Source organism: Phacochoerus africanus, chromosome 5 (assembly GCF_016906955.1).
Source record: "Phacochoerus africanus isolate WHEZ1 chromosome 5, ROS_Pafr_v1, whole genome shotgun sequence".
NCBI lineage: Eukaryota > Metazoa > Chordata > Mammalia > Artiodactyla > Suidae > Phacochoerus > Phacochoerus africanus.
The window spans coordinates 89,353,234-89,597,026 of record NC_062548.1 but is presented as its reverse complement, the minus strand read 5'-3'; the positions used below and the strand labels follow the sequence as shown (position 1 = coordinate 89,597,026).

The following is a 243,793-nucleotide window of genomic DNA, read 5'->3' as shown; positions in this document are numbered from 1 at the left end:
GGCACCCTGGAGACTGGGCTTCAGATGCATCTGACAACCTTTGATGATGTGCCTACAATAAATACTGTACTTGCCAGGTGTGGTAGAGGGTTCATTAATGAATAGACCTATCGCTGCCTCAAGACGAACAAAAACCCCAGTAGGTATCCAACTAGCTATTAAAAAAGAAAGTCTGTGATTAACTACAATACAAGTAAAAAGGAAGTGCTCTGTTATAACTGGTACTCTATTAGTTTCCTATTGTGGCTATAAATTTAGCATCTTTAAAAAATAGGAATTTGTTATCTCACAGGAGGCCAGGAATCTGAAATGAGTCTTATGGGGCTGAAATCAAATCAAAGTTTCAGGAGGGCTGTATTTCCTTGATTCTTACAGTTTCTAGTGGCTTCCAGCATTCCTTTGCTTGTGGCCTCATCATTCCAATTCCAGCTACTGTGGTTACATAGCCCTCTCCTCTTCTGTCTGTGAATGCTCTATCTGCCTCTCTCCTACAAGAATACATGTGATTGCATGTGGGTCCTCCGGGATAAACTAGGGTGATAGCCCTATCTCAAGACCCTTCATGTAATCACATCTGCAGAGTCCTTTATTGCCATATAAGGTGACATTCACAGGGTCCAGGGAGTAGCACATGGATATCTTTTAGGGCATCATTTTCAACCTACCAAGGTGCCACCCTCAATCTTCCACCCTCCCTACCACCAAATGGTCTACAGCTGAACTGTCCAATTCAGAAGCCACTCATCACCTGTGGCTACTGAGCACTCTAAATGTGACCTGTCTGAATTGAGATGTGCTGTAAGCACAAAATGCATACTAGATTTTGAAAACTTACTACAAAAATGCAAAGCATATAATTAATAATTTTTTTATGTTGGAGTTCCCGTAATGGTGCTGCAGAGATGAATCCAACTAGGAACCATGAGGTTGCTGGTTCAATCACTGGCCTCGCTCAGTGGGTTAAGGATCTGGCATTGGCGTGAACTGTGGTGTAGGTTGAAGACGTGGCTTGGATCCTGTGTTGCTGTGGCTGTGGCGTAGGCTGGCAGCTGTAGGTCCGATTCGACCCCTAGCCTGCGAATCTCCATATGCGGCGGGTGCAGCCCTAAAAAACCCCATAAATAAATAAATAAATAAATAAATAAATAAATAAATAAATAAATAATTTTTTATGTTGATTATGTGTTGAAATAACATTTTAGGTATATTAGAGTAAATGAAAGCTATTATTAAAATTAGTTTCACCTGTTTCTTTTTACTATTGAAAGAAACTACTGGAAAATTTTAAATTGCATTTGTGGTTTGCATTATTTTTTATTGGAAAATGTTCTAAACCATCTACTATAGTAATTTTCAAACTGATGCACAGCAAAATCATGTGGGGAGTTTTAAAAACCTCAGTGTGCACACTGCACCCCAGACTCATTAAATCAGAAATGTCTAGGGAGAGGTCCAGGCTTTGACATGTTTTAAACACTCTGGGTTCTTCCTATATGCAACCAAAGTTAAGAATCTGTGGAATAGAGGCCAGGAATAAGGTCAATAGTGGAAATAGTATTCAAGGTCTAGGGATTATAGAAAATGAGTATGCCTATTTTCTTTGCAAACAACAGAAAATATGGTCTCCTGGAGTACCTTCTGCTTTCACTTTCTTCCCTGAGACACACACCTCACCCCACCTGCACAGTGCAGCTGCCAGTTTGGGGGTGTGTGTGGGGGGCACAAAACGACTGTTCCCATGAGCCACAAGACACTGGGGATCTCAACATTGAGGGTCAGGCTGGCCAGACCTCTCTTCCTTGGGTGCTTCTGGCTGTTAGATCAACACTTCTCTGGCAGTTTCTGCCATAGGATTTGGCAGAGCAAAATACAATAAAAACCAGAAAGCTCCTAAACATTCCATTTGTGGGGCTGGAGCAAGGCAAAACATTTCCGCAGTGGCTTACAGTGGAAATGTATTTTGGAGGCCTCCATCAGTAACATCTGGTGAGGTTCCTTGCCAGAGCTGGGATTCTCAGCTACTTCCCTGCTCCACACAATGCCCATGTTCTCTGGATCTAAACTCAGAATTACCTACCAAAGCTGAAATCCAATGTACTTTCATTGAGTTTTGAAGTGTTGCCTGGGAAACTGGTTCTTGGTGGAGCAAAAAATGATGTTTCGGTAGCTGCTTGTTACTTGACACAACACATGTACAGTGAGATAAGCCTCAGCCTTGTTCATGCAGTGCGATTACTTACTTACTCTGGCATTGTTGGTGAATAAACCTGTCACCTGAGTGCATTTTGCAGCCATTTGAGACTAATTCATTAAAGCACCGTATTATCCCACATTTAAACAATTTTGAAAAAATTTTGTAGTTTCCTAAACTGCAAAGCACTCCTTTGACTTCTAAATAAGCATGTACCACACAGTAATTAATGTTTTCAAAAGGAAGAGGCATTCCCAACCAGGGGGATAAAAAAACTGAACAAAAGCCCCTAGCTAGATTGCTCCTTCCTTTGCTCTCTCCCTCCCTCCTTTCCTTATTGAGTGTGGACTCGAGGTAGGAAGCATGCCTTGTCTTAAAGGAGTTTAAAGGCTAACAGAGGAGAAGAAGTCAAAGTAAATGAGAAAACATAGGGTCGATGATTGAAGACAAGACCTCTCTTTTCCTTTTGCTCCTTTCTTCCTCCCTCTCTTTACTGCCGTTTGTGCAAACACACACACACACACATTTCTATGTGTGTGTATCTGGTAATTTACAAAGATACATACAGAGGTAGGTAAAAAATAAATTTGGAAATTTGGAGAAGGAAATTTGAAAGTAAAAAAATGATAGAAGTCAGAATTAGTCAACAAATTACATTTCTTAAGTCTTGTTTAAAGAGCTGAACATGGGCCACGAGTTTGGATCTGCCTTCTCAACATCCAGTACAAAGAGGAATACACATCAACTGTATAATTCACAGTCAGTCTCTGTAAGATTGAAACTAATGAATTTGCCAAGAAACTGCAGTGTCACCTCAAGGGAGTGTGGGATATAATCAGCAATGTCCTCAATAGCATCTCTCATTGCACCAAAGAGTTCTGGAGGGCATCCTGAGAGTCTGTAGGGTTTAGAGAAAACAGAAAAGATGGAACGTTAAATTCTGGCCGGAGCTAAAATTTCTGCTAGGATTGAGCTGGCTTAGTCTGAATCTCTACCTATAATTATCTATAGTTCAATATTCTGTCTTAAGTGCTGAGCTAGGGGTATGCCCTGGAGGTTATGGAGATGGAGGAGGCTACTTCTGCCTTCACTGGAGAAGTATGAGCTGATGCCAGGGGCCTAGAAAAGATGGTACTCAGGGAAGGATCCAGTGTGAGTTGTCCAAGGGAAAAGGTGGCAGGGGAGTGTGTGATGGGAAGTGGGCCATGCGTGAGGGTGTGGATCTTTAGCAGCAGCCCTGGGTGGGACCCAGACTGAAGGAACAACCACCCCCTCAAGGTTAGCTCTTTCCCCTGTGGAGTATGGAAGGATAGGAGGGGGAATTCTCCCCACAGAAGGGATACATTCTCAAGTGTATCCACCTTCCTTTAGCAAAGCAAGTCCTGTGCCAAGCACAATATCATCGAGAGGGGAGATAACCCCCCTCCATGGGAGCTACTGCAAAGTTGCATGGCACAGACGGTCAAAATTATTTAGGGAATTTGTGAAGAATGATGAGCAATGAGTTAATCTACCCTGGGGTGAAGCAGCTGAACTTGACTTTTTTTGTCTACTTGGACAGTTGTGTGGAAAGCAAATTCTCAAGAGTTGATGCTGGATTCAGAGGGACCCATAAAAATGTTCAGGTGAGACCTAGTGAGAATTTGAGTTGGACAATGGTGACCTGTGATGGATCAGTTAGTTTAAAATACAGATGAGATAAAATCATCAAGACCTAATGATTTACAGTCCTTTATGGCTGGTTTTTAGATACCTCCATTTACTGTATACAGAGTCCATCAGAAAAATTTGCATGAAAGTATTAGTTGCCTATCAAATATTTCTTTTATTTCTTTTTCTTTTTTGGCCACACCTGAGGCATATGAAAGTTCCCAGGCCAGGGATCGAATTTGAGCCACAGCTGTGACCTATACCATAGTGGTGGCCAGGCCAGATCCTTAACCCACTGCACTGGACTGGGCATTGAACCCACGCTGCCACAGAGACAATGCCAAATCCTTAACCCACTGCATCACAAGGAACTCCTGTTTTCTTATTTAAACAACTTTGATTTTACTTGTGGTATTAATATGCTTAACTTAAAAAATGTATCTAGCTTCCCTTGAGGCTGGGAGGTGGTCAGATGGCAGCCCCTGGCTATTAGGATATAAATGAGATTCATTGGGTCATATTACTGGGAGAACTTTTTTCATTTGCTTCTTTCTTCCTGCCTAAAATGCAGATGGACCATTTGAACTCCATGAATAAGCAGATCCCCAGAGTTCAAACTCTTGCTGTTCAAGGGTCAACAGTACTAGAGGACATTAGCTGTGAGGGAGGGGGCTGGTCAATGCATTGAGGCCATCTGTGTTTGCAAATTGGCACTTATTAAAGTTGGGCTTCTACCTCCCAGAAAGAAGGAGAGATAGGGTACCATCTTCCTTGATGATCACATTTCAAAAGGATGGCTCCGGGTCCTTGAAAAAGAATTCCTGGGTGGTAAAACTGGTAAGAAGCGGGGAGATGATCTACAGCTCAACAGAGCAGAGAAAGATTTTACAATGGACAGTTTTCTAAAGTAAATATTCTAAGAAAAGGGAGGTCAGGACCTTTGGTCAGGAAGAAACCCATCTGATTTAAGGCCATCCAGGTGAGAGGGCAACATCACCTTTCAGGCTCTCTAGGAAGCCAGGTCTCAGATGTATCTCCCCAACTCATCGTCTCTTAACTGGGAGCAGCTTTTTCCAAGGGACACACACTGACCAGCTGGTGAACGGTTTCTGATTTAGATCCTCATCCTATGGGATGGAGAAGATTGCCTCTGCACCCTGGTGTTCTGAAGGCCCCTGGGAGTAAATCCCTGAAATTTTCTGACCCTGTCTCTATCTTGGAGAGGATTCACCTAAGTGACATGCACAGGACCAAACGCACCCACTTCTTCAAGCAAAACACCTGTCTTCAGCTCAGAGAAGATTCCATGCCACTTCCTCTGAGAGTAGAACTGGGGATGGGGGAAGGGAGTCTTGTAGCCCAAAGATAGTACCCAGGGACACAGTACCCTTCCAGAAATCACCATCATAAAAAGCCGAGGCAGTAATACTGGGCCGCCTGCAGCACAGAGGAAAGTGGAAATCTCCTTGGCTGGCATTTCAACTTGCCTAAGGGGCCATGCTTTGCTCAGAGGGGAGGTGATCGCCTGACCTTAAAATCCAGGCCTCAGGAAGCAGGAGATGAAGGTTTTTATTTTTCCCTTCGGCTTTGATGTTTTTCAAATAAAAATATAAAAGATCCAGAACCTCCGCTTAAGCCTCTTCACACAGTAGTGGGTTTTTAGAAAAGACAAAGGCCTAGGGTGACGGGCGCGGGGCGGGGGGGGGGATTGGATGGTCCCTAGAGAGTATTGCCCAGAAGCCTCTTTTTCCCCTTTTCAGAGTGTTAGGATTTTCTTAAACGTTCCTTCCCCAACGCCTTCCCTCTTGTTTCTAACACTTCCTCTCTTCTTCCATTCTCCAAAGCACAAAGACTACCTTCGCGTCCTCCTAGCCATTTTTCCAGAACCCTACTTTCTGCAAATATACCAGGCATCATTTTGCTCACAGCTGTTTCCCAGGCCGGGTGACGAACCTCACGTGCAGGGGGCGGAAGGAGCTACTTGTACCACACGGTGGCGCGCTCGAGCCTCTCAAAGCTGGAGTGTCTCAGCTTCTTCTACTTCTCCCCCTCTCGCTCCTTCCGCGCCCCTGCTCCGAAGGAGCCGCGCCCCCGGCCTTCTCCGGCGGGACAGCGGGGAGCGCGCCTCGGGAGCCCAGTAGGCTGGCGAGCTGCAGCAGCGTCCGACCGGTGCAGAGGGTGTGGGAGGTGAGGCCGGCTGCGGGCGGCGCCGGCTCCAGGCTCCTCCTCCTGGCGGTCCAGCCTTTACCCCCACCCTCCACCCTCCTCGGCTCGGAGCTGCAAATCCTAGGCTTCCCCAGCAACCTGGGAGCGGCATCGGGCACAGTGAAGGCAGTAGGGGGAGCGCAGCCGGGCGGCCGCGCTGATTCCTTGGGCATTAGTGGTGGCATTAGATTAGCCCCTGAGGCATCGCGGAGCCCGGCACGCCCCAGCGGGGGCTAGAGAAGGGAAGCCGGGGCTGTAGCTGGGCGGGGGGGAGGAAAGTGAGCTTGTCTGAGTGCGTGTGTGCGAGAGTGTGGGGGGCGACAGGTTCAATTTAGGGCGGCAGAGAGGGCAGGGGAACCGGGGTGCGGCCCCCGAGGGTCTCCCGCCGCGGCGACCGCTTCCCCGCGCCCCTCACCATGGACTTGCGCAGAGTTGGGATGCGCCTCCACCGCAGCGCGCGGATGGCTGCCCGGCCCTGGGGGTGCGCGGGCGCGCGCGCGGGAATGGCGAGGTAGGATGGCGGTCCAGCGCGACCCCTGCCGCCCCAACCCAGAGGCCCCCGGGCAGTGCAGCTGACTCGCTGGAGCGCTTAGGGGTGTGGGCGGAGGCCGCCCCGCAGCTCCAGCGTCTTCAGGAGTCGCTTCGCCTCTTCCACCCACTCGCACCTGCCACCGTGCGGATACCATGTCGAAGGCGGCAGGAGGTGCATCGGCGGCGGCGGCGGAAAGTTGTCCCCCAACCTCTGCCGGCCAGTCTGCGGCCGCCGCCGTGGAGGACCTATCCAAAGTGTCGGACGAGGAGCTGCTGCAGTGGAGCAAGGAGGAGCTGATCCGCTGCCTGCGGCGCGCAGAGGCCGAGAAGGTGAGCGCGATGCTGGACCACAGCAACCTCATCCGCGAGGTGAATCGCCGCCTGCAGCTGCACCTCGGCGAGATCCGCGGGCTCAAGGTGAGAGCCAGGCTCGGCTGGGCGGGGAGCCGGGCGCCCCTGGGAGGTGGGGCCAAACTTTCCCTCCTTCCATCAACAGGTGATTCTTCCCATTCTCCTTGTCAGCATCCCATGCTCTCCTTTCCCCAGGCCATTGGAAACTTTTCCAAACTTTGGAGACGTTTGGTTTCCTTTTCTCCCCCATATGGGGCGCACCAGCGTCGAGCTTGGTGGCCCTCGGTGGCCGGAGGAGTGGGAGCCAAGACTGGGAGGGGAGCGAAGGGCAAGCAGAACATTTAATTTCCCAGGAAGCCTGGAAAATCAGTGCTTTGGGGAGCCGGGTTACAGCTAAGCAGGGGAGAAAAAGCAAGCGAAGGATCGAGTCCAGGGCTACTTCGCCCTTGGGGATGGGGATATGGCTGCACTGGCGCCAAGACTTCTCCATGGGGCAGAGGGTAAGGAGAGGGCGCCAGTGCTGGCAGGGCGCCCAGGGAGAAGCCGCGGCGCCACCCTCGGAGCTGGGTAGTATCACGTGGTGCAGAGGATCTTACCTCTGCCATAACATTCTGTTTTCTACCTGCTTCCATGCTTCTCCTCGAGTTCTGCTGGCGTCATCTGGGGTTGCCTGACTGTCTCATTTACCCCCAGTTTGATTATAGTTTCATCTAGCTTGCTAGGAAGGGCAGGGTTTTGAAGGGGTCAGCCAGTGATGCTTTTCTTTTGAGCCAGCCTCCGTCTTTGCTATTAGGAGAAAGAAAAGAACGAAAGAAAAAAACCAATAAAACCCTAAGCCCCCAGCAACTTTATTTTCTCCTTGGAGCATTCTGAGTGTGCCAGCAGTGTGCTAGCAGGGCTGGCTGCAGCAGATGGGTGGCGGGGAACCGCCCTGCCTGAGTGTACCACAAACTTCCTCTCCTCACTGCTTGCGCTGCCGCCTCCTGGTATTCCTTCCTCTCATTGTTCTTCTTTTGTTTATAGGAAGCCAGACACAAACGAAATCACTGCAGGGACCTCAGGGAGCAAATTCCCGCAGGCACATCCCGTTCTTGTCCCCTTTCCACTCCCACTCCACCTCTCAAGCTGTTGGACACTTTCTTAATTGCCTCAGCGTTCCTGCTCTGGGATTCTGGGGCAAAGAGGAGTGGGAGGAGCAGAACGCCAGATGCTTACCTGGGTGGCAGTCCAGGTGGAGATGATCCTCCCAGGAGGCTCTGTTATATAGTCCTTGGAGTGGGTACAGTTAGGAAGATCTCACAGTCAAAAAATCCCAAGGCTTACTCTCTCCTTTGGTTTAATTTGTTACTAATGGGGTATTTATTAAGTACCAGACTCTTGGGGAATTAAGAATCAGGCCAGTGTAGTGAGGAGATCATCTCAGAGATGGTTTGCATCTAGAATCCTCATTTGCCAAAAGGGTGAGCTTGGGTAATTAATTTTGCAGAGCCTCATTTTACTCATCAATAAAATGCAAATGATAACCATTTCCTAGGGTGTTGTGACAATAAATTATGACAGTGTAGGGGAAGGTTTAATTCCGGACTTGACTACAAAAAAATGGTAGTTATTGCCATCAGAAGACAATGCATAAGTTGGAGTTCCCGTTGTGGTGCAGTGGTTAACGAATCCGAGTAGGAACCATGAGGTTGAGGGTTCAATCCCTGGCCTCGCTCCGTGGGTTAAACGATTCGGCATTGCCCTGAGCTGTGGTGTAGGTCGCAGACGTGGCTTGGATTCCGCGTTGCTGTGGCTCTGGTGTAGGCTGGTGGCTACAGCTCCGATTAGACCCCTAGCCTGGGAACCTCCATATGCCGCAGGAGCGGCCCTAGAAAAGGCAGAAAGACAAAAAAAAAAAAAAAAAAAGAAAAAGAAAAGAAAAGCAATGCATAAGTATATGTATAGTCTTGCATCTCCCAGATCTGGCTTTCTTAGGTAAAGTTGGACACAAGTATAGTTGGTAACTGTCCAATTTAATCTTCTTCCATGGTTTGAACTACAATATGACTTGGAAGAGTTTGTGATTAAATAATTAATTTCCTAGAGCTTTTGATAGTATGGAGCATTGACATAAAAGCTTAGAAGTGCTCGGATGTCCCTTTCAGTTGTGTGGATTGATGGTGACAGTGGTGGTGGGGGAACCTGGTCTTCTTTCCAGTAATTTCATTTAGAGAAATACCTATTAGGCCGGTTAAGAGCAGTTACACTTAAAGTAGGAGAGTTTCCCTGTGGTCTATAGTCATGACCTTGCATTAAAAGACTTTCTAGTTCTCTTCCTTATCAAGTTCAGAAACGATGGAAGTGGATTACTTTCTGATGCAGCTTCTACTCCCCATTGCCATCATCCTGGGGCGGCCACACGGTGGGGTGGCACCTTCGAGGCCTCTAACCCACCCTGTCAAAGGGCCAGGCTTTCTTCTCATCATCTGGCTCAGAGCTTCCCTGGACACCAGAGTGATCCATAAATGTGGTTCACTGAATAAATGATAATATGTTTGTTATTTATTTTGGTTTAACTAGAAGAAAGGGAATTTCTTTTGGCCTCATAATTTGGAACTCTTGGTTGGAGACTCTAAATTTATGGTAATTAAGGCCATAGCATATTTCTTTGTCTGGCCCCCTGCTGTGAGCTGCCTTTGAAATTACATCTAAATATTTTCAAGGCTACTAAGTGGTACCGTGGCTGTAGACAGCGGTGGATGGGAACATCAATTCTCTTCTGTTGAGGGGCCTGTGACTCTGTCCAAGCACTGAGGGACTTGTTTGTATTTCAGCATTTAGGGAGTTCCCACTGTGGCTCACAGGTTAAGAACCCAGCTAGTATCCATGAGGATTTGGGTTTGATCTCTGGCCTCTCTCAGTGGATTGCCATGAGCTGTAGCATAGGTCACAGATGCAGCTTGGATCTGGTGCTGCTGTGACTGTGGTGTAGACTGTCAGCTGCAGCTCCAATACAACCCCTAACCCTAGCCCAGGGATGTCCATATGCCACAGGTGCAGCCCTAAAAAGAACTCCCCCCCCCAAAAAAAAAAAAAGAAAAGAGAAAGAAGCACCTAGGATGTAGTGCAGGGTGAGGCGGTGGGACAATGAGAAGATAAAAGTGCGGGAGTTTGACAATTTGAATAGCTTGGGCAGATAACTAACCTTTTTGAGCCTCTGATTTTCCGATCTGCTAAATGGGGATATTATTTCTGCATGAAGTTTGATAAAGATTAAATGATACATAGATGAAGTTCATAGTGAGGTTAAATAGCTTTCTTAAGGTCACCCAGATAAAAATGTTCCAAATAATCTGACTTTCATTTTTTTTGGCTAGTTGACCTTCTGTGGTTAGAATGTGTCGTGCTAAAAGGGGTGGAGAAAGGAGATTCCACTTTAAGTGCTGGTGTGGAAAGGGATGGATTCCTGAAAATCACATTCATGCCCTTTTGAGCATATCCCAACACTGTGACTGCTCTGGTCTGGAGTTTTAGTGGGGGATTAGGGGCAGTTGGTTCTCTATAGATTTGTCATTTGCAGCACATTAATTTTCCTCCTTGCTCCCCAACACACCAATTCGCCACCCTGCAATGATGGAAAAATAACTAATTAAAACAATCCTTTAACCACAGTGATGGTACTTGAGAGTCTCCTGTATAAAATTTAGGATGACATGAATTTCAGGTGATTATGCATTTAATCTTTTAAAATCCCACTTTAGACAGATGATAGCATCTGGTGACCTGTGGCAATATTAAAAGGGCACTTATTGTTTTGAAGAGGAAAGCCAAAGACTTAAAGTGACAGATTTTAAGAAGCTAGATTGCAAGATTATTATCAAGCTGGTTGCTTAGCTGTTCATTAGAAGGCAAAGGAGATAGCTCAAAATTGGAGAGTAAATAATATTTGCAAGAATAATAATGGGGAAAAGGAACTGTAATAAAACTAAACGGGCCAATGCCTGCCCTCTTTTCCCCCAACTTCTCAATTCTGAGAAGTACAGCTGACACTTGTACCACACAGGTTGGAACTTCTACAGGAATATTTTCAATAGTAAATAGTACAGTGCTACATGATCTGCCATTGGTTGAATCTTGGATCTGGTGTATGGAGAACTGACTAGAAGTTATACAGCTTTTCAGTTTCACCAAGGGTCAGCATCCCTAACCCAGCTTGTTCAAGGGTCAACTGTATACATTTCACTCATTTAGGGCATTAACTCCTTGAAGCCTATGGTGGCACAAGCCCTATTTACTTCCCAGTACTGGAGAAGACAGGAATAGTAGGATAGACAAAGGAAAATATTTTCAGATGGAAATTCAGTTAGGTGAAGAAGACCATGATTTGAACTTTCTATGCAATGCCAGGATTAAGCTAAATGTGGAATACTTTTTGAAGCTGAGAAAGATTAATTTTACTGAGCTTTATTTTCTCAGAATATCCACAGCTTCTGATTTCCCATAAAGCACCAGTGTCAAGGGATAATTTATTCTCTTGTTACTATAGACTCCAACATAGCGGGGGCTTGCTGAAAACAGTAATAAGAGATCTTTTCTTAGTAGCTAGAGCTGTTTTGACCACAGGCCTAGGGCTTTAAAGGGCTGGTCAGTCCATAAGCACATATTACGTATTCACTGTATGCCGTGCACCAAGTCAGGTGTGTCAGATGTGCAAAGAAAGACTTTGGAATGGACTCTGCCCTCCAGAAGCCAAGATGACTACATTAGAAAAGAAAAAGAATTATGCCCAACGAGTGCTGTAGGGAGTGTGTCTTACAGGCATTGAACAGTGAGTGGGAAAGTTACTTCATTCATTCATTCAAGTCTGGCACTGCTGCACCCCAAGTGCTGTCCTAGGACTGGTGAAGTCTTATCAGAGGAATGTCTCCTCTTAGGTCAGTTCATATATCGGAGAAAACAATTATTTTTATTTTTTTGTTGGAAACTTAGCCTAATCAGGGTTCACAATAAGCTGGCTCAGAGGGAGCTAAAGGTGAAAAGGCAGGAGAAAGCCTTTCAGGCCTGGCCCAAGGGTTTATTCATTTTTCCTGGCAAAGGGCAGGTGATAGGGTTGATGGACAGGAGAGGCATCACCTGCAGGGAGAGTTTTTGAAGGTTGATCTGGCCAGAGAGAGCTTGGATGGGAGTGAGCGAGGGAAGTTAGGGGCTGGGGCAGACCAAGGCAGGGAGGCTGGGGGTGGTGGGGTGGTGGGGGAGGGCTTTTGGAAACAGCCAGGCCCAGGGTCAGAGAGTGGCAGTGAGAAGCAGAAGGACTAGATGGACAATGGACACAAGGATACAATTGTTGGTAATGCCAGGAGTTCCAATTGTGTTGAAAACTAAGCCGCACAGATTCTCTTCCTCCTCAGGCCTTGAAAGTCACCCCCATCAGCTGCATGACTACGAGGAGGTGCCAGGCATGGTTGGCAGATGTTTTCTAGTTAATGTCAGGGGGAAGTGTTAGAATCCACCTGAGTTCGAGGGAATCAAGTCCCCTCTCTGAGCACTTCTGTGATGACAGTCACAAAACCAGAGGTTTTCAGGCTCTGTGAACCAGAGGAAATTTTAGGTAGCTGCCCCTTTGCTGTCCCCCTTTTCACCCACATCAAACTGTGGAGCTTCAGTCACCAGTTAACCCCCTTTACTAGATGTGTGAATGGAGAGTAAGTGGGGATTTCACACTTAATTCTGAATTTCTTGGTTTCAGGTATTTCCATTGGGGGTACTGTGTTCTGGAGACACAGAGGTGAACAGAATAGATAAGTCTTTATTTCATCACTCTGGTCAAATGATGATGGAGACTTGTCTACTAGTCACACTGTACCATGTGTGATTAGAAATTGTAATAAATGCAACAGAGGGGAAGCTGCAGGGGTTCTGGTGGAGCACAGAAAGGGACCTGTCGTAGATTAGTGGTCATGGACAGCTTCTATTGACAAGCGCCATAAAGTGAGACCCAAAGGTTGTGTAGAAGGCTGGGGGAAGCATTCCAAGTAAAAGGGGTGAAGAGCTTGTCCCATAGGCCCTGAGACAAGGCCAGGATGGGCGAGGCTCAATGCCTGATAGGGAGGGATGTTTTTCCTTGTCACCAGCTGCTGTGGGTGCCAGCCACCATCATCTCCCTCTGCCTGGACTCACCTTGGAGCCCCCTAGCTTGTCTTCCAGTTTCCATCTTATGCTGTCTCCCCCTCTTTCATCTACCCCCATTTCCCCCTCAGTAGCCTGTTTTCTGCGCTGAATGATGATTATTCTTTACAGAATGAACCGCATCATATCAGTCCTCTATCCTCAGCTTGCCAACAATCCAAAGCCTTTCCTGTGGCTGATGAGGCCAGCATTACCCAGCCCTGATACCTACCCACTTGGACCTCACCTTCCAGACCTTCCCAGATCTGCTCCCCCACCCCGCTGCTTATTCTCTGGACTTTAGGCCCATGGTCCTTGATGCAGCTCAAGCCACATTTGTCTTGGGGCTTTGATACCTGCCTTCCTCTCTGCCTGAAATCATCTTTCAGCAAATGTTTGCTCCTTGATTTCACCCTCTTTGCTCAAATGTGTTCCTTCTTCTCAGAGGTGTCTTCCATTAAAAGATAGTAACTTTTAGGAGTTCCTTGGTAGCCTAGCAGTTAAGGATTCAGTGTTGTCACTGCTGTGGCTCCGGTTTAAAATCTTGGCTTGGGAATGTCCACATGCCCAGGCATGGCAAAAAAAAAAAAAAAAAAAAAGAAGAAAAATAGACATTATGTTCTATACTTGTATTTTTGGCAAGTATTTCCCTCCAGAATGAAAGCCATAGAATGTCAAGGTCTTTGCTGTGTCAACTGGTCTATCCCTAGTCCCTGGACTGGTAGCCAACATGTAATAGGTGTTTACTAAATATTTGTGAAGAAATCACCATTCATTTTGGAGAAGTCGTCTCATTAAGGGGATTGGGGGCCTTGTGAGACATAAATAATTTACACTTCATCTTAAGGACAGTGAAACCCTTTAGAGAGAGTTTTAAGCATGATAGTGACAAGGTAAATTTCAGAGGTAATATTCAGGAGATGTGTTTGGCTTGGAAGTGGGAGGTGAGGGAGAAGGAGGTGCCAGGCATAACCGCAGGTTCTTATGAAGAGCAACAGGATGGGTGGAGGTGGCATTGGCTGAGAGGTACGATCTGAGGAGGGGAGTTTGAATATCACATAAGAGCTCAGTGTTGAGGAGTTTGGGTGAGATGCCTAGGAGATGTGCAGGGGGGATGGCAAGTAGGGGTTGGATGTGCAGGGTTGAAACTCCACCAGAGGGCAGTTGTGCTGGTCCCTAGTCGGGTATTGGGGCTACTCACCCCATGTCATGGACTGAACACTGAGGCATTGCTTGTTGTTTTCACTGATGAAAGGCTTGTTGCCTTAGAGTTTTTAAGCCTTTCATGGGTCACAAGCTGCCTTCCTTGAAGGCAGGGCAGGGAGCCTTGCTTATTTGTTTTTTTAAAGTTTTATTGAAGTGTAGTTGCTTTACAATGTTATGATAATTTCTTTTGTACAACAAAGTGATTCAGTTATACACATACACATATCCATTCTTTTTCAGATTCTTTTTAGGGAGCCTTGTTTCTCACTGATTTCCTGTTAATGAACTGGCTGCTCCCTAAACTGATGAGATGACCTGCAACAAGTGAAGCTTTTCGAGGTCCAGTTTTTCCCTTCTTTCAAAGAACCGTAGTAATCATTATCCCCTGAGTGGTGAGAAGTAGATGAGATAATGCAAGCAAAGCATTGGGCAGGGAGCATAATCAATACCCATTATTTTTTATTTTTATGGATAGCTACCCATCTTTAGTTTCCTCTCACCTTCTGGCTTCCTGACATCACAGAGAATTGACAGGTTCTGGGCTCCCTGGCTCCCAAGTAGTCTGAGCCTGTTGCTACCTCCTGTGGGAACCTCACTTAAATAGCTGGGTGTCTCTTTTCAGGATATTAACCAGAAACTCCAGGAGGACAACCAGGAACTGAGGGACCTCTGCTGTTTCCTGGATGATGACCGGCAGAAGGGCAAGAGGGTGTCTCGGGAGTGGCAGAGACTGGGCCGCTACACGGCTGGGGTGATGCACAAGGAAGTGGCCTTATATTTGCAGAAGCTGAAGGAGCTGGAGGTGAAGCAGGAGGAAGTGGTGAAGGAGAACATGGAGCTCAAGGAGCTGTGTGTGCTGCTGGATGAGGAGAAGGGTGCGGGCTGCGCGGGCAGCCGCTGCTCCATCGATAGCCAGGCCAGCCTGTGCCAGCTCACTGCCACTTCGGCGCCCTATGTGCGGGATGTGGGCGATGGCAGCAGCACCTCCAGCACGGGCAGCACCGACAGCCCCGATCACAAACACCATGCCAGCGGAGGCAGCCCTGAGCACCTGCAGAAACCCCGGGGCGAGGGCAGCCCGGAGCACTCTAAGCACAGGAGCACCAGCCCCGAGCATCTGCAGAAACCCCGGGCCCCAGGGACCCCAGATCACCCCAAAGCACTCAAAGGACCCAGCCCCGAGCACCACAAACCCTTGTGCAAGGGCAGCCCGGAACAGCAAAGGCATCCCCACGCGGGGAGCAGCCCTGAAACCCTGCCGAAGCACGTGCTAAGTGGGAGCCCCGAGCACTTCCAGAAGCACAGGCCCGGAGGCAGCCCCGAGCATGCCAGGCATAGCGGAGGGAGCCCTGAGCATCTTCAGAAACACGCCCTCGGTGGAAGCCTGGAGCATCTACCCAGAGCCAGGGGCACCAGCCCGGAGCACCTCAAACAGCATTATGGGGGAAGCCCGGATCACAAACACGTGGGCGGAGGTGGCGGCGGCAGCGGCGGAGGCAGCAGGGAGGGCACCCTTCGAAGGCAGGCGCAAGAGGATGTGTCACCCCATCACCGGAATGTCTACAGTGGCATGAACGGTGGGTCAGTACGTGCTAGGGCACTGTTTTGCCTGGGCAGCTCCATGGAGAGTTGCGAATGATGAAGGGGGCTTTCCAGCCACATTAGAAAGTGCAGGTGCTGGTGTGGAGGTGGGTTGGGGAGAGGAACACACATTTGTCCCCCAAATCATGATGTGTGTTTCTCCCCCTCATTTGTTCCAGTCTATACAGTTACCAGTCAGGTAGCCTGGAGAGGATTGAGGAGGAGGGGCAGAGAAAGAGAGGATCAGTAATTCCTGGCCCCCTGAGTAGTCAGGGTGAGGTTTGTGGGTATTGAAGATCAAAGTAGAACCAATCTAAGATTCCTCATTCTCGAACCTTTTCCTGGTTGTGTGCAGTTTCCTACAGGGCTGTCTTGAAACAGGTGATCAAAGGTTTCTGAATCCTGTCAACAGTTTATGTACAGGAAGAACTGAATATTTATTATGAAAAAACAGTAACATAAAAAATGAACTAGGATATCCTTAAACAGGTTTGATGCTGTTGCGTGAATGCCTCTAAATATGCCTACATATGCCTTACTTTACCTTGAGGATGTTTTCTTGTTTTGGGGGCCTTTGCATGAATCTGTGACTTTCCTTTGTATCTGGAATGTATCAAATGATTTCCTTCCCTACTCACTCAAAACTCACTCAACCCTGTCACCAAACTCCTTTAAACCAATTTGGAATAGCATGCTCTTTCACATGGTGAGTCATCTTTTTGGTTGTTTAAATGTTCCCCTTTAAAACATACAGATGTGTTTGGATATGTCTTGGGTTTCCAAAGTGTAACATCCACTGCATTTGCTAAGGCAGCTCTAAGCCCAATTCTAAACCTTTTGGAAGAAGTTTAATTTTCTGCATCTTGGTTCTGAAGCCACTTTGAACGCGAGAGAGGGAGAAGAAAAATGTTTCTTGAAAAAAAAAAAAACCTCAAAATTATTTGATGTTCCCTGTAGCTGAGTTAAAATAAAAATGATTGCTTTTATGAAGTGGGGTTTTTGCATCTGAAATATCTGAAGTTTTCTGCTTTATTTGAAAGCTGCCCCAGAGTCTGTGTGCAGTCAGCTCTGAGTGGTGGTGGAGGCTGCCAATTTTAGCAGTGACATGAAGGGGTAAATTTTCAATATTGTACTTGAGGATTTGCCTGTTGGATTCCATTTCATCTTAATCCTTTTCTCATAGGGCTGAAAATTGACTCCTGAAGCTTGGCTTCTAATGCATTCAATGTTCTTTTATGTGCAGATGGAACCAGAAAGAGTGGGAAAGATAGGGTGCTGTTGCTTTCTTGGTTTTGTGTGCCTGGAGGTAGAAGCTGGGAGAAGCCAGTTCACCTGTTGCTTTAAGGTTTCCTGGCTGGTGGAGGTGGGGGAGGCTTTTACTTTGTTGACTGAGCCCTCCCTCACTCTTTCCATAAGAGCCTGAGATGCTGTCCTGCTTGCTGTGTCTGGCTGTCATTTAAAAAAATGTTTGGTTGTGTTGCTATCACAAGATGTGCCATCTGCCAGGAAACTTGTGTTCAGAGGGTAATGGGTTAACAGGAAGGTAAAGTTAATGGCTTTTCCATTTCTTGATTACATTTTAGTGAGCATGAGAAGAAAATGTATGTGCTATTTTGAGGAAACTTTCTATCTTGAACCAAAAAAAAAATACTTAGGGGCAGGTGGTTCACTCACAAAACAATTCTTCTCTTTACAAGAGGGCTTTTAAATAAAGAACTCTAATCAATGTTTGATATAACTTACAAGAAAGGATTTTAGGTACAGTTTTAAAGCAATGCTTTGTATAAAATAAGGTCTACCTCTAGATAATGATATTTCATTGTGGAATCTCATTGCTTGGGTTCAGCGATAAATTTCATGGTCAGGAAATTTTAAAAAACATTTAAAATTTAGTTAAAAATTTGATGTAACATAAATGCTTTATTTAGAATGACATGTAGTCTAATTGGATTTACTTCAAATTTTCTCATTCTTAAGTGACAGATCTTCTGACAGTTGATATCCTCACCGAAGTATATTTGTAGTAAATTTGCATTGCATTTTTATTTCAATAATTAATTGGAAAATGAGGAGGCGCGAGGAGATATTTATGGATCATCAGCCTATAAACTTGAGCATCGGTAGCTTGTATTTATCCTGCTGTTACAAATTAATTTTTGATATGGATGGTAAGACATGATTTTTTTTTCTTATTTTTAAATCCCCACACACTTTGGTTGAATTATTATTGGCTTATAAACAGCTAGGAACCAGCAGCGGGGTAAATCCCAAATTACAGATTGGCTTAGTCATTTACAGAGTCCTTCTGTGGGGGCACTTGGTGTGAGAGGTGAGTGTTTTGGATGAGCACTTGAATGTTTTTGCAAGAGCACAAAACAGGTAAAAGGAGGTCGGAAGAGTGTCAGCATTATGGCAGAATGAAACAGAGGTGAAATTTATGTTGATGGGATATTGGCTTGTTGGTAAGATTATACATTCTGTCCCAAAAGACGCACATGTACACACTGAGGGAACATCAGTGAAAACAGTTGTTGCTTTAGTTGGCTGTGCCTTGAGCATCTGTTAAATCTTCTTGTGCTTTCTGTTACAAACTACATGGACAAAGTAGTTGATGAACTTGATATCCAAGAGTGTCCTTTGCTTGAGACAGTTGGCTTAACTTCCAACTGGGTGCAAAGAATTTTGGATATTTTTCTCTCTTAAAAATACCTGTATTTATATAATCATTTTTAAACTAGTAGCTGACTAAAAAACAACAGAAGACAAAACAAATGGAAAAAAAAAACCCTCATGATTGAACAAAATGCTCATAAATGTATTTACTTTTGAAGTTACTTAAATATTTTCCATTTGTAGAGTTGCATTTGCAAAGAGGAAGTGGGTTCAGCTCTTATCACATCTGGACGTTAAGGCATTTGTGTTTTCATCCAAGTTATTTGCTGTATTCTAGATTTATAAATTAAGTAATTGATGGCCACTTCTAGCTACAAATGTACACAGACCGTTGGCCTTAACTGTTGAGAATGAAGGATTCACTTACCCAATTTCATTGGATTTCATCGAAATCCAAGATGGACTTAACTTTTTTAGGTGAAAGTGTTAGCTTCTGCAGTGCAGTCAAGGAGTTTTTCCTCTGGATACCAGCTGGCATATCTTTGCTTTGTAACAGACAATTCTTTAGCCCAGATCAGGATGTTGTGGATGAATCAGTTTCTAGCAATAGCTCTGTTTGTTGTTGACCTTCCAGACAGATTATTCTAATGATTAGAGGTCCTTGCCCATTGGACACTGTGAATCCAGATGAAAAAGTAATAAAAATACTTTTTTTAAAAAAAAAATTTCTGGAGGCACAGATAGCTAGTTACTAGCAACTGAGAAAGAGATAAATAGAAGGAGAAACATTATTATCTTCCTTCTAAAAAAAGTTTGCTAGTTATCTTGGTGGGTCTAAGGTACTTTCCCATCGTAGTGCATATGCCTGTGGACATGCTTTGTGTCCCCTTCAACATTGCCCTTCCCAGTGAGAACACACATGAGGAAGTTAATCTGTGTTAGACAAGATCCATTTAGAACTACCTGTGGTCTTGCTAGATGGGGTTCAGGGTTGTAAGTCTATCTCCTGAAAGCTGCTTCTTGCTACTTGTCTTTTGCGAGAGTGAAACCTAGCATAGAAAGAGCAGGCTGTTTGTCTCACCAACTTTTTCTCTAGAGCAGGATTACTCCATAGTGGCCCTTGGGACCAGATCATTCCTTGATGTGAGGTGTTATCTCGTGCATGTTGGGAGATGTAATAGCATCCCAGGCTCTAACCATAAGCAACCCCCGGTTGTGGTCATTAGAAATATCTCCAGACGCTGCCACATGTTCCCAGGGGAGGGAGCAGGCAAAACTGCCCCTGATTCAAAATTGCTGCTTTAGAGCAGTGGTTTTCAATTTGGCTGAAGATTAAAATCACTGTGCCGACTTTGAAAGAACACTGGTGCCTGGATCCCACACTCAGATGCATGTTGAATTGCTTCGGTACCAGGCCTGAGCACCACGTTGTGAAAATAACCCTTTAGTTGAGTCTAATGAGCAGACTAGGTGGAAGCCATTGGCCTAGGTGCATGGTTGTTGGTAAGAATGGCTGGTGTTAGTGAAGCGCCCAATCACCCAAGCTTCCTGGTGAGAAGCAAGTTAACTTCTTTTTCTCCTTTGCTAAAATCCAGGGCTGAGAAGAACTCATTCTGACAGGTAGTGGAAAATGTCAGCCCTCTCAACCGTGGACCAAGGCTCTCTGATAATGTGCTTCTTTGGGGGTATGGGTTGAAAATTTGAGTTAACTTAATTTGGGGAACTCTGGCATGTGAGTAATTAAACACTACTTTTTAAAGCCTTCACAGCCAGATGGAATAAGAAGCAAAGGGGTTTCTAACTTATTTACAGTGGATGCTGATGGCACATGTAGATCACGTAGCATCTGCAATCCTAATGAATATTTCCCACAAGAGAACCCTGTACTTCAAATCTCCCAGTTTATAGGTTTTACCCTGAGCTTTAAGACTGCTCTTTATTCTCTGTTGAGGTTACTAATGAGTAAACCAAAGACGCTGATAACACAAAAATGGCTTTGTCTGCTAGGGGTGTATGGTAACCTGTGTGTGGAAGAGCCCACCAGGGTTTCTCTGAAGCACGGTTGTCTGTAAATTAAGTAGTGGTGCACTACGGTGTGAGTGATTGCTCTCATAAATTTTTTATTTTGCTTAGAAAAAGTCAGACCATCACTTATGAATGAATTTGGACAACAGAAATTGAATGTCTCCTGGGAGAAAAATGTCAGCATTTACGGTCATAGAATGCCATAGAACTTATTTTAATTGAAGTCCCTGGAGTATATTTTATATTGTGTGGGCTGATACATAGATGGTTAAAGAACGAGATAATAGTTTTTGATCTTCAAGCTCCAATATGCTAATTTGGCAGCCTTATAGACACTTTGATAGGATATCAATTTTAAAAAGTTTTAAAAAATACAATTGCTTGTATTGTGCCTGTTTGTACAAAGCATATTGCATTTATCTTTAGAATACATTTTGATTTAATGACATAGAATGCTTAATATTGGAATATAAGAGTTCCTGTTGTGGCGAAGCGGAAACGAATCCAACTAGGAACCATGAGGTTGTGGGTTCGCTCCCTGGCCTTGCTCAGTGGGTTAAGGATCCAGCATTGCCATGAACTGTGGTGTAGGTCACAGACACGGCTCAGATCACGGTCACAGACATTGCTGTGGCTGTGGTGTAGGCCGATGGCTACAGCTCTGATGAGACCCCTAGCCTGGGAACCTCCATATGCCGCAGGTGTGGCCCTAAAAAAAAAAAAGACACAAAAAAATATTGGAAATGTAGTTTGGCAAGGCAAAATATCTGAGAGGCAGACTACCACTGGAAAACCTAGCTGGCTTAGAAAGGTAATTTCTTGTAGAATGTAAGGTTTTCAGCTGTACCAGCAATAATAGCACAAACTCATAAACATTCTTTAAATCTAGGGGATCATTTTAATCTAAGGAGATTATATCTGTTGTGTGTGTATATATGTGCATACACACAGGTACTATTGCATATGAACAATGCCAACTATTCAGTTGATTTATTTATTTTTAGCAAACAGATGTTCACATGCATCAGCATTCAGTCACATATGCCAGTTGTTGCTGTGAAGTCATGGAGGAATCTCTTTCAGCTGATGAAGGTTGTGCCCTTTAGACCCAGTTGACATCAACTAAATGTTTATATTTTTGGATCCATTGCAACTTTTCAGAAGATATACATAATAGGAAAAAATACAGATTTCCTGTAGTGGCGCAGTGGAAACAAATCCAGCTAGGAACCATGAGGTTATGGGTTCTATCCCTGGCCTCACTCAGTGGGTTAAAGATCTAATGGTGTTGTGAGCTGTGATGTAGGTTGCATACGCGGCTCAGATCCCTCATTGCTGTGGCTGTGGTGTAGGCCAGCAACCATAGCTCCAGTTGGACCCCTAGCCTGGGAACCTCCATATGCCAAGGGTATGGTCCTAAAAAAAGAAAAAAAAATGCCATTGAATCAGTGATGCCTTTATCTTTTTAACTGAAATAACTCAGAAAAAGCTAACTTAGAACAGAATTTTGATGAGTATTCCATTTCATCAGATAAATGCATTTTCAGAAGTGTCAAATGAGTACAGACACAGAGATTTGCTGTAAGGCTCTACATTTACTCATAGTAATGATAGATTATTCTGGAGGCATCAGTGTAGGGATCATATTAGTCAGGCTCCACTGCTCAGAAATAAGAGTGTGAAGCCAAACTTTGCAAAAGCTTGAAAAAAAAGTTTTGCTTGTACAGTACCATTGGACCAGTGAATGCTGAAATTTATGACCCTAGGCTGTAACATATCTTGCATTTTAGCCACTTCTGATGTTTAGAAGCTCTCACAGTAGAGAGAATTGTGAGGCCCTACATTAAATGACCCTAGGTCATTTAGTCTTTCCTTTTTTTTTTTTTTTTCAATATCTACTTTTAATAGATTTTCAATCACTTCTAGTACCAGCATGCTGTCAGCAGTTTTCCTTGCTGCCCTCAGCTGGCCTGGTTTTAACTCGTTTCCTTGTTTAATTGTTTCTAAATTCTGCTCTGCTCTTTCTAATGGCCAGTCATACCTTGGGAAAATGGATAACCGCATTGATTAGAACTGTGTTGAAAATAAGAATAAGTGGCCTTGAAGTATCCTTCTCCGAGTAACGTGCATGAGCTTTAGTATATGGTTCATGTGTCATGCATTGATCAGTGTTTCTGCTTTTAAAATTCATTTTTGCTTATTTTCTGGGTCTTGACTATATTTCAGATAATTGAAGTACTTCTGTAATTCAGGCGACCCCCACTTCTCCAAAGTTTGCTCTGGAGTACTTGGCTTTTACCAGCCACCTGCCTTAGTATCTATTTTTGCTAACTGAAAGAAACCCAAAGAGAATTTTCAATTTTATGAAAAAAGGCAAAAAGCAAAAATAGTGTTCAGTGTTTGTTTTGCAGTGAGCGGTTATAGAGGCTGAGGCCACTCCCAGCAGCAAGAGTGGCACCACCCAGCTCCTTCTCTTGGGAACTACATTCAGCATTTCAGCATCAAGCTGCCATAGCTTTAGACCATGTCTGTTAGCATCTGTACTTTATCCTGGCTTACTTTGTGCATCTGTTAGCAAGATGTGTCCTGAGGTAATTGTGGCTTAGCTTTATGCCATGTTGGCTTATGGAAGGTTTCACAGGATTGCTCTCCTTTAAGATAGCCGGAGGACCTGTATAAGAACACAGAAATTTTTGCTTCTTGGGTTCTTTGGATCAACCAAGTTGCCCTTAGTACTACTTTAATGCATAATGTTTATGACAAGCATTGTGCTCATTTGAAGGAAAATACTTACTTTTGAATTTGATCCTGGGAAGTATTAAGCATAGTTTCATTTTTCTGAATTGGGCTGATTTTCAAGAGTTTTAGGAAATTTGAGATTCAGCATCAAGTGTAGACCATGGGACCCTTGAGAACACAGACATGAAATCTCAGCGCTCACTCATAAGAGTCTCTAATCTGCAAAAGAGTGAGGTTCAAGTTACTGCTCCTTCTGACATAAATTGCCTTCCTCTTGAGAGAGCCATTCAAGAGCTTCCAATAGAAAGAATGGCTGCTCTTTCTGAGACCAGAGATCCTTCAGCAGCAGAGAGGCAGAAGAGGTGTTTAGAAAAGAGAAAATGGCAGAGGAAATAGAAGGTTGCTCTATCGTCCTTCTAAAGGCAATTCCGATTTGTCCTCCTTAAGATCACAACTGGGTTATTCACACACAGTTGGGTCATTTACAGTTTTCATGTAACAAAGAGTTAAATGTATAACAGAACTTCTGTACTGGAATCCTTTTTGAAGGGTAAACAAGTCTTGGGACTTGGTATTGGCCCTGGATTGAAATTAGGCACACATTCAATTATAGATAAATGACAACTTCAGGGACTATATTTTAGTTTTTTTCTTCTTCAGATCCTTAGTTATTTAGGCCTTATGTAGGCTTTTCTGTGAGACAGGATGTGCTAAGGAGAATGGGTGGGTTTGGAGATTACTCTAAGTCTGTAATTCAGTCGTTTGCTTCGCTGTCTCACACAAACTGTGTACTGAGTGTTCTTGTACACAGATTTAATCAAACATTAAATGCGTGGAATTTGAAGGTATTGAATGACTTTTGTCCGGACCCTTTTCACTTTGTTTCTTTCTTTCTTTTTTTTTTTTTTTTGTCTTTTTGCTTTTTCTAGGGCCATTCCCTTGGCATATGGAGGTTCCCAGGCTATCGGAGTCTAATCCAAGCTGTAGCTGCCGGGCTACACCACAGCCACAGCAACGTGGGATCTGAGCCGCATCTGTGACCTACACCACAGCTTAGGGCAACGCCGGATCTTTAACCCACTGATCGAGGCCAGGGATCAAACCTGCAACCTCATGGTTCCTAGTCAGATTCATTAACCACTGAGCCATGATTAGAACTCCTCATTTTTAGCTACATAAAGAAAACTGAGTCCTTTACATTGAAAAATCTTGCAAACAAAATAGCTGTAGCACCCTTTTTGTTTGCTGTTGTGGTTGAGGGATAGACTGCTCTGGTTACCTTTTGACAAGCTGAAATTCAAAGGTGCTTTCTGATGCTTCCTGAGTGTGCTGGTTTTTCTGGTCGGGTATGTTCATTGTTGTATTAAACTCAGAATTATAAAAAAAACTGGAAGGTCTCCTCATCTTTCAGTTATTGACGGGAAATACCTGATCTGGATGATGTAGTGCTGCAGCTTCCCAAGTGCCCATAATTGTTAGGTGGCTCAAAAATAAGAAGCATGGATTGTCAAAGAAAAAAAAAAAAGAAAAAAAAAGGAGTTCCTGTTGTGGCTTAGCAGAAATGAAATGCATCTGACCAGTATCTGTGAGGATGCAGGTTCTATCTCTGGCCTTGATTAGTGGGTTAAGGATCCAGGGTTGCCATGAGCTATGGTGTAGGTCGCAGATGTGGCTAGGATCCCATGCTGCTGTGGCTATGGCATAGACTGGTGGCTACAGCTCTGATTTGACCCCTAGCCAGGGAACCTCTATATGCGGCCCTAAAAAGCCAAAAAAAAAAAAAAAAGCATGGGTTGTATTTGGGTGTATGCATGTATATGTTTATTTTATTCAGTTAATTGAGAAGGTCTATTTTAATGCTAAGAAATAGAAATCAGGACACAATCATTATGTTTTGTTTAGCAAGTCACAGAGTCATAAAACTTAGAGTACTCTACATTTTATGCACTTCAACCTTCCCATTTTCTGATGGAGAAAATTGACATCCAGAGATGTTCAATGATTTGCCTATGGTCAGTGACCTGTAGGTACAGGGCCAGTATCCAGCTGACTCCCAGGGCATGGCATCCTTTTTATAAAGAAGACGTTTAATCTTCCAGACTCTGAAGGCAATTGATGTAGGGTTAGTGTTAACATTAAAGACCTGGTCTTTCCCTAGTCCTGTTGGAAATTCCCAAAAACCAGAGACCTGCAATGATGAGTGAGACAAGTGGATGACGGTAGACTCAGGCGTAGCTTAGGTAGGGACCAGAGAAGACGTGGAGATGCAGCAGGGGAGCCAGGAACTGTTGCCTGGGAACCTGGGTTGGGTTAGATGGTGTGCATGGTTCACAGCTGGATATCCTTAGTAGTAGGAGTATCCTTGCTACTGCCCTGAGAGGCTAACAGCCTTCCTACCCTTCTTCCCTCGACAGGGATTCTCCCCACCCAGGGCTGCATTCCTTCCAGACAAACAGTCTTGTGAAAATGGGCTGACCTTCGTCCTGTCCTCACACATCCGCTTGTCTTCACAGTCAGAATGCTCTGTCTGGAGAAGTGTCAGCTTCTGGTCTGCAAGAAACAGAAGGAAAGACCAGGAGCCAGGGGATGGGCCAGATGGCAACACCAACTGCTCTCAAGGAGTTGTGTTCTTAATAACTTAGCTGACTGCAAACAAAACTAATTAAGCCAGTTATTCTGATTTATGCTACTATAGGCAGAAGTAAAGTACACCTGCATTACACTTTTGATGGCCTTTGAAAGGTCAGGATATCTGAGTTGCAAATTTCTGTTCTAAGCATCCTGGTCTGTTGAATTCAAATTAACCATGCACATTTAATTCAGCATCTCTTACAATTTCCCTAGATGGCAAGAGCTGGTTCACCCATTCACCTAAACAGAATAATAAGACCCTGAAAGACAAGTCATTAGTCATCTCTGCAGATGATGGATTTTCTGTGACTCATAGGAAAGTGAGGTAAGAGTCAACTTCCAGGAAGGAAGAGAGAGAGTGAAAATAGTAAAGACTGTGTGAGGGGAGGTATCATGAAGAATTTCAAAGGCTCTATCTATTTGATTGGCAGGGCCAGCTGCCTCATTGTTATGGGACCCAACCAGAATCACCCTGGTTATGGAGCCATGGCGGGGACCTGGATGAATTTAGCTGTTCATTGTACAAATGAGGGTACTTTGGAAGGGAGTACATTTACAATTATGATCAATTAGAGGCCTAGAAATAAACATTATCCAGGTGGTTTGCCATGAATAGCTCCTCTAGTATAGTGACTTTCATGAGAAACAGGAATCAAGCTTTTCAAAAATCTGTGGAAGAACAGACTTGAAAATTGCTTATTTTTTTTCTTATAGTATCCCTTTAGCACTTAAACAGAGACCACTACTTTAGTCTTTCTTATTCTAAAACTTTATGCTACATGTTTTTCACCCTTCCTTTTTTTGACTTTTTCCTGTTGCAATCCCCAAATTGCACACTTTGGGTTTTATTTACCTGGCCCATAAATCTACCTTTGATGGAAACACTGTTCTTACTGGAGTTTTACATTCATTTTTAAAGAGAGAGCTAGGCTAGTACTATTATACCTACTCACCAAGCATATCTGGTTATTTTTACATTTGTAGGTATCTGTGGAATTTTACCCACATGTTAAAGTGAAACATAGATACCCAACCTTAAATTGGTGTGTGGCGTCTAAGCTTTATGTATAGATTTAAAACAATGAAACCGTTTTGTACACCTCCTTTAGCCAAATTCTGTTTCATTGTGAATAAAAGTGGTATTTATTTAAAACAGTTAAAAATAATTATGTTGTTTCATGGAGTGAAAGTGTGATGCACTGACTTCATAAAGGGCATCACAGCACACTTGCCCAGCTGGAGATTTGGTGATAGAATTGGCTTTGCCACTTTCAAGGTCACACCTTGCTATGTGACCTTTAGCACACCACTAACTTCTGTGTGCAAAATAATTTATCCTTCAAGTAAGGGCCTTGAAATAGTTTTTCTAAGTCAGTAGTCAGAGAATTTTGGATTTTACAGGTATCTAAATCCTGAGAATAAACCTGAAACTGCCAACTTTTTACTTTTGTTAGGTATGGACTATAAAATAATCTGTCAACACCATCATTTCATGAAAGACCATTTGAACATTTAGAAACAAAAATATGCATTTACTAAATGGCAGTTTTCTCCCTAGCATTGTACTGATACATCTCTATATCTCTAATGACCTTTTCTGGAATAATAACAACATATAGCCCAGGGTTCAGATTCCACACTGCAATGCAAAGTGCATTTTTAGTGTCCAGTATGGTTTGGGACTTTATTTTTATCTCAGCCATTGTAGAAAATCTTGTTTCCCACAGCTTGGCATGTTTATAACATAACATTGAACCAGCAGGGTTAATTTCACTCAGGCAGAGCCTAGGTGAATTGATGGAAACCAGGAACCACAACCCATGTCCCATTTCCAGCTTCTTGCCCCTTCTCTCACAAGGAAAAGGGCAGGAGGAAAGGAGACCCATTAGCCTGGGGATCTGACCGGCTTGGACTGGGGACTCCTTTCCCTGCTTGCCGGCCCATCTGCCTTCCTCAGGGTTTGTGCGGCTGGGCCTAGGTTCCTAACAGCCATGAGGATATTATTGGGGAGGTATTCTGTACTCAGGTGAAAAGTTCACTGTGCCTGGAATGAACTGAGAACCATGGAGTTAAATTCTTCCCTGCACCTTATGCTTTGTTGAGAACTTGTTGGAGTTGCAATGATTCATCTAGCAATGTCCAAATAGACCCAGTCCCCTTTGACATGGCCACAGTGATAATTGAACACCTCAGGGTGAACAGGCCACTAAAGAGGCAATAGTGGAGGTGACTTAGGATTTGTAGAGCTCTGAAGTCTGGAGTTTGATTTCTAATGTTCAGGCAGGTCTCAGATGGCAGGCTGCACATGGATTGGCCATGTGTGAAATGCACATTCTTTGTTTAGATTCTTGTTGTCTCCTGTTGCTTAGTGGGTCAGTGCTCTGGAAAACCTGAGTGAGGTTTCTACTCCATTGCAGATTAGATTTTCTCAAGTCTCTTTGCCACTTTTGTACCAGATGGGACAATGTGGCTTATCAACTAAAGTTTGGAAGAGAGTAAGCCAGTGATAAGACAGTGTCACCAGACTCTTCATGTGTTTTTGTTATACCCCATCCAACCAGATTTTGATCTTTTCCTGGAACCTTCAGGCAGAAGAAGAGCCTTCCTCACCTTTCTTTGGCACTTGAGTCCTATAGCTTTACAGCTGGAGTTTAGACCACTTTGGAGTGAGGCTCTTCAGTGAAACCAGAGGGTTCTAATAACCAAAAGGAAGGCAAAATCCTCAGCATTTTCATCGTAAATCCTTGCCTTGACTCATCAGGCAGCCACGCATTCTAAACAATGTCAGGGATAATAGAGATTTATTACAACAAATTAAAGGCTAATCAGAATGTGTCCTGAGTAAACAACTTAGTAAAACAAACATAAATGACAATTGGGAGAAGCATGAGCTGGTAAAAGACTCATGGGTGTGGGTGGTAGTAGAAAATCAAAGTCTGCACATGGTTCAATTGCTTTGTATACATATCTTTGCCATCTCACATGTAAATAAGAGATGATTAGGAATAATACATAGATAAACACACATATATTCCACAAGTGTTTGTCATGTGCTCCCTATCAGTGCAGCCTGGTGGTACATACTGTATGAGGTAGAGAGGAAAAGTGAGGCCCAGGCCCTTCATACTAGGAGCTCACAGTCTGCCATGCCCACGGGAGGAGGGGAGGAACAGAGAAAGTGTGCAGTTAAGAGGCAGGTGGACAGAAGGAGCTCTTGGTGCTGTGGGCCTTCATGGCCCTGGGAGGCAGTTCATGCACCTGTCATGTCACAGATGGTGGCTCACAGGAACCCTGTTGTGAAGTTGCATCTGGGGAGGAGTTGAATTTGGAGAGGCTGGTGGGAGAGATGAGGATGGTGGTGTGAGGCAGAAATGACCAAACAGTAATAAGGAACCGTGAGGATGCCAGTAGCTCTGTGCTGAGTCTTTGTTAGGTCCCGGCAGATAATTTTGCAAAGTTGGTAGAAGCTAGATTATATAGGGTATTGTTAAATGCTTTCCAAGAGTGTTTCCTAATAGTGACATTAACTTCTCATACAAGAAGGTAAAATGTTTTCCATTGTTTAGACCTTGGGATTAGACTAAGTGGACCGGGAAAGCTAGTTCCTTAGCATTGAAAAAAAATCTATTAGGATTTTATAACTCAGTTTAATTTTAATAGTTTGTTTATTCCTTCTTCTTTTTTTTTTTTGCTATTTCTTTGGGCCGCTCCCGTGGCATATGGAGGTTCCCAGGCTAGGGGTCCAATTGGAGCTGTAGCCACTGGCCTACGCCAGAGCCACAGCAACGTGGGATCTGAGCCGCGTCTGCAACCTACACCGCAGCTCATGGCAACGCCGGATCGTTAACCCACTGAGCAAGGGCAGGGATCAAACCCGCAACCTCATGGTTCCTAGTCGGATTCGTTAACCACTGCGCCACGACGGGAACTCCTGTTTATTCCTTCTTAAGGGCTCCTGAACTAAGAAATTTTACAGTGATCAGGGCCTGAGGACTTTTATGTGCCCAGATGGATGCCATCATTTCGTCCTCTTCCATTATTTCATTTTTGTAGCAAAGGCTATGCTGAACTACTTACTGTTCTTTAGTGGGAGAGTTTTACAATGAGGGTCATCAGTTAAGAAAACTGATCTTCTGACTGGTATCTTTTGAGTCAGTAATAAAGATGTTATAAGACTTTGGGGAAAATATGGCCTAGTTGCCTAGAAGGCAGATGTATGCTGCTAAGTGGAAATCAGTAAATTAATTCTCTTAAAACAATAAAGGGAGAAAAATAATCTTGGAGCCTGTTGACCTTTTGGTTGGTCTAGTGTAATAAAATTAATCTAATTTAGCCTTTACATTTCATTCATTCAGATGTTTTTCCACTTTAGTGTTTTCACCTCATTTTAGCCCATGGTGCTATATATTAAGTCTCAGACTGTGTTTCATGGAGTCCTAAAGAAGAACAGGTGTTGAGAAGGAGCCAGGCCCTGCTACCCACTTCACATGACCACAGGTACCCTTAAACGGGGGCAGCCCGACATTAACTGGTTTGTTTATTCACACTTCTGCTTAAGCGTCTACTGGAATAAAGATAACTTTTTACCAAGTTTGAAAACCCCTGGTCTAACCCAGAAATGCCAACAAAAACAATTATTTGTATACACGAGCTGGATATCTGGACCAGTGAATAGATATGTGGTCCCAGGTAACACAGTTTCTTGATTCTTCTTGTCCCCACGTGTGTGTCCTTGGTCTCAGCTGTGATGATAGACATGTTATGAAAACATAGGTTAATTGATGGGCGTGGGGATTGTCTTTTTCAGAGGTAAATGTTATAATTCATGCATCTTTGAAAACTTTCACCTTCAGGGTCTCCTCCTTTAGTCTCTACCATCTGTTCTTTATTTTGTGATGCTCTCTGGGGCTGAGGAAGAAACAAACTAAATTCTTTAAAGGAATCCAAGCTTCCATGAACCTCTCCCTAGAGCTGCTGAGGTGCTGATCATTTTGAGTGGTTTTCATAAAAGTAACAAACTTTTCTAGAGGAATTAATGTTTATCCTTGAATCCACCAACACATAGCTTTTTACTGTTGGAACGTCCCCGTTTTGTTTCTTTGCTGTGGAACTCTTTGGGCACAATTTAAGTTTTACTACCTTAATTAGATAAACCAGATCTTTATTGTGACATCAGTGGTTGCCATTTGGAAAGGTCACATCTGAGTTTTAGGGTCATCTAATTGCCTGTCTGCCTCAATTCTGAGTTCTGATTGGAAAATTTATTTATTTAAAAGCCAGCTTTTTATGGTATTCAGGATACTAAATTTTCTTAGCCCAGAGAGAAAAGCTAAATTGCAAATTTTATAAACTGAAGCTTTGTTCTAGGCCTTTCCTCTCTCTCTTATACACACACATTCTCTCACAAACATATGCCTAATCTTTTACCAACACCAGCATTAACTCACTGAAGATACAGCTTCACTGCAGTAGAGCCTTTTGAAGCAGTGGTACAAGTTACAGAAACATGGGATCCTTTTCTTCCCTGTCCTCTTGGCTTCCAGAAGCCTGGCTTCATGTAAATCAACAGGAGTCTAGTTTGGAGGTCTCTTGTGGCACAGATTCAAACCCTGGGCCAGGGACTTCTACATGCTGCGGGCATGGTTTGATGAATGGAATCTTAGAATATTGGGCACATGGTGAACCACTTGCCATGAGGTCAAGCAAAGTCTTGAGCCCAGCTTGACTTAGAGAAGCTTTCACAGTGACGTTATAGCCTTCGAGATAATATTTTACAGCTTCTACCTCACTGCTCTTCTCTAGGCTCACCTAGTGCATGTGGTAAAGGGGAGGTGGGGGAGGAGGGAACATGATCAGGAGAGCTGGCAGAGAGGATCTTTCCTCCCATCTCCCTGTAAACTCTTGGCACAGAGTGGTCTTCAGCATCCTCTCATAAATATCGAAGAAACCAGAATTTCCTTCTGTACCCCATATCAAATTTCAAAAATTCCCCCTTTATAATGTAGACAGGAGGTGGCAGACATTCCTCACCTGCCACAAGGACTTTTTGTGCATCCTGGCCTGGGATCTAATTCAGGCAGGCAGGGAGGAAAGGAAGGCATCTTTTGGCCATGGTGTTGATGTGTGGTCATTCTGAACCATCCTTCTCTGAGCAGATCATAGAGAGGTAGCAGATTTGAATCTCCTGCCAGAGTTCGTATTCAAGTTGTCTTTCATATTCAGTCTTGATAGGATAATTTGTGTCATAGCTTTCTTCTACAGATTGCTGTGGTACAGTGATTTCACAGAAAGTAAATAGAATGCTAATTTGTTGAAGGTACCCTATTTGAAAGTAAACATTCTTGTGGAGTCTCTTGTGCCTTCTTTTCTCTGCTCCTCAGAATAATTAAAACAAACAGACAAACAAAACCCTAGTCCCTTACAAGAAGATTAATTTAGGCCTGAGTGATATTTGGTAAAAATTAGAGATGCAAATAGGATTCCATTCCTTTTTTTTTTTCACCCAGAAGTAAATGTTGACTCTGTACAAAACTTCCTACTTCATAGGTTAAATGAGAATGGCCTTTTGTTGGTTATTGGTATAATGCTTTCATTGGTAGGAAAGGTTTTATTCTATAGAGGACTATAATGAATGAGCCGTGCTGCTCAGTCTCCATGAGATATAGAAACTTGGGAGAGGAGTTCCCGTCGTGGCGCAGTGGTTAATGAATCCGACTAGGAACCATGAGGTTGCGGGTTCGGTCCCTGCCCTTGCTCAGTGGGTTAATGATCCGGCGTTGCCGTGAGCTGTGGTGTAGGTCACAGACGCGGCTCGGATCCAGTGTTGCTATGGCTCTGGCGTAGGCCGGTGGCTACAGCTCCGATTTGACCCCTAGCCTGGGAACCTCCATATGCCACGGGAGTGGCCCAAGAAATAGCAAAAAGACAAAAAAAAAAAAAAAAGGCAGAAGATCTAAACAGACAACTCTCCAGAGAACACATACATATGCCAAAAAAAAAAAAAAAAAAAAGAACCTTGGGAGAATTTGTCATTTCTGTTTTAGAGACTCAACAGTTTATATCAGTTTAGGACCTAAATGAATTTAGATTAGGTGGTGGTTTTGTCTTTGAGGAGATGCCAAAATACAGTATAAAGGAAGGTTAGACAAATATCTGTTGAAATGGTTATCTGTCCAGCTATTCACTTATACACCTGTCTTTTATTGAGCTATTATTATGTACCAGGCCCTGTGCTCCCTGTTTATTCCCCAACTGAGTTCCTGCTCTGGTTTCCAGGCCATGGATCCCAGGCCTGCTGTGCCTTCCAAACTAATTGGCCCTTGACTTTTAATGTCTCCACCATGGCTTTGGGTGTTAGCATGTGGCTCTTAAAATCCATTGGAGATTTAAAAATAAAGCAAATCCTAGCATGTTTTTAGGGATATTTTGGGGAGTTTCTCAGCTTACCTAGAGCTGACTCTTGCTTCATGTTGTCTAAGGAAAAGCAGCAGCAAAAGCTGTTGTGGTGCAGAGTTGTGATGGCAAGGTGGTCCTAACCACTTGCTGTGTGTGCTCTTTGAAAGTGGCCATCATCAGGCATACATCCCTTTTCCTCTGTAGCATCTATATTCTACACGAGGACTTGCAAACTAATGGTCTGAGGGCCAAATCCAGCCACAGTCATGTTTTATTTGGCCCACACAGTGTTCTAACATTTGGAAAGTTGCATACAAATCTAAGTTTCTGGCTTCTCTTGATAAATGGGAGGGTCTTCTGACACTTGTCCTGAAACCCTGTATGGCAGTGGTCAGCAGGACAGAGTAGTGGCTGCCTCTGTAGTGGAGGTATGCTGGTTTCCTGTTGCTGTGTAACAAACCGTCTTAGCACCTAGTGTCATGAAACAGCAACCCTTTCATCATGCTCGTGGATTCTTTGGGTCAGAAATTTAGACAAGGTCTTTATTCCATGGTGTCTGGGGCTTCAGCTGAGGAGACTTAAATTCTGGGGCCTGGACTCACATTATTCACACATCATGTGCTTGAGCTAGGACGGCTCGGGGCTCATTGGGCATCTCCCAAATCTCTATGCAGCTTCTGGTTTTCTCATATGGTCTTTCTGTTTGTCTTCTGTGACTTTGCAGTCTTAGAATAGTCAGGCTTCCTACACTACATCTCAGGATCCAAGAGCAAGTATTATACTAAAACAAGGCAAAAGCCACCTGGCCTTTTAGGACCTATCCTCTGAGGTCATACTGTGTCACTTTCCTGTACGCTATTGGTTGAGTCTCAAGCCTACCAAGATGCAGAGGGTCATGGACCCCATCTCTCCCTAGGCTAAGTGTCAAGGAATTTGCAACTATGTTTTGAAACCACCCAAGGGGGCAAACACATTTCCATTTACGGTTGTCCTCACCACTCCCTATTCCATTACCTCCAGGCTGCTTTACCCATTTCTATCATCCAGCTGCCCCTGAGGCCATTTGAATTAGGGGTTACTTCTCTTCCTTGGTACTTCCAAAGTTAGATGAACCCCAAATTCTAGTTAGAGTTTCCTTTGTTAACATTCATAATGATAAATCTAAGTGTGCCCTTTGGTGAAAAGAGTGGAGGGCAATATGGACTCAGACTGCAAACTCCTTTTGGGAAGCTCTATATGATTTTTGCTGAGGTATGACTCATGCTCATGTTGGCCATGTCCTATATTTGCCCTTGTAGAAATGTATTATCTCATTTATTATTTTCTGTATTTCTTGATCTTGGGTATGTGTATTTCCTTTTGCATTTTCTTCTTCTCTGGAATATGGGCCAGGCCATTTGTTTATTTATTATTTTAAGCCATCCTGTGGGTGTTAGCACTATCATTGTGAATAATGAAATCTTATTTATTGGTGCTACACTGCTAGAAATGTTAGAAATAAAGCAACCATAGTTTAAAAAAACACTTAGGGAGAAGCATCTAAAACTCATATTCTCATCTTTCTTTTCATTTTTATGAACCTCTTCTTCTAGTGAAGGTATCTCAGTTGTCCTGGTTGGGATACTGGATATTATCCAGTGTTTTTCTTGCCCATCATCCTAGACTATCAAATTTATTTATGGTTGTACATATTCCTTCCCTCTGTCCTACTGTTACTCTTTTAGCCCAGCCTCTCATCACTAAGACTTCTGGTAGTAGGCCACCTACGTGGATGTTCCTTACATCTCTAACATCCCCAGTTTCCCAACCCTCTTCTATTTCAGAATGATCCTCCAAAAATCTCTGTTAGATCATGTTCATTCTCTAATAAGCTAACAGTGCATCTTTGTGCTCTGGATAAAATTCTGTCTCCTGTTTGTAAATGGCACAGGCAATCCTAACAGGATCTGGACCAAGTTTGGCTCTTATCCAGCTTGCTCCTACCCCTCCCAGGACATTCAGTCCCTAAGCTCTGGTCACAACCCTGGCCACTTGCTTCCAAGGACTTGCCAGATATGCTGGCCTTATTCTGCACTGGAAGCCTTTAGTGTTGTTCTCTCTTTCCCATTCTGTGCCAAATGCCTCATTTTTGGGTTTCTGTAACATCCTAGGTCATTTATCCAGTGTAATAGTTTGTTTACCACCTGTCTTCCCAATTTTAATTTTGATTTCTTGAAGGCAGAAACCATCTTTTGTCTCTGTATATCAATGTCTGGCATAAGAAGGGTTCTTGGTAATGTTTATGGGATGGCTGATAGGTTGAAGCCCAGCAGTGATTCCACTCCAAAATTAGTCTTGTGGGAGAGAGTACTTGTAATTGAATAGAGGGTCCTATTCCAAGATCATGTTTGACAGAAGGAGGCGTCATTCTCTGTTCTGGTCACACTGAAAGGCAACACATATAAATGTATATTTGGGAGGAGACAATGAAAGCTATTTTTCTAAAATCTATGTATTCTGTTAATTGTGTACATGGCAAAAGAAAGTATTAAATCTAGTCCTTCATGGTTAATGTCAAGAACCTTTCTTTGTAAGTATCTGCACTTGTGACCCATTTCTTAGTTTCCTCTTTGAGCAACTCAAATTTTCATAAAAATATTGGAAGCATCCAGGTATAGTGGGCAGGATATGAGCTTGGAGTCAGACAGACTCTGCAAATTCTGGTTCTTGTTCCTCCTAAACTACACGTCCTGGGGCACAGTTTACTTCAGGTCTCAGAACCTCACCTTATTTATATAAGTAGTGGGTAATAGTGGCAATTGGTAAATGTTAGGTCCCTTTCTTCCTCCAGAGGAGAAATAATAGTGCACCTAATTTTATTCATTTGATAATTGGAGAGCCAGTTCCTTCATGTCTCAGTTCCTTATTTTGTCAATTTAATCTCAGCAACTTAGAAGCAAGTAAACCTCATATTGCAAGCTAATTGTCACTAATGAAATATAAAGAGGATGTGACATCACAGAATCAAGGGAAGGAAAGGTAAAGAGCTCTCAATAGACCCTACAGTCTTGGGCAGGACTTTTATGTCATCTGACAGCTGTAAAATGATTCACTGTGGTCACTATTGCTTTTAAAAGAAGAATGAAGCACTTAGATGTGCTCTGAGTGTTTCCAGAATTTCTCAGTTTAAAGCTCACTGCTTAGTCCTGGGCCTCTGTTGTCTTTTCCTAGGCTATTAGGTCCAATATTTGCCTATACCTGCATTTTATTCCCACCTCTTGTAGGTAAAAGCTCAGAATGGCTTAGATGGCGAGGCGGTATGGGGGCAACTGGGAGCAACCAGGAACAACCAGGATCCACAGTCTTGCTTTAGGAAGTTTAGACTTGGCTGTAATTGGCAGCAGGTTCTTTGTGTTGCCAGGAGCTAAGGCTAAAATTACCTATGTTTCAAACAAAAGGAGTTCTTCTAGGAACTGCCTTTTTTCTGGGAGGTTGGAGGAAGAGGGGAGATAGATGACTTTTGACTGAATACCCAGACTCTAGGATCTAGGCCAAACAGGGATTGAGCCGCCTCTTAAAATTTTTATTATTATGCACTCCAGGAACCCCTTGGAAAGAGACTAATGCACTTTTAATGACTGGATATTAAAGAGTATTTATTTCAAGGGGAAAAAAGTTGCTGTTGAAATGATTTTCTTTTCTCCCTTGCTTCAACTCAGACATAGAAGGAGCAAAGTCGAATAACTGAAAATAGAACAACCCCAAATAGTCTTTTTTCATAAATATGACCTGATCACATTTATGCGGCCCAGTATGGGTAGGAAAACTGTTACTAGTGAATTGGAATTTGAGAGGACGGGGTGCACATTCAATGTCAGGATGTGGCAAGTGGCTGGGGTTGGGGGGAAGATGTGGCACCAGAGGTGTTCAGTAAGGCTGGACATGCATCAGGGACTGGGCTTGACTGATAGTATGTGGTGATATTGGACATTCTCCTGAGATAAGACCATACAGATAAGCAGAGTTTCCTAGGGAAGAAGTCGATGTTAGTATATATCTAATATGTTATACATGTCTGGACTCTGAGGCCAGAAGGGATTTTGAATCTTGGCTTCTCCACTTGCTACTTGTATGATCTTTGACAAGTTATATAACTTCTTTGGGCCTAGTTTTCTCATTCATAGGAAGGAGATGGTAAAAATTTCTACCTTACAGGGATGTTGTGAATAGTAAGACTCCAGCGCATATTAAGCATTTAGATTGATACCTGCACATGGTAATTGCTTCCTAAATGTCTAAGATGATTTAGGATTTCACTGATTGCCATATTCCTTGGAGGCTGTAGGTGAGGGCCAATGTCAACACAGGGGAGAGCCTTTACTTGGATGCTAATTACCGAGTGGGTGAATTTTCTTTCATTTTTCTAGTTCAATTCCTATATTCTTTTCCTAAATACATGCTGGTATCTAAGATGAGCTGAAGATAGTACAATTAATGAAAAATGGGACTGAATAGCATGTATAAAGAGATCACAGTTAACAGTTGCATTTATTTACTGGTCAAAGGCAGTTAGGTTGAGGCTAGAGTCTGGACTTTCAACCTCAAAGTGAAATGTGATATGCTTCCTCCCCACTCCTAAGAATAATGACTTTATTGTTTTTGCAAAAGTGGCATATGATCATAATAAAAAATTAACCAACCAAGAAAACTTGGAAAAAAACAACAAAAAGCCAAAATTGTACCATCCAGATATAAACACTATTCACATTTGTGAACCTTCTGCACAGCTCCCCATGCATAATATAGATGACAGGTAAACAGAAATTGTTTTGTATATTGAGATAAATCCCCCCCCCCTTTTGTTTCTTTTTGGTCTGTGTACTGGAGTATTTAAGTCATCACTTTCCAACTGTGATTTCCTCTGTCCTATGTCTTCTTACTTCTTTCCTATTTAGAGGCGACCCTTCAATATTTCTTTCAGGATAGGTTTAGTATTGCTGTATTCTTTTAGTTTTTGTTTGTCTGAGAAATTCTTTATTTCTCCTTCTATTTTAAATGATAATCTTGCTGGGTAGAGTATTCTAGGTTGCACATTTTTCCCTTTCAGCACTTTGACTATATTTTCCTACTCTCTTCTGGCCTGTAGCATTTCTATAGAGAAATCAGCTGATAGCCGTATGTATCCCCCCCTCCCCCGACCCCTGCCTTTTGAAAGTTGCTGTGGAGAAATATAAGGCCAACTTGACTTTTTCCTCCACATGATGTGACTTTTTCTGCTCAAGTTTATCGACAAACTTCCCCTGAGTATGTCTTGATGTTGATGTTTCAGAATTTTTTTTCCTGGGATGGAGTAGGGAGTATTGATGTGGTCACTTTTTAATTTGCAAATATTCTTCTATTATATCTTTAAAATAGTTAACATTCTTATTGTAGCATAACCTAAAGAAAATGGAGTTAACTAAATTGTACAGTTCTAAGAATTGTTTATAAAGCAAATTCCCAAGTAACCACCACCTGGTTGAAGACATAGATCTTAACTGCATCCCCAGAACCCGGTGTTACACATTCCCAATCATAACTCGCTTCCTGGTGGTGCCCCATCCTGCCCTTGAGGGTTGCCATTTCCTTGCTTTTATTATAGTCTTACCTCCCAGCATTCATTTCCTGAAATAGTATAGTTTAGTTTACTTGAGCTTGCACTGTATGTATTCATTAATTACAAATGATGTGAAATATCTTTTATGTGTTTGCCATTTGTACATCGTCTTTGGTGAGATGTCTGTTCAGATCTTTTATGTATTTTAAAATTGGGTTGTTTGTGTTATTGAATTTTTAAGAGATCTTTGTTTATTTTGGATACAAGTACTTTATCAAATATGTGTTTTACAAATATTTATCCCAGTCTGTGGCTTTTCTCTTAACAGTGTGGTTTGCAGAACAGAATGTTTTATTTTTAATGAAATTGACATTACCAGTTTTCTTTCATGGATCATGCGTTTGGGGGTATATCTAAAAATTCATAGTCAAATCCAAGGTTATCTAGATTTTCTCCTGTGTCATCTTCTAGGAGTTTTTTCACTTGTACGTTTTACAGTTACATCTATGATGCACTTTGAGTTAATTTTTATAAAAGGTGTAAGGTCAATGTCAACATTCTGTGTGTTTTAACCTTCATTAAAAGCACTATTCTTTATCTGATTACCTTTGCTTCTTTGTCAAAGATCAATCGACTATATTTATATGGGTCTATTTCTGAGCTCTCTATTCTGTTTTATTGATGTATGTGTCCTTTTACTAATTCTGAACTGTGTTGATTTCCATAGCTTTGTAATTATGTAAATTGGGTTGTGTGAATCCTCAAAATTTATTCTTCAGCATTGTGGTAACTATGCTGGGTCTTTATCTTTTCATGTAAATTTTATTTTATTTTATTTTATTACTCAATGAATTTTATTACATTTATAGTTGTACAACGATCATTGCAACCAAATTTTAGAGCATTTCCATCCCAACCCCCTTGGTATATCCCCCCAACCCCCAACCTGTCCCATTTGGGAACCATAAGTTTTTCAAAGTCTGTGAGTCAGTATCTATTCTGCAAAGAAGTTCATTGTGTCCTTTTCTTAGATTCCGCATGTAGGTGATAGCATTTGATGCTGGTGTCTCACTGTCTGACTGACTTCACTTAGCATGGTAATTTCTAGGTCCATCCACATTGCTGCAAATGCCATTATTTCTTTCCTTTTAATGGCTGAGTAATATTCCATTGTGTATATGTACCACTCCTCTGTTGATGGGTATTTAGGTTGTTTCCATGTCTTGGCTATTATATATAGTGTTGCAATGAACTTCAGAGTACATGTATCTTTTCAAGTCATGGTTTTCTCTGGATAGATGCCCAGGAGTGGGATTGCTGGAGCAAAGGGTAATTCTATTTTTAGTTTTCTGAGGAATCTCCATACTGTTTTCCACAGTGGTTGCACCAATTTGCATTCCCATGAACAGTGTAATATGGATCCATTTTCTTCACACTCTCTCTAACATTTATTGTTTGTAAACTTTTTGATGAGGGCCATTCTGGCTGGTGTAAGGTGGTACCTCATAGTGGTTTTGATTTGCATTTCTCTAATAATGAGTGATGTTGAACATCTTTTCATGTGTTTTTTGGCCATCTGTATGTCTTCTTTGGACAATTGTCTGTTTAGGTCTTCTGCCTGTTTTTTGATGGGGTTGTTTGTTTTTTTGGTATTGAGCTGCAGAAGGTGTTTATAAATTTTGCAGATTGATCCCCTGTCAGTTGATGCATTTGCAAAGATTTTCTCCCATTCTGTGGGTTGTCTTTTCGTGTTGTTTAGGGTTTCCTTTGCTGTGCAAAAACTTTTAAGTTTGATTAGGTCCCATTTGTTTATTTTTCTTTTTATTGTCATGACTCTAAGAGGTGGATCTGAGAAGATGTTGCTGTGGTTCATGGCAGAGAGTGTTTGGCCTATGTTTTCCTCTAAGAGTTTTGTAGTATCTGGTCTTATATCTAGGTCTTTAATCCATTTTGAGCTTATTTTTGTGTAGGGTGTTACTAAGTGTTCTAATTTCATTATTTTATATGTGCCTGTCCAGGTTTTCCTAGCTGCACTTATTGAAGGGGCCTTCTTTTCTCCATTGTATATTATTGCCTCCTTTGTCATAGATTTGTTGACTGTAGGTACATGGGTTTAATTCTGGGCTTTCTATCATGTTCCACTGATCTATATTTCTGTCGTTGTGCCAGTCCATATGGTTTCAATGACTGTAGCTTTGTAGTATAGTCTGAAGTCAGGGAGCCTGATTCTTCCAGCTCCATTTTTCTTTCTCAGGATGGCTTTGTCTATTCTGGGTCTTTTGTGCTTCCAAACAAACTTTAAAATATTTTGTTATAGTTCTGTGAAAAATGTCCTTGGTAATTTGATAGGGATTGCACTGAATCTGTAGATTGCCTTGGGTAGTATAGTCATTTCGGTAATATTGATTCTTCCAATCAAAGAGCATGTTATATCTTTACCTCTGTTTGTGTCATCTTTGATTTCTTTCATCAGTGTCTTATAGTTTTCAGAGTACATGTCGTTTGTCTCTTTAGGTAGGTTTATTCCTTAGTGTTTTATTCTTTTTAATGTGATGGTAAATGGGATCATTTCCCTCATTTCTCTTTCTGATCTTTAATTGTTAGTATATAGAAATGCCATTGATTTCTGTGTATCCCATGACTTTGCCTAATTCATTGATGAGCTCTAAGAGTTTTCTGGGAGATTCTTTAGGATTTTCAAGGTGTAGTATCATGTCATCTGTAAATAGTGATAGTTTTACTTCTTCCTTTGCAATTTGGATTCCTTTTATTTCTTTTTCTTCTGATTGTCATGTCTAGGACTTCCAAAACTGTGTTGAATAGTAGTGGTGAAAGGTCACATCCTTGTCTTGTTCTTGATCTGAGGAGGAATTCTTTCAGCTTTTCACCATTGAGAATGATGTTAGCTCTGGGTTTGTCATATATGGCCTTTATTATGTTGATGTAGGTTCCCTCTATGCCCACTTTCTGAAGGGTTTTTATTAAAAATGAGTGTTGGATTTTGTCAAAGGCTTTTTCTGCATCTATTGAGAGGATCATATGGTTTTTATTCTTCAGTTTGTTATCACACTGATTGGTTCGTGGATATTGAAGAATCCTTGCATCCCTGAGATAAATCCCACTTGATCATGATGTATAATCCTTTTAATGTATTGTTGGATGTGGTTTGCTAGTATTTTTTTGAGGATTTTTGCATCTATGTTCATCAGTGAAATTGGCCTGAAATTTTCTTTTTTTGTGGTATCTTTGTCTGGTTTTGGTATCAATATAGAATGAGTTTGGGAGTGTTCCTTCCTCTGCAATTTTTTGGAACAGTTTCAGAAGGATAGGTGTTAGCTCTTTAAATATTTGATAGAATTTGCCTGTGAAGCCATCTGGTCCTGGCCTTTTGTTTGTTGGAAGTTTTTTAATCACTGTTTCAATTTCAGTACTTGTGATTGGTCCGTTCTTCTTTTCTGTTTTGTTGTGGTTTCATCTTGGAAGAGTGTATTTTTCTAAGAATTTGTCCATTTCTTCTAGGTTTTCCATTTTATTGGCATTTAGTTGCATGTAGTAGTCTCTTAGGATCCTTTGCATTTCTGTGATTTCTGTTCTAACTTCTCTTTTTTCCTTTCTAATTTTATTGATTTGAGTCCTCTCTCTTTTTTTCTTGATAAATCTGGCTAAGTGTTTATCAATTTTATTGATCTTTTCAAAGATCCAGTTTTTCATTCATTGATCTTTTCTATGGTTTTCTTCATTTCTATTTCCTTGATTTCTGCTCTGATCTTTATGATTTCTTTCCTTCTACTAACTTTAGGTCTTGTCTATTCTCTCTCTAGCTACTTTAGATGTAAAGTTAGGTGGTTTATTTTAGCTTTTTCTTGCTTCCTGAGGTAGACTTTTATTGCTATAAACTTCCCTCTTAGAACTGCTTTTGCTTCATCCCATAGGTTTTGGAGTGTCATCTTTGTTGTCATTTGCTTTGAGGTATTTTTTTAATTTCCTCTTTGATTTCTTCAGTGATCCATTGGTTGTTTAGTAGCATGTTGTTTAGTCTGTACGTGTTTTTGTTTATTGCAGTTTTTTTTCTTGTTGTTGATTTCCACTTGTGTAGTGTTGTGATTGGGAAAGATGCTTGATATGTTCAATTTTCGTAAAGTGACTGGGGCTTAATTTGTTGCCCAGGATGTGATCAATCTTAGAGAATGTTCCATGTGCACTTGAGAAGAACATGTATTCTGCTGCTTTTGGATGGAATGTCCTATAAATATCTATTAAGTCCATCTGATCTAATGCTTCATTCAGGGCCTGTGTTTTCTTGTTGATTTTATGTCTGGATGATTTGTCTGTTGATGTAAGTGGGGTGTTAAATTCCCCCACTATTATTGTGTTATTGTCAATTTCTCCTTTTAAGGTTGTTAGCAGTAGCCTTATATATTGAGGTGATACTATGTTGGGTGCATAAATATTTTTTTAATAATTATTTCCCCAATACAGTTTTTTTTTTCTACTGTACAGCCTGGTGACCCATTTACACATACATGTACACATTCTATTTTCTCACACATTATCATGCTCCATCATAAGTGACTAGACATAGTTCCCAGCACTACCCAGCAGGATCTCATTGCTAATCCATTCCAAAGGCATAGTTTGCATCTGTTAACCCCAAGCTCCCAATCTACCCCACTCCTTCCCCCTCCCTCTTGGCAACCACAAGTCTATTTTCCAAGTCCATGATTTTCTTTTCTGTGGAAAGTTTCATTTGTGCCATATATTAGATTCCAGATATGTGATATCATATGGTATTTGTCTTTCTCTTTCTGATTTACTTCACTCAGTATGAGAGTCTATAGTTCCATTCATGTTGCTGCAAATGGCATTATTTCGTTCTTTTTTATGGCCAAGTAATATTCCATTGTGTATATATACCACATCTTCCTAATCCAATCGTCTGTCAATGGACATTTAGGTTGTTTCCATGTCTTGGCTATTGTGAATAGTGCTGCAATGAACATGTGGGTGCATGTGTCTTTTTTAAGTAGAGTTTTGTCTGGATATATGCCCAACAGTGGGATTGCTGGGTCACATGGTAGTTTTATGTATAGATTCCTAAGGTATTTCCATACTGATCTCCTGTTACTGATACTGATCTTATGAATATTTTCTCAGGACAGTCTCCCAAAGCAACAGAAATAAGAGCAAAAATAAACCAAGGGACCTAATCAAACTGATAAGCCTTTGCAGAGCAAAGGAAACCAAAAAGAAAACCAAAAGACAACTTACGGAATGGGAGAAAATAGTTTCAAATGATGCAACTGACAAGGACTTAATCTCTAGAATATACAAGCTACTTCTACAACTCAACAGCAAAAAAGCCACCAACCTAATTGGAAAATGGGCAAAAGACCTGAATAGACATTTCTCCAAAGAAGATATGCAGATGGCCAAGAAGCATATGAAAAAATGCTCAACATCACTGATTATCAGAGAAATGCAAATCAAAACTACCATGAGATACAACCTCACACCAGTCAGAATTGCCATCATTAATAAGTCCACAAATAACAAATGCTGGAGGGGATGTAGAGCAAAGAGAACCCTCCTGCACTGTTGGTGGGAATGTAAGCAGGTGCATAAATATTTAAATTGTTGAATCTTCTTGGATTTATCCTTTGATCATTATGTAAAGTCCTTCTTTGTCTTTTATAATATTGTTTATTTTAAGGTCTGTTTTGTCTTATATGAGTATTGATACTTCAGCTTTCTTTTGATTCCTGTTTGCATGGAATAATTTCTTCCATCTTCTCACTTTCAATTTGTATGTGTCCTTAGAAGTGAAGTGGGTCTCTTGTTTTTTTTTTTTTTTTTTGGCTTTTTGGCTTTTTGCAATTTATTTGGGCCGCTCCCATGGCATATGGAGGTTCCCAGGCTAGGGGTCGAATCAGAGCTGCAGCCATTGGCCTACGCCAGAGCCACAGCAATGTGGGATCCGAGCCGCGTCTGCAACCTACACCACAGCTCACGGCAAAGCCGGATCGTTAACCCACTGAGCAAGGGCAGGGACCGAACCCGCCACCTCATGGTTCCTAGTCGGATTCGTTAACCACTGCGCCACGACGGCTCCGGTCTCTTGTTTTTGTATGCATTCAGCTAGTCTCTGTCTTTTGGTTGGGGCATTTATTCCATTTACATTTAAGGTACTTATTGATATGTATGTTCTTACTGCCATTTTATTAACTGTTTTGGATTTGTTTTTGTAGCTCTTTTTTCTTCCCTTCTTCTCTTGTTCTCTCCTCTTGTGGTTTGATGACTATCTTTAGTGTTGTATTTGAGTTGATTTTTCTTATTTGTGTGTATATCAATTGTAGATTTTTGGATTGCAGTTACCCTGAAGTTTTGATATAGGAGTATATATATATATATATATATATATATACACACAAGATTGTTTTAAGTTGTTAGTATCTTAATTGAAAGTCCATCTCCAGTGTCCTGCATGTCTACCCCCCTCACGATTTCTTATTTTGGTAGCATATTTGTGCATGGATGATTTCCTACCTTTACTGTATATATGCCTTTACTGGTGATCCTTGTCATTTGTGGTGTTTTTGTTTCTAGTTGTGGCCAGAGAAGTTCCTTTAGTATTTGTTGTAAAGCTGGTTTAGGGTAGGGTAGGTGAATTCTCTTAGCTTTTGCTTATCTGTAAAGCTTTTTTCTCCTTCAAATCTGAATGAGAGCTTTACTAAGTAAAGTAAACTTGGTTGGAGGTTTTTTTCCCTTTTTCACTTTAAATGTATCATGCCACTCCCTTCTGGCCTACAGAGTTTCTGCTGAAAAATCTGCCAATAACCTTATCAGGGTTCCTCTGTATGTTATTTGTTTCTTCTTCCTAGCTGCTTTCAATATTTTCTCTTTGCCTTTAATTTTGTTCAGTTTGATTAATATGTCTCTCGGGGTCTTCCTCCCTGGGTTTATTTTATAAGGTACTCATTGTGCTTCCTGAATTTGAGTGAGTGGTTCCTTTCCTATGTTAGGGAAGTTTTTGGCTATTATCTCTTCAAACACTTTTTTATGACCCTTTCTCTCCCTCTTCTCCTTAGGCATCTCTGTAATATGGATGTTGGTGTGTTTAACATTGTCCCGGAATTCTCTTAGACTGTCTTCATTTCTTTTCAATCTTTTTTCTCTTTTCTGTTCCACATCAGTGATTTCTACTAGTCTGTCCTCCACCTCGTTTATCTGTTCTTCTGCCTTCTGTATGCTGCTGTTGGATGCTTGAAATGAATTTTTTATTTCAGTTATTGTATTTTGCATCTCTGCTCACTTAAGTTTTATTTATTTATTTGTCTTTTTGCCATTTCTTGGGTCGCTTCCGCGGCATATGGAGATTCCCAGGCTAGGGGTCGAATCGGAGCTGTAGCTGCCAGCCTATGCCAGAGCCACAGCAACGCAGGATCCGAGCCACGTCTGCCACCTACACCACAGCTCACAGCAACGCTGGATCGTTAACCCACTGAGCAAGGGCAGGGATCGAACCCGCAACCTCATGGTTCCAAGTCGGATTCGTTAACCACTGCACCACGACGGGAACTCCCTCACTTAAGTTTTAAATCTTGTATTTCTTTGCTCTGTGTTTGCTGTAAATTATCAATCTTTCTCTCCAGTTTATTTCCAATGTCTTGCATCATCTTCAGCATCAACAATTAAAGCCTTTTTCCTGGAGGATGATAATCTCCAGATCACCTAGCCACTTTTCTGGGGCTTTTTCTTGCTCCCTTATCTAAGTTATAGTTCTCTGCCTTTTCATTTTTATAGGTTTTTGGTGTGTTGTCATTTTGGCAGAGAATAGAGTTGTAAACTCTCTTACTTCTGATGTCTGTCCCCCTGTGGCTGAGGTTGGTATGGGGTCTTGCTACAGGCTTCCTGATGGGAGGGACTGGTACCTGCCCACTGGTAGGTGGGGCTGATTCCTATCCCTCTGGTGGGTGGGGCTTTGTCTCTGGGTGAGATTAGAGGTGGCTCTGTGCCTGGAGAGTCTTTAGGCAGCCTGTTTCCTGATGGGTGGGACTGTGATGATTGTTTGGCCTGGGGCTTCTCAGCACTGATGAGTGGGGCCAGATTTTCCCAAAATGGCCACCTATAGAGGAACACATGCTGATGAATATTCTTGAGAGCTTTGCCTGCAATGTTCTTCCCCCACAGCGAGCCACAGTCACCCTCTCTTTTCCCATGAGATCCTCCAAGAACTGCAGTCAGGTCTGACCCAGATTCCTCTGGAGCCTCTGCTTTACCCTGGGACCCAGTGCACATGAAAGCCTGTGTGTGCCTTTCAAGAATAGGGTCTCCATTTCCCCCAGTCCTGTGGAGCTCCTGTGCACAAGCTCCACTGGCCTACATTGCCAGATGCTCTGGTGGCTTTTCTCCCAATGCTAGATCCACAGGCTTGGGGACCTGACATGGAGCTCAGAACTCTCGCTTCTGTATGTGAATCTCTGTGATATAGTTACTTTCCAGTCTGTGGGCTTCCCACCTGGCAGGTATGCAGTTGCTTATATTGTGTAATCACCCCTCTTACCTCTTGATGTGGCCTCTTCTTTGTCTTCTAGAGGATACCTTTTTGAAAGTTTCTAGTCCATTTGGGTAAAGGTTGCTCAGCATTTGGTTGTAATTTAGTTGTTTTCATGAGAGAAGTTGAGCTCCAGTCCTTCTATCCTGCCGTATTAACCCTGTCTCCTAAGGTACTCCTTAGAGCATTCTGGAGGTCAGAAGTCTGAGATCAAGGTGTCAACTGGCAGGACGTCTTTCTCCTGAGGACTCTCTCCTTGGCTTGTTCTCATGTAAATTTTTAAATCAGTTTGTTGATATTCACAAAATATTTTTTTGGGATTTTTGATTGGGATTCCATTGAATCTATAGATCATGTTTAGAAAATTGATGATGTCTTGATAATATTAAGTCTTCTGATCTATGGGAACATAGAATATCTCTCTGTTTATTGCAAATGGTATTGATTTTTAAGTTTCAAGTTCCAGTTATCCATTTCTGGTATATAAGAAAGGCAATAGACTTCTATGCATTAAGTCGTGTATCCTGTGATCTTGCTATGCTGGTTTCTTAGTTCCAAGAGGTTTTCTTCCTCATCTTCTTTGACATTTTCTACATAGACAATTATGTCATCTGTGAGCAAAGATAGTGTTATTTTTTTCTTTCCAATTTGTGTGTTATTTAGTTCCCTGGTATACTAGCTAGGAAGGACTTCCAGTATGATGTTGAACAGGCATAGTAACATAGGACATTCTCGCCGTATCCTGGATCTTAGGGGACAAAAGATTTGGTATGAAGTTAGCTGTGGGCTTTTTGTAGATGTTTTTTATCAAGTTAAGGTCGTTCCCCTCTGTTCCTGGTTTAAGAATTTTTGTCAAGAATGAGTGTTGGATTTTGTTAAATGTGTTTTCTATATTGATGCAATGATTATTTTTCTGCTTTAGTATATATTCTTTTTGAACTTGCTCACTTTTTTAATTAAAAAAAATTTAATGACCTCTTATATATGGAATTTGATCACCTTTTAAAGAAATCAATTTTACGTTTGAAGATGCATCAGTCTTGTGCAGGTAGTTGTGCTTTGTACATTTTTATTGCTATATGTCAGGGGTTACTAAACTCTGACTTGCAGCTGCAGGCCATGTCTAGCCAGCTTTTTTGGTCTTTTTAGGGCCACACCCATGGCATATGGAGGTTCCCAGGCTAGGGGTCGAATTGGAGCTGTAGTTGACAGCCTATGCCACAGCCATAGTTGCACCAGATCCGAACTGTATCTGTGACCTACACCGCAGTTCATGGCAACGCAGGATACTTAACTCACTGAGTGAGGCCAGGGATTGAACCTGAGTCCTCATGGATGCTAGTCAGATTCATTTCTGCTGAGCCACAACGGAAACTCCAGCTGCCTGTTTTTATGACTTGCAAGCTGACAGTGGTTTTAAAATTTTGAAATGATTGAGAAAGATGTTAACAAATATTTTGTGATACTTATATTATAACATGAATGTTTTATTGTCTGTAAATAAAGTTTAGTTGGAACATGGCAGTTACTTCGTTTGCGTAGTGTCTATGGCTGCTTTTGTGCTTCTGCGGTAGAGCTGAGTAGTTGCAGCAGAGATGAGAGGCTCTCAAAGGAGAAAATGTGTACTATCCAGCATTTCACAGGAAAAGTTTGCTGACTCCTGGTGTGTAGTAGCTTACTGCATGAATATTCCACAAAATCTGCATCCATTCTTTTACTGGGCTTACAGATGTTACTGGGTTTTGGCAATTATGAAAAAACTGTCATGAAAATGTCTATACATGTGTACTTGTGCATATAAGCATGGGTACCATTGCTGGGTGTGCACTTTGGAGTGGTAGTGCTGAGTCATGGAGTGTGTCTCTCTTTAGCTTTACAAGGATGCCCCTTATTCCAGATTGGACATTTCTAGTTAGACTTTCACCAGCAGTGGATGAAACACTATATGCTCAAAAGTAATGGCTATTTATATGGCTTAAAATTTATCATCCTGATAGGTGAAACCTAGTATTTCATTTAGGTGTTCATGTTCCTTCCTGACTACCGGTGAGGCCCATTATATTTAGGAGTATTTTCTGCATTATTTCTTTTGTCTTCTTCCAAAACACCAAATATATGTATGTCATTTCTCCACTCCACCCCTCTTTTAAGGTGACTTACTGCATCCTATCTACCTTGTTTTTGATTGTGATTTTAGTTATATTTATTCTGTTTTCCCGCCTTATGTTTTTCATCTTCTGTAGTGTTTTCACTTCTTTCATTTTTTAATCTGGACTTTAACATCTTATTTTTTTGAAACTTGTTTCTTTTTTTATGAGCTCTTTTATCTAAAATTCCTCTGCAGACATGAGGAACTATTTGCTTGAAAATTGCCTGTTTTGTTGTTTTTATGTTCTTCATTTTGTTTGTGGGGCAAGGGGAGGATGAACTGGGACAATCCTAAGTTTCAGTTTTTGTTTCAAGAGTCCTCTCATCACATAGGCTATTTTTTTCCTGCCCTTTGGGTATGTCTTCCCTAAGATTTTAGCCTTTAATAGGTGATGTGACTCATGAAAGTATCACCAAAGTGAGAGACTGTACAATCTCCTGGCCTGGCTGCTTTTCCTAAGGCAGTCTCCCTCCTCTAAAGTTAGGTTAGAAGTAACAGAAATGCAGATGTAAAAAAAAATAAATAAATAAAAGGGCTTTGTTTTAGTTGTATCTCCCATGACTTTCTGTGGCTTGTTCAGTATCTTTACTGCCTCCAGATACATTTCCTGTAACCCTCCCAATTCCCTGACCCCCTCTCCCCAGACATAAATCTTTCCATCTGGTTGCTCTACTCAGTGGACAGGGCTCCTCCCCCTGGAGGCCTAGTCCAACTTGAGCTTTTAGGAAAACCTGCTTCCACTGATGTATGAGGAGCTATGCATTGTAACATTACCCTCTGTTGTTGGGGTGTGCTTCACAGCTCTCGTTTTTGGAGTTGGCACTGGTGTGTGTGTCCTTGTTCCAAAGACGTTTCCTCTATATTTAATTTTTTGGTTGGTTTTGAAGGAGGAGAATTCCTTTACTTAGCTTTTTTTTTTTTTTTTTTTTCCCATGTAAGTCATGACGTATCTTTTTAGTGCTTTAAAATTTATGAATGTTTGGTGTTAGATAAAATGAATGGATAATTAATTTTCACTTTTTTATTCTCATGTGTTGATGCTATGTAAAGAGAGCCAGCATTTGTAATGTATTTTCTTCCCAAAGGCATAAACATTTAGAATGGAAGAGAAAAAAATTTCTATATGGAATACAAGCAAAATGCTCAAAATAATGATGGTTTTTCTAAAAGCTTAATGTAATACATCTTAATTATCCAAGGATTATATGATATTTATTGAACATGAAAATCATATACATCTCTGAATGTGATTTGCCAACCTTTTTGGTTAGTCATAATTATCTTTCTTAATTAGGTTTTCCTGATTATTGGTTTCTTAAAATATGTGCATATTTTAAGGATCATAGGGAAGTCAATTTATGGAAGAGCATCATTAAATCTGTTTTACAGACTCTGAGTTGTTCCTGCTGAGTTTTGAGGACATATGGCATCTTGTCTGATATAACATCTTGTGTGAAAAATCTTGCTCGGAAACCAAAACAAAAGCAGCAAAAATGAAGAATAAACTCAACGTAAAATTTTCCTCAGTCAAAGTGCTCTTTAAGTAATTTCAGAAAATATATTGTACATTGTGATTTTGGATACAGTGCTAAATATCTTTGTGAGAAAAAGGAGTTTAAAAGCAAACAGAAGTGGAAACTATAGTCTTAAAATGGTAGTTTAAGCCATTCTAAAGCAAAACTATGCTTTTTAGAGAAGGTAGGTAAGCCACCTGCTTTTTTGAAATTAAAAAGCAACTATTATTTTTACAATAGCTATAGATGCACGTTGTAGAAAAATAGAAAATATAAGAAAATAAACACCATCTTCCTACCACCAGAAATTACCATTGTTAATACTCTGTACATTTTTTTCATATCCATTCCTGTCTACATAGTTTTTAAACCAAAAAAAAAAATCATACTCTACATGATAGTTTTTTAATCTGCATTTTTTTCTAGTTAGTGATCACTGGGTTTTCATGTCAATAAATGTACATACTTGGGAGTCCCTGTTTGGCTCAGTGGTAATGAACCCGACCAGTTACCATGAGGGTGCAGGTTCAATTCCTGTTCCCGCTCAGTGGGTTAAGGATCTGGCATTGCCGTGAGCTGTGATGCAGGTCGCATACATGGCTTGGATCCTGCATTGCTGTGGCTGTGGTGTAGGTTGGCAGCTGCAGTTCTGATTTGACCCATAGCCCGCAGACTTCCATATGCCACAGGTGCGGCCCTAAAAAGAAAAAAAATACATATTATGTATTACCCGGTCCACATTTAACAATTGTTCTCAAAATATGCTTTGGAGTTTGTTAGTCTAGTCTGGATTCTACCCCCATTCAGTCTTTGCATCTACTTCTCACATCCCTTTATGTTTCCTTCATCTAGCACAGTCCTCCCTTTTCTTCTGTGTTGCGGGCTTGCTGAAGAAACTGGGTGGGAAGCAACTGGGCAAGCAGTCTTGTTCTTACAAATTTTTAATATTAAATTTTATGAAGTTAGTATTTAACTTTATTTATTTATTTATTTTTGGCCATTCCCACAGCATGCAGAAGTTCCCAGGCCAGGGATCAAACCTTTGCCACAGCTATCACCACAGCAGTGATAACACTGGATCCTTAACTCACTGAGCCGCCAGGGAATTCCTGCATTTAACTTCTTTAATCATTAAAAATTTACTTCTTAGGAGGTTTATGGAGGGCTAGAGGTGGAAGTGGAGGGACAGTAGTTGTAAATATATTACAGAACTGAGACAATGCTTTTATCTGCAGGGTGTGCTAATTACTTATTATTTATGTGTTTAGTTTATGAGGTATGATCTCCTAAACAGTGAAGCTCTGATGTCCCCATTTCCTTTTTTTTTGTTTTTATTTTATTTATTTTTATGTTTTATTTTTAAATTTTTTTAACGATTTTCATTTTTTTCCATTATAGTGGATTTACAGTGTTCTGTCAATTTTCTACTATATAGCAGAGTGACCCAGTCACACATATATATGTACATTCTTTTGGTCACATTCTCCATCATGTTCCATCATAAGTGACTAGATATAGTTCCCTGTGCTGTACAGCAGGATCTCATTGCTTATCCACTCCAAATGTAATAGTTTGCATCTATTAACCCCAAGCTCCCAGTCCATCCCACTCCCTCCCCCTTGGCAACCACAAGTCTGTTCCCCATTTCTTACTATATTAACTAGCACAACCATGAGTATCAGTATACTAAAAGAGGTTGTGGCAATGCAGGGGTGCATTTCTTGAATTTTGTGTAGACTGTAGTTTGCCTTCATACTGACTTTATTTATGTGTATGTGTGCCTACACACACACACACACACACACACACACACACACACACACACTTTTTCTGGTCCCTTAGCTTCCCTGCCAAAAGCAATAGTATAGTGTACCTAGAATGTGCCACACTTTGTATTAGATGTTAAGGAGGTGACAATGAATAACATTAAGATGAATAACAGTGTCTTCCCTCAGGGATCTCTGTAGAATAATTGAGGAGAAAAGATCTGCCATTATATGAAGAAATAACTGAATGTAGTCTTAGAGGATACTCTCAACAGTAAACAAGCTGACATAAGAAATACTCCATGATCTGTATACCTGAAACTAACACAGTATTGCAAATCAACTATAGTTAAAATAGTCATGATCTTGCATTTTAAAATCATGAGGCATCCTTTGCATATAGTAAGACATACCCATTTCAAGTAGTTTCTGCCTTTGACCACCCCTCGCTCCTCCTACGGTGATAACAACTGCTCATGGAGTTTCCATAGATCCTGCCTTCTTCATGCCCTTCCAGTTATCCAGTATTTTTGTACCTTTGCTTCTCTCGTCTAGAATGCCCTCCATCCCATTTGCTATGCATGCTTCACGCCTCACCTTTACCCTCTCACCAGGCAGTACACTCCCCTCTGTGATCTCAGAGATCTTTGTGTATAACGCCTTTTACCGTAGAAAGTGTCAGCTTAGTATTCTTCCCTTCCACTCAGACAATATCTTTGTTTGAGCAAACGTTTTCCTTTTTCTGTTTCATACATTTTGTAAATGTTTTTCTCATGTCCATTATGTTTCAGGCTTAATACTAGACTGTGGAGGTAGAAAAAACTGAGGGTAAGACTTTGTGTCTTTCTTTATGGCATTGAAATACAGTAGGAGTAATAGAAACAACCACAGCAGAGTGTAATAAATAGGCTTATGTGTGGTGATTTATGGAAGCAAGGAGTAGGGAGTGATCAACCCTGTGGGGAAGAGAGAGACCTTTACTGCTGTTAATTCTAAAGATCCAAAAATTCCGAGATTTGCTAGATGGAGACGAAGAAGGCCAGCAGGGTATTGGGAACAGTATGTATAAAAGCATGGTCTTCTGAGTCAAAACATTCTCAGGGAATTCTGAAATGTTAGTGTTCTTGGAAGACCCTTTCTTGTCATTAGAGACACAAACACTCCCTCCATCATCCCTTTTGATTTCCTCTTCTGTTTAAAACTCCATTGCTCCGCTGTTGTATTTTTTCCTTAAAAGGCTGCTAAATCATATACCTTCCACCTGCTGAATAAATATTTTAGGGATTTTGTTTTTATGAAACCAAGCTTGTAGAATATAAAGACAGAATACTAAACTATTGACGTAACAGAGAATAAAATGTGATTATTTATAGCAGATCGGGAAGCTATCACTAAGCTTTTGAAAACAGCTTACCTTTATTATAATGATTCTGAAGGAAGACAAATGTGATTTCAAAGAATAAACTAGGACCAAAAAAACCACATAGAGGGAGTGGTGCTTTGTTTTCCAGAAACTCTATCACTTAATATTCCTTTCATTGCAGACAGTTTAGCAGGTCAGACATTTCTGAGAAGGCGGCTTGTACTTCGTCATTTTTTCTTAGTAGCTAAGTGGCATTCCACGAGCTCACCCTTCAGCAGTGGCAGTGTGCTTAATGATAGGATGGACCACAAATGGATTGTCTAAGACTGGCTTTACCTAACAAAATAGAAATAAAAGTTAGTCTCCATTGATAACATTTTCTATCTCCTGGCTACCAAAAATAGCATATAATAATTTTTCCATGTTTCTAGAAGGAAGGAAATATACAGGTGGCCAAGAACGTAGAGTCTCTTGATTGGCTCTAATAGAGTGTCTCCATTCCCACCAAAGCCTTCACTGCCCATACCTTCCCTGTCCTCTGACATCTGGGCCATTGGATCAGACTACATCTTTCTCTTTTTGAAACAAATTCCTGTTTTGTGAAAACATTTACATTTAAGGTCCTAATTGTCTTGGTGTTTTCTGTGGTTTTTGCTTTTCTGACTCCATTTCCTGGTGCACAAATAACAAGCACTAGCTTATGAATAAGAAATGAACCGTGATCGTTTCACAGAAATGTGTTAGATTGGTTTGAGCTTATAGATGGTTACCCAGAAGGCATCGGCCTATGTGCAGGGCTTTTTAAACTATCAGCTTCTAGGCACTTAGGCTGGAGTAGAGGTGTACTTAACTAACTTCCACTTATTTACTTTGCACACTGATTGTTTTCATTTTTGCTGTAAAACATACTGACTGGTACCCATAGCATTTGCATCTAGAAAGATACTCACTATAGTACCTACTCTGGTGGGAAGGATTCTCCCACTAGTTGAACTGTTGGTTTACCAGGAGTTAGTGGTAGGTATTCCCGAACCTGCTTATTGTCAGTTTCATTTGTTGTTGTAATCTTGAAATTTGGTTAAAATATTGCATAGATTGATGAACTATAACTGCAAAAGGAGAGTTATTTTTCTTTGAAAATTAAGTCAAGTGCTATGGAAAGATTCAATAATGAAAATTGATGTCAAATTAGAGAATGGGCAAGAGAGTGGTAAAATATTTGGAAACAGAATCTTGAAAATTTAGAAAGATTTTGCTAGGTAACAGATTTCTCACTCCATTTCTAAATGTTTAAGTGTGAATTTCTCACTACACTTGAAAGGAGAAAGCAAAACTAGAAGATCTAGGTGATGCATTTTGCGTTGGATTTTGTGTTACAGTATAGAGCTGAGAAAAAGTCTTTGCCTAAACTTATCCTTTAAAAAATGACTCCCAACTTTTGAAATTAATGGAATAACCCTTTTTAGGCCATATCTAAGGCAAAAGACTTGGAAAGTATTTGAAATGCAGGGACACCCACCCCCCCTTTTATGTGCAGTCATGCAAAGAGGAGTGTTCTCTCTTAGAACCACCAGGCTGGAACACTTCTCTTTTATAGAAGAATGACTTTCTGGACCTAGGCAGGGAAGGAGATGTGTAGGCTATCAAAGAGCCCATCAGGGATAATTGAACCATGGAGAGTTAATGTCTTTGTAAATCTGTTTTCTTGGCACATAATATTCAGGGGCATATCAGACACATTTTCCTACCCATTGATAATAAATGTATCCTAAGTCCCCAATATGAGATGTGACTGAGAGGTAAAGAGACAGATTTAACCAATATACTAGAATTTATATATCCAAATGAGCTTTCTTCTTCAAAATAATGACAGCAGGAGGTTAAAACAATTATTCAAAAGATGCTGTCTCTGCTCAAATCATCTTTGGCACTCATTTGAAATTGCTTTTGAAGACAATTTACATGCTTCATGGGAATGCCAGCTGAATTATTGCAATAGAGTCATACTTCATTTTAAACCACTTTGATTTGCCATCTTGGTTCCTAATAGCTACTTACTTCAGTTTTCCATTGCTAGGATATTAAAAAGAATGCATTTCAGGTCTTAAAAGACAACCAAAAAGGAGTTTCAAAAAAAGCCTTGAGAATGGTGGCATCACTGAAATAAACATAAACCATTTAACAAGGTGAATGTTTTGAAGAGGAGACTGTTAATTTGGGTTATAAATTATTTGTTAAAAAGTCACATTAGTGGATTGCCCGTCATGGCGCAGTGGTTAACGAATCCGACTAGGAACCATGAGGTTGCAGGTTCAATCCCTGGCCTTGCTCAGTGGGTTAAGGATCCGGCGTTGCCATGAGCTGTGGTGTAGGTCGCAGACGTGGCTCAGATCCCGAGTTGCTGTGGCTGTGGTGTAGGCTGGTGGCTACAGCTCCGATTCGACTCCTAGCCTGGGAACCTCCATATGCTGTGGGAGAAGCCCAAGAAATAGCAAAAAGACAAAAAAAAAAAAGTCACATTAGTTGTATTGCTCTAGAGCAGGAATCAGAAAACTTTTTCTGTCAAGGACCAGAGAGTAAATAGTTTAGACTTTGCAGGTCATAAGTCTCTGTCACAACTATTCAACTCTATACAGAAGCAGTCATAGACAATAAGTAAATGAATGGACATAGTTCTATTCCAGTAAAACTTTATTTACAATCACAGGCAGCAGGTTGAATTTGGCCCCTGGGCCATAGTTTGTCATCTGTTCTAACAGAGTCATGAAAAATGAATGACCCTCAGTAGTTCTATCTGAATCTCATCCACTGAAAATATAAATTGAAACCATTGCTTCCATCTTTGATGCAATAATTAACATTTTAAAGGACAATTACTTATATCAAAAATGAAAAAAATTGACTGTAAATTAAAATCTGATATTCTTAGCCAGTAGCCTTAGCAGAAGTGTAAAGAAGAATTTACCTATGTATCTCATCAGCTAAAAGGGCTCACCAGCACTATCACTGTGTTGCCCCAAAGACTGGCCATACAAATATCAGGAATGGCTATATCATGGATTTACCAAAGATGTGATGAGATGAGTTTTCCATATCCCTAAGTAATCTTCTAGAATCTGCCTCAACTACCTAGCGGTACTTTTTGTTCCTCTCTCTTCCCTTCCCTCTTCTCCTTTTCATATCTTGTGACCTATATCATAAAATTCACCCATTTAAAATACAGTTCAATGGCTTTTAGTATATTTGATTATACAACCATCACTGCAGACAACTTTAGAACATTTTAATTTTCCCCAAGAGAATTTGTATTTAACGCTGTGCCCATTAGTAGTCCATCCCAATCTTTCCCACAACCCCAAAGAAATCACTGATACACTTTGTTTCTATGTATTTGCCTATAATGGATTATATATAAATGGAATCAGACAATGTTTTTTGTGTGTGACTGGCTTCATTCATTTAACATAATGTATTCAAGGTTCATGTCTCTTTTAGCATGCACCAGTTTTAACATGTATCAGATATCATTCCTTTTCATTGCCAAATAATACATCATTGTATGCATATTCCACATTTTTTGACCCCTTCGTCACTTGATGATCATTTAGGTTTTCTTAGCTTGGCTATTATAAACCTGCTATGGATGTTGATGTAAAGTTGTTGTGTGGACATAGGTTTTCATATTCCTTGAATAAATACCTAGGAGTGGAATTCTAGGTTACACGGCACCCACATGATATATATGTTTAATATTTTGAGGAACTGCGAGCTGTTTTTCAGAGGAGTTACACCATTTTATATTCTCACTAACAATGTATGGGGGTTCCAATTCTCTCCATTCTCACCAGCACTTGTTATTGTCTGTTATGTATGTATGTTTGCATTTTTGGGGCCACACCCCTGGTATATGAAGGCTCCCAGGCTAGGGGGTGAATTGGAGCTGTAGCTGCTGGCCTATACCACAGCCACAGCAATGCTGGATCCATGGTGCATCTGCGACCTACACCACAACTCATGGCAATGCCGGATACTTAACCCACTGAGCGAGGCATCAAACCCATGTCCTCATGGATCCTTATTGGGTTTGTTAACTGCTGAGCCACAATGGGAACTCTTGTTGTTTTTATATTGTAATCATCCAATAGATATGAAGTAGTATCTCAGTTTTGACTTTTATGTCCTTGATTAATAATGATGTTGAGCATCTTTTCCTGTGCTATTGACCGTTTGCATGTTATCTTTGGAGAAATGTCTGTTCAAGTCTTTGACCTATTTTTATCTTGGTTTGTTTTTTTATTATTGAGTTAGAATTATTCTTTATATGTTTTAGATACAAATCCCTTATCAGATATACATATATTTATCAGATTTACCCATTTCTCATCCCCCCCCCCCATTCTGTAGGTTTTCTTTCCCTTGATGGTGTCCTTCAAAGCACAAAAGTTGTTCATTTTGATGAAGGGCAGTTTATTCTTTTTTACATGTGCTTCCAGGGTCATGTCTCAGAAACCACTGCTTAACCTAAGCACAGCTGTTACAGCTATTTCATTTTTTAGGAATCTTGTAGTTTTAGCTCTTATATTTAGGTCTGTGATCCATTTTGTGTTTATTTTTGTGTATGGGGTGAGGTAAGGGGTCCAATTCATGCTTTGCATGTGGATATTCAGTTGTTTCAGCACCGATTGTTGAAAAGACTAATCCCCATTGAATGGATTTGGGACCTGTGTCTAAAATTATGGCCACAAACCTGTGGGTTTATTTTTAACTCTCAGTTCTCTTTCATTGATCTATGTCTGTCCTTATGTCAGTACCACACTATCTTGGTTACCACAGCTGTGTAGTAAGTTTGAAATCAGGAGATAGGAATCATCCAACTTTTTTCATATTATTTTGGCTATTCTAGGTCCCTGAAATTTCTGTATGCATTTTAGTATCAGTTTGTTGTTTTTTTGTAAAAAATAAAAATCACCTAAGATTATGATAGGGATTACATTGAATCAGTTTAGGAAGCTCAACAATATCAAGTCTTCTGATTTGTAAACGATGGCTGTCTTTCCATTTATTTAGATCTTTTGATGTGTTTTAATAATATTTTGGAGTTTTCAGTTTATGGTTCCTACACTCCCATTAGAAAATTTAAGTATACGTGTTTTGTTCTTTTGAGGCCTTGTAAATAGAATTGGTTTCTTTTAATTTTATTTTTGATTGATTATTGCTCATGTCTAGCAAGAGCGTTGATTTCTGTGTCCTACAGTCTTACTGAGTTCATTTATTTGTTTTGATAGTTTAATGGATTCCTTAGAATTTGTATGTATAAGATCATATCTGCAAATTAAGCATTAAAAAAAAAAAAATCTGTTGGGCTCAGTTAACATCTTCTTTTGTTCATGTTTGTAGTTGTTTCAGACCTTCAACACCATGGTTAACTTTCCTTCCCAAAAGCTCTACCCTCTGCTCTCAGCAGAACATCTCTTGGGATGACAGCGAAGTAGTGAGCTAAATAATAATACCATATATGTAGGAAACCTCAAGCAATTTTGTATTATCACACCTTAACTGCAAGTCAAGGATAAGCTGAAAAATAAAAAGTCTACCTTTTATAGCTGGTTTGTAAAAAAAAAAAAAATGTCTAAGGTCAGAATAGTAGAGAACTTTAAAAAAGAAATTATTATTGTTTTTATTAATGGAGAGCTGTTTTTGGTTTTTGTTTTTGGTCATAACCAGACAGAGTGCTTGCTTAGGTTATTTACTGGGAGCAGTGGGCTGGTGAGATTGGGATCATTAAGTTGATCACTGTGTTACCTTGTCTTGTAAATAGGCACCATCCTCTGTCATGAGAGGCTGGTGAAAAGGTAAATTGAGCTTACAAAAGCCATGGGCACCCATGCATATGGAACTCAGCAGGTCTCCTCTAGCTGGAAGAGGGTCAGTCATGTTCACTTGGTTTCTGAAAGATGTGCGGAGTTGGGGCATATGGCCTGGCAAATTAGGCATTGAACAACTCCAGGGAGTGCAATTCACAGACTATAAAATGCACAATTATGCTCAGTGGTTCTGTGTTGGGATTACATATATTGTCAAAATTGGAAGCCTTTTAGGTTTGCTGGTAGAGAATTCAGAGTTTTGAACATTCTTTTATATTTGTTAACCTTTCTTTGATTCCTAATTCTTGGGTTGACTTCAGCTCACTCCTGCTATTTTTTGGTTATTAATGTGGATTTTTTTTCAGCAAGCATTAAAGGGAATAGATAAATAGGCACCAAATTGAGGTTTTCTCCTTGATGTAGTCAATGTAATTTTAAAAGAAAATTAAAAGTAAGAGTTTTCCTCCTATATATAGAAAAATGTCTAGATACCTGAATTTTGTGTATATGTATGTGTCAGAGATTAAAGTATATTACTTTCTTCTAGAATGATAGTATATTAAAGTGGATGGATTTTTAGAAACTATTTGATCTGACCTCCAGTTCACATGTATCATCCATATCACTATCCATGGTTTATTGGACATTCTGCCCTTGAGGGATTTTAGTTCCTGGGACTTTATTTTGTTTTAAAACCACCTATAGTCAATTTTGGACAAATTAAAAAATTTTTTATTACAGTTGATTTACCGTGTTCCAATAAATGAAACTAGAGACTCTCATACTAAGTGAAGTAAGTCAGAAAGAGAACCATGTGATATCACTTATATCTGGAATCTAATATACTGCACAAATGAACCTATCTACAGAAAAGAAATAAACTCATGGACATGGAGATCAGACTTTCGGTTGCCAAGGGGGAGGGGAAGGGAGTGGGATCAACTGGGAGTTTGGGCTTAATAGATGCAAACTGTTGCATTTGGAGTGGATAAGCAATGAGGTCCTGCTGTATAGCACAAGGGACCATAGCTAATCACTTGTGATGTAATATGATGGAAGATAATGTGAAAAGAAGAGTGTACATAAACGTATAATTGGGTCGCTTTGCTGTACAGTAGAGATTTTGAACAAATTTTGTGTCAAAAAAGCTTTTTGTTTGTAAAACTGAAACCTGACCCTTGCTACCCTCCACCCAGTGTTTTCTCTTTGGTTACAGTCTTGTCTCAAGTCTTTATGGAATAAATCTCATACTTTTTCTATGGAAAAATCTTTCTGTTATATAAATGTTTGTCACATCTCCACCTGTATCTTCTCTCCTGGTCAAACAACCCGGAGAGTATTCCTAATATATTTTCCAGATAGTCCATTTTCCTGATTGGCAAACTAGAATGTATCGAGAGGAACTCAGTCTCCTCTTATAATCACAAAGAACTGAATACCATTTTCCAGGTGTGATATTACTGCACAGTACAATGAAATTGTCACCTCTCAAATCAGGGCACATGCAATGAACTGAGGTTAAGAATTCTAGGCTTTAGAGTCAAACAGACTTGAATTATAATGGCAAGCCTACCACTAACTAGCTCTGTGGGGAAGTTAATTTCCTCATCTGCAAGATAAGGATGATAAGCACAGGAAGCCCTTCTATACCGTGGATTTCATGAAGGCAGGAACTGCACTCTTTTTGCTTTGTTCACCATTGGTTACCCAGTTCAGTTACTATCAGTTAACCACATTCAAGCACTAAAAGGTGCAAAAGCTAACAGAAAACCATTCAGTGACTGAAAACACATAATTATAGCTAATCTAGTAGCAGTGCATTGCAACTTTTTTACATGGCTGCAGCAATTTGAGTATCTGCACAGAATCCCCCTTTATTATTAGCTCTGTACACTGCATTTTCTGAAATTGAAGAATTCATGGCTGCTTGTTTCCAGTGTAAAAATCAAATGATTTGGTATGAGTCCAAGTTCATTGATTTATCTTTTCTTTCATTTATTTTTAAAATATGTCATTCTGTAATCAAAATTTCTAATTTTTATACCCTTTCTATACAACTGAGGATGTTAATCAAGGTCTCAGATTGTATCATAGCAAAAGTGTGTTGCTTGGCAACAGAAGGGACGATATAATGTTTTCAGATTTTAAAAATAGTTCAGAGTTTTATTATTCATTTTTGTATTAAAGTGATTTCATTATTTGGGGGAGATAGATTGGAGGGAGAAGAAAACATAGCATGGCAGCAATATCTCTCACATTTTTCTTCTAAGAAATGTTTTAAGTAGAAATTAATTTTTGTCCATTTGAGCTGTATAGATGCTCTGGCTGGGACTCAGGCTCATGGTCTGGAGATTTGCCTAGTCTACTTATTATGTATGGGAGAATATCCTTTTTTGTTTTTTCTTTTCATTGTTTCCTTTCCAAAAAATTAGAGCCCACAAGCTCTCTTTTTCCAGAAAGTCTTCCTGGAACTCACCATAGCCATTGTCTGACACATTGGAACGTATTCCCATCTTCGTAGTGTATTTTAGTGGTTGTGTATTTATGAAAATTATATATTGGTTTAACCTCTCTCCCCTATCAGAGTTCAGGGTCCCTGAAAACCTTTTTCAGAACCTTCTGAGGGCTCATTATGAGGTTTGTTGATGTTCCGAATGCCCTTTTCTGAGTAAACTTACCTAGATTTCAAGAATTGTGAGACTCAGTAATTTGGACATCAGTGCTCTCTCCACAGAATTTTTCACTCTGTTGTTAGCTTTCACTGTGACTTATAAGATATATCTGTTCTATTTTGGAATCAGAAATGACTGAGTTGCTGAGAGATTAAGAGATGCTTTTTTTCAAGGACATGGAACAGAGCAGAGTTGAAGACTAAAGTTCCCCGGTTGGAGTGTCAAGGAATAACTATGTAACTAAGAATTTCCTTTGAGAAACCAGCCAGTCTATAATACTTTCTGGCTCTTATAGTTCCAAGCTCTGTGATCAGTTTCCTAAGTTATCTATGCCCTAGTTTCCTTATCTGTAAACAGAGGATAATTATAGTACCAACCTTCTATAAATTGCTTCTCAGAGTTAAATGAGACAACACATTAACTGGCACATACTAAGTGTACAATATATGTTTGCTTTTATTATTTGATATCAGTATCTAAATGCAATGACATAGATGTCTACAAGTTGTCTCTTCCCCTCCTCCTGTTTCTTTAATTCCACTGTACAGGACCATATTAAGATTCAAAGTCAAATTGAGAGAAGATATGTTTTTATTTAAACTTCATATTCATTGGACAATAATATATTTAAATAAGGAGTTTTCACAGTAAGACTTTCCCATTGTCCAACTGAAATAAAATGAGATGGTTCTGTAGACCCTGACTTCTTCCTGTTTAGGGGTTTCTTTTTTATGCAAAACCAAGCCAATGACAGGAGTTTCCTACCATAATCTATGACTGGTGTGACACAATTACTCTTACCAACAGAATTAGGACTTATATCCCCTTTGTTTGGAAATTTGTTTTCTTTGAATGGATGTGTCTAAAGCTTCACTTGTCTTTTCATATCCTTTGGGTTTGCTTTTCTTTTTTTCCTCCCAGTGTTAGTTTATAAAGAACATAATCCTACCTGATTAAGTTAGACATGTCTCTGAATATCTATACTATTTCTCATCCATTTTATTTCCCTTTTTTGATGGGCTCAGTGTTTTGGGCATGGATAATGCTTTCTCTAGTTTTTAATAGAGGGCCTTGAAGAAGCATTATTTCATAGGTAAGATTATTAGCACTGTCGTTAGTAATCATGGAAAAAGATATGGGTGAGTGATTGCCAGTCATTTTAGACCTTAGCTTTGCGAAATTTTGTGAGACTTGGGTTTTGGTGGCAAGACTGGAGTATAGGGAAGAGGAGAGGAAAAGGAAAAGGAAAAGGAGAGGCGAGTAGGAAAAATGAGCTGCATATCTGCTGGTGTCGGAGACCTCCGCTTTTGCCCTTGGTGATCATAAACATGTTTGTTTCTTAAAGATAGAAGAGCCATGTTGAAGCAAAGTTTCAAACAGCCAAATCTGTGAGTATTTTTTTTTCCTAAATGAAATATGAAAAGTGACCAATTTTTGAAAACAATATATAGTACAAATTAGGCATCTGAGGCAAAGATGAATCAGTCCCAACAAATGGGTTTTCATCAGGGAATCAGTGACTTTCACCTTGAATTAACTTTGCTTCAGCAGCAAGATGTATCTGAATTTTAACTCTGATATTACACTAGGAAAACTTGTTTCTTTATTGTCAAAGAATTTTGGTGAGGTTGATACTGATATTGATGTTGTCAGTAAAATTATGCTTAAGTAAGTATTGCTGGGGCAATTTATTTTTTTAATACTGGATAGTATGATTATCAGAATCAGCCAGTGAAATTTATCAAGGCATTGGGAAATATTGAGCCCATTATATTCCATATTCTACTTACTGCATTTGATATTTGACTTTGTGTTTCCAACCTTTCCTTGAGGCTGGATAAAATTTGTATGATTATTTAGACTAGTTGAACTAAACCTTTCCCTGCTTCTGATATTAGTAACTCATGACATAGACTTACTGTAGGAATAGACACCTCGGGCAGATGATGCAATTCCTGGACACAGACAGTAAAAGTACAAGCCGCTGTAATTTTTCTGGGCTCCCTACTCTCTTAATTAGTCATTGAAAACATCATAAAAGAATTAATGACTCAGTCCTATTTGTGGGCAATCCCAGGGGCTCATATTTTATTTTCCTGCTATTAGAAATACTGCTGCTAAGTGGCAAAACCTATATTATTTTCCACGGCTTAAAGTTTGATATTATAAACAAGATTTTAAAAGCATAAACAGAACACTCTCCTCCTGGCATCTCCTTGTCATTCAGGTCTCAGTTCATTCATGATCTCTCCTGAGGGAGTCCTTCCCTGACCACCTTGTTCTGACTGTTATTTTTTTCAAAGTAAGAGTCCTCATTTGAAAACTTCATGTATGTGTGTGTATGTTTATCCCCATTTGAAAATATCATACATACGTGTGTATAGTGTATATGTATGTATATGTATATATATGTGTGTACATATACTCATTTGAAAATTTCACGCACACACGTAAATGGAGTTTTCGAATAGGGATATATACACATATATACATACCCATGTATATATGTACACATGCACATATACATATATGCATATATATATATATGTAAATTGTTTTTGTCTTCTTCCATCACTAGAGTGTGAGCTCCAGGAGTGGAGGGACCTTGACTGTCACTCAGCGCTTGGTTCTTGGCCATAGCCCTGGTGCTGGCCTTCTGAAAGGCCATAGAAAGTGCTTGGTAGAAGTTTGCTGGAGGAAATAAAAGAACAAGAATGAACTGTTTGTGGTTCAGATTCTTTTGCTACTGAAAGTCAGCTTAGATGCTTAAATGAGTTGCAAAGCATGATCCAGACAAGCCCTGCTTATCTGTTTTTTACATTTCAGTATAGCTGTAAGAAATTTAGTAAACTTGTTATACACAGTCTGGTATTTTTCCCTTATGCGAAAGGGCAACATACCAGCTGAAGCCGAGACTTAGGAGCAAATGAGAAGTGTAAAAACAAGTTCTATGAATACTACTTTGTCTTTTAAAAATTCTGATTTGGGAGGGTCTGATGGCTTGATAGCCTAGCTGCTCATTCAATTAACATGACGTTAGAGTCTCTTCTGGAAAAATAAGAATATTTCAAATGCCTTCTTGGTAAAATACCTTATGCAAGCTGTAGTTTTCCCAGACTGAGATGGGAGGAAAAGCAAGTTAGGGAATGGGATGAGGTATCTGAGTCTCTTGGGGGCTGTGGCTCCTGCATGACCCCCTCAGTCCACTGTGTCTCTTATACAAGTCAGTGAAAGAGCTGGAGTGAATCTGACTTGATGTGTCGTAATTAAGCCTATGAGTTTTTTTTATGAATCCCAGTGACTCTGTTTTATGGAAAAGAGACACATTCTAAAGGGAAAGAACTGGGAGTTCCTGCTGTGGCTCAGCAGTAATGAACCCAATTAGTATCCATGAAGACGTGGACTTGATCCCTAGCCCTGCTCAGTAGGTTAAGGATCTGGCAGTGTCATGAGCTGTGGTATAAGTTGCAGATAGGGCTAAGATCCTGTGTTGCTATGGCTGTGGTGTAGGCCAGCAGCTGAAGCTCCAATTAGACCCTAGCCTGGGAACTTCCAAATGCCACAAGTGCAGCCCTAAAAAGCAAAATTTTAAAAAAATAAATAAAGGGAAAGAAGTTCATTAGAAAGACAGGAGACCTCCTGGATTAATGATTTGGGGTTGGGAGAAGGAAGTTGGCTTTGGCAGTATGTTTCCACCATAGACCAAGGTTTTTTAATGGGGTGCCCAGAACCTTAGGAGATTCATGGCTTTAGAAAGGTCTGCCTGGTAATCCCCCTGATATTTGATGCTTCATGTGTTAGGTTTTTTCCTTTTTTTTCTTGGTCTGGGAAAAACGATTCTTGGCTTCCTCAGAGATGTTAGTCACTTTTTTCACTTTATCACTTCACATTCCTTTCTTAGCCCCTCCAGTAGCTTTTCACTTCTCATCACTTCACCGAGATGGCTCCACTGGAGTCACTGGTCACCTCCATACTGGTGACCCTGGAGGGCGCTGTGCTACTGACCACTTAGCAGCAGCGGACAGAGAGGGCCATTCCCTCCCTGTAATACGTTTTTGTCTCTTGGCTTTCCTGACATTGTGTTCCCCTGGCCTAATTATCTGGTTTTTCTTTCTCTTAGACCTTTCTTACTCCTCTGCTGACCTATCAGTGTTGGGGGACCCGAGGGTACTCTGCTGTGTACTTCCCTTTTCTACCTGAATGTTTAGGTCATTTCATCTGGTCCCAGGGCTTTAAGCACTAACTTATTATAAATGATTCCCTATGGCCATGACTTTGCTGAAGGACTTCACACTCTGATATCTAAATCCCTATTAAGCATTATCAGTAGAGTGTCTAATTAACATCTGAATCTTGCCCCAAACCAGACTCCCTGTTTCTTCCCCATAGCTGCTTCTCCCAACTGCTGATCTTAGAAAATGGCACCAGTTGTTCAAGTCAAAAATCTACTACTTGTATTTAATTTCTCGCATTTCCTCATCCTCCACATCCAGTCTGTTGACTCTGCCTCCATATATGTGTATATTATAAAATTGTGTACATATACATATATGTACATATAATAAAAAGTATATATGTATATAAGGGTACACATTTGTATTTATTGTCTCCAATCACCAGTAACAGAGCTCTGTTATTTGTTGGATGGATGAACATATGATTATACTCAAAGGGATCTGTGATTTGAAAAGGCATTAAAGGTGACTGATGTTAGTAAAATGATTGCTTTGTGCTTGGCAGTTTGTCTTTTGTGTCATTATATGACCAATGTCTTTGTGTTGTGCATGTGTAAAGATCTCAGAAATGTGCCTATAAAAGAAGAAAGACTTGCATGTGCACTAAGAAGGTAAGGCCAAGAACAAGTCCAACTTCTGGTAAACCTAGGCTGCTGGTTGCTTGATGTGGATTGATAGTGCTCTTCTGGCCAGGTGAGGAAATGGAAGGTCTGACAAGTTAAATCACTTGGCAGTTTCCGTAACTGGTGACTGAGGGCACCTAGTCAGGAACCTGGTCTTTGTGATGACAGAGCCTGTACTGTAATGGCAAGACTATACGGCTTTCTTGCCTTATCCTTTGAAGAACAGCAGAGGGAATTCATGCTAAATGTTTGTATCGAGATGTCCTGGCATGGTCTAAAGCAGGATGCTCTTTTTTCCCATAAACTAGATAGTAAATATTGAGGCTGGGTTTCTGGGCCAAAAGGTCTCTGTCATAACTACTCAATTGCTATGATAGTGCCGAAGAAACCATAGACAATCTGTAAACGAATGGATGTGGCTATGTTCCAATCAAACTTTATATATGGACAGTGAAATTTGAATTTTATATAATTCTCACATAGCACCAAATATGTTTAACATGTTTTCTTTTTAGCAGTTGAAAAATGTAAAACTCATTCATAGCTTGTGGGCTTTGTAAAAACAGGCAATGGATTTAACCTAGGTGCCATACTTGGCTGACCCCAGTTCTGAAGGATATTATCACATTTCTCATATGCTTTATTTATGAGTCAGAGAATGGCCTTCATGACGTCCCAATGGAATTGCAGCTACTCTGAGATCCTTGAAGGAAGCCCTTTACGATGTATTTCTCTTTATTGATGCTTGCTTGAGTTGACCCTATTTTGTCAAAAAGATCCTCCCTACATTTTAGGTCATATAAAAGGGGGAAAGTCAGCTGATGGTATAATCAAATTGGAAATGCACCAAGGGCTGAGTTGTTTTTCAAGTATTACTTTCAAACTTCTGAGCTGAGATCTTGAGGGATACAATTTACTTTAAAGTTTCCATGGCGTGCACCTGAGAAATGCTCAGTCCACTAAGAGGCTAGCTAGAACATCCTTCATTTGCTGGTACTATTCATCAGTATTTAAAGCAGATGTTTTATATAATGTTAACACTGTATGGGAAAATAGTGCTTGTTCTGGTCCTCTTTTTATTTCCGAATTCTTTCTTCCCAGCCTAACCCTGTTAAAAAGAGAAAGTGTCTTTCTTGCTTATGAATACCAGACTTTTCTCCATGTTTATGCAGCTCTCTTCTCCGTGGATGAGAATAGCGCTCATGGTCAAGTGTGTCTGTGATGATGAGTCACTTCCTTCACCAGGGAGCTTACTCCTTTTCCTCCTTATCTCTGAGTGCATCTCTTCTGACCATCATGTCGGTCTGCCATTTCTCAAGGTTTTAGGTACAGTGCTAGTTTTGTTTTGGTCATCTCACTGAGCCTCTGGAGGGCAAGGTCTTTCTTTTTTCTGTCTTTGGGCTCCATAGCTCAGCATGGCATCTTGTCTTTAGTCAGACCTCAGGAAATAGCTGTTGAATTGAACTGGCCCCCCTTTGAACTTGCTTAGTCTTTCATTTCTAGCCACTGCTCTAACCACTTCAGAATGCGTTGGCTGTGGTCATTTTTCTGATTTTTTTGTTTTTAACGTAAACCTCCATGAGTTTTTGTTTTCCCTTGTCTTTCATGCTTATTGCCATCTTGGTTCATTTTGTAATTTCTCAGTCTTTTTCCCAAATTTGCCTGTTTCAGTCACTTATTGTTTATCATCTCCCCTTTTCTCCTCTCTGGGTTTCATTTCCCTTTCAAATATGCATGTTCTCCCAGAGCCAGGTTAGACCTTTCTTAAAGATATTTAGAATTGATCTAATCTTTCTAACCCCTTGATTATGTATTCATCTTCCTTCACCTGAGTGTTTACACATTCTTTTCTTGTCCTGCCTGTTTGCTGACTTGGGGAACAGACTATGTTTTAATTATGTGTTGAATAATAATTACCGCATTATGAAAGGTTGAACAGTTCTATCATTGCTGGTGATAGAAATAGCTTAGTAGATGTTCCCAAATACCTGTAAACCTATTCATAAACCAGTGGATTTCAGATTGTGAAAAACAGTTTACTAAAGTCAGAAATAAATCAAAACAGATGTGAGGTTTCAGGGTAATTAATTTCCGCTAAACTTCCATGGGAACCTATGAACAAGCTAAAGATACCTTCAGTGAATTATCAGAAAGACCATCTTCCATGGTGTGTAATGTGATAGGGGAAAAGTATGACGCTAAATATTATTACTCCTAATCTGCAAGCCTGTCTAAATGAAACTGTGGATAATCTCATCACTTGTACTAATTAATAGAGAAGGTGCAGGAAGTTTTCTGCACAGCTTCCTCCTTTCATTTCTTCAGGTCAACTTACTGTAGAACCAACCAGAGTCTTGATTAACCATTATTAGATTACTTTGAAAAATTATAGAGGAGGCTATCTTGATACTGGTTTTTACACATAAATGAAAAAGATAAAGTAAGGGAAAGATAGAACTCAATAAGAAAAGCAGAATGTGTATGACAAAAGAGATTAGATTTTCTTTTCAAAGTTAGTATTTTTCCTGAAGGCATTGCTTGAGCAGGTGTGTGTTGTGCACCTAATCCTGAGCCAAGAATTGAAGTTCATTCTCTTAAAAAATGCACAGTCTGTGCAAGGCACGTGGTGGCCTAGTGGTTAAGGATCTGGCCTTGTCACTGCTGTGGGGTGAGTTTGATCCTTGGCCTAGGAATTTCCCCATGCTATGAGTGTAGCCAAAAAAAAAAAAAAAAAGAAAGAAAAAAAAGAAAAAGAAAAAAAAAGTGCAGAATCTAGCAGAAAAAAAGATGCACAAAGTCAAATGGAAGTTCCATAAAGGTGGTGTAAAAATATCTCTAATAATTAAGAAAAACATTATTTCTGGCCAAGAGGCATGAAAAGTCCTTGTGGAAGAGGTATGCTTGGGAACCCCTTTGAAAAGGGCTACCTGGTAAATAGGGGCACATTTCTGTCAGAGGGAAAGTCACAAACAAGTACAAAAAGGGGAGAACCAAAGGCTTCAATAAGAAGTAGCAGAAGTTCATTTTGTTTGGGGTTATGGAATGATGCTGAAAGTACAGAAGTGACCAGATAAGGAGTTGAGTAATACTGGGGATAATGACAATGATAACAGAATGGTAACTTTTTTGGGGATCATTGTAAGCACCAGGAATAATGAAGGAAAAGCCTTGTACAGTCTGGTACTTAGAGTGCATGCTCTCAGAGTTCTATAACTGATGTCAGGAGGGCAGGTGGCAGCTGATTCCTGTGTTTTGAGGAGAGAAATGACACAATCATGTGCCTAATGGGATGGAGCAGGGAGGGACCTGTAGCCAGGAGACCTTGAGAGAGGACCAGATGTGGTCCGGGTGGAATCCATTTCTGAACTTGGCTTGGATTGGAAAGCATATTTGATTTTTGATTTATCGATTTTGAGTGAAGATCTTGTCCTTTTTATATTGGATTGAAAACATAGATAGTCCCCTTCAATCTTTTTTTATTTCCTCATTCCAGGAGTTGGTTCTTCTTAGGGAGAGGGCCTCCTTAAGTGTCCCTGGAGTGATGATCAGCCAGTAAGTCAAGAGAGTTGGTGTCTGGTGCAGATGATAAAGGGAGAGGGCCTCCTTAAGTGTCCCTGGAGTGATGATCAGCCAGTAAGTCAAGAGAGTTGGTGTCTGGTGCAGATGATAAAGAGAGAGGGGGTAAGAACAGGATTCTCTTTGGCGGGGAAGTGAAAGAACAACTATGGAAGGATGGATAGAGTAGCTGTGGGACCTCATGCTTCTTGACCTTTTATGATAAATTCATTTTTAGTTTTTTAACTCTCCTCTCACACTTGGCACATTCCATTTCAGAATCTAAAAATATTTTGCATAATGTCAGGATCTGCGGTGATGACTTAGGGCCGATGAGATAGAATAAGCATCTTGTCTACCTGGCAGAAGAGTGAAGAGAATCCAGGTCTCCTGAATGCATTCTTTTCTCTCTGTAAATGGTTGCTTCATCCTTTTGGCCTCGCATATGCGCAAATTTGTCATGTTTCTTTGTTCCCATCCTTCTTATTCTTATTCCAAAATGTGTGAATGATACAGTCTTTCAGGGAAGTAACAAAGTAGCCCCCCTTCCAATGAATATTGATTCTATCATATTCCTTCTATCTTGTCCAGCTTTCCCGGCACTGATTTACATGGCTCATCAAAATATATTTCAGCTGGTTGCTAATCCATGCAAAATGCTGCTTTGATGCAAAGGGGCATTTCTAAATGGTACTATTTCAGCATTCCTGTTATATCAGGATTCTCACTGGGGATAGACCTGGAATCTTTAGCCTTGTAAGAAGGCTAACCCAGACCTTGGCCAGTGTGGAGGGTCACTTCTCAGATGTGTCATGTGAATTTTGCCAAAGCTGGGTGTCCTCTTTAGATTTATGACTTGACCTAGCACACATAATCAACCATTAGTTCTTCAAGCTTATTTTTGTTACAGTTATAATGATAATTTGGAGAATAGGCAAGCCTGCTCATATGGCTGAGAAGCTTGCATGCAGGAGGCAAAAAACAGGTGGCTGCAGGTGTTTCTGTTGTGATGTTGATTTTGCTGCAACAAAGAAGATTCAGCAGATTTATACCTAAAGTAATTCAGTAGAAAAAGAAATTCATATAAGAATCTTGGTTAGTGATAACAGTAATTCCTAGTGTGTATCAAGCACTTCAGTAAGCAGTTTACATGATGTCTCATACCTATTTTAAAGACAGAGACTGTATTTGGGAGGTTAAGAAATTTGGTACATGTCTACTTAGAGCATGCAGTGGAGCTAAGATTCAAACTTACATCTCATCATCAGTTTGCTAAAACTCTTAACAGTAATGTTATACTACCTCTAACCTTTGAATAAGAGTAGTAAAAAAAAAAAACTTGCTGCGATGAATGCTTAATAAAGTGTTATTCCTTTTATAAATGAAAAAAAAAAAGAAGATATTGGTTAGGTGCCTACCACTGGTGGCCTATTAGAGATGGAGGGAGGGCTGCTCCTGTGCCACATGCTGTGTTACATGAGGTACTTACTCTCACATCCTCGTGGCAACCTTTAAATGTTGGATGTTATTATCACCATTTTACAGAGTTAAAAGCTGAGGTTGGAAGAGGTAAAGTAACTCCCTCAAGTTCACCCACAGCCAATTTGTGGCAAAGCTGCACTTTGAACCCAGGTCTGCCCGAACATCCTATTTATCTGCTCTTTCCACTGTGCCGCGCTGCCGTGAGGTAGCAGGTTCATGTGAGGATAGCACTCAGCATTCAACTTTTTCTGTTTAAAAATACAAACATATAATATATTCTTTTGTTTAAAATAGGATTCACTGTTTACGACTCATTTCTGGTGCAGGCTGTGTAGCCCATTCTTTGGTTTGTTTAACATTGTAAAAATATGTTGAGAATATGAAAAAAAAATCTTTGGAAATTATTTGGAGGCTTCGTTTTTATAGGGATACTTGGTTAGTTTTAGTGACCAAATGATGCAATGGTGCAGTTTGTTCACATAATCAGAGATTTGTTTTCCCTTCGAAGAATGCATCATTTACTTAATATAAGACCACTTATTAAGCACCATGCAAGAGTGGTTAGCTTGTATTGTTTGGAAACATAGGTTCAGCTCTACACAAAGCCAATCCTTTTCACAGAGGATTGATACATTTGATAAGCATCATGTACACATGTACCCTTACAGGTTAGATGGATATTTGCTAGAGGTTATATAACTATTGTATATCTTTTTTATGTTATGTTTTCCCCATGAGATGGAGCATCATACTCATATATTTGGTACTTATCTAAGAGCAAAATGGATTCTTATACTTAAGAATTCCCTTGGCAGCTGAAAAAAATGCAAAGCATCTTGAAAAGAGAGACAGGTTTCTTCTCTTGAGTGTGCTGAAATTTAAAATCCTAAGGAGCGAAGCGCATGCTTTTTGAAGTTCCCTGAGTAGACATTTCATAATCTCACAGTTTATTGAGCCAGTTGTCAAGGTCACTAAAAAACTGTGGAGTATGTACAGACAGCCTGTTTGGGTCAGAAAAAGAGATAATTAGATGTCCTCATATTCAAGGTACATGTCATTCTATTCTTTGTTTAAAAGTGGACAGGAGAGAGAAACCTCTGGGTAATGAAACCCCAAAGAGAAAATGGCATGAAGTGATGTACTTAGGAAGCCAGACCGACTAGTGCCTTGTATTGGCTGACAAATTCCTCTCTGTAGATTTTATCTGGCACATTCTTTTCCCTCTTCAAAATAACTTTGTAGGAAGGTCTTTGTTGCTGGGATGTAGCCAAGGGCATTTCAGTTGGAGTCACCAACTAGGTTAGGGTAAAACAGCCCTGAAATGCACTGAGGCACATTACTTATTTGAGAAATAAATTGGAAGTATTCGTCCATATAATGAAAATTCATTAAAAAATATTTTAGGGGTGAACTTTGCTAAGGGTTTTCTTCCACAGTTACTGAATTTGATTCTTCAGATCAAATTAGAGACTATTTCCAGGTTTTGGGTTTGGGGAAGGGCCTGGTCTGGTCTCATTCAGCGAGCAAATTGTCCTGACCTTTTGGTGACAGCTGCTGGCATTATGATGTGATAATTTGTTAGAGAATTCCCTTGGAAGGCCTCTGGGCTCATACTCTTAAGGACCATCCTAACTTTTGATCTTTTTATTGGTTTGTCATTTTATATATTTATATCTGTTTCATGGTACGTTTTTAATGGAATTGCTTGATTTTTTTTTTTAACCAAAGTTAGCATACTCTTAAAATCTAGTAAATTTCCAAAATTTTGAGATGTAATTCATATACCATAGATTCACTCCTTTAAAGTGTATGATTCAATGGTTTTAAGTAAATTCTCTAACATAATCTGTTCCTAGATCGAATCCTTCTCCTAACTCCAGAAAGAAGCATAATACCCATTAGCAGCTGCTCCACACTTCCTCCTCCTTTAGCCTCTAGCAACTACTTAACATACTTTCTGTCTTGAATTTGCCTGTACTGGAAATTTCATACAAATGGAGTCACACGATATGTAATCTTTTGTGTCTGCGTCTTAGTGAAGTGTTTCAGGGTTCATTCATATTATAGCAGGATTCAGTACTTTAGTTTTTTTTTAAGGCTGAATAGTAGTCCATTGTGTGGATGTACCATATTTTATTTTTCCATTGATGGATAGGTATTTGAATTGTTTTCAGTTTTTGAATAACGCTGCTATAAATATTTGTGCACAGGTGTTTGTGTGAACATATAGTTTGAACTCTCTTGGGAGTGGAATGTCTGCACCATATGGTGACTCTGTAACTTTTTGAAGAACTGCCAAACTGTTCTCCAAAGTGGTTGTACTACTTTACATTTCCATTGGCAATATATGAGGGTTCCAGTTTCTTCCACAGCCTTGCCAACACTTGTTGTTGTCTGTCCCCTGGATCATTGCCAACTAGTAGGTGTAAATACTATCTCTTAAAGTTTTGATTTGCATTTCCCTAATGACCAGTAAACATCTTTACATGTCTTATTGGCCTTTTGCATATATTAGTTGGATAAATAGATATTTAATTTCTTTGTACATTTTTTATTGGTTTTTTTTAAGTGTTTGGGTTATGAACTTTTAATATAATCTGGATACAAGTTGCTTATCAGATATGATTTGCAAATACTTTTTCTCATTTTAGGGGCTGCTTTTCATTTTTTTTTTTTTTGACAGTGTCTCCTTTAAATTCAATGAGATTTTAATTTTAAGTAAATTCTACCTGTTCTTTGGCTGCTTGTGCTTTTGATATAAGAGCTAAGAAATCACTATGTATTTATGAGGATTTATGCCTCTGAGTTCTTTTTTTGTAGTTTTGGCTCTTAATTTTTGATCTTAGATCAATTTTTTTTTTTTTGGTCTTTTTGCCATTTCTTGGGCCGCTCCCATGGCATATGGAGATTCCTAGGCTAGGGGTCGAATCGGAGCTATAGGCACCAGCCTACGCCAGAGCCACAGCAACGCAGGGTCTGAGCCGCGTCTGCAACCTACACTACAGCTCATTGCAACGCCGGATCCTTAACCCCTGAGCAAGGCCAGGGATCGAAACTGCAACCTCATGGCTCTTAGTTGGATTCATTAACCGCTGAGTCACGATGGGAACTCCTGATCTTAGATCTATTTTGAATTAGCTTTTGTATATGATATGAGGTAGAGTTCTAACTCCATTCTTTGAATGTGGCTGTACAGTTGTCCCAGCACCATATGTTGAAAGATTATTCTTTTTCCATTAAATTGTCTTGGCACCCTTCTTGAAAATCAGTTGACTACAAATGTGAGAGTTTATTTCTGGACTCTTGTTTTATTCCATTGCTCTGTATGTTCTTAAGCCAGTACCACACTGCCTTAATTACTGCAGCTTTGTAGCAAGTCTTGAGGTTGGAAAGTGTGAGTCTTCCAACTTTTTTTTCCAAGATTATTTTGGTTGGTCTGGGTCCCATGGATTTCTATATATATTTTAGTATGAGTTTGGAAATTTCTGCAAAGAAAGCCTGCTGGGATTTTGATAAGGACTGTGTTTGAGGAGTGTTTGTATTTGGGGATGATCTGAACATCTGATCATCTTAACAGTATTAAGTGTTCATATCAGTGAGCTAAGATATCTTTCCATTTATTTGGTCTTCTTTCAACAATGTTATGTAGTTTTCAGTGTACATATTTTGCACTTCTTTGGTTAAATGTACTTCCAAGTATTGTAGTCCTTTGATAACTTTGAAAATTATCTTAATTTCATTTTTGGATTGTTCACTGCTAGGGCATATAAATACAATTGATTTTTGTATCCTGCAAACTTCTAAATTCATTAATTAGCTCTAATAGTTTTTTTGTGGATTCTATATATGAGATAATGTCATCTGCAGAAAGAGAGAGTTTTGCTTTGGGAAAAATCTATATGCTTTTCATTTCACTTTCTTGCTCAATTTCCATAGCTAAAACCTCCAGTACAATGTTGAATACAAGTACTGAGAAGGGAAGGGGACATTCTTGTTTTATTCCTGATTTTAGAAGGAAAATTTCAGTCTTAAGTCTGTTGATGACTATGGGTTTTTATAGATGCCCTCTATCAGACTGAGAAAATTTCCTTTTATTACTGTTTTTGTGGAGTGAGTGTTTTTTATTATGAAAAGGTTTGGGATTTTATCACATATATTTTTTCTGTTTTTTATTAATATGATATATTACATCATTTTTGATATGTTGAACCAACCTTGCATTCCTGAGATAAATCTCACTGGGTCATGGTATATAGTTTAAATTCAACTTGATGTTCAGGCTACTGTCTTTAGATAAAAAGGTTTCGCCTTCTATAATTTTTAACATGACTTAGTGGCATTTGTGCATGAGAAGAAATGATGGAGGAGTGTGAACTGAAATAACATTTGAAGACAGATGATAGCATCAACATTGGGTGGCCATTAGAGGATCATTGCTTTATTTGGTTCTAGACATTCAGGATGAGTCATGGGAAAGCCAGCCTATACTGAAGGTAGAGGGAAATCATGCTATTGCCAAGAAATATTTCCCTGTATCTCTCTGTAATTTTTCTCTTTTAATCTGCAGCCACCTTTGAAATTTTTAGAAAGAAGTACAACTTTTTTTTTTCTTTTAAAAAAACCCAACTTCTTAGAAAGTTTGTAGAGTCACTGAGTCAGTGTAAAATATTGAAGGAGAAGACATAAGAGGAAGAGGGAATTCAGAACATGAGAGGATAGTTAGCTTAAATTTGAACACTTGTTTTTAATGCAGACAGATTTCTTTGAGGTTTTTTTAAAAATCTAAAATATTTACTTGTTATATTTGTTTCTGCCCTGTTTTATTTTTGAAGGTTGATGGTTTCAGGACCTTTCACTTCTTCATAGTTTGAAAATATACTTATTTTGAGAAAGAATAATTCATTCCAGTCATTCTTGAAACTCAAGTACATGTGAAGGATTTGAAGGGTTTATGATTATAATAATGTTCAGCAATTTTCCTATAAAATTTAGTGAAGTTCCACTGTATAATATTTTTACTGTGAGGATTCAGATATGCTTTAGGCTAAAGGATGTCCTCTCAAAACATGACTATACCGTGGTACAAGTTCTGACTAGGAACCACAACTGACCAGGGTGTGTGACTGCCCAATATGGGGTAATTTGACAGTGACCAGAAAACAGTGGATTTCTAGAACTTTGCCTATCTTGTCATTTCTTCTTTGGGTTGGCACTGAGACTCTCTTTACATTGGGTTACAGTGAAAATACATTGCTTGGGACAGAAACAGTAATCGACTGGAATCCAGGGATAGCTAGTACTGAAAAAATATAAATCTTATTTTAAAACTTTTCTGGGGGAGTTCTCTTGTGGCCTAATGGTTAAAGATCTGACATTTTCATTACTGTGGCTTGAGTTTGATCTCTAGCATGGGAACTTCTGCATGCTGCCAATGCTGCCAAAAACAAAACAAAACACAAACAAAAAAACAACTTATCTGGGAATTATAGATACAGAAAATGACAGGTAAACTTTTTTGTTCCTGGGAGGAGGAGGGAAGAAAATTAAAAGCTACATTTTTCTTCCGCATTTCTGCATTGCATAGATCACACACACTTGGTGTGTTCCTCTACAGTCTTAAAGTAGTTGAAGTGTTGTCCTGCTTTTTCTCATTGAGAGTATTTAGTCCCGTCCCCCTTTTTCTTTTCTTTTGGAAGATACTACTTTATTTCTGGGAAAATTTTCTTTGCTGTAGAAGAGAGTATTCAGGTTTTTAATGCAATAGGCACCCACAGAGAGAAATAGGGTCCTTGAAGCTGCCTTGTTTAAATTTGAAGTATTTTGTTTGGGTATCTCCAAATCATCTTGTTTTGATGGGGACTGATAAGTGTCTCCTTTTCTACTTTGATAAAAATGTGAAATGGAAAAGACTGAACTGTTAAAAATATAAATAAATAAATAGACATCATAGAGGATGTGAAGGACACTGAAGATAGGAGGTGTGTTTTCCCTTCTAATACAGTTTTATAGAATCCTGCCCAGTTTAATTCTCTCCTTTAGATCACAGGAGGAAGGGAGGAATGCATTGATTCAGTAAACAAGTGGATAATCTGGGGATCTTGGAATTGGGGCCAGTGTCCTGCTGGTACCAGGAGCTCTTTAGAGAGGAAAAAGAGAGGGCTTCAGAAATGCTCCAAGCGCCGGCAGGGAACAGGGGCACATGGCAGGTGTAGTAATGCCTTAACTGCTCAGGAGAAAGTTACAGCAACTTTATCTTTCTCTGTCCTGGATCATTTCAGAAAGTGACAGGGGATATAAGTGATATTACTCAGATGGCTGTTTCTAGACGTCTCCATTTCTGGAAGTCAGGATATATCACTCTGATAAATGCCTTTGCTCTCTAAATATTCCACAGAAATATCAGCTCTAGAGGAAGAATGTCCTGCCAGCTGACAGGAAGGATGATGGATTTGGGGTGAAGGGTCTATTCTGGGCCTGGCTGGCTCTGGAAGGGGCTCCGTTGCTTGGGTCTCCAGCCTTGGTGACTTCAAGGTTGAGGACAGCTCTGGTGTCCTGCTGAGGTGCTGCGATGGGGTGGTTCACTCAGGAGACTCGCATGCTGCTTCCTCCAGTATGACTTTCCTTGGAGAACAGGGAAGCAGGTGATGTGGACCATTGGTGCCTGTCCACCTCCTGGAAGGTGCCTGCTTCTCTGCCTGTGCCTCAACACCTCGGTTTCTGCTCAAAGGCCCTGGCATCCCAGGGCTCTTGTGGCAACACCCTCAGTCCTGCCTGATATGCTGGTCCCTTCTGGGTGGATCCCTGCTTACATGAATAGGTGGTCACAGCTGCTGAAAGTGTCATGTCTCCCTGAGGTATTTCTCCTTTTTCTCTTTTTATTTAATAGACTGTGTGTATTAGAGCAGTTTCAGGTTCCCAGCAAAACTGAACAGAAAGTTCACATATTTCCCCTATACTTTCAAGGTGTTTCTATTTTAACAAGTACCTTCTGGGAAGACAGAGGCTCATAACAGCAGTGGGAGCTTTAGGCAGGTAGCAGTCACTGAGGGAGGAGCTAGGGAGTCATCATTGTAAACCATAAGGGTGATGATGACTAACCTTTATTAATCACTTTTAATGGCAGGGGGTAAATGCAATGTCACTTGTGTGCCTGACTTAATTGTCATGACAACAGTCTGATCTGGTTTCCATTAGGATCCCTTAGAGAGGGCAAGTCCCTGGTCCAAGGTCATATAAATATTGACTGGCCAAAATAAAAATTCATACCAGGGAGTTGGACCCGAAACCCATACTCACAGCTCTTGTAGTTGTCCTGAAGATTGTGTCAGGTGGGTGTCTGTGTCAGGGCTCTGGTAAGATTAGGTGGAACTCCTTTGATAAAAAGGCAGGGGTAGTGACCTTCAGGGAAGAGTTAGAGGCCACTGGAGGGAGTTGCTGGGAGAATGAATAGCTGAACCACACTCTCTTCTCTCTGTCTAGTATCCTGCAGATGCTGCTCAGTGACAGCTGTGGGGGAAGCCAGAGGCTGGGAGAACCTGCTGCTGCAATCTACATAGATCAGGCCTACAGGGACAAGGGGAAGAGGTGGCCGTCACCATGAGAGGGGGCCACCAGACATGAGTGCTGCCTTAGGTAGAGGGATGTACCCACTGCAAAAATCACAGCCTGCCTGGGAGAAAAAGCCTGTTTTTCTTTATTCCTTTCTCTTGCCAGGGCCCCTTATTGGCTGAGCCCAGTGCTAAGAGGCAGGGAAGCTGAGGTGATGCAGCTTTCTGGGGCACAGAGCAGGGTGGAGGAGGGGAGAGTGACTTTGCACAGGCACCAAGAAAAAGCCTTGCTCACAACCCATCTGAGAGCCTCTCCCAGTAGAGCAACCTCAGAAAACACCCCATGGCAGCTTTGAGGTCACTAGGTCATTGGTCAGCAGCTGCATTAGGTCAGTCATGTTTGTATGGACAGCATCTTTCCCTTGACCTTGTTATGTATCCGTTTTCTCTGAGCCTTTAAGAAGAAGCTTGCATCAATTTGCTTTGCCTTCCGAGTAAAAGCCAGCATATTTGCAAAGCGCTAAGCTCCCCCCTTCTGGATGTCTGTGTAGTTTGCAAATTCTTGACCTTGAGTGGCACTGGTATGTAGTTATTCCTCTGCGTCTACGCCTAGGCCCTGGGGCATTTGTGTCCTTCAGATGCCCCTTCCTCTGATAAACTTTCCAAAGGTTCAGCATTTTCCGTGTCTCATTAAAATTTAATTTGCTGTAACATTGCCAAGCCCAGCCATAGCTTTATTTAAATGGCTTCATTGCCTCATTCTTTGTATTGCCTCTGCTTTTGAGGATCTTGAGGCAGTAAATGCCATCAGCCAGCATCCATGAAGGGCAGGTGGGGCCTTGTCTGAGATCTGTGTGTTCATAGGTTTCGTTTCCCTACCACTCGGGCAAGAGCTGTGTGGTTATTGCAAAAGCTCAGTGCATGGCAAGGCCTTGTGGGATAGCAGGAAGCATCTGGAAGCAAGTATTAATTCATATAAGGGCTTGGTACTTGTTTCATTTGGGGAAACCTCAAAATACAGTCAGGTTTTAAGTTAGACTGCTATTCTAAGCATTCTAAGCAATAGAAATGTCCTCTGGATCCTATCCTGAAATTCGTGTAGAGACTGCAGTGGGTTTCTTACAATTATTTCCATGCACCCACGCTTGTACATGAATACTTTGGAAAATATTCTTAGTTTGAAGTTAGAAAACATGCAAGCTTTCTGTTGGGAACACTGTTGAGGATATTGCACTCTGTATTAAGAATTGGATGATTCAGACCTGGCTGGGAGAAAAAGCAAGGAAAAGCCGTCCTTGGGCTTCTGGCAGGGTAGGTGATGTGACAGCCAGGTGAACAAGGGAAGAAACAAGGGAGGAGGGAGAGAAGTCAAGGGTCAAGGCCATGACATTTGCCCTGAGGGCAGAGAATTCCAGGTCTCCTAAGCAGCCAGGGAGTAGGGATTTCTTTTCTGGATTTTGAGAAGTGAATATATTAGAGGAAGGATTATTAAGTGATTCAAATTGCTAATGTATGCTTCTTTTAAAAATATCAGAACATGTGGAAAAACTGAGGCAGTTGGCTAATTTTAACAATCAGGTCTCTGTTCATCGAGTGACCATTTGTTGTTTTCAGAGAGACTGTTGAACCAGAACACATTAGTGCATTTGCAGGATTCTAGGCGCAGAGGTGTCTTCGAGTAAATGCCATCTTTTCTCCTTTCTTTTCTTGCCAGATTTCTAATATGGCTTCCTGACCTCCCTTCTCTCCTGTTTTGTTTTTTATTCTGATTCCTGTTTATTCTCTTTTTACTTCAGTTTAATTCTCTCCCTTTGTGTGTGTGTTGTTGTTTTGTTTTGCTTTTTGGATGGTTTTGGCCCAATACTCGTCCTCATCTGATGTTTTCTGTGCTGTGTACCTCATCATTTCCTCCCCTAAGCGCATCCACTGGAACCTGTAACACTCAGATATGTTCACAGACTTTGGGGAAATGAAGGGCATGGGTGCATTAGACCTGCCCTGAGGCAGCTCTGCCTTGAGGTGGCTCTATTTTCTCCACATAGGTAGCAAATAGTTTGTAAGCTCAAGTGCCCCACTGCCTGTCATATATGAGGGGCTTAGTTAATGTCTGAAGGAGTGGCTGTGCTTTCTTAAAAAGGTGAGCCAGTAAGAGTGGGAGATAAGGGTTACTCTTTGGGAGAATGTTGGCAGGTTTCTTTTGGATTTGCCTCTGTGTATGTTGGCTTTGCCACTTTGATTGTTGTTTAGTCTTGGACTCTATTTCTCTCATAACTGTTTAGTTTCGATGGGTTCTGCTGTTTCTTTTTCCTTCTCTGTTCTTAACGTTGTTTACATCAAGGTGCACCTTCCTCCAGGCTTAGCCTCCTGAGGGATGTGTGGCTGCTGGCAGCCCCTAAGTGCCTCCCTCCAGGGCTGGATCAACACCAGCTCCCTGCTTCCCCTCAGCCTGCATGAACTCTTTGTGCTGTTTCTGGCCTTGTCATTGAGACACCTCCACTTCCCTCCCTTCTTTGGTGTCTTTATGGATCCTTCATTCTGCCTTCCTGAACGACATGGGTCTTGGTCTTTCTAGGATGAGGAGCTCGGGTGTCATCACACCAGATGAGCACTGGGGCATGTGAAGGGCCCTGAGAGAGTAGAATGTCCACAGTGGGACATTATCCCATCACATAAGCTATGTTATTCAGTGTGATCTATTTTTAAATTTTTCTGTGAGATTCATTTACCAGAGTTTCAGTGGCCAATCACTTCATGTTTCTGGAGTACTTGCCTAGGCCAGGCAGGCCAGGTTAATGATGAACAAACCCGGCCTGCTTCCATGGAGCTGATGGTCTAATGGGAGAGCATTAGATGTTAATCTAATGATGTAAAATTGCACCTGTGCAGAGGCTTTTTATGCAAGTGAAGAGATACATTATGATCAGGGTGCCTTGGGTATTTTAAAAAGCTTTTTATTAAAGGATAATATATATTTAGGAGAGAACACATATTATAAGTGTACAGCTTGATGAATTCTCACAAACTCAACATTCCTGTGTAGCCAGCACCAAATCAAGAAACAGAACTTTACCAACACACAGGAGCACCTGCCTCATGTCCTCTTCAAGTTCCTACTCCTTATTGAAGGATAAACTATGATTGAAACTTCTAACACTGTGGGCTGGTTTGAAGAATAGGTCACATATGAAGCCAGAGAAGGCTTCTTTGAGGAAGTCTTGCTTGAGCCGAGCCTGAAGGGTGAGGAGGGCAGGAGTGAGATGAAGATTGAGGGAGGAGTTTCCGGATAGAGGGTCCTCTGGCAAGAGGGAGTAGGAGGCATTTGAGGAATTGAAAGAAGACCAGCATGGGATGGGACGAAAGAGTTCCCGGTACAGGATGAGGCTGGAGAGGAAGGGAAGGCTGGACCATGCTGGGTCTTGTAGACCACTGTATCGGGTTGTGTCTCATCCTAAAAGCAGCAGATCTGAAGAGAGGAGAGCATCAGATTTCGTTTTTACAAAGAGATCACTCTAGACAGGATTTAGCTAGAGTTGGTATTTGGAGGAATGATGAGATCTGTTGAATTGGATAAATAGGAAAGGATGAATACCTTATCTCCTGTTCGTAGCTCAAAACACACTCTCAGCAAGCTCACAGAGGGGCTTAGGAGTCCCTTTGGTGACACTGTACAAGGTTATTGATGCTGTCTCCCTGTACTTGTGGTGGTGGTGACAGCAGTGTTATCAAGGATAAAAACGTGGATCCTGCTCCAAAACAATTGAGCAGAGGTGATAAGATAGTTATTCAGTGTCTGTTGTGTGTGACAGTATCATCTGATTAATTCAGTTAAAGATCAAGTATTGTACTAAATGCTGTGTAAAAAACTGTAGATGGAAATATGAGCAACAGTGACTCAATTCACAAGTGCTTATTAATTTCTTTATGCTGTGCTGGACGTAGGGTTTCAATGGTGACTTGAAACAAGCCTGTCCCCTGCTCTCATGGCACAGATAGGCTAGCGATGTATACTACGAGGGAGAAATCCCTGGTGTTATGAGGGTATATATAGGAGTTGGGTGTAGCTAAGGTCATCACCAAAGACTTCCCTGGGGAAGTTGATGCTTAAGTTGCGAGAAGATATTTTATCATTTAGATAGTTTATCTAATAGGGCAGTTTGAAGAGGTGAGAGAGAAAGCAGATTAGGTTATGTATGAAGAATACATTACCCCCCAGATTCTAGGGGCTTAGAATTACAGAGGCTTATTTCTTCCTCTCCCTACATGAATGTAAGGTGGTGAGGAAATTCTCTTCCTCCTCAGTACTGGGGGCCCTGACTGATGGGGGCTTCCCCTTCTGGGCACTGCTGGTTGCTGAGGGCTGAGAAGGGAACACAGAGTTCCATGCCTTGCTTTTCTTTCTTTTCATCCACAAGTAATATATTTTTGCACATGGCCCATTAGCCAGACTGATCGTATGACTCCACCTAACTGTGAGAGTCTGCACGATAGAGTTTTCTGTGTGAGAGGATAACAACATTTATTGAAGTAATGACTAAGCTTATGTCAAAGGAATAAGACATGTCAGTGACCATGCAAATGATGTCTCAGAATGATTTGGTTGCTGATAAAATGTGGGTGGTGAAAGAGGGGGAGAATGAGGTGGCCTCTAGCACTGGGGTGAATGTAGATTTAAGGTACAATTCATAAGGTTAAGGGGGTGATAGAGGCTTTATGTTGGGAGAGGGGGTAAGTCTGGCTGAGGTCATGTGTAGTCTGGGATATTGGTTTGGACAAGATGTCCATAGGCAGTTGGAAGTACAGAGATAGAGCTTGCAGGAGGAGGGAGGGTTGGAGATGGCTTTTGAGAGAAGTACAGATGGAGCAATAGGTGAAACTAAAGGAAAAAGAGAAAGTGGTAAGAATTGTATATTGGAGAGCACTTCTTGTAGCCAGTGCACCTGGAGAATAGCACATGGAGTTGCAGTACCTTAGGGAGCTTTTGGAAGGAAGGAGCAACCAGCACTGCCAAATGCTGTAGGCATCAAAGAACATGAAAGGAAGACCAATCCTCAGGTCCGGGGAATTGAGAAGGTCTTTAATGATCTTCTAGGACAGAAAAATGATGCAACTATGGGCCATTATTAGTCATGGGTCAGGGGTTCTTTTGGAGGGGGAGCAGGGAGGAAGTAAATTCTGGACATGATGATAGGCATAGAATTGAGATTATATGGGAAAAGAGAAAATGAAAACACAGAAAGAATAGGATTTAGAGGAGACTGGGGCAGATAGTGTACAGAGTTAGCCTTGGTTAACAAGGAGGAGCATTACTTTCTTAGGGATAAGAGCAATAGATGGGAGGAGAGTTTGAGAACACAGAAATATTTGAGGTGATAAAGGGTTGATGGGAGAGATGAGAAGATGTACACAGCCTATATAGAATTCAAGGTCCTTGGCGACTTTCTATTCATGATCCTGAAATGTATAATGAATTGCATGGTGGGCCCAAATACTCAAGTTAGCTCACAAAGATCTGGCTGGGCAAGAGTGTGTAATCCTGATTACAGACCAAAATGCTGAGGACTCTATGAAGGGCTAGTATTGAGAGATTTAAAATAATAGTGAATGTTGCATTTTGAATAATTGTGCATTTATTATTGTGCTGTATGTATGTACACACACACACACACACACACACACACACACACACACACACACACACACAGAACCAACCTGCTGGCTATAATGAACTATGGATCTTTTTTAGCAGAGTCATGGTACTTTGTAGGACTGTGTATGAGAATTAATTAATGAGACTATCTTTCAGATGTCAGGAACCTTTTATTACTATTTATTAAGTGGGTACAACATGTCTTTGGTGGCCTATTGATCAGTGTTACCACTTTCAAACCTGTCTGTCAGCCTAGGTGTGAATTGCCTAAAGAAAATTCAGTTATAAAGTAGTTGACTAAAATAACTCATGCATAAGGAGAGCATGAATTATACCCATCAGAATTCATTTGCAGTATTAAGTCAGTTATTTTTTAGAGGATTAGGTCTTCAGTGTTCACTTTAAAAATTCAAAGTAGGGCAAGCCATTTGTATCCTAATTTAAGAGCCACACCGGTGACTCCAGTATTGTCTGGATTAGACTCTCTTGCCCAGACAGATAAATATAGACCTCCCAGCCCAATGCCTAAGCTATGTGAATGACTGCCACGTACATTTGGTAGGCTCCTTGTGACTTCAGAAGTTGTGAAAAGAGTGAAGAGGCCTGCAGACTCATCTGAGAAGATATTAAAAACAAAACATAAAAAAAACCAGGCACCAGTTGTAAAGTGTTGCTGGATGAATGCCATTTATTTTTCATTTTGTGCTTGAGAGTTTTAAAAATATCTGGTAGTAACTTCAGACAGATTCAGCTTGTCAAAATATTTGAGAAGGAAAGGGAGAGAGTTCACTCATGGGGGAACATTGACTTGAAATCCACATAGTACTATCCTTCCAATGCCATGAATATGAAATGACTCAAATGACCCGTGACCTTAGAAGTTACTGTGTTGTAGACTCAGTTTCCTTTTATTCAGTTCATAAAACATTTAACAAGTACTCTCCATGAGCAAGGTGTTGTGATATGTACTTTCCAGAAGCACAAACTTAAATAAGACTCAATCCTTGACTTCAGAGAGTCATATGTGTGTGTGTTTGGGAAGTGTTGAAAAAGTATCAATAATCCTAATGCAACCCAGAAAGTGATGGGCAACACAAATAAGATCCAAAGTATTATAGGAGTTCAAAAAAGGAAGTATTATTTTCAGTCAGGGGATCAGAAAGGTTTTTATGAAGGAGGTAGTATTTAAAGTGAATCCTAATTAGAAGGTGAAACTCAAATTATGATGGATTAGTGAAAGAGGAAGATGGAGAAATGGGATGAAGGAACAATGAAGGGCAGAAGGCAGTGGGAGGGAAACATAAGTTGGGAAAAGTGAGGTGAATGTAGTCATGCAGTCTGTCAGAAGCAAGGGGTAGAGCAAGAGAAGTCACATGAAGAACATCTGTGAGGAAAGTAGATTTGGGCATAATTTAGAGGCTCTTAGATGCCTGAATGAAGAGTTGTTAACTTTTTGGAGTTGAGTGAGATAAAACATACTTAAGAAGTTTCTTCAGGTATGTATTTAGGTATGTATAAGATGGATTAGAGGCAGAGAAATGAATTTGGAAGCTATTGTTATGATCTAAATGAGAAATTGCAAGGATCCAAAGAGGAGTCGCTCTCTGAATTGACAGGAAAGAGAAGAAACAAGAGTGCGGTGGATGTCAGATTGTTGTGCATTAGCTACTGATGGAGGGGAAGAAACAGGGACCAAAGATGGTGATAAGATGATAATGTCCTTTTTATCAACAGAAGTAGGTAAATCTGAAGGAAGGACTACTTTTACTGGGGATCAGCTATTGTGACAAGTTTCGATTTCTACTTCTTAACTCCTAGACATGTTAGAATTTATCAGAGATGGTCTTCCTTGTGATGTTCACTTGGGAAGCCTTTGTCCTGGCATTGAAGGTGTAATCAGTTTCTGAAGATGGAGTGTGAGTGTGTAGAAGGAAATAATAGAGAGTGGGGTCTAGGAGGACCCCTGCAGTTAAGAAGTGATGGAGGAAACATGGCTGTGGGAGGAACTAGAGGAGGAACAGCTAAAGGGGAGATGAATGGAGCCAATGGAGCAATGCAGAACCCAGTGGAAGAAAGTTTGCAAAAGGAGCGTACTGAGAAGAATTTAGAATGAGAAAATGTCGGTGGACTTATCTATTAGGATCTCATTGAAAGCCAGGATACAAGAAATTCAGGGGTGAGTGGATGGTGGGAAGTTGAAGGCAATATACTTAGTGCTGCTCCACTTCCCCCTCCTATTCCACATTTGGCCATGGCCTGGCCTTGGCTTGAGTCCTTTTCCACAAGGACAGACTGTGCCAAACAGAGGTGGCCATGGGATGAGACTGTTTGACTTTTTAGTATAGATTCTTCCATCTAGAATTTTGGTAAAATAAGGTTGTAATTTAAAAGGGAACATGATATATGGGATAGGAGAGACCTGAATATGATTGTGACAAAGATGGAGCCAGTAGAAAAATGAGGTTGAATTATGAGAGGAAAAAAACTGATAAAATTGTGTCTTTGCAGAATCAAGAGGGGAAAAGAGCAGGTCTGAGTTTGGCTTGACAAGAAGAGGGGACATTTCTTCCTGAGATGTAAGTGGGAAGGTAAATACACAAAGAGATTTTTAAAACAGATAGAAGTAAATTTGGAACACTTTATGTATTTTTTATTTTTTTTGTCTTTTTGCCTTTTCTATGGCCACACCCGCCGCATGTGGAGATTCCCAGGCTAGGGGTCTAATCAGAGCCATAGCTACTGGCCTAGGCCAGAGCCTCAGCAATGCGGGATCCGAGCCAAGTCTGTGACCTACACCACAGCTCACGGCAGTGCCAGATCCTTAACCCACTGAGCAAGGCCAGAGATCGAACCCACAACCTCATGGTTCCTAGTCAGATTCGTTAACCACTGTGCCACGATGGGAGCTTCTTGGAGCACTTTAAATTGGATTTCTTTAGTCTTCTCAGTAAAATGTGAAAGCAAGTCCTCTGTGAGAATAAATGGGTGGGTCAGATGTTGACCTAAGGCCTTTGAGCAAGTTTAGAATAATTGCTGAAGGTCAGGTGATTCAGGGTCAATGTGAGATGAATAAAATAAGGATTAGGCAACCCTGAGGGCCAGGTGAGATTGGATGTCATATATTTATAGTGGTCGAAGTTATGGCTGTTTCCTTCTATAGAGGGGCAGTTCTGGGCTTCCTAGTGAAGTTATTCAGTGCCGAGGAAAACAAAGCAGGAAAGCTGATGAATAGGGACCTGGGAGCCCATGCGATAGGGGTACATTATTGATACTGTTTTTGGATGTGGCTCATTGTTTATGGACAGGATCACATTCACTGACTGCTTTTTCTCGTCCATGCTCCTGGAGGCTGACATATCAGAATTAATGTCCTAGGATGGTAGAGAACACAGGGGACAGGAGAGAAAGCTGTGGCCATAGAGCCAGTGGGTCCTGATGTCCCCAGCACCACTTTTCCCAGCCCTTGCCTCCTAGGTCTCCCCACCCCCTTTCAGGCCCATCCAATCCCTGACTACCTTGAGCAGGCCAGAGAATGTGCACACTTGGGTCCTCCAATTGGCTGGTGGGTGGAGGTGGAGTTAGTTCTGCTTCTGTATTCCCATGTCTGACATGGACGTAGTAGATCCTGGCCCTTGGGTGCCTACAGAGCTGTAGTCTTCACTCGATGCCCTTGGCATTTGCAGTCTTGGCATCTGCTTCACTTTTTGCCTAATGCTCCTTTCTGAGTTTGAGATTGCCTGGAACTCCCCCTGCATGCCTGGCCCTCTGTCACCTTCCTAGATCTTCCTGGAGCCTATTCTCCAGGGACTAGAAACATAGCTTGCTGAAATCCTGCCCTTAATACACTGAAAACCACAAAGCTGCTTTGTCCTTTTTGCCATACTGGGCCTCTTCAGGTATACTGATGACTTCTTCTTGTCTCTTGGGGTTAAAGATCTAACTTCTTGTCTCTTGGACACTGAATGCTGACCCCCCCCCCCGCCCCTGACTCATCTCCACCAGACCCTAGTGAACCTGCTTCCTTACAAATGCCTGCTGTGGAGACCTCAGGACTCCCTTGGCCAAACCTACTCAAATGTTCACATTGAATTGGGGAATTTAAGGTGGGGTAGCAGCCAAACTAACATTTGATACAACATGAAAATCAGCATGCATCTTGAAGTCTGGAAAGATAGTATGGAACCATAACAACAACAACAATAGCAACAATAACAACAAAAGCAAAACCAACGGGGAAAAAGTCACAGGGCAACAGACAAAGGATAGTCAGTAAGGCATGCTTTTCCCAATACGCCATTTGGCCTCATGCTGGAGAAGAGATATTCTGGAGCTTCGCTTTCCTAGGGATTTCAGCTTGAATCAGGCTGGGACCAGTGGTAAATAAATAAATAAATAAATAAATAAATAAATAAATATTCTGACAATGAATCACAAGAATCTTTCCTTTGGTCAGTGCTCTTTCAAGATGTTTGCCACTGCCCGTAGTGGAAGAAGTCATGCTTGAAACAAAACTTTTGTGAAACGTATTTATTCAAACCTGGGCTTCCATAAACATGATACATTTATCCAATTTTTCTTGAGCTGCTCTAATGTCATGGTAACTTATCTGCCAGCAGGAATATAGCAAGGTGCCGTGGCCCTGTAGTTTAGTGTAATGAGAAGAACAGAGCTGTGTTAGTAATCATGTTGCATTCATGACCTGGTAATCTCTTCACTAGGAGCCACTGCCAGGAAGCATCTTTGGGGGTGAGGTTGCCTGGAGTTGGCACAAGGTCCACTGGCTCTGGAAGTATATTTACCATAGCTGGCAGGTCATTACTTCAGTATAAGGAAAAGGTCGATTGGATGTGTTAAACAGTGTCATTTAAAAAACATTCCTTATGATTTAGTTTGTTGGCTAAATATTTTATTTAGCCTGAATCGTCTCTATGTTGTTCTGGGGCTTTTAGCCTTTGCTTATTAGATTTGTTTCTCATACATCTTTGCAAAAACTAACAAAATTTTAAAAATGTCCCGTGGCATTACAAAACTATCTTATACAGATTTAGTTTAGTTTTTTGATTTCATCTCTTAAAAAAAAAATCTGCTTTAGTGATGAAGCAGACACAGCTCTGAATAGCCCTCAATCAGGACCCTGGGTTTGCATCTTAGATCAGTCTTGTCCTTGAGTGATCTAGGGAAGTTTGCAAAGCCTCTTGGAAACGCAGTTTTCTCATCTCTTAAATGAGGATAATGAAACCTCCTTCATCAGGGAGATTGTGGAGAAACCCGTGGTAGCACTTTGAAAACCACAGGGCTATATAAACATACGGTACTATTCTTGGGCTAGAACAGAAACCGTGAGCCTTGCAGAAGGAAATAGGGCAGCAGAACTGGTAGTTTATAAGCTCTGGTGTTCCATTCACTTTCCTTCCTTTACGGATGTTGTGTGCACATCCTATTGCATCCAAAGTGATTCAGGCACAGCCCTGCTGCCATTCTGAACATTCATACATCGGTTAGCCAAATTCATATGTTATGATCCATCACATTTAAGCTAGTCTGAAATTCTGCATGCCTTACAGCCAGATGGGATCCCTTTGGTTGTATTCCCTCAATCTATGCCTCCTTTTACTAAGTTCAGTTTACCCAGCATTTACTGAGTGAGCATCAAATATATGTAAGGTTTGGTATACGACATGGCACCTGTTCTCGAGGACTTCCCATCTGGTGAAATGAGAAGCTAGCTATAAATTTGCTATCTGAAAAGTAAAAACAGTGCTGGTGGCTTGAGGCAAATTTGTATTGTAGGTGAAGTGAACTTAGGAGCATTCTTCATTTGCCATTTTACGACACCCTTGACTCATGTACTGTAGCTCTCTGTTGCCCAGAGATTCAATCCAAACCACATACTGTCCCTTCACCCTTAACTCCTTGTTACCATCAACTATCCTAGCTACTCTGCCATGTACTTTACTGGCAACTAGGAAACAGCTAATAAAATCAATTAACTATACATTCATTCAATGTGTACTCAATGACTATCTGCTATATAATGTGTTACAGGATTTGGGGGCATTTTGAAGCTAAGAAGAGATGATTGCATGAACCCAGTTGTATTCTAATAGTAAAATTTCCACCTCAGAAATAGGATTGTAGAAGAAATTTGACAGGGTCAGTGGAGATATAGTCTAGTCTCCTGTAGCTGTGTAATTACCTCCCTTATATGTTACATTGACTTCTTTTAGTCTTTTTTGTTGTTGTTAACTTCACTGGTTTGTTGCACATTTACTGAGTTATGACATAAGCCTAAAGTCAGCGTGACTAGTTTTAATATTTATGTCACCTTCATGAAAAAAAAAACATTTTCCATTTTTAATTTTTTAATCCTTGAGGTATAATTAATATATACCATTAATTAGTTTCAGGTGTATTACATAATGATTTGATATTTGTATATCTTACCAAATGGTCACCACAAGTATAGTGTCACCATACGTAGTTAACAGAAGTATTTTTCTTATGATGAGAAATTTCAAGATCTATTCCCTTAGCAACTTTCAAATGTGGAATAAAGTGTTATTAACTATAGACAGTCACCACGTTGTACATTCACCACATTGTACATTACATCTTCATTGTACATTACATTAGAGCTGGAAGTTTATACCTTTTGACCCTCTTTACCCATTTCACCTGCTCCCCCATGCCCCAGCCTCTTGGAAACCACTGCTCTGTTCTCTGTATCTAGAAGCTTGGGATTTGTTTGTTTGTTTTTAAGATTTCACATATAAATGAGACCATACAGTATCTGTCTTGTCTGACTTATGTCACATAACATAACCTCAAGGTCCATCTATGTTGTTGCAAATGGCAAGATCTCATTCTTTTTTACTTAAGTCTTGATTGATGCTTGGATAACTGAAGAGTAGGTTATTCAGAACAAATAATTGGTTTTGGATTTTTTTAAAAAATTGGTGTGAACAAGAATGTGTCAGATATTCTGTGATTTATTTCAAATAAAATAATAGGCTTTGCTCATAAAGGCTTCATTTTTTTTCCCTGTAACTAATTGCTGGAAATGCCTCTCTCAATCTAATACAAAATTGGCTTTAATCCAGCTTTCCTTAGTTCCTAGGGGTTTTTCTGCATGAAGAGGCCGGGATGGGCAATTAGGTGCTGCTGGATAAAGTGGGGTAACTCAAGTCCCTCCAGGTCATCAAAGGTTCTTTTCATCTCACTGGGAGATGCTCATCCCCAGTGGGGGCCATGAATAAACAATCCACACATTGCTAAGGGTTCATTAAATTTTCTGTGTTATCTGGTAACTATTGGTAGTTGTGTTTGTGAGAGACTGCAACAGGGTCAGAACCCGTGTTCAAAGTTGGGTTATGGCGGGGCGTTGTTCTCTCTTGCTTCCCAGTGTTGCACTTTTCAGTAGAGTCATCACAGGCAAGCTCCATGGCACTCAGAATGTCCATATGATGCCAGCACAACAGCTTACAAATAGAAATTTTCAGTACTCAGCCACATGTCTCTAAATAGGGCATTTGGTTTGCCCACTTCTCCCCTGACTGGATCATTCCATCACTTTGGCAAAGTATAGCTACAGCTTCAATTATATTGCTTGGAAAATAAGAGTTACCCCTGAGAACATTTTTTTTCAAGACCACTTAAAGTGTTGATTAACAAAGAGACCAGCAGGGACCAAATGAATGCTTAGTTCAGAATAGCAAGCTGCACAAAGCAAGTGAAAGTACTTAATTAGAGTGTGTAAAACTTGACCTTTCCCAGGCATTATGACATCTTGTAGAAACGCAGCATAATCTAGAGGCACAGAGGTCCCACAGAGAGCCTGCACCCTTGGGATTGCCAAGTCTTGATGCACGAGGCGGGGATTGATGATCAGGAGCCCTTCGCCTTGTTCTGCCCCATGCACACTGAGAGAGCTTCTAGATACTGTTAGGCCCTGTAAGTTTTAGTGAGAAATAAAACTCTTCAAAACTTGAATGACTCTTTGGAGACAGAATAATTTACTTTGTGGGTTTTGTTCCCTTTGGAAAAATATTCTGTGTCATGGAATCAAGACACAGCCTTGAAGTTCACTCAATTCCTGTTCCCTTCCCCCTTCTCTGCCTGCCTTCTCAGGTGAGTGGAGTGATGCTCTGAGGCAGTCTTTGGCTTCATGGAGCCCTGGCTGGGGTAATCCCAAGTGCATTCCTAAACTTGCACCCAAGCTGTATACAGGGCTGGTCTTTTGGATGAGCACCCTGGATGTGAAGGTGTGTGTGAGTGTGTGTTCTTGCAAATGTGAGGGAGAGTAAGTTTGTGTCTGAGTGTATAGGGAGGAATATGTCATGAGAGATGACTGAGATGCTATAGACACTTTAGCAGCTTTCTTCCTACAGTAGGGAGCATGGCTCTTGGGAACTAAGAACTGGCTCATTTCACAGTGGGACACATAGGATGATTCACGAGGGACTCCTTAGCTCCTTTTCCTGATTTCTTTTGACCTCCCCCAGTTTATACACTGAAACACTGGTCTGCCCTGTGTTTCAATCCTTGAGCCTTTTCCCTTTTCCATTTCCCTTCATTATGTAGATTCTTTCACCAGATCTCATGACACCTATACAATCTTTATATCATTTCTGTGCTTTCAACTGTCAAATTTTATCTACAACCTGAGCCTCTCTTCTAGAAATCAAGATTCTTGTAACTAATAAGATTGGATATTTCTTCTTGAATATTCAGTAGGTTTTGAAACTTGTACAAAACCAAACTTCTGATATCTTCAAAACCTGTTCTTTGGGCTGCCTGACCCATCTTGGTAGAGAGTAATGCCATCTTTTCTGGTTCCCAGATCAGGAACCTATGAGTTACCAATGACTCTCTCACATCCTATCTTTCTCTAAAATTTAATATCTAAACTACAAGAAAATCCTATTGGCTCTGCTCTCAAAACATACCCAGAATCCATCCTCTCTCCATACCTGCCCTGCTAACACCCTGGCTGAGCTACCATTATTCCTCTCCCGGATTGTTGCAGTTGCTTCCTCATTGGTCACCCTGCATGAACTCTTGCTCCTCTCTGTCTATTCTTCACCCAGCCGTCAGAGTGAGCCTGTCATTGTATCACTCTTGCATTCACAACCCTACTAATTGCATCCCTCCTTATAGTCCAAAAGCAGGGACTGAAAAGTCAGGCCCTCTGTGATCTGACCCCTGCTTTCTCTCTGACCTCACCTCCCAACACCCCCTCCTCCAGGCTGTCCTTGCATTCTTGCTCTTCAGTCACACCCAGTATGCTTTTGCCTTAGGGCCATTGCAAGTACTGTTCTCTCTGCCCTTTGCTTTTAGGTGCTTTGCATGATTTATGCCCTTATTTAGATCTCTGGTAAAAGGTCATTCTTTAAGGAGACCTTCCTCAACTTTTCAGTTGTCCTAGCATTACCTCTGGCCCTTACCTTCCTTTATTTTTCTCCAAAGTACATACCACTGTGTGAGCTTAATCAACCAGAATGCCAACACTGGAGAGGGAGGCATTGCACATGGATGCTACTGGCGCTCCCAAAACTTACTCAAGGAGTAGGAAGAAGGAAAGGGAAAAATGAAGAGTCATTGAAAAAGACAAGCTATGGAAAGAAAAGCCACCTTTCTGATGTTGTTTTGAGAGCCGTGTCAAAGTTGCCTATACTTGAATCAACTTCCTAGAGTAACCCATCTTATGAAGAAAAGTTCTATTATCACAGGTACTAGAGATGATTAACCATGATGTATATGATGTAAATTTAAGAAAGCCTTGAAATTTATAATTTAGGGTGCATAACTCTGTATTTTCACTAATGGTCTTACATGGCCTCAGCAACTTCCTGAATCCTGTTCAACTTTCTGTCTTTCTTTCACCTCCTTGTGGCTGCTGTTGTCACCCACTTACAGCCCTGACCCTTAGTCACATCTTCTTCACTAAGAAGGACCATTAGCAAGTTGTAAAAATGAGGCTGTTTAAGATATGTTAGCAGTTAATTAAGGCTTCTCAACCGTTGTTATATGAAGAATAAGATAAAGACCATTAACATTAGAGGGGGGTGGGAGTGGAGTATGGTTTGCTTTAAATAAAACTTGAGTATCTGAGAACAAGATCTTTCTATTTGTGAATCTCCATGTGCTTGCACACATGAAGACAGCCTTACTTTTTTAAAAAAATGTATACAGCATAGAGATAGTGTAACATGTAATTATGGACAATGAAATATGTTCATGGCCTTAGTTTGTGGTATTTCCAACTGAGTAGAAGCTGTTCTAAAATGGAACAGTTTTCTCTGGCCCTAAAAATAGAGTTTAACTCCTCCTCCACCCCCCCAGACCCCTTTTCCTTGCCAGTTCGCACCATCCCTAGCCAAGGCTACAGAACAGGATTCAAGCCAGCTCCCTGGGCAGATCTCTTTAACAACCGGGACTGCTATTTCTGCGCTTTTTGTTTTTTGGTTTTTTTTTTTTTTTTTTTTAAACAAAAAGGCAAGTCTGTGAAAAAATAGATGAAACCTGTTGGGGATGATAGTGTTTCAGGTGCTCGTGGCCTTTTTACATATGGTACCCACCTAAATCATTTGAACGATGTTTTGATCCAGACAGGTTTTGATTCTTCCTCAGAAAGGTAATTGGTGTATTCATCACAGTGCACAGACCCTCGAGTTCACTCTGACTCTGGGACCAGATGGAACAAGTTTTAGGTGCCAGCATGGCTCAGGCGTGCTGGCACCCAGGGAGAGCCCAGGGATTTTGAGCAGGTTTATTGAGTGCTCACAGCCCTCATGGAACATGCAACTGACTATGTTTTACACAGGTGACTGCAGAAGACTACCAAATAGACACATATTTCACTAGAGACACTGAAAAGTGGAATTGGGTGTAATTAAGGACTATTTTGAACTCCCTGCAGAATTACACTCACAACAAACTTAATTAGTCAAATATCAAGCTATCAGGATTTAGAAATACCTGAACTTTCTCCTCGAACATAATTTGGAGAAACAGGCTAAGCAGTAGGTAGTGTGGTTTTAGAGCCAGTGCTGTTGGGTGTGAAGTTTGGTAGGCTCAGAAAGCTTTTGTTAATGATTTTTTTCCTAAAGATAAATTTCAGGGATAAATTCCCCCCCCACCATTTTTTTTTTTTTTTTTTTAGGGCTGCACCTGCAGCATATGGAAGTTCCCAGGCCAGAGGCTGAATCAGAGCTGTAGCTGCCAGCCTACCCCACAGCCACAGCTACATGGGATCTGAGCTGAGTCTGTGACCTACACCATAGCTCATGGTGATGCCGAATCCTTAACTCACTGAGTGAGGCCAGAGATTGAACCCACATCCTCATAGATACTAGTCGGGGTCATCACCACTGAGCCACAGTGGGAACTCCAGGGATAAATCTTATAAACTTTCTGTGCTGACTCTTCTATATGAATGATTAAATGATGTCCTTGAAACTTTATATACAAGTTAAAGAATATGTTAGTTCAAATTATGCTTTCCCTATACTTCAGGTTAATGTATTCATTATTTTTTGCAAGATTTACATGAGCTATTCAGGCTAACATTAAGTCACATTTTGAAATTTCTGGGACGTTCACATGTATACTTGGAATGATATTCACTTATCCTATGGTGTGTTGAAGACAAGGACCTAATTTGCAAAAGTAGTTCCAGCTTTTGTTGGACTTGAAACTTAATAATTTTAGAGGACCTCTTAAAGGAAAACAATAGTTTAAGTACAAATGGGATATTTAGAATAAGAAAGGAAATCACAACAAATTATAATTTTTTAAGAACACTATAAATACCACCATTATCATATAATATCCAGAAAAATTATGTAATATTTTAATTAATTGCCTCCATTGTCTGATTTTTGAAAGAAATTTTTGGCTGCGTGGTCTTTGATCACTTCATATAACAATGATCTTTGTAATATTTTCTGTAGAAAGCTTAGAAATTGTCTTCCCTTTATCAGGGTTGATTGGACTTGGTTTTTTTACTGCTCATTTAGAAAAATTTTAGAGTTTATTAGTAATGGCATGTACATTTTTAACACTGCTGTCAAATTTGGGAATCTCAAGTTTCTCTCATAGAAAATACCTTTCTGTAAGGTTTAAAATACTTTTCCATGGGCCAGTTCCTGGCTCTTATTTCAAGGCTTGTTTTCTCCTACACCCCATTTCTTTTTGGTGCTGGGCAACGTAGGCCACGTTGATTTTTTTGCAGTCTCTGGCCCTGCGTCTTTGGGTTATGACTCGGGGGGATTCGAAGCCCCGTTATAGCAGGAGCGTTCCTGGAAGTCATTCCATCAGAACCCCCTAGTAATGGCTTACTTTACAGAGGAGTACAGAGGTGTATCCTCCTAATCCCCAACTAAATGTACTCTCAACTCAGCTACTCCTTAGCCAGATCCCAGCATCCCCATAGATGTTCCCACACTGCATCTGACAGGGTGCTTGTGTTTGAGAGGGTGTGTGACAGGGAAGAAGTTGGGGTAGAAGGAGGTGATCTCAATGGCAGTGGTGTAGATCTCACTTTTGCAGAATTTATAAAAACCTAAGCCTGTTACAAACACATTGCTAGGGCTCCTCCCAAGCCCTTAGAAGAGGCCCATGTGAGTGAGAGTCCTAAAGCTTAAGCTTCATTATTGTCATGGTAAATCTGCCTTTGCTAATATGTATTGATGATTCATTCATTCCATCCCCAGGAGTGCTCCCCAGAGGAAGAATACGGTACTTTGCCTCACAGGCAATGCCAATCCCCAGGGTCACATTCAGTCCTCATAATTTAAGTATGTGATTGAAAATCTCCTTGTATTTAATTGATGCTGCCTCACTCCACGCATTAGCAGCACCCTCCCCTCAGTTTAAAAAAAAAAAAAAAGTAGAGGAAAGAAAGCTATTATTTTAAAGTGAGAATAAAGTTAGCCTTTTAAGTTAGGCTGACTCTGGGCACAAGATGGAGTTAACACCATTCATTCCCTTGGGTTATCTCAGATGATCCATTACCAGAAACGGCACTATTACATTTTCCTTCTACATTAGCTTTACTGGTGATTTTTGTTTTATCCTCAACATGGGGTATGCATATCTGTCAGTTAGACTGCTGTTAGGAATCTTGTCTGCTAAATGATTTCCCACAGTAATGGCATTGTCAGACTGAGTGTCAGATTCATTTTGTGCAGAAATAGCCTGTCAAGTGTACCCCACCTGTGTTTGTTCTACTGCAGGAATTAAGATCTTGGTGGGCGAATACCATGTGTTTATGTCAGTCCAAATTGGCTAATGTGCCCTTTTTCATTACATTAATTAGTGGTAGGATCCTGAAAGGCTTGATTTTTTTAGTGATTGGAAATTGAAAAAATTTCAGGAACTGTGGAAGAATTAGCATTGTTTTCTTAAGTATTATTGATACAATTTCATAATTTGAAACCAAGAGCAGTACTTTAAAAATAGTTCATTCTTCTGTTAATTCACTAGATATCTTTGAGGGCTGATTTGTACGAGTCATGGGTAATTGAATAGAATGTTGCTACCACTCAGATTTCAAAGAAAATGTGGTCACAGAATAATGAGCAAGAAAAGCTTTGCATACAATAGTATGCTACCATTTCTGTTTAAACACCTGGGATGGAAAGTAATCTGTAATTTGTGGATATTTGCAATATGTGTCAATTACTGTGTACCCTTGATCATAGCTGACTTTCTATTAAAATCAAGAATTATTAAACCTAAAGGAGTTATTTATTTATTTATTTATTTTTTTAGGGCCATACCTGTGGCATATGGATGTTCCCAGGCTAGGGGGTGAATCACAGCTACAGCTGCTGGCCTACACCACAGCCACAGCCACACAGGATCTGAGCTGAGTCTACACTACAGCTTTCAGCAACACCAGATCCTTCACCCACTGAGTGAGGCCAGGGATTGAACCTGCATCCTCATGGATCCTAGTTGAGTTTGTTACCACTGATCCACCAACAGGAACTCCCTAAGAAGTTATTTTTGTAGTTATTTTTACAGCATCAGACTAATTTCAAAAACTTCCTTTTTTTTTTCTTTTTTCTATTTTTAGCATGCTTTGGATACTGTAATGGATCTGAAAGATTGACTTTGCCTTGTGTTTAGGGATCAAGGGATTTAGAAGCATCCAGAAGTCAGCATTAAAGATAAAAAGCGTTAATTTAGGAACTCCAGGCAGTCAGGGTCCATGTAATGCTTTCCAGACAGCCTGTGTAGTAGTCCCCCATGGGGAGACCATTGATTTATTACTAGCTCAGGTCAGCTTTGACGGGATGGATTAATACTTATCAAGTGCTTGTTCTGTTTTACGTACTCTGCTAATTGATAATCTCTGTGTTATTTCTTTGAATCTTTACAATATTTGAATTAGGGTTTATTATCACCTCCATTTTCCAGATGAAGAAATAGACTTAAGGAGATGCAGTAACTCACCCAGGATCCCACAGGTAATAAATGGCCAGGGTATAATTGAATCCAGGTGTACCTGGCTTCAGTGTAATCTGTTACAAGTACACTGCATCAACTCTCCTGTACAGTTCACTAAACTAGAATTTTGAGGCTGAAGTCAGATGTTGGTGAGATGTGTGTCCATTTCTGAGAAGTTATATATTTTGCCCAGGAACTGATCTTCTGTAAATATAAGAATCGTTTGAGTGATGAATTACCACTGGCAGAGCACAAAGGAAGGATTCGTAGATCCTGTGTGTGCTTGGGCACGCAGAGGATTGGACGGGACAGTGAAGTTATGGAGAGGGTTGACAGGTATCATTGGCTAGGCTGGCAGAGCTCACAAGCCAAGAAGGCAAGAGCACTAACTGGAAGTGGGAGGCACTGTACATGAGCCAGAGCTTCTCTCTGCCCTGTTTCACGCAGTCTCTTTGCTTTGGGTCCACAGACACTACACAGCAGGTGTCAGAGGTATGCAGGTGAGTCTCAGGGCCGAGATGCTGGGGGTTGCCCTATAAAGAAATAGGTGGGTGATTAAGTCCTTCAGATTCCACCCCCCAACCCCAGTCAATCTCCTGATCCATCATTCTTTCCTAAAGGTTTGGACCAATGGTGTCTTGCTGAAAAAATTCTCTGTGTCTCATGGGAGTTGAGATATAGAGACAAGGGCAGGCATCTCCTCTGTCTGGGAAGGTGAGAAGCCTCAGATCAGGAAGCAAGGTCAAGGGCTGGGTTGCTGCAGATAGAATGTAAAGATAGCCTGCACAGGGGAAGAAATAGAGGGGAGCTGGGCTTTTCCTATCAGTGGTAGGCCATCACTGGGTAGGTCCCTGCTGTCTTTGACATTGATGATGACATGAGGGAAAGGCTCGAGTTAATGCACCATTTAGATTTTTGAGCTTCCTTCCAGTCTTCTTCCAGTGTCTGCCTGGAGTGGGAGCCCTGGTTGGAAACTGTGGGGAGGGGGGTAGGGTTCATTTCTAAATATATTAGCCTAGCTGTGTGTGTGTGAGACTAATAAGATGGTCCTGGGCTTTGGACGCAATTTAATATGACAAAATGACCACTTGTTTTTTCTCTCTTCTCCCTCTCCACCAAACTACTACCAAGTAGTCATAAAGCTGTTAAATGATATTAATAAGAAAGTGGGATGGAACATCAGCGGATTGTAAACTTTAATAAAGTTTAGCAATATCAAAAGCAGAAAGAGGAGTGGTAACTAGCTTAGCAAAACAGAGGAAGCTACCACTTACCATCTTGCAGAGGGGTATACTGACCAGAAAGAGATTCATCATCTAGAACCCTAAGTCTTAGAAGTGACGTGTACTGCAGATGGTGGCAGTGCTATAGGTTTGAAAGCTGGCAAAATACCTTTGTTTAGAAGGTTCACAGGGTAGAACTGAAAGGACAAATATAACAACAAAAAATAAACGTGGTGTGAGGCATTAATATCTGTTGGTAGCTGTTAGAAAAAACAGAAAAGTCCAGTTGAGATAGGAAAAATTTGAACAAAATGACTAGTAAACTTAACCTCACTGATGTTGGTAGAATATTAAAATAAATAATATGCATTCCTTATTATATACCTTAATATACAATATTATATAATTTTTTCCAAGTGAACATGAAACATTTACCAAAATGAGAACAAATTTCTCATTACAAGCAAGTAAAATCAACAGGCCCCAAATACCCATCAAAAACAAGACAACAGGCCCAAACTGGCATCACTTATGCTGCTTCCCATGTTACCAAACTGAGAGTCAACTTAATTATACATTTGGCCTCTCTCAGAAGTAGAATTTTGGACCAGTCAGGAGCTGTCTGATCAGTCCTGGCAAGGCAGTCAGCCCAGTAGAACTCTGTCATCCCCTAAAGGGAAGTGGTTTTGCCACATCCAATCTCTTTTAGCTAGTATAATTTCTTTGTCCCACTTCTTTCTGCCTATACAAGTCTTTCATTTTGTGTAGGTCCTCAGAGCTCCCTTCTGTCTATTAGATGGGATGTTGTCCTATTCATAAATCACTGAGTAAAGGCAATTAAAAATTTTCTCATTTGAGGAGTTTCCTTGTGGCTCAACAGGTTAAGCCCAGTCACTGCTATGGCTTGGGTCACTGCTGTGGCACAGGTTCAATTCCTAGACCAGGAATTTCTGCATGCCACAAGTGTGGCCAAAAATTTTTTTAATTAAAAAAAAAAAAGTTCTCGTTTGAATTTTATTATTTAACAGTATATTTTCCAGTAATAGTAGAATTGTGCTCAGAGTTAAAAAAAAAGGTATAAGTAAGAAATACTCAAATAATTTTGACATTAGATGATAATATTTCAACTTTTAGAATAAGTTTACCAAATGCAATGTCCCCCAGCTAAAGAAAACTAGGAATATGCTTGCAGTTGAATAAGTTGAATTTATTACTCATTGTAGTGAGAATGTACATCATGGGGAACCATAGGATATCTCAGTTAGATGACATTTTAAAAGATTTAGAATAGAATTTAGGGTTTTATTACATGATTTTATGGGAAGTTTAAGGAAGTACATGTTTGCTGTGAATCAGATGCTGTCAGAAAACTGGTAATTCTATTATTGGTTATCTTAATAAAACTTACCCAAGAGGCAAGACTAAAGCTTACTAAAGGCTAAAGCTTTTGCCTGAGGCTAGAGCCATAATTGGTAAAGAAGTAACAGTTTTATCTCTGCTGAGATAGGGGACTGTTTGGTGGTTTTGTGGCTTGGATAATAATCACATCCTGTCTCTTTCCAGACTTATTTTTTTCTTTGTTTCTTTTTTCTTTTATTGCTCAATGAATTTTCTTACATTTATAGTTCTACAATGATCATCACCCAATTTTATAGCATTTCCATCCCAAATCCCCAGTGCATCTCCCCACTCCTCAACCTCCTTTGGAAACGACAATTTTTCAAAGTCTGTGAGTCAGTATCTGTTCCTCAAGGAAATTCATTGCGTCCTTTTCTTAGATTCCACATGTAAGTGATAGCATATGATGTTGGTGTCTCACTGTCTGACTAACCTCACTTAGCATGGTAATTTCTGGGTCCATCCATTTTTGCTGCAAATGCTGTTATTTCTTTCCTTTTAATGTCTGAGTAATCCTCCATTGTGTATGTGTACCACATCTTCTTAATAAGTTTCTTAAAGTTTGTTTAGAAGCACAGAAGACCCAGAATAGACAATGCCATCCTGAGAAAGAAAAATGGAGCTAGAGGAATCAGACGCCCTGACTTTAGACTATACTACAAAGCTACAGTCATCAAAACCTTATGGTACTGGCACAAAGACAGAAGTATAGATCAGTGGAACAGGAATAGAAAGCCCAGAATTAAACCCACGTACCTACAGTCACCTAATCTATGACAAAGGAGGTAATAACATACAATGGAGAAAAGACAGTCCCTTCAATAAGTGGTGCTGGGCAAGTTGGACAGCTACATGTAAAACAATGCAATTAGAACACCTCCTAACACCATACACAAAAGTAAACTCAAAATGAATTAAAGACCTAAGTATAAGATAGGATACCGGGAGTTCCTGTTGTGGTGCAGTGGTTAACGAATTTGACTAGGAACCATGAGGTTGCGGGTTTGGTCCCTGCCCTTGCTCAGTGGGTTAAGGATCTGGCGTTGCCGTGAGCTGTGGTGTAGTTTGCAGATGTGGCTTGGATCCCGCGTTGCTGTGGCTCTGGCGTAGGCCGGTGGCTACAGCTCCGATTCGACCCCTAGCCTGGGAACCTCCATATGCCGCGGGAGCGGCCCAAGAAATAGCAACAACAACAACAACAACAACAACAACAAAAAGACTGGATACCATAAAACTCTTAGAGGAAATCAGGCTAAACACTCTCTGACATAAACCATAGCAATATCTTTCCAGACTTGATAGCGGAATAATCTTATTTTGATCCACATTGGGCACTGGGAGTTCTTGTCTGATATTGGTGTTCAATGGAATTGTTTAACAGGGAAACCCCAAGGCCTATATGTGAGGACTAGACCATCTTGTAGCAACACCACTGTCAACTGATAGGACTTGACAAGCACCAAGATGTCAGGAGCTGCTTTTCTCTTTCTTAGGGAATTTCAGTGAAACTATGCATCAGTTTGGGGAGAAGTGATATATTTATAATACTGAGTTTTTCAGTCCATTAACAAAAGCATATCGCTCTATTTGTTTAGCTCATCTTAATTTTTCTCAATATTTTTTCTTTCAGTAATTTCATATAGAAGTTTTGTTCCTATTTTGTTAGATGTGTTTCTAGATATTTGATTTTGTTTGATTCTGTTGTAAATGGTTTCATTTAAAATTTTTATTGAAATGTTGATTACCATATGTTGAAATAAAATCAAATTTTTAAAATGCGGGAAAGGCTCATAAAGAACAGGGATCCAGTTTCGGGATTGACCCCTCTCTACATGACATGATCACATGACACTCTCCTCGTCAGCCTCCCATCTCTTTTTCAAAGAACTGAGGTGCTTCTTCGGAGAAATTAACTGGAAAGCTCTGTATTCAGGGGGATCATGTGTATAGCAGAGGGCGAAGGTAAATCAGGTCTGAAAACAGTAGGTGCTCCTGAAGCAGGAGAGCAGAAAATTAGTGTCTTGAGAAACAAAATAACTCTTGGATGAAAAAATTTCCAAATCCTTATATCTGAGAGTCTTTAAAAAAAAAAAAAGGAAAGTCTTCTTTCTGATTGATTTCTCTTCAGAGAAGCCTCCAGAAAACATGCCCAGCCCATACATTTCAAGCTTCTACTGAGATTTTTTTGTGCCTCAACTTGTAAATATGAATATGTAGACAAAGATCACAAACATTAGGGGAAAGCTTTTAATATAGAAGAAACACAGATAGGAACAATTTTTTTTTAAACGTATAGAAAGTAGAGACAAGAAAATGTCAAAATAACTAATTTAATACTCTTAAAAAAGGTTTGTGATGCTATTTTATTTATGAATTAAGAACAAGATGCTATGATAAAGAAACAGTTAAGGAATAGACAAGAGGTCTTGTAAATAAGAACATACTTAGTCAAAATAAATTCAAAGCAAGATTTGGAAAATAACTCTAACAAAGTAAATAAAAAGCAAACTTGGAAAATAGGAGATGAAAGATAAGAAAAGTGGATCAATCTGTGAGATTCAAATCCATTTTGAGTTCTAGAGTGACTGATCTTGTGGAGAAAGCAGTGAGTAATGGCTTGAAGTGGGATCTTGATTTATTGCTTAAGAATTGAAACTGGGCGGCCTGGGTGAAAATCAGGAGTCCTAGCTGCTAGACCACCAGGGGTTAGAGGGTAAAAGCAGAATTGCCCTAATTATTGTCCCATTGAAAACAGGAATGTTTCAAGGAAGCAAAACTGTAAAAATGGGCACAGGTTTGTTTTTGTAAGTATAGCCCATGGCACATGTGGAAGAGCACGCAGGGAAGTAGTTAGAAAAACAGCACACTCAGAGAAGACTGTGGACACACCCCTGTTAGCAGGAAGCATGCCAAAGGGGGTGATTTAAATCTTTTTTTAATAATGATTTCTATTTTTTTCCATTATAGCTGGTTTACAGTGTTCTGCCAATTTTCTACTGTACAGCAAGTTGACCCAGTCACACATACATGTATACATTCTTTTTTCTCACATTATCATGCTCTACCATAAGTGACTAGATATAGTTCCCATTGCTATACAGCAGGATCTCATTGCTTATCCAATCCAAAGGCAGTAGTTTGCATCTATTAACCCCAAGCTCCCCATCCACCCCACTCCCTCCCCCTCCCCCTTGGCAACCACGAGTCTGTTCTCCATGTCCATGATTTTCTTTTCTGTAGAAAGGTTCATTTGGGCCCTATATTAGAGTCCAGATATAAGTGATATCATACAATATTTGTCTTTCTCTTTCTGACTTCATTCACTTAGTATGAGAGTTTCTAGTCCCATCCATGTTGCTGCAAATGGCATTATTTCATTCTTTTTTTATGGCTGAGTAGTATTCCATTGTGTATATATACCACACCTTCTTAATCTAATCATCTGTCTATGGACATTTAGGTTGTTTCCATGTCTTGGCTATTGTGAATAGTGCTGCAGTGAACATGCGGGTGCATGTGTCTTTTTCAAGGAAAGTTTTGTCCGGGTGTATGCCCAAGAGTGGGATTGCTGGGTCATATGGTAGTTCTATGTATAGTTTTCTAAGGTACCTCCATATTGTTTTCCATGGTGGTTGTACCAATTTACGTTCCCACCAACAGTGTAGGAGAGTTCCTTTTTCTACATACCCTCTCTAGCATTTGTTACTTGTGGACTTATTAATGATGGCCATTCATTCTGGTGTGAGGTGATACCTCATAGTAGTTTTGATTTGCATTTCTCTTATAATCAGCGATGTTGAGCATTTTTTCATGTGTTTGTTGGCCATCTGTATATCTTCTTTGGAGAAATGTCTATTTAGGTCTTTTGCCCATTTTTCCATTGGGTCATTGGCTTTTTTGCTGTTGAGTTGTATAAGTTGTTTGTATATTTGAGAGATTAAGCCCTTGTCATCTGCATCATTTGAAACTATTTTCTCCCATTCTGTAGGTTGTCTTTTTTTTTTTTTTTTTAATGCTTTCCTTTGCTGTGCAAAACTTGTCAGTTTAATTAGGTCCCATTGGTTTATTTTTGCTTTTATTTCTGTTGCTTTGGGAGACTGACCTGAGAAAACATTTGTAAGGTTGATATCAGAGAATGTCTTGCTTATGTTCTCTTCTAGGAGTTTAATTGTCTTGTCTTACATTTAAGCCATTTTGAGTTTATTTTTGTGCATGGCGTGAGGGTGTTTTCCTGTTTCATTGATTTACATATGGCTGTCCAGTTTTCCCAGCAGTACTTACTGAAAAGACTGTCTTTTTCCTATTTTATGTTCTTGCCTCCTTTGTCAAAGATTAATTGACCGCAGGTGTCTGGGTTTATTTCTGGGTTCTCTATTCTGTTCCATTGGTCTGTTTGTTTTGGTACCAAGTACCACACTCTCTTGATTACTATGGCTTTTAAATCATTTATATAGGGAAATTCTTCTGGGCCTTTGTTTTCCTCTGGCCAATTATCTTGCTTTGTTTCTCATACCTGATTGAACTGAGGTCCCTCTCCAGTATGCATGTGTATCTTTTGGCCAAGATGGATTCAAGAGCCAGGGCTTCTGGGAAAGTTGACACCACTCATTATGGGGTGGTGCCCCCTCCCTTTTTGACCCTGAGGAATGTGTCTACATATGTGTGGTTTCTATCCTTGGACTCCCTGACCCCACGGATAGAAAGTATGTGACCTCTAAATCTTTTGCCGAAGCAGGGCTTAGCCACTCCTCTGCCTCTTCTATTACCATTGTTTAGAGTGTCCACAAAAGACAAAGCCCAGTCATTTACCCTGTTCCTGTTGTTACCTCTATTTCAAAGTATAAATATGTGGCTGATTGTAAATGTCTCCCCAGAAACGTACCTGTCTCCTGCCTCAAAAAAGTATGAACAAGAGGCTGGTTATAAATATCTGTCTTGGAGCTCATCTATCTCCTGTCTCAATACCACCAAAAGAGGATAGGAGATTAACATAGAAGTAATAAAAAAAGATACTGTTTTTGAACAAATCAAAATTCAGAAAGATCAAAGAAAACCGTTGTAGAATTCTTAGACCAAAGAAAACCATTGTAGAATTCTACAATGTGGAGGGAAAAGAAACAGAAATTAATTGGAGCTAGACTTTACAATAATAGCACTGGGTTCTAGAAAATAAAGGGACAATGCCATTGAAAATGAGGAGAAGTTACCTTCAACTTAATATTTCATAATCAAGCAACTGTGAAGTAAAATAATGATATTTTCAGGGATAAATATACCTTCCATCTAACCCTTCTTGTAAAGTTACTAGAATATATGCTTCAACAAAGTAAACAGATAAACTAAGAAAGAGAAGGACATTGTTTCCAGAAAAAAATGAAGCAACCCAAGAGAAAGGAGAAGCAAAGTCCCAGAATGACAGCTGTGAAGCAGAGCTGGGTCTGAGAAGTAGGATGACTTGGACATAATACAAGAGGTGATGCCGTAAAAAAGAGTTGACAGGATCCCCGATGTTTGTTCATTGTGGGAAAAAATCTTTTGTCAGGCATATGGCGTATCTGATGGCAAATATTAAAGGTGAATGAATTGCAAACTATGCAAGTGAGAAATCTCCATTTTTATCTCTAAGACCATTGTTATCTCTAAGGAGAAGACAGAACTGGTTAAAGTAAATGTAACACAATAGACAATACTGAAAGTTTTAACTTAACAATATTTGCATAGACTCATCAACCAAATCAATTAAGTCTAAAATAGCTATCCTGTACTTCTGTAAATTTACCCCCAACTCTTGTAGGTAACTTGGGAAAGATATGCTGTTTTTTTTTTTTTTCTTTCCTCCTTGTCCCCTTCTCTCCCAGATGTGATTTTTTGTATATTATTTGATATATCCTATGTATGTGTTATACCTTTTTGCTTAATTTGATACTTAGGGTGTTAGAGAGAAACAGAACCAAATAAGCTTACACACACACACACACACACGCACACACACACAGAGGAAGAGAAATAGAGATTTATTTTAGGGAGCAATTGGGGAGGGGCAGCAAGTCTGAAGTTTGTAGGACAGGCCAGCAGGCTAGAAACTCAGGCAGAGTTTCTAGGTTGAGATCTTGAGTCAAATTTGCTTTTTTTTTCTTTTGTAAGGGAAATCACAATCTTTGTCCTTAGGTGCTTCAGCTGATTGGGTATATGTTACAGAGGATAATTTGCTTTACTCATGGTCTACTGATTGTAAATATTAATCACATTCACAGTTATCTTCATAAAAACATCTAGTGTTTGACTGCACATCTGGGTGCCATAGCCTAGCCAAGTTGCCACATGAAGTTAACCATCAAAGTTGGTTAAGCATGACCTGTTTCTCAGTCTGCTTGGGCTGCCATAACAAAATACCATAGACTGGGTGGCTTAAACAATTGGGATCTGTTTCTCACATTTCTGGAGACTGGAGTCCCTGATCAGGGTGCCAGCAGGGTGGGGTCTCTGGTGAGAATGCTCTCCCTTGGGTGCAGATCTTGCCTTCAGTGACCATTTGATTCTTTCAAGATGGCTCAGCATCTTAAACAAGGAAGCTGGATTCTGGTGCCAAGTTCTTTGATAAACTTTCAAATTTTATCAAATTTGGGGCTTTCCCAGTGGGGAATTTCTACCTATGCTTTTGATGTCTGCTTTCTAATTAGGAAGTAGGAAAGGAGGTAAAATTTAAAAATAATCCTGTATGGCCCCTCACATTGGGACATGATTTAATGATTTAAAACACATGGTTAGCTGTTTTTCTCCTGAAAACCCTGGGAACAGAAAACCCAAAATGTCCCTTCCTTTTCTTCCTTGTTAAGAGGTTCTTTCTTATGTCCAACTAGAATCTCTCCTGCTTTAAATTAAGCCGATTTCCTTCTTGATTCTGCATTAACACAGAATCATAGCCCTGTAGACTTTTAGAGCTGAGAAGAATTCTTTAGAGATTATCTAACCCAATCTCTTCATTTGACATTGGAGACATAGAAGCATAAAAAATTCACCTGACTACTTAAAGTCATAGGGCAGTATTCAAAATTTGACTTGCTGTATGATGATTGCTTCATGTATTAAATTTTCAGAATTTTCTGAAATCCTTGACAGAATTCATGTCTTCATTGATCTCTCATTTATTCTTTCAGATAAAATTCTTTAGCTCTTTCTATGTATGCGACACTCTGTTCAGCATATGGATGCAAACATGAGTAAGATCAGGCTCTAGTCTGTCAGCTTGGAGTCTCCCAAGGAGCTGCCCCTTGGTATTTTTTTTTTCTTAGGAAGCACTGTAATATTGTAAGATTGGGTTTCTAAGAGGTGCTGACTCCTGCTGGGTTTCTAAGAGGTGCTGACTCCTGCTCCAAGATGAGTTGGAGTAGCTCCAGCAAAGACATTGGGAAAAGACATGTCTGACAGAGTAGCATGCAAAGAAAGTAGCTCAGGAGAGATCATGGGGTTCCACAGCTCAGCATGGCTGGGCTTAGGGAAGCAGGTGAAGAGGTGGGAAGTGCACCTGGGGAGGGGGCAGGACCATATCTTCAAGGACTTCGGATGCTGACAAAGGCACCAGGAAGCTTTGGAAGTGTTGTAGAAGGGGAGTAATATGTAACCATACTTGCTTTTTTGGAAGGATCACGGCAACAGTCGTGTGGAGAATAACTCCAGGAGGGCAGCAACTCGGTGGGGTGGGGTGGGGTACAGGGAAAGCATAAGTCCAGGTAATAACTGGTGAAGGTTAGTGAGGGCACTGGAGCTGCAGAGTTGGATCAGCTGAGAATAGAAGGGGAAAGAGTGAGGTGAGGGTGGGGCTTAAACACCTGAGTGAGATGTCCAGCGGGCAGTTGGGTATTTGCTCAGGACATCAGTTCTGGCTTGGGGCTCTGATAGGCAATTGGCAGTGTAAAAGTGTCATTTAGAACCTTTGCATCTATAGCATCTTTCTTCCATGCCAGAGTTTTAGATCCTCGGTAATGGCTTGGGTATTTACTTATCTATCTCCTCTCTCCCCCCCTTTTTAAGGAAGAAAATCAAGAAAATAATTTCCTCATAAACTGGTTTATTGAGTCTAAACAGGACCGGGTATATAAATGAAATATTTTTATTTTTCTTCAGTCACAGCCTTCAACCATGCTATGTTGAATTGCTCTTTGCTGTCTTTTAATGATGATGTGACTGCATATACCTACATTTTCTGGTCATTTCTAGATATGTAAGAAAGTCTGGTCTGCTCCACTGGAATACTTAGGCTCATCTCTTCTTCCTGTGCTTCTAAGGCGTGCCCAGCACTCAATCTGAGGAGCTTAGCATGGGAGGGGCAGGGTCTCCTTTCTTATTCTCACTTCTTCCAGGCTTCTTTCTCCTCTAGAGTGTGTGTTACGGATAAGCATGAGGCATGAAAAGGGGTAAAACCATTTTGTCTTAACTGGTACAAACTGCAAACATTGCTGGTGAGGATCAATACCCTCAGCATAAAATTTTAAATGGAGTTAAATGTATGTATCTTGAGTGTACAGCACAATAAATTTTGACAAACATTGTGTCCATGTAACTGATACTTCAGTGAAGATATAGGACATTGCCATCATCCCAGAAAGTAACCTTGTATATCTTTGTAATCAACCCCTAAACCACTTTGGCAACTGCTGTTCTTGTTTACATCGCCATAGATTAGTTTTGCCTATTCTGAGCTTCAAATAAGTAGACTCATATGGTTTACTCATTACTCTTGTGTCTGGATTCTTTCACTGAACATAAATTTTTGAAATTAATCATGTTGCATATTAACCATGTGTATCACCAGTTTATTATTTTCTTTAAATGTTCTATTCAGTATGAATGTAGCACAATTTGTTTGTACATGATTGTGTTGGTGGGCATTTGGGTTGCTTCTAGTTTGGGATTCTTTTAAATAAAGCCATATTATGTGTTGTGTGTGTGTGTGTGTGTGTGCGCACATACATTTTTATTTGTTCTGAGTAATACCTAAGAGTGGAATTGCAGGTCATAGGGTAAGTGTATGTTGAACTTGGTATTTAAAAAAAAAAAAAACACCTGCCAGATAGTTTCCAAAAGTGGTTTACCATTTTACGCTCACATCATCATCATCAGTGTATGAGCGTTCCAATTACTCCATATCCTCTAACATTTAAAACTTTCAGGCTTTTTAATTTTAGCCTCTCTGGTGGGTTTATAATGGTCCCTTGTGCTTTACATTCTTCTGTTGAATAATGACAACGAGCACGTTCTGTTGTGTGTGTTGGCCACTTGTATTTCTTTTTAATGAAATGTGTGTTCATGTATTTTGGGCTTTTTAAGTGGGATTGTTCATCTTATTATTGAGTTGTTGGTGTTCTTTATAGAGTTCCATAATCAGGTCATTTGTAAAATATACATAGTTGACACACATAGATAGGGAATAGCTGTTTTTCAACCTTTGGATTGCTTTATCACTTCTAGATGATGTAAGAGTCCTTAATTTTGATGAAGTTTGATATATCTATTGAAGAATTTGGGGGAGTTCCTGTTGTGGTGCAGTGGAAATGAATCTGACTAGTATCCGTGAGGATTTGGGTTTTGTCCCTGGAGCTGTGGTTTAGGTTGCAGAGCGGCTCTGATCTGGCATGGCTGTGGCTGTGGCATAGGCCAGCAGCTGTAGCTCTGATTGGACCCCTAGCCTGGGAAACTCCATATGCTGCAGGTGTGGCACTAAAAAGAAAAAATAAAAGGGTGGGTGGGGAGATTTTGTGCTTGCTGTATCCTTTCTGAGAACTCTTTGACTACTTCAACATTGTAAATGCTATACTTCTTTTTACTAGAACTTGTATTATTTTAGGTTTTATCTTTTAAGATCTAGTGTCCATTTAAAATCATTTCCTTTTTTCTTTCTTTTTTTTTTGATCATGTAAGAAATTTAAGGTTTTTCCCACCCCACCTCTAGCCCATATGAATATCCTTGTTCTAGCACAATTTGTTGAAAAGAGTATCCTTTCTCCATTGGAAACCTTACATTGGCACCTTTGTTAAAGATCAATTGACCATATATACGTGGATCTTTTTGTGGATTTGTTTGGTTATATTTGTCTACACTTATTATGTAATGCTATCTTAATAACTTTAGCTTTATAGAAAGTCCTCAAATCAGATAGTATAAATACTTGTTGTTTATAAGACTGTTTTTGTCATCTGAGATCAAATATATCTCAGAATCAACTTTTTACTTTCTATAAAAACAAAACACCAGATGGGGTTTTGATTTGGGTTGTGTTGACTCTGTATCTTAATGATACTGAGTCGTTCTGTTTATCCTCCATTTATTTAGACCTCTTTTTTTTCTTTTTTCTTTTTTTTTTTTCTTTTTTCTTTTTTTTTTTTTTTTTGGTTTTGTGTTTTTAGGGCCACACCTGTGGCATATGGAGGTTCCCAGGCTAGGGGCTGAATGGGAGCTGTAGCTACCAGCCTATACCACAGCCACAGTCTCGGCAACTTGGGATCCGAGCTGCGTCTGTGACCTTCATCACAGTTCACAGAAACAGAGAATCTTTAACCCACTGAGTGAGGCCAGTGATTGAACCCGAGTCCTCATGGATACTAGGTGGGTTTATTAACCACTGAGCCATGATGGGAACACCTATTTAGATTTCTTTTATTTCTCTTAGCAGTTGGGTTTTTGTTGTATTTTTCAGAATAGTGGACTTGCATATCTTTTAAAAAATTTATTCCCAAAGATTTTATTTTTTTATTGAATTGTTAAATGTATTAAACTGTTTTCCTTTTTTTTTGATTATATATAGAAATACAGTTGATGTTTGTATATTAACCTTGTACTCTGTGACAGTATTAGAAATTCTCTTATTATGGTGGTTGTTTAGTAAAATATTTGGCATTATCTGTGTAAAACAAAGAATCATGTTGTCTACAAATGAAGACATGTTTATCTCACTTTTCAATTTATATTATTAATTTTTTATTGAGAGCCCTTTTTAATCTTAGAGGGAAGCATTCAATGTTTCACATTGTTAATTGTCACTTTTAAAAATGTGATTGAGGAGTTCCCGCCGTGGCGCAGTGGTTAACGAATCCGACTAGGAAACATGAGGTTGCGGTTTCGGTCCCTGTCCTTGCTCAGTGGGTTAGGGATCTGGCGTTGCTGTGAGCTGTGGTGTAGGTTGCAGATGCGGCTCGGATCCCACGTTGCTGTGGCCCTGGTGTAGACTGGTGGCTATGGCTCCGATTAGACCCCTAGCCTGGGAACCTCCATATGCCCATATGCCGCGGGAGCGGCCCAAGAAATGGCAAAAAGACCAAAAAAAAAAATGTGATTGAGTTTTTCTTCCATGTGCACCATTTTGAGTTAATTTTTGTGAAGATTGTAAGGTTTAGATTCATTTTTCTCTTTTCACATTTGCATGTCCAGTTCCCACACCCCTGTTACATTTTGCAGATGCCCTTTATAATGCTGTTCCCTTCTATTCTAGTTTCCCTAGTTCTTATCATGTCTGTTTTGTCAGATATGTTTCTATGTCTCTTCTGACAATAATGGTTTTTCTTTGTTCTGTTAAAACGGATTACATTGATTTTTTTTGACTGTTAAAATAGGTATTTAGAACAAATCCTACTTGGTCAAAAAGCATTTTTTTGTGTCTTACTGGGCTTCAGCTTTTTAAATTATTTTTTCAGTCTGTTTTTATGAAAAATTTTGGTATGTAATTACAAAAAATCATTGGTTGGTTTTGGTATCAGAATTATGCTAGTTCTTATTGAATAAATATTGGTAATTTGTGTTTTCCCAGGAATGTGTCTATTTTATGTAAATTTTTAAAGTTACTGTTATATGGTTGCTGCATATGTAGGATATATACCAATAATAACATCTTTCCTTTATGATACTTGTAATTTGTATTTGTGTTTTTTAAAAATCAGTGTTATTAAGGGTTTCTCCATTGTACTAATCTTTTAAATGAATAACCTTTAGCTTTGTTAATTTTTTACAAGTGTTTGTCTTGGCTACTTCGTTATTTTTTATCTTTATCATTTCCTTATAATTATTTTGGGTGTAGTTTTTTTCACTTTCTCTAGCTCCTTTAAAAAAGAAACTTAGATAACTGGTTTTAAGCCTTTTAATATTTTTTTAAAATTTAAAACTCTTCATTTCCCTCTAGGCATTGCTTTATCTGCATCCCATACATTTGATATATCATATTTTTGTCACTCATCAATATCAAATTCCCTTGTGATTTTTTTCTTAGATAAAAAAGTTATTTACAAGTGTGTTTAAGTACTTGGTTATTTCTAAATTACATTCTTATTGATTTCTAATTTTAGTCTATTGTTTTTATATACCATATTTTATAAAATTTCAACATTTTAAACTGATTTTGAGTTTTTTTTACTGTTTTTTGAGTAACCTAATTGTAATTGAAAAGAATATAAATTCTTATATTTCTGGATATATCAGTTTCTAAATGTCCATTAGTCGATAGTGTTCAGATCTTCTAAATCCTTACTGATTTTTTTGGTTCACTGTCCTATTATTGAGAGAGGAATATTAGAATGTTCAACTATGATTGTACGTTTACCTTTCTTCCTTTAGTTCTATCAGCTTTCTCTTCCTTCATTTTGAGGTACTATTCTTATGCACATAAATATTTGTAGCTGTTATATCTTCCTAAAATACTGACATTTTTATCATTATGAATTCGCCTTTACTACGGTATAACTGTTTATCTTGAAGTCTATTTTTTGCTTGTTTTTAGTATGGACATGCCAGTTTTCTTATGCATATTGTTTGAATGGTATACATTTTTCTGTTTTATTCCCTTTTTTAGCAGCATGTAGTTGGATTTTGCTTTTGTAGTCCGCTAGTCTCTGCTTTGTAGTTAAAGTATTTAGTTCATTTCCATTTAATGCACCTTTTCCATCAGGTTGAGTTGAGGTCTGACTATGGCAATTTGTTTTCTCTTTGTCCCATCTTGTCATCTTGTTTTCCTTTTTTACCTCCTTTCTGTGCTTCATTTTTACTTATTATAATATTTATATTAATTTGCCATTAATCAAAATTTGAGCTATAATCCTTTATATTTTTATTTTTTTGTCTTTTGTCTTTTTAGGGCCACACCCATGGCATATGGAAGTTCCCAGGCTAGGGGTTGAATTGGAGCTGTTGCTGCCGGCCTACACCACAACCACAGCAATGCCAGATCTGAGCCGCATCTGTGACCTACACCACAGCTCATGGCAACACTGGATCCTTAACCCACTGAGTGAGGCCAGGGATCGAACCCGCAATCTCATGGTTCCTAGTCGGATTTGTTTCTGCTACGCCACGACGGGAACGCCAATCCTTTATATTTTTAAATCATTGCTGTGGGAATTACACTTTTCATATTGAATTTATCAGTCTTCTCAGAATTTATACTGTACACTTTATATACAATGTAAGAAATTTTTGATAATTGTATTTACTCCCTTTGTCCTTATGTGTTGTATCATGTATTTTATGTCTGTATGCATTAACTGTACAAGAAAATATTAATATTGCCTTTAAATAATTTTTCCTTAACTTTGTTAAAACTTACTATATCTTTTATGTTTACTCACTTATTTACTATTTGTAGTCTCTTCTTCCTTTCTTGTATTGTGAGTGTTGAACTGTTTATGTTTTTCCTTCAGCCTGCAGAAATATCTTTTTATAATGCAGGTCTTCTAGAAATTAATCTTCTTAGGTTTTGTCTTTGTAGATGTCTTGGTTTTCACTCTCAATTTTGAAGGATATATTCACTAGCTGTAGGATTATGCCTTGTCAGGTTTCCCTCACCACCCAGCAGAATAATTATGTTAGTTTATTATTGATTGGCATTTTTTTTTCTTTTTTGTCTTTTTAGGGCTGCACCTGCAGCATATGGAAGTTCCCAGGTTAGGGGCTAAATCAGAACTATTGCTGCTGGTCTACACCACAGCCTCAGCAATGCGGGATCCAAGTCATGTCTGTGACCCACACCACAGCTCACGGCAACGCCTGATCCCTAACCCACTGAGTGAAGCCAGGGATCTAACCTGTGTCCTCATGGATACTAGCTGAGTTTGTTACTGCTGAGCCATGACAGGAACTCTGGTTGGTGGTCTTTGTTTCTGATCAGAGGTCAGATATAATTTGAATCATTGTTTCTGTGTAGGTAGTGTCTTTGACTTTCTCTGACTGCTTCTATAATTTTCTCTATATCTTTGGTTTTAGCAATTTGACATCATGAGGCTAGTTGTGATTTTCTTTGTATTTATCTGTTTGTGGTTCACTGAGCTTCTTGGATCTGTAGGTAGATCTTTTTAGTCAAATTGGAAAATATTCAGGCATTATTTCTTCAAATATTTTTCTGTGCCATTCCTTCTTTTTTCTTCTCTTCCAACAATTGCACGTGTTATACAATCGGTATTATTAAGACTATCTTCCCTGAGGTTCTTTTTGTTTTTTAAAATAATTTTATCTGTGTTCTTCAAATTAGATCATTTCTATTGCTCTGTCTTCCAGTTTACAGATCTCCTCTTTTTCAGTCTGCAATCACCTATTCAGCCCATTTGGTGAATTTTTTTTTTAATGTATTACTTTATAGTACTAGAATTGGCTCTCTATATTTTTCACGTCTCTGCTGAGATTTCTCTGCTTAGCCTTGTGTCTGTATTTTCCTCCAAACCGTTGAAGGTATTTATAAAAACTACTTTAAACCTGTCTACTCATTCATACATATAGGTCATCTCTTGGTATCTTTACACTGAATGCTTATTTTCCCTTATTATGAGTCACATCTTCCTACTTTTTGTGACTTGTACATTTTGTATTGTATGTTGGACATCTAGGTTATCCTTGTAGGGCATCTGGACCATACCACCGTCATCTTTGAAGGAGATCAGATTTTCTTCTGGCTGGTAGTTAAATTATTGATGGATCCTCTTGATCCTGTCAGACTTGGTTTTGTTCTGTTAGGATTGCTCTATTTTAGGTTTGTTCTCAGTGCTAGGGTATGACCCTTCCTTAGGGAGTGGTGTCTTTTCCAAAGTGCAGGCATTCTGTGGTATTAATTGAAGCCTGAGGTGCATGGAGCCATTCTGACTGAAGTTGAGTTCCAGTGCTTCTCAGCATTAGTGCAGCATCTGCAATCTTCATTCATCTCTCAGCCTTGCAACAACTAGTCTCTGTAGACCTGACAGAGTCTTACTCTGCACTTATACAGCCAAGCCCTTAGTCAAGGACCTATGGGAAAGCCCTACTTTATATGCTTCCTTTCTCTCAATGATTTTCCATTGCCTGAGTCTAGTGTCTGAAAACTTTCCATCTAGTTTTTTAGTTGTTTATGCCAGGAAGGTAAGTCCAGTTGGAGTTACTCTGTCATGACTGGAAGTAGAAGTAAAATTCTCTGTGAATGCATGTTAAAGTTACATGATTGTTTCTCTGGCCTCTTGTGTTCTTTTTCTACGAGATTTATGCCAGGCTTAGCCTTTCAGACCCAGAATTTATGTGGCTTTTCCTTCTTGGCTTCAATCTCCAGTCTTCTCTCTTGGCTTTTATCTCCTTTGTTTTCTTATCTTTATTCTTTTGGAATTCTTTCCCCTTTCATTGTTTGCCTGATTTTAAGAATTGGGACATTGTAGCACCCAGCACACAACATTGTATGTGAACTATTCTGAGAAGTGTGACACTGTCTTTCCAATTGGGAGCAGGGTTTTAGGCCTCTTAAGTCCTTTGCCTGTTATCTTCAAGTTTTTCCTCTTCCCCAGAGAGCTGCCATGAATCATGAAAGAGGCTCTCTTGGGCAGCTTTGGGACCTGTCTCTTTCCTTTATAGAGGCTGGTGTCAGCCTCATCTCTGAATACAGTGCCTTGGGACTGATTGACAGTTCCCTCCCCACTGCTGAGAAGGAGCACTAATGCCACGGTCATTTTATTCATGGCAGAGGGATGGAGAGGACTGAGCAAGACAGAGGTCTTTATATTAGTGTGATGAATAGGTGTACATCTGGTCACAATCCCAGCATTTTTATTCGAAGCAAGCTCAGTGTGATTCACTAGGCTTTATCTTCACTCACCACCTCTTCACACTTAAATTTCCTTTTGTTCTTTTTTTCTCCTTTTAGCATCAAAATAATCAGATGTGTATAGATTTTCCAAAGCAGGAAACCAGGAATGAATTACAGTGAAAATCACTGCCACTTTTTAAGCCTTCTTATAAACACAAACCAGTTTAATGTTTCTGACTGACACTTTTCAATAAATAATGAAATTATTATGAAACAAGTTAGAATTAGTTACGTCTGTCTGCATATTTTAGCCTCAAAGAGTGTTTTAATTAGGCACTTTTGATGTATTACACATAATTATGTTTACCTTTAATTTGGCATGAAAATGACATTTCTAAAACTAAGTTCAGTCGTGTATTTTAGAACACGCTGCTAGAGAAATACATTTCATCTCCTGGGGCCCTGTTTCTCCTTCTCTCTACCGTCACTGAAGGCAAATCAATATTTTAAAAAAAACAAAAAAAACAAATTTGGTTGTGACTAAACTGTAGCTCCTAAGACCAGAGCACAATTAACACCATTTTCCTGGTCAATGAACCTTGCAAATTTGCCATTCAGTGTCTGCATTAATAGTTCAAATGACTTGTGGGGGGCCATCCCATTTGCTCTCTGTAATGGAAGAGTGATAATTATTTCTAAAGGTCTGTGTTCAGAGAACCTTGTGCCCATATATCGTTGCTGGGTTTCAATGACACGGCCATAAGTGGCTCACTGGTATAAACAGAGGTGGCATCAGAGTGGCACTGGGAGGGGATTGGGGCTTGGAAAGCAGATCACAGTTTCTGGTTATAGGCAGAGCTGCCTAAGTTGCAATTAGCATGTCAGATAATGAATTTAGTCAGTAGGCACCAGGGCCATGATTTCTGAATATTGGCTGAATTCAGTTTCACGTTATCACTCGTTTGTCTCTCTTTTCACATGAATTTTTTTCATGTATTTATTCATTCTACCTATATTTACTATTCATTGTGACAGACACTGGGGATATAGGTATGACAAATAAGTTGTCAAGTAAGTGGACCATCCAACATAGTATAAATATTCTGATAGAGTTCTGTGAGCCCTGGGAGATGCAGTTAACTCGGAAATGGAAGGGAGCTCGTGGAAGGCATCTGATCCAAGTTTTGAAAGATAAACAGGATTTAGCTGGGCACAGGAGGGGTGATAGGGATGCTGAAAAGTCATTCTAAGCAGAGGGAACCGTTAAGGGATGGTGGCATGTGTGGGAAGCTGAGTACTTTAGTATGCTTGAAATATAAAGCCAAGCAGTTAAGATAGAGGTGTCAGTGAGAGATGGAACTGGACAGATAGGCACACCCTGGATCTTAAAGGGCCCACACAGTTGTCATCTTTACCATCTTCTTTCTACAGGTCAAGTTAAAGAGGTTATTCTGAATGGTACGAGGCTCTCAGTCACATCTTCTCCCAGAGTGGTTGGAGCAGTGATGGTGCCAGTTCTAATCCAGACCCTCTTTTCCTGCTGTTATCTTGTTGTTGTTATTGTTGCTGTTGTTGTTTTAGGGCTGCATGCATGGCATATGGACATTCCTGAGGTGGGGGTTGAATAAGAGCTGCAGCTGCTGGCTTACACCACAGTCATGGCAACACCACTGAGTGAGGCCAGGAATTGAGCCCACATCTTCATAGATGCTAGTCGTTTGTTACTGCTGAGCCACGACGGGAACTCCCTTCTACTGTTATCTGGTTCTCTGCTCTGCACTACTGTGGACCAAATCCTTCTGCAATTCCGTTCTCTTATTCTTGCATCAGTGCTGACATTTCAGTTGTGAGTTCTCAATTGGTTTGTCTATAATCACTCAAAATCAGTCTTAAATTTAATTAATTATGTTATTCTAGCTATTTTGGTTCTTCATTATTAACTCTATAATCCATGTAAATGCTGAGGGTGTAACCTTTTGCCAATACTCACATGACATCTCTATTTTTCCCAGTGTGCTCTTTTCTTGGTTTTCCTAGGAGGGGGCCCTAGGAAGATTCATCCTTTGTAGTGGCGAGGTGGAGCAGGAGGAATAGATTTTTGCTATCTCCTGTGTTTATGATTCAATAATCATAACAATGATTTGTAGCCCCTCAGCTATGGTAAATAGGGCAAACAAATTATGTTTGTGTTGGTGGAGAAATTTTGCTCTTTAACTCTTCCTTATTTACTCTGCTTTGAGTTGAACTCATAGTATCTCTAATGGTGGTCATTAAACTACCCAGGAAACAAACAGAAGAAGGAAATTAGAAGGAAAGAGTGTAGATAATTCTGAAGCCATAAAATTAACCTCTGGTCTATAGATCATTGACTTTAAACTATCTTTGTTAGTTTTTCAAATTTATATCACCAGCATATTTACCTTGAACTCAGCAAACATTTCTTAAGAAAACTGCATTTGCATTTGCCAAGAAATTTGGCATTTTCTTCTATACATATATCTAGAAAATTGTTTCCAGATTGTATCCTGTGAAATACTAGTTCTGAGGGATGTAAATTGATTCTGTTGTCAAATAAGTATGGAAAATCTTGAGTTAAACAAAGATAATCAGGCCTCTTTTCTATAATTCTTTTGGAGGCTTCAGTATGCTAATATGCATTATGAAATTCCAAGACAAAAAAATTGTGGAGTGTTTCCCAGATTCATTTGACCATGTAACTCTCTTTTTTGGGGGGTGGGGGGAGGGATGAGTTTCAGAACTGATGTTGTGTGGGTTGTATGGTAGTCATTATTAGAACAATTTATGATAAACCTGGAAACTGATCTTAGAAGACTTAAATGTATTTCAGAGACAAATATTGAAGAAGACAAATAGAACAATGAGAGACTTAAGAAAATCTCTCACTGTCTTAATCTTTGAGTAGAGGCTCAACAACAACAAAGTACACATAGGTGAATCTATCCATATTGTGGCTCATTTATTCACTTTGTCATTTAAGTACTGGCAGAGTCCTCTCCCATGAGACAGGCACTATGTGGCCACTAGGGGCGCAGTGGTGAACAAGCAGCATTAGTGAGTGAGGTTAAGGTTGAAAGAACTGAACACATTGAGAGATCATGAAAACAGCAGGTGGTGAGACTGTAAGGTCAGTGACAGTGGCTCTAAGAGAGAAGAGGGTGGGGGTTGCACTAACTTAGGTTCTCAGAGAAGGCCTTCCTGATGTTTGAGACTTGAAGAATGAAAAGACACTAACTAATCCTTTGAAAATTTGGTAGAAGATCAGAAGGCTCAGTAGATACAAAGGCCCTGAATCAGGAAAGAACATTTAAGGAGATGTCAGAGCCCCATGCGGTTGGATCTTTGCAGAATAATGGGTGCATAGCCTGAAATGACCTTGGAAATGTAGATAGAATGTGTCATGCCAAGCAGACATATTCAGACATAGACAAATCTGAGTTTCATGTTTAACTTTTATTCAAAGCAAAATGGGAAGTAGAGTTTTAAGGAGGGGGATGACATAACTTGATTTACATTTTTGGAAAGCTTGTTCTGACTCCTGAACAGAGAGAATTGTGTAAGGAGTGGCGCTTAAAGGCTTTTGGAGGCTGGTGCAGAGCCAGGTGAGAGATGGCAAAGGCCACCTTGGACTAAGGTGATGTTTATGGAGATGGAGAGAATTAGGCAAACTTGAGACACACTCTTTATTAAAACCAGTGCCTCGGTATCAATATTTATTTTTGCAGCAAAGGCACATTTTGAGTTGCAGCATAATTCTAAACTTGAGAAAGACTTACACATTTTCTCTAGTTTCCTTCTGGTCCAAAGCATTCTGTTTGACCTTCACAGGGAGCTCCAGACCACTCTGCCTTTCCCAACCCCCTCCCAGTGTCCTGGAAAGAGAAGGTGATAGGAATAAACAATTGGATTTAAGGTAGGGTGAAGGGCAGGAAATTTGTCTGGCCTGCTTTTAGTGTTGTAGGTTGCGTGCACCTGCTTCCAAACTAGGCCAAAAAAAAGAACAATACTACATGTGATCTGTGACCAGAGGTCCACAAGGGTGCACAGTTCCCTTAGATATGGTGTTTATACCTGTGTCTTCCAAAGGGACCACAAAGGCACTGTGGATTTTTGGTCCCTGGCCATCCCATCCCATCATGGCTAATGTTGATAAGATCACCTGTAAAAAGAAGCTGAAAATGAGGTAGCGTGTAAACCTATATGCTTTTCCAGATATTTTAAGTAAAGTAGGTAATCCTGTGAAGCCCAGATAGAGGAGCAGAGCAGTACTCTGTCTTTTCAGGTCATTCCACACAAAGAAAATGATGCTCTTGGTCAGCACAGTGGGATGAGAAAAGACCAGAGTCAGGTCTGGACGGCTGCTCCAGTGGGGGAGGGATTAGTGTCTGTGGCCTATTGGTGATCTATCTGCTGCCCACCAGATGTCTCGGTTGGAATCTTCTAGGCTGGAGGGCAGCATGAAGAGAAAAGCCAAAGCCATACCAGAAATGGGACATACAAGTCAGTTTTCCAGGTCACGGTGTGTACTTTTCCTTCTCTAGGAATGGTTACAGCTGGTGTTATCTTGGCACTGACATTCTTAATTTGGGAGTGGCCTCTTGGAATTAATTTACTTTCTTGTTCATCCCAACTAAATAGTCCTCTTCAGAATTGAGGATTCATGTCTTCTTCAGTCACCTGGTCTATGGTCATGTAGGGGCTGATTGGTGATGACAGATAAAACACTTACCTAATCAGCTTCAGAACTTGGGAATTTATATGTAAAAAGGTGATAGGTTTAGTTTCCAGGTTGCTGGGTTGGAGTGGAGAACTTGCAGAAAATCTCATATTTAAGATCCTAAGTCCAGTATAAGATTTGCTGTTTTGAAGAGAGCTTTAGTTGTGAGGAAGTATGTGATGGTTCCCAAGGCCAGTACCTTCCATTGCCAGGTACCTGAAATGCCTGGGATGGGGTATTAAGAATAGTAATAATTACAGGAGTGATTTTTGGTAGCCATGAGGACTAAACATCTAACTGCAGAAACTTGTCATTGAATTGTGTGCAGTACCTGATATGAGCATAGGATTTAAAATGCTATATTTATAACATCCAGATTTCTGAAGGAATATGCCAAGTATTATATTTTTTTCTGCCCAGATTTTTGGGCTTGACCAGTTTTTTTTTTTTTTTGTAAATAAGTTTAACACCTCCCTAAATGCCACCCCCTAAAAATACTGTATCACAGCTTCAAAGGGAGAAGTCAATTTGAAATCATATTTATTGCTATTTATTTTTCCTCACACGTTTTTAACATTAATTGAAACATTAAACTTATCCTATTTTTTTTCTCCTTTTGTGTAGTGACACCTAAATCAAGGTTCCTTTGACTGTATTAATCCGTGACCTTCCAGAATGTGTTGGTTTCTTGACAAAGAACTAGGTTTTGCACAAGGGCCATGCTATCAGTGTAACTCTGATAGTTTTTCTCTCTTTGTGATGCAGAAACTCAGCCTGCATGTGGTCAATGGAAAGGAGGTTGACCTCTTTCTGAAGGAATGCTGCTGAAATCCACCCTAAGGGCCCTCAGAGGGCTGGCAGTTGGTGTGGGTGGCAAGTGCCTGGCTCCAGTAAAGAGAAATGATCCCTCTCTCTGAGAGAGTGGGACTCTGCTGCCACCCATTCTTATAACAGATCATTTCTGTCCAGATTAAGAAGGTGGTATCCGGGTAGTGACTTCTTCCAATGAGCTTCAGGATCATTATCTAATGTCAGGAGACTCTTAAGGGGATAGAAGGAGAAGGCTGTGCCTGGAGGAATCCCTCTCCATCCACACTGGCTAGCTTTTGGCTTCAACCAGAGGACTTGGGAAGGGGGCGGTCCCAAGCCTGGAGTCGCTGCCCAAGCACTGTGAGCCTGAGGATTTCTGGGTCAGGATTCTGCAAATCTAGCTGACAGGGTTTTCTACTACTTTTTTAAGTCTGTAAAGTGTTGACATCTTCCTTACATATATGATGAGGAGTGGGGAGGCAGGCAATTTTGAAAATGAAACAAGAAGTCAGTTTTTAAAATATGGAATCTACAGGCAGCAATTTTCCTCTCCTCTATGTGAAAGTAACGCCAGGAACTTCAGCACACCGGCAGGGTCTCATGGGTATAGCTTTCATTGCCTCTTTTTATTCTCCTCTTTAACATTCCCACTCTGTAGAATCTTCTAAATGTGTCTAATGGCCAGGTGTGCCTCCTTGGCTACCATAACTGCACCTGCATAAAAGGTTTGTTCCAAAGAGTCATTCGTAGTTTACAAAAGGATTTTTTTTTTTTTCTGAACTGTGCCAGGATGTTATAAAAAGTGGAATGTCGTTTTCTTCTTCCCCTTTTCTGTAAACAGCCAGTGAAAACGAGAAATGGAGAATATTGAAGCACACTTAAGCCCATCAGCAGAGAAACCAGCATCACCAAGCACCTGTCATTACTCTGAGGAAGCATGAGGTGGTCCCCCAACCTGTGTTCTCTCCTAAAGCAAAGTGATAGCTTCTAGGGTAGAGAAGGGAATTTTGGTGGCTTTTGGCATTGAATGAATATTAAGCTGACATTATACTAAGTGCTTTTCATTGAATTTATGGCTTGTTTTATAAAAGAATCTTAGGAGAGAGCACCTGGATTGTTGATCTTGGACATGAAGGAGGAGACAGTTTGCCTTGGAAAGGAATTTTCCATTTTCCTTGGGAAGGAATGAACCATCTCCAATAATGGAAAGAGAAAACAGTTAGCAATTTAAACAATTTACATAGCAAATTAATAGCACAATAATTATCCATTTGCTTATTTAAAATGGACCAGAAAAGCCTGCTTTTTTTAATGGAAGATTATTTCATTGCATGTACTAAAATAGAATAATGCCATACCAAAAAGTCATAAAAATGAAATAAGACTTTTGAAAATGTATTAATGTATAAAATATTTATTATAGAGGCCCAGTAGTGTTTGTATTTAATCATTTTTATTGTATATCAGGGGTTAGTCACTTCATTCTGAATTCTGAAAAATGAACACGACATGTTTTGCAAGCACTGCTTTTTCTGGAGTGCATTCTCAGTGGGATTTACTGAGGAAATACTTAGTTGTTGGGAGGTGGGGGCATGTGTTTATAAGCACATTACACATTCTTCACATGATCACATTAAAATGATCAGCGGAAATGAGAAGCAAGCCTGGTGATGTTGCTTCATTGAAATGGATTCTTCTCTGTATGCTAAGTGGAGTGTGGGTGAGTAGGGAAAACAGGACAAGAGGGAGGCATTGTCTCTCTTCTAGCTCTATTTAGAAAACCATGTCATTCTTTTAGGTTTTTTGGACACTAGTTTTTGTAGTAGCCTGTATTTTGCATTGTATGACCTTTATGTGATGTATGTACATTTTCCAAAGCATACATATATGGTTGTTCAAGTTTCAGAGCCAAGAGTTAGGGCATTTATGATGTTGCTACTCAATAAGCAAGAGTTAATTGACTGAGTGATGTTATATTTCAAATGGAATCATAGTGCAGGGCCAAGGAAAGTAGCTCCTCATTGATAAGTTTTCTGTGTTAAACTGTGAGGACCCCACGGACAAGGTTATGTCCTATTCTCAGTCATTTCCAATAGCATGAACAGTGGGAAAATATTTGCTCACTCATTTCAGGTGAGTGTCAGAGCTTGCCACTTGAGATGATTTGGAGGCCTTGGAGTTGGTGCATGGAACTGGGTCCAGAGCTGCATTCTCCCTCAGCCATTTGGCCAAACTGAGTGGCACTTGGCAGGCAGAGCTTGGCACCAACCACTGGCAGTGTTGAGGACAGTTTTTTTTTTAAAGGCTGTGAAATGGTAATACCTTTCAACCTGTTCCATGTTTGAAATGCTGTGATCTGCTATCGACTACATATTCATCTCTGGGAAAGGTTTTACCTCTGAATACCCAGCTGTGCCATCCCATTCAGGCTGTGGAAGAGATTTACAAGGTCATGCTGCAGGCGCAGGGGCCATCTTGCATAGCCATGGAACCCTCCTGGGGTTGATTTTATGTTAAAAAATGATGACTCCTTGTCTTTGGATGCACTTGCTGAGTGGCAGTTTGTGCCAGGAAGGTATTTTCAGATAATTTGAAGCTGACTAAATAGTCCTCATTGAGAAATGGCAGCAAGGCAGAGAATATACAAGCAAGACTAAATGATATCCAGTGCTCTGAGTTTAATACAGAGGTAATTGCAGGTATGAGAGTTCTATGTGAGGAAGTTCCAGACAGATGCTTGTGGTGCTTAGGAAGCATTACGGAATTCCAGATCTGAAAGCAACCTAAACGCGGGAGAGCCCTCATTTCAACCACACAATAGACTGTCTTATGGAGAAAAAGTGATCTTGTTCCGCAGTTGGTTAAATGCACATATTAATATTTTCAGCAAGTATTTAGATCCTGACTTCTGTTTCTGTCCAGCTGAATTTCTTAATTCAGAAACACTTAAGGGAAACTTTCTAATATGTCTGATAGCACACATTCCCTGAGGACTTGATGAGTTTAGGGAATCTTGTAAGCCTACTATGACTTTTCTAGTTTCAGATTTTCTTCAGCTCTTTCTAGAACAACTGAAGTATAAGAAATCACTTGAATGGTTTGCAGTGACATCAGCAGTCTAAAAAGTAGAGGGAGTTCCCATCGTGGCGCAGTGGTTAACGAACCCGACTAGGAACCATGAGGTTGTGGGTTCGATCCCTGGTCTTGCTCAGTGGGTTAACGATCCTGCATTGCCGTAAGCTGTGGTGTAGGTTGCAGACGCGGCTCGGATCCCATGTTGCTGTGGCTCTGGCATAGGCCAGCAGCTACAGCTCCGATTAGACCCCTAGCCTGGGAACCCCCATATGCTGCGGGAGCAGCCCCAGAAAAGGCAAAAAGACAAAAAAAAAAAGAAAGAAAAAAAGTACAGAATAATTGGAAATTAGGAGAGGCAGGTAATTTAATTGCAAATAAAGTTTTGCAAGTTTAGAAATTTGGGGTCTTACTAATAAAGAGTATTTAACCACATGTGTCAGGTCTGTTTACTTTGAAATGCTGTGATTTTATCAGCTAGGCACATTTCAGAGGTCTGGAGTGCAGAGGCCTGGGAGAGAATCACAATGCAGAGTGGATAGGCCAGCTGGAGACTCACTCAGGACAGGATCAGAGGTACAGATCCTGCCTCAACTCTGCCATTCTCAGTATCATTTCTGCCACACACAGTAGCAAATCCATTCACAACTATAGCAAATGCCAGGCTTAGGCATGCGTCAGGGTGGCAGATCTGAGTAAAGCTTTCCGCACCTGTTGTTCTCATGCATTATTTATCTCTTGTACCTCCGCTCTTATACCTCTTAGAATTGCACTCCATCTGGAAGAGTAAAAAGTGCACAGGAAATCCTCAGCTTTTGGCCTAGTGCACTCAGAGAAGATCGCCTGCCAATTTGGTGACTGTGATAACTGCAGCAATATTCTTGGGTAGCTTGTTTTCAGGGCATCTTTAATAGGAGGAGAGGCTATAAGGAGGCTATTAGCCTTGGCAGTGCTAAGTTTAGAGTGCTGTCAGGGATCCGAGGCACGGATGCCCCCTGCTGATTTCTTCCTTGATTAGTCTTTTCTAATGATCTTGCCTGGGTGCGTCTCTGTTGCAGTAGAGAATTAACATTCATAATCTCTGCCGGAGATCTCGAGGCTGTGCTCTGTTCTGGAGCCCAGACCCCTTTTGTGTCCTAGCTTTGTCACTGAAAACAAATTTCCTGGCATATTGGCTGATTGTTGGATGAGCAGTGTGAACATGAAAAAGAAAATGCTGGAAATGGAGGATGGTCAGCTACCGTCTGTCTGACTCAGAAGAGGAGATTCCAGCTGCTGTGGAGGAAAGGACAATGGCTGATGACTCAAGAAACTGGGTAGGTTGAGGAACAGACCATCATAAACAAAGACAACTAAGTTAACTCCCTGACCTAATACTAGCTGTGAATCCCTGCCGTTGTCCTCATGAAAATCAGCTGATGCTTCTCTCCCCACCCCCATTGCTTTTTACAGCTGTATGAATGTGTTTGATGTGGAGCTGGGAGTGGGTTTTTACTAACTAAAGACTACAGTGATTCATTTCAAATATGAGTGCAAGAGGAACACATTCCTTAGAGGTCCCCAAGTGCAGTGACTCAAAGGGCATAATGGGGATTAGAAGAGTGAACTTGACCTACTTGGGAAAAACTGGAACAGGTGAGCAGCTGGACAAGAGATTTGACCTGTGGCACATTCAATAGGCCCTGTTCTGAGAAGAAAGGAGCATAGTGCCTGGAGAGAATGGTGGCAGGTAAGAGACAGCTGGGTGACATAAAAGATGTAGCCTGGTGGTGCCCCAAGGAGCAGGCAGCATTCAGAGACAGATGGTACACATGGACCCAGACAGACCAGGCCCCGCCAAGGTGACTGAGACTCACAGAGAGGACTCTGTAGGTCCCAGACCCTAAAGAACTGACTGCTGGACAAGTTATCAAGACAGAGCAAAAGATATTAGGGGAAAAAGATAAGATGTGGTTCTCCTATGGGCAAGAGATGGGTGGAGTTTGACTTTAGTATCTAAATTATAAGACACTTGAGGCTAAATACCATATGTTACACAAAGTCGGTGCTAAATAAATATTTGTTGAATAGATGAACAAACAAGGAAAACTAATTTTTGAGGCTGAAAATAGACTCAGAGGTAGTCTCTTATCAAATGTAATGTAATGGTGATCTGTGAGTGAGTTGACTTAGGTATCCAGCAAACCCCTCTCCCCCTCCCCCTACCACAGGGGCAGATTTCGTCACCTGGTGGCAAGACTGAGCCTGGCCGGGGCAGGGGACGGAGTTTACTAGAGTCTGAGCAAGGTATCCTACCTGAGTGGAAGAGAAATGTAGAGGCAGAAAATACAGGTTACTCTATCACCCCACTGCCTGGTTTTCAAGGATGGACTGCCTTTTGGTTTGTGAACCCAATGAACTTGTACTTTTTTCCGAGATCATTTAAGGAAACATCCTAAAGTACATATGATAAAAACCAGGAGATGGTATTAGTCATTCCAGTCAGTGTGCATGGGCTGGCATCTCCCATCTGGGGATGATGTTTTCTCTGGGTATAACTGCGTCTGTGATGTCTGTCCTGGAAGGTTGGAGAGTCTTGCCTTACATGTCTATGTTTTGAGTTACATTTAATCACATTATTTTTTTTCCTACAAACTATGAAGTTTAATCTAGGGTATCATCTAAGTAATCTGAGTTTTGAAACCCTGGATTTATTTTATGAACAGCAATGAATGGAAAGGGTAATATTCAACTTTTTTTTTTTTTTAACCTGTCTAGGTTGCAAATAAGTTTTTGGAGCAGAAATTTTGTCAAAGAAGTCAACCTCTAGACTTTAGATGCTGCTTTTAATGAAGTAACAAAATGTTGTCAAAGTATTTATGAGGCAAATCAAATTACTCAATGGTTGCTAAATATATTTGTGTGTGTGTGTATTTGTGTGTGTATATACACCTGTGAGTGTGCAGAGTTCTGTCATTGGATGGATTTGTGGCAGGACTTTCTGAGTTGACTATGGCCTTCCTACCACTAGAGACAGATTCACCTAGGGTGCTTTTAAAATATTGTTTCTTTGGCCATACTTCCCCAGTCAGAGCTTCTTGACCCTAGAGTCTGGGTATCTCTAAACAGGTACTCCTTACCTCCCATGATTCTGATACACAGGGGATACCAGGCTGAGTGATTTTTTTTTTTTTTTTTGGACAATATGTGATTAACACCAAGTGAACAGTGGGAAAGGTCATTGGAGATAGTGTTTGGGGTGTTGAGAAAAACTTTATAGATCACGTGGAATCTAAATTGTTTTTTAGGATCTGTGTAAGAGGTGTTTTATGCATAAAGAAGGGCTTAAAAGGTAGAGTTTAAAAGAAGATAAATAGATCTGCTCCATCAGAGTGAAGACTGTGTTTCCTCTTGGGCAGCAGAAGATATTTGGATGGGTAAGGTGGAGAAGACATAATGAGGGGTTCTGTGGACAGTTGAGAGGCAGGAATGAGACCCGGTTGTACAACCACTGAGAGTAACATGTGATGCTTTGGCCCATGTAGGTTTCCTTCCTGCATCTCACCTGTCAGAGAGGGAAATAGGCATGGCCCCTAGAATTTTAGAGCAACTAACCACGTGATTACAGGAGGAAAATTATTTGGGAGAAATTTGTTTGGTTTTATACTATTTGCTTAGGATGAAGAGATTTGGACAGAGATGATTGTGTACAGATAACATCTTCCCACTACAAAAATATCTTTATTGCTACTGTTTTCTGGCATGAACCTAATCTTAGGCTAACAATGTAATTTCAACATAAAGCTCATTTTTACATGTCTCTGTCAGATTCATGGTGAACATGTGTTAGGTTTATTGGTGTACATTAGGTCAGCTCTTCTAAGCCATTTATCACCTCTTCCCCCAGTTCATTATATGAATTGAGAATAGGGTTTGAGTGGAGTTCCCATTGTGGCTCGGTGGTAACAAACCAGACTAGTATCCATGAGGATGCGGGTTCAATCCCTGGCCTCTCTCAATGGGTTTAGGATCTGGCATTGCCATGAGCTGTGGTATAGGTTGCAGACACGGCTTGGATCCTGTGTTGCTCTGGCTGTGGTGTAGGCCAGCAGCTGCAGCTCCAATTTGACCCCTAGTCTGGGAACTTCCCATATGCCACAGGTGGTACGGCTCTAAAAAAAGACCAAAAAAAAAAAAAAAGAAAAAAAAAGAGAGAGAGAGAGAGAGAATAGGGTCTTGGTGAATTGCATTTCCCTCTTTTTCCTTTGTTTGATGCTCCTAGTAAGCCTGTGAGGCAGATGAAACTTATAGACTTTGTTATAGCACATTTTAGCTGAGAACCTGAGTAGAGAAGTTAGGACTTGTGCTCTGTCATGTGGAGCTAGATGAGGGAGGAGCCAGGCCAGTGCCTTTCCTCTCTACTTGCCATGCCTCCTTTGAATGGACCTGCTGGTTTTTTTAGTGGAATTCCAAGGATATTTGCTCCTTGACACAAGTGTAAAGGCTGTAGACTATAGGAAATAAAGGTGATTTATTTTCTGATCACCGATTTCTTACAGACTTCAGAGACTTAACATTCTTTGGACTTTTGTCTTGGACTAGGTTTATCATTTCAAAGAAAAAAAAATCAGAAATATTGCACATTTATATTGTTTTTCTAAACACTCACTACATATTGACTTATTTAATCCTTATCTTAACCTTTTGAAGAAAGAACTTTTTCTGTCACTGTTGTAGAGATAAAGAAACAAAAGCCCAGATTTGCTAGGTAACTTGATTAAGATTGCATGGGGGGAAGGAAAGTAGGAAAGACAAAGTTTCTTGGGGGCTCTCCAGGCAGGCCCCACAGTATTGCTAATGTGAACACTCAGTGGGCATTCTTTCCTCTTGAGTGGCTCTGCTGTGTACTGTCTGTCTTCTCAGATGCTGCTTATAGTAGCTCTTTCAGAGGAGATGCTGGCAGTTGCACATCAGATGATCTTTGGTGGGTTTAGAGATTTCTGATTGAATATACTTCTGAGAGTTGCAGTTTCACAGAAATCTTTTATTTTTTAGTTTAGTAACTTCCACATTCAAGACATTTGGTTTTTATATAGGATTGTAAACTTCAGGTTCTTCAGAGTTTACCCTAACATTTTTAAATGTATGTGTTGTGGGGCTGAAGATAAAGAATGAGGTTTAAATTTTCTAGGGAATAATTTCTTTCCCATGTAAAATAAAATTTCAACCATTTGGAAGTGATGTTACTATTCAGTATCTTATGAATAGACATGACTTTTCTCATTATTTGATTTCACCCTATTTCAGTTCTTCTTTTGTTTTAACCTGGACTTAGACCTGTTAAAATATTTTGCTGTTTTTTTTTTTTTTAAGTGATTGAATGGCTAAATTTTATTGATGCCCTCTCCTATGTGCTGTATCCTGCAGAGGGCAAGCACTGATACAGAAAATATTTGAAACATAGCACCTACCATCAAGGAACATAGATGTCTCTCACATCCATCACCTTCCTCCTTTACCTCTCAAATGAACTCTGCCCTCATTTCCATCAGTTTTCTGAACTCTTTTTAGTTTTCTCCTCCTCCCCATTAGCCACCTGTAGAAGTATACGGTCTTCCTAACTGTCATACTAGTTTCTTAACCTGTTATATCCCTATCCTCTTATCTTACAAATCTGAGCTAATCTCCTTCCATTGATTATGTTCAGTGGCTCTCCCTTCCCCTGGCCAAAGGGCATGGTAAAGATACAAGAGGTTTCCCATCCTCTGGCCTCTGCCCACTTTCCTGGCCTCTCTGCCACTTCGCTGGCACAGCTTTTGCCTCCTTGTGTCTCTCTGCCTTTGTTCTTGCCTTGGGATACAATGTCCTGGCCCTTGGTCCATGTGTTGCCACTGTGAAGGCACCTCCAGCTTCCTCCTCAACCCAGAAAGAATCCTTCTTTGTGTTTTTATGTCACCTTATACCAGTCTTTTACAAACCTGTCTCATTGCATTGCAGTTCTTTACTTATTTGTCTGTCTCCTGTGCTGCACTGAGAGTAAGCTGCTGGAGGCCTAGGGTTATGGCCTCACTATACTTGAGGGCTCCCATACTCACACATGTAGTAAATATTCATTATGCAATGTTTAAATGAAAGGATGTGCATACTTTTGTGGTTCAAACTAAAATGGTTCAAAAGACATAATACTGGACTGTAGGAGTCCAGACAGCATCAACTATGATTTTCCCTTCTGCTGCATCCTCAATTCTTGGCTGGAGACTTGGCACAGAGTACATGCTTAATCAGTATTGCATGAAGAAATGGAAGAAGATCAGCATGGACTGTCATGATGAAGAAAGAACTTCAGGAACCCTGAACCTCAAAGAAGAACGAGGCTTTGCTTGAAGGGCACCAAGCAGTAAAGACATTCTAAAGTTGGTAATTGCTATGAGCAAAAAACTTGGAAGAAAGAGGAATTTGCCTTGATGAAAGCCAGGATGTTATTTTTCCTCTCTGAATGGTTGCTGTGTTTATAGTGCAGATGAGGAACTACCAGGTCCTTTTTTGTTTGTTTGTTTGTTTTATTGATGGCAGGAAGAAAATGACTATCCTCATAAAAGTTTTGAACTGTTTTTGGTGAATACAAGGAGCAGTTATTTGAGAAGTATAAAGTATGTTTTAGACCATTATGTTCTGGCATCATTAGTGGAGAAGTAATATGTTATAATATGCTGGTTGATGTTTCTCTAATGAAGGTTGCTTGCAAGCTAAGAGTCTGCAAGGACATTTTAGGGAATAGACACTAAGAACTGAAGAAGTTCATCAGATCAAGGAAAGCCAGGAGGAGCTATGAAAGAAATAAAGATTAGAATAAAAAGAGGACAGAGTGGATGTTAGATCTCTTTGTCCTACATATGTACATCAAAAGAAAGCATCAGTTACATAAGTTTTCCAATTAGGTAGCAATTGTGATGGTTCCTTGCATGGGAACTGGGCTGTAAGTGCATTCTTGTTGGGAAATATGGCATGTTATCTGGAATCTCATCCCATTTCATGACCAATGCCACCAACAATGAAGTTCACTTTAGATTTTGTAGTTTTTATTGAAGGCAGCACCTATTATTTAGACTTTCTGGACCTAAGGGGAAGTTCAGAGAACTGACATTTCAAATAAATAATGTTTTTGAAATACTATCATGCTCATGCTAAGCAATGGCACTGAAGATGTGTTCTGAGTAGAATTTTAAATCTGAGGAATATGATATGCATGCAAGTTTGACTTCTGTGCAGTGGCATTGATAATTTCCTCTAGGACTAGCACATTTATGCAAGAGTTCACCAGGCCAAGTAGACTTAATTATGAGGTGAAATAACACTCTGTGATTTTCTTTGCTTCTGTGCTAGCGGTGGAATAGGAAATGCAAATTATGTGAAGATCTGTTGGGCCACCCACAATAATATTGTGATGAACATGAAACTCAGAAATGTTGAAATAGCAAATGTACAAAAAATAAGATTTACCTGATGCTCACTCTCAATTTTATCCATGAGGGAATCTGTGATATAGAAACATGTCTCAGATATTTTAGACTTTTTATTTACATTTAGACTTTAGTAAGCTTCCTCTAAAAGGCTTATTTTACTCTCTCTTTTTTTTTGTTTTTTTGTTTTTTTGTTTTTTTAGGGCTGCACTAGTGGCATATGGAGGTTTCCAGGCTAGGGGTCGAGTGGGAGCTGTAGCAGACAGCCTCCCACAGCCACAGCAACTCATGATCCAAGCTGCATCTGCAACCTACACCACAGCTCACAGCAATGCTGCATCCTTAACCCATTGAGCAAGGCCAGGGATAGAACCTGAGTCCTCATGGATACTACGTGGGTTCATTAACAATTGAGCCATGACGGGAACTCCTAAAAGTCTTGTTTTAAAAAATTAAAACTGTTTTAATAACCTGTGGAAGATTATCATCAGGATTATTACGAAAATTTTTAAAAAGAGTAATAATGGTTGTCATGAATGTAATTAGGACATATGTTAACATTTACTGAATAGTTACAATTTAGCAGATACTAAAGTGTTTTTATATGTTTTAAATGTTAAGTGTTTCATAGGTGTTGGTCTTCCAACAAGTATGTGAGATAGATATTATTATTATCCTCATTTTATTGAAGCACAGAGAAATCAAGTAACCTGTCCTAGGTCACACAGCTGGTAAGTAGTGGAGTTGGGACTTGAACTTGGACAATATCTAGTTGCTGTTCTCTTAAAGTACTAAAATATACTGTTCTCTATTTGCAGTTTGGGGAGTACTCTTTGAAGTACACAGCTCCTACCTCCAGAATTCTTCAAAAGGCAAGGACACAACCAATAGATAACAACACCCAGAAGTTCTATAATTTGAGTGTCTACCTCAAAGGCAGTAATATCAGGGTTGTTAAAGTTTTTAAATAATGAGGTCATTATACTCTGGTGACTCTGATGCCTTGCTTGTGTAGGTAAGCAAACCATACCCAAAGTCAGAGATAATAACTTGAATCCAAGTGAGATTTAAGAATAGCCAATCACAAACAGCCAACTAGACTTTTCCAAATAAGGCATCAACTTGTGCTATAAGGACCAACTTGTTGGTCCTTCCTATCTGTGGGTTCTGCATCCTCGGATGCAACCAACTGCAACAGGAAATAATAAGAAAAAAATTGTTGAAAATTCCAAAAAGCAAAACTTGCGGTTTCCAGTTTCTGGAAACTATCTATTTAGCATTCACATTGTATTCACAGCTATGTACATAGCACTTACAGTGTATTAGATATTATAAATAATCTAGAGGTTATTTAAATTATATGGGAGACTGCGTGTAGATAATCTATAGGAAAATACTACACTATTTTATATAAGGCACTTGAGCATCCATGGATTTTGGTTTCTGTAGAAGTTCTGGACCCAGTCCCCTGTGGAGAGAAGGCTATAATTTCTTTGCATTCACATTTTCGCTGTAAAAACCTTGCCCCAGCTCCTCTTGGGATAGCGCTTCTAACCACTTTCAGTTTGGTACCACCCAATGCCAACATATGCTTGCTCGTAAACTTTTCAAAACTTTAATATGCCTTAGTTTACCTTTGAACAGACTTCAACAATGACTTAAGTTTCATTACTTGCAGATTTCAACAAATTGTATCTCAGCATTCACTGATTAAAGTCATGGTCTCAGCTTTAATTGATTGGCTGATTTATATGCTTAAAACTCAATATTGATACTTACAAGTGGGCACATTGGCTTTGATTAATTGCTGAATTTAATTCTGTGTGGAGTGTCTCTGATTCTGTAATCAGCATTGCTGATTTAATAATCAAGTACCCCTGTTTCCCAGATAATGACATTAGGTACCGGAATGACAATTTGAAGATTGACATATTTCTTTTAAACTAAACTATAAACTGGTCCCTCCTTTCTCATGCTCTTTCTTCCTTCCTTCACTTTCTTCACCAAGTTGTGTTACATGCATAGGGGCCAAACAGTGCCCAGTGGTATGGCTACAGTTATGAACATGAACCGGAAGGTTGTGCCCTCTCCTTCTATACCATAAGTTCTGTGAGTCTTTATCACAGAAGAAGAACATCTGTCTTTCTAAACCACAATTTTTGAGTTGGATTTAAAATGCTTTATAGAAATATTCAAATTTTAGCTTTTTACAGAACCACTTACAAGCATACACCCAATTTAATTAGTTCAGAGAAATTGTGGGTATATGTGTTTATGTTAGTGAAAATAATGAATTAACATGCTTTATTTACTGTGTTTATTGCCTCTACTCACCCCATGTCATGGCCTGTCTTAGCTTGGGCTGCTATTATAAAAACATCACAGATTAAGTAGCTTAACAGTAGAACTTTATTTCTCACAGATCTGGAGACTAGAAATCTAAGGTCAAAGTGCCAGCCTGGGAACTCCCACTGTGGTGTGGTGGGTTAAGGTTCCTTTGTTGTTACTGTAGCAGCTTGGGTTGCTGCTGTAGTGGGTTTGATCCCTGGCCCAGGAAGTTCCACATGTTGCAGGCATGGCCAACAAACAAAAAAGCCCAAAAACAAACAAATAAAAAGTGCCAGCATGATTGGGTTCTGGTGAGAGCCCTCTTCCTGGCTGTTGTATCCTTACATGATGGAGAGAGAAGAGAAATCATCTCTCTTTCGTTTTTTCTTATTAGGGCATTAATCCCATTCATGAGGGCTCCTCCCTCATGACATAGTTAGCTTCAAAAGCTCCACTTCCAATACCATCTCATGGGGTGTCAGTTAAAGGCTTCACAGTTGGGATTTGAGGATACAAATATTCAGTCTATAGCATGGCCCATACTAGTTCTAGCTGGAGATTCACTATGTATAGTAAAATTCGAAGTAAGCATTTTCACACTTGGTTAAGCAATAGATACTCATTGAGCACCTACTATGTGCTAGGCCCAGGCTGGGTGCTGAGTTACAGCAGTGAGCAAGCTGCAGCCCCTGTCCTTCCAGACAAGGTGACCTGGTAGGATACTGCTAGATTCAATGTGATCATCATCCAGTGTGGGTTACATTTTTCTCTTTTCCAGCTGTTATCTTAGAAAGGCATTTTGCCTAATTCAGGTTGATTGATTGAAAACTAGATTCAAAATTTATATGACTTTCTAAATAATTTGTATGTTTTAGCTGGAGATAAGGTTAAATTTTTTAAAATTTCTAGAACTTCAGCCCAGACCAAAGAATTCCACGGAACTTATCTTCATAATTTACTTCCTGTGCCTTGAATAGATGAAAGTAGAGTCTTTGTAAATAGTTTGCTATCAATTTTGTTTAATTGTATTTTCTTGTATGCCTTACCAGTTAAAGGGATTTCCTGCTTTTAGGTATACAAAATGAGAAAAATAGTAAATAATGAAGTTTACCATGATGAAATAGATTAATTCATAACACAAAAATTATCTATGCTTTAAAAAAAAGGGTTCAAGTCCAGTGCAATCAGATCAGCTTTTCACTGGAGTCAAGCTCCATGTAGGCCTTGCTCATTTGCAAAAGTAACCCTGGTACCTTACTCAATGATAGAAGTTAATCTAGAAATTTAATTAAGCACTATTTGTTGAATAAATGGCCCCTTTTCTTCTATTCAGTGGCACTGGTGCATGGAGACTTTGTCTTTGCTTTTATTTATTGATTCATGCATGCAAAAATCATAATAATTAGCCTATCCTTGATTTTTTATTTTGTGCCAGATTTTTATTTCTTAGTCTTAGAGCAGTTTTACAAAATATTGTTATCTTCATCTTAGTGGTGGGGAAACTGAGGCTCAGGGAGATTAAAGACTGCCCTAGGTGTTATACCTAATAACTGGCAGCACCCTGATTAGAATGAAATGTCCATGGCTTTAAAGCCCACATTTTGTCTGATTGTTGTGCTGTTTTACTTTGAAAGGCAAGATGGTGGAGCCAGTGATGGCTTAAGTGAAAAGAGCAGGATGCACACACAGCCAAAGGGAATTACAGCACTGGCCTGCAGGGAAGCCAAGTTGGTAGAATAGAAGAGTCTGTAATGGTTGTTATGTATTTCTTCTCCTTCCATTGTCAGGTATTCTTGGCTGTTTCTAGCTTTGCTGCAGAAGATGTAATACCTTTCACTAAACCAAACCTGATATAGAATGATTTGACATATATAGAAGCTTTGATTTACACAGACCAAAAAAAAAAAAAAAAGAAAAAAAAAACCTTTCCCAAATACATCTGTTATGTACAGACAGGTGGATATAATTCATATAAAGGACTGACTTCTTGAGTGTTTTGAGCAGTGGCTAATGACAGGGTAAGCTTTGTGTGCGTATCAATGCTGGCAAGAAAAGCCTTTCTGAACACAGCCTTCGTGACATCATTGTTAATAGCAAAAACTTGTGTCTTTAGAGAGTACATTTTACTTGAGTCATTTCCATTCTGAAGTTCATTCACTCCAAGATCGACTTGTTTTTACTCTCATAGCATGAGTAGACATTTAAGGAGGTGACCCAGGGGTGTTTTGATAGCCTCCAAGTTCATCATGGGCAAATCTTGACATTTCCTCAAACTAGTCATGAGAAACCAGTGTTGTTCCCCATTTTTGGACACTTTTTTCAAACAAGACCCCCCTCCACAAAGACTTTATTTTTGGAGAAGTTTTAGATTTACAACAAAACTGAGAAGCAAGTACAGAGTTTTCCCCTGTACCTTCTGCCCCACACGTCCACAGTTTTTCCCTCATTGTCAACATTCCTCATCAGAGGTACACATTGGTTACAACTGAGGAACTGACATTGATACATCATAATCACCCAAGATCCATAGTTTACCTTGGGATCCATTCTTGGTGATATGCATGTGGGTTTGGACAGAAGTATAATGGCAGATGTCTATCATTTTAATATCATATAGCTTACTTTCACTGTCCTAAAAATCCTCTGTGCCCTGCCTGTTCATCCTCCCATCCCAATCCTAGCAACCACTGATCTTTTTACTCTCCATTGTCTGGCCGTTTCCAGAATGTCATATAGTTGGAATCATACAGAATGTAGCTTTTTCAGATTGCCTTTGTTCGGGTAATAGTTCGGATTTAAGATTCTTCCATGTATTTTCATGGTTTGATAGCTCATTTCTTTTTAGCACTTACTAATATTTCATTGTATGGCTGTACTATAGTTTAGTTATTCAGTCTACTGAAGGACATCTCACCTGCTTCCACAGAAAGGGAGTTAATTGATCATTAAAATGTTTCTTTTCTGAAGCTCACTCTTGGAGCTCTCTATACTTCTGTAGAAAAAACTCCTCCTTGCCCCCAGCCAAACTATTTTGGACTAAAATAGAGGACAGTGTTGGGGAGCTCTCATCAGTAGATACATGAAAGTGTTCTAGATTAAGCCAGTGTCATTTTAGGAAGTGGAATTTATTTAGGGCACTGTGGAACTGTGAAGATCCACTTAAGATAGTAGGTAATAAGATTGAGCTTTTGGACTCAAAGACCTAGATTCAAATCCTGACTTTTGTCTTCTATTTGTTTGAATATTATTGAGGGTTGAGGAGACAATTTCCCTGAACTTCATTTTCCCTCAACTGAAAAATTGAACCTAATAATAACTACTGTGAGTATTTTCTGTAGGGTTCTGTCACTGTTGATACTGTTATTTACTGAAAGCAAAGAGGAGAGGGGCTTCAGCCAGAATGGCATTTATTTGTGAGTGGCATGAAAGAGTACTTGTATTTATTAGCTGTCCACTGAGCCGAGTTCTCTGGTAGATCTACAGCACATGCAGTCTCCTTGAATCTGTCCACTATGCCCTGTACAGTCTAGAGCAAGTTTCTTTGGCTTTGGAGTTGATGGAGTGTTAATCCAGCAACTTAGAGACAACTGCCTGAAGAGAGAGAAGGCTGTACTTTGGGGAAGGTGATAAGAGTCTTTGTCAAAACCAGAATTTAATTAATTAATTAATTAATTTTTGTCTTTTGTCCTTTTAGGGCTGCACACATGGCATGTGGAGATTCCCAGGCTAGGGGTCTAGTCAGAGCTATAGCCAGCCACTGGCCTGTGCCAGAGCCACAGCAACACCAGATCCGAGCCATGTCTGCGACCTACACCACAGCTCATGGCAACGCCGGATCCTTAACCCACTGAGCAAGGCCAGGGATCAAACTTGCAACCTCATGGTTCCTAGTCGGATTTGTTTCTGCTGGACCATGACGGGAACTCCCAAAACTCCTTTGTAAAAGCGGAAAGGAGATGTGGGTTCCCTAGCTTCCAAAGTTCCAGACTCTAAACTCAACCTTGAGACTGCTTCTTATAGAAATAATGGGAAAATATTATTATTAATATGATAATTCTGCTGTGTTGAGAGTTGTTAACGTTTATTTTGGTTAGATGAGAATATAGGCATTTCTTCTGTGGGAAATAATTTTAAAACATAGTACATGAACTTAGGTAGCAACACTTTTTCATAAGGTGACGACAGAGTAAAATTTTGGATTTTATTTCCTGTTCAAAGACTTTAGAAGAAAGAAAATAAGTGGCCTATGCCATGAGTCCTTGTAATAGTTAAAATTAAATTTCTTTCTTGACATCAGAATCAGCTCTTAAAACTGGTAGGCAGCTACACAGATCATAGCAATTTTGTAAATATGTTTTATGAACTTCAGCTTGCAACACATTAAGTGAGGCAGCCAGCTTAATAATCATAAAAGCTTCACAGACCCTTGTTGGTATTACGGGCTCAGTTTCTAAAATGTTATATGGTATAGTGATAATTGATCTAAGAGCAGAGTGTAAAATATTGCTCAGAAAATAATGGTGATACTGATGTAAGAGGTGATAAGATTGTGTGTAACATTTTTCATAATAAAGTGATTTTTAGAATAAACTTTTGGGCATTTTGGACTGGAGAAATGAGTCTACTTGCTAATGGTTCATCTTTTGACTGTCACATTTATCAAACAGCTTTAAGAAGGATTTGAACATATAAAGAAGCCATCGTGGAGTCCATTGTGAAAAGTTGTCACTTATTTTGACCATTGTGCTAGCCGAGGGCAGGAAAGAACATTAAACTGAAAACCTGAACGTTTCCAAGAAGGCTCTGGGGTTTGGACAGTGGGGTTTGAGGCTAGCTTCATCACAGCATGGTTTGCTGACTCTAAGTCTGGCTCCATGCCTAGACTTTTATGGTTGCTTCTTGATTTTTTATAATATAATGTGTGCTTTGCCTAATAAAGAAAACAGTTTTGTTTCTCCTTGTGTATTTGTACAAGGCCCTGGAGGAGTCATAGTCTTCATACCATGAACCTTTACTTCAGTTTAGGACATATGGCATATGAAGAAGCAGAGGCCTAAAGAAATGATGTATTTCTGGTCCCATTTATCTGTGGTAGGCTGGAGTCATTTTTGTCTCTGGTTCTAACAACTGTTTGATCTCTTTACTTACAGTCCCAGGGGAGACAGGGACATGCCTTGGATGAAATGTCATAGCCATGTTCATTGATGCAGCTGATTGTTGAGTAGATGTTTGTTTATTTTGACAAAGGTAGGGGAGCAAGTCCAGAGAGGAGGGTTGCCCCCAAATATAGGAAGCAATTTCTAGTGGACCAAGGTCCAGTTTAGGACACTGAAAGAATACCATGTACTTTTGCTGGAATCTACCTTTCTATTATTCCTGTCAACTGTAGCTACCAGAAGCAGCAAGAAGTCCCAGTGTTCATATGTGACACAACAGCAATCTCAGAAAAATTCTGTTTAGGTAAAACAGATTTCCTTTCTTTTAACTTATGACAAGGCCCTTACAAAGTTGAACCACGATGATGATCTTATATGAAGAACCAAACCAATCCAAGCAGACCGTGCAGGCAAACAAAACAAAACAAAAAACTGATCGACTTCAGCTTTACTTTGTTGGATTATTCACACACATTCTTAATTGATTTCATGTTCCCTGGGTTTAGTAGTATTCTGATTATTAGCACTTTCTTAAAGTTTTTATTTGGCTACATCTGAGAATGCCCATTTAAGAATGCCCCCAAAATAGAAAAATAAAAATGGGATTCCTATTGTTAGAGCTCTTCCCTTCACATTTGTGTAAGATCTATAGCACTCTGTACCACTGAGAAAAAGAAGCAGCCAAGAATTCTTCCAGGAAGCAAATGGAAGCAAGTTTGTATAGAAAACTGCACCTGCTTTTCAGGGAGAAAGGATTAGTTCCTCAAATTTTCCACTTTAGTTTTACAGGTCCAAGCAGTCAGCAAACAAAGATTGTTGAATCCCCATTCCTCCTGCAGCTTGAGCCATTTATCTCTCTTGGAAATTCATACCTTCAAGGAACTCTTGATTCTAGCAGTGCTGACGACTTTTAGTTTGGGGAGAGTTCTACCCAAGTTCCCTCTAAGTTCAGTGGCAGTGTCTTTAGACATATCCAAGGATATATTATTCTTATAGTCTGGTGTTTTGACTTGAAATATATGAGGGAAAGAATAATTTTGATGTGTATTTTTGTTCTAGTTTTTTAAATTCTTCAGAATTCTTGGTCCTCCCTGTTGATTAGGCTCAGGGAAAGAGACAGAAAGAGAATACAGATTCTAATGGCTCAAACTCCAGAATTAGTTATGAGGGCAGCCATCTTTTTTTCCCATTCCCCTCCTGCCCTCATCACACTGCATCATTCACAGCATCCCTCAGGTCCCAGTGCCTTTTTCTATTTGACAGTGTCCGTCAATACTTAAACATAGGATTTGGCTTTTGCTGGCTTCTAACAATTCTGTTAAGAGTAGTATACTGATTGCTTCTAGAAGCTCAAGCTAGTGATATGTTAACCATTTTCCTAGTTTGGTTGGTTCTGAAGACTTTGCAGTGAAGTGAAGGTAACTAACATTTAATGAGATTCTGTGCCAGACACCATGCTAAGAGCTTTTTTGTGAGCTCTTCACAATTCACCTTTACAGTAATTCCAAGCATATAACAATAAAGTTTCTTTTTTGTAGATATCAAACCAGTTCTAAGGACTGAATGACTTGTTCAAGGTCTCACAGCTGGTGGAAAGCAGAGCAAGTATTCAGGTATCCACAGTGCTCTACACTTTGCTTCTCAAGGGTCATCTCCAGACCAGCAGTAAGAGTGTCATCTCAGCCCAGAACTACTAAACCAGAAACCTACACTTTAAGGAGAACTTAGGTGACTTCTATGCGTATTAATGTTTGAGAAGCTCTGGTATACTCAGAAGTTCAGATAAACTGGAGACTACAGCAGATAGGATTGGTGGTGCTGTTTAGGTGGGATGTTGGGAATCTCCTTTTCTAACCTTGACTGAAGCAGGAGATAGCCTCAAATGAAGAAGAGAAGCATTGTACAAGCAGTGACTTACAGAATAATTTTTGAGGTGTAAATACACCACCTCATTATCATTATGACTAGTAAAATCTACTGGTAAAATCCACTAAAAATTCTTTTCTTGCATGGCAGCTTTCAGTTGATGAAATGATTTAGAATGCTTCTGTCTGTTATGAGATATTTACCATGAGAAAATGGGAGCCTAAATCAGAATTCCTTAGATTGTGTTTGAATATCTGGAGACAGTGCTAAAAAAGCAAAAAAATCATCTTAAATTAAATGTTCTGTTTTAGTTGTCACAGCAGTTTGTGTTTGAATTTATAATGTAATGGGGTTGTATTTTGATGTAGGTACAATCTATGATGTATGGAACCCTTTGTGTAACTAACGTGAACCATGAATGATGCCCATGTTATAGGGTTTGAAGAATAACTTTAGTGTTTTACATGATTATAAAGATTTATGATTATTTTATTTTTCCTTTTATGACATTGTAGGCCATATTTGTGACAGCTATAGTACCAAATCCTTAGTCAGAAATAAACATCCAATCCCTATATAGTATCAGTGGGAGAACATGATTTGCTTTGTGAGAGTCCACTTTATAAAGTGACTTTAAGAATTTTAACTTGGTGAAAAGGAAATATTATCTATCTGTACAGCACTTCCATTTTAATATTCATTTATTTGATATTTATTGAGTGCCTACTCTGTGTTAATTCATGTCTAATTTTGAAAATCTGGCAATATTCACAAGTCTTAAAACTGATTTGATGCAATGTTTCTGGAGTTTCATATAAAGAGAATAGACTTATTAGTCTAGGTTTTGATCCTAAAATATAAGAGCATGGTGAAAAGTTTGTAGAGTTCTTTATGCTTCCAAAATGCTTCATATATACCTTCTTATTTAATTCTCCCATGGCTTAGGTTTTAACATGCTCATTTGATGAAAGGGTGGATGAGTCAGATGGTCTCACTGCCCTTTGTATCCTGGAAGACTTTTGTGATGAGCAGAGATGAGCAATGGTCATATTATTTTCTGACCATTCATTGCTGTTATTGTTTGTACCATCCAGTTGGCAGCTAATCATGTCCTTTTTGTGATAACACTGTCTTTTATTTTATCTCAATAGTCATTTAAATCATATTTATCTTTTGTATTACATTGCAGTTTCACTTTCCCAGTTAGCCTTTGCAAATTCTCATGTGTGTTATATTTCCTTATATTCTTTATATTACCTGGCATACCATAGGACCTCAATAAATTTAGTTGAATCTGAAATGGGAACAAGGAGGACTTAGTATCCTGATTTGCATCCTGCCCTCATTTGTTTCCTTCCCTCTGCATTGTTTTGTTCTCTCAGTCATTCAAGGCTGGGACTGCTGTCTCTCTTTTCCAGGCTATCGCTTTAAGCCATGTCTTTGCCTAGCAGTCCGTGAAACAACAAAGAGGGTTTGGAGCCCAGTATATTCCATTTTGCCAAATGTTCACTGCTCTGATAAATCATCTATCGGCTAAGCTAACTTTGGGGAATTATCTGTGGACTTTAATTCTATTTGCTGGCCCCATCTGGTTGCCATGGATACTTGCTGTGGCAGAAGGTTGTCCTATAGGCACCGGTACATGATGTTGCCTGTAGCAACAAATAGCTAGCTGGGTGGCAGAGGAACAGGGATGGGACGCTGTGCTAGGTATTCACAAGGAGGGCAGCGACTTTGGCTGGACGGAGCAGAGGCTGTGGGGGACCTTCTAGTCAGGAGGTCAGGGCTGGGCCTGTGGAGAGAAAGAGGGTGTGGTGTCAGGAGGTGTCATGTTGCTCTGGGCAGTAATTAGCATTAAAATGGTCCATTTAGGGCAGCAGTGTGTTTTGGCTGGTGATCAGCCACATTGCAGTGAGGATTCTGGCAGGTAATCTGCAGAGATCCAGGTGAGCTGGCAGTTGTAATTGGATCTGATATTAGTAAGTAGAATAGATTAGGGGCAATAGTCAGGGCAGTCTTTTTTTTTTTTTTTTTTTTAATTGGAGTACAGTTGACTCACAATGTTGCATTGGTTTCAGGCGTACAGGCAAAGTGAATCAGCCACACATATACATACATCATTTCTTTTCAAAGTCTTTTCCCATATACCGTATTACACAGTATTGAGTAGATTTCCCTGCGTTATAGAGCAGGTCCCTGCTACCCAGCCATTCTGTATGTAATACTGTGCATGTCAGTCACAACCTCCCAGTACATTCCCCCCCATGCTTCATCCCAGCAGCTGCAATCTGACCCAGAAATCCTTGAGTCTTCCCTTGTATTGCGCACAAATTCTTTTGTATCATTTTCCTTTAGTTTCCACATGTTAGTTATCTTACATGATGTCTGTCTCTCTCTGTCAGACCCGCTCCACCCAGCATGATTATCTCCAGGGCTATCCACGTTGCTGCAAACAGCATCAGCTTATTCTTTTTCATGGCTAATACTCCTCTACACGTATGTACCCCATGTTTTTTATCCATTCCTCTGCCAGTGGACACCTATGCCACCCTCATGTCCAGGCCTTTGCAGATAGTGCTGGAGTGAGCATTGGGGTGCAGGCATCCTCTAGATTCCTGGTCATCTCCAGGTATACATTGAGCTTAGGCACCTAGCTATGTAGGGAGAGGAAAGGCAGAGCCTTGGGATGGTGAGGACAGAAGGTGAGAGAGGCATAGCTACCTAACCAACTGGAACCTGTGGTCAGAGCTGGAGTTAGAAGCAGTGAGGTGCTGTGGAGAAGGAGTACTAACCTCAAATGGAAAAACTCTGAATCCAGTCTCTGTTCTTCCACATATTTAGCTGTGTTAGCTTTAGAAATTATTTTGCTTCTCTAGGCTTCAGTGGCCTCACCTGTAAAAAGCAGAGGGAATGTTGATGTGCATTTTCTAACCTGTGACCTGCAGAGTGTTGTCCTTAGGGAAGAGCATCCCATGTTGAAATAGTTTTGGAAATGCTGTTAAGATTGGTGTGCCTTTTCTCAACATTGCCAAGATTTACAGTATTCATATTATCTTCAAGTAGCCAGTGATGATGACTTATGATTTATTTTTATTTTTATTTTTTAAAAAATTTTTAAAATTTAAAACAAATTTTTTTTGTCTTTTGTCTTTCTATGGCTACACCTGTGGCATATGGACGTTCCCAGGCTGGGGGTTGAATTGGAGCTGTAGCTGCTGGCCTACGCCACAGCCACAGCCACAGCCACGCCAGATCCAAGTTGCATCTGCAACCTACACTACAGCTCACAGCAACATCAGATCCTTAACCCACTGAGCAAAGCCAGGGATTGAACCCTCAACCTCATGGTTCCTAGTTGGATTCGTTTCCACTGCACCGTGACGGAAACTCCTGTGATTGAGTTTTATTTAGCCTAGTGGTTCTCAAACTAATTGACTATGGAATGTCTTCTCCCCAGAGTGGCTGTTGGCTTGCTGAAGGAATCTAGAGTTTGGAAGCACAGTCTGAGTAAGACGAGGTTCAGTGATTTTCTAGCCGTGCACCAGTTGAGGATACCCTCAAGTACATCTACCATTCATTTATGAGGCCTTAGATATACAAGTGGCCTATCCATTTGGGTAGCCACAGGGGTCCTTTCCTTTCAACTTTAATTTGTATTCCTTCTTGGTTCCCCCTTGAAAGTTATAGGGAGAATCACTACTTTTTGGAATTTCCTGTCCCCCAGCACTGGAGCCCTGCTCCCTGATTCCCAATCATGATTTAGAGGAAGGGGTGTGGAGGGTGCCTGTGATTGTTCCTCCTTCCTTTCCCAGAGCCTTGGTGTTGGGCGTTAGTCAGCCTCCCTGAAGCTGCTTCTCTTCCTCTCAGCCCCTTTTGCTTTATCTGGTTCAGGCTTCCGGAAAATGAACCCGACACAAGGCATTATTTCAGTCACTGGGAATGTGTTTTCCTCTTTCCCAACAACTGATTTACAAATAAACTTTTGGAATTCTGCCCATCTCATGGGGTTGGCTGAGGTAATTTCTTAAATGCAATATGTTTAAACATTTTTGTCATCAAGAGTAGGAAAAAATACTAATTGTTTTATCAGATTGCATTTTGCATAACATCTTTCCCAGCAGCCTTTGGGGAATGAGGAAATTTCGTAAAACAAACTTGGTGGAAGTAAAAGTGACTGTTTTGTAGTGATTGAATCTAGTTATGGTGATGACTTTGAGATTGAAAATATTTACCCACCTAGTAAGTATTTATACCACGTGCCCACCATTGTGCAGACTCTGGGTGGCGAGGGATGGGGGGTGGTATTAACCAAGCTCCTGCCCTAAAGAGACTTAGACAATTGGGGAAGAAAAACTACCACATGGAATCAGTGTCCATTTACATAGCATTTCATTAAGGCAAAGTATGACATGAATTCAGAGATGGGAGTGACCACAACAGGCTTAGTCAAGGGAGGCCCTACTGAGATGGAAAAATTTGAAGGCCAGCTATTGAAAGCTAGGTGGGATTCGCAGATTTTACAAAGGGACAATGTTTTGATAACCAAAAGCATAATAAGTAAATCAAACCTCCTCAAATAAATGGTTTTGGAAACCCTGTTGTGTGCTAGGCAGTGTGCTTGGTACCAGCGGATAATAACAGGGAACTTCGTCTTTGAGGTGGGTGTGTAGGACCTGGGAAAATAAAAATGTACATAGAGCCCCCTCAGAAGAAAAGAATAACAAATGCCAGCTTCCCTGCTTGATTGTAAGTGGGTTTCTCAGTCTGGTGGGAATGCACAGACTGCTAGAAGGAGTCAGTTCAGTGGTGTTGGGAGACCTGGGGCCAGCTAGAGTGGTGACAAGGGAGCACAATGCTAATAATAATAACAATATATTTCTGAGACATATTTGTTGAAAGAACTTAGATATTTGGATTAGTTGACAACCAAGAGGATTATAAATCTTTTTTTTTTTTTTGTCTTTTTGCCTTTTCTAGGGCTGCTTCCCATGGCATATGGAGGTTTCCAGGCTAGGGGTCCAATCAGAGCTATAGCCACTGGCCTACGCCACAGCCACAGCAATGCAGGATCCGAGCCAAGTCTGTGACCTACACCACAGCTCACGGCAACACTGGATCGCAAGGCCAGGGATCGAACCTGCAACCTCATGGTTCCTAGTCGGATTTGTTAACCGCTGTGCCAAGGGGAACTCCTGGAGTATTATCCATCTTAAATAAAATGTTGCCTTTTTCTATTTGAAATCATTCCAAGAACTGTCCCAGTGCCAAATTTGGTTTGGGCAGCATCTAACTCAGTCTTTGCCAGAATGCTTATTTGAGTATATGGATAAGTATATGGTTCTCCTATAACCTGTTCTTGGATATTAGGGACAAAACCAGTCTGATCCCATCTTGATTTTTTTCTTTCATATATTTAGAGCCTCAGAATTTTACTTCTGCTTTTGGCTGGGCTCAAGGACCCACACCACGGACCTTTGCTTCTGCTGAATGCATAGGTAAATCTCTCCAGGGTTTTACTTGAGTTTTATTTTTAGCATTGTTGTTATTGACAGAAATCGACAGGCTGTTAACAAAGCTAACTGACAGGTTCTATTGAAGCTTCGAACTGGTTTGCCTTTGTAGGCACAATCTTAGTACCTGACTTGAAAAAGTCACTAACCTTTGCTAGATCTCTATCACCCTAACTGTTGAACAGTTACGAACTATTGTGAGGATAAAGCAAAGTGTCCAGAAAGTACATGGTATGGGGATGTTTGGTTAAATATATTCTATTAGGATATTTGTTTTCAGTATAGACACATGATTGACTGCCCATAAATGTTTGTTGAATAAGTGCGTGGTTAAAGATTTCCACTTCTGTTTCAGGCTGTTATTCACAAAATAGCAAAATGTCACTTTTCTATGATAAACAGACGTTGACATTCAATAAATTGAAAGTATTAATAGTAGTTGTCACACCGTTTTTAAAATGTCTTTTGTGTGTGTCTTACCATGGCTGGAAAAACATTCCTAAGCCAGAGTTATAATTTTTCTTGTATTTTGTGTTCAAGTGGACTTTCTATTTGGAGGGCAAATTTTAGCTTCATGTATTGGAGAATTAACTCAGGCTAGCCCACATTAAAAAGAGATGCATATAGTAAAGTGGGAATTTTTCTTTTCCTGTTATTAAAAGCCTGTATTTCCCATAGCTAAGCCAATTCAGCAAAGACTTGGAGGCACCAATTATTTAAGATTTTCCTTTGAAGCAGCAAACTTTAATTAAAATATATAGTTGCTATGGTTTCCAAGGTATCCATTTGAATGATTTATCTGTAACGATATTTTCACAACATAAATTCCACATTAATTGGAGGCTTACTTTCTATATTGAGGAGCACACCTCCACCAGCACACAGCAGTACAGAAAGTCTGAGCTGGCATTGCTGGAGATAGCATTTTCTCCTAAATCTTCTTTCCAAATGGGACATTATACCATTTTTTCATAAATGTTCATATATGAACTAAGGCTGTCTGTCTTGACTTGCTATGCTATGTGGGAAATTAAATACTTAGCCAGGCTACTCAGTCTGTCTGTCCCCAGACTCTACTCTTCCCTCATGAGGAGGAAATTTTACCTGAAACACTGGAGTGTTTTTCATAATTGGAAGTGAGTTTTTCAGAAGGGAGTTAAAAAGTGTGCTTGTTTCAAAGCCTCTGCAGAGGAATTTGACTGATACTCTTGAACAGCCTTTGGGGTTTAAACTTTATAAAATGATTTTTAAACTCTAGGTTATTTGTGGATTGGCTTATATGTTATGTCATCCCCAGCCCCCACTTTCTTTCTGCACATCACCTCCATTCTTACGTTCTGTGGTCTTTTACACTGTGATGATGGGGTGTTATCTATGACCACTTTATCATTCTTTGACTAACCAGATCACAACGAAACTTCTAAAATCCAATTCATCACCTTCTTTTTCTTATTTTTTTTCTTTTTTATGGCCATATCCGCAGCATTATGGAGGTTCCCTGGCTAGGGGTCAAATCGTAGCTGCAGTTGCAGGCACACTTCGCAGCCATGGCAACACTGGATCCAAGCTATATCTGTGACCTACATTGCAGCTTGCAGCAATGCTAGATCCTTAATTACTGGCGGAGGCCAGGATCAAACCCTCATCCTCATGGAGACAATGTTGGGTACTTAAACTGCTGAGCCACAATGGGAACTCCCAATTCACCTTCTTTATTCTTGTAATGAAAGCAGATGGCTGCTTATGCATGTCATCTACCGAGGTGCCTTCTGCTGGCGTTATTATATAGTCAGACCAATGTGTTAGAACCAATATAATCTGCTTTATCTGTGTCTATCAATACATCACTTCCTAGAGGGATTTATGGAATTTTGGAGCTGGAAGGGATCACATGATCCTAATCACCAAGCTGGTTTGAGGGAGGTACAGACTTGATGCCTAACACTCTTCTTTCTAACTGTACTCTCTATTTTTTTTTTTAAAAAAATGCTTTGTTCATCTCCACCACAGGGCTTTTGCATGAGCTGTCCTTTTTATCTAGAATGCTCATCCTCTAAACATGGCTGGATCTCATTCATTATTTATTGATAGAAATGCCCATTCTTCAGAGAGGCCTTCCTGACCATTATTCTTCATCACTCTTAACCCATTTGAAATGACTTTATTTATTTTCTTGTTTCTTATCTATTGTTTATTTCACATTTTAACTCAATGCCTGAAATATTCAAGTATTTGCTGAATAAATACGTTGTTTATATATGACCTTTGTTTTGGTCTAAATTCAGTGTTTATTAACAGCCAGAGTGCACCTAGTCACTTTACAAAGACAAGTCAAACAAGTCGTGTGCACATTTAGTCATTTAATCAGTTCTGCTCCCAAACAGAGGCATTTCCTTTCCTTTGAATCCTCTTACTCATTTGTATTCATCTGTTTTTTTTACTCCCATTTCATAAATTCTCTTTGCTGATGTTCACTGCTCCATGCAGTAGTCAGGGCTGCACTCCATTGAAAGCTGTGATTTACCAATGTTAATTTGGATGACTGAGACAGAGCCACCTGTAAAGCTAGGCTGAAGAGCATGCGAACTACCTATGCGTACGACCGTGGCAGACGGCACCAGTGTGGAGCACAGGCCTGTCTGCCATCATAGCCTGGAGGAAGAGGGCAGAGAAGGCAAATCTACTCTACTGCAGAAGGCCAGACACATGGGTGCTGGTGAGGCAGGTGATACTAGCTGGGGCTTGCTATGTGCCAGGCACTGTCCCAGGTGCCTTACACATAGTAACTCACTTAGTACCTACCTCACAAGTGGAAGATTGTTATTAATCCATTTTGCAAGTGAGGAAACTGAGGCACAGGAGTTAAATAACTTGCTCAAGGTCATGAGGAGGTGGTAGAGTCAGGATTCAAACTCATTCAGTCTGGCTCCATGGTCTTAACTATGCCAGATTCCAGATAAGTGTCTTCAGGGGGCTGGTTCTAACCTAAAGAGGATATTGCACAGAGAGGGGTCAGATAAAGGTTAGAACTATCTGGGAGATTTCTAGCTAAAGTTAGTAGAAGACAATGAATAAGAAAGGTGCCTGGTCCTGGAAATCAGGCACAAGGCAATCCTAGTCATCTCCATGCCTGGGCTTTGTTCCTAAGGTGTGTCTAGCACCTGCCTTCCTACTTAGCCTTTGCTTTTCTTAAAGGTGCAGTGCTCCACTCCTCAGCCTGACATTGGATTTGTGGCTTAAGTCTGGATCCAGGTCCTGAGACCTACATCTTCAGTATCAGAGCAGATTAAAAGCATCCATAGTATGTGGCTTCTCAAGAGTCCTGCAGGTTGGGCAGAGTCAGGCAGTCTTTTAGCCCCTAGACCACAATCCTTTATCCAAGAAATAATATCCTAGGACTTTGTATCCAGCATGATCCGTTTTGCTGTAAAAACAATGCATCAAAAAATATATTAAAAGTAGCATAAATTAAGAGCTTTAAAAAAGTTAACACCCTCCCCCCCTTTTTTAGGTTCATACCTGCAACATATGGAACTTCCCAGGCTTGGGATTGAATCAGAGCTACAGTTGCCAGCCTATGCCTCAGCCACAGCAACACCAAGCCACATCTTAACCTGTGCCAAAGCTTGCAGCCTTCAGGATCTTTAACCCACTGAGCGAATCCAGGACTCTCATGGTCACTGTCATGTTCTTAACCCACTGAGCCACAGCAGGAACCCCTAAAAATTCTTTATGAAGGGAACGTTTAAGAGCTAGACAAATTTTTAAAAGACAGCATTAACTCTGATAAATATTTTTTAAATAAAGATTGAATATTTTTAGGTGTTGATGAAAGTAGAGTAAAATATGTGAAGACAACAGGATACGTTAAGAAACAGTAAGCATGCTGAAGACTCAAGTACCAGAGACCAGAAAGAACCCTATGAAATGTGCTGGAAATTGGCTAGGGAGGTCACTGAATCCCACACACAAAGTGGCTGGACCATGAATGTAGAATCAGGTGCGGAGAGACTGAGCAGCAAGACAGAACTTAGTTTCTGAAAGTGTAAGAAATGGGGGCCCAATCCTTCCACTGTCAAGTAGTCTGGGTTAGAGCTCTGGGAAGATGATGTGTTGAGGTTAACTTTGACTCTCCTGTACCATCTGCTTGCTGTTTGGATCTGGGGAGATAGTAGTAGGTAGTTTCTGATTCTGTGGTTATGAGACGGTTCCATCTGGTACTCCTGTCCTGGGGTACGACCACCTTGTGTGCTCTGATGTGGAAGGCTAAACTTCTAAAAATTTGTTTCCTCTTTGCAAATGTATCAGATACAAAGTGGGGTTGGTGATCACAAAGCAACTATTTATCTAGGCCCCTATAAAAAAATAAAAGCTGATTGGATCTTATTTACACAGAATTGAGGAGTACCTTCTTCAGACATGTATCCCTTCCAAGTCATTCATTTTTATCCATGTATGTTAGGAGCTAACTCTTAGCTTGATAGCAGAGATAGGCTGAGAGAAGTCTCTGTCTGCTGATGATAGATTGAATTCTCAGTCCCTCCTACACAGACAGCAATTGGAAAATAAATGTCCGGTTGCTATTTAGACTAAGAAGATTAATCTCTTTATAAATCAGTTCATTAACATAGGCATTATGGAAAGATATATACATTTGTAAATGTAAGAGGCATCTGTCACTTTCCATGAATTTGAATTTACATGGGCCATGGGCCCATTGTTTTATTCTACCTTAGTGTTCCTAGGTACTTCTTAAGGACAGACTGCAAATTAAAAACAATTTATCTTGTCCCATTCCTGGGTCTGATGGGATAATTTGAGGCCTTTTCTCAGTAAATCTTTCTCTGCTCAAACAGGAGCCCCAGTTGAGTTGTTGGTGCTGAAGGCAGAAAGCTGAGCTGTCCACAGAGGAGAGAAGGATGTATTTATAAACAGTTCTGTTAGCAGACCCTCCCTTGTCTTGCATTGTTTAAATTCTTGCATAGCTTTATTATTCTCAGGAAGAAACTAGACTCATAATTCTCTTTACATGATGATGGTATCTCTTTCCATAGCTGTGTACTCCCAGAGAAGCAGGAATAGAATCATGTTAATTATTAATTGAAGGCATATGCAGGCAAGGGATACCTCTTTGACCAGCCTCCCTCCATCCAGCATGCTTATGATATCTTATTAGAATGGAATTTTCCCAAGGGTGTAAAAACATAATTTAATTATTATTATTTTTAATTAGAGTGCCTCACTCAAGCCGTTTGGAACCAGGTAGGTTTTTTGTTTGTTTGTTTGTTTTTTGTTTTGTTTTTTTATCTTAATGTGTTCTAAAGGGGGAGATCTTATTTGCACATATGCTTCTATTCACAGTTACATTTCTTCCCTAAAGTCAACTGCTTGCACTTTCTTTCAGCTCTCATAGACCTGAACTTTATAGAAACATTTTTAATTCTTAAAATACTCATAGGTCATTTTCATGTTGAAGAGGCATGCACCTTAGTTTAGCAGCTATTGGGGGTTAAATATTGGTGCCAGACATGGGTTATAAAAAAGAATAAAGCACAGCCCTTCCCTAAGGAAAATGGAGTTCAGAGTTTATTTTAGGCTTTCAGTCTATTTTATTCCTTCCTTTACTTTTTGATATATAAATTTCTTTTATTTATAATTAAAGGTTTCCCCTAAGGAAATCTCTACCTTTCAGAGATAAGGCAAGGGAAAACTTAAAGATTTTCATTTCCATCTTCTTTGATAGTTACTGAAGGCCCTCTTGTATTTTTGTGAGGGTAAAGAAAAATCATTGATTTAAGGATTTCATTTTACAATACAATACGTAACATTTCTAGGATAACACAAAACCCATCTGAAAATTAGTGTAAATAGAACATAATTTGATAGATTCATTGTATGGCCAAAACAAATTTAAAACAGCCTTTCCATTGTTGTGTGTATCATTTCAAGCTGTATGGAACTTGAGATGCCACCATTTGAAGATTATAGTTATTTTAGGTGTTCATTGTACATACTTCAGTTTCTCATGTATCATTTAGTATTGATACATACTTTCAGTGTCTATAGGATTTTGTGGCCAAGGATGATTAAAAACATTGCATTACAATATTTGATTTGGTGGAATAACCAACTTCTATCCAAATGCCCATGATTGCTTTTGTTAGGTATATACATCAAATTCTGTTTTGTTATCACCAGGAAGAATGTTAATAGCATTGGTGGCCAGGACACTAAATCAAGCAGAGTGGACATTTAACTGGGTTCCTCAACTGGTTCAAAAGAGAATCTAGGGAAACAGCTGCTTTGAAAACAACTCAGATTAGGTATTAGCAAGCCAGAAGAAACTGCTCTTTGCCTTTGTCCAGCATTTTCTTCTAAGCCTGTATGTTTCTGAGACTTGGGTTGTAAAAGTTTGTGAGATTTTCCAAAGATTGTATTGTGAATGGCATCTGTGCTTATGAAGCCCGCTAATGATTTAGCAGATCCAAGAACTTACCTTGGGATAGTTTGGTGACTGTGACCATGGAACTTTCTGTCTTCACTTTGGCTGACCCTTGCTTACTTGAAGGCACCACAGTATGTGTTAAAGGGATGATGTACTTTTTTGTGTCTTAGGAAAAATACAGTTTTCATTCTTTCAACAAATGTATCTATTGGGTGACAGTATAATGTTCAAGTGTAATGATGAGAACAAGACTTTAAATCAATCAGACTCTATTATTGCTGATCAAATTTTTGAATAATTGCTTAATTTGGCCTTCCCTCTGTCTCTCCTCAGGGTCTGTGTTCTCCGGCAGTGAGGAATGGGCTTTGAGGTCCAGAATTGGTACTCTACTAGGTTTGTGACTTTGAGGAGTTACTCAATATCTTTAAGCCTCACTCTTTCATCTCTAAGATGAGAGTAATAATATCTGCTTCTTAGTTTTGCAATGGGAATTAAATACATTAATGCATGTGAAAAATGCCTATGTTGGAGTTTCCATTGTGGCTCAGCTGGTTAAGGACACAGTGTCATCTCTGTGAGGATGCACATTTGATCCCTGGCCTCACTCAGTGGGTTAAATATCCAGTGTTGCAGCAAGCTGCAACATAGGTCAGAGATGTGGTTCAGATGTGGTGTTACAGTGACTGTGTGTAGGCCTGCAGCTGCAGCTCTTATTTAACCCCTAGCCCGGGAACTTCCATATGCCTCAAGTACAGCCATTAAAAAGAGAAAAGAAATGCCTATGCCTTTTTAGCAAAATGCTTGATAAGATGATAAATCAAGTTAAAGTTATTAGCCAGTATGTGTGTCATCTAATATACTTGCTTGACTAAATTGATGAGCCTGTTGTTGCCTAGTAACTGTTTAGTGAAGTCAAAATTATTGAATCCTTGGGAATGGGGAAGAGCCCAAATGAACTTCAACATCAGCAGAAGTTTTCCTAGCCAGAATGTGTCCTCCCTACTGCATGGTCATAAAGTGTCTCTAAAATCTAAGGGCATGTAAACCAATGTGAACATACCCACAGTGCCCTGTGGATTGGCTGAATTTAAGACTTTTGAGATTTATTCCCCATAGCAATTTTACCAATGGCAGGAAAAAAAAAAAAAAAAACTTGATGTCTTAAATTTAGTTAGAATACCATTGACAAATGCAGTGCTGCAAGAAGTGTTTTTATAATTTTTGGACTCCTTATTATTGCAAACATTCAGTAATTTATTCTCAACAATGATATCAACTAATATTCCCTTATGTTGAGATAAAAGTTTTTTTTTCTTATGCTGATAATTTTATTTAGTGAAAGAAGTTTTTCTTTTTTCTTTCTTTCTTTTTTAATTTATTTTTTTCCCACTGTACAGCAAGGGGATCAAGTTATCCTTACATGTATACATTTTTCCCCCCACCCTGTGAAAGGAGTTTTTAAATACACAGTTGAGGCAAGAGATCTTTAAAGGCAGATGTTCTTAAAGAACAGGATTTTTAAATGTAAATAAGCCTCACAAACACATTTAACTGCCCTTTTCATGACTGGTATACATCTGTCACATGAGTTGGCTTTATTCCCTTTCTCAGAGTATTACAACATTATCTTAAATATTCTCTGCTTCCCCGAGGCCTTGTGCATGGTAGATATTCTATAAATGCTTGTTTAATGAATAAATGAAAGAATAGCAACATAAATCTTACCTTAGCTGCCTTTAGCGGTTAAACCACTAATATGGATTATGGTAAAATGCATGATGATTGTAACCCAGGAATTGTGGGTCTTAAAGAGTCTGAAATATGATCCACTTCCATATTCATGTGTGAGTGAAAGCTGAAACCCACAGGGCTAGCATTAGCCACTGTGCTCTACTTACTCCTTCCAAAATTGCCTTGGGAAGGTAAGAGATCCCAAGAGAAGGAGAAAGAGAGGCATGCTGAAAGGGGGCAGCAGCAGAAAAACAAATGGGGAGGCCTGGATTTTGGAATAAAACACAGTGAGAGTAAAGGAAAGAGAGAGAGCCCGTTAAAATGTGCCCAAGCAGAAGATACACATGCCCTGTGCCTGTGTCTACAAGGGTGGCCAGGGACTCGCTCAGCTTTCTGAGGCTCAGGGCTGGGGAGAAGGGGGTTGTGGCTGGGTGCCTGCCATGTGGCTCTTCCGCCTTCACCAGGCATCTGTGTTCAGGCCCTTTTTCAAACCCCATGCTTTCGACAACAGCTCTCTGCTGTTGGCTTTCACATTTAAACCAAAACCCGGAATCCTTTCTTTGAGCTACAGACTTGTGTATTTAACTGCCCACTCTGGATCTTGCCTTACATGTCTTAGTAGGAATATTAAGCCTACCATGAATGAAATAGAATTCTTGATTTCAGGCCCCACTGCTGTTCCATCTTCAAACCATCTCACCATCCCCTCATTGCCCATGCTGGCAATGCGGCCATTATCTTTGATTCTTTTCTTTTATAAGACTTCATGTTTGCTCTGCACCTGTGCTTTGTAGTCTCTTCCTCCAGGAAGCTATTTGCATGAGGGCACAAGCTAACACCCATTTATAACCCACAGTCATCTCTCAGTCCGTCTTCTGCATAGGCTCCCTCAACGAGCCCCCCAAATTCACTCTCATCCTGTTTTTCTCATTCGTCCACAGGGCAGCCGGGATGATCATGCCACTGTAATGTACCCATCCTCCCTCCCCAGTGGCTCTCTGCGCCACACAGCACAAAATCCCAGCTCCTAACATTGGTTCACTGACACCGTGGGTCTTGTCTCTGTCGTTCCGACTTGATCTCTGCTCACTTTCCTCACTTCTCTTTGGCCACTATAGCCTTCTTTCTTTTCTTTAAGAGCTTCTGGCTCATGTCCATCTTGGGGACGTTTCAGATTCTAGTTTTGCTGTTTGGAAAGTTAATTCCCAGAATCTTTACACTCAAGTTTCAACCTGAATGCTTCAGATCTTCTCTAATGATCTCAATCTAAACTAAAGTGGTGGAGGGTGAACAGGAGAGCATAGTGTTTGTTTATGTGTCTGCGTCTGCATATCCATCTCTGTCTTCTGAACTAGAGTGTTCCCTGAGCAGAGGAGATCTTTTTGTTTGTTTTCAGTGGAGTGTCTGTTGTACTTGAAAGATCTGGCACCCAGTAAGTGCTCAATAAATATATGTTAACGGACTGATTACAAAATGCTTATAATACATATCAAAAGAGCTAACAACAAAGAAAGTTTCACAGTAGGTGGTCTTTCCAATTTTATTTACCTAAGCTAATTGTATTTATCCATTATCTAACTAGATTCATGCATTCTCTGTTCGGATCACTTTTTGCTTGGCCAGACAATGTAAAACCCATTGTGAAAAGTTTGCTTTTCTTATGGAAGGCAACTATTTCTTAATTGTTATGCTATGAGTTTGTATTGCCAGCTAACTGTTTCCTAGCTAGGGGAGTGAGTATAGGCTGGATTGATAACGTTGTTATGAATTCCCGATTGGTGGAATTCAAATTAGTGATGCTTTTTTTGTATAATGTGATAAAAATTATGTTCATTTTGTGGAAAAATGTGGCAGTAAAAAAAAAAAAACAAAAAAACCTGTATTTAGCCTTTAAAAAAATCTAAATATATGTAAAAAGTCAAAATAATGGTCCTAAGAAAAAATAAAATTCTGATAGGCTTATTGCTTTTTAAAATTTTTTACAGATTTAATTCCTTGTTCATTCATTGGCAATACTGACAAGAGGGCCAAGTACGCTGAGGGAAAGTGTTAGGTTTCTTAAAATGACATCAGTTTTTATCCTCTGGCATTGAGAAAGGCAGTCATTTTCTCTGGGAAATGACAACAGCAGCAGCAGCATAATAGTGGAAAGTAAGACTCATTTTAACTGAGTAGCGGTTAAAATGGTATTCATGCTAAACAGCTCTTTAGAGTTTGAAATATTTTCTGTAGGGTCTCTAGTCCTTCAGCCCAGTTCCGTGTTCCTCACCTAGTGTCTCCTTCACGGGGCTGATGCTTTCAAAGGGAAAAGTCAAAGGGAAGGCAATTTTAGGGCACACACACTTCCTCTAAGCCAGACTTCGGTTTGGATTGCTTGTAATTGTGTGATTTTTAAGGTGGAAATCTGACTGCATTTTGCGCTCACTGCTTCTAACTGTTCTGGGAGCCCTAAACGTGAAGGTGCAGCCAGAGCCATTGGGCATCGGATGATGAGGACATTCATTTATTCCCTCAGCAAAAAGTTGTGGAATGCTCTCTAGCACAAGGGCTGTGTGAGTCCTAGGACAGCTCGGAAAGTAGCTATAAGGCAAGGCTTTGCCATTTGGAACCTCCACCTTCTGGAGAGAAATGGAATCTGAAACAACCAGGCACTGGTTCCCAAGAAATAGGTACAGGTGGATGATAGCAAATATGCAACAAAATCCTCTTCTCTTTCATTTTAAAAACACTCTCATTTGGGGAAAGGAAAAGCTTGAACAAACTTTTGGTAATTATTTTCCAGAACAAAGTTAGTATGTAGACCCTGAATTTTTTTTTTCTGTTTTCCAAATTTGTTTATGTACAAATCACTGAACTCTCATATCCATTTAAGTGTTCACTCTTTTATAGAAAATAAGTGAAACACAATGTGGACTGTTTCCAAAAACATAACATTTGCATGGCGCTAGGGGGATAGCACTTATCATTTTTTCTGTCAAAGCATTCTTGGAAAATGATGCAGTATTTCTAGGCTTCATTCTAATTAAAATAAACAGGACAGCACATTGCTCCTTTTTCTTTTCCTTTGAAATGACAAGTTTTCCTCTTCTGAAAGAAACATGACCTGTTTTGATACAGACCACTGCCCTCCACCCTCCTCAGGCTGCTCTCTGACAGCTCCAAGCCCCTCACTCAGGGCCCAGCTGACACCTGCCCAGGGCCCCACAACTCTGCTTGCTCCTGTGCTCACCCCCTCAGCACACCCCTCCTCACAGGAGGGGCTGGGAGAAGAATGTTCAGGTGAAGGTTAAATTCCTCCCAGTGGTCTTTCTTACCAAAAAGGGGGACCTTATTTAACTTAAGCAGATTTCCAGCTGAAGGCATTTATATTGTATTCCAAGATAGTAGTGGTAGGAATGGTTCATTTTTGCACATTTCCAGTAACCGTTTTTTATATCTGTCTTTTTCTCTCTAGCCCTCCTTCATCTCTCTCCCTCTCTTTTCCACTCCTCTTCTTTCCATCTCCCCCTTCCTACCGCCCCTCCCCTCCCTCTACAGACATTTTTTGGAGTTTGTTGCAAGCACATTTCATATTTTCCTATTGAAATTCCCCACCAGTGATTAGGTCTGACATGATTTGAGACCATCCCCATTGTTTCCATCCAAAGTTTTGTGTTCTATAGATTGTTCTTCAGTTGGTACAATGGAATTGATATTTGGCTCCCTTCAAGTACAAATCCTGTCTTAGCTGGAGTGATTGAAAAATGTATACTTACATGATGAAATAATTTACTTTCAGGGCCCCTATCTACCTAACTGGTTGATTGACTCATTCAATAAATTTGCATTGTGCCAGACATTATTCTAAGAACTTGGAGTACATCACTCAGCACAACAAAGATCCCTGCCTTGTGGAGTTGACAGTCTGATGGGGAGAGACAGGTCTTATAACAATAAACATTGCATATGAGCAAGCTAATTTGTATAACAGAAGGTGATAAAGTATTTTGAAGAAAATTAAAGCAGGACAACAGGCTAAAGGAGATCAAGAGAATATGGGACAGAGGTGGGGGGTAGTTTGCAGGATAAAATGAAGTGGGCTTGGTAAGGCTCCTTGAGAAGCTGAGATCTGAACAAAGATTTGTCAGAGTGAGGAAATTAGCCAAATAACTTCCTGGGGGAAGAGCAGTCCAGAAAGTGTGGACAACTAAAGCAAGTGTGTGCCTGGGGTATTCAAGAACAGAAAGGGGGCCTTGTGGCTGGGGTGTGATGGCATGAAGTCAGAGAGGTACCAGGTGCCCAGGTCACATGGGGCCCCGCTGGACTTTTCAAGGACTTTGACTTTTATGTGGGGCATGATGATGCGTTCCTATGGGGTCTTTGAGAATGTCGTGATCAGGCCTGGGATTTAGAAAGAAATCTCTGGCTGCTATGGATTTGAAGTAGACTTTATTTTATTTTTTTATTTTTATTTTTTTGTCTTTTTTGCCATTTCTTGGGCCGCTCCCGTGGCATATGGAGGTTCCCAGGCTAGGGGTCCAATCGGAGCTGTAGCTGCGGGTCTACACCACAGCCACAGCAATGCAGGATCCGAGCCGCGTCTGCCACCTACACCACAGCTCACGGCAACACCGGATTGTCAACCCTCTGAGCAAGGGCAGGGATTGAACCCGCAACCGCATGGTTCTTAGTTGGATTCCTTAACCACTGCGCCACGACGGGAACTCCCAAAGTAGACTTTATTTATTTATTTTTTTTTGTGGGTTTATTTTTTTTTTTATTTTCCCACTGTACAGCAAGGGGGTCAGGTTATCCTTACATGTATACATTACAACTACATTTTCCCCCAGCCTTTCTTCTGTTGCAACATGAGTATCTAGACAAAGTTCTCAATGCTATTCAGCAGGATCTCCTTGCAAATCTATTCTAAGTTGTGTCTGATAAGCCCAAGCTCCCGATCCCTCCCACTCCCTCCCCCTCCCATCAGGCAGCCACAAGTCTCTTCTCCAAGTCCATGATTTTCTTTTCTGAGGAGATGTTCATTGTGCTGGATATTAGATTCCAGTTATAAGTGATATCATATGGTATTTGTCTTTGTCTTTCTGGCTCATTTCACTCAGTATGAGATTCTCTAGCTCCATCCATGTTGCTGCAAATGGCATTATGTCATTCTTTTTTATGGCTGAGTAGTATTCCATTGTGTGTATATACCACCTCTTCTGAATCCAATCATCTGCCGATGGACATTTGGGTTGTTTCCACCGAAGTAGACTTTAAATGATAGTAGACCTGGGAGGGGAGGCAAGGGGAGAAAGGTAGACATGTGTTCAAATATGGGTGTGGGAGTTTGGATTTTCAGGACATTTTGGAGGCAGAGTCCACAGAATTTGCCAAAGTGTGGGAAGTGGGGTGTGTGAGAGGGTGAAGCCTAACATAATGCTAAGGCTTTGGTCACAGTAAAACCTAGTAGTGAAAGGGTTAAAATCTAGGTCTAAGTGTAAACAGCCAAAGGGAGCACGAGGATTTTAAAATGTAAGTAGTGGAGGAAGGTGACGAGATAAACAGATCCCTGTTGCAAGATGGTGCCCCTTCTCCCTTCACAACTCGGATTACAGGAAGGGAGTCTTCCCAGTCAGGGCCTGTGCCCTCCCCTTTCCTCATGTCTGGAACTCTTCTCCTCCAGGCCCTTTGCACAGTTGGCTCATTTGCAGGTTATCATCCTTAGAGAACTCTTCCTGGGCCACGCTCCCTAATGCAGCCTGGCTTCTGGTCCTCTCTCTTTGCTAATAGTCTGTTTTGCTGCCTTTACTGCACGAATCACCTTCACTCAAGATTATATTTACTTTCCATTGTCTGTCTTCCCCTCTGGAATGTGCATTTCATGAATGCACAGACTTTATCGCTCTTGCTCACTGCTGTATCCCCAGTATCTAGAAGCATGTCTAGGACACAGCAGATAATCACTGTTGGGCAACAAAAAAGTCTTGATATTAAAGTAAATCAACAAGACTGTATTAAATCCCTGCAGGGAATGCCAGCAGTCACTGTGTAGGGCTTAAAGGAATATGTTCACGTAGCATATTTGGGCAAAAACTGAAAACATGAAAATGAATAACATACAAGAAAGTAGGTAAATAAAAATCATAAGACACTCAATATGTGATCTCTTGGCCAGTGATGAAGGACAGCTGAAAGGGGATTCATGGAGGGAAAGGAATTTGAAATTGTAGAATTATTGAACTTCAGAGTTCAAGGGACCAGCCTAGTAGCACACACAGATAGAAATCTTTGCAGCATCTTGTTGAGCTTTCTCTAAACATTTCCAAGAACATGTGTCACATTATCATCCAAAACAGTATATTCCACTCTTTGGATATTCTAATTATTAGCAAGCTATTTTTCATAGCATGCATAGAGGAATAAGGAGTATTGGACTAGGCAGAGTAGACTGATGATTTGGCAGAGGAAGGTGTAGGCAGAGGCCCAGAGCTAAGAGAAATCGGGGCCAATGAATAACAGTGAACAGGTTTCTACATGGGAGGAATGAGGTAGAAAATAACTATCTCATATTTCTTTCAGATTACCACAGAGAAAAGGGTCTGACAAGAATAGAATTATCTTCCTAGGTGATGGACCGGAGCAAGCCCTGACATCATTTTTTATGTACTTAGGACAATTAAAGCTCCCATTAAAAATAAAAAAAAAAAATCCTATCTCTGCCAATACAGCAGTCTTGAGTTAAATATCCAGGCAGATCCAAAAATGCTGACTCTGACTAGATTTTTTTTTTAATAAGAAAAGCATCAAATTATAGTGAGAAATGTAATCACTTATATACTTCTAGAGCTAATACGAATTCTAAGTAGGAGGCTGAACTTTGCTTCCCTGAGGAAGAAAGAGAAACACTTTTAGAACAGTAATCATTTAAAAAATTTATAGTTCTGAAGTCACTTCCTTAGGAATGTGTAAAACCCTGTGGATGGTGGGATTAATTTGGAACTAATTCAAGCAATGTCTTTAGAGTTTGGGGTTTATTAAAGAGATTGCCTCCGGATTTGAAATCATGTGGCCATTGGACTTTCTGGCTGAAGGCGACTAACTCAGCCACAGGAAAGCTAACATCTATAAACCCACAGCAGCAATGGTCATCCAGATGATTTCCTCCCATACACTCTTCCAGATGCTGTGATTTGTCTTGGAATGGACCATTACCAGATTTTATTTTCTGCCCTGAAATTTTGAAGACCCAACTGCATTTCATCTAATCAAAACTGCTCCGAAGTTTGACAAACCTTAGACAGTTGCAGATACCAACAGTAAACCTTTCATGTACAATAATCAGAGTAGTTCATGGCCGATTTCACAGATGGGTATTTCTCTAGGGAGAGAAACACTGCTCTGAAAACCAGAGCGTAGGAATTAGAGCGTTTAATATTTTGACCAGAGTATTTTCAAACTAGCAGAGAAAAAAGTTGAGCTACTTTATATGATTGGATGCATTTCAGGTAAATTGATGTGAAATCAAGTCCAGGCTATTGTCCAAGGAGAATATCAAGTTATTTTAAAGGGGAAGGTCCATCTAGAATATCTAAAATCAGGAAGAAACAAAAGGAACCCTTAGAACTTAAATATCTATGTGAGAAGCTTGACATCTTAGTGATTAGAAGACCCAAGATGGGAATCACTGTGTGACTGCAGCCGTGAAACAAAATCTTTTGAATGTATGCAGCTAACCCCGCGAATGAGTCGGGATTAGTGTCAGGTTGGATGAGGGGATCTTTAAGATCTATTCTAGTTCTAAAATTGGAATCAATGAGAAGACATGTATTGGTGGCATTATTATGACATAACACTTTCTTCTTTTTTTTTTGCAAGAGGTGCTATGAACTTTTACATGTAGTTTCAAAGAAAAGTGAGATACATGGAGAAAGTGATTTTTGCTTTGAAAATATGCCCAAGATTTACCCAAAGAGCATCTTGAGAATGTTGTTGGATTTTCACATGCGTATTATTTGCTTAACCTTGTTGCTCTTCTAATGTGTAGATGTCCATAGGTTTCCCCGGGTGGAAAGAATGCCCTTGGGGAAGTTAAAAGCAAATCACCATCTGTATAATTGATTTGACATTGGCTTTACACATCCGTGGCTGTGGGACAATTTGGCCTTTTCCCTTTCTGCTCCCTGGTACGTCCCTGCCTCTTCCTTCATCTGATTCTTTCTCTCTTTCCTGTTTACAACAGGATCATCCATGGTTTCTGGCCCTTGTCCATCCTGTGCCTCCGCTGGCATCTCTCTAATCTGTCAAGCTTCTGTTGATCCATTAGTCAAGTTTTTCTTCAGGGGAACTGCAGATAATATCGATCTTTCTGTATTCCCGTTTCATGAGATTCAGCCTTGAATTTTATATTGTTATTGGGTTTCTGTATTTTTTCCTCCTCACCTCCCCACAACTGGCTATACATTTCTTGAAGATAGGATCCTTCTTTATTGTATATCTTTATAGAATATGACATAGTATTTGGCTGTTTTTCTTGAGGAGTCTTGATGCTCTTTTTGAACCTCATTCTCAGTTCTGAAAGCAGTTGACATTCTGAAATCTGTTTAACAGTTGTCATCCACTGGTATAGATGGAATGATCAAATGATAGTACATTCTAATGTTGTGTGCATGTGTGTACATGTGTATGTATGTATGTATCACTATATTATAAAAATACCAATTTTTGTCATACAATTCTCTTGGGAGCACAGCTGTATTCCACATTCCCTGGTGTAATGGGATACTAGCTTATGTTAGAGTTGACCCCATTCTGGAGGGTCCTTGAGTAAGGAAGGAAAAGGAAGCAAGTGGCAGCGTGGGGAAGGGATAGTAGCAGGTGTGGTCACATATTCCAGCACACAAGGGGCTCCTTTTCTTTCTTACACACAAGATTTTATCTTTTTTTTTTTTTTTTCCTAATGATCAACTAGGACTTGGATGTGGATTGTGATGTGCTTATGTATGGAGTGTCTTACATTTTATCCTATTATGTTTTATTTTAAAATGTTTACGTATATTTTGTCCCATTATTGGTTATGTACGAGCAGTCAGTCTTGGCTATCCTATGATGCAATAACAAATAAACCTTGAAATCCTGCAGGTTTAATAAAACAAATATTTACCTTTCTCTCATGTCACAATGAAAGGATTGGATGGTTTCCTCAGTGGCTCTTCATAGAGGGACTGGGGACCCAGGTATGATGTTATGGTATATCTCAGAAAGAGTTTTGTCTGCTCCAACTCCATATAAAAGGAGCATATAATCAGTTTCGTGATGAAGAAAACAGGTAACAACATGAATTCTCTTATTCATGCAGATTAGCTTTTCTTCCCTCTCCTTCTCCCACCTCACACACACACACACACACACACACACACACACACACGCAGACACACAGGAGGAGTTTTTCATTCATCATACCTGTTCATTGTTAAGTAATAATTGTAACAGAGACTGAGCCTGGAACAACAGGACCTTCTTGAGCATAGGACATGGGTGTGTGATCCTAAAATGGAATTTGCATTCTGAGAAACTTAAGACTTGACATAACTGGCCTTCTCTTCATCTGAGCCCTAGAATAGTGCCTTACACACATTGGTGACACAATAAATATTTATAGAACAGATGCACTCAAAATTTTCCTTAGCTTTGCCTTTACCATAGAGCTAATTTTTTTGATTACTTTATCTGTCTAAAAATATTCCCTATCACTTCCTATCTCTGCCCGTATTTGCGGTGAATGCTTTGAAACAACAATTTGGATTTCATCTGTTGTAATTTGACATTAAAGATTGGAGTTAGGAAATCTTTTCCAAATTCAAGAATTTGTCCCCTTTTTTTTGAACTGACATGATGCAATTTTCATAATATAAGTAGAAATTTAATGAAACCATCAAATATGTAAACTGCAAAGATTTAAAGAAGAGAAATAGATTAAAGTGACTGAAGATAATTCCTGAATTAAAATCCATTCAGTGGCATTTTTCAAATGTCATCTAAATCACTCTGTATAGAATCATTTCAGCTGCTTTAAGTATCACAGCCCTAAGGATAGTGCAGTATAAGGACAGTAAAGATAAAGTGTAAATTGTGAACAAAAGAGAAAAGAATTTTATTTGTTCGTGGTTTAGATAGACTATTTCTGGAGTTCCCGTCGTGGCTCAGTGGTTAATGAATCCGTAGCCTCACTCAGTGGGTTAAGGATCCGGCGTTGCCCCGTGAGCTGTGGTGTAGTTTACAGATGTGGCTCTGATCCTGCGTTGCTGTGGCTCTGGTGTAGGCCAGCGGCTGCAGCTCCCATTCCACCCCTAGCCTGGGAACTTCCATATGCCGTGGGAGCGACCCAAGAAATGGCAAAAAGACAAAAAAAAAATAAATTAATTAAAAAATAAATAAATAGACTATTTCTGAGTGACTTTTCACCTGAATGGCCCTTATCAAGTGGTTGTTTTTTTAAAGTAGAAAGGGAGCCTGCAAAACTGTAAATCAGGCAATCTACATTCACATTTTGGTGATCAGCAAATCACTTATTCATTTGCTAGAGTAAAGCAGATTCATGAAATCAATAGGTTTGTTATTCATTTATGCTAGATACTTTTCCCTCCCTTTGGAAGAGTCTGTTTTAAAGCAACATTTAACATTTCATTGAGCTCAGAAAATGAGAGCATAGTTCTAGCACGTGTCTTCAGTATCCTATCCCTTGTGTTTCTACCTTGAGGAATATTCAAGGCAAGTCATCTCCATCAGTGTGAGAACAATGGATGGTTATATTAATGTTAGCGATGGGGACTTGCAAACATTTGTGCAAACAGACATGCTATAAACCAGTCAGGGATAAGCTTAGTTGTTATATTTATGAATTAAGGACTGATGATTCTTATGTATTTTAAGAAAATAAAATGTTATTTTGTTGCTTTGAAGGCCACAAAATGGAACTGGGTTCATCCAACCCATTTCCATATAAGAATTACAGAGTTTCTGTGATGAATTTCAGATCAAGCTATTAATTTGCATACATATCCATCCTAACTGCAGATTGAAAGAGACTCCAAATAGTTACTTCTTACGTGCATTACCAAGATCTTTTGTGTTTTTGAAGCTGAAGAACATATGCTGAGGGGGATCTGTTGCTTTAATATTAACTGTGGAGATATGCTCTGGAGGGAATCTTTGGTCATGGACATTTTACCTGAAATATGTTTGCTCTTGGGTAATGAATGAATTGCAGCTATGTTGCAGTAAGATGCTATGCACTTGAGTACATTTAGTGAAGAGTGACTTTCAGATAGTTCCTCAAAAGGAAATTCCACTTTGCTCCACATGTGAAAGTTTCATCATGTAAACCTGTAAAACTTAAAAGTTTCACTATAAAACAGACTCTACACATGATGCTGATGCTTTCTGCACACACCTAAGCTGGCGAATAAATGAAAACAGTGAATTGCAAATTTGCCCCTGATTTACCAAAATATTTGGGAAGAACTTGGGTCTCTGTCATGCTCAGCCAAAATCAAAGTTAAAATTTAGCCTCTTATTATTTAGCCCTTTTGTAGCTATTCTCTAGATATAATTATAGTATTTATAGATTTGTGAGAAGAACAAAATGTTGCTCTTAAGACTTGAAATATTTATTGGGAAAATGAAAGGAGCTGGGTTTTTGAAATACTTATTTATTTTCTATTTTTTAAATAACCATGTAATTTATATTGGTTATGATGAATATTACAAAAAGTCTTATGTGTGGGAAAGCTCATGTGCAAAATAAGTAGAAAAGAGGGAATAACTGTCTTCAAGGTGTCTAATGTTCTGACGGCTGCATGGTGTGTAAACACCTACAAACTCACTGCCTATAAATTTTCTCTTAACCCTGTTCAAACTGCTTATAGTTTTAATGGCTTCTGTTATTGTTTTTCTGGGGAGAAATTTTTATTTCTAAATAACAGACTAAATAGTCACTACCTGATTTGAATAAATCAAGCCAGAAATATCCTGACAGTGTACCAAACAAGACCTGTATGTATAATGTGAGTTCTTTCTTTTCAATTTTAGAATCAACCTTGTCCTATGTTAGGCAGCTGGAGGCAAGAGTCAGACAGCTGGAGGAAGAAAATCGCATGCTGCCCCAGGTGGGTGACTTCCAGAAGCTCATAGCTAGTCAGTGTCATTTGAGTTGTAGAATTTTATTTGGAATTTAAAGTCTCAATTACATTTTCTCCTTTAGATGATAGAAATCATCTTGTCACTAGCCATCCATCACTGTAGAGTGTGATTACTTTCCATAATGACCATCATATTGTCCAGGTTCTTATGTGTGATACTAAAGGGTACCGATGTCTAAAATAAGAATGTAAAATCATTTTGAAATGAAGAAGAAAGAGAAAATGAAGAGAAGTAGCAAGTGCTTTGATGGTGCTGCTCATATCTGTCATGCATGTTGTTGGTGAATATAGGGAAGGGGCTCATATAAATGGAAAATGTGCTAATTTATGAGCTAGGGAAAGCTGTAGGTAGTTGGAAGGTTTCCTATTTTAATTAAATTAGTACTTTAAAAAATTCTTTGTGATATAATTGCGCTCTTTCAGTGCAACAAAGCAATGACAGTAATTGACAGTTTTTACTTTAGGGCTTACTTTCTTTTCCCTGATGAATGTAAAATGGCACTTTTTATGGGATTTAATGCCTTGCCATCTATCTTACTCAAAAAACTTTTTCCGTGGGCTGCCATCTTGGTGAGAATGGTGTTGGTTGAGGTATTGGCTCCTGGGAAATGTTTTGTTGAGGAGTTGAACAAATCTACTGATCTAGACTGGCTTCTTTGCCAGACAGGTAAACAGTACTGTATTTTAATATTTCATAAAAGCATTTAATCACTAGTATTCTTTCCACATTCTGGCAATTATTTCTATTTCCTAAGTGACTAAGAGAAAATTAAACCTCAAACAGCAGCTTCAATGTAAAGACAAAGACTGTTTATAATTCAGGAGAAGATATAGAAACATTAATACAAAGACATAATGCAGAGGCTTCAGAAAGACGTTTTAGGTCTTTTTAATCCTATTTTAAACTAGTTTTGCTCATCAATGATGATTTGAGCTATCATGTAATGCATGTAAGAATGCCGCTCTCTTTCTTCCACTGGCCAACCATCCAGCTAGAAATTATGAGATTAAATGAAGGTGTATCTATTTCTCTCCCTTCTCAGACTGTACATATGTCAATACTGATGGTGACAGGAAGGCCTATTTGTGCTATGAAATAAAGTACTACCGGTAGAGTTCCATCTGTGTTCTTCTACACTTCTCATTTTTTAAATTTCTTTGCCATTTTTTCCTTTTACATTGGAGTCACAGTGTGACTGTGATAATACTCCTGACTGAAACCATCTAACTTCTCTGTTCCAAGAAAACTAGGCTAAAAACTAGTTAGCTTATTTTATATATGGTTATACTATCTCTGAGGCAATGGGAATGTAAGTGATAAGAAAGAGGACAGAAAGACACATGTGTCTTAGTTGTCCCCTGAGTAGGAATTGAAACTCACACTAAATATCGGATGCATGCATGTGTGCTGTCTTATTGAAAAAGAGGTGCAATAAATGGGAAAATAATTATGAGATTGTTTTTAAAAATCTGCAAAATTGAGTGTTAGCAGTCTTGAAGAGAAATCAGAAGAGTCCTCATCTATACTTGACACATGTGTGAGTATTTAAATATGTAGTACTTGCAGAGTTAAGAGTAGAAGAGGTTGAACAACTTCCCAAAGTATTTTTGACAAATTCATATGATTTTAAGTGCATTGCTATTTTTTTAATCAAAGAAGAGTGGTGTCGTTGTTTTTCTCCACAAGACATGGCTAAGGAAGATCACATTTTATTGAATTAAAGATGTTTTTGATGAGAGTTGCACCATTATCATATGTACTATTCAGAAAGAAAAAAGATGCAGTCCATTGATTTCATTTGATGTTAATATGGAAAAACAATGTTTTAGAATTAACTTATGTGTCCAAAGCACTTTAATGCAAAGGAAATCTATTGTTTGAAATATGTTATTGGACATATGCAACAAACATGAGAGCTATGCCAGTTCAAAAACATTTATTTCTGTTACATTTCTATATTTGAGAGCATTGCCTTAATTTATAGCTCAGATAGCCATGCAGCCACTTGTATAAGAAACTGAAATGAACATGGACAGCATATGAGATCTGAGAATGAAAACCAGTAAATGAACCTCAGAATAGTGGGAATCAGGTATAGTGAATCCTCATGAAAATCTTAGACTTGGGCTGAATAACCCAAAGGGGTGTGTAACTCATTCTTAGATGTTTATTGGTACTGAAACAAATAATCGTGAGATTTCCCTGCAGAAACTCTTTCTGACTGCATGATGTCAGCTGATTTGCAAGGTCAGTTCAATGCGACAAGCTGACATCCCTGAATAAATTAGTCTTAATATCTGAACACTTGATTTTCAATTGTAAGAGCTTGTTCACTGTTCCTTGATTAGAAGGTATTATTTTTTTACTCCCAAGTTTATAGAAATATATCCACTCATCTTTGGATAAAAAGGAATAAGAATATAGTTGTCAGTTGGAATTCCAAGGATATCACATATCTTTTGTGGCTGTAATAATGTTCCTTGCTGTTAGTTTAATATTTAGGTTAATTATTTTTTCTAGACAAAAAAATCTTCTTAATGCTTACTTCCATATATAAAATTGTATATAATGAACAGAAAGTCACAACTTTGCCCTAGAAATACATATTTAAAATAATTAGGAGTTTCCATTGTGGCACAGCAGAAATGTCTGACTAGGAACCATGAGGTTGTGGGTTCTATCCCTGGCCTTGCTCAGCGGGTTAAGGATCTGGCATTGCCATGAGCTGTGGTGTAGGTCACAGACACAGCTCGGATCTGGTGTTGCTGTGGCTGTGGCATAGGCTGGCAGCTATAGCTCAGATTCAACCCCTAGCCTGGGAACCTCCATGTGCCATGAGTGTGGCCCTAAAAACACAAAGAAAGAAAGAAAGAGGATGAGTGTCATAAATGCTTGTGGGTTTCCCTCTGGTTTAAAGCTAAGCCTTCCATTTCTTGATATGTAAATAACAAGGTCCCTCCCAGCACTTACATTATGTAGGCCTAAGTGTAATTAAAGCTTGTGTCCAGTCTTATACCCATGCAAAGTTAGCAAGTCCCAGAACAAAGGGTTTTTTAAATTCAAGAATAGATAGAAAAATGCAGTGAAGGTTGAGTTTGGGTCTATCCAGTGGTGAAGAGTTTGAGCTCTACCTTTGTAACAGATTCTGTTGTTGTTGTTAAGAGTATAGTTGATTTATGATGTTCTGTTAGAATCAGGTATACAGCAGAGTGATTCAGTTACACACACACACACACACACACACACACATATATATATATAGTCTTTTCTCAAATTCTTTTCCATTATAGGTTATTACAAGATACTGAATATAGTTCCCTGTACTATGTAATAGGTCTTTGTTGGTTATCTATTTTACCTGTAGTAGCATGTGTATGTTAATCTCAAACTCCTAATTTAACCCCCCCCCCTTTCTTTTTTGGTAACCATAAATTTGTTTTCTAAGTCTGTGAGTCTCTTTCTGTTTTATAAATAGGTTCATTTGTATCTTTTGTTTTTTTTAGATTCCACATGTAAGTGGTATCATATATTTGTCTTTGTCTGACTTCACTCAGCATGGTAATCTCTAGGTCCATCCATGTTGCTGCAAACGGCATTCTTTTTTATGGCTAAGTAATATTCCTATGTGTGTGCGTGTGTGTGTGTGTGTGTGTGTCTGTGTATACATATACACACATACATATCACATATCATACTTATCCTTTCATCTGTCGATGGACACTTATGTTGCTTCCATGTCTTAGCTATTGTAAATAGTGCTACTATGAACACTAGGGTGCCTGTATCTTTTTGCATTATAGTTTTCTCAGGATATATGCCCAGGAGTGAGATTGCTCTATTTTTAGTTTTTTAAGTAAACTCCATACTGTTTACCATACTGGCTACACCAATTTATATTCCCACAGAGAACGTAAAAGGTTTCCTTTTTCTCCACACCCTCTCCGGCATTTATTACTTGCAAACTTTTTGATGATGGCCATTCTGACAGGTGTGCAGTGATACCTCATCGTAGTTTTGATTTGCATTTCTCTAAGAATTAGTGTTGTTGAGCATCTTTTCATGTGCCTGTTAGCCATCTGTATTTTAAGTGTATGATACAGTATTGTTACCTATAGACAGGAGTTGCACTTTATATATTCAGAACGTATTCATCTTGTATAACCAAAAGTTTACACATGATGGTTAGCAATCCCTATCTCCCCTTCCCTCAAGATCCTGGCAACCACTATTCTATTCTTTGCCCCTGTGTGTTTGTGTTAGACACCTCATGTAAGTGGACTTATGTGATATTTGTCTTTTGTGACTGGCTTATTTCTTTTGGCATAATATTATAATTTGATTCAGTAATCCCACTTCTAGATATTCATTGAAAAAAATTGAAATCAGGATCTCAAAGAGATATTAGCACTCCTATGTCTGTCTATTGCAACCTATTAACAATAGCCAAGATATGGAAGCAACTCTGAATATCCAACAACAGATGAATATATAATTAAAATGTAGTGTAAACACACAATGGATCATTATTCAGCCTTAAAAAAAGAAGGAAATCCTGCCATATGCAACAATATGGATACACCTTGAAAATGCTTTTTTTGGTAATTTCCATTGCGGCACAGTAGTAAAAAACCTGACTAGGATCCATGAGGATGTGGGTTCGATCCCTGGCCTTTCTCAGTGGATTGGGGATCTGGCATTGCTGTGAGCTGTGGTGTAGTTTGCAGATACACCTCAGATCTGACATTGCTGTGGCTTTGGTGTAGTCTGGTAGCTGTAACTCTGATTTAGTCCCTAGCCTGGGAACTTCCATATGCTGTAGGTGCGGCCCTAAAAAAGCAAAAAAAAAAAGGGAGAAAGAAAATGCTTTTAGGAGTTCCCACTGGGGTGCAACAGGAGTAGCAGCATCTCTACAGTGCAAGGACAGAGATTCAATCCCAGGCCCCATACTGTGGGTTAAAGAATCCAGCATTGCTATAGTTGCAGTTTAGGTCACAGCTGTGGCTTGGCTGGCATCTCATCCCTGGCCCAGGAACTCTATCTACTGTAGGGTGACCAAAAAAGAAAGGAAAAAAAAAGTTAGCATAAATGATCATTAAAGATCAGTTGGACCTTGGATATTCTTCCTTGAACACTTAAACTAATATGAACATTTTTTTGCAGGTTACATCTTAAAAATATCTGAAACAATTGCATCTACCCTTTCACAATACATACAGTGTTAAAAGTGCTCAGACTGGCCTGTCAGCTCCACTGTGTACATATTTAATATGATATGAACCCTGAATGAAGATTATGTTACTTAATTGTAGCTGCTATCTGTGAAATTGTGTTCACTTTTAAATCCAATGAGGTAGAGTCACCCACAATGTCATAAGTAGGCACTTTACAAATAAGAGACCCAAGATGGTATAAATTGTAGTTGTAAGCAATGTTATATCAAATTTAAAAGGAACATACTTATTTCATGTATACTGTTTTTGTTTTGTTTTGTTGTGTTTTGTTTTTTTTGTTTGTTTTTTTGTTTTTTTTTTTTTGTCTTTTTAGGGCTGAGCTTGTGGCATATGGAAGTTCTAGGCTAGGGGTTGAATCGGAGCTGTAGCTGCTGGCCTACACCACAGCCACAGCCACAGCCATGTGAGATCTGAGCCATGTCTGCAACCTATACCACAGCTCATGGCAATGCCAGATCCTTAACCTACTGAGTGAGGCCAGGGATTGAACCTGCATCCTCATGGATGCTAGTCAGGTTCGTTTCAGTTGAGCCATGACGGGAACTTCTATTTCATGTATACATTTACACATCAACACAAGCTTCCTCTGGATAAATAGTCATACATTTTCAAGCCTAATTAGAACCTTATATATCATATTGGACAACTCTCCCCCAGCCACCTTGCCCTTTTAGAAAAGACATATAAGGTTCACAGAGTTCAGGAGTATAGACCTGGCCAAACAGCTAATTATGGCAGACTCAGGCCAAGATGCAAGTCTATTCAGTGTTTTCCTAGTGTATACACAGTGCCTCCTTTAATCATTTCATACCATTAACATAATTCCTTGTAATTAGGCTGCTAAATCAATTTTGATCTTATTGTCGGATTCTTTTTTTTTTTTTAATTTAAAAGTTAACATTGGATCTGCTTAGCTGGCTAAGATTGTTGGACGTTTATTCTATTCCTGCTTCGAGGGAAATGTTTTTTATTCAAGCTGCAGTATTCATCATAAATAAAGGAAAATGCATTTTACAGAATTTTCTCCTCCATGACATTATTTTCCAAATACTCCAGAATCATAAAGTTTATTGGACAAACACACAGACCCATATTTGCATGAAAAATCCATACTTAGGAGTTCCTGTCGTGGCACAGCGGAAACAAATCTGACTAGGAACCATGAGGTTGCTGGTTTGATCCCTGGCCTTGCTCAGTGGGTTAAGGATCCGGCATTGCCGTGAGCTGTGGCATAGATCGCAGACGTGGCTCAGATCCTGCGTTGTTGTGGCTATGGCTGTGGCTGGCGGCTACAGCTCTGATTCAACCCCTAGCCTGGGAACCTTCATATGCCACAAGTGCAGCCCTGAAAACACAAAGAGGCAAAAACAACAACAACAAAAAATTCATACTTAACAGAATGTAGTCCAGAGAGGGTCTTTCTATTCAGAGTGCTTTGGAGGTAGGTGGGTGGGGAAAACAGTTCTAGTAGTAGCTTCCAAAGCATACATATACCCATGAAATTGGATGTTTTAGCCTAAATTCAAAAACCTCACTTAGATTTCTCTACTCACTCAATGTCCTTTTCTTAATGGTCACAAAGATTTTTAATACAGACCTAGCCAATGTATGTGCTGTGTCGGCAATGCAGTCTGTACATGGAGAACATTAAGGAGATGAGCAAGAATATCTATCCGATGATTTTATTATACATAACAACACCCTTTGAAGACATCAGTTACTTTTCAGACACAACCATAATGTGAAGACTATTATTTTTTAAAGCTATCCTCACCTATCTTGTGTTGAGTTTGGATTTTGCATCACAGAGAGAGACAAGAAACAAGCAGTTTGTTGCAAGTTCAAAGCCAATTAAGTACATTGGTTACAAGACCCACCAGGAAATCTGTTCCTTTTTATCTAATGCTCTGGCACCAACATCTGCTTGGAAAGCACTATGTGTTCCCTGTGCCCCAGAGACCCTCTCCAAAACAAACCACCCACCTCCATACCAACGTTTTAGAGCAAGTTTCCAGAATCAGTGTAGGTGATCCGTGTAGGTGAACTGCCTACCTTGTGCTTTGGGTTCAGCAGATGTGTTTGCAAGGCACTGGTAACTTGGATCATTACTGAATGAGCCCCCTTCAGCAAGTGTTTCTATTTCTATTGTGCTAGCACACATACAAGAGTCTAATTTTAGTAATGGAAATGAAAAATCTCCCTCTTGTGTAATTTGGTTGCAATGTGGCCTCAACAATGCAGTCTTTCAGTGCACTGAGAAAGAGGCAGGGCCGTTTCCAGAGCAGTTTCTGAATAAAGGAAAGAAGCTGTCACTATTGCCAGAAGTGCTGAAGAGGGTACATGGGAGCTGAAAAAATTGAGCCCCTCACTTCCATGGCAACACACCCCAGGTCCAGCTTCACCTCTTGGAAGAGCTCCCTCACCTGTGTGCTGAAACAGTTGCCAGCTTGCTGTGCAGGGATGGGACAATTCTCTCCGACATGTAGATTTCCCTCCTGTGCTTTTCCTTGTTTGCTGTGGAGGTATTTATTTATTGTGTCACCCTTTCTCCTTTCCACATATTCTGACTTCACATTTTGCAAGTCATTTTTGTCTTATCGGGTCATAAATATATGGCTCTTCTAGGGCTGGAATTGCTCTGGAAGAAAAATTCAGTAACTATTGCACTAAAAACAAACACAGAGTAATGCTTTCCAGGATGCTTAAAGCTAGTTGTGGTATCCTTCAGTTGTTATTTGTATGGAAATTACTGTTGTGCCACTCATGAGGAGTCACTTGTGCAAAAAAAAATTTTTTTCTCATGGATAGCATCTCTATCTTGCACAACCTGAGTAGAATCTGGATGCTGGTAGGAGAAATTAGCAAAAATCCATGAAGGGTTGGTTGCTACTAGAGTCATGTTTAGGAAAAAAAATGGACTCCACCAGAAAAAGAGTGCTTGTGGATTACTATTTTCTCTAAATCAATATGATTTATATAATTTTTAAAAAGTTAAAAGCTTTTATGTATAATTCAATAGAGTTTTCAGAGGACAGATGGGTGCTACACAAGTAGTGTGGGTGTGTTGGAATAAGAGATAAATAGATATGGAAAGTAAATTGATAGGGGAAAAGTCATGCTGGAGAATGAAGGGCAGAGCTAAAATCTATCAGAGAAAAAAAAACACAGAGAGTAAAGCTCCTAGGTAGAATGTCGAAGGCAACATGGGAATCTCAGAGTGAAGGAATTTACAACATTCTTCTGTGGCCTCCTCATTCTTGAGGATTTTTGTTTGAGAATCTCTGATACATGATGAGAAATCTTATTGCTAATGAGAGAAAACATGTGACATAGAAATGCAACAGAAAATATAGCTATACTACTTATTAAACTTAATAATTGAATTATTGAACTTAAAAGTACTTAATTACCAGGGACTGTAGTATCAGTTCATATTTAACAGTGTTGCCTTTTATAGCTATACTGGCATGTTAATAACTCTACCATTAGGGCATATTTAAATTTTTTTCATTTGTAATAGCCATAAAAATAGTAGCCTTTTTGTTTTCTGTCCTTGGCAGAATTTGTTGCCAAAAATGATGAAACTCTTAGCAAAAAAGTTCTGCTGTGTAGCAATAGAATCATAGATATTTGACTGACATTCAGTGTGGAGAAATATTTGGAGAAATTTTGAGAGGGAACTACAAGAGAAATTAATGTTACCTTGTCTTGTCTAAATGATGCTCTTACTCTTTTTTTTTTGTATCCAAAGTAGAGCTGATTGTTTTTAAAGGTAGAGATGAAACATTCCTCCCTTTTCTTGCCCTTTTCTAAGGATAAGAAAACAGCCTCATAGAAAGTGGTGGAAAATACTGTATAATATTTGACTTGGGGATTAAGTAAATTAAATGTAAATGCTGTTGAAATATGGATATCCAAAAAATGTAAATGATGGAAACTTGCCTTAGTTGATACTTGTTAAGATGTGGAGATTCTTGTTGGAGCACAGTCTCACTTTGATTTCCATTTCCCGCTGAAGGTCACTGCCTCTCTGACCAATGGAAAAGAGGCATCTGAACCATGCTGTCCTCCACTTCTTTTGGGTTCAAACCTTTCCTACGGTGGGGTTTAGGTATTTTCCAGTTAAGAGTCTAAACCTCCAGTTTCTTTCTTTGCTGTCGCCCAAGGAAAGTGATCATACTTATAACACAATAAATATTAAAATTGGTGCCACTGAATTATTAGTAATTACCTATATCCTCAAAATATAAAGTAGGCAAATATAAATGTAAGATAGGCAACATCTGTATTGCCTAAGTATAAATATAATATAGATAGTAAATGTAGTATAGCCAAATAATAATATTTGACAAAAATAAGGCAGTTTAAGTAAATAAATTTCTAAGTGATTGGAGACTTTCCTAAATAATATTTAAAAAGCTATCATTGGAGTTCCCGTCGTGGCGCAGTGGTTAACGAATCCGACTAGGAACCATGAGGTTGCGGGTTCGGTCCCTGCCCTTGCTCAGTGGGTTAAGGATCCGGCGTTGCCGTGAACTGTGGTGTAGGTTGCAGACGCGGCTTGGATCCCGCGTTGCTGTGGCTCTGGTGTAGGCCGGTGGCTACAGCTCCAATTGGACCCCTAGCCTGGGAACCTCCATATGCCGCGGGAGCGGCCCAAGAAATAGCAACAACAACAACAACAACAAAAATTTAAAAAAAAAAAAAAAGCTATCATTGTGTGAAAAATATGCAAAACATAACTGTGTCATTTTTAGAAAGTTGAGACATAATCAGCCACAACTTTTAACTCTTATTAATAATCAAGTAATAAAAGGAATCACTGTGAATATGCTAGAACAAGCACTGAAAAGGAATTATAAGAACTAGGACTTGACTGATTAGCTATTGGTCCAGGATGATACCCTAACTTCTGTGACCCTTACATGTCTTGACTGTAAAAGAAGCTTGCCAAGGGTGATATGGAAGGTTCTGCTCAGCTCTGCAAATCCATGACTCTTTATCCAGAGAAAGTTTGTGTCAGCGTATAATGTATACACAAAAGAGGTATGCCTCTTTTAATTTGGATATAAAGTTTCATAAAACTACAACTTGACATTATATTGGATCTTTTATTTACAGGTGCATATTCACGTCATGGTGGGTTGTTATTCACGTCATTGTGGGTTATTCTACCTCATTGTGTTCTAAAGGTAATAGAGTTTTATCAAATAGCTATTAAATTTAAGTAACATACAGTGCTGTGTCTAAATCTTCGAAGATCATATCACATCAAATATGCATGTAATGGGGCTCACATGCTAGTCTGAGCAGTGTTAGCTTATGTATATTTTGAGAGATAATTGTGCAGTCCTCTTAATGTTTATTTTTATTCTTTGTATAAAATTATATGGAATGAACATAAAGGCCCTAGCTAAATATACATTTAAAAATAACCAAAATGATGGAGTTCCCTGGTGGCTCAACAGGTTAAGAATCTGGCATTATTACTGCCATGGTTCAGTTTGCTGTTGTGGTGAGGGTTTGGTCCCTGGCCCAGGAACTTCTTCATGCTGCTGGTGCAGCCCTTCAAAAATAACCAAGATGAATATAATGACTGCTTATGGATTTCACTCTGGTCAGATACAAAAATGTTTGTTTATTCATTGGTAAGCATGGTTCCCTTAAGCCCTGAACATCCCAAGCCCAAGAATAACTAAAAGCAAATATACCTGTCTTATACCCATGCAAAGTTTGCAAGTGCCAGAATGAGGGGTCTGTAACCAAGGGCAGATAGAAGAATGCACCGAAGACTGAGTTGGTTCCATTCTATGATCAAGAGGAGCCCAGGGAAAGTAGGAATGGATATCATTCATCACCCAGTAAGCACAGCACACTTTGCCCTGCCAAGGTCCCTGTGGTACCCCCCAAGCATCGCTGAGCTGTACTCTATAACCAGTTGTGAACACACCATTTCAGAGAGAGCCCCAAAGTATGAACAGCCTTAGTTCTTTTAGAAAATGCAGTGCCAGGAGTTCCAGCTATTGTACAACAGGATCGGCAGAATCTTGGGAGCGCTGGAGTGCAGGTTCAACCCCTGGCCTGGCACAGTGGGTTAAGGATCCAGTGTTGCCACAGCTGCAGCTTAGGTTGTGATTACGGTTTGGATCTGTTCCCTGGCCCAGGAACTCCATATGCCACAGGGTGGCCAAAAATGAAAGAAAGAGAGAGAGAGAGAGAGAGGAAAGGAAGGAAGGAAGGGAGGGAGGGAGGAAGGAAGGAAGGAAAAGGAAAGGAAAGGAAAGGAAAGAAAGGAAGAGAAAATAAAAGGAAAGAAAAAAAATGCAGTGCCATCTCTTAGATATTATCACTTGAGAAGGAAATACCTTGTCAAAGTTGGGACCCATGATGGTTAAAGATCACCAGAACTTAGGATAGTCTCTCCTGAGCACATAAACTATATAAGCTTTTTTAAAATTACATTTAAAAATATTTCAAAAGATTTCATATAATAAATGGAGCATGGTATTTCACAAAGAGAGTTTTTAAAATTATGATAAAAGGAAATGCCAATGGAGGAGCAATTAGAAAATTAACTTTTATGTCTATACCAAAACAACGTGTATTCTCTATTTGAAGACGTGTTGATCCACCTCCTAGAATAAAGACAATAAAGACACAAATAAACCAATGGGAACTAATTAAACTCAAAAGCTTTTGCATAGCAAAAGAAACCATTTTTAAAAATGAAAAGACAACACACAGAATGGGAGAAAGTTTTTGCAAATAACTCAACTGACAATGGTTTAATCTCCAAAATATATAAATAACTCATACAATTCAACAACAAAAAAAACAAACAAACCAATTGAAAAATGGGCAGAAGACCTAAACAGACACTTCACCAAAGACATGCAGATGGCCTGCAGGCACATGAAGAAATGTTCAGCATCGCTAATTATTAGAGAAATGCAAATCAAAACTACAATGAGGTACCACCTCACACAAGTTAGAATGGCCATCATCAACAAGTCAACAAATAATAAATGCTGGAGAGGGTGTGGAGAAAAGGGAACGCTCTTACACTGTTGGTGAGAATGTAAATTGGTATGAACACTATGGAAAACATTATAGAAATACTGCAGAAAACTAAATGTAGAATTAGCATGTGACCCAGTAGTCCCACTCCTGGGCATATATTCAGACAAAAATTGAAAAAGATACATGCACCTGTATGCAGCACTATCCGCAATAGCCAGAACAAGGAAACAGCCTAAATGCCCATTGATGAATGATTGGATTAGGAAGATGTGGTACATATATACAATGGAATACTACTCAGCCATTAAAAAGGACAAAATAATGCCACTTGCAGCAACATGGATGGAACTAGTGACATACTGAGTGATGTAAATCAGAAAGAGAAAGACACTGCACATCATATATATGTGGAGTCTAAAATATGGCACAAATGATCTATCTACAAAACAGAAAAGATCATGGACATGTAGAAGAGACTTATATTTGCCAGGGTGGCAGGGGAATGGGATGGGTGGGAATCTGGGGTTAGTAGATGAAAACTCTTGTATTTGGAGTGGATGGGCAATGAGATCCTGCTGTATAGCACAGGGAACTATATAATCACTTGTAATGGATCATGATGGAAAAAGAATGCGTATATATGTATAACTGGGTCACTTTGCTGTACAACAGAAATTGACAGAACATTGTAAATCAATCATAATAAAATTTTAAAAAAAGCAACAGAACAACACGTGAGGCAGAAGTTCTAGTGTTTGAAAGATACCAAATAATTAATAAACCCAGGTCCAGATGGGAGCCATACTGGACTTATATAAAAGCTAGCTCTAAGAAAGGCTGTTTAATAGTCGAAATATTTTGGCTTCTTTTGACATTCGAGGCAGGTGTGTCTTAATGTCAAAAAGAGAATTTTTCTTTATTTAAACATTTTCATATGCTGGAAATTTAATATCCCTAATTAGAGAAATATCAAAAAAGAAAAACATAAAATACTCAAATAAATCACAACTCAATTAACTTGATCACAAATAAATTATTTGGGAATGATAGGTCTTTATCCTCTTGGGTGCCAGGCATGTACTGAGTGCCTAAAGTTAACAGAAGCTACTGTTTAAAATTTGGATGCTATCTTTCTGATAGAAGAGTTTAAGCAACTTTGCAACTTTGCATTTAGGAATTTGTTGTTTGGGACTAATCCTATTTACTTTTCAGTCCCTCTTCTCATCTCACTCTTATTTTAATGCACAATTCCTTAACCAGCAAAATGCACATGCCTTTGTTGATAAGTTCCTTAAATGGTAAGATAGTTCATAATGAGAGATCATGTTCTTTGCCAGTTGAAAATGACTTTGGAGAGGTCAATTTAAGACTGGACACTCTACTAAATAGTCACTTGTGCAGAAGGTGGTGCATGTAGCTTCGTGGCCTTCATGTTATTAACGAGGATTCTCTTGGTTAGGAAAACCAGTTATATTGAGCCTTTGACACTTGAGAACAAGGTCAAAATGGGCATGAGTGCAGGTAAGGACAGCTTCCCTTGCAGTGTTTTTCACTTAAAATAAGTGCCAATCTTGATATTGACAGTGTTCTTCAGAATCAGTCATCAGAATGTGATAAAACATCTGCCAATTCCAGGAGATTTCTCAGGGTTGTAAATGGTGCCATGGTCATTTGTGAACCACTAGGACTTTAATTAGTCTTTAAATCAGTAGAAAATGTTCCATTTTGTTATCACATTGATTTTTAACATGTTATTGCCTTATTAAATTATGCTTTTTATTTTGGATGTATCCTTATGGGAATTCTGTTTGAAGGCATCAGTCCTACTGGTGTTAAGTGATTGTTCAGAATCATAAATCTCTAGGACCTAAGGAGGGGCAAGGTTACCCCCACTGAAAAGGGTGGTGTCCAATTCTTTTATTTGTATGTGTTCTTTCTTTTTAAGTGATGAGGTTGTAGCCTGGAATGGACCTTTATTCCTGTGACCAACAGCTTGGACCACAGCAGGATGGATGATTCAGAAGAATGTGTGACCCTTAATTTGGGTCTGTCTCAAGGTGTAGATGTGCACAGGCTGTGATGATTGAATCACCCATCCCACCCTGGGGATTTGTTTTGCTCACAAGTGCTAACCACAACCTGAGTATCATTTGAGGTCCTAAATACTGGACTAACATTGAGTCCATCTCGATACTGATTCCCATTCTGACCTTGGCCCCTATGATTATCTCTCTTTTGCAGGTGAGAATACACTCACTAAGGGGCAGAGGCAAGATTTGTGTCCAGATTTTCTGTTACCACTAGCTTAGCATTCTTCCCATTTTGCTGAAATTTGTCACTTGCAAGTATGTTTCTCTTGAAGGAAGGTAGCTGTGAAAACACCACAACTGCCACCATCTCCACCACCACGATCCAGGACAAACCTCTGGTCTGGTATTATTGGGGTGTGAATTAGGAATTAGCCAAGAAACCCAGTTTATTTTCTAGGCCATCTGTTTTGCTATTCACTGAGAATTTTCATCTCTCTAATAATGATTTTCTCAGCATGGGAAAATCTCTTCCTTTTATCTATCTTAAGGACATTCTAGCCCATAGTAGATAAATGATTACTCAGGAAAAAATATTTGTTCACTCTTCACTTTTCTTCTGGTTCAATTATAGTTTATCTTTAAGCTGCTTGTCTTCTTCTCCAGAAACTTCCCAGACTATTCAAGTCTGCAATGACCTTTTTATCTTCTATACTAGGGGTGGATGCTTTTTCATTAAAGGGTGTAGATAGTAGACATTTTCAAACTTGTGAGCCATACGGTGTGTTGCTACTACACAGTCATCATAGCACCAAAACAGCTGAAAACAGCTGCAGAGTATCTAAATGAATCAGTTTGGCTGTGTTCTAATAAGACTGTTTATGAAACAGATGAACCTAGCTGGATTTAACTCTGCTAATAGTTTGCTGCCTCCTGTCTTACACTAAAAACATTTATGTAACATTTACCAATTACTTAGGTTATCTTTTAACATAATTTTTTTAAATTGGTCTCTCGTATTGTTACATACATTTTCATTTGTACATAAAGAGCTTATGATATACAAATACTTGTCTCAGTAAGTATTATTATGTTTTCATTGGTTTTAGTTCCTTTGTCTTATCATCCCCAACCATGCCCTGAGTTGTTAGTATCTGTGATTTGAAAAGTGCTATGATTGAACCAGAAGATTAGTTGAGTAAGAGTTAAAGGTATTCTTTCCTAGCAAACTAACAAACTACTTGGCTTTGGAATGATTTTGTTGGAGATCAAGATGCTTCTATTTGACTTTAAAAAGGCAAGTCCTCTCATACAGAAAGGACAGTTGTGGTGGTGCTAAAAGATAGGAAATTGGTGCTTTTCTGAAATGCCTGTGTATGGTGACTAAATCTGTACTTTAGTGAGTGATTGATTATATTGCTTTTGTGTCCCGGCTATTGTTAAATATCTTCAAGAGATTGCTGGGAACACAATGTGGGGCAGGCTTGTCTTTAAAAGAGATACCATATGGCTGGTGGCTTAGGAAGAATATGAATTGTCATCAGCCCTTCACAGACAAGCAAAATTCTAAATCTGTGTTTATCAATGAATGAGGAAAACCATTTCTAGCTTGGGAGGAAGGCAATTATTCTCCATTTTCTCTGAAGTGAGAGCATGTCATAAAAGAATGGGAAACAGGGAAATCACTGATAAGTATTAAGAGAATTCTGTATTTTTCAGATCCTTCATATTAATCATTTCCTCTCCCATCATCTTAGTCAAATATATGGTTTTCATTATGTCCTGTGTGTACTTGGGAAAGAAAGGAAAGGAGAAGGCAGTGTCTCTTCCTTCATAGGAGCTCTGAAAGTTGCTTTGAAAACAACAAAGGAAGGCAAAGGCCAGTTCACGTCTCTAGCATATTTCCTATGGATCAGGAAGAAGAGAGTGAGAGGACTAGGCAAGTGAGAAGAATCCTCACTTGTCTTTTTGTCTTTGTCACCAGGAGTGATTGACATCAGAAAAGCCAAGAGGTAGAAGGGAGCTTAAAAAGAGCCAAATGCATTTGCAGTGCTTAGATCCTGACTGATGGCAACCTGGCAATTAGCAAATCTCTCTGTATAGCATGCAGCATTTTCAGAGTGCCTTGTAACCAGCTTTCTTAGTCACTGTTTACAGCCACCACATGAAGGTAATTGATAGGGCTCTCCATTTTAGCACCGAAGACAAGTGACTTGCTGAGGGTCAGGCAGTTAGTCGCTGAAGGAGCTCATTAGTCTCTGGATCTTTTCTCTCTTGGATTAGCAAAACACTATCCCCCTGCCCCACCTTTTTTTAAAGATGGATTTGGAAAACTTATTCCTACTAGTTGACCCAATTGTTTTCCAAGATGATATGATTGCAAACATTGTAATCTTTAAAAATCTTTTTTTAAAAAATTGCCTCTTAAAGCTTCATGATGTCACTTTTCAGAACTTTTCAGGAAATTTTAGCTGTGCAAAATTTAGCCAAGTTCTTTGCTTAGGTGATGCTCTCAAAATTTTGGCCCTTTTATTCTACTTAAGTTCTTCACCCAGAGACTTTAGGAAAAATAAAATTTTTAACCAGGCAGACTTGGTTTGTGACATTAACTGTGGGCAAAGGGATGAGGTAAAACTCTTTTTCATTTTAGTTATCCTTTTATGCCCAGAATTTCACATAGGCTAGGCAAAAGCCATGATATCACTGTTTGAAATGAGAAATGTTGACATTTATCATTAAATTGATACAGGGATATGCACTCAATGATGAGTGATTAATGGGCTTTTTCTGCTCTTCTTAGTATGATGAAAACAACCCCTAACAAGTAGGGAATGGGATTTCTGTAGGTCATGGAAGGCTGATGATTTGTATTGGCCATTCACTCAATATTTTACCCCTCATGTATCTTTTTTTTTTTTTAGGGCTGCATCCACAACATATGGAGGTACCCAGGCTAGGGGTTGAATTGGAGCTATAGCTGCTGGCCTACACCACAGTCACAGCAATGCCAGATCCGAGCCGCGTCTCTGACCTACACCACAGCTCATGGCAACGCCAGATCCTTAACCCACTGAGCGAGGCCAGGGATTGAACCTGCAACCTCATAGTTCCCAGTCATAGTCGTTTCCGCTGCACCACAATGGGAACTCCCTCAAGTATCTTTTGAGCATCCCCTATATACAGATACTGTTTTAGACAATGGGTTTACAACCCTGAAAGAAATTCATGTGGCTTACATTTTAGTAAGTAGATTATGATTTTAAAACCCTGAACATGTTATTATCTGGAAGTGAGAATCACTGTAAAGTAAACAAAAGCAAGGTACAGAATTGGACAGTGACTAGAGTGGAGGGATATTTTACATGGAGTTAGAAAAGCCTCTCTGAGGAAGTGACATCTGAAGAGACCCACGGAAGGAAAGGATTATGGCTGAAAAAGAGTATTGCAATGAGTGAGAACAGGGAGGACAAAAGCTTTTGGGAGGAATAAGATAGGTGTGTTTGAGGATGCAGGACCTGGAAGCTAGGGTGTCTGGTACAGAATGAGTGAGATGGAAAGTAACAAGACATGAAGTCAGAGAAGGGTAGGGAACAGCCCTGTGGGCTTTGCTGACTAAGGTCAAGTATGTGGATTTGGGGTCTGAGATGATGGAAAGCCATCGGAAGAACTGGGTATGGGTGTGATACCTGTTTGTATCTTTCAAAGGTCTCTATGGATGTTGGGTCGAGACCAGACCAAAGTGTGTAGAGGCAGGGAGAGGGGACACTCCTTAAGGTGTAGACACTCAGGGGTAGGCTAAGAGGGCTGATAGTAGCTTGAACTCAGGCTGGAAATAGGGAGGAGACATGACATTCACAATACTCTATATTGAAATAGAGCTGGGAGAGCTTTATGACAGATTGGATGTGTAATATAATGAAAGAGACCATCGATGGCTTCACAGGTTGGGCACTGACAACCCCAGGAGGAACTCTTTGCATGGCCTGCAGTGAATGGCAGCCCAGAGTGGGTACAGTGTGGAGGCCCTGATCAAGGATTAAGGAGGATGCTTGGATTTTGATCTAAGCAACTGTGTGTTTGGTGGTGCTTTTTCCTGAGATGGGGAAGACTGGGAGGAACAGGTTAAGGGGGCAGGGAGTCAAGTTCTTTTTGGGGCATGGTAAAGTTGAGATGTTGAACTTGGAAGAGGAGATGGCACATGCAGTGTTACATGGACCTCAGGGGAAAGGGCAAGGCTGGATATAAAAATTCGAAAGAATACATGGCTGTGGGACTGAATTAGAAATGTGTGTGAATGAGTGTTGAGAAAAAAAAAAGAGAAGTGGTTTTTGGACTGTGTCCTTGGAACACTACAAGATTTAAAGTAAGGAAGAAGAGAGGCGTACAATGCATCCTAAATTATTTATGTGAGAAAGTGGCACACAAATAAACATATTTTTAAATTGCTTATTTTCTTCCTTCCTAGGAAGAGCCATTTGTGAAAATTGAGCTCGTGTCTTCATGATGTTTCCTTTTGTGCCCTAATGGTGTTACAGTAATGGGAGAGTTTTTTTGTCTCTGCTGGTAATTTTATTACTACGACACATGCAGAGGCTGCCCGGCCTAGATTCACATGGGCCACTTTTTTTTTAAACCTTTAACACTCAGACTATTGTGAAGGCTCTGAGCTGGAGCCTTCCCCCAGTGGCACCGGTGAGCTGCAGCCTAACAAGAGGCTATGCTCCAGTGTGTGCCCTGACCCAGGGCAGCAGCCACCCTTGGAAGAAGCTGATTCTTTCTGCCTCCCTGTTGACCTCTCTCCTATCCTGACCTTCGTATTTTGTGTGGGAACTCTATGGGCTGGAAGACTCCTCGAAGAAACTGGAGACCCTTCCTTTTCCCAAAGCCAGGACAGTGAACACCACCCCACAGTATAACATTTTTCAGTCACCTCAGCAAGTATTTGTCTCAAATAATCTGTTTAGTCCCTGGGGCTCTAGCTATGTCTTCCACTGGGCTCTAAAGAAGTGCTGAGGCATTTAACACCATCATTTATGGGCTCTGCTGGGTGAGCCAAATGCAGTGTTAATTAGCATTACTTTTTTGCTTTTGCATCTACAGTGGCATTTTGGGTCCATGCCCTGACTCTCAGTCCCACTTCTGCCCCCCTCATCTCCCTTCTGTATAATCCCGAGACCTAAAAAGTACAGATATGTTTCTCTCAGCAATGGTGCTATAAATGTTTACTATTTAATGTCAACCTGATTGGAAAGCTATTTAGATATATCATTTTTCTTTTTGCTACAAATTTCAGTGCTTCTCACTGGCAGGTGTATAGTTAATAAAAGACAAGAATTAAGCACGTAAACTATTTACCTAGAAGCAGAATCTACGTAAATCAGATTGTCCACATTTCCTACCTATTGTTTAACAACTTTTTTTATTTTTAAACCAGGCTGCGTTGTTATTCTTTGTCTGTTGTTGCTCTGGCTACAGAGATACAGGGTGTTTGCTGTTTTGGCTCTTTCAAGATATTAATTCTTTTCTTCCTGGGGTTTTCCCTCACTAAGTTCTTATAAAAGACATCCTGCTAACCTCTGTAATTACTTTCATTTAATTTTTTTTCTGGAAACTGTATTTAAATATCTCCAAGTTTCACCTGGAGTCATAGATATTTCACAATTATTTTCTTTTCCTTCTAAGCACATATTTCATCATGGCATGATGTTAAAATCATTTACAATTTAAATATGTTGCGAACTCCTATTTTACATATCAGAAGAAAAGCATTTTTGGGGGGGTATTTGTGAAAAAGATGCTTTTGTACTTTATATTGTTAATTATCTCTTTGATCTTGATTTTTAAATCTGATGAGAGAGTTAGACATATTACTTCCCCTGGCATTTCCTATCCCCGTTAATGGCATGACCACTTAGCTGGTACCCAGCCAGAAAGCTGGGAACCATCCTGGAGTCCTCTTTCAGTCTCCCTGGCCTACATTCAAATAAATATTAAGGCTTGTAAGGGTCTTCCCTTTAATCCATTAATATTTTTTTATTCTTTCTGCTATTGTCTTGTATGGGTGATGGGTAATCATTTTTCACTTGAACTTCCTTGTTAATCTTCTAATGGGACTTTATCCCAGCTTGTCTTGTCCCACTCAGATCATTCTCCACTTTTTTATCAGAACAAGCTATGGAACCAAACCAGATCTTGTCACACAGCTCATACCTCAACAGAGAATAAATTTCAGATCCTTCATATGGTACAGAAAGTTCTCCATGATCTGGCCTCCTGCCTTTCATGTCCACCTCCATTCTTGCTACTCTGTCCCTCTCATAACAGGCTCCCATCGTTCTGAAATACTTCTGTTCCCCTGACCATGACAACTGTTTAAAATTTCAGGTTCTTTGAATTGAAGCTTCTCATCACCACAACTGTGACTTCACAGACCTCAATCTTAGCTGTTCTTCGGCATCATAAATGAGAAGTGAATAATTATTACCTCTGGCTTCCTTAGCTAGGAACACCTGGATACTTATAGATCGGCCTATACTTAATGAAATTGAGAATAATATTTCTTTTGATGATAATTTTTTATTTTCACCACTTGATGTGTGGCATTACCTAATGATTTTGATGGAAACAGCACATACTTTGGATGCCTCAGTAAAAAGGTCTTATTTCTAGTTTTGGTCTGCTAATCATTCCTAGCGATTTTTTTTTTTTCCTGGCTGTGCCTCTGGCATGCAGAAGTTCCTGAGGCAGGGATCAAACCTGACCCACAGCAGTAACCTGAGCCATTGCAGTGATACCACCAAGTCCTTAACCCCTAGTCTACCAGGGAACCTGTACTGATAACCTTAACAGTTGCTATGTTAACATATTTGAACTTCATGGTAGCTTTAGAAATACATGGAATTCAAGATTTTCAGGATAAATTTAATTTGCTCAAATAATAACTGGCTAATAAGAGAAAAAAATATAGTGGGAATTTGAGTTTAAATTTTGGTAGACTTGGAGTTCCCGTCATGGCGCAGTGGTTAACGAATCTGACTAGGAACCATGAGTTTGAGGGTTTGATCCCTGGCCTCGCTCAGTGGTTAAGGATCCAGCATTTCTGTGAGCTGTGGTATAGGTTGCAGATGCGGCTCAGATCCCACATTGCTGTGGCTCTGGCATAGGCCGATGGCTACAGCTCTGATTAGACCCCTAGCCTGGGAACCTCCATATGCCATGGCTGCAGTCCTAGAAAAGACCAAAAAATAAATATATAAATAAATTTTGGTAGACTTGCTGAAATACAGACCATCACAGAAATGTCAGTTTCACTTTTGTCAGGCCATTTTAGCACACTAAAGATATGCTTTAGTTACTCAACAAATAGTTGACTACCTATTAATTACCAAGTACATAGGCACACAAGTGAAGCATTTACACAACTTTTTCTGAGATGATAGAAGAAAAGCCACAGTCTCACACATAGATTTTGATTATCCATTAATATAATATTTATTGAGCAACTACTATGTATAGATAGGCTGCTAGTTATTGTGATCACAGAGATGATAAAAGTCAAGTGCAGACTTCGAGGATCTATATGATCTCAAGGAGCTCCTTGATCTACCTCAAAGAGATACATGAAATATTACTATAAATATGGGCTATGAACAAGAGTCTTATAAGCTCACTGTACAGTGAGTGGTCAATGTAATGACACCCATCTCTCAAACCATGAAAGTCGAGTACATGTGATCATGATTTGTTCATCAGCAGACCCAGGATTGAAGCAAGCTTTTAAAATACCCATTCCAGGAGTTCCCGTTGTGGCTCAGTGGTTAACGAACCAACCATGAGGTTGCAGGTTTGATCCCTGGCCTCACTTAGTTGGTTAAGGATCTGGCGTTGCTGTGAGCTGTGTTGTAGGTTTGCAGACGCAGCTCGGATCCCACATTGCTGTGTCTCTGGCATAGGCCGGGGTGGCTACAGCTCCGATTAGACTCCTAGCCTGGGAACCTCCATATGCTGTGGGTGTGGCCCTAGAAAAGACAAAAAATAAAATAAAATAAAATATCCATTCCAAACAAGAGAAAGAATAGGAATGAATAAGGAAGTAGAATCAAGAGGGTGACATTCTGGATGATACTAGTGTGGGACAAGAAAAACACTGGATCCAGAAAACTATCACTGGAACCCCAGACCCAAAAAGAAGAAAGTTAGAATAGGAAATAGACTATCCTCTTGATAATGATATTTAGCTGGAACCTTATTGTATTTCATTTATACCATGACTCCTGTAGTATCCCAAGGTGAGTTGTTAGCAATTCTCCACCAATTCTTTAGGCAACTTCATGAAAGCTCAAGTCTCAAAATCCTTGGGTTTTGTAGATGCAGGCTTTATGTAATTGTTGCAGCCATAGATCTGGGCCTGGAGTAGAGAGTTTCAAATGGGCCCAGAGCTGATGCTCAGCTGGTGTGCACCAGTCCTGCTTTATCAGTTATTAATATTAACATGTGTCTCTTCTGATCGCCCCCCTCCCTGACCCCTGATCCTTCCCAGGACCTGGAGGATCTTTTGCAGCTCAGGAACTAAGTGATGAGTACATAGAACAGAAGGATAACTTCAGGGCCCCAGACCAAAAAGGAAAAATCACCTCAGAGTGTAAATTATTGACTGTAGCACCAGGCCAATAGTTGGTGTCTTAATAAATATTAACATAGTTAGGAGCTCATATGAGCTAGTCTTAATAATTTCTTAATCGACACAACCTAGAAGAGTCCTAACACATAGTAGGGCTTAGTAATTGAGAGCTGTTATGATTTAGACAACGCCCTCAGAGAGTCTTTTCCCTCCCAAGGAGACAAACATGTAAATAGAGCACAACCTTTAGCTACCTGTGAAGGAGAGACTGTCCCTGTTGTGGTCCAGCGTTCTCTACATGCTGCAGAATGCTCTTCTCTCCACTAGAATGTTGTTTCATGTGTCAGGGCCCTCATTTCTATTTGCTGGCAATTTTATTCTTTCCTGGTGACTGCTTAAAGTTAAGAGCAGCATCTTTACCTGTTGGATGGCTGAGGAAGTTTCATTTTCTTCCATCATGTCCACGAATCACTGTCTGCTTATTTCATTCCCTGTGGGATTGGTGTCTTGGCTAGCTTGGCGCTGTAGCGTGCCGTCTCTCTACACTCTGAGACCGCTTTGTTCTTTGGAGTACTGCCCTGTGCCTGTCCATCCTGAACAATGTTTCTGCCAGTGTTGTTACAGCCAGAGGAATTCTGTTCCTTTTGTTAGAAAGGGTAATTTTCTGTTTGGGGGTGGAAATAAGCCATGTCTTTACCCTTAGACCCCTTGAGGGCTGAAGCTCAGAGTTTCCTTTAAAATCATCACATGCTCCAAATCATGCAGGGGACTCGTCTTCATTTGCAAAATCTGCTGCAGGAACTGTCACCTGAAGTCTTGCTTTGTAGTTTCCCAACATACTTATTTCACTAAATCAGGACTTCTCAACTTGAGCTCTGTTGACATTTGGGGCTGGATGATTCTTTGTTGGGGGAAGGGCAGTCCTGTGCATTGTCAGACATTCAACAGCATCCTTGACCTCTGCCAACCAGATGCCCAGAGAAACCACCCAGTTTTGACAGCTAAAAATGTCTGCACGCATGTTTGCCAAATGTCCCCCACTGGAGGGCCAAATCCCCTCAGGTTGAGAACTGCTCTAAATAACAAACGTGTGAAAAAGATTGACAAATGTGTTGTTATAACGTGTGTTGACAAGCAAAGCAAAAATTATTATATCATTATTCATGATAATGACAGCAAATAGAAAGCACTTAATGTGGGCCAGGCACTGCTCTAAAAACTCTTTTCAAGTAACCAAAGCCATATACTGAGATACCACTGTGCTGGTAGTATCCACATTTTACAGGTGAGGAAACCTTTGGCACAGAGAGGTCATGGCTGCTGATCAAGATCAAATCAAGAATCTAAACCTAGGCATCATGACCCTACAGTCAATGATTTGAACATTGTTTCCCTTTCAACAAAATTTGTTGGAATAGATACCTATCTGGCACAGTATTAGTATATTATCTCTGGTAGATGCTTCAGGAATATTTGTTAAGTGAATAAATGAATGAATATCTGTAAATCCAGGAAATTAATATTTTAAAAATCAGTGTTGAATACATTCTTTAGTTAATTTAAATTAAAAATGTACTTTTCTGTGAGTACGGTCAACTGTTATCTGAAACAGTCAACTGTTATCTAAAACAGCAAAGCAGAGAAGATCTCTTAGCATTTCTAAGCTCATTCACAGGAATCTTTTGGAAGAGGTTTGTCAAGGTGACCTTTAAAATCTTTTCTGAGCTTTTATTTGTGTGCTGCTGCAGTATGTCAGAATGAAGACTGATCAAACTGAACAAAACATTATTTTCCTGATGAGATTAAGTAAAGCATCTTATCTTGCCATATAATAATGGAAGAGAATTCATCTTCCCTCCTAAACAAGGTATGCATTCTCATGAGCTATGATAGGCTATTTGATAGTTTGACCTAGCTTCAGGACTCATAAAAAATTAAACATCTTTAACTAACAGGAAACCACTTTAGTCGATCAATCTTCAGGATTTCAAAGTTGGCTTCCTATAATAGATAAGAGGGCTGAGCTCTAATGTTTTTTACAAATGCATTACATCTGATTTATATCTAAGTGGGAAAACTGTATTTTACATGATAAAGTACATTTTACATAATGTACATGTATGTATGACTGGGTCACCTTGCTGTACAGTAGAAAATTGACAGAACAGTGTAAATCAGCTATAATGGAAAAAATAAAAATCATTATTGAAAAAATAAATAATTAAAAAAAAACAATATTCTTTTATTCTTGTTAAATATTTTTTAAATATACTTCTAAGGCAAAAGAATGGAAACTTCTAGAGTGTCAACTAAAATAATTTTTAAAACAGTAATAAAATATAACCATAAAAATAATGAGAAGATAATTGAATCATAATAGCTCATCTGGCTAGTTCTTTTAAAACTCTTATTATGAATTGTAATAATTTTACTTGGAGATTTAATTTAATATAAATATTTTATTTTACTTTAGATAATCTTTTAAAGATTTGAATTGCTTCATTTTTTCCCCTTAATTTTAATGGAGAAGTCAGTTATCTTAAGGACAATACTAGAAAATATCCCAAATCTCAGTTTTCATCGAAGACTTCCAGATACCATGCCATAAAACAGGGATATTAGTACCAATATGTATTATCTTCTTCAGTGATTAGAAGGGATGCTTTTGTTTCCTGATCTAGAGTGTTTGCTTATAGTATTAGAATTCATGATTTATTTCATTTTATTTTTAAATTATATAATTATTCTAATATATAATTTTTTGTTTTTAATTTTTAAAATCAAAGTATAATTGATTAACAATATTAGTGTCAGGTGTACAACTTAGTGACTCAAATTTTTTTAAAAATTACACTCCATTTAAAGTTATAAATTATTATATTCCCTATGCTGTACAATATATTCTTATAGCTTATTTATTTTTTAACCTAGTACCTTGTACCTCCTAACTCCCTACCCCTGTCTTGCCTCTGTCCCCTTCCTTCTCTCCACTGTTAACCACTAGTTCGTTCTTTAGATCTATAAGTCTGTTTCTATTTTGTTTTATTCATTCCTTTGTTTTGTATTTTAGATTTTACACATAAATAAGAGCATACAGTATTTTTCTTTAGCTTATTTCACTAAGCATAATACCCTCCATGTCCATCTATGTTGTTGTAAATGGCAAAATTTTATTCTTTTTATGGCTGAATAGTATTCCATTGTGTTTGTGTGCGTGTGTATGTATCTTTATCTGTTCATCTATCAGTCAGCACTTAGGTTGCTTCCATATTTTTGCTGTTGTAAATAATGTTGCTGTGAACATTGGGGTGCCTTTATATTTTCAAATTAGTGTTTTTGTTTAGCCATATACTCAGGAGTAGAATTGCTGGATCATATGGTAGTTCTGTTTTTAGTTTTTTGAAGAAACCCCATACTGTTATACATATTGGTTGCATCAATTTACATTCCTACCAACAGTGGGAATGTAAATTCCCTTTTCTCCACATCCTTGCCAACAATTATTATTTGAGGTCTCTTTGATGATATCTGTTCTGACAGATGTGAGGAGGATGACTTCATTGTGGTTTTGATTTGCATTTCTCTGATGATTAGTGATGTTGAACATCTTTTCATGTGCCTGTTGGTGATCTGTTTGTCTTCCTTGGAAAAATGTCTATTCAGTCTTCTGTCCATTTTTTTAATCGTTTTTTAATTGAATTTTATGAGCTGTTTATATATTTTGAATATTAACCCCTTATCAGTCATATCATTTGCAAATATTTTTCCCCATTAAAGTGTCTTTTCATTTTGTCAGTGGTTTCCTTAGTTGTGCAAATTTTTTAAGTTTAATTAGGTCCCATCTGTTTATGTCTGCTTTTGTTTTCTTTGCCTTAGGAGACAGATTAAAGAAAATTGTTGTGATCTATGTCAGAGTGTTCTGCCTGTTTTTGATTTTTATGGTTTCCAATCTCACATTTAGGATTTTAATCCATTTTGAGTTTATTTTTGTATATGGTTTGAGGGGCTGTTCTAACTTCATTGTTTCACATGTTGCTGTTCCATTTTCACAGCACCACTTACTGAAGATTCTCCTCTTCTCCCATTGTATATTGTTAACTCCTTTGTCGTATATTAATTGACCAGTAAGTGCATGAATTTATTTTTAGGTTTTCTATTCTGTTCCATTGATCAATATGTCTGTTTTGTATCAGTACTATATTGTTTTGAACACAGTAGCTTTGTGGTATAGTCTAAAATCAGGGAGTGTGATATCTCCAGCTTTATTCTTTTTGTCAAAATTGGGCTTTGACTATTCAGGGTCTTTTGTGATTCCATATAATTTATAAGGTCACTGTTCTGCTTCTGTGGGTATTTTAATAGAGATTTCATTAAGACTATAAATTGCTTTGGGTAGCATAGACATTTTAAAAATATTATTTTTTCCAACCCATGAACATGGAATATCTTTCCATTTATTTACAAAGTTTCCTTCATCAGAGTTTTATAGTTTTCAGAGTATAGGTCTTTCACCTCCTTGGTTAAGTTTACACCTAGGTATTTTATTCTTTCTGATACAGTTTTATTTTTTTTTTATTTTTTATTATTTATTTATTTATTTATTTATTGTCTTTTTGCTATTTCTTGGGCCTCTCCCGTGGCACATGGAGGTTCCCAGGCTAGGGGTCCATTCGGAGCTGTAGCCGCCGGCCTACGCCACAACCACAGCAACACGGGATCCGAGCCCGCGTCTGCCACCTACACCACGGCTCACGGCAACACTGGATCGTTAGCCCACTAAGCAAGGGCAGGGACCGAACCTGCAATCTCATGGTTCCTAGTTGGATTCGTTAACCACTGCGCCACAATGGGAACTCCTCTGATACAGTTTTAAATGGGATTGTTTTCTTGCTTTCTCTTTCCAGTAGTTCATTATTAGTGTATAGGAAGGCAACAGATTTCTGTGTATTCATCTTATATCCTGCAACTTTACTGAATTCACTGATGATCTTTAATAGTTTTTTGGTGGTATGTTTAGGATTTTCTCTATATGGTATCATGTCATCTGCAAACAGTGACACTTTTACTTCTTCCTTTCCAATTTGTATTCCTTTTCTCTTTATTATCTGATTGCTATGACTAGGACATCCAACACCATGTTGAATAAAATTGGCAAGAGAGGACATCCCTGTCCTATTTCTCAGCTTAGAGGAAATGCGTTTAGCTTTTCACCATTGAGTATGATGTTAGCTGTGGGCTTATCATATATGGCCTATGTTATGTTGAGGTGTGCTTTTGTTTCCTGATCTAGGGTATTTGCTTATAGTATTAGAGTTTGTGATTTATATAATGAGCGCTTACCACATGGTAAGTGAGCTGTAATTTACCTCCCACATGATCTTGATGCAGAGTATTACTTTGCTATTAACATTTAGGGTGGATCGTCATGATAACCTAAAATAATTTGCAGATTACTCTATGTAACTAATAAAGTAGCTGGTGATTGATTACACAGATTTCTATTGGAATAGTAGAGTCATTCACTTATGCTCTTTTTTATTAAATGAATTTGGATTTTTGGAAAACTGAAAAAAAACATCCTTCAAAAAATCTTAAGGTTGTTGGGAATTGTTCTCCCAATTGATGGCTAGAATCTGGCTTTCCCCATCTCAGGCTCTGAAGTTGCTGTGAACAACTCCAACCACTGAGTTGCTGAAGCCTTCTATTTCATGAAGCTGTCTTCGGAAAATAGCATGATGATTAACAATTGTAGAGCTAGCAAAGAGCTAAGCCTTCATTAGTGTATAAATATTATTCAGATATATATTATTTGAAGGTCAAAAATGATGACTGGTCCAGAACACATTTTTCTATGACATGGATTAAAACAAGATAGTCACTTGCATGAGTAGTCAGTCAGTAATCTTGATTCTAAAAGAGTAACCTTTCCTTTAAAATGATGATATCATCAAGTAGTTTATTCTTCGATAAAATCTAGCCCATGAATTTCCCTCTCTAATGAGATTAATAATACTATAAAATCTATATTTAATATGTTTAAAAAGAACTTTTTAAAAGATACTGAAAGCCTTAGATATTGCACATTGTATGTACTTTCTAAAAGTGGGAAAATAAATGACTGCTCTGATTTTCAGCAGGTCTCTAAATGGTTAGAGATGTTACCTTAGATTTCATGGTTATAATAATAAGCTTTGTTATGGTAGAGAGGCAATAGAACTTAATCTCACTACACATTAGGAATATTGAAAGAAATGTTTATGTTTTACTTGGTTGGATCTGAGAGAAACAAATTTAGAAGATAGAACTCATGCGTAGGAGTTCCTGTCGTAGCGCAGTGGAAATGAATCCAACTAGGAAACATGAGGTTGCGGGTTTGATCCCTGGCCTTGCTCAGTGGGTTAAGGATCCAGCATTGCTGTGAGCTGTGGTGTAGGTCGCAGATACGGCTCAGATCTGGTGTTGCTGTGGCTCTGGTGTAGGCCAGCAGCTACAGCTCTGATTAGACCCCTAGCCTGGGAACCTCTGTATGCTGTGGATGCAGTCCTAAAAGGACAAAAAAAAAAAAAAAAAAGAAGATAGAACTCATTTGTAAAAATCTGCATTAGTTTTCAATAACTATCTCAGAAACAGAACTATGCAGATTGGAATGTGAGGTGAATTTTTTAAGCTTCAACTGTATTATAAATTACTGGATATAACTCTTTGATGATAGGAATAAATTAGACACTGACTTGTGAAATGATTACTAAAAGAGAAAAGTTTAAATCACTGTTGCCTTGATGAAGTGATCATTATGGTCCAAGTGCAAATATATAATTTTCTCTATCATATGTGAGGAATATGTATGACTTATTTAATAGGTAACTGGTACTGATTTTATAGATTCAGCAAGACGTTTTATGAAATGCCAACTGCTGGTCATCATTGGTCCCTTTTTTTTACATCACTGAAGGCTGTGGTACATTTTCTTTTTTGTTCAGCCTCCAAAAGAGAAAAGTAAAAATTAGACCAATGCTGTTCACAATAGAGTACATACTTCTAAGATAGTAGATTAATGAGAACTTAAAAATTATATTTTCATTTTCAGTATCCTAAAACTTAAATGTTTCAACACTGAAGTTTTTAGACCTTATTTGTGAATTTTCTGTATTTAAAAAATTGTTTCTTATTTCTGAGGACATAGCATTCTTAGATACAGGTCCTAGTAAGAGTTGGAAGGGAAAGGAAATTATGTTCAAATGGGTTCATTTTGCTGCTGATCATTTTAGTAAAATTACACAATTTGGTGACAGAAAAAACTAAAATTTAGGGGAAATTTTTTTTAAATTTTCTTTTTATGTCCATTACGTGATATCTCTAGTTCTAATCAGCACAGAAATTTGAGAATTAACTGATTAATAGAATTTTTGATAATTATGTATATGTCCCATGTAAAATAGTTATTTTAATGCAATGGTGATCTTAGTTCATTATATATTCTTCAGTGTGCAGAAACTTTGCTGAGAATTTGATGCAGTGTCAGTTTTTCTGAGCATTATTGACAACATCTGCCCAACTTGTGTTTCTTAACAAAAGGTCAGAGTGCTCCCAATTGCATTTAAATAATTTCTAAATTCTGAAGTTACAGTTAAATATTGGGAAGAATTATGTTAATTACCTATTTCTCACAAGTAAAACCAACAAAATTAAGTTGTCTAAGTAGCTTCAATTTTTTTTTCTGGAATTTTTGCATTATCATCTGTCTCTATTAATAGCTTGAGAATTAGTTATACCATTGCCCAAAACTTTTTTAAAAAATCAGTATTAGTTCTCAAAGACAGGACATTCAGTGAGTTTTTATTTTAATTTTTCCCCTAGTTAGGTGCATGTTACAGCTTGCCATTGTGGTCATTGTGGTTCATTTCATTAAGCTTCTTGTTCTATCTGCTTTCTTGAGACTTGGGAACAGTATTTTTCTGAGTGATTGTACTATATTGTTCCAAATATAAGGCCACCCAGAATAGAAGGCAACCTCCAACTAGAAACAGCTCAAATATGGAGAAAGGCTGGGGGCCCAGAGCCCGGCGGGTCTTGCAGTGGTGGCAAGGGTGCCGAGGAATAGGACGATGCCTGCCCACTCTCCCGGTGAGTGAAGATGAGTCAGCTGTTGCTTTACTCGTGTGTAATCAGATGGCTTCTTTTGCTAGAGGAAAAGTTATACTGGAGGGGGGGAAGAAGAAGTCTGTACACATAAAAGAAATTCACGGTGTGTCCAGATTAGGGGAGGGAAGTTGGGAGCAGACTCTTTCACCTGTTAAACAGTTGCCCTGAGTGTTTTTTATTACCTGAGGGGTGAAAGTTGAGTAATTTCAAATATTAGAGAAAAATGAAGTTACCTGCATCTTTTATGAAAAGGAGTTTAAAGGGTCAGTGACCATGAAAATGAATGGTTAGATACCATCAAATGTCTCATGATTAGCCCAGAAAAGTATTCCTTGCTCTTTCAAATTGACTACTGACCCAAGAGGTGGTACATGTACTATGTGATCACATGTAGCTTGAAAACCAGCAACCTGAAGCTGGGAGTCACATTTCCAGTTTTATTAACATTTTTGTCTTTTTAAATTCCCTGTCTACTGAGCCAACCAAGGCAGTTTAAATAAACAGGATCAATCTTATTGAAATAAACTTCAAAGGACTATTTAAAATTATGCCATGCTAGTACTTAGTAACATGTTTTAAAAAATACTTCAGTGGAAATGTATTAGTCACCTGAGAGAGAGGGTATTGATTGAGCCCAGAAAAAACTCCAGAGATTTGTCTGATTCTACTAATAAGCACATACAAATCTAACCTTTTATCTTATAAAAGATAAAATATGTGATAAAAAGAGGTGCTTGTTTCTGTTATAATCTGAAAACTATTTAGCACCTGTTCACCTTTACCAGGCATTCAGTAATCTTCGTGGTATCACAAAAAGCACATACAATGTGAGCTTTAACCTTTCCAGTGATTACTAGTCCATGACTTGCAAAGCAAATTTGAAGTAGAACTTTAATCCCTGAATGGTAAGTTTTTCCCCACTATGTAGTTTCCATTATAGCCCTTATGGTGATGATGATGAAACTTCTTTAAGAGTGTGTGTTTCTGAATAGACAAGACTCTCCTTAAGTCAAACAATGCTAAATTGCCCAAAGTATTTGGTTTAAGGAGGCTACTTATCATTGATTTCAGAAGTTCTCTTAAACCAGAATAACCTGAAAGAGAGAAGCCCCATGCCCAAAGAAAAGCAAGCTAGACTGGACATAACCTATCATTTTTCCAGGTCTGGGAAGGGAACTTTTGAAAGCAAGGGTCTGGGTGGAAAAGGCTTTGAAAGGAAGAATTGGGAGGGAGTGTAACCCAGAGGGGGAGGGACTGTTGCCTACCAATTTACATTACCTGTCAGAGGAAACGACAGCACTGCAGTGCTGGTCCTAAATGAGAAAGTTGACCTGAACTCTGTATGACCTCAGAATCCTTTTCAAAAGAGTTCATTTGGATGGTACCAGCAGGGAAAGAGAATAGTAGAGGACCAGAGCTTTTCAGGGAAGAAGAGCTTTCTTTATGATGACTTTGTTTTGAAAATATTTGATCTCTACCAAGGAAGAGGATGTCCAAATTTACTGATGGGATTGGGGTAGGGGAGGGTGTACCCACTATTAACCATCTTTACTTCAGAATACTTCCCTTTACCTTCCATTATTTGTGTTGGGTGCTATTATGTCTGATTTGATCTGAATTACAAGTACAGCAAAATGAATCTTTTATTTTTTTTTTCCCAGAGGGGTTTAGGGCTCTTATAATTGTGTATCCTGTGTCATCGCCTGCTACTAATTTGTCATTAATTGTGAAGGAGGACAGAAACTGGAGATGTCCTCTAAATTTTATATTCTATGGTTTCCTCTCCCTGTTGGCTAGTGAGGGTGGGGCCAGGACCTGACCTGACTGTGGAAGGAAAAGAACATGGCCTCAGTTGCTTGTGAGGTGGCAAGGATAGCCTTCAAGGGCAGAGAAGAATGACAGTGACAAGGGAAGGGAGAAGATGTTCCAAATTGCATAAATGATAATCTTTGTAAAAATCAGTGGGAGAGCCCATTTCTCTACAAATAACAAGATTCATATAAAACTCAAAACTATTGCTGTGCTCAGCTTCTTTCTCCCATCCCTAAATTGCACGGCATAGGCACACTTGTGTAGGTGCTAGAAAATTCATGTCCCAGTCCACCGTTGTTTCTCCTTTTATGAATCCACACATGATACACCTTCAGTGGCTCCTTTTCAGGGGATTATATTCATAGGATCAAGATAAATGGAACAGTTACTAATCTGTAAGTTATGAAAAAAACTATAGATTTATTGATGGACAGAAATTATTATCTTTGAGGCCCTAGAAGCAGGCTTGGAATACCCTCTCTAAACTGTTTCTGATAGGAGGTAGATCACTGCTATTCTTTTTTCTTTCCTGATCCAGTAGTTTCCCAAGGAACCTTTAGAAAAAGTGACAATTTTTATTTTTCCCAGTTCCTATATGGGTGACTATGGCTCTCATGGGTGAGATTAATAATACCCAGGTTCTGATTTCTCAGCAATTTAGTTGCAGTCACTAAACTGTAAATATGCAATTTGTGATCTATTTTGTTTTTCATTATTTTAAATAAGAGAATTCTTAAATATTGAATTTGGTTAAATCTCTTTGGAAAAAGTTCCACTACAGGTCTTTCCCACAAAGAAGGGTTTTATAAGGGACACCATTTCTCCAATGCAACAATGTGATGTGTCTGTATTTTCTGAAACATATGGGATGTGGCTTTGCTGAGTGATCATGTTTAACTCAGCTGTGGAGTAACTCACAAATTCCCTCCACTAGAGTATCTTTATGTTTCAAAAATCATTCTTGAAATGTTCTTAATGGGCATTCCTTAGAGGGCATAGCTCTCTTTGGTAAATCAGAAGTGACATCTGGATGTGCATAGCTATGGCTCTTGGTTAAGTTTTTTTGCTGGTCAAGCAGCAAGTGTATTCCAATTAACAGGTTGATAGCACCTTAGGACAGGCTAGAAAAATAATTAACAAAATGGCTAATTCTCGCTTGGCAGTGCAACTGAATATTGAATGACATCTCTGCAGTTATAAACGACTTTTGTTTTAATAACAAAGTTGTTGATTTTCTACTAAGGGTTCTTTTAGGTTGTCATCAGGGGCTGATGGGAGTAACAGTTCACCCAACTCTCCAGCTAGCTTCAGTGGACATACCACACCTTCTCAGCAGCCTGAACCCGTGGTACACTCTCTTAAGGTAACCAACTGCGTACAACCATTTATCCAGTACTTCAGTTGTGTTGTGGCTTGTTCGATATAGTCTGGTAATCCTCACGGTCTTGTTTTAATCATAGATACTTTATTTTTTGACCCCTTATGGTGTACCTTTTTTTTTAAATCTTAATTTTTGAAGTATGATTTTAATTTTTTTAAACTAACAATGGGTTCAAATACTTATGGTTGAATCTCTGGTTTATCATTTTGTTTTGAGTAATGTGATTCATATCTATCTGCATTGAAGTTGAAGTCTGATGTGCATGTTATATCCATATGTGTAAAATATTGTTATGGTATCTTCTGTGCAGTGTTTGTAGCATGGATGTCTTCAAATATAGGGAGTTAATAGTTGGCCAAAACAAGGAAGGATACCATATCTTTCTTTCTTTCTGCAATTTAGGTACACTGTACAACTTACTAAAAGCTTTGAAATAAACAAAAACCTACTCTGTTCACCACTAAACAGAGATCAGGTCTTCAAACTCTAGTTAATGCCTAATAGTTCTTTATATAGAGTATTAGAAAAAAATAGATACATGGTCTTACAAAGATATTTTATTTTTGGATTATACTTCAGATTCTTCAATGGCTTAAAAAAAGGATGAAATTTATCATTTGTTTTTCTTTACCAGTAGTGAGCTTCCCAATAAGTAAAATAAGCAATGTAAATATATACCTAAGAGAAAAAGCTGCAGGTAATAAGAATCATCTTGAAAACTGAGATGATTCCTTGAAGTTTTATCATTTCCAAAGTATGAAACACTGTCCTTCAAATTATCTAGAATTCCTAACATATAGCCTTAATCAGAGCTTTCTGAATCATAAAGAAGGTGGAGTACTTCAGTCCTGCTCTGCTCCATGGGTTTCATGGCTATTCTAAAATTGTTTTGGTTTTTTTTTTTTTTGGCCATGCCCCCAAAAAAACCCAGGCATGGCCAAAAAACAAACAGGATGATTTATCAGCATCCTAAAGATGCACTCTCTTGAAGGGGCCATACTCTCGTTGCATGCATAAAGCAAAGAAGTAGATGGGAACTTCAAAATATTTACTTGACTAGATGATAATTATATTTTAGCAGTAGATTCAGCTCCCTCATTATGTTTTTCTATAACTTAGATGAAATGAGTTTGCTGCTCCCAAGCACATACCGATTGCTGATGAAGGGAGGTAGCAGAACCATGCTGGTGGCTCTTTGGCCCCTTGGAAATGCCCTTGATATTTCCTATCTCAGTTGGGAAACCTCACTAAGTGAGCAACTGAGAGGAATTCATGGAAGGCACAGCAAAATGAGGGGCACTGCCCTACATCTGGTGGGTGCTGGTTTATTGACTAATCAATGTCTTGTTCTCTGCAAGAGCATTTGGATACTGTTTAGTATGAACAGCATGCTAAACACACTGTGACTTTAGCATAAATCAGGCACAAGCAATCTGAAAAGCATTTCAGAAATGGAAAAATGAAGGAGTGGCTTCAATCCCATAGTATCAGTGTCTGCACGTCCTCCAAAGGCATCACATTGCCCTACTTTCCAAACTGCTTGAAAGCTGTTTCAGCCCATTACCTTATTAAAGGGCAAATGCAGTTCAAATCCGATCAGCATAGTGGGTCACGTTGCAGTCTTTCCCAAATTTCTCAATGCAGCTGTGTTAGGCTGGCCTACAACGAAGGGGAGGGCAGGGAAGAACTCTTCAATTTTCTCTGAATTCATTCTTTAATTTTCATATAAAATTTTATCTCAAGAGGAGGATATTATTTTATAATCAGAACACATTAAGTGTCCTCACTTGGCGATGGGTAATGCTGAGCAATTGAAGCATCTTGATTGGGTGGCTGGAGGCTCTTGAATAGAGAATGCATTTGCTTTTGTAAGTTAACTATGTCTTGAAACAGAAATATGTGCAAATATAGCCTCTGGGAAACACAGCTTCAGAATATCTCAGTGTGAAAAAGAGAAATACAGCCTCTCGACATGTTTTTAAAAGCTATCAACCTAGAGGTGATTTATAGCATAATATTTTTGTTTTCAAATGAATAGAACAATGGCTCTGTTTCTCAGCTTCTGATATATATATATATTTTAATCTCAAGGATTTAATAAACTCTATGGTCATAGTTGTGGGGAAAATGTTATAAATCAGTGTGAGGAATTAGCACACTTGTAATAACACCACATTTTTCTTGCTTTAAAATTCATGATAACTTAATTGGAACATCACTGCACTTAGTAAAAATTAACTGATTTGACATCTCTGAAGTGCATTATAAATTGAATTTGTAGGCAAATGAGCTTGTTCCAGGAGTTAAGTTTTCTATGAATATTCACTGAGCATCATCAGTGATTTCCTTGGACTCTGAGTTGAGCACCAAGAGGAGGTTTTCAGTTACCACTGTCATATCCTACACAGAAGTAGTATCTTTCTCATTGAAACTTCTAGCTGTTATTACAATAAAGTCTGTGAATTAGATTATTATAGGTTTGAATTACTACAAATATAGCTGTAGTCTCAGTTTCCATGAGCTTGATATTAAGGTCCCACTTGAGGCTTAAGTTACTTCCTTTGGTTCACCTGTTCATTGGTGCAAATTCTCAGGTGACACCTTTGGCTATAACCATCAGAATTGACCATGACAACAATTGAACCAAGTTTAGCAGTATTACAGTTCAGTGTGGATTCCACAGGAGCTTTTGTTAAGAAAAGTGTCTTTTTTTTTTTTTTAATGCTACAGCTATACTTTATGAGCTGATGTAAAGAAAAATAAACACAGCACTCAAAACCAAAGTTTTGTCCTCTTTTGTACAATAGAAAGTATGGACTGAAAACTTTGAAAAGAATTTTATCAATCTGTGTGATAATTTAGAGAATTAGAATTACAGGCTGCTAAAATTGTTCACTTTCGTGAAAAATATTTAGGGTTGCTCAAATATTTTCACTACTGAGTGAAAATATTTCATTGCTTCTCTTTGCTTCTTTCAGAGCTGTCTTTATAGTTCTTTCCTAGGCACTGGGAACACATCCAGGGAAGAATGGTGAGGTCAGTAGTGTCCGTATAAACAGAGGTTCTTAGGTTACATATTCCTGGGTTCTGGCCAGATTCACCTGTTACTATCATCCTTTTTAGTCATTTTTTCCTGTAGGATGTGTCTACATATCATTCGGACTTGTTTATTTGGCTTGTAATTAATTGTATTGCTCATCTTTACAATAGAGCAAGAATTATTGACTGTTTTCAAATGCTTGACACAGTCAGGTTTATCTTAATTAGATGTATTTAATTAATTTGGTCATTATCTTAGACAATGACTAAACCATGCATTAGGTAATGACTTCAATTGACTATTAGTGATACAATAGATTGCTCTTAATGGCCATTTGAAAATCAAGCAGAGTTGATTCCATATAGGTTTCAGAACAATCAATTATTTTAAAAGATTTTGCCATATACTATTCCACTCTGATATGCAGACATGGAGAAAACTAAAGGTTTTACAAAGTGGAGCTCCTTGATTTTTATTCATAACTAACAAGTTTTTTTTTTCCCGTGTGAAATTTGCTTCTCTTTTTCAACAAATCCAGGTCTTGGATGTTCAGGAAACTATAGATCGTCAACAGGGTAAAGAGTATGAACATGACCTTAGTGAGACAGAAAAAGCTATAGTCAGAGAAATGTGCAATGTAAGTTTAATGTGCTTTATTGTGTATTCTGTGTTGAAAGCTTCATCATAGCTTAGTTATTGCTTCATGAATACCTACTTTTTAAAATGCTGACCACATGCCTTTATCTTTTTTATATGAAAATAAAACCAACCTCCCCCTTGATTTTTTTTTAGTAAATTTTATTGCAGTTTTATTAACATAATAAGCATGCTATAAAATATTCAGGTAAGCGATAATCAGCCAATTCTGTCTTCCAAAAGACTTGTAAGAGTTTCTGAATAAGTTTTCTAAAATGTTACTAGTTTTGATAAATAAATTTCCATTTCATAATTTTTCTTAAACTTCTATAAAGATTGGTGTTTAAAAACCTGTGACAAACAAAGAAAATGCTTGGGGAAAAAAATCACCATCTTAATGGGTAATATTGGCATAGTTCTTCATGCATATAGGTAGGCTTCATGTCATGCCAAGCAGTATCTTTACCTTCAGTGGTTGATGCAAGCTCAAAAATAGTAAGAGGAGATAGACAGCCATCATAGGTAGAAAACTACCTATGATGTCATAGACAAACAGTGAAAAAAAAAGAAAAAATGGACATGCTATTTTCACAATGAATATCCTATGTATCATTACTGGGCTTTGGATTTTATTAATCTGACTGAATTTTAATGCTTGGTTGTATCATTTAATCAGTAGTATAACTTGTGAAGCTTATTTTAAAAAACTAAGAATATTACAGAGGAAGACATTTGTTGAAAGCAAAAATTCACTGCCGATTATACTAAGCACTGATTTGAATTGGCTCTATACTATACTTTTATCCTTATATTCTTTGTCCATTAAGATATCAAAATTGCTTAGAAATATCCTTAAGCTTTAGACTATTTGCACTATTCCATTTATCTACCTTCCTAGGGTGTTCCTAGAATCCAGTAAGTGATAAATAGTAAGTCCCATGGGCATTTTAACACTCTTGCCCAGCACATAGAGGCTCCTGCTTGCTTGCTTGTGGCTGTTTTTCTTTTGCAATCATTTCCAAATACCTGTTTTTCTTTCCTGAATATCTGTTTTTTGTCTGTTTTCAGTTCTAGATGTCATAATTTCCTAAATTCATCACTGTTCACCTCCTGTAGCTTTTCTTCTGTCCTTAAGGTTTTTCCATCTGAATATTTCTCTCAGCTCAATTTAAAATTTTGAAGCACATGCTCAGGAAGGCCTGTTGCTTCCCATCTGTTGCCTAAAGAATGAGAAAGTTCAGACATTAGGAATGGTACAACTAGAAGAGACCTTAAAAGGTCATTCATATTCCAGTGGTTGTCAGAGTCATAGGAGGTACCTTCGTAATTTGGAAGTCTGAGTTCGCCCCCAGATCACGGGCAATTTGGGTAGGAACTCCTGGGTGAGAACCCCACACTCACACTTCATATTTGAAGAAACTACAATTCTGAAATTAAGTGACTTGCTCATATTGTTCTCGAATCAGCAGTGAAGTCAGACATATACCCTGATTTTCTCTGAGGACCAGTTCTTTCCATTTCCCCAAGTGTGATTAATCTGGGTGGGCACTTTGCTTTTCATCCTGGAGGAAAGAAAGTGCATGTATCTTATAGGGGAGGCCATCTCCATTGTGCTTACTGCCAGAATTTCTATAAAGAAATGGGATTGTTTTGGGTTTGGGGGAGTTTTTGATGAAAGGTCTCTAGACATTAGAAAACTAATTTCTTAGTCATAGAAGAGACCCACTAAGGAATAGGATCTTAAGTTTTGCATTGATCTTAGCCCTTTTTTTTTCTTCAAAAATTCTTCCAAGGGCCACATACAGTGGTATTGTTGTTGACTTCAGAAAACCAAAAGCTTTCTCTGTCTCTCTCTCTCTCTTTTTTTTTTGTCTTTTTAGGGCCACACCACCTGCAGCACATGGAGGTTCCCAGGCTAGGGGTCAAATCTTTTTTACCTTCACAAGTTTTCTTTCCTAACTGCCCACTTTTGTCTTGCAAGATGCAAGAAAAAAGAATGTAAGCTAGTTCAAATCTGATTATTAGCACTGTTATATTTGGAAACTATTTAAAAGCCAAGAGAAAAAAAAAGTGTTGGTTTAACATATTTGTGTCACCATTGTAAGTTATATCAGCTTCAAAAACACAATAGCATATATACTGGAGAAGAAAAATACAGATTGCAAGACAGTTTCACAGCTGGTTTCTAAGAAATAACTTGTCTAAGATTAGAAGAACTATGTGCTTTTATAATAATGTTACAGATATAAAACTTTCTCATAGTGTGAGATTAAATTCTACCTGAGTCTTCTCACTAAAGATAATAGTTTTATCTCAGCCTTTGGTGTTCTTTCTGGAGATAACATCTATACGATGAAAAGACTGTTACAGCACCATCATGTTGATTCGTAAGCATGAAGTGCTTTTATTCTCTTCCCAAACTATACCACAAAAAATAGACTGCCTTCTAAGAAACATTAAATCTTTTTGTGGTAATGGTTTTATCTTAGGTTTGTCTGTTTGGCTCATGTAAATTCCATGAGAAGAGCTGATATATTTGACTGGCCATCTCAGCCACCATCTCAGATCCCCACCTGTTCTGCTCTTTTTAGTTAACAAGCCACTGCTCTGTGTCCACCTTAGTATCCTTGGCTGATGTTAGAGCTTCCTCTGAGTTTCCTTTTACCACACAGTAATTTCAGGGTTAAGGCCCATAGCATTCTATATTGGAATACTTGAAGAGGGGTTGCACTGTTGAGTTGTAATTATCTAATGCCTTATACCCCTGTTTGAGTCTGTCCTCTGCTTCTAAATGGAACATCAAAGCATCCTGAATAACTGTAATTGTATATACCATTTAACAGCTAGGGGAGAAAGTCCATAGCATCCCTTTGGCTTCCTGCTTCATACTTGTACCACTTTAGTCAGCATATAGAGAAATGGTACTTAACTAATGCCCCTGTACACAGCTTGAGCCATCCATTCCAGTATCATTTGCTTTATAAATATTCAAGGACCATAACTACAACTGCCTTCAAATATGACAGGATGTCTCTACCACATAGTAGTGTCTGCTGAAACAGACTAATAATTCCATTGGCTTTGAAATGAAGGTAGATAGAACCCTATTATTCTTATGTGTTACTTATGAATAGTACTTGGTTTCCCTGGATTATCTGCTCTTTTTAAAAGAGAAAATAATCTATGAATAATTAATGAGTCAGCTGGTTCTTGTTAGAACAATGTTAATTTGGGGGGGCTTAATCAGATCATAATACTTATGATCCTTGTGAAACACTCTAGGAGGGTTATAATACTGTGTGTGTTTCCTAATTAATGTTGGTATGTCTTTGTTGGATTCAGTGGTTTTACTTATATTATTGTTATGCTCATCTTTTGCTATCATGCCTTTAAATGGCCCAATTTTTAACACATTGTAATTGCAACTTGAATTTATTCTTTTCCCTGTATTTGAATGCTTTCTGTTGGGGTAATCTGAGATATCATAAATCTTAGCTCTCTACCAGTATGCTGAGGCCCCCACTTCACAGGGAAATCTACTAGCTCAGGACTTAAATAGCTAAGAACAAAAGCTCCTTCATTGTTCTTAAAGGATTAAATATTTTGGTACCCTTATAATAAATGTATAATATAGGAACCAGGATGATTTGCTGAACAGCAAAATCATCATGTGTTCTTAATTCTGGCTACATGTCACAATCATGTTGAAAGCTTAAAAAAAATGCAGACGACCATACCTATTTAAGAGCAACTCCAAGTGTGGAGTGTGCAGCCAGAGTTGAGGACCGCTTCTTGTACCTAGTGTAAGCTGGCACATCATTTTTTAATTTTGACCCCCTGTGGCTAAACAAAGCATAGTAGTCTCACCTATTGAGCAGTTCTTATGATTTAGAAACTTGCATCACATTTCGTGTTTGAGTTCATTCATGTGAATATCGTGTCTTTTGTCTTCACATTCTTCTTTGCCCCTTTCATAGATTCTCCCTTAAAAAAAAATACATCTTTTTGTGGAAGAGGACAATTAAGATGCTTACTTTTTTTTTTCTTTTTTAAAGGTTGTATGGAGGAAACTTGGAGATGCTGCAGGTTCGTGTCCTGGAATTAGGCAACATTTGTCTGGGAACCAGTACAAAGGACCAATGTGAGAAGCACTCTCTTTCGAACATGACATCACCACTGCCAGAGAGATAAAAGAGAAGAGTGATTTTCATGATCTTGGAGTAACAGAGTGATTGTACATTGCACATATTTTCCCTCTAAGACATTTAGTATAACTGAAGCTGTATTTTATGTCTCTCACTTAGATGTTCACAACAGTCAGTCTCAAGGTAGTTTGGAAAATCACCATTTTGGTACCAATATTTTCATTAGAACTGAAACATTTTTGACTCTTCGGATCTAAGATCATAATTGGGAAATCTGCATGATTGGAAGAGTCCAGTAGAGCCTCAGTGGTTTTGATAGAATTGAATCATTGCATATAATGGTGGGAGTGTTCTGCCATGTGGTTCAAGATAAAAGCTGATTTCCAGCTTCCCACGTTGGGAGTTGGTGACCTAGTTCTTATATTTTAGTCAATAAGACACTAGTTCCTGATGCATTATTAATTTGGATGCAAGATAAGGTTAGGTTTCTGGGATTTTGTTTTGACTTTTGAGGTGCTAAAAATAACATATAAATTTTCCTTACCAGCTAGAAAGGTAGCAAGACTTTGTAGAGTGCTTATCAGAGAGTACCATTTATTTCAGTTGATCAAAATAAATATATCTGTTCTTTTCACCTTGATGTATTGTTCATGAAGACACATTTTGGGGACATATCAACCTCCATCTTCATTCAGTGTATTCATTGATGTTACTATTAACAATTTCAAGCAAACATAATTTTTCTAAGTGTTTCCAGCTGTGAGATGTCACTTTCTACAGTTTAGTTTCTAGACATGCTGTTATATTTAATAAACTTTCTGTAAACTTTAAAATATTGCACTGCATTTATGAAAAAAGCTTTCTTTGCCTACAGCAGCTATCTAACATTTTATGAAACTGACGCATGTCCTTCATTATTGAAGCTAAAAGCTCTTGTTCAGATTGCTTGAGGTTTGGAAAGGAGGTGTGCTAGCTTTGCTTAGTTTTCATTTTTGGTTATATATATATATATAATAATAGACTGTGTGTATTGGAAATGCTATGATAGGTATTTTGTGTTTATCCAAATGCAATGATAGTTTCTTGTATGAATGTGCAAGAGGCCTGTGACAGAATGCTAAGTTTTTATTGTAGTTTAAGATTATAAAAGTAGGAATGCAACAATTCCAAGTTTTCAGATTTCCCCTAAATTACTCAGATTTGATTCATAGCAGGTATTCTGTTGTTGCTCTTGTTTTTAAATGGGATCATTACACATGTATTAGTTGTTATTGGTGAAGGAATGTGAAGGAGTTTCATTATTTTTTTAACGTTATTGTGATGAAAAAGCAGCCCTCTATTTTCAAAATATTTATGAATTAATTTGCTATAGAATTATCTCTCTAATTATCATAATTGGGTTACCATTTAAGTTTTTCTTTTAAAATGTTTTAATTATATTATTACTCTATAAAAGAAAATTGCTTGCTATATTTACACTTTCTCTTGAAAAGCTTTCACCCTTAAATTGTTGTATTCCTACACTCTGAAGACATTTAAAACAAGTTTTTGTGGCTGCAGTAGAGCCTGCTGAAGCTAATACAAGGAACACTGGTCTTTTGACAAAATACTTGTGTAAATTTTGATACTGTATTAAAACTATTTTTTTAAAGTTCTGCATAAAATTGAGTATCAAGTATATGTGTTCATCTTAGCAATGGTAATAAATTATTTAATCTCAATGTTTTTTCTTCACAATGTTTTTCCTAAATTGAGTAGATTTCTAATAGTTACTAGATATTTCTCTTGCATGACAGAAAAGATAGTAACACAAATGATTCCTTTTCTTAAATATGCTCTCACTGTATGTAAATCAATGAAAATAGAACACACCCTCAAACCATGCCCAAAAGTAAGCTCAAAATGGTTCAAAGACTTAAACATAAGACAAGACTCCATAAAACTCCTAGAAGAGAACATATGCCAAACATTCTGACATAAACTGTACAAATGCTTTCTTAGGTCACTCTCCCAAGGCAACAGAAATAAAAACAAAAATAAAACAATGGGATATAATCTAACTTAACAAGGTTTTGCACAGCAAAGAAAAACCATAAAAGAAAGAACAATCTATGGAATGAGAGAAAGTAGTTGCAAATGATGCAACTAACAAGGGCTTAATTGCCAAAATATAAAAACAACTCACAACAATGGCAAAAAAAGGGGGGGGGGGGAGTTCCCATTGTGGCACAGTGGAAACGAATCCAACTAGAAACCATGAGGTTGCTGGTTCAATCCCTGGCCTCACTCAGTGGGTCAAGGATCCAGCGTTGCTGTGGCTGTGGTGTAGGCTGGCAGCTGCAGCTCTGATTCAACACCTAGCCTGGGAACCCCCATATGCCATGGGTGCAGCCCTAAAAAGACAAAAAAAAGGGGGGCACAAGAGCTAAATAGACATTTCTCCAAATAAGACATAAAGATGGCCATCAGGCACATGAAAAAATGTTCAACATCACTAATTACTAGAGAAATTCAAATCAAAACTACAATGAGGTAACCTCACACCAGTCAGAATGGCTATTATTAATAAGTCTACAAATAGCAAGTGCTAGAGAAGGTGTGGAGAAAAGGGAAGCCTCCTATGCTGTTGGTGGGAGTGTAAATTGGTATAACCACTTTGAAAAATAGTATGGAGTTTCCTCAGAAAACTAAATATAGAACTACCATATGACCCAGGAATCCAACTCCTGGGCATATATTCGGGCAAAACTAAAATTTGAAAACATACATGCCCCTTGTATGTTCATAGCAGCACTATTCATAATATCCAAGACATAAAAGCAACCTAAATATGTGTTGACAGATGAATGGATTAAGAATATATGGTACATATACACAGTGGAATACTACTAAGCCATAAAAAAGAATGAAATAATGCCATTTGAAGCAAAATGGACACAAATAGATATTCTCATGCTAAGTGAAGTTAAGTCAGAAAGAGACAGATACCATATGATATCACTTATATGTGGAATCTAAAATATGGCACAGAGGGAATGTAAACTGGTACAGCCACTATGGAGAACAGTTTGGAGATACCTTAGAAATCTAGACATAGAACTTCCATATGACCCCACAATCCCACTCTTGGGCATCTATCCGGACAAAACTCTACTTAAAAGAGGCACGTGCACCCGCATGTTCATTGCAGCACTCTTCACAATAGCCAGGACATGGAAACAACCCAAATGTCCATCCACAGATGATTGGATTCGGAAGAGGTGGTATATATACACAATGGAATACTACTCAGCCATAAAAAAGAATGACATAATGCCATTTGCAGCAACATGGATGGAGCTAGAGAATCTCATACTGAGTGAAATGAGCCAGAAAGACAAAGACAAATACCATATGATATCACTTATAACTGGAATCTAATATCCAGCACAAATGAACATCTCCTCAGAAAAGAAAATCATGGACTTGGAGAAGAGACTTATGGCTGCCTGATGGGAGGGGGAGGGAGTAGGAGGGATTGGGAGCTTGGACTTATCAGACACAACTTAGAATAGATATACAAGGAGATCCTGCTGAATAGCATTGAGAACTTTGTCTAGATACTCATGTTGCAACAGAACAAAGGGTGGGGAAAAAAAATGTAATTGTAATATATACATGTAAGGATAACCTGACCCCCTTGCTGTACAGTGGGAAAATAAAAAAAAATTTAAAAAAAATAAAATATGGCACAGATGATCCTATCTATAGAGCAGAAATAGACTTACAAGCATGAAGAACAGACTTGTGGTTGCCAATGGGGAGGGGAGGGAGAGGTATTGACTGAGAGTTTGAGGTTAGTGGAGGCAAACTATTACATTTAGAATGGATGATCAATCAAGTACTACTCTATAGCACAGGAAACTATATCCAATCTCTTGTGATAAAACATAATGGAAGATAATATGAGAAAAAGAATATATATATATATATATATATATATATATATATATATATATATATATAACTGGGTTACTTTGCTGTACAGCAGAAATTGATACAACATTGTAAACCAAGTATAACTTAAATAAATATGTTGTTAATGAGGGATTTAATAGTCAGATACATCAACTCATACTATTTCTACTATAATGTAGTTAAAATTTTAGAATATTTAATGTTTAAAAATTGGTTACAGGAATTCCCATTGTGGCTCAGTGGGTTACAAATCTGACTAGTATCCATTGAGGACACAGGTTGTATCCCTGGCCTTGCTCAGTGGGTTAAGGATCTGGCATTGCCATGAGCTGTGGCGTAAGTCAAAAATGCAGCTCGAATCTGATGTTTCCGTGGCTGTGGTATAGGCCAGCAGCTGTGGCTCCAATTTGACCCCTAGCTAGGGAACCTCCATATGCCATGGGTGCAGCCCTAAAACAAAAGAGAGAGAGAGAAAGAAAAATTGTCAGTACACAATTAAAGGACAATATTGTGTAATGAGATGCAGAAATTTTTCTTCATCTAGATTGAACCATATGAAATGCCAATATTTGACCATATTTGGACTATAAAACAGCAATTTCATATGGTTCATCATATGATTAAGAGATTTTGGGTGGGAATAAATACAACAGAAGTTCATGTTACCATGTTGGGCTGGAGCAACATAAAGTATGCTTTACTGAGTGCAGCACTGAATAAAGGCCTTTGGCTTGGTGAGGCTGACTTTGGACCAGCAAGTTAATGTTTGACTCTACAATTAGCTCTATGCATTAGAACAACTTAACCTCATTAAACCTCTGTGTATTGACATGCTGAAAGAAGATAACCTTACAATAACTCAGCTAGATAGAGCCTCCCTAGTTGCAAATTAATAGCCTCCCTAGTTGCAAATTTCAATGATCTTTATAGCCCTCAAGGAAAAATGGCAAGTCCTTTAAGACATAAAATCCTAGACCCATTAGCTATGGCAATTTATACCATTAGGCGGGGAAAAGAAGGGGGTATATATCTTCCACATAAAAAGATTCACTGCACATACATACTTTCAAGCTCTGTTCTTTACTTATTCAGCTTACCACAGGCCTTGTCATGACTAACCATAGATCATGATTTGGGAAATGGAGAAAAAGACATTTATCTAATTATCACAAAGGAATACTATGTTTGAAAAATATTCCCCAACTATTTAATTCTGAATTTTTCATTTTACTATGGAAATATTTGAGAATACTTTCACTCGAAAATGGAAGAATGAGTACATGCTGAATCTTCCCTCTCTTGTCTTGAACCCTAAAAATATTTGAGAAGATTTAGTAAATTTATAATCCCAGGAGAATATAAAAAACAGTGTACTCTATGGACCAGAAATTATACTGAATTCTTGAAAGAAGGGAGACCAAGGGTATCTTATTGAAGAATGGATCATATTTGAAAGGACACAATGGAGGATACTGTTTAAAAAGGAGGTGTAGCTGCAAGGGTGTCCAAACAAGGAAGCATGCATTGCTGGGATAACTGGAAATACTCAGGCATTTTGACTCCTGCATATAACCTCTCTCCCTTCTTGGGTGAGGCAGAGAACAAAGGAGATAACTGTTCCAAAGCCAGAATAGAGAGGTAGCTTATTTGAATCCAAGCTACAGCCAAAGTCTTAGCATTGATAACACCCAGAGGAAGAGGCACCCCATGGGCTCAGATCCTAAGTCACTGATACAGCCTGCTTAGAAGTTTGTCCCACCACCTCCTTTGCACATAGTTTAGAGAGGCTGAAATACCTCCCAATTACTGGCCTGCTTCAAATTGTAGAGTTAACAGACTAATACGGAAACTTCAGTACTAAGCTGAGTATACACCCAAATGTCACTGAACATTTCTTTCTTCCATTTCCCTCACTCTTCCCTCCCTTCTCTTTCCTAATTTTTTTTATTTCCCTATATTATATGAGTTTAAATTGTTACAGCCACCTTAAAACCATTTGGAAATAAGGATGAATCATAAATGAAGCATAGTCTAATTTCACTAAGATTTAAAAATATCTCTAAAACACAAGAGCCTCTTATTTTGCAATAATATTTCTCATAGTTTTGATGCCCAAATTATAATTCCATTTGATCTTATGGACTTTTGTTTCCTATCCCAGGACCTTTAGTTTTCTAGATCCTATTCTAAAGTGATAGCATACAAGATACATCATAATTACAGGAAAACAACAGATTCATATGCTAATTGTGAATGCAGTTCTATATATGCACAAATTGGCCTTTGATTTGATGAGCCATTGTTGGGGATGGGCCAAGCTGTATAAGCTTAATAGCATTTCAGAAATTATTAATGCAAATCTGTTTCATTTTTGCCAAAATCTAGGTTAGGTAGGAATGGTTTTCTGCAAAGCCATATAACAGTCCCTGGGGTATTTTTTTTAAATCATCACCATTCCTCAGGCTCAGTCTAGCTTTACCACTCAGTAGTGAACTATTGATTGGCTACCCAAAATTCATTTTTTCTCTTTTTTCTAAGCTAGATTTCCTTTGCTTTAGAAAGACACTGTTATTCCACACTGTCTAAAAGAATTGGGAGGTGTTTCCAAGTCTAAAGCATGTTGAAGAATGGATCCATATTTGATTGTTCTAAAGCCTAGCATCAAGGCCCATCTTGGTAATCTCATCCTGCTTGCTGAATGTTGGGCCAGGAAGCCAATCTTAAGCTAATCAGCACACAGCTTTCCTCTGGCCCAATTGTGGCAATGTGACCTAATAAGGCTCATTTAAGGTCTTGGGGAAAATTTTTTATGTCAGGGGTAGGAGAAAAGTTTTCTTCTCTCTCTTGTTGGATATACCAGGAGTTATCTATTGCATGATTCATATTGCCTGTCATTGAAAAGTCATCCTGAGGAGAAAGTATGCAGGCAGGAAAGGGTAGGGCCAAAAAAATTGTGGAAAAAGGGAGATGAAATATTGATTATACCTTTTCTGTAGTCTACTTGGTTTCTAGACCCACAAATAGAGATATTTAAATTTTCCTTATTGTTTTAAACTAGTTTGATTTGGGATTCCATTACTAACTGCCCAAAATCCTACTCAATAATATTGTACACTTCAAATGTTATGAATTGAGTATCTGGTATTCTGATGTAGAAGGGTGAAGGATAAATATTAAATATTCTATGATAATGGCTTAGTTGTATGGGAAGAACAAGGATTGTGTTTCAAACTGATTCCTTTAACTACTGTCACAAGTACCATTGATGAACATAGATGCAAAGAACCTCAACAAAATACTAAGAAATCAAATCTAACAATACATTAAAAAGATCATACACCATGATCAAGTGATATTTAGCCCAGGGATGCAAGGATTTTTCAATATCTGAAAATCAATATGATAACTACATTAATCAATTGAAAAATAAAAACTATATCATCTCAATAGAAAAAGCATTTGATGAGATTTAACATCCATTTATGATTTTTAAAATAATCCAGAAAGTGGACATTGATGGAACTTACCTCAACATATTGAAGGCTGTATAGGACAAGCCCACAGCAACATCAAACTCAAAAGTCAAAAGCTGAAAACAATCTAGAATCAGGAACAAGACTGGATGCCCACTTTCACCACTTTCAACACAGTTTTGGAAGTTCTAGCAATAGCAATCAGAGAACAAAAAACAATTAAAAGGAATCCATATAGAAAGGAAAAAGTAAAACTATCACTATTTGTAGATAACACACTATACATATAATATCCTCAAAATGCTACCAGAAAACTACTATTGCTCATCAATGAATGTGGGAAAATTGAGGGATAAAAAAATCAGTATACAGAAATGCAACACATTTCTATATATTAACAATGAAATATCACAAAGAATTTAAGGAAAAATCTCATTTATCATCACATCAAAAATATAAAATACTTAGGAATTAACCTACTTAAGGAGTCAAAAATCTATTCTCTGAAAATTTTAAGACACTGATAAGTGAAATGAAAGATAACAAAAACAGATGGAAGGATACACTGTGTTCTTAGATTACAGGAATCAATATTGTCAAATATTGTTAAAATGTCCATACTACAAAAGGCAATCTATGGATTCAGTGCAATGTCTATCAAATTACCAATGGCATTTTTCACAGAACTGGAATAATTTTAAAATTTGTATGCAAACCAAAAAAGCCTCAAATAGCCAAAACCATATTGAGAAAGAAGAATGGAGCTGTAGGAATTGTGCTCCCTGCTTTGAGACTATACTACAAAACTAAAGTCATCAAAACAGTTTGGTACTGGCATAAAAACAGACAAAAATATCAATGGAATGGGATAGAAAACCCAGACATAAACTCACAGACTTATGGTCAATTAATCTAGGACAAAGGAAGCAATAATATACACTGAAGAAAAGACAGTCTCTTCAACAAGTAGTATTGGGAAAGCTGGACAACTACATGTAAATCAATGAAATTAGAACTTTAATACTATATACAAAACTAAATTCAAAATGGTTTAAAGACCTAAACATAAGACATGACATCATACAACTCCTATATGAGAGCATAGACAAAACATCCTCTGACATAAATCATGGCAATTTTTTTCTTATATCATTATCCCAAGGCAAAAGAAGGTAAAAGGAAGCCCAGAAGGGAGTGAGTGACATGATATATTCAAAGTGATGAAATATAAAAAACTATAACCAAAAATAATCTATACAACGAGGCTCTCACTGAGATTTGATGGAGTGATCAAAAGCTTTACAGATAAGCAAAAGCTAAGAGACTTCCACACCACAAAACCATCTTTATAACAAATACTAAAGGAAATTCTCTAGGCAAAAAAGCAAAGGCCAACACTAGATACAAGAAAATTACAAGTGGGAAAGATCACATATAAATGTAAAAATAAAATCAAAGTATGAAATCACCCATAAGTATGATATCAAAACCAGCAACTGTGAGGAGAGAACAAATGCAGGATATTGGAAATACATTTGAAATTAAAAGAAGAGTCCCTTAAGGAGTTCCCATCATAGCTCAGTGGTAATGAACCAAACTAGTATCCATGAGGATGCAGGTTCAATCCCTTGCCTTGCTCACTGGGTTAAGGATCTGGCTTTACCATGAGCTGGGGTGTAGGTCACAGATTGGGCTTGGATCCTGTGTTGCTGTGGCTCTGGCACAGGCTCGCAGCTACAGCGCCAATTCGAACCCTAGTCTGGGAACTTCGATATGCCATGGGTGTGGCCCTAAAAAGACACACACACACACACACACACAAAGAGAAAAGTACCTTAAAACAATCTTGTATAAATATAGAATGTTATATCAAAACATCTTGGAATGGAAATCAAAAAATTACTATAGATACACCCACAAAAGAAAAAGTAATCCAAACACTACACAATGGAGAATAATCAAAACACAAGAGATTTCTTTCCTTCTGAAGGGAAGAAAAAAGACCTACCAACATAAAACCAAAACAATTAACAAAATTGCAATAAGACTAGACATATCAATAATTACCTTAAATGTAAATGGTTTAAATGCTCCAATCCAAAGGCACACATTGGCTGAATGGAAACAAAAATAAAACCTGTATATATGCTGTGTATCTGAGACCCACTTCAGATCTAGGGACACATATAGAGTAAAAGTGAGGGGATGGAAAGAGGTATTCCACGCAAATGGAAATCAAAAGAAAGCTTGAGTAGCAATATACATATCAGACAAAAGAGACTTTATAAGAAAGATTGTTGTAAGAAAGAAAGAAGCACACCACCTGATGATCAAGGTATCAATCCAAGGAGAAGATATAACAATTGTAAACATATATGTACCCAACATGGGAGCACCTTGATATATAGGCAAATGCTAACAGCCATAATAGGAGAAGTTGATAGTAACACAGTAATAAGAGACTTTAATACCCCCCACATTCTTTTTGGTTGTACCTGTGGAAAGTGGAAGTTCCTAGATCAGGGAAAAAAAATATGCAGAAGTTGTAGCCTGTACCACAGCTGCAGCAAACCTGGATCCTTAACCTGCCTCATCAGAACTGAACTTCTAACACCCTACTTTCATCAATGGACAGGGCATCCAGAGAGAAAATCAGTAAAGAAACACAGGCTTTAAATAACATATTAGATCAGATATACTTATTGATAATTATACAGCATTCCACCTGAAAGCAGAAGAATATATATTCTTCTCAAGTGTACATGGAACATTCTTCAGAATATATCACATCTTGGGCTACAAACGAAGACTCAGTAGATTTAAGAAAATTGAAGTACTATCAAGCATCTCTTCTGACCAAAACATTGTAAGATTAGAAATCAATTACTAGAAAAAAATCCTGTAAAAAACATAAAACATGGAGGAGAAATGATATGCAACTAAACAAGCAATGTTATCAATACGGAAATCAAAGAGAAGTCCTCTTGTGATGCATTGGTTTAAGGATCCAGCATTGTCGCTGAAGCAACTTGTCACCCCTGCTGTGATGCAGGTTTGGTCCCTGGCCCAAGGACTTCCACATGCTGTGGGCACAGACAAAAGAATGAATGAATAGAAAATAAAAAATACCTATAGACAAATTACAAAAAAAAATGACAATCCAAAACCTATGGGATGGAGCAAATGTGGTTCTAACAGGGAAGTTTATGGCAATATAATCCTACCTTAGGAAATAAGAAAAATATCAAACAACTTAACTTTACACTTAACGCTCCCAGAGAAAGAAGAATAGACCCAAAGTTAGTAGAAGGAAAGAAATAATAAAGATAAGAACAGAAATAAATGAAATAGAGAAGAAAACAATAGAAAAGATCAATGAAACTAAAAGCTGGCTCTTTGAAAAAGTCAAAACCAAAAAAAATTGGTCAAACTTTAGCCAGACTTACAAAGAAAAAATGGAGAGGGCTCAAATAAGTCCCATTAGAAATGGAAAAGAGGAGTTCCCTTTGTGGCACAGTGGTTAACGAATCCGACTAGGAACCATGAGGTTGCGGGTTCGGTCCCTGCCCTTGCTCAGTGGGTTAACGATCCGGCGTTGCCGTGAGCTGTGGTGTAGGTTGCAGATGTGGCTCAGATCCCGCGTTGCTGTGGCTCTGGCTGGCTCTGGCGTAGGCTGGTGGCTACAGCTCCGATTGGACCCCTAGCCTGGGAACCTCCATATGCCACGGGAGCAGCCCAAGAAATGGCAAAAAGACAAAAAAAAAAAAGAAAGAAATGGAAAAGAAGTTACAACTCACATCACAGAAATACAAAGGATCATAAGAGACTACTATGAGCAACTATATGACAATAAAATGGACAACCTAGAAGAAATGGACAGATTGTTATGAAGGTTACAACCTTGCAAGACTGAATCAGGACAAAGTAGAAAAAATGAACAGATCGATCACAAGTACTGAAATTGAAAGTATGATTTAAAAACTTCCAAGTAGCGAGTTCCCCTCATGGTACAGCAGAAATGAATCCAACTAGGAACCATGAGGTTGTGGGTTTGATCCTTGGCCTTGCTCAGCAGGTGAAGGGTCTGGCATTGCTATGAGCTGTGGTGTAGGTCACAGACATGGCTTGGATCTGATGTTGCTCTGGCTGTGGCATAGGCAAGCATCTGTAGCTCCAATTCGACCCCTAGCCTGGGAACCTCCATTTGCCACAGTTGTGAACCTAAAAAGCAAAACGCATACATACATAGATAATTCTAAATTCCAGGACTAGATGGCTTCACAGGTGAATTTCAAACATTCAGAGAAGAGTTGACATCTACTCTGCTGAAACTCTTCCAAAAAGTTGTAGAGGAAGGAACACTCCCAAACTCATTCAGTGAAATCACAATTACCCTGATAAGAAAACCAGACAAAACTACCAGAAAAAAAAATTATAGGCCAATACCACCGATGAACATAGATACAAAGATTTTCAACAAAATACTGTCAAATCAAATCCAACAATACATTAAAAAGATGATACACCATGATCAAGTGGGATTTATCCCAGGGATGTAAGGATTTTTCAATACCCACCAATCAATCAATGTGATATACCACATTAACAAACTAAAGGATAAAAACCATATGATCATCTCAATAGATGCAGAAAAAGCTTTTGACAAATTTCAACACCCATTTATGGTAAAAAAACTCTCCAGAAAGTGGGCATTGAGGGAACTTACCTCAATGTATTAAAAGCCATATAGGTCAAGCCCACAGCTAATGTCATACTCAACAGTGAAAAGCTGAAAGATTTTTCACTAAAAGCGTTTCCACTAAAGTTAGCAACAATGATGTCCACTCTAACAATGATTATTCAACAGTCTTGAACTTCCTAGACATATTAATCATAAATGAAAAACAATTTAAAAATTCAAATTGGAAAAGAAGAAATAAAATTATCACTGTTTGCAGATTACGTGATACTATACATATATAGTTATATGTAAAGATAATGAAAGATAAGAGAAATCAAGGAAACAGTCTCATTTACTAATGAATTAAAAAAGATTGAAATACCAAAGTTCTTGCTGTGGTATAGCAGGTTAGGATCCAGTGTTGTCTGTGGCAGCACCAGTCCAATCCCCAGCCTGGTGCAGTGGGTTAAAAGGATCTGGTGTTCCCACAACTGCGGTGTTGCCACAACTATGGTGCTTGCCGCAACTGTGGCATATGCCACAGAAACAGGTCAGATTCAATCACTAGCCCTGGAACTTCCATATGCTGTGAGTGCAGCCATAAAAACAAACAAACAAAACAACAACAATAGACACACACACAAACCTAGGAATAAGCCTACCTAAAGACCTGTAATCTGAAAACTATAAGACACTGTGAAATAAATTAAAAATGACAAAACAATGTAAAGATATGTCATGTTCTTAGATTAGAAAAATCTATATACTCAACATGGCTATACCACCCAAAGAAGTCTACAGGGTAAAGGCAATTCCTATCAAATTACCAATGGTATTTTTCACAGAACTAGAGTAATTCTAGAGAAAATCTAGAGAAAGAAAACAGAGTTGGAGGAATCAGGCTCTCTGGCATCAGACTACGTTACAAAGCTGCAATCATCAAAACAATATTTTACTGGCACAAAAACAGACACACAGATCAAGAGAACAGGATAGAAACCCGAGAATTAAACCTACACAGTTATGGTCAATTAATATAGGTTAAAAGAGCCAAGATTCTATAAAGGAGAAATACAGTCTCTTCAATAAGTGGTTCTGGGAAATTTGAGAGCTATGTGTAAAAGAACAAAATTAGAACATTCTCTAACATCACATACAAAAATAAAATAAAAATGGATGAAAGACCTAAGTGCAAGACTATAAATACTATGCATCTCCTAGAGGAAAACATAGGCTGTATACTCTTTGACATCAAACATAACAGTATCATTTTTGATCCACTTCCTAGAGTAATAAAAACAAAAATGAAGAAATGGGATCTAATTAAACTAAAAAGCTTTTGCACGGTAGAAGAAACCATAAACAAAATGAAAAGACAACACACAGAATGGAAGAAAATATCTGCAAATGAAGCAAACAATAAGAGATTAAACTCCAAAATACACAAACAACTGATGCAGCTCAATATCAAAAAAATGAATTACCCAAACAAAAATGGGCAGATCTAAATAGGTATTTCTCTAAAGATAGACAGATGGCCAAAAAGCACATGAAAAGATGCTCAACATCACTATTTATTTTTTTTAATTTTTTATTTATTTATTTATTTTTTGTCTTTTTGCTATATCTCGGGCCGCTCCCGCAGCATATGGAGGTTCCCAGGCTAGGGGGCGAATCGGAGCTGTAGCCACCAGCCTACACCAGAGCCACAGCAACGCAGGATCCGAGCCACGTCTGCAACCTACACCAAAGCTCACGGCAACGCCGGATCGTTAACCCACTGAGCAAGGGCAGGGACCGAACCCACCACCTCATGGTTCCTAGTCGGATTCGTTAACTACTGCGCCACGAGGGAAACTCCCAACATCACTAATTATTAAAGAATGCAAATAAAAACTACAGTGAGGTATCAGCTCATACCAGCCAGAATGGCCATCATCACAAAGTCTATTATCAATAAACGCTGGAGAGCATGTGAAGAAAAGGGCACCCTCTTACACTGTTGGTTGGAATGTAAATTGGTACAACCACTACTGAAAGCAGTATGGAGATTTACCACAAAACTAAAAATAGAACTACCATATGATCTAGCAATCCCACTTCTGGGCACATATACAGACAAAACCATAATTTGAAGAGGTACATGCACCCCAGGGTTCACTGAGGCACTATTTACAATAGCCCAAACATAAAAGCAACCTAAATGGCCATTGACATAGAATGAATAAAGAAGATGTGGTACATAGATACAATGGAATATTACTCAGCCATAAAAAAGAATGAAATAATTCCATTTGCAGCAACATGGACATACCTAGAGATTATCCTAAGTGAAGTCAGTCAGAGAAAGACAAGTATCATATGGTATCTTTTAAGTGGAATTTAAAATGATATATATGAACCTATTTACAAAACAGATACAGACTCAGACTTTGAAAACAAAATTGTGGTTACCAAAGGGAAAGGGCTTGATGGGGAAGGAATGGATTGAGGGTTTGGGCATTGCAAAGTATACTTTTGTATATGGAATGGATGATCAAGGGGACCTACAGTACAGCACATGGAAATTACTCATCATTCTTTGGTAACTTATATAGGAATGCATTATGTGTATATTTGCTGTAGAGCAAAAATTAACACAAGTCAATTGTACTTTACTAAAATTAGTCTTTTAAAAAATCTATTGGAAGGGAAAGAGAGAGGACAACAGAGGAAAAGGATGCAGTGCTAACCTCTCACACAAAAAACATTAAAAATGTATCTACCAGTGGCACTGTCCACATGGAACATCTACCGAACACTGACAGAAGACATCAGATTTCTCAAAAGGCAAGAAAACCCCCTTGAAGCTGATTAGAGTAAGGAAAGAAAGAAAGGAAGAATAGAAAAAGGAGAGTAAGAGGGAAATTAACCAGAACAAGATCTGTGTTCCAGGGATGGAGCTGTGAAGGAGAAAAAGTTCCCACACGCTGGGAAGCCCTCTCACCTGTGGGGAGATCAGCCCAAATGGAGGAGGAATTTTGGACCCTAGGAGGAAAGAGCAGCTGGCAGTCTGCAAGGGGAGAAACAGAGAGTAAGCTGTGCAGACGGTGAGTACTGAGGCACTGTGTTTCCCAACCTCATCCCCCGGAGCAGGTGGGGGCTGGGAGCTGAAACTCAGGATTCAAAAGTCAGATTCAGGGAAATAACTGGGGCTGCCTGCCCTCAGAAAGCCTAAAGAGGCTGGATATAACACTGGAGGGTATACTCGGAAGATACCAGGTCCCACCAGAGAGGCAAGATGCCATTGTTGGAGATCTTTTGAAGAGATAGGCAGGGCTGCCATTAGAGCTTCCTCCTCTATAAGTGCTCTCAGGCAACTGGAAACCACCAACTAGAGATGCAAGTTTCTGGCACCATTGTGAGGTTCAGATGCCAGTGACTGCTAGGAGACCTGCAAGCAGGTGCTGAGCCCTTCCTCTGAGATTCCTGAGTGCCTGAACCACAGATACTTCAGCAAAAACTGCCAGCAGGCACCTGATTCAACTCCTTCTCTCCCAGTAGTGCAAGAAGTCACATGAAATCTGCAAATGGGAACTAAAATCTGCTCCAGTTGTCCCCAGGACTTCAGGGAGTCACAGATATCCTGTGAAGCCTGTAAACAGACAATAGAATCTATTCCAGTTACCCCAGGAGGGCAGTGAGGTACTAATACTCCATGAAATTTGCCAGCAGGCACCAGAATCAGTTCGAGTTGCCCTGAGAGTGCAATGAGGCACAGATACCCTATGAAAACTTTGAGTGGGCATCAGACCCTACTACCACTGTTCCAGGGGAATGTAGAGTGAGCCCCATGTGCCTGATTGCTGCCCACAACTCCCTTCTGGATAGTCTCCTGTACTTCTGCTCTTTTGGAAGTTGTCCACACTCAGAGGTGGGGGCTATAAAAACAGCTGAGCCCAGGGGCCCTGCAACTAAGGGAGAGGAGCTGAAATCTCTCCTTCCAGCTATGGAAACCATGGATTTATACCTCTGCTCTTGATTTTCTAAGTCCGGCACCAGTGAAGCATCCCAAGAGGCAACAAGTGCTCCTGCAGCTGATACAGGCCTGGCTTTAACATCTGTGGCACATACATGTGAGGACTGGATCAGGCCAGATTCTAGGCTGTCTCCAAAGATCCCACAGCAGGAATGGGGGCACAACCACCATCGTCCTGAGACCAGACCTTATCGGATCTGTGCCAATGGCCTGGTGAAAACAACACTTGAAAGATATCAGGGCCAACTGCTACCATAGCATTCCCAGCAACAGTACACTTTGTGAACCTGCACAACAGGGGAAATTGATGCAACAGGGCACACTCACAGAATAACAGCTCTAGTGGAGAAATACTCAGGAGGTCCTCTCCTAGTGAGAGAGCTCCAATCCTGCCTACTTTGCACCACAGAGCAGAAACACAGCTCAGAAACAGATCTGGTGGCTCCTATTGTAACAGCCAGGGAGAAGACCCTGCCCCTGACAGGGCAGTGACAACTTCAGAGAAAAGAACAGCTCCACAGAGCAAAGAAGAGACTCTGATCACCACATCAGTCATACCTCCTGTCAAGGATATACCAGCCAGCATATACTGAGGTAAGAGGGGGCAGGTATTCATAATCAAAACAGCCATTCCATCAGAAAGTATTATATCCAGATAGCCTAAAGCTGTCATGAACTCATAACCAACTCTGAACACACTCTTTGACACGACCCTGATCACTAGAAAGAAAGATAGGAGCAAGCCCCTCCCATCAGGAAGCCTATACAATCCCATGGATCATCTTCCCCACCATGGGGGCAGACACCAGAAGTAAGAGGAACTACAATCCTGCAGACTCTGGAAAGGAGACCGCAAACACAGAAAGTCAGATGAAATGAGATGACAGAGAGAGAGAGATAAGATGGTGGAGTAGAAGGACTGAAGCTCACCTCCTCTCATGAAAACACCAAAATTACAACTAAGTGCTAAATAACCATCAGTGAAATAGACTAGAAACTACCAAAAACTACCAAAAAAGTTACTACACCCAAAGACAAAGCTACATTGACCATAGGAGGGTTGCTTTCATGATATAAGTAATCTCATACTCACCAGGTAGGCAACCTTCAGACTGGAAAGGCTCTCCCTCAGGAGTGAGAGTTCTGAACCCCACATAAGTTTCCATAGCCTGGGGTCTAGCATTGGGAGGAGGAGCCTCAAGAACATTTTGTATTAAAAGCCAGCAGGGCTTGTGTGCAAAACTCCATAGGACTATGGGAAACAGATTCTACTGTTGGAAGTCGAACACAGGGTTTCATGTGCACTGGGTCCTAGGACAAAAAACCAGGGACTCCATAAGAATTTGGGTCAGACCTACGTGTGGTTCTTGTAGGGTCTCCTGGGAAAGCTGGGGGCAGCTATGGCTATGAGGGTAGGTCATTAGAGGTGGAGCTCCTGGGAATAATCATCAGCCTGAGCTCCCTCCCCTGGAGGTTGCTATTTTGGAAAAATTTGGCCCTACCCATATGGGCTGAGAAGCCCCAGGCCAAATAACAAACAGAGTAGGAACCCACCTCCACCCATCAGCCAATATGCTGCCTAAAGTCCTCCTAGGCACATGAGAAGTGTGCTTCTAATCACACCAAGAGAAAAAGCCCCACCCGCCAGAGGCCAAGACTTGGTTCCACCTACCAGAGGGCAGGCACCAGTCCCTCCCATCAGGAAGTGAGCCACAAGCCCCTGTATCAACTTCATCCACTAGGGGGAAAATACCAGAAACAAGAGAGGGTACAACTTCATGGCCTGCAAAAGGAAACCACACAAGAAGCTATATAGAATGAAAAGTCAGAGAAATATGAGCCAGAGAAAGGACCAAGATAAATCTGAGGAAAACAGCTAAGTGAACTGGAGATAAACAACCTCCATGAAAAGAGACTTTAGAGTAATGATAGTAAAGATGATCCAAGATCTTCGAAAAAACCTGGAGGCAAAGATCAATAAATTACAAGAAACACTGCACAAAAAATAGAAGAGTAAAGATCAAACAAGCAGAGATGCAAAATACAATAACTGAAATAAAAACTTCACTAGAAGGAACCAGTAGAAGAATACAGGAGGCAGAAAATGAGTAAATAAGGTGCAAGACAGACTGGTGGAAATCACTGACATGGAACAGAATAAACAAAAAAGAATGAGGAGTTCCCATCATGGTGCAGCAGAAACAAATCCGACTAGGAACCATGACGTTGTGGGTTCAAATCCCTGGCCTTGCTCAGTGGGTTAAGGATCTGGTGCTTCTCTGAGCTGTGGTGTAGATTGCAGATGTGGCTTGGATCCTGAGTTGCGGCCACAACTCCGATTGGATCCCTAGCCAGTGAACCTCCATATGCCGTGGGTGTGGCCCTAAGACAGACAAAAAAAAAAAAAAGAAAAAAAGAAAAAAGAGTGAAAAGAAATAAGGAGAGTCTTAGAGAATTCTGGGATAACAACTTAGGGAATTTCTGCACCACCGTTCACAAGATAGAAGGAGAAGAGAGAGAGAAAGGGCCTGAGAAAATATCTGAAGAGATAATAGCCAAAATCTTACCTGACATGGTAAAGTAATCACTCATTCAAATCCAGGAAGCACACTGGGTACCATATAGAATAAACTCATGGAGCAACTCAATGAAACACATATTAATCAAACTGACAAAGATTAAAATCAAAGAGAAAGTACTGAAAACAGCTAGGGAAAAGCAACAACGAACATACAAGGGAACCCCAATAAGATTATAAGCTACTTTTTCAGAAGAAACTCTGTAGGCCAGAAAGGAGAGGCATACTATATTTAAAGTGATGAAATCATAAAACCTCCAACCAAGAATACTCTACCCAGCAAGGCTCTATTCAGATTTGAAGGAAAAATCAAAAGCTTTGCAAATAAGCAAAAGCTAAGAGAATTCGGCTCCACTAAACCAGCTTTACAACAAATACTAAGGGACCTTCTCTAGATGCAAAAGAAAAGGCCAAAACTATAAACAAGAAAATTACAGATGAAAAGTCTCACCAGTGGGAGTTTCTTTCCTGGCTCAACAGTTAACGAACCTGACTAGGAATCATGAGAATGTGGGTTTGATCCCTGGCCTCAATCAGTGGGTTAAGGATCTGGCATTGCTGTGAACTGTGGTGTAGGTCACAGATGTGGCTTGGATCCCACATTGCTGTGGCTGTGGTGTAGGCCAGCAGCTGCAGCTCTGATTCAACCCCTAGCCTGGGAACTTCATATGCTGTGAGTATGGCCCTAAGAAAGGAAGGGAAAACATATAGTAAAGGTAGGAAATAATCCACACATGCATATGAAAACAAAATAAGGAAAACATATAGTAAAGGTAGAAAAACATGTAAGTAAGGAAGGAAAGGAAAGGAAAACAGTCCATCTCAAATAGCTGAATATACAGTCTTCTCAAATGCAAATGGAGCATTCTCCAGGATTGATCATATCTTGGACAACAAATCAAGCCTTGGTAAATTTTTTAAAAATGAAATTATATAAAGCATTTTTTTTCTGACAACAAATCTATGAGACCAGTAAACAACTGCAAGAATAAAATACTTAGAGCCAAATGACAATGAAGATACAACAATACAAAACCTATGGGACACAGCAAAAGGGGGAAGTTTATAGCAATACAATCTTACCTCAGGAAACAAGAAAAATCTTAAACACCCTAGCCTTAGACCTAAACCAACTAGAGAAGAACAGATAAAGCCCAAAGTTAGTAGAAGGAAAGAAATCATAAAAAGCATAGCATAAATAAATGAAATAGAGAAAAAGAAAACAAGACAAGATGAAACCAAAAGTTGTTCTTCAAAAAGATCAACAAAATGGATAAATCTTTTGCCAGACTCATCAAGAAAAAAAGGTAGAGGGCTCAAAAATCAGTAAATAGAAATGAAAAAGGAGAAGTTACAATGGACACCAGAGAAATACAAAGGATTATAAGAGACTGCCTTAAGCAAATGCATGCCAATAAAATGGACAACATACAAGATATGGACAAATTTATACAAAGGTACAACCTTCCAAGACTGAACCAGGAAGAAATGGAAAATGTGAATTGAACAACACAGGCACTGAAATTGAAAATGCATTTACAAAACTTCCAACAAATAAAAGTCCAGGACCAGATGATTTCACCAGTGAAATCAAACATTCAGAGAACAGTTTACACCTATTTTGTGGAAACTCTTCAAAATAATGAAGGAACACTCCCAAACTCATCCTATGAGGCCACATTCCACCCTGATACCAAAACAGATGAAGATGCTGCAAAAGAAAAAAAAATACAGGCCAATAAAATGATCACAGATGCAAAAATCCTCAACAAAATATTTGCAAACTGAATCCAACAATATATTAAAAGGGTAATAAACAATGATCATTTGTATTTATTCCAGGGGTACAAGGATTCTTTAATATCTGCAAATCAATGCATTCACCACATTAACAAACTGAAGAATAAAAACCATAAGGTCTTCTCAATAGATGCAGAAAAACTCTTGACAAAATTCAACACAAATTTCTGATAAAAACCCTCCAGAAAGTGGGCATAGAGGGAATCACCTCAACATAATAAAAGCCATATATGACAAACTGTCAGCTCACATTGAGAACAATGGTGAAATGCTGAAAGCATTTCTGTTAAGATCAGGAATAAGACAAGGATGTCTACTTTCGCCATTATTCAACATGCTTTAAGTCCTAGCCATGGCAATAAGAAAAGAAAAATAAATAAAAGAATCCAAATTGGAAAAGAAGAAGTAAAATGATCACTGTTAGCAGATGACATAATACTATACACATAAAATCCTGAAATCACTACCAGAAAACCATTAGAACTCAATGAAGTGGGTAAAGCTACAAGATACAAAATTAATACACAGAAATTGATTGTTTCCATATACTAACAAAAATCAGAAACTAGGGAAACAATCCCATTTACCATCACATCAAGAAGAATAAAACATATAGGAATAAATGTGCCTAAAAAGGCAAAAGAGCTGTATTGTGAAAATTTTAAGATGATGATGAAAGAAATCAAAGATGACACAAACAGATGGAAAGATATACCATGTTCTTGGACTGGAAGAATCTATATTCTCAAAATGGCTATACTACACAAAGCAGTCAATAATAACTATCAAAACTTTAAAAAAGTATTTTAAAACTTGTATGGAAATACAAAAGACCCAACGAGCCAAAGCAATATTGAAAAAGAAAAATGGAACTGGAGTAATCAGGCTTCCTGACATCAGACTATATTATAAAGCTATAGTCATCAAAACAACATGGTACTGGCACAAAAACAGACATATAGGCCAGTGGGTCAGGATAGAAAGCCCAGAAATAAACCCAAGCACTTATGATCAACTTATCTGTGACAAAGGAGGCAAGAACATACCATGGAGGAAAGACAGTCTCTTAATAAATGATGCTGGGAAAACTGGATAGCTACATATAAATGAATGAAATTAGAACATACTCTAACACTGTGCACAAAAAATAAATTCAAAATGGATTCAAGAGCTAAATGTAAGTCCTGATACCATCAAACTCATAGACGAAAACAGGCAGAATGATTTTTGACATAATTCACAGAAATATCTTGTTTGATCCACCTCCTAGAATAATGGCAATAAAAACAAAAATAAAGAAATGGGACCTAATTAAACTCAAAAGCTTTTGCTCAGCAAAGGAAACCAATTAAAAAAAAACGAAAGAAAAGACAACTCACAGAATGGGAGAAAATTTTTGCAAATGAAGTGACAGACAAGGAATTAATCTCCAAAATATACAAACATCTCATGGAGCTTTATACTAAAAAATTAAAAAATGTGAAGATCCAAACATACATTTCTCCAAAGAAGACATAAAAATCTCCAAAAACACATGAAAAAAAGCTCAACATCACTAGTTATTGGAAAAATGAGAGTCAAAACTATGATGAGGTTTCACCTCACACAAGTCAGAATGGCCATATTTAAAAAGCCTACAAATTCTGGAGAGGGTGTGGAGACCAGGAAACCCTTCTACAATGTTGGTGGGAATGTAAATTTCTACAACCACTGTGAAGGACAGTTTGGAAGTTCCTTAAAAAACTAAATATAAAACTACTATATGATCCAGCAATCCCACTTCTGGGAACATATTCTGAGAAAACTCTAATATGAAGGATACATGCACCTCAGTGTTCATTGCAGCACTATTTGCAGTAACTAAGATATGGAAGTAATCTAAATGTTCATTAACAGAAAAATGGAGAAAGAATATGTGGTACATATATACAATAGAATATTACTCATACAAAAATAAATATGCCATTTGCTGCAACGTGGCTGGACATGGAGATTATAAAACAGACCTAGAGATTATGGATTTGATGGACATCAAAATCACAAAATGGGAGGGGATATAAAATGTATATTTTAGAATGTGTTTGAAATCAAATGCCTATCAAGTTAAAGCAAATACGTCAACATTCTTGAATTTCATGGTAACCAGAAATCAAAAACATAGCAATAGATTCATAAAAAATAAAAGGAAAGGAAATCATATATAATACAAAAGAAAATTCTCAAACCAAAAAAAAGGAAAAACAAACAAAAAAGTGAACAAAGATTTACAAAAATAACTGGAAGACAAGGACAAAGATGCCAATAAATACATACCTCTAAGTAATTACTTAAAATAACAAAGGACTAAATGGTCCGATGAAGACTGAATGGTAAATTGGATTACAAAAAAAAAAAAAACTCCTAAGAACTCCAATTTGTTGCCTACAAGATTCTTACTTCAGGACAAAAGACACAGGCTGAAAGTGAGAAGATGAAAAAATATATTTCTTGCAAAGGGAAAACACAAGATAACAGGGAGTAGCAATATTCATATCAGACAAAATAGACTTTAAAACAAAATTATAAAAAGACAAAGAAGGGTATTATGTAATAATATAAGTAGCAATGCAGTAAGAATATTATACTTGTTAACCTATATGTACCAAATACAGGGGTACCTAAATATATAAAGCAAATGCTAATAGATGAAAGGAGAAATTGACAGTACAATAAGAGTAGGAGACTTTAACATCACACTGACATCATTGGACAGATCATCCAGACAGAAAATCAATAAAGCAACAGAATTCCAAAATGTCAAAATAGACCAATTGTACATAATTGATATCTACAGGACTTTACATCCAACATACTAATTTTTTTAAAAAAAAGCATCAGGAGTTCCCGTCGTGGCGCAGTGGTTAACGAATCCGACTAGGAACCATGAGGTTGTGGGTTTGGTCCCTGCCCTTGCTCAGTGGGTTAACGATCCGGCATTGCCATGAGCTGTGGTGTAGGTTGCAGATGCGGCTTGGATCCCATGTTGCTGTGGCTCTGGCGTAGGCTGGTGGCTGCAGCTCCGATTGGACCCCTAGCCTGGGAACCTCCATATGCTGCGGGAGCGGCCCAAAGAAACAGCAAAAGGACCAAAAAAAAAATAAATAAATAATTAAAAAAAATAAAAAAAAGCATCAACAAATTTAGGAGGATAGAAACTGTTATAAGCATCATGTCTGACCATATTTAAAACTGGATATCAACACAGAAAGAAAAAAATGGGAAAATAATGAATACATGAATAGCAAAGAGCCAAACTACCCAAAAAGCCAGTGGGTTAATGATGAAATTAAAGAAGAAAAAATTAGAAAATATCTTGAAACAGAAGAAAATCTATGAGATGCAGCAGAAGCAGTTGGTAAAGAGGGAAGTTCATGGCAATATAGCCTTCCTCAAGAATCAAGAAAAATCTGTTATTAACAGCCTAAACTTATCACCCAATAGAATTCGAAAAACAAGAACAAAGCCCAAAGTCAGCAGAAGGAAGGAAAATAAAGAACAGAGAGGAAATAAATAAAACGAAGATTAAAAAACATAGAAAATATTGCTCAAAATCAAGAGCTGGTTTTTTGAAGAGATAAACCAAATTGACAAAACTCTAGCCATCTCATCAAGAAAGGAGAGACAACACAAACAAAATAAAGAAATGAAAGAGAAGAAATAACAACTGATACCATAGAAATAAAAATAATCTGGGAGTTCCCATTGTGGCTCAGTGGTAATGAACCTGACTAGTTAGTATCCATGAGGATATGGGTTGGATCCCTGGGATTGCTCAGTGGGTTAAGGATCTGGCACTGCCATGAGTTGCGGTGTAGGTCACAGATGCGGCTCAGATCCAGCATTGCTGTGGCTATGGTGTAGGCTGGCAGCTGCAGCTCTAATTCAGCCCCTAGCCTGGAACCCATATGCTGCAGGTGTGGCCCTAAAAAAAGAATCCTAACAACATTAGCAATAGTTAATATGTCATTACATTGGTCAACCTAGAAGAAAAGGACAATTTTCTAGAAATATACAGGCTATCAAGACCAAGTTAACAAGATAGATGATTTGAACATATTGTTTACTAGATGTAGAATAGAATATATAATCAAAAGCAAAAACAAAAACAACACACCCAGCAGAAAAGAATCCAGAACCAGAGGGCTTCACTAGTGAATTCTAGCCAACATACCATTAAGAATTTAGACCTATCCTCTAACTATTCCAGAAAGTTGAAGAAGACAGAACATACACAAATTCATTCTATGAGGCTACTACCATCATGCCAATACCAAAACTAGACAAAGATATCATATAAAAAATATTATAGGCTAGTATCGTTGATAAATATAGATGCAAAAATCCTCAATAAAATATTAGCAAAAGGAATCCAACAATACATTAAAAGGATCATACTCCATGATCAAGATGGATCACTCCAGGATCACAAGAATGGTTCAACATACTCAAAATCTACCAACATAATGATATATGCAGACTGTTACATTTAGAAAGAATGGGAGATGGGGTTCTGCTGTATAGCACAGGAAACTGTATCTAGTCTCTTGTGTAAGAACTTGACAAAAAATTAAAAAACAAAAGGGGGTGTGTGGGGATGGCTGGGTCACTTTGCTGTACAGCAGAAATTGAAGGAACATTGTAAATCAACAATACTTTGATAAAAATTTTATCTTTTTTTTTTTTTTGTCTTTTCTAGGGTCGCTCCCGCGGCATATGGAGGTTCCCAGGCTAGGGGTCAAATCGGAGCTGTAGCCACCGGCCTACGCCAGAGCCACAGCAACGCGGGATCCGAGCCGCGTCTGCAACCTACACCACAGCTCACGGCAACGCGGGATAGTTAACCCACTGAGCAAGGGCAGGGACCGAACCCGCAACCTCATGGTTCCTAGTCGGATTCGTTAACCACTACGCCACGACAGGAACTCCATTTTTTTTGTCTTTTTTTTTAATAAAAATTTAAAAAAATAAAAAATAAAATTAAAAAAATCTACCAAAGAGTTCCCATCATGGCTCAGTGGGAACAAATCTGACTAGCATCTATGAGGATGCAGGTTCTATCCCTGGCCTTGCTCAGTGGGTTAAGGATCCAGTGTTGTCGTGACCTGTGATATAGGTCATAGACATGGCTCTGATCTGGTGTTGCTGTGGCTGTGGTGTAGGCCAGAAACTACAACTCCGATTCAACCACTAGCTTGGGAACCTCAATATGCAGTGGGTGTGGCCCTAAAAAAAAAAAAAAACCTACCGACATAAAACACTGCATTAACAAAACAAAAAACACCGGATCATCTGAACAGATGCAGAAAAAGCATTTAACAAAATTCACCATCTTTTCATGATAAAAATTCTTACCAAGGTGATAGAGAGAACAAACCTTAACATAATAAAGGCCATCTATAACAAACAGCCAACTCATACTCAAGGGTTAAGAAGATGTAAACATTCCTGCTAAATTCAGGAACAAGACAATGAAGCCTACTCTCACTATTCAACATAGTATTCAAAGTCTTAGCCACAGTAATCAGACAATCAAAGAAATAAAAGGTATCCAAATTGGAAAAGGTAAAACTGTCACTATTTATAGATGACACAATACCCTATATACAGAACCATAAAAATCACCACCTCCTAAACTATTAGAACTACTAAGTAAATTCAGTAATGTAACAGGATGAAAAATTAATATATAGAAATATGTTGTATTTATTTATACTCATAATGTCAGAAAGAAAATATCAGAAAGAAAAATGCTAAAAAATTCATTTAGGAGTTCCCATCATGGCTCAGTGGTAACGAACCGGACTAGTATCCATGAGGATGAGGGTTTGATTCCTGGCCTTGCTCAGTGGGTTAAGGATCCAGCATTGCTGTGAGCTGTGGTGTAGGTCACAGATGTGGCCCGGATCCTGTGTTGCTTTGGCTGTGGCATAGGCCAGCAGCTGCGGCTCTGATTTGATCCCTAGCCTGGGAACTTCTATATACCACAGATGTGGCCCTAAAAATAAAAAAATAATCATTTAAAATTATGTTAAAAAATAAAATAGCTAAGAACAAAGTTAACTAAGGATATGATGGATATACACTGTAAAAACTATAAAGTAATCATGAAGGAAACTGAAGATGATACAAAGAAATAGAAGTATATCCTACTCTTGGATTGGATGAATTAATATTGATAAAATAGGCATACTACCCAAAGCAATCTATGAATTTAGTGCAATCTTCCTCAAAATACCCATTATATTTTATACCGAACTAGAACAAATAATCCCCAAATTTATATAGAACCATAAAACTTGAATATTGCCAAAGCAATTCTTAGAAGAAAAAACAAAGGTGGTCATATAACCCTTCCAGACTTCAGATTACACTACAAAGTAACCAAAACAGCTGGATAATGGCACAAAAATAGACATATAGATCAATGGGAGAGAATAAAGGGCTCAGTAATAAACTCTGCATCTATGGTCAATTCATCTATGACAAAGAGACAAGAATACACAATGAAAAAAGACTGCCTCGTCAACAAGTAGTATTGGGAAAGCTGGGCAGCTATATGTAAATCAATAAAATTAGAAATTAGAACATTCTCTGACAGAATATACAAAACTAAACTCAAAATGGATGGTTTAAAGACATAAACATAATACACAACATCATACGACTCCTAGAAGAGAACATAGGCAAAACATTCTCTGACATAAATCATAGAAATTTTTTCTTAAATCAGTTTCCCAAGGCAAAAGAAATAAAAGCAAAAATAAATGTGACATAATTTAAAAGCTTTTGCACAGAAAAGGAAACCATCAACAAAACAAAAAGACAGCCTATGCAATCGTAGAAAATATTTGCAAATGATGTAACTGACAAGGTATTAATATCCAAAATATAAAAACTGCTTATACAACTCAGTATCAAAAAACCCAAAAACCCAATCAAGAAATAGGTAGAAGACCTAACGGACATTTTTTCCACAGATGCTATATAGATGGCCAACAAGCACATGAGAAGATGCTCAGCATCACTAATTATTAGAGAAACACAAATGTAAATGAAAAAGACGTATCGCCTTGCACTAGCCAAAATGGCTAGCATCAAAAAGTCCACAAATAATAAATGCTAGCAAGGTTGTGGAGAAAATGAAACCTTCATACACTATTGGTAGGAATGTAATTTGGGATAGCCACTATGAAGAACAGTATGGAGGTTACTTAAAAATCTAAAAATAGAGCTACCACATGATCCAGCCATCTCACTCTGGTGTATAACTCTGGCAAAAGTGAAAGTTCTCATTCAAAAAGATACATGCACACTAATGTTTATAGTAGAAATATTTATAGTAGCCAAGACATGGAAACAAACCATGTATCCACCAATAGATGATTGGTTTAAGAAGAACTGGTATATAAATATACAATGGAATTTTACTCAGCCATAGAAAATAAAGAAATATTGCCATTTGCAGCAACATGGTTAGACCTAGAGAATATTATTCTTAGTGTAAGAGAAACAAAAACATAGTAAGATATCACTGATATGTGAATCTTAAAACAAATGATTCTCTATACAAAAACAGACATACATAGACAACAAAATTATGGTAACCAGAGGGGAGTGGGAGAAGGTATAACTTAGGAGTATGGGGTTAACAAATACAAGATACTATACATACAATAGATAAGCAACATGATTGTATAGCATAGGGAATTATATCCACGGTCTTCTGATAATTTGTGATGGAATGTAATCTGTAGAAAAACCAAACCAACACACCCCCCCCAAAAAAAACAGGAATCACTACACCATGCACCCAAAAATAAGTCAATATTTTAAATCAACTATAATTCAACATAAATAACCTAATCATAAATGTGCAGAAAACCTGAATGCAGATGACTAACAGGCATATGAATAAATGCTTATCATCACTAGTTATTAGAGAAACACAAATCAATTCAACAATGAGATATCACTTTATACTCATCAGAATAGCTATCAAAAAGTCTACAAATAACAAATATCATTGAAGATATGGAGAAATGAGAATCCTTATACACAGTTGGTGAGAATGTAAATTGGTGCAGCCACTATTGAAAACAGAGTAATAGAGGTTTCTCAAGAAACTAAAAATTGAACTAACATTTGGTCCAGCAATTCCACTCCTGGATATATATCCAGAAAATATGAAAACACTAATTTAAAAAGAATCCCAATTGAAATGAACCCCGATGTTCACTGCAGCGTTGTTTACAATATCCAAGACACTTAAGAAACCCAAGTGCCCATCAACAGAGAGTTGGATTAAATGGCATATATATTATATGTAATACATTATATGTGTATGTATATATACCCACACATATTACATATAATATACACACACACACATATATATAGTCTATATGTATATACACACACACACAATAGATGACTCGGTCATCAAAAAGAATGAAATATTGCTATTTGCGGTAACATGGATGGATTTAGAGATTATGCTTAGTGAATAAATCAGATAATGACAAATTCTGTATGATATCACTTCTATATGAAATCTCAAAAATACAAATAAATGAACAGACTCACAGATATAGAAAAGAAACTTGTGGTTATCAAATAGCAGAGGAAGTGGGGAGGGGCTAGATAGTATATGGGATTAACAGATACAAACTATTATGTGTAAAATTGACAACAAGGTTTATTGTAGAGCACAGAGAATTATGGCTATTATCTTATAATAACTTATCATAGAGTATCATCTCCAAAATACTGAATCACTATGCTATACATCTGAAACTAATGCAATATTTAAGTCAACTATACTTTGAAAAAAAAGTTTAAGTGGGGCTTCATGGACTTCCCCATTCCTTTTTCTTGTTTATTTTCATGTCTTTATTTTTTAGAGCTTTATATATTCTGTTTATTACGTCTTTAATGGTTATATGCATTGCACACCGCTCCTCCAATTTTTTTCATAGTATTATTTCCTATAAAGAAGCTTTTAATACTTATGTAGTTAAGATTTTAGTATTATCTTACAGCTTTTGCTTTTTGCATTTTAAGAGTCTTAAGGAGATTGACCAAGATGGTGGAGTAGAAAGACCCTAAGCTCACCTCCTCTCAAAGGCACACCAAAATCCTAACTATTTTCAGAATGACTATCAATGAAAAAAATCTGGAACCTACAAGAAAAGATTTTCTACAACTAAAGATGTAAAGAAGGAACCACAATGAGACAGGTAAGAGGGGCAGAGTCATGATATAGTCAAGTTCCAAATTCTCCAGGTGGGTGACTACAAAACAGGAGAAAGTCTGCAATTGCAGAAATTCTCCCAAAGGGCTGAAAAGTCTGAGTGACACATTGGGCTCCTTGTCTTTGTCCTGAACCACAAAGACAAGACTCCAGAGCATTTGTATTTGAAGGCCAGCAGGCCTTATGTTCAGGAGTCCCAGAAGGCTGGAGTAACTAGAGACTTAACTCTTAAAGGACATGGACAGAATCTTATACACTCTGGGACCCAGTAATTTGATAGGAACCTGGGTCAAACCAGCCTGCTTACCTTGTAGTACTTCCTGGAGAGGTAGGATGCACCTGCAGCTCACCCTGGGGATGTAGACACTGGTGGCAGCCATTTAGGGGAGCTTATGCTACTGCATGGACACAAGTGCTAATAAGCACCATTTTAGAATCCTCCCTCTAGCATATTAGACCCAAAACCTATCCCTGGACCAATAACCTGTAGGCACGAGTGCTGGGATGCCTCAGGCCAAACAACTAGCTGGGCATGGACACAACCCCACCCACCAGCAGATAGGCTGCTTAAATTCTCCTGAGCCTAAAGCCACCCCTGCAAACAGCCATTCCCACAGAAGGGCCCAGGATAGACAGATAGACACACACACATACACATTCACACACACACACACACACACACACACTAGTGTATAGGCACTAGATCTTAAATCTTCAAGGTCCTCCAGTCACATTATAGGACCCAGATCCACCTACCAGTGAGCAGGAACAAACCCTGGAATTGCCTGGAACCTGGCCTTATCCTCAGGAAGGCTGCTCTAGAGTAGGGCCCAAACTTACACACCAGTGGGCAGACACCAGCTGCAAGAACAGTCCTTCAGCATGTGGACCCAGCTCAGCTGCTAACAGGCCAGACCCTGTCCAGGGACCTGTTGGGCTCTGGGCGTGGCCCAGAGCAGGCCAATGGAAGTTTTGAGATACCCAAGACCCCAGAGCCAACTACTTCAGTAACCAGACCCACTCACTGGTGATCTGACACCAGCTCTGGGGCCCTTTGGTTTGCAAACAGACCTCAGGGCCTGTTTCCACCTACCTATAGGCTGGCACTAGCTCCATACTTCACTCACTAGTGGACAAGCAATAGCCCTGGGGTCTCCTGAACCCTGATTCAGCCCATATGTAACCCAGCAGTAGCCCCAGGGCCTCAGGGGTCCCACAGTCAATGGACTGCTGACATGGTCCCACCAACCTCTGACTCCAGAAGCCTCTGCCATGCCACTTAAGTTTAACCCCCAGTGAGTCAAAGTATGAGTTCACCAGGCCCTACCTGCCCTGACCTCCAAGATGGGTGCTTGGGTCTGTCTCCAAAAAAGGTTAGTGATGATATGGCTGAGGCAATTGCTGATTGGAAGGGTCTGAGGATTATAGCGAAACTGACCGTTCAGAAAAGACAGGCCCATATTGAGGCAGTACCTTCTGCCTCTTCTTGGATCATCAAAGCTCTCAAGGAACCACCAAGAAACAGGAAGAAGCAGAAAAACCTTAAAGACTGTAAATAAGGGAGTTCCCATTGTGGCACAGCAGAAACGAATCTGACTAGAAACCATGATGTTGCGGTTTTGATCCCTGGCCTCACTCAGTGGGTCAAGGATCCAGCACTGCCATGAGCATTTTTACACACGTGGCTCAGATCCTGCATTGCTGTGGCTGTGGCGTAGGCCATCAGCTGTAGTTCCAATTAGATCTCTAGCCTGGGAACCTCCACATGCCGTGAGTGT

General features: G+C 39.3%; 1 protein-coding gene across 6 annotated transcripts; it reads left to right on the top strand.

The window, feature by feature from the left end:
- The first annotated feature begins 6,016 nt into the window (after positions 1-6,016).
- Positions 6,017-213,940, top strand: CCDC85A (coiled-coil domain containing 85A). 6 transcript variants are annotated; one of them, XM_047782035.1, is made up of 7 exons: positions 6,586-6,994; positions 14,901-15,855; positions 170,055-170,131; positions 201,053-201,187; positions 204,261-204,380; positions 207,977-208,075; positions 212,130-213,940. In XM_047782035.1, exons 1-7 carry the CDS (start codon positions 6,731-6,733, stop codon positions 212,217-212,219), a joined length of 1,740 nt encoding a protein of 579 aa, XP_047637991.1. In that variant the 5' UTR covers positions 6,586-6,730; the 3' UTR covers positions 212,220-213,940. The 6 variants fall into 6 exon arrangements, with proteins under 6 accessions (XP_047637996.1, XP_047637991.1, XP_047637993.1 ...); XM_047782037.1 differs by lacking the exon at positions 201,053-201,187; XM_047782036.1 differs by lacking the exon at positions 207,977-208,075.
- Positions 213,941-243,793: the final 29,853 nt, after the last annotated feature.

Coding starts and splice junctions, on each gene's coding strand:
- CCDC85A (XM_047782035.1), top strand. CDS start 6,731: ATGTCGAAGGCGGCAGGAGGTGCATCGGCGGCGGCGGCGGAAAGTTGT. Junction 6,995..14,900: donor GCGAGATCCGCGGGCTCAAG/GTGAGAGCCAGG, acceptor GTCTCTTTTCAG/GATATTAACCAGAAACTCCA. Junction 208,076..212,129: donor TAGTCAGAGAAATGTGCAAT/GTAAGTTTAATG, acceptor TCTTTTTTAAAG/GTTGTATGGAGGAAACTTGG.